The following is a 213,624-nucleotide window of genomic DNA, read 5'->3' as shown; positions in this document are numbered from 1 at the left end:
GAGTACAGTGGTATACTCATGGCTTACTACAGCTTTGAACTCCTGGGCTCAGGCAAACCTCTTCTCTCAGCCTCCCAAGTGTCTGGGACTACAGGTGTGCACCACCATGCCTGGCTAATTTTTCTTATTTTTATAGAGATGAGAGTCTCACCATGTTGCCCATGCTGTTCTCAAACTTCTGGCCTCAAGTGATCCTCCCGACTCAACCTCCCAAAATGTTGAGATTACAGGTATGAGCCACCATGCCCAGCCTATTTTTAAAACATTTTATTTTTCCTGCTTGTGTTTCATTGGTTTCTGAATCTGTAGATTTGTGTCTAGACAGCTTACTTCTCTGAGTGCCCATGCTCATTTTGGTTTTTGCCTGAGAATTCTGTCCTTCCTTGCCAATTCGTAAATGTATTTAAGATTTTATTTAAAACAAAAACAAAAACATTTTATCCAGATTTTTTTCATTGTGAAATTTAGTCCAGGGTCCTAGTCTACTGCATTAAACCAGACAGAAGTCACTTTTAGATATTTAGTTTCAGCAACCATATTTTAAATTTCTAAATGTGGTTTCTTGTTCCATGTTCTTTTTGTTATAGCATCTTATTCTTTTATGAATCTTCAAAAATCTTTTTTCTTTTTAGTCCTCCTAGTGAATCATTGAACTTATTCAAAAATCTTTAAGATACAACTTATTTTCCTTTCATTGTTCTCTTTTTTTTATCTTGCTCTTTTCTTTCTAGTGCTGGCATATATTAATATCTTGTGACTCTTTGTTGTCAGTTTACATACATGAATGAAGGACTAGTGACTAGTGTGATTTTCCTCATGTGCTGTTTCTTCATGGGTACTTCCCAGCTTAGAAAGCCAATTTGAAGTTCTTTGTGTGCAGAAAATGTCACCCTGTAAGTTTCACTAGTGTGAAAAAACAGTAAGCCAATAATTAGACTGAATGCCAGAATGAAAAAACCTTTATGCCTAGAATAAAGCCACTGGCACTTTTGTCCCAAGAAGGGAATGGGGGTAAGATCAATTATTCATGTATAGACCTTGAGTTAATTTAGACCATCATGAGATGGTCTGATAATGTGCTGTTGCCATGGAAATCCTGTTCAGGACTGTAGGCTCAAACATTTGGTGTGTATGCATGGCTGAGGAGCCAATGGATTGAAGCTGCCATCTGTGAGATCATGACTGAGTGCCTCCAAGTCAGAATCCTGCCCAGGTGGAACAATAGTTTTTCCACTATCAGATGAGGCAGGGAATTGAGTACCAAGGGAATCTGACTTCTGGCCCTCACTAGTATAGCCTGGCTGCAGCAGCTGGGCATGACCAGTTACAAAGACAGTGCTAGATGGGGAGTTTGGGGTAGTATCCCTAGAAAACAGTGATGGAAGTGTCTGAAGGCAAGCTTGGGGAGGGAAGACAGAAAACTCCTTTGTTTCTACCATGAAAGTGTGTTGGATTTCCTCAAATGCTTTTTTTCTGGATCAATTGAGATAATCATGTGGGGAGTTTTCTTTATTCTATTAATATAGTGTATTTAATTGATTAATTTTTATATATTAAACCACCCTTGCATTCCTGAGATAAATTTCATTCCTTCATGGTATAGAATCCTTTTACAATGCTGGTGGATTCAGTTTGCTAATACTTTGTTGAGGATTTTTGCATCTATATTTATGATGTTGTCCTATAGTTTTTTAAATGATGGTTTGGTTTATGTTATCAGGGCACTGGCCTTATAGAATGAAGTATGAAGTATTCTCTCCTCCTCTATTTTTGGAAGAGTTTGAGAAGGATTAGTGTTAACTCTTCTTTAATCATTTAAAATAATTCACTAGTGAAGCTATCTGGTCCTAGGCTGTTCTTTCTTGTGCTCAAGTGATCACCCTGCCCCAGCCTCCTAAATAGCTGAGACTACAGGCACATGTCAATTTTTATGCCTGGCAATTTTTAATTTTTTTCATAGAAAAATAGGGTCTCACTATGTTGGCCAGACTGGTCTTAAACTCCTAGCCTCAAGTGATCCTCCCACCTAGGCTTCTCAAAGTGCTGGGATTATAGGTATGAGCCATCTCACCCAGCCTTGGAAATTTTTTGATTACTGATTCTATCTCTATTTGTTATAGATCTCTTCAGATTTTCTACTGACTTTTGTACATTAACTTTGCATCTTGCAAACTTGCTATGATGACTTATTAGTATTAATATCAGGGGGTTTTTTTGTTAATTTTTTTTGGATTTTCTACATAGACAATCATGTAATCTATGAACAAAGTTTATTTCTTCCTTTCCAATCTTACGTACCTTTTATTTCTTTTTATTATATTATTGCATTAGTATCGTCCAGTACAATGTCGAACAGCAATAGTAAGAGGGAACATCTTGGCTTGTTCCTGATATTAGCAGGAAAGCATCTAATTTTTTATTATTAAATATTATGTTAGCTGTAGGTCTTTTGTAGATGTTCTTTTTAAAAAATATCTTACTGTAGGGAAAATTTTGAACATACATAAACAAAATAGTATAATTATCCTCCACTACTTACCCATGACCCACTGTCAACAATTAATACCTACATGCTTCCATTCTTGTTTCAGCTGTATCTCCACTCACACCCCACCCAACACTCAACTCATGTGACTTTTCTAAAATTGTAGTTTATTATTTTTATTTTATACAAGATGAAAATCATTCTTTTTGGTGTAGAGATCTATGAGTTTTGACAAATGGAGTCATGTAACCACCACCCCAACCAACATGCAAAACAGTTCCATCACCCAAAAAATTCTCTCATGCTGCCCTTTGTAGTCAAACCCTCCTCCCCTCCCCAATCCTTGGCATCCACTAATCTGTTTTCCATCTCTATATTTTTGCCTTCCCCAGAATATCATATAAATGAATCACCCAGTACGGAGCATTTTGAGACTGGCTTTTTAAATGTGGTATATTGCATTTGAGATTTACCTTATATTGTTGTGTGTAACAATAGTTTGTTTCTTTTTATCACCAGGTAGTATGCCATTGTATGGATGTACTGGTTTGTTTACTTATCCACCAGTTAAAGACATTTAAATTGTTTCCTATATCGGTAAAGCCACTATAAACGTTTGCATACGGGGTTTTGTGTGAACATAAGTTTTCATTTTTCTTACATCGATTGATTTTCAAATGTCCAAATAGGTTTGAATTTCTAGGATAATCCTCACCTGGCCATGATGTATAATCCTTTTTATATATTGCTGTATTTTTTCCTTAAGACTTGGGGACATTCTCTGGTTCTTTGTATTTCAAGTAATTTTGGATTATATCCTGGGTGTTTTGGATGTTATGTTGTGTGTTGTGCTATCTGGGACCTGTATGTGTGTAAAGTTTGTACTGCAAGTTCTGTCTCACTTTCTATGAGTTGAGGTTTTCCAATGTGAGTTCAATTTTCAAAGCCTTTGCTCTGCTGCTTTGATCTGTCCTGTGCTTATTAGACTGGGACTCAGGTAGCTGGTTTTTGTTTGTTTCTTTTAATCCTAGTTCAGTTTTTAAACCTTTGCTATCCTGCTTTCCATCTGTTTTACTTGTGCATAGCTCAGAGACGGGGCTTGAAACTTGTTTGTTCAATCACAGAATTGGAGGATCCCCTTCTCCAGCTCTCTCCTCTCCACGTTTTCCCCACACTCTCTAGCCCCAGGGCCCCACTGTCCTGGTCCTCTGGCTAGAAAAATGTGGTTTCTCCTGGGGCTTGAACTGCATACACTGGCATGCAGATCCACGTGACTGGAGCCACCCCCAGAGCAAAGGTGAGTGTGAAAGAGAAAAAAATAATCCTGATTCTCTTAACACTTTTTGGACTTAGGATCCCCTTTCCCCAGTTTCCCAGTTTCTCTGGCCATAAAGATGGGTTTTCTCTTGGAGTTTTAAGCACCAGCCCCTCCACCGCTACAGTGCAGCTCTGTGACATGAGCCACTCTTGGGGCAAAGCTGGGAGAAAAAATAGGAAAAAAGAGATTTCCTCACACACTCTCCAGTTCATGGGGCCCCGTTTTCCTTCCTCTGGACAGAACAATGGGGTTTCCTGCAGAGTTCTTGCTGCTTACGCTCATTTCACGTTTCACATCGCGTCTGCTCTCAGGTGAAAGCTGGAGATAAAATAGGGGGAATAAACCCTGGATGACTCACATTCATTCGGGTCATTCTTCACACTTTGGTTACCCTCTCGTTCTGCCTGCTATGGCTGACTTTCCACAGGGTTCACGTGGATGCTTTCCGCATTCTGTCCACAGTTTTTAGCTGTAATCTGTGATAGAATAGGCTAAAAAGGGCTTACTCCATCACAAGGTAATCAGTCGTGTGACTTTTTTATTCACTCAGCATTCAAGACAAGAGATACTTCTTCATAGCTTTCTTGTGGGAAAGTTTTCCTAGTCCAGGAGGGCAAGCATTTGGAAGCACCAGGCTCTATGCCAGGGTGTGGTTCCAGTTTCCTCAAAAGCCAATGGCTGAAGCCGCATCTCCTGCCTTGTGAGGGTGTTGGAATTCCCATCTGTCATACTCAGGAACCTATGTTTTATAATATAGCAATGCTTGATAAATGAAATTTTTAGTTTATTGGTAGTGTCTCCAAGACAGCATCACAAATAATGATGTTTAAAAAGAAACAATTATGTACAACTGTATACCTTTTCTCAGCACAGTAGCAAGGTTTTCAAAAATATTTAGCAGAAAAGCTGATATTCTATGTCTTGGCATATGTTCAGTTATGTGATATATTAATATACAACACTTGAAAAACTTAACCCGTTAAGTCCAAGTCATTTTTAAACCATTAACAGAGTTGTTAAACTAGGGATTTTTTGCCTTTGTTCCTAAAGATAATGAACATGCCATTGACTTGAGAAGAAACTGAGGATAGAGAGCAGATGGGATTTTTGGCAAACAGCAGGCAAGTCTGAGTGCTGGCAGCAGGAACTGGCTAATGCTGTAGCATACGGTGCTGATAATACCTCAGTCAATTAAAGAAGTGCGGGCCAGGATTTGCCAGTCAGAAGACATCTTAACTACTTTTTCTTAATGCCAAGAGCAGCTCCTTTATAACCTCCTACACGGCCAAGCAGCCAACTTTGGATTCACTTTTGACAGCCTGCTTGCTGATGTCAGTTTTTCAATGAATGTATGTTCCCGCCTAGAAATACTGGTAGTGAGAAATGCTGCTGTTTTGTATGACAGTATGTCACAATCTGAGCAGCATGTGCATAATTTATTCATTCATCTACCAATATGTATTGATCTCTAACGTTGAGTGCTTCAATATATACATAACACAACTTCTGTTTTCAAAGTTGACTCTGCTGCAGGTCATGACGCATGGGGCTTCCTATGAACGCCCACAGCTCTGCTTCCAACACCTCTCTTCAGGGCACTCATCACTTCCTTTTCACATGCGGTGACATTGTTCTTACAATGGCCTAAAAGACCCCACACAAACAAACTTCTATGTCTACTATCATGACCTCTTCTCTCTCTCTCCCCCTCCCTCTCCTTCTCCCTCTCCCCTGCTGTGTGTAGGTGAGTGGTTGGAACATAATATTCCATTGTAGGGGAACAAGTGGCCATTTTTACAGTGCTGAGAACCCATTGCATACCCAGCACACCAGAGCGGATATAAAAGACTTTCCCATCAAGAGTTTTCGATAGTCTTGGAAATGAAACTAATATGAGACTAAATACGTTGGTATTAAATTATGTGGTATAAATTTTAAATGCCAAAGAATGGGAAAGTTCAGAGTTCAGAAAAGGCATGAAGAGAACTATCTCCTTGTACATAGTTATCATCATGTTAGTAATAAACTGAAGGCCTCCAAATCTTTATCTCTATCACACTCCTTTCTCCTGAGTACAGGTAGGCATTTCTAAATCTTCCAAGCTAAGCAAGTACAATACAGAATTTATTATTCTGGATTTCAATTAGTGACAGAGTAAGACCGTCTCCAAAAGAAAAAAAAAAAAAAGCTCACATCACTAATCATCAAGGAAATGCAAATTAAAATCACATTGAGACACCACCTTACCAATGTCAGAATGGTCGTTATTAAGTTAAAAAACAGATGTTGACACAGATGTGGTAAAAAGGGAACACTTACATGCTGTTGGTGGGAATGTAGATGAGTACAACCTCTATGGAAAACAGTATGGAGATTCCTCAAAGAACTAAAAGTAAACTTACCATTTATTCAGCAATCTCAACACTGGGAATCTACCCAAAGGAAAAGAAGTCATTATAGCAAAAAGACACCTGCACCCAAATGTTTATTGCAGCACAATTCACAATTGCAAAGATATGGACTCAATTTAAGTGTCCCTCAACTGATGAGTGGATAAAGAAAATGTGCTCTCTCTATATATACCATGGAGTACTACTCAGTCATAAAAGAGAATGAAATAATGTCTTGTGCAGCAATTTGGAAAGAACTGGAAACCATCATCCAAAGTGAAGCATCTCAGGAATGGAAAAATACCATGCTCTCACCTATAAATGGGAGCTAAACAGTGGGTATATATGGTCATAAAGTGGTGTAACAGACATTGGAAACTAAGAAGGGGGGGAAGTAGTTGGGGGGTGAGGTATAAAAAATTACCTCTCAGGTACAGTGTACACTATTCTGGTGATGGGTACATTAAAATCTCTGCCTTCACCATTATAAAATTCATCCACATAACAAAAAACACTTGTACCCCCTAAATCCATTGAAATTTTTTTTTTTTTTTTTTGAGACAGAGTCTCACTTTGTTGCCTGGGCTAGAGTGAGTGCCATGCCGTCAGCCTAGCTCACAGCAACCTCAAACTCCTGGGCTCAAGCAATCCTACTGCCTCAGCCTCCCGAGTAGCTGAGACTACAGGCATGCGCCACCATGCCCAGCTAATTTTTTCTATATATATTTTTAGTTGGCCAGATAATTTCTTTCTATTTTTAGTAGAGACAGGGGTCTCACTCTTGCTCAGGCTGGTCTCGAACTCCTGACCTCCAGCGATCCACCAGCCTCGGCCTCCCAGAGTGCTAGGATTACAGGCGTGAGCCACCGTGCCTGGCCCTGAAATTTTTAAAAATAAAATTTATTTTTCATTTTGTTAGAGCATATCCCTTGGTACTTATTATGGAGAGGTAAATTTTGAGTCCTTTGAAACTGTCTTACTTTGCCCTCTGACTTGAATAACTTTTAAATTTTGGATGTATTGCTTTAGTGTCTTCTTGCATCCAAATTGCTGGTGAAAGTTCTGATGATAATAGCATTCTGTGCATTTTGTAATAATTTCCTTCACATTTTGGAACCTTTTAGGATATTCTTTATAACTGCTCTGAAATTTCATGAAGCTGTATCTAGAAGTGTGAACATGTTTATAGTTTTTGTTTGGTACTAAATGGGCCCATTTCCTCTGAGAACTATGTTATGTCACAGCTCCAGGAAAATTTCTTGAGTACTTTCCCCCCTTCATTCTGTTTCCACAGTCCTTCAAAGGGAGGACTCACGTTGAAACATGCGGACTTCTCTTTCATGTCTCATTTCATACTTTTCATCTGCATTACATTCCATGGAATCTAAACCTAAAGAGCTTTTGATTTGCCCTTCAGATGTCTCCTTCCTACCCTCCAGCCCAGCTGTTGAATTTGACAATACTATTCTATGTTACAAAGATATTTAAGCCTTTTCATGACAGCTTGTTTTATAAATTCAGTATCCTCATTTATCCCTCAGAAGATACAGTTTTAACTATTGATTTCTTCAGACATTGGTGCTTTTGTTTGGTGGCTCTCTTCATGGTGCTATTTTCAAACGTTCCTGTTTTGTTTTGATCTTACTATGAAGTCTGAGAATGTTTGTTACTTGCCTGGTGCCAACTATCTGCACTAATGGTGGGCCAACAGCAGGACATGCAACTGGGAGACCATGATAGCTCTAAAGAGCCGCACTGGTTTTCCTTCTTAGAATCCACTCATTGCTCTTGCCTTGAACCAGATGTCCCTTCTGCACACTGCTTGGCATAGAACAGGCAGTTGACCTAAGAAATTTCTTGTGATGCAATATTCAAACCATTCTTGATCCTTTAACTTGTCTCCACATTTGAGATATCCTGAGGCCAAATCCACCTTTCATGGTAGAATTCTCTGGCCCTATCTGCCTTAGGCTTTCAAAGAATTCCTCAAAATTTATCAACCCAGTGCACTCCCTTCTTGTTTTCCAAAGCTGTTGAGCTTATTAAGTAATACTTTTACCTACCATAGTATTAAATAATAATCCTTTGTCCTTTCTAGATATGTGGATAGGAAGGGGAACTTGAAGCATGCTCTAGTGTTCTGCCTTAAACAATTTCCTTTGTGGCAGTCAAGTCTGCAAATGATTTATCCTACTCATGGGAGAATGAATGTTCCTCTGAGGGATGCTATAGTGAAGGATAATCCACACGTGAAAGATGTTTAGTATCTATTTTGGACAGGCAATACTTCTCAGAGTATTAGGTTTGCCCTTTCATGAAGATGAGGAGACTTACACGCATCCGTCCTGAAACCCATGCTCTGCTTATGCATTAATTTTTTTTCCAATTTTTATTAGCTTAGTTTATTTTTCTTTAGGTTTTCTGACAAGGAAAGTTAGGAAAAAGAGCATATGAAAACAGATCATTCCAAAGCTATGCCTTGAAGGAACATAGTTAGATCTAAGGAGGGTCAGTTCCAGAAAAATATTTATAGGCTTATTTTCATGAAAAATGAAATAGCTTTACCAAATCCCTTGAGGGGAAAAACAATTTCGCAGCTTAGATTTCTTCCTTTACCAATGATACATGAGCTTCTCAAATTTAATCCTGAAATTGTGGGGCCACATATTGTCCAATGGAAGATCACCAGTGCCCTAGTGTTATATTTAAAAAGAAAATTGTAACAGAAGGATCCTTTTTTTCAGCCTTTTCCCTAACAAGCCTATAGAAAGGTTCAGGTGTATTCAGGAGCATCTTGATTGCTTTCTACAATAAATTAACCTAGGTTGTTTGCTTAAAAAAAAAAAACAACATTTCAGGTGTTTTTTTCTAAAATGCGCTTTCTCAGCTTAGAATGGGCTTCTCAGGTGCTTGGAAGTTAGGACTGCACATTATTGGAGACCATAAATTCTCATCTTGAAAATTGCCTCATGAAGAGACTGCATAGTCTTAGAAAGAATATAGTATTCTCCTAACAATTTTCCAAAACTGAATGACTATGCTTATTATCCTCTGGGTTTATAAATTTTGTAAAGAATTAGCAGCTTTAGAGATACAAGATGGCCAAACTTTTCCAAAGGTTGTTCATCACTGCTCTTGATGAATCATAAATTTCAATGTCTTTTTCAAAGAAACCTATTTACGAAACATTAAAAGACTGTATTAATAAGAATGCAACAGAATGAACGAAAAAAATACTTCCCAAATAGATTTGATTTATTGCCAATCTCCACCTGAAAAACATTTCCCATCTTAGTGGCTTCCTTTAGAAGTAAAAAAAAACAGACCGGACATGGTGGCTTACAGCCTGTAGTATCAGTACTTTGGGAGGCCGAGGTGGATCACTTGAGGCCAGGAGTTTGAGGCCAGCCTGGGCAACATAGTGAGACCCTGCCTCTAAAAAAAAAAAAAAAAAAAAAAAAAGGCACAGTGGCTCACGCCTATAATCCTAGCACTCTGGGAGGCTGAGGAGGGAGGATAGCTTGAGGTTAGGAGTTTGAGACCAGCCTAAGCAAGAGCAAGACCTCATCTCTACCAAAAATAGAAAAAAAAAAAAAAAAAAAAAATTAGCCAGTCAACTAAAAATAGAAACAAAAAATCAGCCGGGTGTGGTGGCTCGCACCTGTAGTCCCAGTTACCCAGGAGGCTGAAACAGGAGGATCACTTGAGCCCAGCAGTTTGAGGTTGCTGTGAGCTAGGCTGACGCCATGGCACTCACTCTAGCCCAGGCAATAAAGTGAGACTGTCTCAAAATAAATAAATAAATAAATAAAATTAAAAATAAAAAAAGGAAAATTTGAGATAAACTACACTTTCTCCTTTTTCCATACCCAGACATAAAGGGTTTTAATGCTTAAAAGACAAAAAAAAAATACATATATATATATATATATATATATATATAGTTATATGTCTTTCTTTTCATGAGAATTCCTCTAACCCTGAATTTCATAAAATAAACCACACAACTTTAAATAACATTAGTTTATTATCTATCCTCTACGTGTTACTTCAAGCCATCTATATACAAAAATTTGGAATGTTGAATAAATGCTGATTAAAAAAAATATTACATGGCTGAGACTCGGAGATTTTTAAGCATAGCAAATTAATACTTAAAAGTTTAGTTCTGTTCATGGCAACGTTTGTGTTTAAAAGAATTTTTCAGGTGTATGTACATCTTCAAGTCTAGCCCAAAGAGGACAGAAAAATATTTACAAAATAAATATGTAAGGAATTTTAAAATTTCTTTGATTCAGATGAAATGAAGATTCCTTAATGAAACAGTGTAAAACTTTAGACTCTGTCAACAACTGTAAACTCAATAAATTCCTCTGATCATATTTACTGGTATAAATCTTTACTGGTTAGTTAGGGTAAGAAATTTTAAACACTTACTAAAAAAACACAGTTCTAGTTTTGATGATTTGCTTCGTAATACTTATTAAACTAAAATCAGCTATGGGTATAGGCCTTAACTGCAATTCACTCAACAGTAATATAAACTAAAAATGTCTTCTCAGCTTCCTCAAAAGATTTAAATTATTACTCTTCTATTCAGATTTTGAAACTTTATTATTACCATAATAAAAATTCTAATGAAGAGTCTTGTCATTTAATTTTAATTTTCCAATATTTTTGAAGAAAACTTTGGCTATTAATTTAAGTACAAGCTTTTTTGCACTTTTTTGGTTATTAATATATTAATATCATGTAATATTCCTCTTGGTAACAAACTTTCTTACTCAACTTTTTGTTTTGTAAGAACATTACAAATTTTAATTAACTAAAGAATATAATGGTGCAGATTACATTTGTTGCACTTGTAGTATTTCAATATAATATTCAATGAACTTAATGTTCGATCACTGATGAATGCATTGTTCTAGGGGACTTACTTCCTTTTCCAAAATTATATCTATGTATCTGGTTCAAGGTAAAGTAGTTGAAAACTCCACAATTATGCCTATTTTATGTATTCCTGATTAAAAGTAGAATGTGATGGTCAAAATTTGAAATAAAAAGAATGTACTATTTTACAATGCCAAATTAATATTTTAAAATAAATTAAAAATAAAGGGAACACCAAGACTTGACTTAAAGAAGCTGTTTGTCATTCTTTTCTTTAGAGATTACAACACACATACAATAAGTGAATTTTATCAAAATACAGCACATTTCTTCTACTATATCCATAAAAATCAATTCCTATGTAAATAGTACTGAAAATCAACTAAAATGAGTTAAAATTTACAAAGAGTTGTTAAAGGGTTTCAATCAAAATTATGAAAACTATACAGTACAATAACCAATTGATAACATCTTGAAAGAAGTGCAATATTTGAGTTCACATATTTAAAAGTGCTGCCCATTTACTCTGACTAGCAAGAATGGAAAGTGAGTCTAATTCACTTTTGTAAAAATAATGTAGGTTGGCGTTTTAGCTAGTCCCATAAAAGTCTTAATTAAATCAAGGTTGAAGAACAAGGCATAACAGATTAAAAATTCCCAAATTACATTTCTTAGTAATTAAAAATGAATTGCAATAACTGAATATTGCTCTAATGAAAGGTTCCAGATAAGCCTCAACTAAAAACAGTCATTGGTCTTCTATGGCACTTTTTTCTGGTCCAAATAACCATGCATTAATTCTTACCATTGCATGTTACTCAAATTTTATTTGATTACATAGAATAAAAACAAATAAAATTAATGGTTTGGATAAACAACACTAACAAACCTCTATCATCACATATTTGTTACAGTAACTAGGAACAAAGGCAGTTGGTGGTAAAACACTATTACACTGATACACTTAGAAACCCTTTAAAGACTCTTAAGTGTTGAGTTCACATTTAATGTTACCTGTAGAACAGCCCTTTATTTGAACAACTTTACATGCCGGTAGGCCTCAAGGACCTAACCCTTTGCTCTACAACTCTCCACAGCAATTCTCTATCACTGTGCCAGTTTCACAAACTTGCTTTGGTTTCTTAGCTCCATGCACACTGTTTCCTTTTACTTTACCAAGGCAATGCAAGGCCAAACAAAAATCAAGAGGCCTTCCTAAACCTTCTTAACATTTTGTGTTACAGGTAACACAATCTTAAAACTGGCCATTTTAGTTTGATTTGCTGCTTAAAACAAAAATTATAAATTAGATTAAAATGGAACGCTAATTAGAAAACAGATTGCAAGTACCACCATTTGCAAAAAATAAAAATAAAAAACCCCAGGGGATTTCCATAGCACAAAAAATGCATAAACATGCATCTACAGTAGAGTTAAAAATTTCCTGTGACTAAAAAATTAAAAACTGAATCACCAGTAGCAAATGTATAGTCCATGGCTATGACAAGAACAGATCCTGTAGAGCTCATAAAATGCAATTATTGTCTTTTCTACTTCTTTAAAAAGACATTATATATTTTATTGCATGATTCTATTAATAAAAACCACATTTTTTTCATTCTCTGCTTCCAGATTTTTATAGGAAATAACTGTTTTAATCTGGCCTTGGAAAGTGAACCCACCAGCACCACCTTCACCTACTCACTCTTCAATTCAATATGCACATAGCAAAAGCCAACACTTCAAATCTCTTGCCCACATCAAAAAAAAAGTAGTTTCAGGAGAAAAACATTAATACCAGTTGAATAAAAATAAAGGCATAAAAGCTATGAGATAGATAGCTCTGCCATCTATCTCTGGGCTAAAATCAAGGCTAACTATTGCCTTGCACACAGTTCAGTTATATGTATGAAATCCAAAAATAAACCTACAATCTATACAAAAACAACACAGGTTTGTTTTTGTAGCCTTGATTGCTATGTTTAAAAACCTAACAAGTTTTATATGGTATGAATTCAACAGTCTCCTTTATATTCTGTACAGTGGTTCTTTCCCTCTAACCACAAGTTCCATTACACTTCATTAATGTACAAATGTGAACATAATTTTTTGAGTTCTTTATATATAAAAATAGTCAAAATATTAATTTCCCCTGCAAGTATCTTCCAATAAATCTTGCTGTCTTTCCCCCTTTTTTTGTCCACAGTGCTTATGAGGAAACTTCTCGTACAATGATGAGTTCTACTGTATTCTGGAAAGTTTTTAGCAAGGACACTGCTTGTCCATGTTCAATATTGATAAAACTGTAGCCATTAGCCTAGAAGAAAGAGGAAAAATGCTTTTAGGAAAAACATTTTACAGTAATTCATTTGCATTTCTGCACTTAAATTTCTGCCAGGTAGTTTACAAACCTGGAAGAAAAGAAGAATCACTTTGGGAATTTAAAACAACACATAGACAGACTCCCTACTCTATACCTCTAAAATCTCTGAAGATGCGGTCCAGGAATCTGTATTTTGTCCAAGTTTTCAGACAATTCTTATGCAGTGGCCCAATGTTAGGAACCACTTGCTTAAGATACAATGTCAGACATGGTGTTGCGTATGTATGTGCTAATATGTATCTGAGGCGAACAAACTGCAGGGATAGCAGGGGACAAAGGCCTAGTCTTCCCATTGCCATCAGATCAAGATCACCTTCCTATAATTAGGGGTAATATTTATTGAGGTCTTAATGTGTACAAGACACACTGTTCTACACACACCACATGAATTAAATCCTATGATTCTCTTAAGACACTCAAAGAAGATTCTTTCATCATCTAATTTTAGAGAAGAGAAAACCCAGGCATGGAGAAGTAAGGTAACTTCCTCAGTCACAAAACTGAAACCAAAGATTCCCAAATGGTTCAGAAAAATAAATGTATATGAGTTTATGAGTGAGTGAATGTGTATGGCGAGAGAGGGAAGAGAGTGAAAGGGAAAAGAGGATGAATGCTAAAGATAATGTGGCAAAATATGAGCAACTGGTGACCAAATGAAGTATACATAGATATTTGCTGTATGATTTTTGCAGCTTTCTCTAAGCTTGAAATCATTTAAAAATTTTTAAAAAATGTTTTAAATTATATTTTATAAGAGTGTTGGAGCCAGGATTCAAACTCAGGCAATCTGGCGTCAGAGTCTGTACTTTTGCTACTAAATGCTAATGTCTATATGATTTGGGAGTTATTTATTTATTTATTTTTTGAGACAGAGTCTCACTCTGTTGCCCGGACTAGAGCGCTGTGGTGTCAGCCTAGCTCACAGCAACCTCAAACTCCTGGGCTCAGGTGATCCTTCTGCCTCAGCCTCCCAAGTAGCTGGGACTACAGGCATGTGCCACCATGCCCGGCTAATTTTTTCTATATATATTTTTAGCTGTCCATATAATTTCTTTCTATTTTCAGTAGAGACGGGGTCTTGCTCTTGTTAAGGCTAGTCTTGAACTCCTGAGCTCAAACAATCCACCCGCTTCGGCCTCCCAGAGTGCTAGGGTTACAGGCGTGAGACCCTGCGCCCAGCCAAGAGTTATTTATTTTTTAAACATTAACTTCTTTTCAATGGTAGGCTGTCATGATAAAAAAAGAGATTTTTGAATGTTAAGAAATTAATTTCTGAATGTTAAGAGATTAATTTCTGAACCAATAACAGTGAAAGTAGAGGTAGAGAAGGGGAGTTGTACTTGTGTCTTAGGTTCGTCTTCCTTCGAAGACAGAGCTACACTGGAAGTGTTTGGGTAGCTGAAGGAACAGAGAAAAGAGAGGGACATGGGAAAATAAAAAGGACTTTTCAGATTTGAAATTTTCTTCTCTATTTTTGATATGAAAGCCCGCTCCCAAAAAGTAGTGCTCTGATCCCCCTTCCTGAACTTAAAGAAAAGATACATCAAACAGAGGCATGATTTTCAAGTATAAATTAGAAATATTGTAAACTATAAAAACCCTACAGGATCGTTATAAAAATGAAAGAAAATAATAAAAAGATTTATCTTAATTACCTGAATAATTTTATCACCTGGCTGCAGTAATTTTGATGCTGGTCCTTCAGGCTGTACCCTTGTTACAAATATACCCTTTAATAACAACAAAAAAGATAATTATTTAACCAAAGACAGTATGCATAAATAACAGAATACCAAAGAGAAATCTTTCTTCCACATCATGCAAATATTTGAATCATGGTACAAGTTTCTCCCTGACTTCTCTGAGTAATACTATGACAAATCAGTTATTTTTCCCTCTACTAATTCTGACTTTAGTGATGAAATTACTTCTATGGATGTTCAGAAAAGTAAAATGAAAATTAAAAATCACTTGATAATATCATAAACACTCAAAATTTTTGGTTAAAATTTTTCCCTCAAGCAATTAACTTGAATGATCAAATTTCAAACAAAAAGCTAAACAATACAGAGGGGAATAAAAGTGATGTCTATGTAGAGTTACATAAATATCTATTAGATTTTCACTTACATGTAAGAGGTATTGAATTAGTGAATAAAATTTTGTGGGTGTTTCAAGGATATATAAACAAAACTTACATCATCATCAGGTCTGAAAGGATTTCCTCTACCTCCGACACCTCCTGATATGCTAAATCCAAGTTCTGGATCCTTTTCAATTCTCACGCGAACCTGAGTTGGTATAAAAACAAAGGGAACTATTATTACTATTTCAGAAAAAGTTATAACATGACAAAATCCACATTTAAGTATTGGTGAATTAAGGATTCATCAGAAATAAACATCTGGTCAGATGAAGTGAAAATACAACATAGAATATTATGTTAATGAGTTAGTTAGTTAAAGACACAGCTGGGATTATAAAGCACAGCTCCTAATTTTATTGCTTGTCTTATGAGCATAGAGAATTACTTAATGTTGACCTAAAACTATTTTACTTTTTGGACGTGGATTTTAATGACAATGCATAAACACAAAACGTGCATTATTATCAGTTTTCACTTGTATAACATCTAAATTACAACAGTATCTTTGTCTACTGGCTTGTTTCATAAGATATCTAAAGATCCACTGGTGGTTTTGTGATATTAACTCTTCATTTCCTGAATGTGTCAAAGTGAATGGTTCAAAAGAGTTGGGATTTTAAAATATAACCAACAGATAGTTTTTATAACTAAGCAAAAAAGATGCAAGAATTAAACTTGTTACAAAACACTCCCTTTCACCAGAAAGTCAACCAAAATGAATAAAACATTTGATCTCTACCTAAGTTTCTAATATTATTGATCATTTTATCAATAAACTATCAAGATACATGAATGTATGGCTCATGACTTAAGTACTTTTAAAGATCAAATACTCAATGTAGTTTGGAATCTATAGTCAAATTTCAAAATCTAAGGAATTAAGATTTGAAGTGTTACAGAACAACATGCCATTTCAGCTGAATGGTCTACTATTTCTGTTCCTGAGGGATGTCTGATTACTAGAGTATCAACCAGTTTTGGGACAGCAACCTCCTTAGAATTAAAAAATCACGCTGAAAATACGAAATCCTATATCATACAATCATAAAGTCAAATTAAAACTTCCAACTTTATCCTTCATAAACTTAACATAAAATGAAAACTTCAAATAAAATGGTAAAAACTATGTTAAAATTCTATGTGAATTTACTGGTAATAAATAACCTATAAAAATACATAAGAAGCTTAGTCTCATATTTCAAATAGTCTTGATTATTCTTACCTCTTGCTTTGCCAGTTCATGGCCTTGTCTAGGAGAACAATGGGGCTGTGTATATGGAGGCTGGTGGGCCACTTTCAGCATCAAGTAATCAATTAGTTGTTCTCTAGAGGGATGCCTTGCCACAGATGCCTGAGGGGGGTGATGTATATGACTATAATTTGCCTGAGGCCTGAGAGGCTGGCCCATCTGTCCATTACTCAAAGGCATCTAAGAAAAACATGAAGTATCTTAAAATGACCAATAATAATGTCTTATTACAAATATTTGGATTTCTTCTCGAAGCATTACAAGAGCATGAGAGTATTTACATTCTAATAAATCACACAATACCATGCCACTTTCTCTAATTTTAAACCTTAAAAGAAAAAACTATTAATGTCTTAATTCTAAACTTGCCTGAGTGCTTGCTGATAGATTCACTCTTTTAAGCTTTCAAATGAAAGTATATCATATCTACATTTTAAATTTGCTTTTTTGTTAGATATACCTATCTTTTGTTAGATGCACCTTACAGCAAACCAGCTGTTAAAATGGCAAATACTATGTCAAAATTCTAAAATTTAAGCAAGCCTATTACAAGCATATCTTTTCCCATACTATACATGATCACATACACATACATAAGGTACATTTGTCAATGTTTTTTTTTCAGAAAAATGTAATTTTGTGGTACAATTTTTTCCAAATTTGAATGTTTTTATACCTTTATTCCTTTCCAGAATTAACAAGCCAATTCAGCTATGCAGTAATTGATTTATTACTTCTGTGTGTGCATCTGTTAATTTTTAAACCCTCTAAATATTAATTCCATAGAATATTAACCACTAAATTAAAATGCTGACATTCTAGTTTATTCTTCAGAAGTTAAACAAAAATTCTGAGATTATTAGTTTGTTGTTGTTAAGGAAATTTGTTATAATGCCTCTCATTTTAAGAGATTGAACCTGACTTAAAATCACCTTTGTAGAAATGTGGCTGATAGCTTAAATGTGGCTAATAGCTTATTCTGTTAGTGTGAGGAATGTATCTTAAAAATAAATCATACTATAAATATTTGCATGTAAAAAGATTTTTGTGTAGAAACAAAGATAAATGTGCTTACCCTTTTCAAACATTTAAAACTTCCCTATTAGTTACTAACAGAAAGGTAACTTCATTCACAAGAAAATTATGGGAAAACTATGAAGGAAACCATTGACTTCCATTTCCCTAAAATTATTCAAAAGTAGAAAAGTTTAGAGAAAGATATCGCAACAGTTTCAGAACTGTATGCTCTTCTTATGTGAACCTTGCTGAAAGATACAAAGAAGTTTAGCTTTGGTGAAGATTTGTACTTTTTAAAAAAGGTACTCTTTTTTTACTGTTACACTGTGTTCTACTTGAGAACTTAGTTCTGAAGTCTGGGAACACACACGGGTATTCTGTGATAGGACACAAGGATGATATTACTCTATGACAATCCTTGTATTTGTGGAGGAGAAGGGAAATGAGGCACTATATTATCTGTATATTTTTGGAGGAAAAAAACCCTGTGGTTGTTTATTACTTGATCACTGTAGATTTAATGCAACTGATCTGCCCAGGAGCAATTAACTGGTTGTGCTGTTGCTTTACAACTTATGCACAATTCTGTAGATCACCCTTGCTTTTCTCTATGTTTATACCATTTATTCCTATGTGCAGATTCAGAATCTGTCTCTTGGGGAAAATCCAGATGACAATTACTACTGACCTTTTCTTAAGACTCCCTGACATGTGGATATTTGGTCTTGCCTACATCAATGTTAAAGATACACATGGAATATATTAAGCTATGATAGCAGATGGCTCAGGAGATTAAGAAGCATAAAACAAACTCAGTAACCTAAACCATAAAGTGTATAATAAAAAGAAAAGGAAACTGAATGACAGAGCTTAACTAAAAGAAAAAAGGGTAAAATAAATAGATACATATGAACTTACACATTAGATGGCTGGTTGCCTACTTTCAAGAGCAGTGTAAAAGTTTTATATAATAAATATGTGTCACAATCATATCTGATTATACTAGAGGCATGAAATTAGTTAAGAAAATGAGAAAGAATAGCTTGAGGGAGAATAGTAAAGAATTATCTGTCTGGCACTGGCCATAGACAATCTTTATTTCTTTTTTCTTTTCTTTGTTTTTGAGACAGAGTCTTGCTCTGTCGTCTGAGCTAGAGTGCCATGGCATCAGCCTAGCTCACTGCAACCTCAAACTCTTGGGTTTAAGCAATCCTCCTGCCCCAGCCTCCTGAGTAGCTGGGACTACAGGCATGTGCTACCATGCCCAGCTAATTTTTTTCTATTTTTAGTAGAGACAGGGGGTCTCACTCTTGCTCAGGCTGGTCTTGAACTCCTGAGCTCAAGAGATCATCCTGCCTCAGCCTCTCAGAGTGCTAGGATTACAGGCGTGAACCACCGTGCCTGGCCTAGACAATCTATTTCTAAATGACTGACACTTTTTTGCTACGAAAGTACTAAGAATACAACCATCATCTATTCTACCATCTTTCGAGATGACTTCTAATTACATTTGAAGTATTTTAAAAATGATTTTCGTAATAATAAAAGATCCCAGGATGAAGAATTTAAAACAAGTTCATCTTCAACTCTCCAAATAGGTTTACTATTAGGAATGTCAAACAGCCCTTGATTCAAATGATAAAATAAGTAGGTGGTACTACAGAAATGCAAATGCAACCAAATGATTCTGCCGTGTGGAAAAATCTTGGAATAAACTGAGAAATAGAAGACAAAGTCAAATTCTGTTTTGTATTTCTGATTTTTAAGAAATTCTTACCAATAAAGGAAAGAAGCCCTCAAAAAGTATTTTCGGTTACAGCACATATGATACTTCTAGTTCAAAAGCTGCAAAACACAGTAAGCTCACAGATACTACTTCATTTATTTCCTCAGCACCTACTTTCATCATCAAGCTGTCTGGAGGAACATCTTTGTTACTAAGTGTAGCTGACGAGTAGTTCTGCTGTCCTGAAATGAATATATCATCTTGGCCAGGATCTCCTGGACTGGATGTCTGGGGATGCTTCAAATGACGGGAAAATAAAAAGTAAACAAATAATGCTCTTTAAGATGTGAAACCAAAATGATGATGACACTTGAGAGAAGATTAGGAAAAAATATTATGAGATAGTGAAAAGATGAAATCCCAAATCAAACATTACCATCATCACCGCCATCAATTAATATTTTTCTTCCAAAGGTACACAGTAAGATGTTTGTTCTTGTGTGAAAAGTTTACATGGATAGATACTGTTAATGTAATGTATTTCTCTATAATGCACAGATGTAGAAGACAAACTACATGTTCTTTTTTTTTTTTTTTTTTTTGGAGACAGTCTTGCCCTGTTGCTCAGGCTAGAGTGCAGTGGCATCATCATAGCTTACTGCAACCTCAAACTCCTGAGCTCAAGGGATACTTCCACCTCAGCCCCCTAGAGTGCTAGGATTATAGGAGTGAGCCACTGCCTGGCCAACATGTTTTTTCCTTTTAGTTTTATAGTAATACCTAGTTTTTAACATCTTTTAATAATAAATTTAGTTATTAATCAAAGAGTCTTAAATTTTAGTACCAACTAAAATATACTCCTGTTGAGTATTACAAAAAGATTTCTGATAAAAAAATTAATTGCTTTTTTAATAGCCATAATACCACACAGGATTTTTCCCCCTAAATTTTAATGATAAGCAGTATCAATAAACTTACAGTCTTATAAAAACAACCTAAAATCTACTTTGTTATGATTTACTACAAGATACTTATAAACGCAAGGATTTATAATTAATTTTAGAAACTATATCTGCAACAGATCTATTGCATGCAGTTAGTTGCTAGTTCAAACCATGGCTTAGAATTTTTGGTTATGGTTTGATCTAACTTTGTGTATTTATGCAATGAATACTTTATTTTCCTTCTCCCTTTTTGAGATGAACTTTTAAAACACATATTAATCAATTTAGCTCACAGCTTGAAATTTAAATTCAAGCCTGAATATATAACTATGCTTATCTACTTTTTAAAATAACAAGCATATTATGAGTGAAAAAGTAAAATTCAATGGACTCAAAGGCTCTGAATTTAAGAAAAACAAGCACAAAATGTTAGCATAAAAGAATTTAGAAAGAACAATTATTTCAGATGACTATAAATGGCAAAAATTCCCCCTGGAGTTAATATAATAAAAGACACTGGTCTTTACCACATGTACTTTGTTTAAATGAGGGATTAAAGTTACCACCTTTCTGTCTCTCTCTTTAAACTGAGAAATGGATGCTTCTACTCTAACAGCATAGAAACCATATGGTGGCAGGTGACAGAGGAAAGGCTACATCAGGTGTAGCCAGAGCAAAGTGAACCTAGGGAACTGCTCCTACTCTAGAACACAACAGAGAAAAGCCAGGGATGTATAAAAACGGGGGAAGGTAGTTATAACCAGGAAAAAGTAAACGACCCAGAACTAAGTTAATACGGAAACTTTGAGGAGGGGATAAAATAGGGTTATAAGAGGGAAAGATCCTTACAAGCTGGAAGGAGAGGGACAGAGGCAAATATCTGTCAAGAGGCCATGCTATCACCTCAAATTGTTATAGAGAGAAAAATCTTGAAACAGCCAGGCCTGAGTTGTTCTTTCTCTTTTTTTGCCTTTCTATCCTCTACACTTAACTTTCATTAAAATAATAAACCTTTCTTCTTTACTACTAAGGACTATGGTAAAATGTGGGTAATAAAGGATTTGGGTTTTGCCCCCCCCCCTTTTTTTTTTTTAAAAGAGACAGGGTCTTACTGTGTTGCCCAGGCTAGAGTACAGTGGCCTCATCAAGCTCACTGCAGTCTCTAACTCCTGGGCTCAAGTAGCCCTCCTGCCTCAGCCTCCTGAGTAGCTGGGACTACATGTGCATGCCACCACACCTGGCTTTTGTTTTTTTTGTAGAGATGAGGTCTTGCCATGTTGCCCAGGCTGGTCTGGAACTCCTGACCTGAAATGATTCTCCTGCCTCAGCCACGCAAAGTGCTGGGATTACAGGCATGAGCCAACATGCCAGGCATGGGTTTGCCTTTTCATTAGTATTTATTACAGTTTCTTCAGCCTCACATTTAATCATATCCAGCAAATTATAATTAAACTTAGTTACAGGTAGTACTTTTTATTAGCCAATTCTCAATCACCTGGAGTTAAAATTACTTCTCCCTATAACAGCTCTGAATTACATATGGCATAGCCTTAAAACCTTGAGTTAGGAAGAGCAAATTAATTTTAACATTAAGAAAAAAATCCTGCAAAGAATAATAGGTTTTAAAATCCTCTCAGATGATTTTTCCTACTATTCACCCCTTTTTGCATAAATATACAAAAGCTGACTACATCACTTGCTTATGACCAAAGAAACTTAAGGAGATAAAGTCTAAATCAGCTTTGAAGAAAGTTAGAACTAAGCCATGGAAGAACTCATAGGAAATTAAAGTTTCTAACCCACAGTAAATTTTTTTTCTAGAAACATCAAAACATTTAAAATTTTGAGTTTTTTCTCTACGTGCTAAAAGTATTGGTCTACTGCAGGTACTCACTCGAAAAATGTGCCCACCAGAACCTCTTCCGTCTGCAACACTCAAGGCAAGACTGCCTTGGCTGCCATGCAGATCCCTAGAGCTGCCATAGTGAAAACTGCTTACAGCAGTAAAATTGGAATTAAAGGACCTTGACAGCATACTCTGAATAAAGAGGGGATAGATTTAACAGAGATTAGTGTAGCATGCAAAATCCACAAGACATGTTATGTACGTAGATTATTTACAAGTAACCCCAATACCACACAGAAATATCATGCAACAACGAATTTTCAGAGCCACTGAAAGAAATTGGCACTATTTACCATATATTTACATGACAATATACATATATTGTACACATAAATTACACGTAAATACAACCATTTACATATTTAAGCATCAAGGAAGAAAGCAGACATATACCTGCTTTTATACTATTTCCTTTACTCCTAACACATCTTATATATGTCAGAAAATAGGAATTGATGTCATACCCAGATGTACGTGTATCTATACAGTCATACATAGAACACAAATTAATTTCTCTATATAAAGATAAATTTTACGAACACCTGGTAATTCTAAGTCAAAGGAATTTCTAGAGAGTCCACTTCATTTTATAGAAATTAATTCTATCTTATTAAATAAACCAAGAGTTTAAACATATATACTATACCACAAAACATTAAATATATTTGCAAAAAAAAATCTGGCTCATTTCAATTTCTAAAAATATTATCTTCCACATTTAGAAAAATCTTACATTAGAGAAAAGTTTAACATACACACAATTTTAGAATCTTTTTTTTTTTTTTTTAAGAGACAGAGTGTTGTGATGTTAAATAGCCCAGGCTGGTCTTGAACTTCTGGGCTCAAGCAATTCTGATCTCAGTCTCCCTTTTAAAAGGTTCCTGGCTGCTCTACAATTACCAGGAAAAAAATCAGAAAATGCATGTGTCACAAATTTTCCCTATTCAAATAAATATTAAAGACCACTATATTTTAAGGGTTACTGGTGGCCTTTGCTGCTTAACTGTTGAGTTCACACAAATACCTAATTGCTAATCCCAGAACTGCCTGACTCTCATTGTTCCTACCAGTTTTCTCCCAGCATTATTAACTGCTGTCCTTTCATGTGGATACTTTTAGTCATGTCCCTGAGTACTGACAGCTTGATGGTCAAACTGGGGAAACTATATTTTGGACATGGCTTGTTATTAAGAAATACAGAAATGTCAATAACAAGCATTTCTATATTACTCTTGGGAAATACATTCCTTCTCCAGATTTTGAAGTTGATATCTAATATCAAGAAACATTAATGCAGGATTCCAGAAAGAAAAGGATCTCTCAAATTACCACGTACACATTCAGTTATTTTGTGGCTTCTAAAGTAATGACTAAAGAAAAGCTAAATTTAATGCCCAGATCTGCATTTTCCAAGCCTTATACCAATTCACCAGGGATAAGGACAATTCAGAGGTTCCATAAACATTCGATTGGAATATAAAAATAAGGAAATCATTCACACACACACACATAAATAACACACACTCCTTTGTTACACACAGAGCTTTAACATGTTAACTTGAATGGCCTGATTCACGCTTTTAATGAATAGGTCTCGGAACAAAGCTTTTACTGTCATCTCTGAACATATAGGAGCTTACTGTAAATATTTCACTGACTAAACAGGTCTGGTTTTGAATCCAGACTTGTACAGAAACAACCACATAAAACTGCATCCTGTCACAACACAATGCACAGAGCTCAATTAAATGCTAGCAATCGTGTCCCTGGGCAATGTTGTTCATTGTATGTTGACAGTTGTATAACAACAAGTGAACATGACATTTATCGTGCTGTGTTTACCATAATATGATTTGGAGTGCTTCATATCTTAGTCTTTACATAGTAAGGAATCTTAATGAATGCTGATACTAGTAATAATTCAACTTTGAAATATAAAGTTTTTATTCCAAGGCTGGGTACAGTGGCTTGTGCCTGTAATCCCAGTGTTCTTTGGGAGGCCAAGGTGGGAGGATCACTTGAGACCAGAAGTTTGAGGTTACAGTGAATATCACTGCATTGCAGCCTGGGCAACAGAGCAAGACCCCATCTCTAAAAACAACAACAACAACAATAGTTTTTATTCCTTTTCCAGACATGCTTATTAGTTTAATTAAATCTTTTTTTTTTTTTTTCTGGTATGACAGCGTCTCATTCTGTAGCCTGAGCGAGGGTGCAGTAGAATCATCATAGCTCATTGTATCCTCAAATTCCCAGTTTCAAGCAATGCTTCTGCCTCAGCTTCCCAAGTAGCTGGGACCACAGGTGTACCACCACACTTGGCTAATTTTTTTCCTACTTTTTTGTAGAGATGGGTAGTCTTGCTATGTTGCCCAGGCTGGTTCCTGGCCTCAAGCAATCCTCTTGCCTCAGCCTCCAAAAGTGGTAGGATTACAGGTGTGAGCCACTGTGCCCAGCCAAATCAGTCTTGAGATTTTCAAGCTGACATCTATTTTATATGTTTGAATTCCAGATACAGTTTTTTTTTTTTTGGCGGGGTGGGAGGGGCCGCAGGATAACTACTAAAAGGTTTAAAAGCCACTTAAGCTTCACTAAGCAATTATTACTAAACTCTCAGCTGAGCAAAGTAGCAAATTTTAATTTGAGGACTAACCTCATGAGACATTGTGAAATCCTCTGGGGAAAAATTCTTAAATGTCCACAATGCCATCAGAATTATTATGGTGGCAGAGAGTGAGTCAGCGAGCGAGAGACAAGTGTGTATGTGTGTGTGTGTGTGTGTGTGTAAGTGATTCTCCATCATCTTCCACCACTTTGAACCAATGCTTTGAAGTTTAGCGTCTAAATAATACTATTACAGTAGCTAATTAGTAATATTTATGTAGCACTTTCTTTTTTTTTTTTTTTTGAGACAGAGTCTCACTTTGTTGCCTGGGCTAGAGTGAGTGCCGTGGCGTCAGCCTAGCTCACAGCAACCTCAAACTCCTGGGCTCAAGCGATCCTCCTGCCTCAGCCTCCCGAGTAGCTGGGACTACAGGCATGCGCCACTATGCCCGGCTAATTTTTCTATATATATATTTTTAGTTGTCCATATAATTTCTTTCTATTTTTAGTAGAGACGGGGTCTCGCTCTTGCTCAGGCTGGTCTCGAACTCCTGACCTTGAGCGATCCACCCGCCTCGGCCTCCCAGAGTGCTAGGATTACAGGCGTGAGCCACCGCGCCCGGCCAGCAGTTTCAATATACTTATGCTGCCCATACATTCTGATTTCCACGTCTAATGAATACGAGTGTGAAATGAATGCAGCACAAAGTAGTTTCTATAAATAAAAAAAAAGGAAGAAAACTTTCAGAATCATATTTAATGTTTTTAGAGCATTTGAACATATGAAGAGCAAGCACCCCCACACTGGGGACTTGTGTGTACGTATCATGGAACTCGAACAGACTGCCCTTCGGAATAACCATGTCTAACATTAGCAATTTAAAATACTTAAAACAACAATATGTTTATCTTTTCAGTATCTCTCAGAAAAACACTTTTTTCTTATCCTACATAATTATTGCCTAGGAAAACTCACTCACTCACACGGTTTGTATCTCAAATTTGCATTACTAACCCTAATTTCATATAGTATTCCAAGCTACTTGCACACACTATCATTACATCAAACTCAATATATTAAAAAACATGTAAGTTATTTTTGTCAGATCTCTATACTATACCACGTTGCTTTAAAGACTCTATTCTCCTAACTATGAACTTAAAAAAAAAAGTTAATGACCAAACACCCAAACCAGAAACCTTAGCCACTTCTTGAATCCCTTCTCTCATCCAGTTCTTAAAAAATAATCTTTTTGTCAACGTGTTTTTCAGATTAATTCCCACTGCAGCCATAATCCTAGCCCAGGTATGCATCAGTTGGCTGTTTTGTTATTGAAATTGTTTCCTAAACTACCTCTTCTGAATTCATCCTGAACACTTTTGCCCAAGATATCCTAAAATACCACATCTGCCCATGAAATAATAGTGGCCCCCCCTTGTTTACTATGCCAAATTGAATTATTGTTTTTTTGGCCTGGCTTTTAAAGTTGCTCTTCTCTCATCCACATAACATATATATCATCCTGGGAACATTATTTAACATTCTGTGCCTAAATTTTCTTATTGTATAATAGGATAGTAAAAATACCACATGGGACTCATGTGAAAATTCAGAAACATTTGTATAAAGAGATATTGTACAGTGATAGTTCCCGGCACTTAGTAAGCACTAAATACACTTAATTGTTACCATGACTTTCTAATATCTATAATCTGGCTCAAATTTTATTATCAAATCTTCTCAAAATCCCTAATTCAACCAGGTTCAAGTACTGGTCTCTCCCTGCTCTCGGCACTCCCTCCTGATATAATTTTTACCTTTATCTATTAATATTAATCCTATTTATCAAAATTTTACCAATGCTTCAAAAAGTAGCACTCTCCTTGAATAGTCCCATCTTCTGTGATTACTCTTATATTTATAATTAGTGTTTAATCTTTCAAAAAAAAAACCACTATAGAAATGTATCAAAAAGTCCCAAAATCTCATCACTGACAGATAATTACTGTTATATTAAAATGTCATCCTCTGAACTATATTTCCTAAACTATTATAAGTTTCTGTACCATAATTATATTTTCTGAATGACTAATGCCATAAAAATACCAAATTTCTTTTAAAATTTCTATTTTTCCTAGTAGTTTTATGTGTATATATGTGTACATGTATATGAATAAATATACAGCCCCCCAAAAGTCTCTATTGATATTTTATTGGCATTTTTCCTATCAGATAAGTATATATGATAAAAATAGTATTCAAGATCATCACCCTTGAGAGATGGATATTTAAAACAAATTTTTACAAGCTAAACAGCATATAGACACTATCTTCATTTTTTGAAAAGGCTTTTTATCTTTAATTAGAAACCATATTAAATGGGTGCTTTAATTTAAGAAAGACAATTATTTTACTACCATATAATAACCTATTTTATAATAAAGTATTTTGGTGTTCTAAATAAAAAAATATTAATTTTTTTCTGAAGCAAAAATATTAATTTTAATCAGCTAATTAAAAAAATATTTTAAGAGATGGTAATGATAAGGACGATGGCCAAATACTTATTTAGCACTTAGTTATGTATGTCAGGTACTGTTCTAAGTGCTTTGTAATAACTCATATAATTTTTTTAAACAATCCTAAAGTAAGAAGTTCTTTTCACTGCACCTATATTACAGATGAAGCAACTAAGATAAGGAAAGGCTAAGTCACTTGTCCAATGCTAACTATGTAGCAGAGCAAGGACTCTGAATAGTAAGACTATGGTGTCTCTCTAAATGTTGTACAATATAGCAACTAAATATTTTTTAACTTAAAAGGTCAAAGAGAAGTAACATATTTACTTTCTGCTAAATTCTTTTAAAGTGTGGTTTATCAAACATATGACTCCATTTAAGATAAAACTTTTATATAAATTAGGTAAAAGCAGTCTTACATGTGAGTATTTTTTAAGAGCTGAAAGAAGCAAACACAGAATTTATTTAAGAAAGATGTGGAGAATAAAATAATACCTGAGAAGGAATACAACAAAGCTACAGTAACAGCAGAATAGATACTGTGGTATTTGCTAGAAATGCTTCCCAATCAATGAGATGGAACATATGGCAGTGTAGTCAGCTAGCAGTCTGACAGGTGGGTGCCTTGGCAAGTATATTATGAGAAAGAGCACCCTGTTAATTTCAAAGTACGATCTATGTACTGGAAATGGGAGTGATCCTGTCAGCTACAGATTTGTGTTTAGACAAAGTCTGCCTGTTTCTTTTTTCACAAGGCTTCTCTAGTTTCATGGAACTAATGTGCACCTCTAAATTACCAGTGGGCATAAGTGGGAAACTACTGTCACACACTCTCCAAGAAAATGTACGCAAATTTTAAAATATGTAAATATTTTATGTGATGAAAAAAAAAAGCTGAGAGGCATACTGAACAATGAGATGGCCACTACTTATTTCCTGTTTAAAGTCTAGGCACATCTCTGTCAGACAGGAAAAAAGTGGGAGAACAGCCATATAAGATGTAACCTACACAGAATAACCAGACTCATCTCTTTGTCCAAATCTGCCATTCCTTCTATAACTCCAATGATAGTTAAAGGCATTTCCAACAACCAGTTATTCAAAGCACAAATCTCAAGCTTTATGCCTTTTTCTCAATGATGGATTACAGGAATATTCAATCAGCAGTAATCTTGTTAAATCTATTTCAGAATTGTCTCTTTAACATGTTCCTTAGTCTCAACTCCACTGACGACAGTTCACATTCGTTTCTTATCAAGATCACTAAATGGCCTCATGAGTCAATCTCTTTGACTACAGCCTCTTCCTCCAAACTCCAGTTCCACATTGGCAACAGAATTGTATTTATAAAACACAGTTATGTTACTCCACTGCTTAAGAAATTTCCACTGGAAAAAAAGACACTCTATAAGAAAGACATCTGCACTCGAATGTTTTAGCAGCACAATTCACAATTGCAAAGATGTAGAAACAACCCAAGTGCCCATCAATAATAAATGGGTTAATAAAATGTGGTATATGTATGCCATGGAGTACTATTCAGCCACAAAATCCAATGGTGATCTAGCACCTCTTGTACTATCCTGGATGGAGCTGGAGCCCATTCTAAATGGAAAAGCAAGCACCACACGTACTCACCATCAAATTGGTACCAACTGATCAACACTTATGTGCACGTATAGAAGTAACATTCATCACGTTTCAGGCAGGTGGGCGTGGGGAGGAGGGGATGGGTATATTCACACCTAACGGGTGCGATGCACACTGTCTGGGCAATGGTCATGGGTGGGGCAAAGGCAATATATGCAACCTAAACATTTGTACCCCCATAATATTCTGAAATAAAAAAAAAAAAAGGAAAAAAAGGCAAATTTCCAAATTCCTTAGAAAAAGCATACAAGTTCACGGTGTGTATAAACTTAAAGGTAAAACAAAATGGATAGATGAGAATAAAATAACCTAATGCTTCTAGATGTTTAGCTATTTAAAGTTGAAAGGGCCCTGTTAAAAACAGCTAACAATTATAGGCTGAGATTTAATGTGAATTGATATAACGTACTAATCATATATATTGGCATTTCAAAAAAATTTTATTTAAGGAATTTTTAAAAATAATGACTTATTGAGGGTATGTATGTTCAAGCTGTTTTTAAAAAACACATTTCATATTTAATAAACAGAGAAAAGATAATTCTTGGGTAAAATCCAGTGAGAGATATAAAGCTAAATCTTAAAGAAAGAACATACTTATACACTTGGGCCACATGACCATGGCACTCAAATCGAGTTTACAAGGATAATTAAAAAAAAATTTTTAACTCTGTTCAAAAGATGAATGTCTACACATACAGTTATATACTCAACATAAGCATTAGTTATTTTACCAACTATTGCCAAGCTACGCTAGAGCCACAGAAATACTTAACCGAGTTGAAGTAAGTCAGAAATGCAGTTTAGAAAAGTCAAGAATAAATGCCATGCCAGAAGCCATCTGTGTCAGTGACAATGTTAGTTCATATAATGTGGAGTGGGAAAAAAAATCTTAGATGAAATATACATTTGCAACACATATCTTGTTATTCTGTTAACTATATAGTAAATTGCTATTTCTTATAATGTTTACATAATTAACAATTATTAATAGAGAGCAGGGGGTCAGAAAATGCTAAACAGAGGTACAGATGTTACACATATTTCTAATATGTGTACACATATTAGAAATATGTGTACACAATCTAAAAGAGATACACACATAAAATAAAATGAATACATTCTTATTAGAAATTCTGGAGAGTAAAAGAAGGGAAAGAAGTTACCACTATCATCAACTTTCCTGTGTAAGTTTAAATTTGAAACTCTATTCCTAGGTACCAGAGAAAAAACTCCTAGAATATAAATAGATAATAATTCAGAGTTACCTTGTTTTCATCTTTTTTCAAAAACAAAGAATGCCAAATATTTTTAAGGAAAATAAGTTCATAAAGAGAAGAATGAAAAACTCATGTTCAATTACCTTTTCTAATTTTTTGGCCTCAATGTGTCGAAGTACTTGTTCTCGCCAATCATGAGGAACTTTACTTTTTCCTGGAGGATCTAATAAAGAATGCTCAGAACCAACCCTTGCATTTGGTCTTTTTGAAGGACTAGTCCGTGAATAATTGAAATCACTAACTGACATAGTTCTCTCTGGTATTTCATTAATAGAGGGTCGAGCACTCTGAGGCCTTGATGCATTTGGACCATCAATGCTGTATGTTCGTGCAGAAAGAGGTCTCTGTGATCCTGACATCACTGGAGCTCTTCCCACTGAATGTAGCTCTCTGTATGATAAATAATCCCCTTCAGGAATTTGGGTCCGCCTTGTGGGACCTAGATCACCAAGATTTACAGAGGCTGTAGAGGACACACTACTTTGTCGCTGAATCGTAGTTCGAGTCACAGCGGGAACTAGTCGGTCATTTGGTGAAATGGCCCACATTTCCCCATGTCTTGGTGGCCCAAGTCTCTGATGTAAATGGTATGCAGTGTTAGCTCGAACATTGTTATGGTTAGAAAAATTCATATTGGCAGAATGTTTAGGATAACTGTGATTTTCTGTGCTCTCTGATCTAGGAAGGCGCTGAGGAAAACTGATGTGATCTATTTGGGGATTTTGTTTAGAGGGCCACAAAGTGTCTTTGACTGCAGCACTGCTACTATACTGGATATTATATTGTGGAGGACCATATATTTGGGGTGTAGATTGTGGTCCACTTGCTGTGGGCCCTCTTAATATGTTTGGCTCTTCAGGATTATGATTTGAATCAAACTTGAAAATCGCTTTTGTACCCGAGATTAAATCAGAAGATGAAGAAGAACCAGTAAACACCTGCAATGGTTGATCATACAACAGTGTGGCAGACTTGCTTCTGACTATATTTTTTCCATCAATAGCAGATGTGATTTTAACCGTTGTACTTGGCTGCTGAGGTCCATTATCACTAAGAATGTCGCAGATTTTTAGCCCTCCAGTCTCCATATTAGTTACGCTATGAGATTTCACAACAGATCCAACTGGACCACTTCTCTGAGGGGAGAGATCGTCAGTGCTTTTGGAAATACCTAAGTCAACAGAAGAATCAGTATCTTGTGGTTCAGCCCCATTAGGAGACTGTGAAGTTTCCTCAGAATGTCCATTTACCTTATTTACAGATTCCAGAGTAGGATACTTGTTTCCATTTTCCAAGTGCTCTTCTTCCCCTTTAGAATTAACGCTTAAAAATCCTGTTCCAAGGACTATATCCTGTGTCTTTGATCTTTCCACTATCTCTGGTTGAAATGTATCATTAGTTATAAGCTTATTAAGATTCATATTGATGTGATCTAATTTGTGAGATTCATCAGATGTAGCTGTTGACTCAACACCTTTCTCAATTAGAACTAATTGTTCTTCAATATTCAAATCATATTCTGGTAAATTAAAATCTTTTTTATCATGAACCTTGAACTTTTCCTCTGTTGAATTGTTTAAAATACCTCCATTTTGTAAAAGGCTGTTAAAATTTTCATCTTCTTGCCTAAAATAAAGATAATTTTGTGAAAAACATAATAAAGCAAAGTTTTCTTAGTAACAGGGAGCATTAATAAATAACTAGTTAAATTGTGTAGGTAGACAACTTAAAAAAGTTCACGGGATCACAGATAAAAAGCATTTATTATCAAGCAAGTAATTTAAAAATATTATCTTAGTAGTTAAGTAATATAGCTTTAAGTCAGAGACAAATAAAACAATTAAAATTCATAGTTAATATTGAGATTAATTTTCATCAATAAACTCAATCTAGCTTAATAGGGCTAAACTATGTGTAAAAGTATATTATGCATCTTCTGCTGCTGCATCTTTTCACAAATGTGCTAAAAAAATGAAATGCTTGAATGTAGGCAGATAAATGGGGAGAAAGCTAATAACTTGAATAGCTAAGATATACAGGACATTTTTCTGGATAATTCTGAAGCCTTACATTATTAACCATGTCAACCACAGTTAATCATATTAACTAAGTACACAATTATTAAATTCAAATAGATAAGAAAATTGTATAAAACAAAGAACTGAACAATCACGCAAAGTTTTATATTAAATATGTAAAACGGATCAAAAGAGAACTAAGTCTAATTACTCTTTTAAGTGGCTAGTTGTATTTGGCAAGTATTTTATAAATGTGCCATTCCAAAATTATAGAAAATATTTTATTTTTACTTGGCGATAAAAAAACATTTGTGTTCTCTTGTGTAAATATTCAGGTTACGTTTACACAAAAATTCCTTAATATCAACTTTCCCATTATGCAAAAGATAACATTATCAAAAATGTAGCACCAAAAGGTTAGCTTTTAATTATAAGAAACGTGATTTATAAAATACCATGCTATTTCCCAATAAACAAATAAGTAAAATTTTATTATTCAACAAATTAATCATTATGTTAATATCTAAGAGGTTATAAAGATAAGAATTTTAGGCTTGGCGTCGGAGCTCATGCCTGTAATCTTAGTACTCTGGGAGGCCAAAGCAGGAGGATTACTTGAGGCCAGGAGTTCAAGATGAGCTTGAGCAAGAGCGAGACCTTGTCTCTACAAAAAATAGAAAAATTAGCCAGGCATGATGACACACGCCTGTAGTCCAAGCTACTTGGGACGCTGAGGCAGGGGGAATCACCTGAGCCCAGGAGTTTGAGGCTGGAGTGAGCTATGATGACACCACTGCAATCTAGCCGGGGGCAGCGGGTGGGGACAACTGGGTGAGACACTGTCTCAAAAATCTGTATAATAAGCTTTTGGTTTAGTAGTATACCAAATCTTTTTCTCAGGCATACCCTAGCTGACAGACTAACACCAAGGCAGAATGATGGCATGGTCTTGCTTTGATAACTACATTTCTTGAGAGCCTAAATAATAAAATTTGTTTTAAACTTTTGTTGAATGCCAGACTACAGAACTTAACATTTACATCTCTCTGAGAGTTTCTCTAAGCCAAACATACAACACCAGTCAAGAGTATTTGAAAGAACCCTTCAATGGCATCCTTCCAAAATGTTTCTGCATTTCTAACTATAAAAATACCCCAAATAGGCTGTTTATGTTGTAACACCTAGAAATATTATACAAATGTTCAATCTTATAATCAAGAGATTGAGAATCTATTTTGTTTATTCTTCCCCATTTAGAAAAACTAATTTAAAATGGAAGTACATAAAAATTAAATAGTTAATTAGTAATAAAATGGGGAAAGAAATCATATACTGCCTGAACCACTTCTATAATATTTGTGAAATACTTTATGTTTTAGTTATGTAATTATTATTGGTCTTACTATTTCTATTTATTGTACAAATAAAAAATTTTGTAATATATTCACAAACCTGATTTTGGAGTTAATATCAATATGAGTTTGTTTCAGTGGAGAGCAGAGTGAGGTGTCTTGACTACTATCAGTATTAAGAGAAACTGAATCAGACATCCGAGATGGAGAAGAACAATTGCTGTTATTCTGATTGCTATTGTGTGTAACTTCATCTGATAAAGAATCTGTATCCTTTGTATCATCTGAAACACAACAAACAAAAAAATATTAAGACCAACGATAAATTTACCAGGAATTGTGCAAAATACTTTCCAGTAATGACAGATGGCATGTATATTGCCCTGGTTCCATACATGAGGTAATAAATTATATGGATAAGAAGATAACCGGAGGCACCCCTGCAAGTTCAGTCCTCGTACACATAAAGGTTAAACTATACTTACAGTTCACAATCTTTGTAAACTTGTCCGGGGAAAAAAATTACTTCATACATGTGGGGAATTTTTTTCATTTCTTCTGGTAATAAAAATGAGCAATGCAGCCAACTGCCCCCCTGACACACACACACAATTACCAAAAAAATCGAGAGATTTTCAAGGTCAGCCCTCTCATTCCTTCATTTTTAAGCTGTTCATAGAATTGTTTATGAATGTTATACTCTCAATATGTGAGGTGACTGTGTATGTAACAATTATATAAACAGAAATAGACAGTGTTCATATCCTATGATAGGTAAGTACAATTAAAAGTATTTTTTTTTAAATGGTGGCAAATAAGTTGTTTTTAACTAACTTAATTCTAGCCAAAGCATTGAAATAGTGTATAAAACACATCCACAGGAGATTATATGAATCAAGGATATTTTTGCTGTTCTGCTTTTCTGAGATCTTAGTATTAATAGCAAAGGTCAAGTAGTCTGGATCGAGTTTACAGTTGACAATAGCAGCATATGGGCTCTGTAACCTTAACCTCAAGGTATTTGGGTCTTGGATTCCTAATTTTTAAAATACCATTAAACTGGATGGCGAAATTCTTTCATAAATATATTCCTCTTCCTCCTCCTTATCCTGGAGTTATTGTGACAACTAACAACATGTAACTTAGCATAGTACCCTAGCAACTAGTAAATGCTCAACAAATACTACATATCATTGCCAAAATTATTATGAACCTAAGCTACTGAAGGGCCACCCTGAAAGTATCACTGATGCCATAAAGGCAAAAGGGTGGATAAACATTTGGTGAAGAGGGTGTAGAGACAGTCAGGTGCTAGCGGGGAGGGGTGAAGGAAGACACAGATATCTTTTAAGATTTAATTTATCTCAAGAATCTAAGATTTTGTTACATGAAAGAATGGCTGGCAGGGGTTAAGGAGAATGTAAAAAATGTTCCGGGATAGATAAGAGTGAAATAACAATGAGCATCAGTTACTGTGCTAGATTTGAATACTTTCCATAAACTAGCCATTTGGATATAAAATCCTTTGACAGCCTCACTGTATGTCAAATTAGATACCTACATATGGATAAACTTAAGTAACTCAAGGATCACGTAGCAGATAAGCAATAGAATAATGTAGGCTTACTAGCCTGTAAAGTCCATGCCCTTATAAGTAAATTTGCATGAGGGGAGGGAAAAGATCTATGAAGACCTTTCTTTAAAAATGAATAATAAAGAAGGAGAAGTTTTCAGAAAGGCATGTTTAAAAACTTATTTTAAAAATATATTTCAAATAACATTTCAATGAAATTTATTCCAAAAAAATTTATAAACTTTATTCAGGCAATTTCTATTCTTAGTGCTTTCTTTTAACTTCTAACCTTTTTTGTTATTACTAAGTGCTACAACTTTTGGCTGGTTAATAGACGTTTCAATTAATGGTGGTCGCATCTCTGCCATTTTCATCTCTTCATCAGAAGAAAGTTCTTCAGATTCCTAGTTTAAGAAACAAGGGAGAAATATATATAAAATTAAATTTTGGTTTCTTTAAATGAATAAATGTTAAGTCATAAGAACTTCAACAGGAAAACAAACAGTATTAAGAACATCCATGAAATATTTTCATGGTAACAGTGACTAAAACTAGTGTATGATCTAACTAATTCAAGACATCGCAATAAAACTATGGTAATTCTTAACAATATGCCAACATGCGTATGGGATATTTTCCTCTGGCAAGCCTTAATTCAAGTATATTAATGATTACTATGTGCCTGGTACTATATCACGTGCGAGACAAACAAAAATGAATAAAACAATCCCTGTCTTTGGAAAACTCAGTTTAGTGAGGGTGACTCAACAAAAAGTTTCTTCCTAATCCTCAAATTTATTCTCTTATGAATCATTGGGTTCAAGGGAATCAGATGGACTGAGATGCTCTGCCATCAAAATGAACTAATGGCAATTTTTACCCAATTTGAAGAAAGAATTTTTTATTATTCTCCATGAATTTTTCTGTAACACTTAGCAGCAGTCCCAGATTATCTCCCATTGAGTGCTGCCAGATAGCAAACAAAATGACTTGTAAGTCAACAAATAAAAAAATTTTAATATTGTATATGCTGTAGATGAAATCAGATCTTCTGCAGGCTAAAACATTCCCAGTTAACATGATGGAAATAAATAAATATGGTGAAAATAAATCAAATGTCCTTAAAAAAGATGTTCAGTTAAAGGTACTAAAACTTTTAGGTATTCATAAGTGCCATAATAAACATATGGATTGGGATCAGCAAACCATTTCAGTAAAAGGCTAAATTAAGTATTTTAGACTTTGCAGGCCAAATGGTCTCTGTTTCAACTACTCAACTCTGCAGTTGTGGTAAAAAACCAGCAATAGACAATATATAAACAAATGAGCATGGCTATGTTCCAATAAAACTTTAATTTTCATGTGATAAAATAGTATTCTTCTACTGATTTTAATTAACCTTTTAATAAGGTAAAGCTATCCTTAACTTGCAAGCTATTCAAAAACAAGGAATGGGCCAGATTTAGCTCGTAGGTCACAGTTTGCCAACCCTGCTCAAGACTGTACTACAATGGAAAGAGTTAAAGGCTGCTGGTTAGTAGAGTAGGAAGAGGAGGCAGTAGTTTTGAAGAATGAATAAAGAAGGGAATGACATTTTGAACAGAGGGCAGCACAGAAATAAGAAACAGTACGGCAAGTTAGCGCTGTGCAGGTGGAGCTCAAGATAAGTGGCAGGAGAGACAAAAAAGGTAGACTGGATTGCATGGTGAAAGGTTTTTCTCTGAAAATGGGCTCAATTAAGTACATATTAGTCATTACTGGAAGTTGCCAAGCCAGGAACTCATAAGATCAGAATTATATTTTAAAATGTTAATTCTGGTATTAAGAATGTACAGGAAGAAGAGACTGGCAGAAAGAAATCTAACTATCACCACAGTCCTGAAGAAAATGAGATTATATCTGTCCTTAGGCAATGGCAGTGGTGGCTGATAAAAAGAAAAAGAATTTCATAGAAATTCTGGTATTATCAGGACTCAATGACAGAATGAGTGTGAAGAATGAGAGAAAAGGAGAAGAAAGGGCAAACTGTCTACTTTAATCTCTGATATCCACAGCATTTATATTACTGACCACTCTTTCTTCTTGAAGAATTTATATTACACATGGGCTTTTGGGAACTGCAATTTCCTAAATCTCTTGCCTCCTTTCTGTCTCCTTTAGTCATGCCAATCTTCTAACAGCCCACATTTTTTCCCTTTCTTATTTGTTCCCATTGGATATTGTGTTTTCTTCAATGATTATATTTACTATGACAATTCTCCAATTTATAATCTATCTTTGATTTCTGTTCTGAGCTGAAGATTCATGTATCTGTTGGATATGTCTAATTGACAGTCTTGCCAATTGTTCAAATTCCACATACCCATAAACAAACTGGTCCTTCTAAGCCTGTTTGTTCTCTTAACACCTCATCCTGTTAATGGCATCACCTCCCTAATCAGTCACGGTTATGTCACTATTCACACTACTCCCTTCTTTTTGGTAAGAGATATTCACATGTTACATTCCTCTTCTAATATTCTCACAACTAACTTTCAGCCCATGTTTTTTGCTATCTTTATTCAAAAAGCTGGCTGTGTGCAGTGGCTCATGCATATAATTCCAGAACTTTGAGGTGACAGGATTATTTGAGGCCAGGAGTTCAAGACCAGCCTTGTCAATCGCTACAAAAAATTTTAAAAGTTAGCCAGGTGTGGTGGCGCATGCCTGCAGTCCCAGCTACTTGGGAGGCTGAGGTGAAGGATCACTTGAGCCCAGGAGTTGGAGGCTGCAGTGAGCTATAATTGCGCCACTGCGCTCTAGCCTGGGTGACAGGTATCTCTTAAAAAACAAAACAAACAAACAAAAAAACCAGCTGTCAAACTCTGAGAATTCAGTAGCCACTGTAACATAACTCTAATACACAGCTCTATCATAGTAATACTCTACTAAAAGCCTTCTGAGGCTCCCAAGGACCACAGAACACTAAGTTCAAACTTCTTAGCACGGCTTTCAAGGGCCTTCATAATCAGGATTCAATCTACTGTACTGATTTTATTTCATATTTGCCCTGATATAGTCAGTAAGATAAAACATATTCTCTTCCACATTTTTCAAATGCCATTCTTTTGTTCTCATTATTCCTTCCACATTTCGTTTAGGTCTCTTTGTGCCAATTGAAATCTTTCAAAATACAGGTCAAATGCCTCTTTCTCCTTAAAGGATCCATGGATTTTTCAAAGCCAGAAAAGATCTCTTTTCTAAATTGGTATAATACTTAATACTTTGCTTATGCACTTAGCACAGTCTATACTTGATTCTACATATTTGCACTCATTTTAATCTATATATCCACTTATCCATTCTGACACTACAGCTCCACACACAGTGTCTTACACATAGAAATTACACTAAATGAGTCATAAGTTCACTGGGACAAACTTAATAACTTTTGCAGACAATGTTATATTAGCTTTAATGCATACAGTAGTATATTGAGTGATGTTAACCATCTAAAGTACATCCAAAAACCATGAGGTTTTTTTCCCCTGTAGTAAATGCTAACTCACGGATAAGCATGAAAATAAATGATGTGCTTTGAATGCATTTTGAATTTTCAGAAGATGTTATTATAGCCCACAATATCACTATTTCTTTATACCAATGCTGTCTAAAAGAACTTTCTACAATGACAGAAATGATCTTTATATCTGTGCTAGTGTGTGTTAGTAGTAGCCACTAACTAGCCAGATGTGGCTACTAACCATGTGAAATGTGGCTACTATGAGTAGGAGGCTCGATTTTAAATTAATTTAATTTAATTTCAACTTAAATAGCTACTTGTAGCTAGTGTGTACCACAGTGGACAATACAGCTATAAATACAAAAATACTTCAGATATTCATATTAAAAGTTACAGCTTCATCATTTTACATTACCAATAGCAGTATATGAGGGGAACATAAATGGTGAAACCACTTTGGAAAAGTATCTGGAGTCTCTCAAACAGTTAAAATAGAGTTTACGTGATCTAGCAATTCCACTCCTATGTCCAAGAGAAATGAAAATATATATCCACACAAAAACCTGTACACAAATATTCACAGGAGCCTTGTTCATTATAGCCAAAAAGTGGAAGTAACCCAAATGTCCATCATTTGAAGAATGGATAAACAATGGTGTGGTATGTATGTATGTGTATATATATATATATATATATATAAAAATATATAAAATACACAACAGAATATTATTCAGCCATAAAAATGGATGCAGCATTGATATATGCTATAACATGGAATAAATTTGAACACATTATGTTAAGTAAAAGAAACCAGTCACAAAGGATCACATATTGTATGATTCTATTTATATGAAATGTCAAGACCAGGAAAATTTATAGAGGCACATAAAGATTATTTGGTTGCCTAGGGTTAAGGGGATGAGGAAATTGGGGAGTAATAGTTAAGGAGTACAGGATTTCTTTCTGGGAAGACAAATGTAAAAGTGATTGTGGTGATAGTTTGCACAACTTGGTAAATACACTAGAAGCTACTGAATTATATACTTTATACGGGTGAATTGTACGGTATATATCTCAATAAAGATATTTTTTTTAAAAAAAGTTACAGCTTTGGCCGGGCGCAGTGGCTCATGCCTGTAATCCTAGCACTCTGGGAGGCCAAGGCGGGTGGATAGCTCGAGGTCAGGAGTTCGAGACCAGCCTGAGCAAAAGCGAGACCCCGTCTCTACTAAAAATAGAAAGAAATTATCTGGCCAACTAAAATACATATAGAAAAAAAAATTAGCTGGGCATGGTGGCTCATGCCTGTAGTCCCAGCTACTCGGGAGGCTGAGGCAGTAGGATTGCTTAGGCCCAGGAGTTTGAGGTTGCTGTGTGCTAGGCTGATGCCACGGCACTCACTCTAGCCAGGACAACAAAGCGACACTCTGTCTCAAAAAAAAAAAAAAAAAAAAAAGGTACAGCTTTTATGGATCCACTAGAAGAAATTCCACAGCTAAAAATTCTTGGGCACTCAACAAAAAAAACCTTCACATTCAATGACAAAAATGCTTAAATAAGTTGAATAACTGAGTTTACTGATAACAGCCTTTTTGTTTTTAAGTTAGAGAAATGAAAGCAATAGTAATTATGTATTTTACAGTAGACTAAATCCCCTATAATCGAATTTACATAGCAGTTAAACATCCGAGCATAAAGGGTATAAAAGTGCTAAGTTTCAAGTGATAAATGAGCAATATTTTGAAATTTCTCAGGAACAAATTCATGAACATATTTTCTGCAATCGATATCAGGTCTTTAGCAACAATGAAATATTAAAGTTCTTACAATTGCTTCAGAATAATCAAAAATTTCATACCTCAAAAACATCATCATGATTAACAATATGCTTCAAGTTCTCAGAGGCTTTCACATTTGCAGTCACTGGTAAATTCCCAGGACTGATCTCAGCTTCAGGTTCATTGATCTTCTGTACAGAGTTCCCTGTCATATACTTTTCTCTTTCATCAGCTTTGCTTTTTACTGGAATAGTACTTTCTGAAGTCTAAGTAAAAGAAAAGATGAAGAACTCATATTCTTTTAAGTTTTATATCTATTCTTGTACTAAAGTTCAGATAAAAATTTACAAGTGATTTACAAACTTCCAATTCTAGACAAATCTCAAACAAGGAAACTTCAAACACAGAAACCTGTGGCACTCATAGATAAAATGCCCATTTTGGGAAAGTGTGGCCCTCAAAAATCCATGAGCTACATTAACATTTATAATTTAACCAAGGTTAGTTTTCCTCTTAGAAGCTGCAAGGCTGGTATGGATGAGTGAATCCCTTAGCTCAAGTAGACTCATCTCAGAATGGTTAAGATTGTTTTCTGCTCATTGTAGAACGTATGGTAATTCTAATGACATGATAAAACTTTTATTTCTGTGATACTTTATATGTGGAGGCAAAGACGACTAAAGGAATATACAACTTAGGAATTTGTGAGAGTTTCTGAAATATCCCAAGGAAATGCCAAACGTCTGCCATAGCAATTACATTTAAAATTAGAATTGGGTAAAGTGGACCAACATTACCAGGGGAAAAAAAGAATATCTGCATAATAATGACTTTTCTGAAATTATCTTCTTTGTTCAGGCAATGATCTTTGAAAGGCTTTGTTGACACTACCCTGGCAACCTGGGCATTCTATAGCCTGAGAGGTAATAACTGCAATTAGGAAGTTCACTGATTATTATAGCTTCCCAGTTCAGGTAACTAAGAACAAAACCATAAATTTGGAAGTATAGTTATGCGTCATTTAACAATGAGGATATGTTCTGAGAAATGCATTGTTAGGTGATTTCGTCATTGTGTGATCATAGTATGTACAAACCTCCATGGTATAGCCTACTACATACTTAGGCTATAAACCCATACAGCATGTTACTGTACTCAACACTGTAGGCAATTTTAACACAATAATAAGTATTTGTATATCTAAACATACCTGGATATAGAAAAAGTAAACCATTGTGTTATGACATCACTAGGCGACAGAAATTTTTCAGCTCCGTTATAATCTTATGGGACCGCCACCCTATATGCAGTTCATCAACTAAAACATTGTTATGTGGCACGTGACTGTGTGTCTATTATATATTTAGAAAGTCATTATGGCAATTGTCATTTAAAAATTTTAAAGAACTTGAAATAGGCTTTAGTCAATCCTTTTGAATTGAGTTTTCTAACCTTTACACCCACATCTTTATTTACAACTTGCTGATCTTCATGTGGTTTCAAATCTCTTCCAGAGTCTTCACTGGTCTCTTCATCTTTTAATCTATGTACAATGGTTTGAACAGTTTTGACCATATTCTTAAGCTCATCTGGGTATGGTGTTGGATATCTCTTTAAATTTCCCTCCTAGAGAAATAAAATATGTGAAATATAAACTATAGATAAATACTTCTAATGTCAATCAAATGAAATTTAATCTATAATCCATATGAATTATATTTGATATCTAGCTCAGATATCAGGGGGATATCCAGGGTTATCTAGGGATAACTGTGAAGACAGATGATCGGTTCTGAAGGCATTTTAGGATTGACAAAAATATGGTTTTATCACAAAACAGTCAAAGACTTCACAATAAATTTCAATGTTTTAAAAGCTTTTTTAGCAGACAAATATTTTCTATCTGAAGATACACAGTGTGGATAGTGCCAAAAGTTGTCACTTAGCTTTGAAACAGACAAATACTTTCTAGCTAGATATTTATCCAGACACATGTAAAATTCAGACATTCATATATTTATGTCTTATGTGCCAGGAACCAAACTCTTCCAGGGTCAGCCTAATTGTCATTTTCTGAGATTTAGCTAGTTTATATAAGGCGCAAGTAATTACATCTGTAAGTAACTTGGAAATATGTATCATTGTGATGTTTTGAATCCCACAAAAAAACAAAATGTTTGTAACAAAGAGCACTTTATCTCTAGGATTTATATAAATAAATCATTAAAGAAAGGGGGAAAATAATCACTATAAATATGGTGGGGGGATTGACTAAATTCTGGAGTTAAATAAAAAGGATATTAATTCAAGATAAAGTTCTAGTTAATTTCTCTAGCCTATAATAATTTGTTTTTCTCTTCTATTTATATTAATATTAATAGGTACTATGAAATTTAGCTTTTAATCACATAATTTTACATTGCTCTCAAATTCCTTCATATGTGAAGTATTTTGGATCAGTAAGACTTCAAGTGCCTTGAGGACAAGGAATGAATCCAATACTTCTCCATATCCCCAAAACATCAGAGTATAGGTATAAAGTACCAATTTAAATATCAGCAGACCTGTTTCAAATTTGAAGGAATAAAGAAGAGACTCACCCTCGGAGGTACCTCCCTTTCATCTTTGTCTTCATCACATTCAAATGCCACTTGAGCCCGCTGTTTCCTCTGTTCCTCCCACAATGAAGGATTAAAACTTTCATTATCTGATATGAACGTAACTAGAGAAAAGTAAAAAACAAAAACCTACTATATTTTACTGTAATTTTGAAAAACTACTGCTTGCTGATAATTTATAAGTTATGTTCATTACAATAAGTCTGAGACAGTTAAGGCTCATTAATATCAGAAGTTATAAATCCTAGGGTAATGACTAGGCTGTGACTCTAAGATTTCTTTACAATGTCAATCACATATCTTTTCTTTCCTGAAGCTGGTTTGTCCTTTTTTTACCAGAAGGGTTCGTGAAGAGAATCTACCAATTAAAACACTACAGATATGTAGAGTTTTGTGCAGTGCCCTAAAAAGGTATTATTAATATATAAATCATTTCATCCAAGTTTATTTTTGTACCTTCCTAATTCCAGTAGTTCATTATGCATACAGAAGTGGGGGAAAAGTTTGATAACAGAGTGAGATAAAAGAGAGCGGTAAGAAAGGATTACTTGGTGGCATGAAATTTCATCTCTGCATTAAACATACACCATATAGGTTACACTTACTAAGTAAAGTATTTAAAATATATTTGCTAGGCCGGGCGCGGTGGCTCACGCCTATAATCCTAGCACTCTGGGAGGCCAAGGCGGGTGGATCGCTCAAGGTCAGGAGTTCGAGACCAGCCTGAGCAAGAGCGAGACCCCGTCTCTACTAAAAATAGAAAGAAATTATATGGACAACTAAAATATATATATATATATACAAAAAATTAGCCGGGCATAGTGGCGCATGCCTGTAGTCCCAGCTACTCGGGAGGCTGAGGCAGTAGGATCGCTTAAGCCCAGGAGTTTGAGGTTGCTGTGAGCTAGACTGACGCCACGGCACTCACTCTAGCCCGGGCAACAGAGTGAGACTCTGTCTCAAAAAAAAAAAAAAAATATTTGCTATATCAAAATGTAAAGAACACTGAATTTCAATGTAAACTCAATACATGTATTCTGCTATCAGATAAACAGGTTGAGCATCCCTAATACAAAAATCCAAAATTTGAAATGCTCCAAAATCTAAAACTTTTTGAGCACTGACATGACACTCAAAGGAAATATGCTTACTAGAACACTTTGGGATTTCTGGATTAGTGATGCTCAACTGGTATGTATTCTGCAAATATTCCAAAATCCAAAACACTTCTGGCCCCAAGCATTTCATATAAAGGACACTCATCCTCTAATATTAAAAGTAAAGATTTAACAACTCTTACAATTTTTGGCTTCTTATTACTAGGCATCTAAAAAATATATTAGGATTAAAAAATTAATTCATTCAACTATTACATATCACTTCATAGAAATTATGCAATACAAAATAAAATCACTTTTTCGTCTAATAAAATGATTATCCCTATTCAAAACAAAGAGATTAGAAGCACCCAAAATTAGCTAATAGTAAAACTGAAATTACTGAAAATACCTAAACATGGCCAATTTGAATATTTATGCAAAAATAACATGATACAAAACTTCTAATTATCATTTATATTAAGGTCTTATTTTGGGCTTCTTAATCTTTCTAAATCTCATATCCAAACTAAGGATGTCATGAAATCAAATACTAACAATGGGAATGGAATTTTTTGATTTAGCCTTTCTCTGTTTTCATTACTCAGTTCAAGATTTTTTTCTTATAATTGCTTTTTTGAAATGCTTAACATTTACTTAATGAATTAGACTACTGGTTTTTGTTCAAAACAAATGTGGGATGTGATTAAAATTCCTATTGACATACCTTTGAGGTATCACTGCAAAGGCAAGCATAGCCAACCAGTTTCCAACAAAGTCTCTTTCTAGGATTTATATAACTCCCCCTCCTATCTTAGGCAGTGATTTCAATCAACAGCTGAGCCCAGAGATCCCTAAGAATGTTAGACTATATCAAAGCAATTTCACACGAGAATTTATTCAGAACCCCAAGGTAAAAAATTTGTACCAGGCCTCTCATACTTGTCAACTTCTGGTCACCTACACTTTCTCTTCTTTAGTATACATCTCACACCTCTGAAGATTCAGGACATCAGATAATATCAGTCTCTATCCATTCTACAAGCTACTTGACCTGATCACCATTTTTTTTTTTTTTTTTGGTGAGACGGAGTCTCGCTCTGTCACCTGGACTAGAGTGCCGTGGCATCAGCCTAGCTCACAGCAACCTCGAACTCCTGAGCTCAAGTGATTCTCCTGCCTCAGCCTCTCGAGTAGCCGGGGCTACAGCTGCACACCACCACACCCGGCTAATTTTTCTATTTTTAGTAGAGATGGGGTCTCACTCTTGCTCAGGCTGGTCTCGAACTCCTGACCTCAAGTGATCCTCCCACCTTGGCCTCCCAGAGTGTTAGGATTACAGGTGTGAGCCACCACGCCTGGCCAAGACCTGCCAATATTCTGAATGATGTCAATGTGTGATAACTCTCCCCATAACTCCACAATTTTATAGTTCCTTGATGTCCTCAATCCCAATATCCACCTGCACACCAGCTAAGTGATTCACGACCATGGTGAATTCAAGACTTTGGCTTCCATAAGACTTTTATACCTCTTTGACCACTGTACCTGTCCCTTCAAATCATTCATTTACTTATTATTACTGGCAAACTTTCAGTTCCTTAGCCACCTTTCTTTTTCTCCTTGTAAAACCACTCTAGGTTTTACTTTTTTCTCTACAGAGTCCATGACACATTAATCACTACCATTTCCCTCAAATGCCCTTCCTCCAACTTCCAGAAGCAAATTTCTTTGACTCCACTGTGATAAAAAATACAATAAAAACTCTCTGACTGATATTCCCCTGTTTTCTCAGCTACAAATTTGTTGCATATGGATGCATACTTCCCCCTTTTTCTGCTTAAGACTGATTTCTCTAGCTAGGCTCAAGATCTCTTCCCTACTCTTTCAAATTTATTCATTATCCACCTTTAGATTCTTGAAGGCAATGACTTTTGTAAATATTTAGCTCTAGCACAATGCCTGTCACATAGATGGGATGAAAAATAGAATGAATTCAGTGTGAATAAAAGTTATCTACTTCTCTTAAACTGGTATAAAACCCCAATGCAAGAACATATTTTTTGATTAACCTATTTCTTAGAGACACTGAGATAAAGAGAAAAGCTTTTCTTGCAGTTGACAGAAAATTCACCCGCCTTATTCAGTGTTCTGCTTATCATACCCATAGTGAGATACATTAAGTAACACTTGATCTCTAAGGAGTCTCAGAATATCATAGCTGATACTTGTATTTCAAAGTTTTCCATTAGAAATCCTTCTATTCTAAAACAAATCTCAAAAAATTAGCTGCGGCAAAAGCAAGATTTTGCTACTTTTTTTCTTCCTATCACAAATAAATTTCTTACCTGAACTATGATCTCTTAAGAAGAAACATGAAAGGAATAAACTAAAATGATAAAATGGAAAAAGGAAGCAAGGTAGATTTGAATTATCAAAGTGGAAACAGTAGAGGGAGAGAATAAGGCACGAATACACACCTATGAGTAAGACAGTTTAGAGCAGCAGCAACTTCTTCTGTAAAAGGCTAGATAATAAATATTTTTAAGCTTTGTGAGCCAAGAGGCAGTTAATCATAACAGTTATCTATTTTGGAGGATTGATGGAAAAATGAGAAATTATGGATATAAAATGCTTAGCACCGTGTCTGACTCAAATCAAACTGGCTATTATTCTTACATTGTTATGGCAGGTTCAGCAAACAGCTTTGAAATACTTAAATAGATCAAAATTTTAACTCATTTAACTTCTATTCCAGAACTAGTGATAAACAATTAGAAAACTGTTTCACTTCTCTAGGCTACTTAACGCTTGCTCTTTGCAAGGAGTAAAAGATTTGATTTAATAAGTTATTATTTCACAGGTATATCTGATGACATTTATTTAGGTGTAGCTTTTGAATTAAATTAGATTTGTGAGATGTCATCTAAACCTATTCTCAAAGCTTAATTACAGATCCTCCAACAAATGAAGCTATTTGTTTGACATCCATGTATTTAAATCCATCCCTCACCTCCATATTTAGCAATGTAATAAAATATGTAAATATATTTCCATAGCAAAATATAGTATACTTGATTTTGAAACTGTCAATAGTGATTTTTTTTTTTTTTTTAAAGACATGGAGTCTTGCTGTGTCGCTCAGGCTGATCATAGCTCACTACAGCTTCGAATTTCTGGGCTCAAGCAATTCTCCCACCTCGGCCTCCCAAGTAGCTAGCACTACAGGCACAAACCACAATGCTCTGCTAATTTTTAAAATTTTTTATAGAGACAGGGGTCTCACTATGTTGCCCAGCCTGGTCTTGAACTCCTGGCCTCAAGCAATCCTCCTGTATCAGCCTCCAAAAGTGCCGGGATTACAGGCCTACAGCACTGCACCCAGCCTGTTTTATGCAAATAATAATTTTATGCATTAGAAATTAAGAAGTTAAAAACAGACACACGAAGTCTGCTTTTGCCACTAACAGTGCAGTGTGGAGAATCATAGTCAATACTTGGATGCATCAATACAAGTTTTTTCGTTTGCCTTGTTCACTGGGACTCATGTCTCAATTTCCTGCTTTTCTTTGTCTGTGAAGATGATTTTTGGATAATAGGAAGTACTAAGGGTTGAGCGTCCTATAAATAATATCAGGATCAGCTACATAATATATTCAAATAATTGTTCTTTTATGTGAGAGAACAGAATGCTAATATAGATTGAGTATCCCTTATCCAAAATGTTTGGGATGAGAAGTGGTTAGGATGTTAGATTTTGGAATATTTATATGTACATAATACTGGCTGAGCATCCCTAATCCAAAAATCCAAAATTCTCCAAATGAACATTTCCTTTGAACATTATGTTGGTGCTCAAAAGGTTTCAGATTTTGGAGCATTTCAGATTTTTAGATTAGGGATACTCAACTTTTACTTATTTATGAGGAAAAAATGCAACGAATTCTGAGTTTAGAGAAAAGACTTTAATGTCCTATTACACAGTTTGGCACACTATTTCAGTATAAGCCCATAAAATATTTTAGGCTTTGTAGACCATAAAGTTTCCGTAGCAACTACTCAATTCTTGCCACTGTAACTTGAAAGCAGTCACAGACAAAATGTAAATGAATGAATGTGCCTGTGTTCAAACAGAACTACTATCATCATTTCAAGATAATGAAACTGAAGTTGAAGAACTTATTTAATTTACCTGTGGCATTATTTTATAAATTAAGACCAATGATTAATTTACATTTTTTCCGGTGTTTTTATGTATTAAGAGTTAATTTATAAATAACAAAATCACAGAGATTTTCACTGGTTTCCGAAAGAAGATACATACATAAAAATTATGTACTTTAAGTACAGTATATATAATAAAAGTTATACACATATAGACAAAGTACAACATGTATTAGAAACAATTTGCTCTTTAGTCTAAAATGCTTTCACACCATAATCCAAAAAAAAAAAATTTGTGGCCAGCAGTGAAGGGTATAGTCGTTGTGTTGGGCAAAATATAGAAAAGGACTTAGGAGTAACATTCATAGAGTTCTAGTGATCTAGTGTATAGATCCAACAGTAGTGCTAAGTTTACAACAGAAATGAACAAAATATTTCCTGGTTTAATAGTTCTAATCACATAACACTTAACATGCCTTCCTAACTTTTAGCTAAATGTGATTTTTAATTTAGCAATTTAAAGGAATTATTTAAAGAAATATATTCTATACTTATACCTCTAAATTCAACCGTCTGTACCCCTCAGATGTCCTATTTTTCCATTATTTTGAGAGAACTTTTTTGATCAATTCTCCAGTGTCGCATCAAACTAGTAAAAGTCTTTGAGACTTAAAATTCACTTCACATCTTTGCTTTGATTAGTCAGTATTTGTTTTTAAAAAGAAAAGAGATTCTTTAATTCCTACCATCCTCAGTCCTTGGCTGCTGAGGGAACATGTAGTTAGTAAGCACCATTTTCTGGGTCTCTGAATCAGTTTCTTTTTGAAGAGGTATCAGGGGTTTAGACTAGAGAAAGAAAATAAATGTTTAATTTTCAATAACCATAAAGCAAATACATATTTAGCAATTTCCTCTCAACAAGTACTCACCATTTTTCTATTAATTATCAATGTATAGATTACAAAAACAAATTTAACTATATAACACTTTTAACACTGATTTGAAACCATTAAAAAATCTAAAAAATAAAATTTAGTTTTTAGTATAAAGCAAATTCATACTGTATTACAATTATCACTGAAATATCCATAGTTTTCAAGATTTCATATACTAAGTATATCCACAGTCCAATAATTATTTATTGTCACATTGATTTATTTAATAAAGTTATAAAGTTAGCTTTTCCATTTTATGTTATTTTGTTCTCTTTGGCATTTCCCTTCACAAAGATGCTTCTGGAAAAGTCATTTGGAAGGTTTAGTCTAGTTATCTGTTTATTCCAGTTAGCAGCTGAAAAGAGTGCTTAAACCACCATTAAGTTGTAAACTGCTTCTCTTTCCTTTTGTGTCTTCTGTCTTCATTAATGATACCAACGAGTCACTACTCAGTGGTGGAGCCTACAGGTATTCGGGACCTCATTTTTTTTTAAAGGCTTTTTTTCCTAACTGCTTAACAAATGTCATCAATTTATTTCTTAATATAACTAACTCTATTTGCCAATCTTTTCACCTATAATCCTACCAATAAAGCCTTGGTTGACTCCAATCCTCCCCTCATATGTCATACTACCACTTAATTGTTTGGACGTACTCTTGTGAAAACCTTCTACCTAGTTAATTCCATCCTGTAATCTTACTCCCATTCGAACACTTCTTTTGTACCTCTGCCTTGTTATGCAGTAAACAAACTGCCCTACTGCCCTACATCTCAAACTTCTAAACATTTTCCTTGACTTCCTCAGGTAATGAAAGTGGTAACTCTACTGTTTCCCAAAGCCTCAAATACAGGTGGCTTGTTCTTCCATACTTCATTCCCCCTAGGAGGTGGGGGTAGCACTAACAATGCCGTGAGATCATTACTTCTCTATCTTCAGATTTAAACTTCTGTTCCTTTGAGGCATAGATTCCTTGCTTCTACTTTCATTTCTTTTCCTATTATCCACTGACTTCCTGACTCTTTTACTCCAAATCTTTCCACAGTCAAGGCTATTCAACACATATAAAATGTACACGACATGGTCATACTCTTGGCTTCTTAGTGGATGAGGAATGTGTGGGAAGGAGAAAGTAAGTCCTCTTAGATGGGGATATCAAAATTATCTGGAAGGCTTTTAAAAACTAATCACCCTGAAAATGCTCTAAAATTAACTATCATAATTATTGTACAACTCTGAATACACTAAAAACCACTGAACTCTACACTTTCAAAAGGGTGACTGGTATGGCATGTGAATTATATTTCAATAAAGGTGTTATAAGAAAACTAATCACCTGTTATTTATGAGGCACAAGGACAGAAAAAAGGGTTGAGAACTATTCATCCAGCCTCTCAGTTTCCTGAACACCTAACTTCAGTGATCTTTAATTACAAAAAATATCACCTGTAAATATCCTTCCTCTGAAACCTAAAACCATTCATTCAACAAATATCTACTAAAAGCCTTTTATATTGCAAACAATATGGCAGGCACTGGGTATAGAGGGTGAGCAAAACATGTATCCTTACTGACTTCGTAGAGTTTACAGTATATGAGAGGAACAATATACATCATTGCCATACAGTGTAATTACAGGGTAGACAGGGTATAGGACGTTAAAACAATGTATAGAAGGGGAAATTCACTTATCACAATCTTAAATGATTAGTAAAGCATTCCTGAAAGAAAGGTGAGGAAAAGAAGATAAGCTAGGTAAGAAAGAGATGGAAGAATGTTTCAAGAGAGCAGAAACCATCTGAGGAAATGAGAATGAATGTGTAAGAGGTAGAAATGAAGGCACAGGATGAGAAGGGTCTGGAGGAATATGGTATAAAGAAAAAAAAAATCATGAAAAGGTTTTAAGTAGGTTAACACTAGGATCAGATTAAAGGATCACGAATTGTAATGTGGTTCAGAATGGAATTAGGGTGATAAGGGATTGGAAGTGGTGGCAACACAGGAGACAGAAACCTGTTAGGAAGCTATCTTAATAGTAAAGTCAGCACTGTTCCATAGAACTATAATGTGAGACAAAAATGAGAACCACAGATTATTTGCAATTTTCTAGGAGCCACATTTTTTAAAAGGCCAAAAAGATGAAATTTTGATCATGTATTTAATTTAAACTTACATATTCAAAATATTATAATTTTAACATGTAATCCAAAATAAAAATTATGAATGTGGGCTGGGCACAGTGGCTCAAGCCTATAATCCTTGCACGCTGGGAGGCCAAGGTGGGAGGATTGCTTGAGCTCAGGAGTTTGAGACCAGCCTAAACAAGAGTGAGACACTATCTCTACCAAAAATAGAAAAAATTAGCCAGGTGGGTTGGCACATGCCTGCAGTCCCAGCTACTGGGGAGGCTGAGGCAAGAGGATCACTTGAGCCCAGGAGTTTGAGGTTGCAGTGAGCTATGATCATGCCATTGCACTCTACCTGGGGCGACAAAGTGAGACTCTGTCTTAAAAAAAAAAAAAAAAAAATTCATGAATGTGATAATTTACATTCTGTGCTTGTATTAAGGCTACAGAATCACTGTGCATTTTACACTTATACCACCATCTCAGTTTGGACGAGTCACATGACACTAGTGGCAACTGTGCTAGACAGTGCAGGTCTAAGTGAAAGATGATGGTAGGCAGTATTTAAGGAAGTGGCAGTAGGGATAAATCAAAGCACATAAATATCTCAGATGTTTATGTTAAGATTCAGCAGTGTGTGGCAATCAATTGGACTGAAGTATAGGGAAAAATAGTTAAGGGTTACATTCCCAGGTCTCTGCCTCCATCAAGAACTTTTTATTGAGCTAGGGAACCCAGGCGAAAAAATATCTGGAGCAGACAATGGTACACTCAATTTTACGCTGGTTGAATTTGAGGCTTCTAGGTGGCAATGTTAAAGTAGGCATTGAGCTATCTGAATGTGAAGTTCAAGCATGAGAATAGGGATGAAGATATTGATAGGAATAAAGGGGATGTAGACAGTAATTTTCAGAGAAAGTATCAAGAAACTAAAGTAAAGCCTAAAGCACTACGAAGAACACCAACATATAAGACACTGGCAGAAGAAATACGTCTGAAAAGGAGACTGAGGAGTAGTCAGTCAAAAGGACAACCAGCAGAGTATGGTAACACAGACACCATGCAGCTCTCTCACTCCACTGCTCCCACAATACTCACCAAGACTGTGATTCTTTATCGCTTGGTTGAGTTTATGATAAATACAAACAAACAAACAAACAAACAAAAGACTGCTAGTCCCTTGACCTTTTGACATTCTTCCCATTATTTGCTCCTATCTTTGATTCCCTTTCTGTACCATTACGTATCTCATTTCAACCACTTTGTTGCCAATAACCAAGACCTCCTTGCTGCATTGTCCTTATCTTACACCTGGCTTGAGAAAATTGCAGCTCAGAATCATTCCAATTGTGTGCTTTTTCCATATCACACAACTGAGCAAAACAGTATCACCACAATCTGTGTAGCGACACTAACAGTACTTCAGTTGGGCTCTCAATGTTGCCCAAAAATCATTCTACATTTCCTAAATTGTATTCTGAAGGTATCATCTTTAGTCCTCCACCTTTCACATTCAGACCCAAACTTCCACCAAGAGGGTAAGAATTCCTGTCATAGCTCTTAATTTCATCAGTTTCCAATCCAGTTATCCAACTCCCTTTCATATTCTTAATCTTATTCTTGACACAGCTTCTTTCCAACAACCTGTAAACACACTCTCTAACATTAAAAGATCCCTGCTTACCCTGCTGCTAGCTACCAATTCCTTTTTCTTTCCTTTTTTTTGTTTTTTTGAGGCAGAGTCTCGTTTTGTTGCCCAGGCTAGAGTGACTGCCATGGCATCAGCCTAGCTCACATGAACCTCAAACTCCTGGGCTCAAGTGATCCTCCTGCCTCAGCCTCCCAAGTACCTGGGACTACAGGTGCAAGTCACCATGCCCAGCCTACCAATTTCTTTATGGACCACTTCTTTTCCTTCTCATTTGACCTTAAAAACTAATCAACATTACGTGGCTCCATTCTGTTATCTATTTGTTCCTTAAACTGCTTCAATCTGGCTTTTTTTTTTTTTTTTAAATTAAAAATTCCCATTTGCCAGGAATGGCCTGTCCCTCTCCTGGCACGCAGCTTAAGGCCGGGGAGAACGTGACATCACCACATCAATCAGGCTTTCAATGTGGCTTTTGACATATACCTCTACAATTACTCTAGCTAGTCAATTTAAGTTGGCAAGTTAAATGTAAGTTGCCAAATATAATGGATATTTTCAGATTTCACCTGAACTGACTTCTCAACAGCATTTAATCTACTAACAACTTCTTCCTTCAGGCCACTGTCTTCTCCCTTAACTTGAAATCAACATCGTCTAATTCTCCTTCTACCTCTATTGCTATTCTTTTTAAGCTTATTAATCCACCTGCCACTTAAATATTAGTATTCCTCAGGATTCATCCATCCCTAAAATTTATAAAATTACTTTATATAATCCCTTTTGTGAAACAATAAAAGCTGTGAAACCACTGCCTATAAAAAGTTAAGATAATGGACCGAACACAAGTGTGTATCTCTTCTTATGCCACAATAAAGTCAAGAAATTTTATGAATAAGTAAGAAGAACAAATCTATAATAGTACTGGCAAAAAGGAAATGATGCCTTCAGGAGCAATTCTGAGGTCAGAAATTAAAAGAATAGAGAAATTCATGAGCACAGAAACTACAGCCTAAAACAAAGTCAGGGGGTTCATGGCCACCAGCCTGTTATATATATATATATATATATATACTTGGATTTACCAAAAAGTACTTCTAACTCAACATGCTTAACTGGAACTTGAAATCTTCCCATAAACATATTTCTTTAACTTCTGGTTTCTTTTCTTGGTTATGGTAGCAACATCCACCTAGTCACCCAAGCCAATTCTCTGACATTCATCTTTGCTTTTACTCTTATTTCACATACATGCATTCTTCTATGTTCTACTGATGTCACCTTTTAAATTATTCCTTAAAAATACCTGCTCTTCTCAGGCCCTGTTATCATTACTTTAGTTCAAGGCTACATTTTCCATTGCCCAGAATATGGCCATGTTCTCCAATTCAGTTTCCCTTACCTACCTTCAGGCTTGGTACTAACCTTTGCTAAATCCATCTTTCACAATGCAGCCAAAAAGGTTTTTCTAAAATATCCATATGATCATTCTATTTGCCTGTTATGCTGGTTCCCACAGCCTATATGTATCACAAGAATCACTTCTTATACTCATGGCAGATATAAATAATTGATCATGACTAGAATGACCAAATGCCCAATTTGCCTGGGACAGACACATTTTACACATGTTGTTCTCAAATAATTATCAGTGGAGCCCCTTTCACTCCCTAAAAGTGTCCTATTCAGGGACAATAAATTACACAGCCACCTTAGTCACAATTTTCCACTGAGCTTGAATTTCATCTCAGAATCTTCAACACAATTTTCAGGAAGCCACTCATAATTGATCAGAGTAGACATGCAAGATTAAAAAAAAAATCTTATTTGTCATCCTTAAAATATAATACAAATTCCTTTGCATAGCATACAGGATCCTCCATGAACTGGTCTGTCTCCCTCTGTGGCCCGGATTTCCTACCTCTTCCATCTCACAGGTTATGGGCTAGTCACAACAACAGGCTTGTAGAGTCTAGAAATATACTAAGCTGCTTCATTCCTAAATGCTCATGATATTCCTTCTAACCGGAAAACTGTTCCCCTTTATTTAAATTCCATTCCTCTTTGAGAGGTAATTAAGGCACTGCAGGCATTTCCTCCTCTGGGAAACCTGCCTTTACATCCCTCAGTTATCCTCCTCATTTCTGATCCCGAAGCCTAGTCCTATTAAGACTTTTACCACGGTATATTAAAATGACTTTCTAAATACCGTTATTTGTCCCAACTTAGACCCCCTGGCACAAAGCAATTGTTCAAAATATGGTTCTTGATAATCACAAAGTGAAAGAAGAAATAAATTAATAAATAATCGTTGCTCGTGCCTTCAAGAGCTCATGAAAATTATGTAATTGTATCTACTGTTCTATATGGGTAAAGCAATTTATTTTCGTAATTCATAATCAAACTTGTCTGCATGCCTTCTCCCCTACACTTTGTTCTTTTACAGCAAAATTATTGCTTCACACAGTAAGGGAGATTTTTTTTTAGCTAAGTCTGCTTTACTAAATATTTTATCAAACTCAGACAAACAAAGACCCCCACCATACAATTTTTGCTTTAAAACAATTAAGTGGAGAGTTAGGAGAGAAAGAGAGAACACTACAAATACGAAGAATTTATAATAGGTACTTGACAATTCACTAAAATGAATCATCCGGCATAATTTGCTGGTATTAATTTATCCACAAAAGTGTTACTGTACTAACAAAGTTAGTCTGAGAGTCCATTAAGATCAGGGACTATGGCTCATTCATACTGTAGTTAATAACTGGCGTAAGACAGGGCCCAGAAAATGTTTTCTGAATCTATTTGCAAAAGTTCAAATAAAGTTTCAAACTTAAAATAGTCAATTAAGAGAAATCAGTTCCACATATAACAGATACAGTAATCACTTGTGCTAAAGTTCTAATAAAAGCAAATGTACCAATTTAATATTTTCTTTCCGAATTTGCAAAACAGGTAAATACTACAGTCCGATTCATAACCATGAATTGACATCAAATAAAGGCTTTTAGGATGGTAAGAAAGGGGCCCCAGTTCAAAAGTTTGGAGAATTGTGAAATACAGATAAGTAGATTTCTTTATTGTAGCAGTATCTCAGGGTCATTAATATAATCCAAAAGAGGGATATAATATAGTTTCCCAAGCAAATTTGGCTGTGGAATTTATGACTATCATGAGACCAACGTATATAAACCTGGGAAAATATAGCTCTGGGTAAATTATTATAAGGTTTTGCTAAACATCAAATAGTAAACATTGATCTCTTTTAAAAGATCAGAAAATTATATACGCCCTTTAGTTCAAAAAATTTACCAGGAACCCCTGGATACTGTTGGTGGGAATGTAAATTAGTATACCCATTATGGAAAACAATAGGGAGGTTCCTCAAAACATTAAAAATAGAACAACCATATGATCTAGCAATCTCACTACTAGATATATAACCAAAGGAAATGAAATCAGTGAATGAAGAGATATCTGTACTCTCATGTTCATTGCAGCAGAATTCACAATAGCCAATATATGGAATCTATCTAAGTGTCCACCAATGGATAAATGAATAAAGACACACACACACACACACACACACACACACGAATACCACTCAGTCTTAAAAAAGGAAATTTTGTCATTTGCAACAACACGGATGGATAAACCTGGAGGGACACTATGTTAAGTGAAATAAGCAGAAACAGAAAGACAAATATTGCATGATCTCACTTATATGTGGAATCTAAAAAAGGCAAACTCATAGAAACAGAGTTAAATGGTGGCTAACAGGAGCTGGTAAGGACAGGGCAGGAAGGGGTGTGGATTGGGACGTTTTGGTCAAAGAGTACAAAATTTCAGTTAAACGGAATAAATTTAAGAGATTTATTGTACAATATAGTGACTATAATTATTAACAATGTATTATATTTCTGAAATTGCTGAGAGAGTAGATTTTAAGTGTTCTTGCCACAAAAAATGACAAGTACATATGATAATGTTACTTAGGGAGTATGAGTCTGATTTCTTAATCTCTACTTTTATGGATTTAGAAGAAATCAGCCAAGTCCAACAGGATCATTTATGAATCTACACCTAGTTTATAAAAATTATGTTTCTAAATATTTTAGACAATTTTCTTTATACACATATATTAATAATACATTTTTACATGTGTACCAGTGTATAACTGCTCTTAAATAACCCTACGTAAATCAGGGTGCATAATTATATAACACAATTGGAATTCTAGTGATTTATAAAATCAGAATGCCCACCTGATTATCTGAGAGCCACATAGCTGTCAATTGCTGTAGCTTTGTAAAGCTAAAGGGCAAATTCTTTAATCTGTAGGAAAAAAAACAAAAAAATTAAACTTTAAAAGGAGAATTAAATCTAATGGTCTTCTGAACAATGCTATATAACTGCATATGGAAATAGGATAAAAAGGAGAGAAAAGCCCAATATAGGTCTTTTTATAAAAACATAAGGCAAAATATTACCTAATTTTATAAGAATTAATTTTAAAAATATAATTCTTTGGCTGGATGCGGTGGCTGACGCCTGTAATCCTAGCACTCTGGGAGGCTGAGGCAGGAGGATCACTTGAGCTCAGGAGTTTGAGGTTGCAGTGAGCTATGATGCCACTGCACTCTAACCGGGGCGACAGAGCACAACTCTTGTCTCCACGAAAAAAAAAAAAAAAAAAAAAAAATTAATATATACATATAATTTTTGAATGGAATCAGGTTAGCTGGTAAAAAAAATGAATAATCTAATAAACTAAAAAAAAATCTGTTAAAAAATAACAGTTAACTATCTCTGCCTTAGAGAAAAGACAAGGACACATTAAGCAATGTCTTATAAAGTTGTATTATTTATTGGTGTTTTATTTGTATTTAGAGTGAACAAACTATTATAAGAAGCAACTCTTAGTGATAGTTTGTTATACTATTCTATAGCTGTGAGCCAGCATTTGCATAATCAAGATTATTCTAATACAATAATGAGTAAAAACAAGTACAGTTGTCCCTCAGTATCTGTGGATACCAAAATCCACAGATGCTCAAGTCCCTAATATAAAATAGCACAGTATTTGCATATAACCTATGCATACCCTCCTGTGTACTTGAAATCCTCTCTAGATTACTTATAATATCTATTAATAGTATAATTTACATAAGTGTTACGTAAATAGTTGTTATGCTGTATTGTTTAGGGAACAATGACAGGAAAAACATCTGCACGTGTTCAATACCGATACAATTTTTTTCCAAATATTTTTAATCCACAGATGTGGACATTATGGATATAGAGGGGTCAACTGTAATATAAATACTCATCAGAATGCTAAATTAAAATAGTACCCTATTTAAAATAATATATACATCAGCCTTGCTATCTTATGCCTAGTCTTCTGTATCAATCTTTCAAGGCAATTTCTGACAACCTAGTGCTCTAGTTTGGGGGTAGGAAATAGAGGCCAAAAGAGGGATTTAATAAGAAAGCAGTGGTCCTTTTTAAATAAAATGGAGGTTAGAATATCATAACTAGTAAAATAATTGAGTTTAAGTTAAAACTTTACAAGCTATATGAGTCACCTCAAATCTGAGTCTTAAATTTCTCCCACATAAAATGGGAATACTTATTGTACTATTTCATGGGGCCGTTTTGAAGACTTCATATGATATTATGAAAGCAAGATGTACAAATGCTGTTTTATCATCATTAATATCTTTACCTCTGGAAAAAGCATGGACATTCTGTTTTTAACTAAAACATCATTTCAACTTAGCAACCCTAGTCATCAATTTGCTTTGAACCTTGGTTTTGTTGCCCAAGCTATGTGAGTGAGCACATAACCATACCTCTGCCCAAGAAAATATAAGCCAAAGATTAGACTGAAAAGCTGCTTTTAACAGCAGTATTCAAGAAGATCTGACTTTAGGAATAAGAAATGGGATGGAACTGGAAACCATTCTCCTAAGTATCGCAAGAATGGAAAAACAAACGCCACATGTACTCACTATTAAATTGGAATTAACCGATCAGCACTCATGAACACATACAGAAGTAAAACTCAGGTGGAAGGGAGGAGAAGGGCATGGGTGAAATCACACCTAACAGGTACAATGTACACTATCTGGGTGATATAGACACACTTATAATTTTGACTCAAGTTGTACAAAAGCAATCCATGTAACCAAAACATTTGTACCCCTGTAATATTCTGAAATAAAAAAAGAAATGCTACCAGAAGGAGAGAATAAAGGTTGTACAGCCAAATCAATCCAAAATGAACAGTAACAACCACTGTATGATAAATTAACATCAGATAAAATTAGATCATCCTATTTAAAAAAAAAACATATACACAGTCAGTCCTCACTTAACATTGTCAATAGGTTCTTGAAAACTGTCATTTTCTGTGAAACAATGTATAATGAAACCAATTATTTTTCTCATCAATGTTATAAGGAAACAACATTAATCAAGAATCTGTGGCGGGGCGCGGTGGCTCATGCCTGTAATCCTAGCATTTTGGGAGGCCGAGGTAGGCGGATTGTTCGAGCTCAGGAGTTTGAGACCAGCCTGAGCAAGAGCGAGACCCCATCTCTACTAAAAATAGAAAGAAATTATCTGGACAACTAAAATATATATATACAAAAAAAATTAGCCAGGCATGGTGGTGCATGCCTGCAGTCCCAGCTACTCGGGAGGCTGAGGCAGGAGGATCGCTTGAGCCCAGGAGTTTGAGGTTGCTGTGAGCTAGGTGACGCCATGGCACTCTAGCCTGGGCAACAGAGTGAGACTCTGTCTCATAAAAAAAAAAAAAAAAAAAAAAATCTGCCATATGAAGTTTTGCTTAAAGTCAGTTTCCAGGAACCTGTTGATGATATTCTATAAGGACTTACAGTATACATGAAAAGAGAAATAAGCATTAGCTATTTTATCACATATCAAATGCAACTTTATTTAATCAAACCAATTGATGAATATAGTATTACAAACCTATTGTCACTTAAATTAATGACTTTTAATTTTTGCATATCACCCATTTCCTCTGGAAGTGTCTCAAGTTTATTAGAATGGAGAAACAGCACAGTTATATTTTTCCAGCTTCCAATCTGAAAGAGAAGTATAAATTGGGGATAAAAAATTTGGCCTATGGGTTGATCAACATATGAATAATATCATTTTTAAAAGTTATAAAAAATGTTCTTCATATTTATAAAAGAAGTAAGGCTTAGACTTTCTACTTTTATTTATTAATTTTCATGTACAAAGGAAAGTACTTAGGAAGCTCTTATTCTTTTTTAGTTTTTAGGGAACCCTTACTTTCCTCAAAGGAATCGCTTCTAAATTAACAGAGCTAGTTACTATTCAGAAAATAAATAACTTAATAAATTACTTAGAAAGAAAATAAGTGAAGCCACGATGGACAGCTATCATATTGAAAATTAGAAAAAGATGAAGACAAAACTCCAAAACAAATTTAAAATACAGTACCTCTGGGGGTAACTGTTGTAAGTAATTATGATCTGCAGCAAAGGTTCTAATGTTAGTAAGCTGCCCAATAGATGAAGGCAAAGCTTCAACTTCATTGAAACTACAATCCAGCTCTTCGATTGACATTAACCTTGAATAAAAAAAGAAAACATTAAAAATAAGTTTTCCTATATATAATCCAAAATTTAAGAACATATGAACATTTGAACTTGACTTCTGACAAATGTAGTGAAACTATTTCACAAAGCTAAACCACCAATAATAAATAGGTCTTACTATTATAAATACACCCAACCTGTATACTAATTATTTAAATGTTTATGGAATCTCCTTTAGATGTCATTTATGCTAACACCTGAAAATATTTAAGGAATGCTGAACTAAAAGTAAAATCTTCAAGGGTCTAAAAATTCATAGAAAACTTACCCTCCTATAGAGTCTGGTAGATACATTAATTGGTTTTCATCTATTTTAAGAGTTGTTACATTCTTCAATGAACCTGTTGAGAGAAGAAATAATAAATAATTTTCAGCTTAAACTAGAAGTCCACCAACATTCAATGTGAGACATACTACATTTGGCAAGAATTAGAAAGAACTTTCCTAACCCACTTTATCTAAAAGAGACACCAACACCACCCTCAACCCCAACCCCAACACTCTATTTGCTTACCCTATATTTTCAGTTTTTACCCATACCATCATTTAAAATAGTGTATATTTATTAGAATGTAATCTACTTGAGTAGGAACTCCCCCAAGCCCACTGGCAAGCATGTAGAACAAAAGAGTAGGAACTTTTTGTCTGCATTATTCACTACTGCAGTCCTGCTCCTAAAAACAAAGTCAGGACACAGAGAAGACAGACAATACATAATCGTTGAATTAATGGATTAAAGAAATGTTAGCACGAAGGTAGTTTATAATAGGTGTATAACAAAATGTTCTATGTATACTAAATACTAAACCAAAAAAAATCTTTTACTGTTAAAGTTAGAAGTATTGATTAGAGTAGAATCATAATGAATTTACAAAAACGTAACCTTAGCTAAAACAACTATCTAATTCAATCGAGAAATATGTAAAAATGTTTTTAGTTTTTATATTAAAACATCATGAAGATGCCAAGATTGAAGTTTTTGGTACTTTCATCAAAATAATTCAATTACCTTGATATATCATCAAACAACTACACACACATAGACTCAGTAATAACAATGATAGATCTCTCAGGATTTGCTCAACTGGTCTGTTTTCTTGTCTGAGTGTTTACAACGAAGTAGGACTGAGAAAACTTACCAAATAAGGGCTATAATCAAGAGTTAAACCAAATTTGGACAAATTAACTATTTTCTTTTTTAAAGGGGAGAGGAGTGAGGCTCAATTTCCTTTTTTATTTTTTTTTTTTTGAGAGAGATTCTCACTCTGTGGTCCTGGGTAGAGTCCAGTAGTGTCATCGTAGCTCACTGCAACCTCAAACTCCTGGGCTCAAGGGATCCTCCTGCCTCACCCTCCCAAGTAGCTGGGACTACCGGCACACCACTGACGCCCAGCTAACTGCTCTATTTTTAGCAGAGACAGGGTCTTACTCCTCGTCAGGCTGGTCTTAACCTCAAATTCCTGAGCTTAAGCAATCCCTCCACCTAGGCCTCCCAGAGCGCTAGGATTACAGGTGTAAGCCATTGAACTTGGCCTAACTTCTTTTTAAAGAATTTAAATTTATTAGTTATAAAAATGAGATTTCCTAGACTAAATAAATACACAGTAATCTCAACAAGGGAGTAAACTGTACAACTCATCACATCAGGGAAAAATTCAACTAAGATCTGTTACCATGGCAGTGCAATAAAATTACCTCGTAACAAATAAAATCTGAGATTATATGGAAGCCTTGAATTTACTTTAAAAGTTAATTACATGAATTTGAAAGCAATACAAACCAATAGTCTCAGGCAGTTGTTGAAGTGAATTGCTTGATAATAGGAGGTCTTGAAGGTTTTCACATGCTGAAATTCCTTCTTCAACCATTTCAATATTATTTTTAGAAACATCCAAATATGTGAGCTGTTTCAAACTACCAATAAACTATAAGTAAAAAAAGAAAATCTAATGACTCTGTCAATATTAAGTAATTTATAAAAAGTAATAAACCTGATACCAAGTTTCAATTCTAAATTAAACGTTAATACAAGAAAGAAGACTCCCAAATTGTTTCATTTTTTTTTCAGTGTTTCGCTCTATCACTCAGGCTGGATCAAAGTTCACTGTAACCTCAAACTCCCAGGCTCAAGGCATCATCCTGCCTCAGTTTCCTGTGTAGCTGCAAGGCATGAATCACCACACCCAGCTAATTTTTTAATTTTTTTTTTTTTTTTTACTTTTATATAGACACAGTCTCACTATGTTGTCCAGGCTGGTCTCGAACTCAGGGCATCAAGCGATCCTCCTGCCTACCTCAGCCTCCCGAAGTGCTGGGATTATAGGTGTGAGCCACCACGCCCAGCTCAAATTGTTTTTAAAATATCAGTAGAAATGTATTCAGCAATAAAGCTAAGAACTACTAATTTTAGCCTAGCAGAGTGACAAAGGACATATACTTTTCTTTGAGAACTAGGCTGCCCATCATCTTCTGGTGATACAGCATACACGGAGATTCTTATGACTTCTTTAGAAATGGGAGTAAACAATTTGTCAGTCTTTAAAACAGAAAGTTCAATGAAAATATCATAGTTTAACCTTGGCAAACTGAATTAGGATATATTAGGTCAGTAAATATGAAATGTCTGATTTTGAATCCAAAATGTAGTTTATTATATCTCAAACAAGAAGCAGTACAATTAATCAAAGCATGTACCTAAACTATTGACACAGTTTTGCCATCTCAATGGTAGCTTGTTTATGCCAGCAGAAAAGAGGCTTGGAAAGTGTGAGTGGCGATGAAATCATGAAAGACGTTTCCCAGAGCTTGTTGAGAACTGAATATTTTTCCTTGCAAGAAGTGGTCCAAAGCCTAGAAGAAGTGGTAGTCAGTTGGTGCAAGGTCTGGTGAATACGGTGGATGACAGAGAGTTTCCAAGTACAGCCTCTGTAGTTTGAGCAGCATTGTTTGTGTGACATGTGGTCGAGCGTTGTCTTGCAAGAGGATTGGCCTGTCTCTAGTGACCAGTCTCGGCTGCTTAATTGTAAGCATCCTCATCATTTCATCCAATTGGCTTCAACAGACATCCACTGTAATCAACTGACCAGGTTTCATGAAGTTACAATGGACAATACCAACAGCGCTGGACCACCAGACACTATTATAGCTTTTTTTTTTTTTTTTTTTTTGAAACACAGTCTTGCTCTGTTGCCCGGGCTAGAGAGCCATGGCGTCAGCCTAGCTCACAGCAACCTCAAATTCCCGGGCTCAAGTGATCCTTCTGCCTCAGCCTCCCGAGTAGCTGGGACTAGAGGTATGCGCCACCATGTCCGGCCAATTTTTTCTATACATATTTTTAGTTGTCCAGATAATTTCTTTCTATTTTTAGTAGAGACAGGGTCTCGTTCTTGCTCAGGCTGGTCTTGAACTCCTGACCTTGAGCGATCCTCCCGCCTCAGCCTCCCAGAGTGCTAGGATTACAGGCGTGAGCCACTGTACCTGGCCTATTAGATTTTTTTGATGAATATTCGGCACTGTGTTTTGGCATTTCATCTTTATGCAACCATTGTGCTGCTGAATGCTTGCAACTGTCAAAAATAATCCATTTTCAATCACATGTACCAATACAGTGTAGAAATGGTTTGCCTTTATGTCGTGACAGCAAAGAAAGGCAAGCTTTGAGATGATTTCTCTTCTGACACTTGTTTAATTCACGTGGAACCTATCTATCCAGATTTTTTACCTTGCCGATTTGTTTCAAATGGTCCAATATTGTTGGAATAGTAACGTCAAAGCTTCCAGCTAATTCATGCAAGGTTGAGATCGATTCACTTCCACTACAGCTTTCAGCTCATTGTTATCTACCTTGGTCTCAGGTTACCTACATGGCTCATTTTCAAGATCAAAATCACCAGAAAGGAACTTCTCAAACCATTGATTACTGTGCGTTATTAGTTATACTTCCCAAACACTCTGTTGATATTTTGAATTGTCTGCACTGCATTGGTTCTATAACGGGACTCATGTTCGAAAATAACACAAATTTTTGACTTATCCATGGTTTCACAAAAGTTGCTCTAAAAAAAATTTCAAAGATAACTGCAAGTCAAATCAGGCATTTGAAAGACTGAGGATGTACCTTCACAATAAAAGTAAAACAAGATGTGTCAAAGAGAAATGTCAGAGATATCAACTATCAAACTTAGTACTTAAGGAAACCGGACATTTCATACTTAGTAACCCAAATAGATTCAGCTGGTACCAGAAAGGACACTTTTACAGTATTAAAAAGAGACTATTTTGCAAAAGTTTATTATGGGGATTTTCAGAATTTAATCAGGAATGTGTTCATAGTAAAAAAAATGTAATTTGCTTCTGATTAATAAAGAATTAAATAACAATCCTTTTTGGTTTTTACTAATTAAAAGTAATTTCAAAATGCACAATTCACAAAACTGCAAAGGAGAGACAGCAATCAGTGAAACCATTAAAAATTTCATATACATACCCCTGGAATAAAAGTCAGTCTATTACCATCCATCCAAAATTCTTTCAATCCACTTAACTGTTCAAGTACTTCAGGCTATTTGGATAGAAGGTGGGGGGAGAGATATCCAATTAAGTTATGTGAATGTCTTTATCTGACAAAAGCAGCCCTGGGAATTTCTAATGGTAACTTTTAGTTTCAAAACATTAAATAAAGGGGAAAAAATAAGAAAAATAAAAAAGCAGAGCCAGATGTGGGCCTTTCTACTGCGTTATAGTTACTACAATAACATTATTAAGGAAGAAATCAAAGAGACAACATTCCATAAGCATAGATTACATAAAACTCATTTAAGCTTTGGATTACACAATAGGGTCAAGTATTTCTAAAATTTTTGAAGAAATAAAAATAGCACCTACTACTTGGATGTGTACAATAAAAGCATACTCCCATTCATTATCAATAAAAAGATATCGCCTGTTAGAAAATTTCAGGAAAATCACAAAGATGTTCCCTGGTAACAATTAAAAGGGATAAAAAAGGCAACATATATCCTAAATGTCCAATAATAAAAAAAAAGGTAAATAAAGACATTACCATATGATGAGAACATTCTGTTATTTAAACTCCTAGAAAATATTTCTAATTTCATGGTGGAAAATTCTTTATAATATGGTATTGAAGACCTAAAAATTAATCCAAATGTTGTGGTGGATCTTGATATCCAGGCAAAAATTTGCTCTTAGGCATTGGCCCTTTGAGGCTGAAGGCTGAAATGCCCTCTTCAAGGTTATTTCTGTCACCTCACAAAGCTATGTCCAATCAATGATCATGTAATGGTAGAGTACCATCATATCTAATCACTGTAATAACATGAGTCATACACAAAAGGCATGTCATTCAGATTTATCAACATACAAATATAGTTAAGAATTCGAGATGTAACTTGGATTGAAAGAAATTTCCTTTTGTGCTATATTGTAATTCTATCAGTAAGTTTTTAAAAAATGCGTAATATCAGATGACCAAATTGGTACAAAACTTGATTTTGAGAGCTTACTAGATTTTGAATATTAATAATTACTGAGAATTCTAAAATAGTTAACATGGAAATAGATTAATATACATAACATAAACATCAAGAAAGGGCATAATAGATAATTTAGGAAACACAGCATGTATTAGAGAGAAATTTGAGAGTATTTTAGAGAAAATATGAGGTACTCCAAACCACCATGGTACAATACTCAGAAAGAAATACTACAGAAAACACTTCTGAGAAATCCTTGTTCTTAAGACTATCATTTGAAAGCCACACAATTTTAAACAACAAACTTGTAAACTAATTTAAAAAATTTTAATGATAATGATATTCAGCCTGATTAATTCCTCTTCAAAAAAAAAAAACCTAGTTTATTTTCTGAGTTCTCTTGGAAAACTCACTAAAGACAAAAACTGCTTACATACTGCTTTCCTTTTAGATTCAGCCTTATAGTGCACTTAGCATATAAAGCACAAACAACGAGGAGGTCTTATTACCACCTCTAAAATAACAGTTGTTTCACTCAATGATTTCCCCCTTAGCTATTAAGTAAAATTATAGAGAAGTAGTCTATCACTGAATAAATTCATAAGCAACGCCCAAGGGAGTTATTTTTGACACAGAACAACTTTACCTGCTGCATTCTAGACTATTGTTTCTCACTTATAATCATTGAAATTTTCTGCTTCCTGTGCTAAAAAACTTTTAGATATCTCTTCCATGAACTGCTCATTAATTTTATATTTTATCCTCATTTAGGTGAGGTTTTTAAATGTCTGAATATTTTTTTGTCTGGAAAGTTCTGGTTAAGAACTCACTTCATACCTCAAAAAATATATATCTTTATGAAATTTTTAGGAAAAATCTTTAATTTTCACATTTGTTCTTGATCAAATATAACAATTACAGATAGTGACACTGATAAGAACTTACCACTTCCGTGAATTCATTACTTCCCAAATCCAGTCTTTCTAGCTGGGTCAGTCTATTCATGGTTCTATTCATAATGGAATAATAAAGAATTAACTATACAAAAATCTCAATTACATGGAAGTTTTCAGATTTTATGGTTACTGCGATCCCCAACCCCCAGCCTGCGACCCAGTACTGGTCCATGGCCTGTTAGGAACTGGACCATGCATCACAGCCTGAGCTCTACCCCTCCCCAAGCTCCGAAAATTTGTTGGACCACATACTGCCAAAGCTTCATCTATATTTACAGCTGCCTCCACTCCCCGGGCTGTCCATGGAAAAATTGTCTTCCATGAAACTGGTCCCTGGTGCCAAAAAGGTTGGGGACCACTAGTTTAAAACATTCTTATGTAACGTGTAATGAAATATGGGTTTTCACATGTTGACAAAATAAAAATGTTAATTTTCTAAGAAAAATAAATCACATTTAATTTTTTGAAAATAAATTTTTGAAGTTATAGGTATCTTGAAGTTTTACAAATATATGAGCAATGTTGAAAAAGCCTTTTTGCAATTATGATAGTAATTATTTATATATCTGCCAAACAGTCTAATTTATTAGCTGATTTTTACTATATGAAAATTTATTCTATGAAAAACTGGAAACTCATTATTCATTTTACAGCCTATAGGTTTAAATTTATTGCAGTTGCTTCTTGAGAATATAAATGAAAAGACTGGTGAGAAGCCAAAATTAGAGAACATGGGGGTAATTTGTAAAAATAAAGCATAACAGTTTTACAAAAGGGCACAAGAATAAAAGTCAATGCATTGGAAAAATCCAATTATAAATGACATCCTAGAAAAATTAACTTTTAAAATAATTTTAGGAAAATGTGAATGATACACATATACAATAAAAAAGTGGAAATATAAAGTCAAAAATGTGTCTCCACCTCAAGTTTCTATAGCTAATACCAACAACTTTGGTACTGTTCAGAAATCTCAAAAACAGAATTGCATCTTAGAGATGTAGCTTCCTACTTCAAGGTCCAGCTTCCTACTTCAAAGAGAAAATAAAAATGACTCCCAAATTTCCTCCATTCCACCTCTAAAATTTTTGTATTTAACTCATTTTATCTTTTCCTCTCCTCACAGGAAGAGCAAATCATACTTTATGTCTTTGGTACTGTGCCCTCCAGTATCTAGGTGGTATTAAACTTCACTTAACTATGGATCTAAAACAACAGTTCCTTCCATTGCACTAATCTTTGATCATTAAAAAAAGTCATTACATATCCTGAATGCACATAGCTTTATAACATTTAAAACTGTAGCCTCTTTATAGTTTATGAGGTCTCAAAGATTATAACTATGTATCTTAAAAAGAAAGGAGGAAAGAATTATATTAGCAAATTCATTGACAGAGCCTAATTTGAATCTCCTTTTAGGAGTTAAAATCACTGAATTGCCTATGATATCAGAGGGACCATATTAATTGTAGACTTAGCTATTACAATAAACAATTTGCATCTTGGTAATTCTAATCTCTTAGAAACCAGTCAAGTTTCGAGGTAAGGAGTTATCACTGTGAGTACCAGATCTGTAAAATATATAGACCTTTTTGAACTTTAATATGGATCATAATTTCTACTTTAATTTATACTCACCACTATAAGCTTCATTCATTCATGCACTGAACAATTATTACTCAGCTAAAACATACTAACTTTTGGGAATAAAAACTAGACATGGTCTCAAAGACTTAAAATCTTGGGGGAAAGGTGGGAGACCCATACGCATGTGCATCAATGTGCATATGTTGGTCAGGGAGGAAGAGAGTGAGATATGTATAAACATACATTAAATTATGTGGCAAATATCATAACAGATCTAAATTACGATATCATAGAAGCTGAGTACACAAAACAACTAACTCCTGACTAACTGGAGATGTTTTTCTCCTCAAGTGCTGCCAAGTCTTGATGATATACTTTCAACAAGAGTTGGCAAATTTTTTCTGTAAAGGGCCAAACAGTAAATATTTTTGGCCCTGTGGACCATACAATCTCTGTGACACTGAACTACTCAACTCTATCACCCTAAAGCAAAAGCAACCAGACAGTATGTAAATGAATGAATGTGACTGTTTTCCAATGAAACTTTGTTTACAAAAAAATCTGGTGGTCTAGATTTAATTACAGACTATAGTTTACCAACCCCTAAACTGTAACACTACAGCAAAGGATTCAAGGTGTTTTAAGACATCTGTTCAATAAATGCCCACAGACTACACAGTGCATTTAGTTTGTAGATTTGTTTCTTTTATAATTAAATCTCATTATTTGCTTTTGGATTGTCATCTCTTCTTGATATTAGCTTACCATTACGGGACCAATTATCCATTTCTAATTTACAATAGACCAAAAAGCCAGATGTCCAAGTTCTATAGTTATCAGGCTTCACATAAAGACCTCATGGATCACTCTAATGAATAATATGCATGAGCTCTCGTATGTGAACTGGGGAGCTCTATTTGAGACACAGGTGGACTTCATATACTTATTTTGACTTTAATGTCATACAAAAGACTGCATTTCAGAGAGCTATGAAATCATTATCAACACAGCAGTGCCAAGTTAAACACCAACAACAGATGTATACAGTTTTATATTTAATATCAGTAATTCAAATATGATGATCACAAATGTTGGGTTTTAAAAATAACTTGCATCACATTATAATAATAAAAAATTAATATTTTTTTAAGGACTTAATGATTAAAAATTCTAAATTGAATTCTTAAAATGATAGCATTTTACTTACTTAGGCAACATTTTCAACTGGTTTTCTCTAAGTTCTAATATCTGGAGTTTAGTTAATCTGCAAAACAAATAATAAATCAAATATCTATAACAAAGAAAAGGAATTCAACAAATTAATTTCATATTCTAAAATTTTAAAGCAACCAACATAACTGTGTAATTACTATGTGTGCAGAACAATATATTAAAAAATTACAAAGGAGTACAAAATAAAATAAAAAGGAAGACAGGACTCTCTGGCACTTCACTGATGTACATTCCACTAAAATTAGAGGTAAAATGAGCAGATTAAGTGATGCAAATACCAGATACAGAAGAATAATGTGACAAGTGCACTAATTATTTTTTGACAAAAATGACGACAAAATTAACTTTTAGTTGGCTAAAACTTTCTCTAGTAATTAATTTCAACTAAATAATAACTTGATACCTATTATTCATTCACCTGTTTGTTTAAAAATTACTCAGGGACTTGAAGGATATGGGGAGATAATGAGGTAGATCCCAGAAACACATTCTCTTTTTTCAATAATTTTGATTCCAAGGGCTGAGGGCAGTGTCTTGCGGCTATAATCCTAGCACTTCGGGAAGCTAAGGATGAAGGAACACTTGAGGACAGGAGTTTAAGACCAGCCTACACAATATAACGATACCCCATTTCTACAAAAAATAAGAAAAATTAGCCAGGCATGGTGGCAAACACCCTCAGAAGTAGTGGGGAGGACTGCTTGAGCCCAGGAGTTCAAGGCTGTAGTCAGCTATGACTGCACCATTGTACTCCAACCTGGGCAACAGAGTGAGATGCTGTCTCTAAATAACAAAAAACAATTTTGATTCCAGTAAGGAAGATAGATTAACCAATTATTAGCTCATTAAGTATGGAATGTCCGATTTTCTTAGGTACTAAGTTTGACAGTTGATATCTCTGACATTTCACTTTGACACTTCTTTTGTTATTTTTATTTTTTTGTGAAGGTACATCCTCATTCTTTCAAACACATGGTTTGGCTTACGATTATTTTTGTTTAGAGAAAATTTTGTGAAACCATGGATAAGTAAAAAATTTGTGTTATTTTTTTAATGAGTCCCATCACAGAACCAATGCAGTGCAGACAATTCAAAATATCACAAAGTGTTTGGGAAGGATGTGGCTAATGAATGCACAGATGTCAATGGTTTGAGAAGTTCCATTCTGGTGATTTTGATCTTGAAAATGAGCCACATGGGTGACCTGAGACCATAGTGGATAATGATGAGGTGAAAGCTGCTGTGGAAGTGAATCCATCTCAACCTATGCCTGAATGAGCAGTAAGGTTTGATGTTACTACAACGATACTGGACCATTTGAAACAAATCAGCAAGGTAAAGAAGCTGGACAGATGGTTCCACGTGAATTAAACGAGCATCAGAAGAGAAATCATCTCAAAGCTTGCCTTTCTTTGCTGTCATGACATAAAGACTAACCATTTCTTTTTTGAGACAGAGTCTCCCTCTGTTGCCCGGGCTAGAGTGCCGTGGCGTCAGCCTAGCTCACAGCAACCTCTGACTCCTGGGCTCAAATGATCCTTCTGCCTCAGCCTTCCAAGTAGCTGGGACTACAGACATGTGACACCATGCCTGGCTAATATTTTCTATATATATTTTTAGTTGTACATATAATTTCTTTCTATTTTTAGTAGAGATGGGGTCTCGCTCTTGCTCAGGCTGGCCTCGAACTCCTGAGCTCAAACAATCCGCCCGCCTCGGCCTCCAAGAGTGCTAGGATTACAAGCGTGAGCCACCACGCCCGGCCCAAGACTAACCATTTCTACACCGTATTGTTATGTGTGATGAAAAATGGATTCTTTCTGACAATCACAAGTGTTCAGCACAATGGCTGGATAAAGATGAGTGCCAAAACACAGTCCAAAACCAAATATTCATCAACAAAGCTAATGGTATCTGTCTGATGGTCCAGCGCTGGTATTATCCACTACAGCTTCATGAGACCTGGTCAATCAATTACAGCAAATGTGTACTGCAACCACTTGGACGAAACGATGAGGATGCTTGTGATTAAGGAGCAGATATTCGTTACTAGAGACAGGCCAATCCTCTTGCAAGACCACATGCCACAAAAAACCAAATGCAGCTCAAATTATAGCAGCTGGACTTGGAAACTCTCTGTCATCCACCATATTCACTAGACCTTGCACCAATGGATTGTGACTTCTTCCAGGCTTTGGACCACTTCTTGCAAGGAAAATGATTCAATTCTCAACAAGCTGTGGAAAACTCTGCTCACAATTTCATCACCACGTGCTCTCCAGGCTTCTTTGCTGCTGGCATGAGCAAGCTACCATTAAGATGGCAAAACCGTGTTGATAGTTTAGGTACATACTTTAATTGTGCTGCTTTTTGTTTGAGATATAATAAAACTTGATTTGAAATCGAACATTTCATATTTAATGACCCAATATTAAATCATTTTAGAATGTAATGCTAAGAAAATAGCATTCAGTATCTCAAATGAACAGAAACACCCCCATTAAAACTCTGTTTTTGCTGCCTTAAAAATCAATTTATTTTTTTCCTTTTAAATTCTCATTGTTAGCTGGGTACTCATGCCTGTAATCCCAGCACTTAGGGAGGCCAAAAAGGGAGGATGGCTTGAGGCCAGAAGTTCGAGACCAGCTTGGGCAACAAAGAGAGACCTCCATCTATACAAACTGTTTAAAAAATAGCTGGGCATTGTGGTGAGTGCCTGTAGTCCCAGCAACTTGGGAGACTAAGATGGGAGGAACGCTTGAGCCCAGGAGTTCGAGGTTACAGTGAGCTATGATTACAACACTGTACCACTGCAGAGTGAGACCCTGTCTCAAAAAAAAGAAAGAAAAAAAAAGAAAAAAAAAAATCTCATTGTTTATTGTTTACTTGGTAAAACTATGTCAAAACAAGACCCAAAGAAACTATAAAAACTACAAAGCTTGGCATTGTTACAGCTCTTTTAGAATTTGTCTAGTAGGTTTTCCGGTCCTTACCGGAAGACCCCCCCCCACAAAAAAAAGAAAGAAAAAAAAATTCAATGCTTGGAAATAATTACAGAAGAGCCTATGAAACTGTAATTAACAGTATTTCTAAAGCAGTTTGTAGTTTTGTACACTTTACAAGAGCTAACAATAAATGGTTTTCAAAGAAACTATAATTTACCTGCCAAAATTAGCTGGCAAAAACTCAAGGAAAGCGTCATTCAGATATAGCTGGGTTAGGTTTAACAGCTGAGAAAATCCATCAGGGAGCCTATATAAAACATACCAGAATTCAAATTAAGTTCATACATAGAATTTTAGTCTCTTACTGAAGATACTTACTCAACAGACAATAGTCACCTCTTTACTTTTATTAGTAGCCCTCAAATTAAGATTTGCCTTTTGTAATAACTTACCTGTCTCAAGGTTTGCATCTTTATTACTTTGTAAAAAGTAAGTGTGGTAATATTTGTTTTAATAACATAAAATCTACATAGAATAGTCAACTATGAATGAGCCACAATACACAAAATATATTTAGGACATTAACTATGAAATCAGCAGGTAAAATGTGCCTTTTCTAATATCAATTCAAAGGATTAGATAAGAATTTCTAAACCTTCGCAAAGAAATCTTGGGCTGAATAATTCTTTGTTGTGCATAAGCTGTCTGTGAGCTGTCAGATATTTAGCTATAACCAATCCTGACCCCTACTAACTAGGTATCAGTAACACACATGCACATACCCCACTGTGAAAACCAAAAATGTCTCCAAAAATTGCAAAGTGTTTCCTTGGGCATAATGGCCTCTGGCTGAAACCACTAGTTCAGATTATTTTTGATACCAACATTTGGTTTCTAAATAATTTTAAGTTCATAGAATTTTACAATGAGCAAATGAGAAAAAATAATATTAAAAGTTGAATGACATTTTAGGACCATGTAAGAATCTATGTGTATTAGCTTTACTTGTATTTCTTCTTGATTATGAAACAAGTTACAAATCTAAAACTTGATGCTAGAGCAGTATTTTTTTTTTTTTTTTTGAGACAGAGTCTCTCTCTGTTGCCCAGGCTAGAGTGAGTGCCGTGGCGTCAGCCTAGCTCACAGCAACCTCAAACTCCTGAGCTCAAGCGATCCTCCTGTCTCAGCCTCCCGAGTAGCTGGGACTACAGGCATGCGCCACTCTGCCCGGCTAATTTTTTCTATATATATTTTTAGCTGTCCATATAATTTCTTTCTATTTTTAGTAGAGATGGGGTCTCGCTCTTGCTCAGGCTGGTCTCGAACTCCTGAGCTCAAACGATCCGCCCACCTCGGCCTCCCAGAGTGCTAGGATTACAGGCGTGAGCCACCGCGCCCGGCCTAGAGCAGTATTTTTAAATGAAGAGAATATACATTATCTTTACGTTTGTCCCAGATTTTTAACAAGTACAAAATCCTCATGCAGTAAGACACATCAGACTTTTGACTCATCTTATTCATCCTCTACCTCCATTCCTCCATCTTGACAGCAAGTGAAACAACTGTTTGGAAAAACTGACCAAGAAATATAGTATTGCCAGGTGCGGTGGCTCATGTCTGTAATTCTAACATTTTGGGAGGCCAAGGCGGGAGAATTGTTTGAGCTCAGGACTTGGCGACCAACCTGAGCAAGAGCAAGACCTCATCTCTATAATAAATACAAAAATTAGCTGGGCGTGGTGGTGCGTGCCTGTAATCTCAGCTACTCAGGAGGCTGAGGCAGGAGGATCACATTAGCCCAGAAGTTTGAGGTTGCAGTGAGCTATGATGATGTCACTGCACTGTAGCCGGGGTGAGACTGAGACTCTGTCTCAAAAAAAAAAAAAAAAGAAAAAGAAAAAGAAACATGTGGAAGCTGGTTTCAACTTTCAACTTAGCTATGCTTCACTGTATTCATCTTTTGCTTCACCATTCCATTTCTGCAAAATTTAACAGCTTTGGTGCCAGGAAAACTTCCTGTTTACAGCCATCATCATCAATAAAGAACATATGTCTGCTATATGTTGCAACCAATCCTGTTTTTTCCTTTTGTTGTTTTACCTTCTTGACCTTTCAGTTTATTTTTATTATTTTCAAAAGTCTGAAGGTGCCAAATATCTGATTCAAAGGTAAAGACATTCTTACATGTGAAAATAACATTGAGTGAGGAAACCCGGATTTTAATCTCATTTGTGACAATAAGTATCTGTGAGACCAGGAGCAAAATACCTGCATTATCTCTTTTGGATCTCAATTTTACGTTTATAATATATGGGATTAGAAAGATTGTTTAAAAATTCCTTTTTTACTCCAAAATTGAAATTTTGTATAGACTTCATGCTGACAAATATTTTCCATTAACATATGTAAAGTAATATCCTACTACTGTTTTATAATTGTTTTAATCACATAGGTAACATAATTCAACTGAGAAGAACTTACTTGGAAATAGGGTTTACACTGGCCTCCACAACTGTCAAAACTTTACAATTTTTTATATTTTCTGGAAACTCCTGTATTCCTAGAAAACAAACAATGATCAAATTAAAATAACCTATTACAAAGGCCAAAATAATAATAATTAATAAATACCTTATAGATTCAAACGTAATTTACCAACTCAGCAGGAACTAGATAAACTGATAGAACTAATATATACTGAACAATCACCCCCACAATTTCTCTCTTCTCTTTCATCTGTTCTTCATTTGCCTCTTTATATAAAACTGCTAATTACTTTGATTTGTTTCCCCTTCCTTTCCTTCTCTTAGCTCTTCTGAAAATTAGCGCCTTCTCTACATGATAATGTTAAGGACATAAAATGCAGAACATTTACCATACTTTGTTTCTCTCACATAAAAAGGGATCATTTTTAAAACTCTGTGATTCTGTATCAATCTGGTTCCTAATACATATGAATTAACAAAGCTGAAAACAAAGCTGCAGATGAAAGAGGCAATCTACATCAGATATGCTAGTGGATGCACCTTAAGGCATTATTGCCTACTCATAAAAGAATGAAACATTTTCTCTTTCTGGATCTATCTTCCTATTTTTCCTATCTATCATATATTTATATTCCCCTCTTTTCTAACCTTTTTCCTTCACATAAATCCAGTGGCATGCTCATAATATAACTACTTAAGGAATGTAGTGATTTCTGAACACCACGATGTACATATTCAACAGATCTATTAAACATTTCAGCTTTTGAGCGTTCTTAATGGTCAACACTTTTCAAGCCAACTGAGATAAAAAAGTTTTTTAAAATTTTCACTCTGTTGCAGACAAATACTTCTGCAAAAACCATACAATTATTATAACATCAAATTTTGGTAATAGAGTCTAAGCACTTACTCATTGCCTCAACTTATCACACTAAAAATACAGTAATAAATAATTTGTGGACTAGCACCAGTAACACTGTTCTAATCTACACTAAAAGAATAACAATTAATAACATCTTAAAAATATTCCAAATATGAATTTTATGTAGTCTGTGTTTATAAGACCCACTCCACCACTAACATGGTATGATTATCCAGCAGGGTTGTCACCACAGGATCCTTTAAGATCCTCTCAACTTCATCACTACATGATTCTAAATAAGCCAGCTTCCTACAATGTCATATATAGATTTCAAGCTATGAAAAATTAATGAAGGAAAATCACCAAATAGGAAATGCCACAGTAGTAACTTTTTAAGTCAAATTCATCAATGGATGCTAAAATTAGTGGGTAAAAAGTATGACGATAAACATGGTATTAATATAGTCTCAAAGATTCTTCCCACGAGATACCAATTATAAAAGGAAAACATTAGCTTACAATGACGAAGTCTAACAGGCACCACCCTAACCTTACAAAACTGCTTCAAAGTTAGCATTATCAGTTATCATCATCACCATGTGGCAACTAATCTGAGATGCAATGAGAAACAATGCAATATCACTCCTGACATATACTTGTCAAAAACACACAACCTGACTTTAATCATAAGCAAGCATCAAGCAAATCCAAATTAAGTGAAATTCTGTTAAACAAATGGCCAATAATTTTCAAAACTATCATGGTGGAAGTAGACAAAAGTCTGAGGAACTACCCAGATAAGGCCCACGAGACCTGACAAACTCAATATGCAATGTGTGAAAGTAACAAGTGTTTGCAAAGATTTGGAGAAATTGGGAACTATATACACTGCTGACAGGAATGCAAAATGAATACAGCCACTATGGAAAACAGTTTGGTGGTTCCTCAAAACACTAAACACATAATTACCCTATAATCCAGCAATTCCAATTCTAGGTATATAGAGGCACATCTTGTTTTATTGCACTTCTCTTTATTGCACTTTGCAGATATTCCATCTTTTACAAATTGAAGATTTGTGGCAATCCTGTATCGAGCAAGTTTGTTGGCTCCTTTTTTCCTATAGCATGTGTTCACTTCATGTCTCTGTCACATTTTGGTAATTCAAGCAATACTTCAAACCTTTTCAATATTATTATGCCTGTTATGGTGACCTACAATCAGTGATCTTTGGTACTACTTTTTTAATTGTTTTGGGATACCACACACCATACTGATATAAAACAGTGAACCTAAATGATAAATTTGTGTGTTCTGACTGCTCCATCAGTTGGCCAATCCAGTCTTCCTCTCCTGTCTCTCTACCTTGCCTCAGGGCAGGCCACCTAATCCCAGAGACTCAACAATATTCAAATTATGCCAATTAACCCTACAATGGCCTCTAAGTGTTCAAGTGAAAGGAAGAGTCCCACATCACTCACTTTACATCAAGAGCTAGAAATTATTTTTTTCCACTATTATTATATTTTAATGCTCTATTTCAATCATGTTTTATCTCTCTCTCCCCTATTCTTTTTTTTTTTCAGCTTATTATGGGGGTACAAAAGTTCAGGTTATATATATTGCCCATGCCCCCCACCATCCCCCGCCCCCAGTCTGAGTTTCAAGCGTGTCCATTCCCCAGACAGTGCACATCGCACTCATCATGTAGGTATACACCCATCCCCTCCCCCCACCCCCCACCTCTGTCCGATACCCAATTGGTGTTATTCCCAAATGTGCACTTAGGTGATGATCAGGGAAACCAATGTGCTGGTGAGTACATGTGGTGCTTATTTTTCCATTCTTGGGATACTTCACTTAATAGAATGGGTTCCAATTCTCTCCAGGAAAACAAAAGAGATGCCGTATCACCGTTATTTCTTATAGCTGAGTAATACTCCATGGTATACATATACCACATTTTACTAATCCATTCATGAATTGAGGGGCATTTGGGTTGTTTCCACATCTTTGCAATTGTGAATTGTGCTGCTATAAACATTCGGGTGCAGGTGTCTTTTTTATAGGATGACTTTTGTTCTTCTGGGTAGATGCCCAATAATGGATTGCTGGATTGAATGGTAGGTCTACTTGAATCTGATTAAGGTATCTCTATATTGCTTTCCACAGGGGTTGCACTAGTTTACAGTCCCACCAGCAGTGTATGAGTGTTCCTGTCTCTCCGTATCCACGCCAATATGTATTGTTTTGGGACTTTTTGATAAAGGCCGTTCTCACTGGAGTTAAGCGATATCTCATTGTGGTTTTGATTTGCATTTCCCTGATGATTAGAGATGTTGAACATTTTTTCATCTGTTTGTTAGCCATTCTTATATCTTCTTTTGAAAAATTTCTATTCATGTCCTTTGCCCACTTTTTGATAGGGTTGTTCAATTTTTTCTTACTGATTTTCCTGAGTTCTAAATAGATTCTTGTTATCAGTTCTTTACTTGATGTGTAGAATGCGAAAATTTTTTCCCATTCTGTAGGTTGTCTGTTTATTCTCGTTGCTGTTTCTTTGGCTGGGATGGTTTAACATACGCAAATCTATAAATGTAATTCACCACATAAACAGAAGCAAAAATAAAGAGCATATGATCCTCTCAATAGATGCAGAGAAAGCATTTGACAAAATTCAAATGATAAGAACACTTAACAAAATAGGCATAGACGGGGCCTATCTAAAAATGATACAAGCCGTATATGACAAATCCACAGCCAACATCATACTGAATGGGGAAAAACTGAAAGCATTCCCACTTCGAACTGGAACCAGACAAGGCAGCCCACTGTCCCTATTACTTTTCAACATAGTATTGGAAGTCCTTGCGAGAGCTATCAGGCAAGAGAGCAGAATCAAGGGAGTCCAAATAGGGAAAGAATAGATCAAACTCTCACTCTTTGTTGATGATATGATGTTATATCTAGAAAATCCCAAGGATTCAACCAAGAGACTTCTGGAATTGATCAATGAATTCAGTAAAGTCTCAGGATACAAAAATCAATACACACAAATCAGAGGCATTCATATATGCCAGTAACAGTCAAACGGAGAAACAAAATTAAGGACTCAATACGCCCCCCCCCCTTTTTTTTTAATGTTCAAGGCTGAGAGGTGCTTTTCATCTAGTTACAGAGAGCAACCCCCCAGCTTGAAAAGGGATGCTCATGCTTGCCACATCTATTCAACATAGTACTGGAAGTCCTACCCAGAGCAATTAAGTAAAGAAATAAAAGGCATCCAAATTAGAATGGGAGAAGTTAAATTGTCCCTGTTTGCAGACATGATCTTATATATAAATAACCCTAAAGACTCCACCAAAAAACTTTCAGAACTAATAAACTAAGTAAGGTTGCAGGGTACAAAATCAACTTACAAAAATCAGTAGCATTTCTATATGCCAACAACACACTATCCAAAAATGAAATTAAGAAAAAAATCCCATCTGTGGAAGATGCCAAAGAAAAGACTCACTGACAACTATAAAACATTTTTTTTTTTTTTTTTTTTTTTTTTTGAGACAGGATCTTACTCTGTTGCTTCAAACTCCTGGACTCAGGTGATCTTCCTGCTTCAGGCTACCCACTAGCTGGGAGTACTGGAGTGAGCCAGCACACCTGGCTAATTTTTGTATTTTTTGTAGAGACAGGGTCTCATATGTGGCGCAGGCTAGTCTTGAGCCCGTGGCCATAAGCAATCCTTCTGCCCTGGCCTCCCAAAGTGCTAGAATTACAGACATGAGCCATTATGCCTGGCCTATAAAATATTTGAAGAAAGCAATGGAAGAAATACAAATAAATGGAAAGATATCCTGTGTTCATGGATTGGGAAAAAAAATCAACACTGTCAAAATGTCCATATCACCCAAAGTGGTCTACAGATTCAATGCAATCTCTATTAAAATTCCAACAAGGCCAAGTGCAGTGGCTCACGTCTGTAATCCTAGCACTCTTGGAGGCCAAAGTGGGAGGACTGCTTGACCTCAGGAGTTTGAGACCAACCTGAGCAAGAGCGAGAGACCCTGTCTCTACTAAAAATAGGAAAAGTAGCAAGGCACGGTGGCACGTGCCTGTAAGTCCCAGTTACTTGGGAGACTGAAGCAAGAGAATAGCCTGAGCCCAGGAGTTTGAGGTTGCTGTGAGCTGGGCTGACGCTACGGCACTCTAGCCCAGGCAACAGAGTGAGACTCTGTCTCAAAAAAAAAAGAAAAAGAAAAAAAATTCCAACAACATCACTCACAGAAATAGAAAAAACAATCCTAAAAGTCATATGGAACCACAGAAGACTCTGAATAGCCAAAGCAATGTTGAACAAAAGGAACATGCCTGCAGGCATCATACTACCTGACTTCAAAATACAATAAAAAGCTATAGTAATCAAATCAGCACAGTAAAACAGAGACAGACCAATGAAACAGAATAGAATGCCCAGAAATAAATCCATGCATCCATTTTGGTCAACTGATTTTCAACAAAGGTACCATGAACAAACGATGAGTAAAGGACAGTCTTGTCAATAAAAATGGTGTTGAGCCAACTGGATATCCCCATGCAGAAGAATAAAACTGGACACTTATCTTACACCATATACAAAAATGAACTCAAAATGGATTAAAGACACCAGAAACTATAGAACTACTGGAAGAAAACAGGGGGAAAGCTCCATGACATTCTGAATCTTGGTAATGGTCTGGGCAATGATTTTTTAGATATGACCCCAAAAGCACAGGCAATAAAAGCAAAAATAGCTGAATGGAATTGTATCAAGCTAAACAGCTCCTGCACAGCCAAGGAAACAATCCACAAAGTTGAAGAAACAACCTACGGAATGGGAGAAAATGTCTGCAAGCTATACATCCGATAAAGGGTTAATATCCAAAGTATACAAGGAACTCAAAACTCAAAAGCAAAACATCAAATAACCCAATTTAAAAATGAGCAAAGGACCTGAATAGATATTTCTCAAAAGACGACACACAAATGACCAACAGGTACACGAAAAAATGTTCTACATCACTAATCACCAGGAAAATGCAAATTAAATCCACAGTGAGATACCACTTTACACTTGTTAAAACGAGTATTATCAAAAAGACAAAAGATAAGTGCAGGTGAGGATGTGGAGAAAGGGAAACCCTTGCACACTGTTGGTTGGATGTAAATTAGTACAGCCATCATGAAAAACAGTACGGAGGTTCCTCAAAAAATTAAAAATATAACTACCACAGGACCCAGCAATACCACTACTGGATATGTATCAGAGGAAACAAAATCAGTATGTTGGAGAGATAGCTACACTTCCATATTTATGCAGCATTATTCACAATAGCCAAGATATAGAATCAACCTAAGTGTCCATTAACTGATAAATGAATAAAGAACATGTGGTATATATACACAATGGAATACCATTCAGCCTTTAAAAAAGAAGAAAATCCTGTCATTTGCAACATCATGGATGAACCTGGAGGATATTATGTTAAGTGAAATAGGCAAAGAATAGAAAGAAAAAATACCACACAAACTCACTTATATATGGAATCTTAAAAGGGCAAACTCACAGAAGCAGAGAGTAGAATGGTGATGGGTTGGGAGGGGGAGGTGGGGATGGAAGATTGGATTATGTTGTTCAAAGGGCACCAAATTTCATTTAAGACAAATAAGTACAAGAGATCTATTATACAACACGGTGACTGCAGTTAATAACAATATAAAAACTTACCCTTATTCTCCAGCTACTTTAAGCTATCACAGATTTTATAAACAAATTACAAGCCAGGACTATAATATAAAATTTTACTGTATTTTATAACAAAACAGGCTGCAAAATCTTTAAGTGCAAAAAATGCCTTTCAATATACATAAAACAGATTTATTCTTAGCCAGAGCTTAGTATGATCATACATTACAATTTGACTTTTTATTTTTGTATTTTTATTTGTGAAAACTCAGTAGAAACCTTAATAATGAAACATGTTTCCAAGTACAAAAAAATCAGGGGACAAAAATCTTACCATTCTTGCTGACATCCAGTTCCCTGAGATTAATGAGATTTGCAATGGATGCTGGTAACGTTGTTAAATCATTGTCAGGCAAACTCAGTTTGTGCAGAGACTGACAGTTAAAAAGTTGCTGTTGAAAAAAGTAAAGAAAGAATTTTGATTATATATTTCCTTAAATATTTCATGTACTAACTTTTACACAAATAAATATTAGTTGTATTAAAACTGAATGAGGCTGGGCACGGTGGCTCACGCCTGTAATCCTAGCACTCTGGGAGGCCGAGGTGGGCGGATCGTTTGAGCTCAGGAGTTCGAGACTAGCCTGAGCAAGAGTGAGACCCCATCTCTACTAAAAATAGAAAGAAATTATATGGACAGCTAAAAATATATATAGAAAAAATTAGCCGGGCATGGTGGCGCATGCCTGTAGTCCCAGCTACTCGGGAGGCTGAGACAGGAGGATCGCTTGAGCTCAGGAGTTTGAGGTTGCTGTGAGCTAGGCTGACGCCACGGCACTCACTCTAGCCTGGGCAACAGAGTGAGACTCTGTCTCAAAAAAAAAAAAAAAACAAAAAAAACTGAATGAGTTATACCTACGCTAATACCAGGAAAGATCTCTCATTGTTCTGCTTATACTATTATGGATCTGAGTACAACTGAACCACTGAGAATCATTTACATTTTCATATTTATACCTTAAGCAAAATGCACTTAGTGAGAATAAGTATATGGTTGTATGCTTTGTTTAGCTAGTCAAAAAATAAGTGGCTGTTAAATATGATAAACTCTGGAACTTATCTTTCAAGCAACCTCAAAATTAGCATTCCAAAATGAAAGCCTTATTGAAGAGCATTCTTCCAAAAATATAAAATTGTTAGTAATGATAAAAGACATAAACGATTCAGCTATTTGCACTGTGAAAGCAAGCCTCACTTTTTTCAACACAGCTCCCAGACCAAGACCCTACTGGTGGTGATTAGAGAAGGACACTAATCTGGATTATCTATATTCTCTAAGAGAACTGGCTAAGGAAGATAAGTTACTTGCTGAAGAACACATAAGAAAAAACAGTAAATTACAAGGCACCCTACCACAACGTAGGTAAGGAGTTCATAAATATGGAATCAGCAACATTTAATGTTTAATCCATAGCCATGTACAGATTCATCTATAAAATAACCTACAATAGCACTGGCTTTCAAAATGTTTTTACTACTGGCCATCAGAAAAAAAGCCTTTTGTGCACTGCCATCCAGTATGTGTATAAACACACAAAAGTCTAAAACAAATATTTTGTGAAACAATGGCTATGAGCAACACATCCTATAGTCTTTTATAGTTAAGGTTGCCAGATTAAAAACAGAATGTCCAATTAAATTTGAATTTCAGGTAAACAACAAATAATGTTTTGGTACAAATATACCCTACATATGGTATGGGACACATTGATATACTAAAAAATTATCCCTTATTTAAAAACTCTAATGTAATTTAGTTTCCTGTATTTTTATTTTCTAATTCTTGCAATCCAAATGTACAGTTCACTTTTTCACAATGCTGGAGACATATACTAAATTGATTTTATGAGCCACCAACAGGTCTCCACCTGGAGTTTCAAAAACACTGCTGCTTGGGTGGCAAAATATTCAAATAATTAAATTAAAGGTATTGTAGCTTTAATTTATAATAAATACAAAACACATGAAATTGGGTACAAGATAATGAGGGACTGAGATTTAAGAAGAAAACGTACTGAAAAAATTTTAGTAAAGAAACAAGGTGATAATTTGAAAGGGTGTTTCACAGCAATAAACCAACTTTCTCCTTCAAGTTGTTACTACATTTCAGAAACACAAGTCCTCCCAAACCTTTCCAAACAAATTGTAAATGGAGGAAAACAGGAATACCTGTACGATCTCTAAAGAGCTGTTTAACAATAAAATTATGGTTGTTACTAAAAGGACAATTACCCTCAACTATAACAATGTACGTTAATGTTTTATGAAAAGTAGAAAAAGATAACATTATTTCTTTGTCTAGTTAAATTTATTGGCTCCAGAAATTGTGTAGTCTCATTATCTACCTAATATAATGGGAATTAAATACAAAATTTTAAGTTATTTGCACAAGTATTCAAGCAATTAACTTGAAGAGATAAAGATTTTTAAAAATCTGAATTATGCTGCATACCTCAAGATAAAATTAAATGAAAACATTGAAACGGCATACACATACATATATCAATATTAGGAATATCGTATTTCTAGGTATAAAAATAACCAAAGGTAATTCTTGAAAGAACTAGCATACCTTTGGAAGCTCTTCAATCTGATTAGCATCTAAATAGAGCTCCTCCAGAGTTTTTTCAAAAGTAAAAATCTCTTTGGGAACCTGTTCCAAACTGCAATGAGAATAATCAAGAGTAGTGACAGTCTCCTCTTCCCCTCGTAGACAGCGACATGGTACCAACCGCACAAACAAACTTCGTTTTGTAGTCATTTTTAGATACTGCAATATTCAAATAAAAATAAATGTAATTAAAACAAATACATCATAAGAATTTTTCAGAACAAATTATTCCAATTTATCACAATTCATGCCACAAATAAACAACAACTTCCCTTACACTACATGCACCCAATGGAACCCATTTAACATTGCTTGAATACCCACATTTATATCTACTGGATTTCAAATTAAATTCAAGCACTTTAGTACTTACAAAACAATCTGTAAAGTAACCATTTATGCTTCTACGAAGACACTAATTTGTGAACCTGCTTCTTAGTTCTCAACAAAAAAGAAACCTCTAGCATGACAAAGATTTTTTAAGTCCTGGCTCTAAGACTTCTATGTTTCTTTCTTTTTTTTTTTTGAGACAGAGTCTCTCTCTGTGCCCAGGCTACAGTGCCCATGGCATCAGCCTAGCTCACAGCAACCTCAAACACCTGGGCTCAACTGATCCTCCTGCCTCAGCCTCCTGAGTAGCTGGAACTACAGGCACAGGCCACCAAGCCCAGCTAACTTTTTCTATTTTTAGTAGAGACAGGATCTGCTCTTGCTCAGGTTGGTCTCGAACTGCTGAGCTCAAGCAATCCTCCCACCTCGGCCTCCCAGAGTGCTAGGATTATAGGCATGAGCCACTTCCCCGGCCTCTATGTTTCTTAACTAAGAACTTGATTATGTGCAGTTTTAGTAGGAAATAGGAATGCATAGATGTTTTCAGGTCTTTTTAACCAGCCATTGGGGATCAATAATCGTTTTTAATTTTCCTACATGAAAATTCCCACTTACCCCAACTATATTTTGTATCAATTAAATATTGGCCTTATAGTTTTTCTAAAGAGCTTGTAGGTCTTAAGTGTGTTTAAGGTTACACACTGAATCATAAACTTGCTTAAATAAAGTAATTCAGGGAAAAGGACAATTCTGAATTAGTAAAAATTCTGAAAGCCAATTTTATTAAATATATAATGTAGGTACATAGGTTAATTCCAACTAGGCTAACATTGTATTAGCAAAGGGAGGCCCACCTCAATAAATAAGTGGTGTTATGAATTTTTTGTATGTAAAATCATCAATTGTTATCCTAGGCAGGAGACTCTATTAATACAGTTATTAGGCCAGGAGTGATGGCTCACACCTATAATCCTGGCACTTTGGGAGGCAGAGGTGGGAGGATGGCTTGAGGCTAGGAAGTTTGAGACCAGCCTGGGCAACATGGTGAGACCCCATCCCTACCAAAAATAAATAAATAAATAACTGGGTGTGGTGGCACACACCTGTAGTCTCAGCTACTGCAGAAGGTAAAGCAGGAAGATTGCTTGAGCCCAGGAATTTGAGGTTGCAGTGAGCTATGACTGCACCACTGCCTGTGTGACAGAGTGAGATCACAGTCTTAAAAAAAAGTATTAGATTACTTCTAATCAGGACAAAGACTAGGTTAAAGCCAGTGAGGTCTCAGGCACAAAATATAAGGACATATCAAAAAAACTCAGCAATAAAGACAAATAAAGCATTCTAATATAATGTATTTTTTTAAAAATACAAACTACTGAAAAATAATCCATGCATTGACCCAAATAAATAACTGACATGTTTGCATCCTCAAAATCTTGGCTTAACAAATTTCTATTGATTGAGATTTTTGCCTCAGTTATTTGGGTCAACACATGGATTAAAAAAATCAAATGTTTAAATAAAGACAGGATCAGTATTAATGATTTTTCCTTTTGCTTCAGGCTAAAATATGGATCCACAAGGCACTGCTTCTAAATTTTCTAACTCTTATACTTCAAATTATATGATATTTTTAAAGTCTTTGACAATGAACAAGATAAGTATTTCCCTTGCAATCTTTTCAAAAATTTGATTATTCTCATTCAATCACCTTGTGCCAGGCACTATGCTAAGTTCTTCAGATAAACTATATCCATATTCTCATTTCATCCTCACTACAACTTTCTAAGATACATGCTGTTATCCCCATTTTTCCATAAAGAAACTGAGTTTGTGCTTTTTGAGAGATGGGGGTCTTACTATGTTGCCCAGACTGGTCTAAAACTCTTGGGCTCAAGAGATCCTCCTATCTCAGCCTTCCAAGTAGCTGGGACTACTGCTCTTCTATACTGTTTCTCAATATGCAGTAATATATACTTGAACTAAGAGGCTCAAAGCAATTAAGGTATCTGTAGGTCTTTGCTACATACTTTTCCTTCAGGATTCACAAAAATAAACTAAGATGCTAAATATCAAATGTTTCCATGTAAAATCTTTGTCAACAAATAAATATCCAAAAATGTTTACCAAATATTATGAACAATCTATGTTTACATAAAGGCATGTTTAACTGAAAAGAATAAAACAGTTAATCTAATAAGAAGATTTTAATTGCTAAAGGGGAATTTAGCTTATACTTGTGTGCTTATGAGATCATTTTTTAAATTCCAAAAATGAATACAAAATTTCTTGTTCTGTATATTTTAAGAATACAACTGATAGTGAGTCAGAAGGACACTTCAGAATGAGAAAGAATTCTGTCTACACTGTCCAATATGGTAGCCTCTAGGCACATGTGGCTATTTAAACTTAATTTTAAAGTTAAATCAAATAAAACTAAAAATTCAGTTTCACAGTCACACCAACCACATTTTAAATGCTCAATAGCCACCTGTGACTAGTAGCTACCATATTGGACCAAATAGCTACAGATGATGGCACCTGAGGTATAACACTATTTACAGAGTAATTGTTAATGAAGATAAAACAATTTCCAAGATTTTTCTGTAGAGCTAATCATGTTGCAGAGAAACAGAACTGTAGAATTTCTCAGAAAGGACAATAAATTTAGAAAAAGGAGGATTAGATGCTTGGCTCTAGGAAGCTGAACAGAGTTTATATCTCAAAGGGAAACCTCCTGTGGACAGAGGCTGTGAAGAGAGCAGTTTAGACTTCAGATGAAATTCACTGGCAATCCAGAGCCAATACAAAAATGCATCCCCATTCAAAAGAGGCCTGCAGATGGAAGTAGTGTAGACTAAAAACTGCTGATTGCTAAAAAAAGGAGGGAGACCTTAATCGTTGAAGGCAGAGGAGGAAAGTACTATTATGAAAGAGAAGTAAATAAGTAACAATACCCAAAGAGATCTTCCCTTAGACAATGATACTAGAAAGTAATCCAAAACGGAGAAAGCCTAACCTGGTCTGAACAGGAACTGGTAAACATAGCTGAATTTTAGGGATGTGATAAAGAAGAAATACTTTATAAATTAGAAGCAACACAGTAAATGTAACAATCTTCTCATCACAATGGAGGGACTGAGTCAACCCAGAAAATAGGCATGATAGTGATAAGCCAAAAACATTCTATCAAAAGAAATTAAAGCTACTTACCCCTGGGTTGAATTTATCTCCCTGATGTTTCTTAATTGAGCCAACATTCTGCGGAAAACAAAAAGAGAACCAAAATTAACAATGGATCTTTATGACTGTAAGGAACATCTCTTTTAATTTCTAATATATAAGAAAAGCTAAATTAAACTTCTCAAAAACTGACCATTGTGAACTGAAAATAGACCAAACAGTCAAACAAAACATTAGCTTCTTAAAAACACACATGGTTGCATGTGCATACATACACAAATTTGCTAGCTTCTAAGTAAATGTCAAGCTTTTTAACAAGTGAATTGCTGATACATTTGTAATATTGAGAGCCCTCATCTACATCAAAAAATACTCTTTCTTGGCCGGGCGCGGTGGCTCACGCCTGTAATCCTAGCACTCTGGGAGGCCGAGGCGGGTGGATAGCTCGAGGTCAGGAGTTCGAGACCAGCCTGAGCAAGAGCGAGACCCCGTCTCTACTAAAAATATAAAGAAATTATATGGACAACTAAAATATATATATACAAAAAAAAAAAATTAGCCGGGCATGGTGGCGCATGCCTGTAGTCCCAGCTACTCGGGAGGCTGAGGCAGTAGGATCGCTTAAGCCCAGGAGTTTGAGGTTGCTGTGAGCTAGACTGACGCCACGGCACTCACTCTAGCCGGGGCAACAAAGCGAGACTGTCTCAAAAAAAAAAAAAAAAAAAAAAAAAAAACTCTTTCTTATCCAGAGGAGGGAAAATGGCAAAGAGAAAAAGGGAAAATAAATAAATAAAATAAATGCCCTTCCATGTACCACTAAAATGCCAGTTTTTTTAATTTACTGAGAAATAACAAAAAATTTTCCATGCAAATAAATGCTAATCACCAATTAGATTTAAATTTAGCAGTTTTTGATGCTTCTGTGTGGCAGGCACTGTTAACTGCTTATCGGATTTATTTTCTCTTTTAGTATGTTGACTGTTCAGGACGTAATGGGCCCAGCTCAATACTCACTTTTGTACTTTCCAGGCCTGGAGGGGTGGACAGGGGATAGGTGACACAATGAAGACCAAAGTCTTATACTCTGAAGTCTGCTTTGGGAGTGGAATGGAGGCTAATTCTGGGAAAGCATTTGCTTTCCTGATAAATGGGAACAAACATGTCTGACACCACCACTCTCCCGTTTTTCTAGCTTTGAATCTGTACATGATAGCTAGTGCTGCAACAACCATCCTATTACCATAAGTCAACAAGCATGAGGATTAAAAACCCGCCAATAAATAAGGCTGACAAGAAAAAGACAGAACGTGCTGGGGGTCTCAAACAGCATTGCTGAGCAGCTGTACCTACCAATGCTAACTATTATCTACTCTTGGATTTCTTGGTATGTGAGAAAACTAAATTTCTTTATTTACTTAAATCATTGCTAGGTTTTCTGTACTTGCAGCCAATACATTTCAAAGTGAGGCAGCCTAAAGCCCAAAACAACGGTCTTAATAAAAAGTATATGCATACATCATAAGTAATCTTTTTCTTAAGAATTCAGAGTGATATCTGAAAATATCTTTCAGAATTTCAGAGTTGCCCTAAATATGGAGCTATTTGTCTCTGTGCTAAATGGTTTGGGACTACTGAGTTGTTTGAGTTTCTCTAAGAATTCCACATATTCTGCATGCCACACACACACACACAAAAAAACAACCTGTGTGTATAGCAAGCAAAGATGGCCACTAAATCTTCTGTCATTCATACTATTCCCACAGATTTAACAGTCTGGTAGAATGGAGCTGCCAGTAAACTGAAATGGAATAAGACCATGGTAGGAGCAAGGTGGACAGAAGAGAGATGAGATGTTTGTGTTTAGAAACTTCAATTTGAAATACCTTAAGGCTATCTGAGTGGAATACTGAGTAGGCAGCTGGATATGGGCATTCAGACTGTGGGAAGAGATCTAAGCTCAGGATATGTGAATAAATTTGAAAGTCATCTACTTATAGATGGTATTTAAAGCAATGAAATTAGATGAAATCACCAGGGACATGAGGGTAGACAGAAAAGAGAACAAGTCCAATGACTGAGCCCCAATACATTAAAAACTTAGGGGTCAGAAAGAAGGGGCAGAACCAGCAAAGGACACTCAAGAGAAGCAGTCAAGTGAGACAAGAGAAAAACCCAAAAAAGTGTGACATCCTAAAAGCCAAGCGATGTTTCACGGAAGAAGGAATTATCAACTCTGTTAATCAGGACTTAGAATTGCCATTATATATTATCAACTCTGTTAATCATGACTTAGAATTGTCCATTACGGGCCAGGCGCGGTGGCTCACGCCTGTAATCCTAGCACTCTGGGAGGCCGAGGTGGGCGGATACTTTGAGCTCAGGAGTTCGAGACCAGCCTGAGCAAGAGCCAGACCCCGTCTCTACTAAAAATAGAAAGAAATTATCTGGACAACTAAAATATATATATACAAAAAAATTAGCCGGGCATGGTGGCGCATGCCTGTAGTCCCAGCTACTCGGGAGGCTGAGGTAGAAGGATCGCTTGAGCTCAGGAGTTTGAGGTTGCTGTGAGCTAGGCTGACGCCATGGCACTCTAGCCCGGGCAACAGAGTGAGACTCTGTCTCAAAAAAAAAAAGAATTGACATTATGTATTAATGTAAAGGTCACTGTCTACCTTGACAAGACCAGTTTTACTGGTGGGGCAAAACACTATTTGGAGGGGATTCAAAAAAGAACAGAACTAGACATAGCAAATATAGACGACTAGTTTTGCCATAAAGGACATTAGAAAAGTAAAGCAGTTGCTAGGGCAGAATATGAATCAAGAAACACAACAGTGGATTTGTAGGCAGATAGGAATAATCTAGTAAAGAAAAAGAAGAGATCATTGATAAATTTTTATAAATAGGATTTGGTCAACCATATGTACGGCCCTAGCAAAACCACCCACCAATAAAAAAGCTGCAAGAAAACAAAACAAACGGGTGGAACTATATATAACTAGCTGAATAAAATCCACTCAGGATATTTTTCAAAATTAGGGATTACTATACCCTCTCCCTAGAGATTCTGATTTAGTGAGTTAAAATATATAAAACTCAATATTCTTTATCTTAAGTAAAATGTCCATGTGATTCTTTAACACATAGTTTCAACAATAATCAAATACAGTCAATCCCAACTCATCTATAGCAAAGCTACCATCATTTAGCCCTCCCCATCCTCTACTGAGGATTATTTTGACTAATGTCCTAGTTTGAGAACTGCTATAAAAACTGAAAAGTAAAACCACTATAAATATTTTTTTTAAATACAGCACATTATATTCCCCTATTTATCTAAAGAGATCACAAGTTGCCTAGATTTAAGAGAAATCTCATGATGTTGGTGCAATATTTCATTTAATTAAAGGCTCCTCAGGCATGTCCACACCTATTAGGTGGCATTTAGTGGTTGTACAAGATCATTTAGTTTAATCATGATTATCACGGTGGTTGGCAATCTGTATTTGGTATATCTGTGCTTAGTTCTGAGGCATTTTCTGGACATTATTAGCCTATTACTGATAAGTACACAAATAGTAAACAATTAAAATAGTAATATAAAAAATAATAAGAATAGGAAGGTAAGAAGAGTAAGACTTTAAATTTACATAATGAAAAAGTTATAATTGTTATATAAGAGTAATTCTGATGGACAACAGTCAAAAACTGAATATACATAATGTGATGTGCCTACAACACATACAAGAAATGAGGAAAGGATGCTGATGGCTAAATCACACTTACAGATAGAAGATCAACATCACTGTCTGCCTGCACTAGCCTAATTCTAATCAAGTAGCAAGTTGAGAGTTTCTTCAATATGAACACTGTTAAAAACTTTTATATCAAATCATGGTTAGCTTAAACATGTCTAAAAAATTACTGTGCAACGAAGTGGCAGCCATACATACTGAAGTTACTAAGTACCACCCCACATTTATAGAAATTTCCATTTTTATATTTTTGGATATAATTTACATAATGAAATGAACACATTCTAAGAGTATAGATAGCAAATGTCTACAACTGTGTAACCAACAGGAACCAAAACATACACTATTTCCATCACCCTAGAAGGTTCACACTTGCCCTTTTCCAGTCAGCCCCCTGACCAAGGCAACCTGCCCTGAATAAAAATATTAAGACATTTGTAGAAAAGTGTTATGAGAACACAGGCCTCAGTTCTCATGGATAAGTACACGGAAATGAAATTGGTGGGTCACGATCTATAAGTATATTTAATTCTATTAAAAACTATCATTTTACAAAGTGGTAACTTAACGCTCCAAGCAATGAGAATTCCAATAACAACCTCATCAACACTTGGTAATTTTAGTCTTCCTTAATTTTAGCCTATGTAGTGGGTGTAGAGCAGCACCTCATTGTTTTTATTTTGCACTTCTCTAATTACAAATGGCATTGAGGAGCCTCATCCTTACCTAGACCTCATTTGATGACGAGACAGATACAGATCTTCAAGCTTTATGCTCTAATGGTGCAAGACTTTTGGAGAAGAGAGTGAACAAACTTTGTATATGGGAGGAATGCAAATTACTGTGATAGAGACTATAATGTGTTGGAAGAAAATTCTCCATAATCATCTCACATTTCTGTATGGTGTGTGGGTCTTCTGAGCAATGCCATTTACAGTTGATTTAAGATGTTTGTATAAAGAGACATTCCAGGATAATAATGCTTAGCGTGACTACGACAGTCCACCGTCCCCTCTCCAGAAAACACTTGCTTATACTCCAGTGGTCCAAAATAAGATCAGGTTTCCTAATTTGGGGTTCTTCTGTAACCACCCTAGTGCATGTGCAGGTACCATCTGACCCTTACTTTGTCACCCTATGGAGATTAAGGCTCGGGGAACTGGCACAAGACACTGCTCTGGCTGCTGCTTTTGCAGAAACCAATAATCTGTCTCTAGTCTAGAGGTCCTGTCTGGCAGGCTTAACTTTTCAGTTTGTAAGTAGGGTAAAATCTCAGACTCTTCACTGTTTCTGACTTAACGACTGTAAAGTGAGAAACATGGCCACAATATGTTACCACCACCAAAAATCAAGAGATAGAATCTATTTCCCCACCCTATCAATTCGGGCTGGCGATGTGAATCGTTTATACCAACTCAATGAGGTGGAAGTTTTATTGGGCAAGTAACAGTGCCTATGCCTCAAGATTCACAACGTTTACCTTCTTTGAATGCTTTTAAATTTGAATGCTCCCCTGAGAACATGAGGTAATAAAGAAGCTGGTTTTAGTTGTTTTAAAAAAAAAATAACTGAAACAAAAGTTTTAAATAGTATTTCCTTTTTAGCCTTTTAATAGCTATAGAAACTATACACCCCACCTGCCCCACATTATTCCTGATATTGGTAATCTGTGTTTTTTTCCCCAATCTTGCTGGAGATTTATCAATTGTATCAATTTTTGCAAAGATGAAAGGTTACATTTTGTTCATTTTCTTATGGTATGTTTTCTATTTCATTGATTTGTACTTTTTTCTCTGTATTTGCTGCCTTTTTTAAGTTTCTCTTTTTCTGTCTTCTTAGGGCAAACCTTATGTAATTGATTCTAATTTTTATTTCTTCATTAAAATTTAAAACTATAAATTCTCTGAGCACCAGTCTAGCTGCACTTAATAATTTATGTGTTGTCTTTTGTTGAATTTCTTTAAAACGCTTTCTAATTTCCCATTTGATTTATTGTTTTACCCACGGGTTATTCAGAATTTCTTCCTTAATTTCAAAATATTTGGTGATCTACTCATTGTGTGAAATATCACTGCTACTGATTTCTAATTTCATTGTAGTCAAGAACATAGTACTATCATTTCAAGCCTTTGAAATATGTTAAGGCTGTCAATGGCCCCACATAATATCTATCTTAGTGAGTGCTCCATGTGCATCTTGAATGTCACATTTTGTGTCTCTTGGGTATAGTGCTTTATAAATATCAATTATGTAAAGTGGTTGAGTTTTGCTCCCAAATCTTCTATACCCTTACCAATTTATAGCATTCTTTTCCTATAAATTACTGAAAAATATTTAAATCTCTAACTATAGTTGTAAATTTGTCTATTTCTCATTTTGTCTATTTTTATTTTATGTATTTTGAAGCTCTGTTATAAAATGAATACACATTTAAGGTTCTTATATCTTCTTGAATGGATCCTCTTACCATTATGAGATTTTTTTTTTTCCTGCTAATAATCTTTAATTTTTTTATTTTTATTTTTTTTTTTTTTGAGATAGTGTCTCACTCTGTTGCCTGGGCTAGAGTGCCGTGGCATTAGCCTAGCTCACAGCAACCTCAAACTCCTGGGTTCAAGCGATCCTTCTGCCTCAGCCTCCCGAGTAGCTGGGACTACAGGCATGTGCCACAATGCCCGGCTAATTTTTTTCTATATATGTTTTTAGCTGTCCAGATCATTTCTTTCTATTTTCTGTAGAGATGGGGTCTGGCTCTTGCTCAGGCTGGTCTCGAACTCCTGACCTCGAGCGATCCTCCTGCCTCGGCCTCCCAGAGTGCTAGGATTATAGGCATGAGCCACTGCACCTGGCCAATCCTTGTTTTTTATATTTTGCTTGATATCACTACAGCCATAGGAGCTTTTCTTTTTAGTATTAATATGGTATATCTTTTTCTATCTATTACTTTTATCCAAATTTGTCTTTATATTTAAAGTATCCATTTGTGGGAAGCATATGTTTGGGTACTGCTTTTTTTTTTTTTTTAATCCAATCTGAGGTAGGCTTAGACCTTTCATGTTTAATATAATTATTGCTATGGCAGAACTTAAGGCTATATCACATTATTATTTATATTCTACTACTTCTTTGTTCCTCTTTTCCTACCTCCTAATAAAATTTTTTTTAACTCTACTTTATCTCCTTCTATCGACTTTTAGCTATACTACTTTTTTCTGATTGCTCTAGAATTTATAATACGCATTCTTCATTCATCATAGTCTATCCTCAAATGCTATTACATCTCTTCACATATAATCTAACTACTATAAAAGAGTATACATACATTTATTGCTACCTTTTGGGCTACTGTCTTTGTCTTGTATTCTACTTCTACATATTACTACATTATTTTTGCTTTATACTACCCACTGTGATTTATATAAATTTAAAAACTAGAAAACAGACATTCATATTTATCCACAAATTTACCATTTTCTGCCATCTTTATTTCTTACTATAGACCTGCTATTAAGCCTATTTAATTTTTTAAGATATTATATTTTGCAATTCTACAATCTACATCTGATTCTTTTTAGAGTTTCCACTACTCTCCTAAATACCCAATCCTTCATATATCATCCTGCCAATTGTCCTGAAGTCCATATCTCCTAATTCTAATAATTGGACCATCTGTAAGTTTGCTTTTCTCCTGATTATGCAATCACTTTTTCTTGTTTGTTTCATAATTTTTTATAATATTCTAGATACTATAACAATCAAAAGTTAAGCATAATATTGTTTTAAGTTACATTTCCCAAAGAATGTAAGTTCTTTCCACGCCCCCAGGATAAATGGTTGATAATTCAGATTTCTAGTAAAGACAATATGAGCTGGTACTGGCTGTAGCTTTTAGATTGAGTTCATCTGTGACCCAACTCCCAACCTTCCCCACCACTGACCACAGCCACATTTTAGATCTTCTCAAAATTTGAGGCAGTAGGAGTTCGTGCTACAGTTCCAGATATTTTTGGTTCAGTTTACCTTCAGATTCAAGTGGAACAGGGTCCCAAATTCCAAGAACCCTTAGAATTTGCAGGACTACATGATTTCTCTGTGCTTTTCAACTCTCTTCTCTCCTGCTGCTTCCTGGCAAAATGCAGTGGGAGAAGATAGATGGAATTATCAGGCTTAATTATTTCATTTCACCTTTGGGGCTCTGTCAGATTTCCATCTCTTCCCTAAAGCCCTCACTGCCATTCTAGGATCAGATGATTTATCCTCATCTCTTCAATGTCTTCCCATATATGGCAGTCCTACTCCTCTGCCTGCACAGGCACCTGCTCCCAGGTAGGGAAACTGCCACACTCACCTATGCAGAGCTCGTGTATCTCTGGAATTCAGATCCCTAAGGCTTCCCGGAGTCCATCGATTTTTGCTAACCCTATTTTAAGAGTGTGACTTTTATAATTTTCAGGTTTTGCTTATTGTTACCAGGGGACCAAGTCTTCTGCATCCCTTTCACATCCTAACTAGAAGCAGAAATCTTAGCAGATTTTTAGTATAGAAAAAAACTTTTCTATTTATAGAAAAGATAATCCCATGGAAGATACTCAATCTGACTCACCCCTTTGTGGAGGGGTAAACTTGGTTAAGGGTAGAAGAATCTTGGATTCTCCTCAATCTCAGTTTAGGAGGACTGACATAATTTAAGGAACAGGAGGCCTCAAATTATTTTTTACAGAAAAAGTCTTTGATTCTACACTTAGAAATACTACTAACAAATGCAAACATTCTGGATTGAATTAAATCTGAAAAACTGACATTAGATCATCCTATAATCTGAAGGAAAAGGTGGGAGAGAATGAGGAAAGGAAACAGCTCGGTATGGTTCATAACCAAACCTGAGGAAGGTGCAACAGTACAGAAAAGAAAGACTGGAGGTCTGTGGGTAAATCTCACCTGTATGCTAGAAAGTATACCATTGGCTCAATTATTTTCAACAACAGGTCAATTAAAAAAATGCAAGATGACATTTGTGGCAATATGTCATACATAATACATGTCACAAACGTATATCCAACAGGTTATTGTTTAACGTGGTAGGGAAATTGAAATCATGGTAGTGTTTCAAAACTTGAGATAGCTTTCTCATACAGTTTTGACTGAATTCTAAACTCTTCCCCATAACAAACAATCCTGTGGCAAAATTAACTTCCTTACATGTATTCCCTCACTTCTCCTTACTTTCTAGTGTTTATGTCTAAACCAGAGTAATTTCCAAACTCCTTTGCTTCTTCCAGTAACTTGTAAGAACTTTTCTTCCATTAATTCACCACTTATGATCTGAGGAGCCTTAATGGTACCAGATCAAGATAGTTGAATTAACCAGAGAGAACCCTAATTATCATAAAGAATGTTAAGTCTATCCCTATAAAAAGAGACAATCTAAAATACACTAAGAAACAACTGATTTTGACTACATGCAGCAGTATGATATATCAAGTAGGTGTATTTTTTTCTACCATCTTAAAAAGAATCTCTCCTGTCCAGGCGTGGTGGCTCACGCCTGTAATCCTAGCACTCTGGGAGGCTGAGGCAGGTGGATTGTTTGAGCTCAGGAGTTAGACCAGCTTGAGCAAGAGCGAGACCCCGTCTCTACTAAAAATAGAAAGAAATTATCTGGACAACTAAAAATATATACAGAAAAAATTCGCCAGGCATGGTGGCGCATGCCTGTAGTCCCAGCTACTCGAGAGGCTGAGGCAGGAGGACTGCTTAAGCCCAGGAGTTTGAGGTTGCTGTGAGCTAGGGGGACACCATGGCACTCTAGCCCAGGCAACAGAATGAGACTTGTCTCAAAAAAAAAAAAAAAAAAAAGAATCTCTCCTGAAAACAACTTTTTCTGCAGCTACCACCAACCCATGACTCTGCTCCGTTTCACAGCAAAATTCTTCAAACAAGTTGTCCATATTCACAGTCTTCAATTATTCAATCAATTGTTCTTAAATCCACTCCAATCATACTTTTGTCCCCATATTTCAATGAAAACTGTTCTTCAAAGGTCATCAGCAGGCTGCACACTGCTAAGTCCAATAAACAATCTAACTCACATCTTATTTGCATCACTTTCCCTTCACTTTACAAATTTTCTTCACTTAGCTTCCAAGACACCACACATCCTTCTATAGTTTTGTTCCTATACCACTGGTGGTCACACCTCAGTCAATTACCTTTGCTAGTTGCTCTTCTTTATGCCAACCTCTTTTTTTTTTTTTTTTTTTTGGAGACAGGGTCTCACTCTGTCATCTGAGCTAGAGTGCAGTGGCGTCATCATAGCTCACTGCAATCTCAAACTCCTGGGCTTAAACGATCCTCCTCCCTCAGCCTCCCCAGTAGCTGGGACTACAGGCACGCATCACCACAGCTGGCTAATTTTTCTATTTTTTTGCAGAGATGGGGTCTTGCTCTTGCTCAGGCTGTTCTTGAACTCCTGGCCTCAAGCAAGCCTCCCACCTCAATTTCTAACATAGAACACAGATCTCGACCCTCTTTTCTATATATACTCATATCCTTGGTGATCATCCAGTTTCAATATTTGAAATATTATTTACTTTTTAAATACTAAGGACTCTAATGACTGTTGTCTTAATTTGGGTTCTACCAATAGCAATGACAGAGGTAAGGACCTGAGAATGATAGGATGTCTAGAAAAGGGCCTGAGAGAGCACAAAGAAAAGCAGGGATGGAAGAAAAGCCAATATAGGAACGGTATATTATCAAAGTCATCCCTAAGGATAACAGGTGCTCAAATCTACTCAAACCTCCTGAGAAGCATACAGAAATTCTCTCAGAATTGTCTGCCTATAGGATAAGAGCAAGCTTTTACCCATCTGCTCCTGTCTCCCACTCAGAGGAGCAGTGGGAGACATCAGCAGGATTGCCTTCATAGGCATTAATTCTACCTCACTACCAACCTATGCTTGCTTTCTAATCTTGCTGGACTCCCACTGCAAGGAAATCACTGGGGCCAAAAATCTACTTGAGGCAGGAAGCTCAGGCTGGGGTGAGTCTGAGCTTTCATGGTACTGTTTCCTGCAGCTGGGATTAATTAAATATCAGAGGTGAGCCAAGAGAATGTAATGCAGGACACCAGTAATGCCTGCTATACTGAAGCCTGGACCATTCTACTAAACTTCAGACTTGCATATATAACTCTTCATCTAATGTTTCCATTTAGTGAAGGAATTTAAAGAAAAAGCAAGAATTAATGATTTAGAAAAGAGAAAGTAAAAATAATGAATGAACTCAAGAGCTGGTTCTGTTTTTGATGGGAGTAGAGAAACAAACATTAAGAACAATTGCTCAGCAGATCTAAAGACATAAAACATACCAGTAGGAATCAGAATGGGGATTTAACAGCATAGATAAAAAGTATTTTAAGAAAATAAAAAATTACTAAATTCAAACAAATAGTGATATGTTTTATTATACATGACTTTCTATAATTTATAAATAATAAAATTTTCTCAAGAAATAAATAGGAAATCACAGGTGAAATTACAGATGAAGTTTATCAAAATTACTTCTCTAAAAGACAATATGCACCCAAGTGCTTGCAAACTTTCAGAATATGAAATTTGATCACGAGGTTCAGGGCTTCACGAGAAACATGGAAAATTTCAAATTTAATGTAACTCTGACATCAACACCTCTCAAAGTTAGCATCGAGTAACCATAATATTCAGATTCAAGAATACTTCAAAAACGCAGCACTTTGGTAGGCAGAGGCAAGAGGATTGCTCGAGGCCAGAAGTGGGCCTCATGGACCAGCCCCGGCAACATAGCGAGACTCTGTCTCAACAAAAAAATTTAAAAATTAGCCAGGTGTGGTAGTGCATGCATGTAATCCCAGATACTCAGGAGGCAGATGCAGGAGGACTGCTTGAGCCCAGGAGTTCAAGGCTGCAGTGCATTGTACTCTAGCAGTGAGACCCTGTCTCTTTAAAAAAAAAAAAAAAAAAAAGAATACTTCAAATTAAAATCTAAATAATTGTATAGAAGCAACTCAAATACAACAGTAAAACATGAATAAGTAGAATTTTTTTTTTTTTTTTTGAGACAGAGTCTCGCTTTGTTGCCCGGGCTAGAGTGAGTGCCGTGGCATCAGCCTAGCTCACAGCAACCTCAAACTCCTGGGCTTAAGCGATCCTCCTGCCTCAGCCTCCCGGGTAGCTGGGACTACAGGTATGCGCCACCATGCCTGGCTAATTTTTTTCTATATATATATTTTAGTTGTCCAGCTAATTTCTTTCTATTTTTAGTAGAGATGGGGTCTCGCTCTTGCTCAGGCTGGTCTCGAACTTCTGACCTTGAGCGATCTGCCCGCCTCGGCCTCCCAGAGTGCTAGGATTACATGCGTGAGCCACCGCGCCCGGCCAGAATTTTTTTTTTTTTTTTAAGAGATAGGGTCTCGCTCTGTCACCCCGGCTGAAGGAGTGCAGTGGCATCATCACAGCTCACCACAACCTCCAACTCCTATTCTCAAGTGATCCTCCCCCGCTGGCCTCCCAAAGTGCTGAGATTACAGGCATGAGCCACCTTGCCCAGATGACTAAGAACTGATTCTAGGAATGCCAAAATAAATAAACACGAGAAAAATATGTTAGCAATATATCAAACAGATGAAAAAAGGAAAAAGTGGATCCTGACAAACACAGAAAGGCATCTTAATAAAGTCAGCATCTATTCTTGAAAAAAATCTTAGTAAATTAGAAACAGAATATTTCCTCAATAAGAAACTAACCATCAGTGTCACACTGAATAAAAACACTAGAGACATTTCCATTACAAAAAATATTAGCACCATCAAGAAAGTAAAAAGATAACCCACAGAAAAGGAGAAAATATTTGTAAATCATGTACCTGATAATGGACTTGTATCTAGACTTTGTACAGAAATCTTACAACTCAACAATAAAAAAACAAAAAACAAAACTTAAAAATGGGCAAAGAATTTGAACAGGCATTTCTTCAAAGATAAAGCAAATGCCAAAAAGCACATAAAGAAGCTAACATTAGTCATTAAGGAAATAAAAGTCAAAACCACAATGATATACGGGGGCTGTCTGGAAAGTATCAAGCCATGTATGTCTTTATTTTTCATAGGACATGGCTGGATACTTTCTGGACAGCCCCCGTATATATCATTTTACACTCACTAGGCTAGCTGTAATCAAGACAGGCAATAACAAGCTGGGAGGATATGACAAAACGGGAACTCTCAAACATTCCTGATGGGAATGTAAAATGCCACAACTGCTTTGGAAAATAGGTCAGCAATTCCTCCAAAAAGTTAAACATAGATACCATATGACCCAACAATTTCACTCCTAAATGTATAACCAAGAAGACTGAAAAGACATGTTATGAGAAAAACTTATAACTAACTAATGTTCATAAGCAGCATTATTCATAGTGACCAAAAAGTAGAAAAAACCCAAATGTCCATCAGCTAATGAATGGAAAAACAAAATGTAATATATGTATGCAGTGGAATACTATTCAGCTATAAAAAAGGATGATACTGATACATGATACAACATGGATGAACTCTGGAAACATTATGCTATGTTAAAGAAGCCAGACGCAAAAGGGCACATACTGTATGATTTAATTTTTATGAACTGTCAGGAATATGCAAATCCACAGAGACAGAAAATAGATTAGTGCTTGGCAAGGTCTGGGGACAGAGGAGAATGGGGAGTGACTGCTAATGAGTATGGGGTTTTCTTGTAAGAACTGATGAAAATGTTTTGGAATCAGATAGTGAAGATGGTTACACAATTTTGTAAATATACTAAAACTACTTAATTGTATACTGTAAAAGGGTAAATTTTATGGTATGTGAATTATGCTCCAATTTATTATAAAAATATCTTTAAAAGAAAAATATTAGGGACACGAATTAATGCCACTTTTATGTGTTAACACAATAGATTCCAAACTGATTTCCTAGTTCAATTCACTTGGCACCTGATCTTTTCCTTAAAATCATTGATTTTACTATCTCCCTTTCCCCTTTAAAAACTTAAATTACTTAATCCCCCAAATTTTATAATCTATTCCCGATTTACCTCTATACAACTTCACTACTGAATCAAATCTTTTGCTCAGGTGAGGCCTTTTGCCTTACTACAGACTCCTGCCCACTTAAATATACTAATTACTTTTTTGGTTCTTTAAGTGGTATTTTAGATGAAGCTGACTACAAATAAAATATTTTTATGCAGTGTATCCACTGCCCTAGAAACTGAGCCAGAACTGCTGAAAAGCATGACCTCATTTGAGAATCCTGGACGTGAGAGCTATAGTGCAGGCAATTCCACCATTAGTTATTTCTTCTGGGCTCTTTTCAAACAACCTCTATTAAAATACAAATTCACCAGGAAAGACAAGGCCCTAATTTCTTAAGATGAATTTCTTTATATCTTTTTTCTCCTAAACTGAAGTGAAGTGAAAGAGATAAAGGAACCAGAGGAAACAACAGAAAAAGGGAAGAAATGAGCAAAAGAAGACAGCCAGCTTGAAATCCTCATTTCCCCTTCCTCGGCCCAAGCTGAATGTTTACTTCAGTCTTAATTTAGGCTGGCAATGATAATGGACACCACAAACCTTTCAAAGAAAGCTAGATCACTCTCAACATCTTACAGAAGGAATTTTAAAGGTTAATCATTAACACTTACAAGGAAAGCTTAAAAATGCCACCACTTGATGAAAATCTTATCTTTAAAAAGATTCACTTTTAGTAAGATTCAGATCTATTAATATTTTAGGCACAAAAATCCATAATTCTATTAAACTATGCCAAACATCCCTTAGGCCTGAAGACACATTTGTGTTGTATCACAGATGTAGAGAGGAAAAGAAAAAAAACAACTTAAGCTGCTTCTACTAATCAAACATTTTACTGAATGTACTTTTAAATTTCTCCATAGAAACTGCTGGGTGCTTAGTGCCAGGTTCATTCACATACATTGAACTCTGACATTCCTCTAAGTTAGGTATTTCATGCATGTTGAAATACAAGCAAAGGTCACAGGACAGATAAGAGGTCTTACACTCAGCCTTTCCATAGCATCAATGGTTCTCAATGAATGCAAGGACACCTTAGTAGGTCCAGAAATATCAAGGACCCCCATGATAATAATTCTATTTGCAATATCCCTGATGAGAAAACACTTATACGCATGTTGATTTTTGGTTTTGCTGCAATAAAACTCCATGGCCAATGGGTGAGAATCATTCTAAAATTTCAATACTGAGAGTTTGGCTACATGAAGACGGACAATATATATCCCCCAAAACGACAGCTGACACCCTTAGAATAGCCTCCCAATTCACAATGACTCCTTCTTTCTCTTAGAAAAGATCACCACAAATTCATAAAGTATCTTCGTGCAAATTTTAAAACTACAGCCCCATGGGTATATGGCTTGGCAAGCAGCATGTGCAATAAGCAACCTGCACAATACAACAGCCCTGCTCTGAGGGTTATTCTCCCATTTGAAAGGGGTGGTCCACTAATATCTATTTTAGTACCAGGTCACAGTGCCCACTTACTTGTAGCAGATTGGAAAAGGGATGGGCACCTGACTCAAGCTAGTCAATCATCTTCTCTCCCCAGGATGATTAAGTGGGACTGAAAGATAGCAAGTCAGTCTCCACATTTAGTAGAACTGTAACATCTGAAGTCAGAATCTGTGGAGCTGCTGCCTTCCACCATATGGACACAGAAACAGAACACTCATCTGAAAGGAAAATATAAAAGAGTGATGGTCCTGGGTTCCTGATGGTCTTCCAGTTATTTGTTCTAATTCCTTTCGGGGACTAACTGCATTCTAGCCCTTGAGTGTCCATTAGACACTGGTACATCCTTATAACCCTATTTTTACTGGTCTCTGTTACTTTCATCCACGAGTCCTATTAATACACTTTACTTTTTTTTTTTAATTTTTTTGTTTTTCGGCTCATTTTGGGGGTACAAAAGTTCAGGCTATATGTATTGCCCATGCCTCCCCATCCCCCCGAGTCTGAGCTTCAATTGTGTCCATTCCCTAGACAGTGCACATCACACTCATCATGTAGGTGTGCATCCATCCCCTCCCCCCACCCCATCCCCCTCAGTCAGAACTTCAAGCGTAATACACTTTACTTATACCAAAGCTTCTGAACTGAAAATCTGGAACTTCAAATAAGGGAAAAGCCAAATATAAATATGACCATCAATTATTTTGCAAATCACTGTCTCCATCTTTCCACTCATCTTGAAGGGCTCAATACCTATTCTTCTAAAAAGGGAACTTTGTGTTCCAAAGCTAAGAGACCTAAACTTAAAGACTTGACACAACACAGACTTTAACCACTGAAAAAAACAGTCACATACAAAAAAAGATATTATCTCAATTGTCACAGTCATTTCTAGACACCTGACTCAGCCTATTTTCATCACACATCAACCAGGTTAGAGCCATTGTCAAAGCTACTAGATTTCATGGACACAAAAAAGTCAAACCTAAACACCTAAGTAGCAATTCTGGACTAAACTCATAAACAGAATCAGTCAAATAAATTAATGTTGAATGACTACATTTGGCTTTCTGATGCTAAATACAACAATATAAATACTACAAATATGACAGAAGGAGAACAAACATTTATTGAGTTACTAGGTGCTGAGCTCTATGTATAGCATTCCTGCCTCAAGGAGTTTCTAATTATAGGTAAAACATGATAGCAAATAATCGTAATATAATGTAATATATCCATCAAAAATAATACAAAGTTACAAATTTGGAAAAAAAGGAGACCAAATAGTCTGGTGGTAAGGGAGAATAGTCTAGCAGGACAGAACAGCATATATAAACCAAAGTGTAGAAGAGCTCTCTGTGTATACTGAAAAAAAGTAGTTAGTGTTACTAGCAGATCAAATTAGGTAGGCAGGGTAGATTCTGAAGTACATAGGAATGAGATTACATGGGTCAGCAGAAAGGGAGAATTTAAATGCTTTGAATATCACGCTAAGTAATGTAGACTTTAATTGGTAAGCGGCAGTTTTTAAAGACTTAAAAGCAAAGGAGAGATATGGTCTAATTTAAGTTTTAGGTAGATCATTTGGTTAGCATTGTGGAGCCAAAAACAATCCCGGTATTATTTAGTCAGTAATGTGACTTATAAAACATGAGGGGTATGTCACTTAGCATTTCACATTTAGGCTTTTAAAAGTAGGAAGTCAAAAGCAAAGAAAGATATTTGGCAAAAATCTATTCATCACCTACTGCATGCCAGACATGTTCAAGTACTAAATCCTTGTAACATCCCTGTATCTGATCATACCTATACTTTACAGAAAAGATAATGAAACCAACATAGAAGGTAACTTTTCCAAGATTACAATGACAGAGCTCAGACTAGACTCCAGTTTCCCTGACTTTAAAATTCACTGTTGTTTCTCTAGAACACATCTCTCGCTGCCTGGTTTAATAAACAAAATTCACTAATATATTAACTTAACAGTGCAGTCTTCATACTGCACTAGGTTATGATTTAAGCAGTAATTCCCTAAACAAAAATGGTGAAACAAATCTGATTATTGAAAAACAATACATGACCACCTTTGGAACAAACAGAACTGAAAAGCTTGAGATATGTGAACAATTTACCTGAAAATACCTGAAACTATTGTTCCTAGAAGCTATGTTTGTATGTGGTTTTTGTTTTTATGGGATTTGTTTTTGCTCCCTGGGGGAGCAGGGGGTAAGTTTGCAAGTGACGCAAAATTAAGCTGTGTCAATGCAACTTGTTAAAACCTGCACACTGGCCAGGGCTGGTGGCTCACATGCCTGTAATTGTAGCACTTTGGGAGGCCTTGGCAGGAGGACTGCTTGAGGCCAGGAGTTCAGGACCAGCCTGGGCACCACCAATTAAAAAAAAAAAAAAAAAAAAGAACCCTGCATACTCAACATTGTTGACAATATAATTTTAATAGGTGGAATTCCCGAACAACAGAAAGCCTACCAATGAACCACTACAAATTTGACGAACAATATAATTAAACACAAAAGAAAATGGCTTTGGAAATAATACTGTTTTACATTCCACTCTAGATTCCATCATTTACCATTTTGTAATCCTGAACACATTATCTCTTTGATCTCAATTTCTTTATGTGAAAAAAAAATGAGTATAATGCCTATTATTTTAGTTGTTCTGAGAATACATGAAAAGATCTGGCACAGTGGCTCAAGCCTATAATCCTAGCACTCTGGGAGGCTGAGGCGGGCAGATCACTTGAGGCCAGAAGTTCAAGACCAGCCTGAACAAGAGCAAGACCCTGTCTCTACCAAAAATAGAAAAAATTAGCCGGCTGTGGTGGCACACGCCTGTAGTCCCAGCTACTAGGGAGGCTGGGGCAGGAAGATCACTTGAGTCCAGGAGTTTGATGTTACAGTGAGCTATGATCATGCTATTGCACTCTACATGGGGCAACAGAGCTGAGAATCTGCTAAAAATTAACAAAAAGAATACCTGAATATCCAACACAAAGATATGTTGAGTGGCTTCATTTTCATTACTTTTCCCAAAAGTAATTCAAGTAATTCCCAAAAAGTAATTCCCAAAAGCAACAGAAGAACATGTGACATAATGAAAGTTGAATAAATAGCTTTTCCTTTCTATTAAGGATACATAAAAGTTTGATGATCTTACTACTCAATTAAAAGAACTCGTTCCTTTGAAAACATTTTATATATACTATTCATTCTCACAGGTACTTTGTTTATATGTTTTCTTGTTTACTTGTCTTATTTGGTGTTGGGTGAGCATGCCTTTGCTGGAGTGCTTAGTTCTCACATTAGCTTTTATTTTTTAATTGACAATTTTACATTAGCTTAAAGTCAGTACTATTTCTCATTCATTTATACTTCCTTAAACCCTATACTGCATTATTTTTAGTATAAGAAAGGAAGAAATCTCTCAATTATATTTCCTCTCTTATTTGAAACAAAGATTTGGGAAAAGAAAGGAGTCACATCATTCATGTATTTACTTCATAGGCATTGAGCAATATACCCTTTTCCCAAAATTAAATTTCAAAATAAAAGTAATAAAGCAAGTGTTTCTGCCTACCTTCTCTCTTCATTCAGTAAATGTAAGTCTTAAAATGAGTTTGATAGTGATATCAATTTTCTTTTCCACAGAGCCTCTCACAGTCTGATAACTGCACCTTGCTGGATGCTACTCTAGGGTTTAAACAACATTTTTCATATAGGAGAGGCACTGAACACAAATATACCTTACTTGATATTCAGTGGAAGAAACAGTGACCTTTTCCAGAACCTAAAGAAAATCCTGGTTGTTGTTGAGAGAGACTGTATGATGGTCTCCATGGTGACATCTTCCACACACACTGACTTTAGAACTTAATCCTAATGAAATGCAACTATTGTGCAGGATGAGGTCTGTGGTAGTTTAGCATTTCCACAAATTCTCTTATACTTCTCCCCTCAAGAAGTGAAATCCTCTTCTCCTCTACTGGAATAAGGGCTGGCCTTAACGACCTGCTTCTTACAAATGAAATACAAATAGAAGTGATGCTATATGACATCCAAGGTTAGGCTAAAAATACAGTTTCCACTTAGGCCTTTGCCTTTTTCCTTTCATCCACTTGCCCTTGGAACCCAGCCACTTGCTGTAAGGAAACCCAAATCTGAGAGGCCGTATGTAGGTGTTCTGGCTCACAGCCTCTGACCAATAGGCAGATCCACCACCAGACTTGTAAGTAAAGCAGCTCCAGCAACCATCTAACTGCATCCACATGAGAATTTGAGCAAGTACCAACTAACTGAGCCCAGTCAAGCCCTAGAATCATGATAGGTAATAATGAGTCTTCTTGATTTTTATCACTAACTTTGAGATTTTTTTTCAACAGAGATAATTAGTATAAAGTCTGATTAACTAAAGGCATCCTTGTTAGGAGAAACACAGTCATGCGTTGCTTAATGATGGGATATGTTAGGTGATTTTTTCACTGTGCAAACAGAGTATACTTACATAAACCTAGATCGTATAGCCTACTACCCACCTAGGCTATAAACCTGTACAACATGTTACTATACTGAATAATATAGGCAATTGTAAGAAAATAGTAAGTATTTGTGTATCTAAACATAGAAAAGGTACAGTAAAAATACAGTATAAAAGATAAAAAATGGTACTCCCGTATAGGCACTCACCATGAATATGGATTGTCGGACTTAGAAATTGAGTTGGGTCAGCCAGTGAGTGAATAGTGAGAGAATGTGAAGGCCTAAGAAATTACTGTGCACTACTGTAGACTTTATAAACACTGTACACTTAGGCTACACTAATTTAGGATTTATCCAGGGGATATTATTTTTTCAATAATAAACCTTAGCTTACTGAAATCCTTTTACTTTATAAACTTTCTTTCTTAACTTTTAACTCTTTTGTAATAACACTTAGCTTAAAACACAAACACACTATACTGCTGTACCGATTTTTTTTTTTTAATTTATTTTTTTTCTGTAAGAGACAGAGTCACCCTATGTTGCCCAGGCTGAACTTGAACTCTTGGGCTCAAGGGATCCTCCTGCCTCAGTCTCCCAAGAAGCTAGAACTACAGATGCACACACCACCACAACCTTACTCTGTAAGCCTTTTTTCTATTTTTAGATTTTTTTTTTTTTTGCTTTTTAAACTTTTTTGTTAAAAACTAAGACTCGCACATTAGCCAAGACCTACACAGGGTCAGGATCATCAATATCACTGTCTTCCACCTCCATACCTTGTCCCACTGAAAGAAGTCTTTTAAGGACAGCAACAGGCATGGAGTTGTCATCTCCTATGATAATAATGCCTTCTTCTAGAATACCTCCTGAATGACCTGAGGGTGATTTACAGTTACTTTTTACATGCAGGAGTATACTCTAAAATAATAAAAAAAGTATACTAAATACATAAACTAGTAACAGTCATTTATCATCAAGTATTATGTACTATATATAACTGGAGTGCTATACTTTTATACAACTGGCAGTGCAGTAGTTTGTTTATACCAGTATCACCACAAACACATAAGTAATGCATTGCATTACAGGGTTACGACAGCTACATCACTAGTGATAGGAATTTTTCAGCTCCATTATAATCTTATGGAACTACCACTGTACATGTGGTTAATCATTGACCAAAACAAATTATGCGGCACATGACTGTATATTAAATAATTTTACAGAAAATTTTCTCCTCTAACTGTAAGTACTTTCAAATAAGGAAACATAGAAAAAGCCTAACATACTTTGTTATAGCAGAGGTTATAATAACTGCACCATCATTTTATTTTTATGTGATGATGTTTCAAGGTACACTATTTGACCCTGTGGATTTATCCAGGGGATATAGGCAACACTAAAGATGTTCAAGATTTCTAGGCTTAATGAGTTTACAGTCCAAGAAGGAGAAAACAAGACACTATTAGGGCAAATGATAAGCAAATTCAGATTAAGGTATGTGCCATAAAATAAAAACATGTTAAGGAGAGAGGAATCTGAGAAGAGCAATTTCAGACAGAGTGAACAACAGAAACCTCACTGAAAGTTAAATCTGATAATGAGAAGCAACCTGTCACAGATCCAGGGAAAAGCAATCTAGCCAAAAGAGCAGGTGCAAATGCCTAAACATGGGAACAAATGCTAGTGTGAACACAGGACAATGAACAGAGAGAGAATCATAGAAGATGAGCTCAGAGAACCCAACCAGACCAGGTACAACTTTACAGATCATAAGAAGGAGTTTACATTTTATTCTAATCACAATGAAAAGCCATTAGAGAGTTTTAAACAAGGAGAGTGATATCTTTATGTTTTTAAAAGATTGCTCTGGATTCTATACTGAGAATGGGCTACTGAGAGACAAGATTAGTGCAAATATCTACAGGAACTAAAAATCAATGCTTTGCACAGGATAAGTGCCCTACAAATGTTAGCTATAATTATTATTACTATTATACATAGCCCATGTTATTGCAAGAATATAATTTTCCTTCTTCTGACAAACTATATATTCCTTAAGGATAAAATTTCAGTAATCTTAATCAGATGAGTAATCTTACTCAGAATTAATTTCAGTAATCTTAATCAGAATTATCCAGGGATTTTTACCAAACTATATTGCCTGGGCTACAGCCAGCAGGATTCTGCATCAAAAGGCCTGGGATATGGTCCAGATACATATATATTATAAAAGCTCCCCAGATGATTTCAATATTATGCCTTAAAACTATTACTCAGTGTCATTTCTGTATGTATCCTCCTCTAATATTAGTACAAAATCCATGTTTAAAAAATTTCTAGAATTAATGACTCATGAGTTCAATCACTAACTAGCTGCTTTAAAGCAAACATAATGGAGATTCATTATTGCTTCATTATATTTCAGGCCTCGAACCACAAGAGAGGTATTACTCTTCGCCCAAATGTGTCTAATATCAGAGTTTCACAGAACCTGACCTTATTCTTTAAAAGAAATAGTCACAACAGAAGTGAAAATCAAATTTGTCTACATTAAAATTTCACTGCCAAATACAACTTACCAAAAGCAATACCTTCATTTGTAAAGTAACTTAGTATATTCCTTATTTATTTTCTCTAAGAATTTCATGTGAAGTTTTTGTTTGTTTGCTTTGAGACAAGGTCCCACTCTACTGCCTATAGTGCAGTAGTGTCATCACAGCTCACTGCAACCTCAAACTCCTGGGTTCAAGTGATCCTCCTGCTTCAGCCTCCTGAGTAGCTAGGATTAGAGGCACACACTGCCACACCACCCAATTTTTTTTTTTTTTTAAATAGCGATGCAGTCTCACTGTTTTTTTTATTTTTTGTTTTATTTTGGAGACCAGCTAGAGTGACATCATCAAAGCTCACTGCAACCTCAAACTCCTGGGCTCAAGTGATCCTGCCTCAGCCCTCCAAGTAGCTGGGACTACAGGTGCTCAGTCCACCAGGCCAAGCTAATTTTTTGTTTCTATTTTTAGTTGCCCAGCTAGTTTTTTCTATTTTTTAGTAGAGACGAGGGTCTCACTCTTGCTCAGGCTGCTCTCAAACTCTTGACCTCAAGCAATCCTCCCAGAGTGCTAGGATTACAGGTGTGAGCCATCATGCCTGGCAGTATCTTGAAGTCGTGGCCTGAAGTGATCCGCCAGCCTTGGAGTGTTAGGATTACAGACGTGAGCCACCACACCCTGTCTTATGTGAAGTTTTTTTAAGCTCAACAGTAAACTCTAGAAATGATTGACTGAGGGCCAATAACTTAAGAATTCCATTTGCATAGTCGTTTCCCACCTCAAAGTTGCCTGTTTTAATATTATTCAGTTAATAGTTTCTAAATATCAATGCACAAATGAAACTATTAATATTTTAGAAAAGAACAAAAGGATAATTTCTTCACCTTTATTTGGATGGATCGATATAAGAATTGTTATGTAATAAAAGCTATTCTAAAATAGTTCTTTTCATTAATTCTATCAAAAAGTTATCTTTTAACAGGTAATCATTGATTACTTGATCACTTCTGTGAATAATGGAATTACGATCTGATACTAAAATGAGACAGATGTATTTTTTGTTGCTTTGAAAAATTAATATTAGGACACATCATCTGAAGAACAAATATAGAAACCTTTAACTGGAAAATTTAGTATCCTATGAACAATGAAGTAAAAATTACAAATAAGCAGCAATCCTACTTTTGAATGTTTTAAAATTTTAAAACCAACTTTAAACAGTATTACTAAACCAAACTATTCAATGATAAATAAACAACACCAGATTTTAAGTCTTTAATTAAAACTGTATAGTTACACAGAGAATATTACAGTCAAGGAAAAATAATTTTGTCAGTTCAAGTACCATTTGTTTACCTTCCTAATCTCAAGATGAAACTTATGTTTGAAGAAAATTGTGGGCCTTGATGACAATTATTAAAGTAAAAGAAAAATAATTTAAAGTACGTAATTCCTCAGTATTAAATCTAAAAACATAAATATAAAACATTGTCATTTATGAAATGCCTAAATACAAATATATCTTCATTTAACATGGTATACTATGAAAAAAAGTTATGAAACTCTAAACACAATCATGACGTACAAATTCATTGCTGCTTCTCTTATATTGCTTAAGCACTAATGTTTGGTTTTAGTTATTACACACCCAAATTGCACACACACACATACACACACATACGTACACATCTGTAAATTGTATTTTAAACTCTGAAGCATTATACTGGCAGATTTTGACATTTTTCTAGTTGCTTATTAGTCAATTTCTCCAGTCTCTGGAAAATAAAATTTTCTAAATGGCAATTAACATATAAAACAAGAAAAGCTCTAATAAAACACATTTTACATAAATTTGGAGACAGAGATCAGGAAGGAAGTCACTGACCTAGATAATGTCTGCATTCAAAAATAAAATCACTATTGAGTCTCTTTATTCAGATATCATCTTTGGTATATGTTATACATTTACAAAGTAACTGCTCTTCCATCTACATAGCTTTTAAAAAATGTGACACATTCAAGAACTTTAGTAATTACTCTAACAGGCATTTCTTGCAGATATTCATTTAAATATTAATATATATAACTTATATGAAGGCTTACTTGGATTTACAACTCTCTGATCAAATGCCAATTAGTTTTCTGCAGCACCAAAAAGATACAGCATTATATAAGCCACCCTAGGAAATCTCATTAGTGGCTTTCCTGTATGATCTCTCCTGATACCAGCACATGGATAGTGTCAAATTGGCTACTTACTCTCAAAACCAAAAAGCATCTTCCCCACCAAAGATACATAAAATTCATCACCACAAATTCTCTAACTCAAATGCAAAAGTAGGAGACTGTAGAATAAGGGAATTGACAAAAATGTCATCAAGAATCATCTTTCATTTCACACAAGGGGTCAGGCTGCACCGCCAGAGCACTTGCTTGTACATAACCAGGTCCACCACCTCTCTGCAGGTATAAGCCACCGCACCCAGACTACTTTTAAAAATGTATCCTTAGGAAATACAGATGCTCCTTGACATATAAGGGAGTAACTACCAATAAACCCATCATAAGTCAAAAATATTTTAAGTCAAAATGCATTTAATACACATAACCTACAAAACATCATAGCTTAGCCTACCTTAAACATGCTCAGTTGGGCAAGACTATCCAACACAAAGCCTATTTCATAATAAAGTGCTGAATACCTCATGTAATTTTTTGAATGCTGTACTGAAAGTGAAAAACACAATGGCTGTATGGATACTCAAAGTACGGGTTCAATGAAATGCATATTGCTTTCACACCATCATAAGGTTGAAAAATCATCTGTAATATAAAGTACACCTAGACATATGTTCCAGAGTTTCAAAAAAGGGTTAAATTATAATAACAAAATATGCACTCTGGGAGGCCGAGGTGGGAGGATCACTTGAGTTTGAGAACAGCCTTAGCAGCAGCAAGATCCCAACAGTGAGACCCCCATAAAAAAAACTGGCCTTGCATGGCAGCACCCCTGTAGTCCCAGCTACTTGGGAGGCTGAAGCAGAAGGGTCACTTGAGCTCAGGAGTTTGAGGTTGCAGTGAGCTCTGCACTCTAGCCCGGAGGACAGCAAATCTGTCTCAAAGAAATAAATTAAATTAAATTAAATTAAAATTAAAAAAATAAAAAATGGTGGGAGAAGAAGCTAAATACACTCAGTAGTGGTTGGTTAAATATATTCTGATTCATCCAAACAACTAAGAAAGGGGAGATTTATATGTAAAAATATGCTTAAATGACAGATAAATGCCTCTAATTAATTACTGAGTAAAAAAAGGAAACTTTAAATAGTATGTAGAATATAAGTGCATTTTTGTAATTATATTCATTCACAGAAAAACCTGAACATTCTGAAAGTTTTAAACATTAACTTTGCAGGGTAGGAGCAAATTAAGAAGCATTTTCACAGTCTAAACCTCAACACTGTGTAATTTTTTTTTTTTTTTTTTACAATGGGCACGTAGCAATTTTAGCTAAATATTCATAACACAGTAAAGTATTTCCATTTTGAAAAAATACTATTATAGAGCAATATAATTTCTTCCTAACTTCCTATGAGGTTTTTTCGTAGGCTACAAAGAGCTCAGGTTTTTTCTGAGATGCAAATCAACAGTGTTAGGGTGTGAAGTCTGTACACACAGAGAAAGAACTGAGATAACAAGTTAGGTCACACATGTTTTAACTAAACAAAGGGTAGTTGTGTTGTGAGTTTACTTCTCTCACTTTCTGTTTGATGGTTTATTTTCCTTTGTTAGATAGGCTATTAGTAAGACCACCTTTCAAACAGTTCATTCAAGTTTATGTTGTGTCTCAGATATTTAAAGATTTTTTGAAAACCCAGTCTTATGGATCTTGCTTTGATCATTCAGAAGTTTCCAAATCATAAACTAATACTATACCATACTCCTTCATAAATATGCCAACATCTATTGCCCCTAACGACTCAGAGAAAATTTTACTATTGCAATGGCTTAAAACCAATGTAATGATTAAAATCAATGTATTCAAAGGCTAGAAAGAATCTCTTCAAGCAGGAAAAAGGTGATAATCATAACATCTATGTAGATTTACTGGGCAGGGGATTGATAATGATTATTCAAGTAACTACAATAGGGAATCACTCAACTGCCATTGAAGCCTATACAGTTCAAAGAAGCCCCAGTGTAAAACCATACATCCTAAGCTGCTTGTACTATTACTACTATACATAGACAGCAGCATGGTTAAACTACCTTAAAAAATGCTATATGGAGGCCAGGCGCAGTGGCTCATGCCTGTAATCCCAGAACACTGGGACACGGAGGCAGGAGGATCTCTTGAGGCCAGAATTTTAAGACCACCCTTTGTACAAAAAATTTAAAAATTAGCCCATCATGGTGGTGCATGCCTGTAGCCCTAGCAATTTGTGAGGCTGAGGTGAGAAGATCCCCTGAGCCCAGGAGTTTGAGGCTGCAATGAGCTATACTTGTGCCACTGCACTGCAGTCTGAACGACAGAGCCAGACCCTGTCTTTAAAAAAAAAAAAAAAAAAAAAAAAAAGCTATATGGCTACTATGTGGGCATTTTAAAAGCACCACCACAATCACCACACCCACCTACCTGCCAAGAGCCTTCAGTTTCTGATCTCAGACCACCAGAAGATTCAACAGTGCAGTGGACACTCCACCACAGAGCACATTCCTAATATCTAACAGCCACACTCCAACATAATATCAGACAAATGTGAACTCTTCTTGCTATACAGTGGTCCCCCATTATCCGAGAGGGATACGTTCCAAGACCCCCCAAAAGACGCCTAAAACTGCAGATAGTATCTAACCCTACACATGCTATGTTTTTTCCCTATATATATTTATGTTTTTTGCTCTAATAACCAAGACAGCTACTAAGTGAGTAACAGGCAGCATACAGAGCATGGATATACTGGACAAAAGGATGATTCGCATCCCACCCTGGATGGAGCAGGACAGTCCAAGATTTTATCACTCTACTCAGAAGAGCACACAATTGAAAATTTATCAATTATTTCTGGAATTTTCCATTTAATATTTTCACACTGCAGTGACCATGGGTAACTGAAACTGTGAAAAGCTAACCTGCGGTAAGGGGAGACTACTGTAGCTGTCACTGGATTCTAACAACTTAACTGACTTGAAGTTATCCCTTGTCCTATCACCAAAATTACCTGGGGCATGAGAAAATTTTCTCAAATAAAAATTTACAAATGTTAGCCACATTCTGAATTGCTACACACTTTCAGAGTTGATTTTCTTTTCATTTTTGAGAAACGGATAAGAGCAATTGAGAAGCAATGCCAAAAGCTGAAAAGTTCAATGTTTTCAATTCAGTATATGCTTTGTGGACACAAAAATTCCTAAATATTCTTTAGTCCCCACATTTGCTAGCACAATTTTCTTCAAGAATTATGGTTGGCATCTTTTTTTTAAAAATCCAAACCATTTTTAAATAACATTTTTTTTTAAAGTTTTCCTAAGAATGTACAGTGCACTTTTTTACAGTTCTGAAAATCTGTCATTCTTTGAGCAAAGATATTCCTGCTGAAACTGTTAAAGTTTAATTTTTAAACTTTTGTCTTTTGGGAAGTGCCAATCTCAATAAATAATCATATCTGTAGTGTATTTACCAATACAAGTATTCTGTGTCTACAAATGAAAATTAACACACACACACACAAAAAAACAGTATGAAACAGTATTAGCAGCACTGTGAGAAAAATCAAACTAAAATTTTATGATGTTTATCATTTCTATTAAACAGTATCTTCAAATTTGATGTCCCGAAGTCCATGTGTAAACAAAATCGGACTGGGAAGATTAAGGCTGAGATGTAACAAAGGGATTGCCTCACTCTCTAATACAGAACAATACACTCATCTGTTAGCTAACATAACTTTCCTGAGAGTAAATGTGTGGACCGAAAAGACTAATTTTCACCAATCCCTACAACATTGTTCAAGCACAGGACATGACCTCTGTGACAGGAGTTGCAGCTCAGCTCCTTTTTTTCCTTCCCCCTCCCCACAGATTATTTTCAAAATTTACTACTCTACAGAATAGTATGGTTGGGGGTGGGGAGAAGTTATCTATGCTCTTAATATACTGTCTCAGTCCAAGCCAGGCTTTCCCTCTATCCATTACTAGCAAACTGCCAGTCAGCAGATCAAACTCAACTTGTAGCTCAGGTGCTCTTTGGTCACCACAGGTTTTTTGGTTTGTTTTTTTTGTTTGAGGGGGGCAGTGCGCAGGGGGAGACAGTATTTTGAAATCAGTAAATTTTACATTTTTTAAAAAGAATCTAGATCTCTAGCTTCTAGAAGGGTCGGTTAGATCTAATTTCCTGCATAGCCACAAAAGAATGGCAAATAAATGCTCTACAATCCCCCATAGCCCAAACACTCCTAGATTATATGCATATGACACCTGTTGGCTTTGGAACGTGGCATCTCTGCTTTATAGCAAAGTACTGACAACCAAAAAGTATTCTAAGGTAACCCGTGTCTTAACATCTGTAAGATTCACCTTATGGCTTCTATCGTCAAAACAAATAACTGGAAAGAAAAAATTCACTTGGCAGTAATGTACCACTGCCAAGAACGACTCAGGAAATTACTGAAATTAAATATTCCCACAAACTCCCTATCTAAAAAAAAAAAAAGAAAAAAAAGTATAATAAATCCTAGTGGAATCTGCCCAAAGGTAGAGTATTGTGACTTGCATGACCACAATAGTTTCAGGAAAGAGAAATATAGCAACAGAGATCCCTTAGACCTAAACAACAGTGGCCCCAGCCCTGGACTCCTTGCATTAGAAGGCCCCAAACTGGCTGTACAATCCTCCCGATGTAGCAAGGGGTCTTTGGGACCAAGGGACCTTGTTTAACTGGAGTACATGCTTCCTCCCCTAATTCTAGACCTTGCTCTAGGCATACAAGACTCTGAAATTTCCTGTCCAAACAGCCCTGAACATACCTCCAAAGCCTCTTTTATCAGATCAGTCCTCTAGAAGGAAAACTGCACCACTAGAGTGTATATCCTTAGGCCTGAAGAGTGACCAAGGGGCAACTGTATGTACAGGTATGTGAACAGAAGACGACAGTAAAAGGATTGTTATGGTTGGGGAAGAAAGGAAGAAGTTTGGAGCTGTCTTCCTGTAAGATAGTGGTTCTTCTGTGGGTTAGATCACATGATACAACAAAGTCATCAACAGCATGGACATCAAGCAGAGCATACCATCTGGCTGGCAATGGGAAACAACAATAACTGCACTGCATTCTTTGAGGGGCCCCTGTGTGATTCTCTCCTGATGGGAACATATTTGCCACAGCCAGTACTGATACAATAAAGGCCGTATATGAACAACCAACAGCTGACATCATTTTGAATGGAGAAAGAATGAAAGCCTTTCCTGTAATATCTGGAACAAGATAAAGATGCCAACATTTACAACTTTTACTCATCGTAAGACTGGAAGTCCTGGCCAGAGCAATTAGGCAAAAGAAAAAAATAAGGGACATCCAAATTGGAAAGGAAGAAGTCAAATTATCCTTGTTCACAGACAACATGATTCTATATTAAAAAAAAAAAAAAATCTAAAGATTCCACCAAAAAACTGTTAGAACTGATAAATTCAGTAAAGTTGCATGATACAAAATCAACGTACAAAAATCAGTAGCATTTCTATACACCAACAGCAAACAATCAGAAAAATCCAGAAAGCACTTCCATGGCTGGACGTGGTGGCTCACACCTGTAATCCTAATACTCTGTGAGGCCACAGTGGGAGAACTGCTCAAGGTCAGAAGCTCAAGAGCAGCCAGAGCAAGAGCAGACCCTGTCTCTATCAAAAATAGATAAATTAGCTGGGCGTGGTGGCATGAGCCTGTAGTCCTCAGCTACTGGGAGGAGGCTGAGGCAAGAGGATCACGTGGGGCAACCGAGCAAGACTGTCTCAAAAATAAGAAAAGAAAGAAAGAAAGCAATTCCATTTATAATTGCTATAAAAAATATAGCTAGCAATAAGTTTAACTAAAAAACTGAAAGATCTCTACAATGAAAACTGTAACATGCTGGTAAAAGAAATTAAAGAGTACATTAAAAAAACAGAAAGATATCTCATGCTCATGAATTGGAAGAATGGACATTGTCCACACTACCCAAAGCAATCTACAGATTAACACAATCCCTATCAAAATACCAATGGCATTCCTCATAGAAATAGAAAAAAATCCTAAAATTCATACGGAAACACAAAAGACCTCAACTAGCCAAACAACAAAACTGGAGGCATCACACTAGCAGACTTCCAAATATAATACAAAGCTATAGTAACCAAAACAATATGATTTTGGCACAAAAACAGACACACAGACACATGGAACAGAACAGAGAACCTGGAAATAAACCCACACATTTACAGCAAACTCATTTTTAACAAAGGCACCAAGAACATAACACTGGGGGAAAATACAACATACAAATGGGCAACAGGTATATGAAAAAATGCTCAACATCACTGATCAGAGAAATGCAACTCAAAATCACAATGTGCTATTGTCTACCCCAGTTAAAATGGCTATTATCAAAAAGACAAAAAATAACAAATGCTGGTGAGGAGCAAGAGAAAGGGGAACACTAGTATACTGTGGGTAAGAATGTAAATTAGTACAGCCACTAAGGAAAACAGTAGGGAGGTTCCTCAAAAAACTAAAATTAGATCTAGGAAATGATCCAGCAAATCAGTGTATTAAAGGGACATCGGCACTCTGATGTTTACTGCAGCACTATCACAGTAACCAAGGTATGGAATCAACCTAAGTGTTGATCAATGGATGAATAAAGAAAATGTGGTGAATATATACACAATTGAATAATATTCAGCCATAATAAAGAATGAAATTCTGTCATTTACAGCAACATGGATGGAAGTGGAGCATATTATGTTAAGTAAAATAAGCCAGGCACAGAAAGACAAATATCACATGTTCTCACTCATATGTAGGAGCTAAAAAACATGACCTCACAGAGGTAGAGAGTACAATGATGGTTAACAGAGGCTGGAAGGGAGACAGAGGAAGAGAGGCTGGTTAATGGGTATAAAAATATAGTTAGATAGAAAGAATAAGTACTGATGTTCTCAACAGCACAGTAGGGTAACCATAGTTAACAATAACTTATTGTATATTTCAAAATAGCTAGAAGAGAGATTTGGAATGTTTCCAAAACAAAGAAATAATAAATGTTTGAGGTGATGAATATCCTAAGTACCCTGATTTGACCATTACACATTGTATGCATGTATCAAAGTATCACATATATTTGCCCACTATTGACATGGGGTAAAAAAAAAAATTTTTTTTTTTAAATCTTGGGCCAGGCATGGTGGTTCATGCCTATAATCCTAGCACTCTGGGAGGCCAAGGCGGGAGGATTGCTTGAGCTCAGGAGTTCAAGACCAGCCTGAGCAAGAGCAAGACTCCATCTCTACTAAAAATAGAAAAATTAGCCGGGGGCGTCATGGTATGAGCCTGTAGTCCCAGCTACGAGGGAGGCCGAGGCAGGAGGATTGCTTGAGCCCAGGAGTTTGAGGTTGCTGTAAGCTAAGCTGACGTCATGGCACTCTACTCAGGGCAATAGAGTGAGACTCTGTCCCACAAAAAAAAAAAGAAAAAAAAAATCACATGTACCCCATAAACATGAATAATTATTATGTATCAATTTTAAAGATAGGTTATTAAACAACTATATTTAAAAGTAATTGTTAGTATGCATATTAAATTATAAAATATTTGAATATATCATTTAATATATTTATGATTCAATTAAAAAATAAAAGGTATTACTGAAAAATCTATAATTACACACCTAGAAAATACAAGCATATCAACTAAAAATCTATTAGCAGTTTTTTAAAAGTCATCACTAGGGTATACTAGGTAACAAACATGAAAAAGCAATTGCTTCCCTCTATTTAAATAGCCAGATAAAAATATAATTGATGAAATAGCACCATAACAGCAGCAGGTATCATTCTCCTTCCAAAATGTTTTTAAAAATACACCTAACAAAAAAAAAAAAATCTTTCATAAAAACAAGAAATATTCATATTAACAAGAAACATGGATATGACAAGAAGAAAATCATAAGTGCCACTGTAGGGCATCAAATATTAAATAAATGGAAAACCACTTTCCTAGAAAGAGATATGCTACTATAAAGTTATCAATTACCTCCCAAATTAATCTACACATTAATATCCCTCTCAATCAATATACCAACATGAATTCTTTTCAAAAGTTGATTAAGCTACTTCAACTCCACCTGGAAAATGCTTTTAAAAGCAGAGTAATAAAGCAACACTTCCAAATATTACACATACTTTAAGGAGGAGGGATCAAGATAGCACAGTATCATAGGAAAACACAACAAATAGAAAATCTTGACACAGGTTAAGTATATCTGGGATTTGCTATTTGGTAAAGGTAGAATTTTGAGTTACAATTGGTTAGAAATTTGGGGAGAATAAGCGAGATGATCTTTTCGCTCCTTATGCCAAAATAAGAAAACTTAGGTTATTACTTTCATAATCTTGGTTCAAGTCCTTTCCAAGAATAGCATTAAACTCAAAATGTGTAAAGAAACAGACTGTAAAATTTGGTTACATTAAAATTTAAACTTCTATATGGCAAACACCATAACCAAGGCATAAAGACAAACAATAAACCAATAAAAACTATGTAGAACACAAAGGCATATTGTACCTAAATACATGCTATACCTAAAAGAATTCTTACCAATTCTTACCAACTTGCCAATGTCATAATTAAAGCAGCAGATTTAAATCCAGGCAATCTGACTGCAAAGCCTATTCTCACATACTATACTAAATTGCCTCTCTCAGATTTGCACAGCTGTATTATGAGACAACCAAAGTGGATACTTTGGTCAAAAATGCACACAGAAAGGTAATTTTGTACACTATTGGTGGAAGTACAAATTGATAGAAAGTCTTCAGAGGGAATTTGATTCTACCTAACAATTTTAACTACACACATAGGAGTATATGTCGGAGATAGGACAGGGTAGAATTTTCATTTTATATTTTATATAATTGCATATTTGAATTGTTATAGCAAGATTATTTTTATAATCAGAAAAAAAGGTTAAGGTAATTATTTTAGCCCATTGCCTATCAAAAGCCCTTCATCTTATCCAGCCTTCCTATCCTACCCTAAAGTAACTCACTCTGTAGACACTTATAAGACAGAACTTATAGGAATTTCAATTACTAAGGTAAGGAGGATAAGGAAAATGACTCCCAGGGTCCCTGGCTTGGCAATGGCTTTCAAAAGAAAGAGCCAATAGGACACTATGTTCATATCAGGTATCCATGACAAATCAAATAGCATCTACTATATACAGTCCCTGCTACCCTGCAGTTAGCATCAAGACAACTAACTGAATCTTTTGAAGTCCCCAGAGATTAACAGGGTACCCAAAGGATCCATCTGATGCTGCCAGGATCTTTATCTTTTCCTAGAAAACTGAGAGTAGATCTATTCTAGTCACAAAAGTATATTCCAGTACACCTCTTAAATTACTTCTAAAATCTCTAGGGAAGGGGAAGTCAAATCAACTTGTTACAGGCTGGATGATAGCACTGGCAAGGAGATTCATTTTTAGATTATAGGTTTCTTGCACTGGTCCTGATACAAACATACCCTCTTCCCCTGTTCCCCCATGCCCCACAGAGTCTAGAAGTGACCTAAGGTTTGATATTCCCAAAACATCATTATCAGGAAAATAGATACATGTCCAAACATCAGGATCATGCAAACAATATAACCTCAACATGAAAAACACAGTCACATCAAAATCTCTGCACTCATACTGAAATTGAGCAATTATCTCCACAAGGAACTTATCTAATGTAGATAATAAAAGCACTGGATTTTTTCCATCCATCTTTCGTATACTAGCCTCAGGAATTATTGGAGAATTAAATATTTCACCTAAGTGTATTTTAGCATAGAATTAAAGTTTGCTTTTACATTTTAAAATTTTATTCCTTTAGAAATACTTTGGGAATTATATCTGGCTCAAAATGTCTGAATAAATGTTTACCTTAACTCCTACACAAACACATTAAGTACAGAAATAAAACTAGCTCTCACCGTCAAAGATACAAATATGGAAAGAAATTTTTAAAAACCTAGAGTGAACCCTGTGGTGCTGGATTAGAACTGCAGTTATCATTGTGGAAATATACAGATGCTCTTCGATTTACAATGGGTTTATGTCTGGATAAACCCATCCTAAGTTGAAAATGCATTTAGTACCCTAATAAATCCATGGTAAAGTTGAAAAATTGTAAATTGAGCCACTGTAATCAGGGAACGTCTGCATATATTTCATAGATATAAAAATATACATAGATGTAAATATGTGTGTATACATAAAATATTCCCTATCTGTATACATTAAGAAGGCCTAGGAACAGCAACACCCCAAAAGTAACGAACACAACACAGGCATCCATATCTTGGCTTCTAAGAATCATTTTCCACTAAAATTAACTAGGAAAAGTAGAAGATAAGTCTAGAACATCTTATTGTGCTAAAAAGGAGTGCTCAAAAAGCAACCGATATGTCAAAAACAAACAAAAAATAAGTTAGGAGTTCTCATGGGGCAAATCAAGAACAATTTGAGCATAAAAATAAATGATAATGGGTTATATCTCTGTGAATATAACAGGAAACCATAAGTCTATGTAGATGTAAATTAATGAATTAAAAATATGATGAGGAACAAAATATTTACGTAGTCTCAAAGTACTTACCCACAAAATATTCATTAATTACAAACAGAGAAAGAGTACCTTGAAAAATGAGAAGTCTGGTAGTCACAACTTTAATCACATAAAGTGATTATCAGTAATGGGACAACCTGAAATTGCGTGCCACCTGATAAGATGAAATGAGAAGAATGCAGCATCACTTCTATGATAATTTTGCCAAAGTTCTAACCATAAAAATCCAATCATGAAATCTCATCAAAGACCCAATCATGAAAAATATCAGACAAATTAAAATTGAAGGACATTCTACCAAATAACTAGGCCTCTAATTTTCAAAAGTGTCAAGGCCTTGAAAGAAAAGACTAAGTGTTCCAGACTGAAGGAGAATAAAGAAACAACAAGTAAATGTAATACGTAATTCTGAACCGGATTTTTTCTTTTTAATTTTTTGTAGAGGTGAGGTCTCGCTATATTGCTTAGGCTGGTCTTCAACTCCTAACCTCAACCGATCATCCTGCCTCGACCAACCTTAGTGCTGGATGAACTGGATCCTTATGCTCTAAAGGACATTATTGGAACAACTAGTGAGGTTTAAATGTTAGTAAAGGATTCACGTAAACGTTCTGATTTTGATGACAAAGATGTCACTATGTAGGAGAATGTCCTTGTTTGTAGGAAATAAACATTAAAATATTTAGGGGTGATGGAGTATCAGATCGGCAACTTACTGACAAATGGTTCAGGAAAAAAGTTCCAATTTTTTGTATGCCCTTATTTCAAAAATTAAAATATGAAAAAAATTACAAAAAATCTATAGCAGTGCTGAAAAACCTGGTGGGGTATATTTACAAATAAAAACAGATTGGATTATAGAGAATACAAAGTAGACTGGGGCATGGGAGAATGACAACAAAATGCAATACAACTGAGGGACCAGATAACCAAAATAAGCATAAACTGGGATGTCCAAAAAAGATAAGTTCTCTTAGCAAGGAGGATTAAGAGAGGTTTGTGTGTCCTGGGCAGTCAGCCAGGTAAGAGAACCACAGTAAGATGTTTCATGGATAAAACATCTAGTACAGCTCTCTGTACTGTGGGAGATTTTATGCTTGGACAGCATAACCATGAAAATAGGTGACTATCTCCTGAAAGACAGGAAACACCTGTGACCAAAAAGTCAAGCTATCCACATACCCTAAAGGAGAGAAACCCATTAAACATCCCCTCTTTCCTCTTCTAAGCAATTACCAAAGGAAAAAAGAACAGGGATTCACTTGGACTGGGAAAATACATTTAAATGACCAATACGTATAGGTTCTGCTAGGCCATAATATAAAACTTTGACCACCATGAAAAAATCTAACATTTGAGGAAAAAACAAAAGCACGACATATACCAAGAACAATAAGATCAAATTTTCTGTGTCAGTAGAGGAAATGGAAAACAATGTTAAAATAGTAGTATCTCAGAGATTTAAGGTTACATGTAGACCAAAAATAAAGCCAAAAAATAAAAATCAACTCCAATGAAAAAACCAGAGTTCTTAGACACTCTATCCCCAAAACAAATAACAAAGTAACTGAAAAGAAGTGAACATCAAATAAGTGAGCTAAAAGATCAAGCCTCAAGATTCTCCCAGAATTCAATATCAAAAGACAAAAAAAAAAAAATATTTCTCATATTGAACTTATTTGGAAAAAAAAGACCAAAAAAATTAAAGGAAGTAATGAAAGCTCCATAAATCCCAATATCCACCTAAGTTTTCAAAGTGTGATCCCCAGGCCCTGGAAGTCCACAGCCCCTGGGAGTCCCTAAAACACTTTCAAGGAGGCTTAAAGGTCAAAACTATTTTCATAATACTGAGACGTCATTTTTCCCTTTTCCACTATGTTAATGTTTTACACTGATGGTGCAAAAGCAATGGCAGGTAAAACTGCTAGCACCTTAGAAAGAAAAAAGGTAGTGCCTTCAAGCACCACTACATATTCCCAGATTTATTTTTAAATGCCACTTAAGAGTATCTTTAATGAAGCAGTAAGAAATAATGCATGTTACAAAATCATAAACAGGTAAAAGATGTATCCTAAGTACAAGATAAACCAACGGGTTTTAAGGTAACAAGAAATGAAAAATTCATTAATATGGTTCCAGATTCAATATTGTCACTAACCTTTTAAAAAACTACTACTTGTCAAATTTTGGTGTACCAAATATGTCAAATTTTTGTATCAAAGAGTATCTAAAATTATCTTAAAAAGCTATGAAAATACTCCTCCCTACTCCAACCACATATCTATACAAGGCTGGATTTTCTTCCTACAACTTCAACCAAAACAACATATTGCAACAGATGGCATAAAGAAGCAGATAGGAGAACAGAGCTGTTTTCTATTAAGACAAACACAAGAGACTTGCAAAAATATAAAACATTGCCACTCTTTTTGCTAAATATTTGTTTTGGAAAATAGTTATATTTTTATTAAAACAATGTTACATTAACATACAATAGTTGTGTTTATAATTTTTTAGTTTAATTTCTCATACGGAAAATGAAATAAATAACACATATAAACCAAACCTCTTTGGGGTTCTCAATAATTTGTAAGAGTATAAAGGGTGTGTAAAACCAAAAAGTTTGAGAACAACTACCTGAGGGCCATTACTATTTCTTGTAATTATACCATGCTATAGTAGAGTGAATCCTCCTACAGAGAGACGAAATGTATAAGGCAATTCTGCCCAAAGTAAGTTGTTCCAGACTATTTTCTAAAGTCTTCTTTTCATTCTTTTATTTCCTCACTGTAATACCATAGGTAACAACTTCACAATGTTGCTAATGTGCCTTTCTCACCCCTTCTAGGACATCAAAAAGCCAAGAGACAACTCACTATGTACATAAGTAAATGGGCTCTGAATAAGGATGTCCCTATGAATGAAGACCCCAGACTTTTGCTATACCTGTTTTGATTACTTAGATGTCATTTTTTATTATTTCTAGTTTTTCTGCTACATTTTATATACCTAAAGTTACAGATAAATAACCAGAAAAGTAGAATATTAATAAGTGGAATTTTAGATGTTCTTCTTTTCTATTGTCTTACATATTGGCACTTATAAAGTCTGGCAAGGCCTTCATCCAATGGTGTTTGGAACAATATTTGAATGGAGAAGAATAAACTGAGTGACAGAGTTCCACTGTGCTGATTTCATGAAAGCAAAGGAAAACAATTTCAAAATTTGGGGGACACTGTGACAGAGAAAACATCTAATTTGAAAGGTAGGACAGGAGAGAAAGGTATAGAGAGAGAAGGTACAGAGAAGTAAGTCTGTATGTTTTAAGAAGACAAAAGTATAACAAGAAGGTAGAAGCGGCTGTAGAGAGTCTTAATACGTAAGAATAAGTAACAACCTGGTATTAACAGTTAATGCTGAGGACATTAACAAGGAAAAAGAGAATTGAGAAAATAAAGTATAAAGAAACACAAAGCAACATACTAATGAACATCAAGGTAAATTCCGGCATGCACACTGAGTTGGAATGCAAAGGAAATATTCAGAATTAAATACGCTGATCAAATAAATTTTTTCTACTGCATGTTTTGAGCATTTTTTTTGAGGTGATAAACATGAACTAATAAAGTCTGGAAAAAAGAGTGAGAACAAAATATAATTAAGAAACAACAGATGAACATAGAGAAAAAAGGGTAAGTAAATGAAGCTAACTATAAAAATAGGAAGCTAAAGGAATTAGAAGAGAAAGCTGAATAATAGCTAGATTTCTTTTTTACAACTAGGAAACCTAAGACAAAGGAGAAAGCTAAAGGGTAAATCTGGAAAATGGGAGTAGGAGTAGTACAGTTCAAGAGTTAGCAGAAAGAAAAAATGATAATAATGTAGGGAAAAACAAAGAAAAGTGGAAGGCAGAAATGCTGGACTTATTTCCTTAGAAAATTCAAAAGTAAATATTAAAGAGCATAATTCATGTAGACATACTCCATGGCAACAGCAAATAAATAAATAATGTGCATTCAAAAACTGACTAATCAACCCACTGTCAACAGATAAACTACATACGGTATAGTTGTCAGAAAAGAAAAAGAGGGACATTTTTAGGGGTTTATAGTACAAGTGTTCCCAGAAAAGAAAGAAAACATGTATTATAACAGATTAAAGAATGAGCAAGTCAGAGTCAAAATGAAAATGCAAGCAACAAAGTAGGGTGTTTAAGGAGAATCCAAATAAGTAGCAATTACAAAAAAGAAAATTATTTTGCTATTCAATATCACTAAAATTCCCGCATAATCCCAAATACTTAAGTACTACCATAATCTATTTCTAAAATAAAAGCAGCTTAAAGTCTAAATCATATTATCTATAAGCAATTATTTCAAATAAATCCACAAATTTTTAAGTGTGTTTCTTAGGAGTTATTTACTACCAATAATTCAATATTAACAACGTCTAAAATAACTCAATTTTAGAGATTTACCAATGATATATGCAAAATGTTATCACTTCATTAAGAAACAGCATACAATAAAAATTTGATTTCTATATTTGTACCTCTGTGAGGTTTTTATACATGAAGTTTGCAATAACTTGACCTCAGATGACAAGGAGACTTCATAACTTAATCCAACTTGAATTAAAGTTCTAAAAACTCATTACCTTCAATCAACAGAGCATTTTGTGCAATATTTTAGCAAACACTTTGGAAGTACTCTATATTTGCCAATTTAATCTAAGAAAAACCCACACAATACTAAAAATATCCGAATTTTGAAGCCATTTTAAATATCTTGTTTCTTTTAAACTTCTTTTCAAACCCTTGTCATGTTTTAAAGAAGCTTCAAAAATATTTATAATTTGACACAGTATAAAACCTAAAGTTTATTAAGTTAATTCAGTGCTAAACCAACAGAATTCTAAGTAAACCACCAAGTAAGCCTTGTTGAGAGGAAAAAAAGGAACCAAACACAAATTACACAGGTGAACACCTCACTTTTAAAAATGTGTTGCCTGCATCTAAACATACTTCTGTGCCCCAGAAAAAGATCAAGAGCTATATCTAACAATATAAGTTTAAACTGTCATTTTCAAGTGCTATAATATTTTTTGAATAAAATTTACTAACAAAGAGAAACATCTTTGCAAAGTGATAATTCTCTGTAAAAGACTTGCTTTACTAAGGCTTTGTTGCTCAGAAGCCAAGTATAAACCATATAAGGAAACTGAAGTTCAATGCCATTTATTTTGTTCCGCTCTTTCAGATGCCCAAGAATAACCTCTTTTGCTGCCTGATGATATGTTCCAAAATCATAAAGTAGATCAGTTATGCACTTTAAATCCCTTGATAAAGCTAGTTTGATTTAACAGGAACTACTTGATGGTTCACAAATCTTAACAATGGAAAAAAAATCCCCAGAGGCCATGCTCTGGAAAAAAAAATCAAAACAATATATAGTAATAAATAGTTTAAATACTCCCTTTTTGAAATGTACTTAATAATGCAGCAAAGAACAAACTGTGAAATAATTTGATCCTGATCTTCATAAACCTACCTTTTCTCTTTGAACTAAAGAAAGTCAACTCTTTCCTCAGGCTTCCGGTAATTACTTGAGGTAGCACAGGCACACTAAACATAAATCTATATTCAAGATATAGATACCAACAGGATACCATATTTAATATTAATTAAAGTACAGTATTATCTTTCACCTACCTCTAATACAAAAATACTGGGGGGAAACTAAGCTTAAAAAGACTAAAACACTGAAAAAACAACTTGGGTTTGCTACTACCCAAACTAGTTTCATCTATGTAGCCTACCCATTGGTCCAGAAGCGTTCATAACTCTGACTGGTGGAATGTCTGCCATGCTTCACAAATTCCTACCCCCACGGAAGGGACCTATCACTTATTAAGCAGAACCGACCAAAAACACTTAGGCCAATGCGAAAATGTAAACACTGTACTATTCAAAAAGCACAGCTTTTTACCACATTCATATGATTCCCATGAAAGTCGTTTTACACATTTTACTTTTCTTATATACTGTTCTGAACTGCACAGAAGTCCTAACAAATCAAACTACTACGGGTATTTGTTTTTAAATTACACTTCTCTCTTTATCCGTAATCCTTACTCCCTCCTTTTTCTTCCCAATGGATTAGTGACAAGGAAAGTCTAGTAGATACTTGGTTTCAATTAATTAACCAAACAAGTATAAGGTTTCTAAGTTTCTGAAAAGAACCCAACTAAAGAAATATGTTACCCACCCTGAAAAACAACTGAGAATGGCAAAGTTTTTGTTTTCTAAAATCCAACGAAATATAAGGGTTGGAACTAAAAAATCTCTATATAATACGATTAACGCAAAAGCCAAAATAATCGGTATCCGTATAAACAAATGTGGCAGCCATCTCAATAACAGCAAAATAAACATTCGCTGCAGCGACCTAACTTTCTTCCAAAACAAAAGTTGCCAGATTCAGCAACTAACTATACAATGTATATGTTCCGGAAAGCTAAAACTTCAGGACCTTGTGCCGAACAAAGGCACTCTTTCTTCGGATTGCTGAAAACTTTTCGTCCCACAGCATTCTAACAATCTCTTCCCAAATCACCTGAGTCCAGATGGTAGAAGAGGGAGAAAAACCAGGTCTATTTGGCACCCAAAATACTATCCACTTAGATATGAGAAAAGGAAAATTTAGGGCAACTTGGGGAAAAGCGAAAGACACTGAAGTATCATCCTTTTCCGGCCCATGAACTTGTTAACTTCTAGACTCTTTTCGTGAAAATTACCTTTCGGTCGGACAGCGTCTCAGGGCAGCTTTTTCAAGGCTTCGCTTGACATGATTTCCTTCCCTTTCATTAGTCACTTAGGATCCTGACGAATTTCTCTCTCCAGTGAGAGCGGATGTGGGGTGGCCTCCCACAGCAGAAGAGTGGGTTGCTTTGGTAGGGGACAGGGACGCGGGCTGGCTTCCTGGTCTCGAGTTTTGCAGGAGTTTCCCAGTCCCAACTAGGATCTCCGCCGAAAAAAAAAAAAACTTTTCACTCGTGACACCGCCCGGAATTGCCGTGCGAAACTCACTTCCTGCCTTGGCGAGAAGCAGGATCCAGCTCCGTCCAGGGGAACCCGGAAAACCAGCTCCGCGCGCTCCGGAGAGGGGGGGAGGGAGGGGGCGTCCGCCGAGAGCCTCGGGCTCTGGGCGACCAGCGCGCCCCGCACACCCGACGGCCGCGGAACCCCGCCGGCGGGGACGAAGACGCCGCCGGGGCGCTCGGCGCGTCTCAGCCGCGCTAGGCCGCCACCTCCTCCTCCTCTCCGCCGCCCCCAGAGCCGGGCGGCGGGGTTATTGTCTAGATAGCGCCTGCCGCGCCCTTCGCCCGCTTCGCCGCCGCCGCCGCCGCCGCCCCGAGCCGGAGCCGGAGCCGGAGCCGAGGGGCCGGGCAGGCTCGATGGCGGCCCCCTCTCCGGACCGTCCGTCTGGCTGGCCGTCCGTCCTTCCGTCCGTCCCTCCCTACTCGCCCTCGAACCCTCTTCTCCCTCTCCCGTTTTCCCGCCGCCGTCCCTCCGCTCCCCTCCTCGTTCTTCCCCAGCGGCGGCGGCTCCCCAGAGAAGCGCAGGGGGTGGGGGCAGGCGGCAGCTTGGTCTCCTCAGGAGCTCGCGGGGCCGCGGCAGGGGCCGAGGCTGCGTCCCGCGCCGCCGCGCCACATTCACTCGAGAGAGAGACTGCGAGGGGAGGGGAAGGAGGGAGGGAGGGAGGGAGAGGAGAGAAAGGAGGAGGAACGGGGCTGGGGCGGAGGGGAGCTACTGCCTCACAGGCCGCGGCGGCCACAGCGCCACCGCCCCTCCGGCGAGGGGGGAAGAGGCTGCGCGCAGCGGCTCCGCGGCGAGGGCGGGGCGACCTCCCGCCGGCTTCGCCCCAACCGCCAACAGCCGCGCTGGAGGCCGGCGCGAGCCAGTCAGCGCGCGGGGGCGGCGCGGGCCGACGTCTGCGGCGGCAGCGGCGGCGGCTGGGGGAGGCGGGGGGCGACGGGCCAAGGGCCGTGGGGGAGGGGCCGGCCGCGGCCGCGGGTTCGCGTGCGAGGCGCTGCGTGAGGCCCACTCTGGCCCAGGCCCCCCGAGGCCTGCCTGCAGGTCCCCGGCCTGCTCCCCGACCCCGCACACACCCGCTCCGGAGCGCCCAAGGTGGGGAATACTGACGAAGCGGACCCCGCTAGCTCCTCGCGGCCCCGCGCCCAGCCCGGGAGGTGGAGAGCCCGCAGGCCTCCGCTGCCCCGGCCGATTGAGTTTCTTTGTACGACAGTAAATCGCTGCAAAGGAGTTGTTCAAGTCCAGCTCCGATTTTAAGGCAGCAGGTATCTCTTTCAGCTGCGGCACTCCAACTTCCTCTAATGGTACGCTCAGGTTGCAGGAAACCACAGCGGCGGCTCGGCAGAGCTTCCCACGCCGGCCTTCGAGCTTGCTCGCACAGCAGTGCGGCTGACACTCGGTGTCTCCGCTTCCCACCGGCGGGGAGACAAAGCTGGCGCTGAGAGGGGGAAAATGGCCCGCGAAATTGTCTCAAGATAGTGCCTTTGTTAGAGGAAACATTGGATACACTCCCGAGTGCGACGTAGGCTTCCAACCCCAGCGGTTTCAGTGGTGCAGTCGTTGAATTGCGCTGGCCCTAATAATTCAGCCTGGCAAGAGTTTGCGTTTATTGCGGAGAGAGACTCTTAAGCATTCTGTCAACACATATGGCATAGAAAGCCTCAACCATAACATTGCACAGTTTTTTGCAGTTACTGCTTTAAATGTGTTAACAGACAAGACGGCCTTGTTTTACCCAGAGAAGGAACACAGAAAAATATCCTCCACCCTCATTCTGTGTTGTACTTAACCGTGTACAGTGATGGTAATTAGCCTCGGTGTCCCTGAAGTCACTAGTTCAGTTCTTCCATCTGTATTCCACAGATAACTATTAATATTTATTACCAAGTTTGCATAAACAGCTATGGGCCCTACAGATAATTTTGGGCTTGCGACCAAAGGTAAGAGTTCATAAAGTCCACCAAAGAATTGTTTACCAAAGTGAATTACACACTAGTGACAGACACTTGAAATAACTCCAAAGATAATCAAGTCATTTTGTTAGGGTTCAGAGCATTTTCACTTCTTTTAGAACTGCTGGAATTAGTGCAGGTACTAGTTCCTTAGCATAGAGCAGAAGTTGGAGATTTACAGGTAGTACCAAAGTGTTCAGGCATATTCAGTGCTGAATTAGAGGTAAGAGCATTAACTGGAAGCTAGGAAACGGCAGGAGGGTATACAAGTAAAAGCTGGATATCTATTTTATGTGAATATGAATCTTAACCATTGCATGAAAAGCTAAAGTTAGCATATTGTACAAGCTGTTTTTAATCATCCCATGAAAAATTTTTTCTTCCCCTTTCAAAAACTGGTTTAAATCCGATCAGAACTCATTGGCATAGCTCTGAACTGAAAGGGTCACTCTCCTAAATCATCCCAGGATGGAATATCTCCCATACCAGTGAGAAACCATCTGAGTTCTGTGATCCCAGTGTTGCATCTGGTCTCAGTTTGATTCAAGACCCCTTTAAATGTGGTACCATAGATTCCAGTAAACCCAGCCCTCTCCTCCAAGCCTAAATAAGTAGGACCAGACCACTTCTGTAGGCTTAGACTTGCCCTGGTCCTGGCCTTTATTTATTTAAACTCATACTCAGGACCAACCATTCAAGCTAGAAAAGTCCCTGTGACCAAAAAGCCCTTCTCCAACTACACTGAAATTCTGCCATTAGACTTATCCCTTTAAGTAGTTTATTTCTCCAGCACAAAACCATAATCCTGGGAAAGGTAATATTTTAAGCCTTATTACTCATTTATACCTAATTCATCAGATTGTTTCCCTAAAGCAGCTTTTGATGGAAGGGAAAAATAGAGGTAACATATGCTGAGGTTGAGTAGATAGGAAAGGGAAATGTGGTCTCATTCCTTAGAGCAATATGTGGAGAGTAGAGGAGTATAAGCAATAAAATGACCCCCATTTGATTAAATAAGTCCTGCTTACCCATACTGTGAAAATGAGCCCCCGAAAACACTGGCCTTAAGAGGATGGAAGCCAGGATACACTTGTCAATGTAGTTGACCCTTGAACAACACGGGGGATAGGGGTGCTGACCCCCTGGGTGTTTAACTTTTGATTCCCCCAAAACTGAACTACTAACAAGACTACTATTGACTAGAAGCCTTGCCAAAAACATAAACAGTCGATTAACACATATTTTGTATGTTATAGGTATTATATACTATCTTCTTACAATAAAGTAAGCTAGAGAAAAAATGTTATTAAGAAAATCATAAGGAAGAGAAAATGCATTTACAGTACTATAGTGTATTTATTAATACCGTAAGTTTAGTTTGTTTACAAGATGAATCATCTATCTGAAATGGCAGGCAACTGTAGCTGCAGACCTTAATCTACAGTACATGTCAAGCAATTCAACTTTTCCTTATAATGTCTTGACTTCTCTGCTTCTTGGGAATACTTCCAGCATCACTAGTGGTACTTCAAGTAGGTCCCATGTTATTCAAAGTTTATGGTATTGAACTAAACACAGTGAAAAATATGCGAGAACTGTGAGAGATCACTTTTTACCGCAATATGAAATTTACTGGAGAGATGAACTGCTCATGTGGAGATGATTGGCATCACACAGCATTTTAAGCGGATACTCGCAACACTTGAGCTCCCTGAAGAGCAACAAGAGGTAGCTACAAAATATTATAGTAGTACGGTATGTACTACAGTTAATGTTATGCGTTATGATTTAATATTGCATCTTTATGTTTGTTTACATTTCTCTACACTGCTAACGGTACCATGTAAGTTCTATATTTGTCTGCAGGTTTTTTCAAATTGTTGCAAATCTCCAAAAAATTTTCTAATATATTTATTGAAAACAATCCACATATATAAGTAGACCCACATAGTCAAACCCAAGTCATTCAAGGGTCAACTGGAGTTATCTATTTTGCAAATATATCTTTAATGATCTCTATAAAGTATCTTCCCAGGAATTCTGCATCTGTGCTCACATAGAAGGGCAAAATGACAGCTATATGATTAGGGTATTCAATAATCAGAAATAATGATTCACCTTTGTTATTCATCACGGACTATTTAGTTCTAACTCATACGAGCAGCATACACAGATATAGCCAAATCTTCCATTTGTTTTACATGGCATTCCCTTTCCATGCTTACGGATTAGTTTCCTTAGAAAATCCTCCCACAAGACCTTGAACTAAAATAAAATGGACTTAACTTTTCAATTATGATTAAAAGGAGAACTAAAACCCTACGTTAAACAAGGCTGCCCAGCTGTGATTCTCTAATGATTAACTGAATTCCAAGACCACCTTAGAGAGTAAGCTAATAAATATTTATTGACAGTATATCTTCATCTTCCCCATATAACTTCATCTTCCCCGTTGTGATACTCTAAATGATTCTCTGTGAAAGGCAGGAAATCTTTTCTTTGAGATTCCCCTTCCCAATGGCTGGGCACAGGAAAGGAATTACTGTCTGCTAGAGATAAGCCACTTCATTTGAAGGAAAGCGTTAAGGCCTTAAGCATTCCAAGGAATGTACACAACATCCATCAGAAAAAAAGTGCTCTGAGAGCCTAACCACTGTTTTAAAAATGGTCTACCTGTCATTTTCCCCCATGCCAGCCAAGTAGCTGTGCAGAAGCTTTGGGGAGACAAAGATAGCAGAGAGCAAGGAAAAGTTTGAGATGATAATTATTCTTTCCTCTTTTTCTTAAACCCTAGTAAGAAATTGGTTACCTAAAAACAAAGTTTTTATCAGAGTAGTGTTTGGAAAACATGAATCTTCAGGCTAGAGTAGGGTTAGATTCAAAAGAAGTCTGGAAGCATTAGGTCAATTAGGTCATAACACACTACAAAATGTGTTTTTAATATGAATTTGGCTTCCTTATTTTCACTTCCAGCTTAGCCCCTTGATGGAGGTGGCAGGAGGTTATAGGGTGGCAAGTCTGTGCGAACGAGATGCTTTGGCTCAAAAGAGACAGTACATGTAGGAACCAATATTAGTGATTTTATAATACTTTGGGAATGGAATTGCCTCTCCCAAAACATGTTTCTACCTTTCAAGCATATTTTCAGTAATATTTTATGAATCACAAGGAAAGTCTGCCTCTATTTGTGAAAAGTTTTCTGAAAAGTTTTTAAGTCTTTTTACCCTAGTATATGCTTGATAATCTTTTTTTCTATCTTATATATTTTGTAAACTACCAAAGTTAAATTTTTTTCAGATGTCTTATGAATTTTTTAAATGTAGGGAGAAAATAAATAATGCCTGCCAGATTATTTGTATTGCTTCTGAAATAAGATTGCTTGAATTAGAAATTTGGCTAAACTTGAGCTTCCTCATCTCTAGAATGAGGACTTTAACACTAACTGCCTTAAAGATTACTGGAAAGACTAAATGGGACAATACTTGTAAAGTGCTTAGCATACTCAGAAGCATTAGCTATTATTAGTACTGTACATTTTTTTTTTGTTTTTAGAGATGAGAGGCTCACTATGTTGCCCAGGCTGGAGTGCAGTGGCTATTCACAGTCACAATGATAGTGCACTCCACCTTGAACTCCTGGGCCCAAGCAATCCTGCAACCTCAGCTCCCAAGGAGTCAGGATACTAAATGCAAGCCACTGCCTAGTAGTGCTCTTTTAAATGCACTGATAATATGTACCATGGTTCCATCATTTCTAAGGTGCCCATATAGTCTATCATCCAAACTAGGACACTTTGAGAGTAAAAGCAGATATTATTAATAATTACACAGAGACAACAAATGTAAAACCAAAACTTTCCTGGGCCAACTAGAGCAATAATTCCAACCCTGTTGCCTTCTGATCCACTTCCCCACTCCAGTCCTCCTATATGAATCATAATCTACTCCTATCATATTACAAGGTACATACCTCTTTCCAAATCATAGCAGTATTAAATCAATAAAAGTCTATTTAGACTTCTATTAGACTGCTTATTGCCTTTCAATTCAGGCTTTCCCTTAAGAATATCACCTTTCTTTGAATAACAAAAATTGGTCTTTTCCTACTCACTTAAGCCCACATGTAATAAATTTAAATTTTCTATAGTATTTTATTTCTAAAAAATGCTTAGCATCAAAAGTGCCATGAAAATAGCCAATACATGGATATTAAACACAATTTAAGGTGTAGGAAGAGGCTAGATGCCCTGCTCTAAAACGACAACTATGTTGCATAAAAACTTTCCTTTTTAGTTAAGCATCATATCCTTTCTATTTCAAAGTCAGAGTAAATCTTCTCTGTATTGTCAAGGACTACTATATCATAACCAGAATACTGGATAAATCTCACCTAAGTCTGGTTTAATCAGTACCTAGAAAATGCTATTTTTCAATTGGATTTTCTAAAATAATTCTGAATATGCTATAAAACTCATACTTTCTTCCCTTGGAAAGAAACTTTTTTTATTTTATGGAAATTGATTGCAAATTTCCTTCAAAAATGCTGACCTAAACTGTAACATTTAAAAATGTTTCTTCTCTCTTCTGTTCTCCCATAGTGTAATGCCTTTGTTTTTATGCCATTAATGTCAACCATCAGATCAATCATATGATATTTTAGTTTTCTTACTTTTTAATTACTTTTAATTTTCTTGTTTTTCTAGTTTTCTTCTAAGCAGGATGCTGAATTTCTCTTCTTTCTACCTCTTGAAATTCCCTCTGAAATTTTTGTTTTCTTTTACAAATCTTTATATAGTAGATCTTTCATATTTCGTGCTAAACAGCATACCAAACTATTAATAGAAATATCACTTTCCTCCCAAAGGATATTTATTTATACTTCTTTACATAGAAATAAATGTGTAGAGAAGAAATAGTTTTTAAATATTTTATTTTATAATTTTCAAATGTAATTTTTCTTTTGCTTTCTTTCTTTTTTTTTTTTTTTTCTTGAAACAGGATCTTGCTCTGTAACATGGGCTAAAGTGCACTGGTGTCATCATAGCTCACTGCAACCTCAAATTTCTGGGCTTGGGCGATCCCCCTGCCTCAGCCTCTCAAGTACCTGGGACTACAGGTGCATGCTACCATGTCCAGCTAATTTTTTTTATTTTTTGTAGAGATGGGATCTTGCTCTTGTTCAGGCTGGTCTCAAACTCCTAAGCTCAAGCAATCTTCATGCATGGGCCTCCCAAAGTGTTAGGATTACAGGCATGAACCACCACCATGCCCGGCCCGCTTTTTCTTTCTTGATATTTTACTTCATTTACCTGATATCTGGCCACCCTAAGTTATACATAAGTGACATTTCTATTTTGTCTTCTGTATTCTGTAGTAATGAAACCTAACCGATAAATTATTATTATTATTATTATTATTTTGTACTCACTGGTTATAGCAATCTTTTTTTTTTGAGACAGGTTCTCACTATATTTCCGAGGTTGGAGTGCAGTGGCTACTCACAGGCATGATCCCACTACTAGTCAGCACAGAAGTTTTACCCTGCTCTGTTTCTGACCTGGGCCAGTTTATTCCTCCTTAGGCAACCTAGTGCTCCCCAGCTCCCTGGAAGTCACCATACTGATGCCAAATAGGGTGGACACCTGATTGGCATAGTGCACTACAGCCCAGAAGTCCTGGGCTCAAGCAATCCTCTTGTCTCAACCTCCCGAGTAGCTAGGACTATAGGCATATGCCACAGTGCCCAGCCAATAAATTATTTCTCATCAATATTGTCATCTTTCAAAAAAGTTTGGGCACTGGCATTAGCATTTCCTAGCTGTTGACCCTTGGATAAATCATTTAATCTCTCCATGTCATAGTTTATCATCTATAAAATAGAACAAGCCCTATCTAGTCTATCTCATAGGGTTATTGTGGGCACCAAACAAGATGATGAACATGAAAGCATACTAGTGGCCGGGCGCAGTGGCTCACGCCTGTAATCCTAGCACTCTGGGAGGCCGAGGTGGGTGGATCGCTCAAGGTCAGGAGTTCGAGACCAGCCTGAGCAAGAGCGAGACCCCATCTGTACTAAAAATAGAAAGAAATTATATGGACAACTAAAATATATATAGAAAAAAAAAATTAGCCGGGCATGGTGGCGCGTGCCTGTAGTCCCAGCTACTCGGGAGGCTGAGGCAGTAGGATTGCTTGAGCCCAGGAGTTTGAGGTTGCTGTGAGCTAGGCTGACGCCATGGCACTCACTCTAGCCCGAGCAACAAAGTGAGACTCTGTCTCAAAAAAAAAAAAAAAAAAGAAAGCATACTAGTAATATCAACACTACATAAATAAAACCTATCCTTTTTCTCTTATATCAGTAGGAATATAATTCATTATCACCAATAAAATATCATAAGCCATATTAAATGTTCATTGACTTAGTGGCTCTATAATATGCATACTTTAAATTACATATTACATAGTGAATGCAGATTAAATGCAGTGTCTATTTTTTTTTTTTTATTTTAGAGATGGGGTCTCGCTATGTTGCCCAGGCTGGTCTCAAACTCCTGGCCTCAAGCAATCCTCTTGCCTCGACCTCCCAAAGTGCTGGGATTACAGGCGTGAGCCACTACACCCAGTTGCACTGTCTATTCTCTATAAAGTCTATAACCTATAAGAGAAAGTGGATATAAACACATCAAATTTATATAAAAATTCAAATTATTAATCTAGATGCCAAAAATTCAGAAATTTTGATAATTCAGACGGTAGCTAGATTTTACACCATAAAAATATTGCTAGGAAAATGAGAAGTGTTAGTTTCAGGCAGCATGTTTGATCTACTCAAAGAAAATAAGGTTTCTAAATTCTAGAATCTGAGAATTTTGAGTAGTGGTTGAACAAGCAGGAGGAGACCTCAGAGGTCATCATGTTTCTAATTCAACTGCATTTTGTAGCTGAGGCAACTTAGGTTTGAAGACTTGCCCAAAGTCATACTGCTAGTTAGTGACAAAACCATAATTAGAACTCAGTTCTCTCCCACCTAAGTACGTGTTCAACTATACCACATTGCCACCACATAGCAATCCAAACTTGGAACAACCCAGAAACCACTGAAGAAAAGTTTGACAGAACTGCTTAAATTTTTTAAACTCCTGTTGGCAAAAGACACCAAAAACAAAGTTAAAAGATCAATGGCAATCTAAGAGAAAAGAAACAATATGAGAAACAATAGTTAATATCCATAATAAAGAGCTTTTATAAGTCCAGAAGAAAATAACAATCAAATTGAACTATTTACAAAAGACATAAACCAGCAATTCACAAAAAAGAAATATAAAGAGTCAATAAACGTTTGAAAACATGTAAGGACTTTAAAAATCCAGGTGAGAAGTAACCCCATTTAAAAACCAGGATAACTGAAACTCTAGCCAGCTTTCACTATTGTTATTGTATTTGGGCTGGTGATTGTTTTTCAGTTCTCTCAAGCAAAAAGAACTCCACTGCTGCTGTAATAAAAGGGTGCTCCTACGACCTGGGCAGAAAGGGAAGTGAATCAATCTCATGACCGTAGGTTGGAATTAAACTGGTTTAAACATGGTCCCAGAAACTAGACAAGAGTCTCCCTGGTGCCACTCTCCATGAACTTTGGTAGGGAAGTTCATGAAGTTTTTGAGGAAGCATAACATTTGAGAAAGCACCATCTCAAAAGGGTCAGGCCTGGGCATATACTATAATATATAGTAAACCCTTCCCTTGGGCATATTTCTCTAGGCCAGAACCACCAGACTTCTGGGTATTGTATTGAGCATGGTTTACCCAAATTCCAATGATTATATACTTTGGAAAGCACAGATTTTAAGATACTAGGTTACTCAAAATAAGGGCTGAACAGTGTGAGATGGCAACAAATTGCTCTAGTAAATCAAAAGTGCTATTTGAGTAATGAGTTTAAGGCCCTGAAGGGAATGAACTCTCAAAATCTCCCAGGCTGATGTATTAAGGTTCTGTTGGGGCTAGAGAATCCTGTGGAAGGATCCAAGGAGGCAAGTGTAGGACCAGGGGTGGGGAGAGGAAGAAATTCTTTCTCTTGCTGCCTCTACTTATAACGAGGACTTTCTCTGCTCTTTACACTTCCTTGAATATGCGTCCTACCAACTATTATAAAAACAAATGATAGAGAAAAAAGTGGGGATCAGGTAAAAGAAGAAGTGAAAAAATTATGTTGACATAATTTTTAGAAAAGACTAAAGCAGACCTAAAACTAGCAATTGAAATAAAATTACTTTAAAAGATTGAAACAAGTTTGCAGAGAACAAGAGATAAGGAGAGAGAGCATGTGAGAATTATACGTCATGCAAAAGAGCAAGTGGAGAAAAAAAATATTTAGGGCTAAACTTTCCTAAAAGCCAGAAAATGAGATCAATTTCAGTATACTGTATACATGAAAAAAAAATTAAGTAAAAAACAAATAAATGGCATTGACATTAAGAGAAATATAGATAAAATTTTTTTAGTTTATAATATAAAAAGTAATACAACAATAACAACTCTGAATTAGTTAAAAAGAAAGAAAGAAAACTACTGGAGGCCATTTGTTTCCTAAGTGAGTCTGATTAGAAAACAGGAGCCTCCTGGATAGAGAATTAATGAAACAGAAGGTCACTCTGAAACCTCCCTTGGGCCCCTTAGGCTCATGGCTCCCAAGTGTTCTCAGATACCTATGGAAGCAAGTATCTGACTTCTGAGAGCTCAAACCTCTGCAACTGATCCAAGCAGCACAGCCAGGCCTCCCTAAACTTCTCCCAAGCCCTCTATTCCCTCCTCCTCTTCAATATATTCTTATCAGAATAATAAATTATGATGCCAGTTAATAGGTAATCTGCCTGTAGAAGATTGTGCAGCCAAGAAGTTGCAGAGCTGGATGGAATGCGAACCCAGCAACCTGAGATCCAAGTGTAAACACCAACCATTAAAGTATATGTAATCCTGTAACTACTTTTAATGCCTGCACCAGTAGATTTTCTGCATCATATATAATCCATCATTTTCACTTTTAGTCATTGGGGAACTTTTCATAATCCACAATCTTCTGTCAAATAAAAACAAAAAATTTTAATTTCATCTTGAAATACTTCCTGTTTCTTCATCTTCCTCTTCTGCTCCTTTAAAACAAAAACTGTTCCCTTTCTTTCCTTTTCTTTTCTTTTTTCTCTCCGCTATAAAAGCAATATGTATACATTGTAGAAAATAAAGGGTTTACAAAGTATACAAAGGAGGACAAAAAAATTCCACCAACTACAAACAGCTAAAAGACCCTGAATGATGGTGCTGTTCAAGTGCCCCAGTGGAAGTGTACAGACGAGGTGATTTCAAGGCCTTTGCTCCAGAAAATCATGCTCACATTTGGGTGACAGCAATAAATGATTGTGCTAGATCCATAACTAGAGTCACATCTTTTTTTGTGAGGTTGAATCAAAAATGAGCTATTTTAATTTGGTTCTGCAGTAGCTTACCTTGAGGTAAAGATATGTGTTTTCTCTTAACTTCATTTATAAACATTCCATCTTATTTTACCAAAAATCATTTGCAATGGAATCTTGCTAGTAATCATTCTTTACAAATGTGTAATGAAACATAACAAAAACAGAGTGAGCACAGCTCACTCAATACTGATTTTCAATACTAAGTGGTCTCTACGATCTTGGTATGCTTCTCTTTTCCTTTAATGTATATAGAACTTATTGATGCTTCTCAGCTGCTAGTGGAGCAGGTAGTTTAAAAATCATTACCAACATAAATTTCCATTCACAGACTCTACCTTTTACTTTCTCACATCACCTCATCTAAAGTCTTTTGTGTTTAAAAGTATGTAACAGCCCTAAAAGAAGGTATTATGTATTTCATCTGTTGCTCCCCAAAAATGCGAAAAACCAGACTATTAACCCGCTGTGTAATCCCTGCACAGACTGCAATGCCTTTCAGTGGGAAGCCAGGTTCTGCTAAGAGCAGGGAGGATTGCAGTTTAAACATTACAGGGTCAAGTTCAACATTTGTTCCATTCACAGAACTCCCACTGACATCAATGGGAGTTTTGTGCAGAGTAGAATTTCTTCCTCAGTTAAATGATGTCGGTAATGCCTTCTATTTTGCCAGGACATATTCTGCAAAGAATGTAATAAAGAAAATATATGTAGAACTTCTCTTTTTTTTTTTCCCCCCAAGCCTATTGTTAATTTCAATAAAATGCCATCTACAAAACAGCATTTTACTTAAAGGACATGATTTAGAAGGTAAATAAGTCGTTTTGCAGAGGCTGTGAAGAGATTTTATATGGTTCTAGACTCATCTGTTTGTAATATTTGAGAGTTTTTGTGTGTGTGTCTGTGATATAAAAAGCACAATTCAATTCAGTCAACAGCTTTTGAACCTCTGAAGTTTTATGCCCTATGATATATCATAATTGACTGATTGGGAACACAGAGTGCTTAAGCTTCTTAAACCAAGATATATAGAGCTAAATATCAATTCCACCAATAACCCTAGGTAATAAAGTTTGCTAAATAGGAAAAGGGAAGGCACTGAAATTTATATAGTTGTTGGAAGGATAGACAAATCTGTATTAGTGAAGAATTGGAACACTATGAGGTAATTTTCTTGTTAAGTAATTTAGTAGCATCAATGAAAATTGATAAAGTATTTAATAAATAAATACTCATAATTTGTGATTAGCCTATTGTTTGTATGACTTGTAATTATAAGGGAAATTTTAGTTTGATATAATATTTTCTTTCTTTAAATAGCCATAGGTATTATATGATTAACATTTCTATTAGTTTGGGAAATTACACATTAATTTACATTACAAATTAATTACAGTGTCTAATACCATAATTTATCTTATAAGTCATCTTTGACTTTTAAGACTTAAAAAGAAGGATGGGCGCTGTGGCTCATGCCTGTAATCTTAGCACTTTTAGGGGTGGAGGCGGGAGGATCACTTGAGCCCAGGAATTCAAAACTAGCCTGAGCAACACGGCAAGAGCTCATCTCTACAAAAAATAGAAACATTAACCAGGTGTGGTGGTGTGCACCTGCAGTTCCAGTTATTCAGGAGGCAGGAGGATCACAGCCCAGGAGTTTGAGGTTGCAGTGAGCTATGATGGTGCCACAGCACTCCAGCCCAGGCAACAGAGCAAGACTCTGTCTCAAAAAAAAAAAAAAAAAAGAAAAGAAAAAACAAAGACTTAAAAAGCAAATCTGAGGTTTCTTATAGACCAAAGAAATACTGTAGATTCAAAAATCTGGTGTATGTTTTGCTTATCTTCAGAAACATGTTAAAACAGATTGGATTCTAAACATCATTAGTATTCTTTAAAAAGCTTTGGCATGTTGTATTTGTACTTCACATAAGGGAGATGCTCCTATTTTTCTGTTGAAAGTTTTTAAAAAGTCAATCTGGGGAAGAAGAAAGCTGACAGGAAGTAAAACAAAACGGAAAATGCAATAGGCACTATGACCTATGCAAGGACTCACTCTCTGTTAGCACCAAGCATCACCCACCTGCAACCAAGCCTTTCAGAAAATCATGAGATGACCCAAACTACTATTTATTAATGGTGTGCTCAATCAGTAGAAACTTTTGAGGAATTCAAACAAGTATCAGATATTGTCAATGTGTACAGAGTGTCTATTATGGACCCAGTAATAGCCTGGGCATTTCACAAAGTAATTTAAATTATACCAAGTTATTAAGTTTTAGATAAATCCATAAAGTATACAGCAATACTTAGAGGAATTAGTTGTTCCATCAGCCTGAAAATCAGAAAAAGTCCTCATTTATGAGTAACCATGACAGATAGACTATCAATTCTTTTGTGGCTTTTTGAGTTGGGTACTGATCACAACATGTGTAAAGTTATTAAGGATGGTGTGGCTGGTAGTTTTAAAATATGCCCACAAATTTTTTGACATTAATCTTACCAAGAGGTGCAATTTATGAATCCTGTCCTCGAAAATGGGCTGGCTTTTGATTCTGCTTCATTCAAGAAGAGTACAGAAGAAACAACACTGTGTGTCTTTGCAAGTGAGGTCATAAAAGGCAATGCAGCCTCCACTTTGTTCCCTGCAATACTTGCTCTCGAAGACATCAGCTGCCAAGCAAGCGTTCTGACTACCTGAGGCCACCATGTGTGGGAAAGGCCAAACTAACCCACATGGAAAGACCACATGGAGAGGCCCTGCAACTCTGCAACTACACACAGGAATTCAGAGAGAGAGAGAGAGAGCGCGAGCCTGTGAGCGCATGCATAGTGTCCAGCCAGCCTCCAGCTGCTCCACCCTCTGCTCCCCCCAGCTGTTAACAGCTCTGGCTCCCATCCTATGAGAAATCAAGATCCAGAACTGCCCAGCCAAGTCCTTCCCAAATTTCTTCCCAGATAAAATATGAGATGTAATAAAATGATTGTTGCAGTTTCAGCCAGCAAGTTTGGGGGTGACCAGCAATAAATAGAACAAATATCAATTTTTCAGTTTTAAAACATTTTATCCTGAAAAATTTCAAACATATTCTAGAATAAACTATACAAAGAACTCTTATGTACATTACCCAGACTCAGGACGTACTAAAATTTTTCCCACAATTACCTCATCTGTTCCTCCTTTGTTTCTTTGCTGAAACATCTCAAACTGAACTCCAGACTTGTATTGTGTTATTATATGAGACATCATTATGAATATCTAAAAATATGGAAATTTACTCACATAACCAAAATGTAAGTAAATTTCATGAAACAAAATTAACAGTAGTTCTCTGGCATCACCTAATATTCAGGCCATAACAAAATTTTCTGATTGTGTATTTGTGGTTGTTAGCATCAGGATGCTAACCACAAACAGCACTTCGTGGTTGTGTCTCTTTGAGTCTAAAACAGTCACTCTTTCTCCTCCCCTTTCCCCCTGCCATCAACCTGTTGCAGAGACCAAGTAAGTTGCCTCAGGAATGTTTACTTTCTTGTGGTTATTTAACCTGCCTTTATTCCCTGTAATTCCTGTAAATGAAAGTTGGCTCTGAAGAACTGATCAGATACAGGGGCAACTATTTTTCCCACAAGGATACTTGATAAGCACTGTGTGCTTCATAATGCATCACATCAGAAAGCGCACAAATTTGGTTGTTCTACTTCTTGGGATGCGAAGATTGATCAGTCATGTGCTGACAGCTTTATCCCTCATAGTAAAGTCCCCATCAGCTTTTAGCAACTAATGATTTCATCCAATGACAATTGTTGCCTGAACAAGCATTTAATCATTGCTACGGGGTTGTCATCGCTTCTCAGCCTTTTCAGTGTATAATGCTAGGAAATATGTATATTTGAAAAGGGAAAAAATGATCACAGTAATGATATTTCCTGTTCAAATTTAACACTGTAACAGTGTAATCCTGCAGGATTTTTAAATCTACATTCCTTGACACTCTACTTGATTTTCTTATGCTGAAAATCTTTATTCCTAATATCAACATAATTACTTATTGCATTAACCTACAGTATATTTCTTAAAGTTTTGAAATAATAATGGCAATATTCCCTCTAATAATTAGGGTACAGGATACAGTTAATAATTTCTTTCCACTTCTGTTTATTCTTAGATTATGTTCCATTAAGATGTAGCCTTGAAATAATTCTTTTGTCTTTTTAGTTGTGTCTTTTTGTGTTACCAACTTGTTAGTTAAGTTCATTTGTTTTGATTCTTTCACTTCAGTCCAAGTTATGTTCATTTGTTTTAAATTTTTATAAATTACTTTTTATACATTTTATTTTACATGTGAAACATTTATGTACAAACTATACACAATAAGATATATTCAGAGAAGTCTCATTTCATTCCTTTTCCCGCCATCCTGCTCCCTCGCTTTAGAGATAGTCATTTTTATTAGTGATAGTGTAATATTTTTAAAAAATTTTCATTATGTACGTTCATTTTGAGACATGTGGAATGACAATCAGGCATTAGGCCAAGTTGCTACAGTAATTCTTAGGATTATGGCAGTTGTAGATTGAGGAAGAATTAGTCTCCAGATGAAGTAGTCCTCATGAGAATAAGTCATTTTGTTTTTTCTCCCCTCACTGCTTCCCCATCAAAGCCTTTTTAAAATAGGGAAGTAGTTCTCTGTTACTCTTCTTCATGGTTACTTACCACCCCTACTGAAATGTGCTTACCTCATTAAAAGATTTTTTAAATGGTTAGAAAATATAATTCATAATAGGATTTCATTTTACATATGTATATATGTTTACAAGAGGAAAACAAGTGATAACTAAATACCAAAATATTGAAGTTAATTATTTGTGAAGAATGAAATTTTAAATGATTTCATTTTTATTTTTATTTTTAATTTTTTCAGAGACAGGGTCTTGCTCTGTCACCCAGGCTGAAGTGCAGTGGTGAGATCATAGTTCATTGCAGCCTCAAAACTCCTAGGCTCAAGCAATCCTTCTGCCTCAGCCTCCCAAATAGCTAGGACTACAGGTGCAGGCCACCATACCCAGTTAATTTTTAAATTTTTGTAGAGACAGGGTCTCACTATGTTCCTCAGGCTGGTCTCAAACTCCTGGTCTCAAGTGATCCTCCTGCCTTGGACTCCCAAAGTGCTGGGTTTATAGGAATGAGCCATATAATCCTCATTTTCATTTTTATCTATACTTTTAAATTTTCTATATGATGATATACGTGCATAATATTAAAAGGGAGATTTGCTTTCCTTTATATAAAAAGATAAAATAATCATTTTTAAATGACTACATAAATCTAGAATTATTGTTTAATGGGTACAGAGTTTCTGGTTGGGATGATGAAAAGTTCTAGAAATGGACAATGGTAATAGTTTTACAACATTGTAAATATATTTAATGCCAGTGAATTATACACATAAAAATAGTTGAATGGTAATTCATGTCACATATATTTTAGTACAATAAAAAATAGATAAAGGAAGTTTAAAAAATTACTACAGATTATCCCTAGTTATTAGTTGAAACTTATTAAATACCAAGATCTTGCCATGCTTTAGTTATATTCTTTAGACAGGTGTCCAAAACATTACTTGCTTGGTGTATGAGAATAATAAATATAAACTAATATTTATTGAGGAGTGGAGTTTCTATGAGCAAAATGTGTGTATATTTTATACACAATATGTCATTTAATATTCTCCAAAGTCCATGAGATAAGTACCATTATTATTTCCATTTTCAATATGAAAAAACTGAGGCCAAGAAAATTTAAGTAATTTGTCAAAGACTACTCAGCTAGTATGCAGCAAAACCAGGGTCTATTTGACACCAAATCACTTCTCTTCACCACCTTGTTATAGCAATTTGACTACAACAGCTCTATACAGTATTGCCATAAAGGGACTTGGGACACAGCATCCCTATGGTTATAAAAAATTCTTCCATAACTTTTGAGCTATGAGTTTACTGAAAAGTCCACATTTACTTTTAAACTTTGTGTTTCCACTATATTTAAAAAATTAACATAAAAAACTAATAAATATTTAAAAAACTAATAAATATAAAAAACTAATCATTCCCATTATTATTCTTTTTTGTTTTATTTTTATTTATTTATTTATTTTTAAGACAGAGTCTCACTCTGTTGCCTGGGCTAGAGTGCAGTGGCATCATCATAGCTCACTGCAACCTCAAACTCCTGGGCTCAAGTGATCCTCCTGCCTCAGCCTCCTAAGTAGCTGGGACTACAGGCCCACACCACCACACCAGCTAATTTTTTCTATTTTTAGTAGAGACAGGGTCTCACGCTCGCTCAGGCTGATCTCAAACTACTGAGTTCAAGTGATTCTCCTGCCTTGGCCTCCCAGAGTGCTAGGATTATAGGCATGAGCCTGATTATTATTCTTATTAACTTTATAATTATGTTAAAAATTATAATTATGTACATTTACTCTATTTTGGTTAGAGACAGAGTCAATAGAAGGTGCAATTTAAGATACATTTTGAACATATTTTTCCAAGGTGAGGTCAGCAGCTTTCTGGAGATGCTGAAGAAAACAATCATCCAAACATCTTTCTAAATTCTTTGACATCAGAGTCTACAGAGTCTAGGGGAGGGGACCAGGGTTTGGGTAAGGTCTGAGTTTAAGAAACACAGTCAGCTCATACATTCTTCCAATTTGGAAGCTTTCAGTGTATATTACTTAAATAATAATACTTTGTTAGTATACTTGAAGGGTGGCACATTAGTTCTAAGACCCACTCCTTTACTTCTCTCTCATACTCCAAAGTTCTCAGGAGTGAGTGCTGTTAAGGGTTGGTGGAATTTAGACCCACCAGGATCGTCTGGCATGGCTTAGAGCTCCTGCAAGAATCCTGGAACCCATCTACTCCCTAGATGCCATTATGAGTTTTAATTCTGGACCAGACATGTGGCCACACTCCTAGATGGACAATGAATAGAAGCACGTTTTTTTGAGCCCCTTGAGCTGACCCTTCAGATACTGAAGGCTCAAGTTTGGGATGTATTAATAGTAAGCTACCTAGGGCTTGAAGCACAGATGAGCCATGAAAAGAAACAGTGTCTACACAGGAAGCCTGCTCATAACTTTGTATTGCATTGACTTAATTTCCCCAAATAAAATATAACAATGAATGCATTTAAAATAAAGAATGAGCCTGGTACAGTGGCACGTACTGTAGTCCCAGCTACTTGGGAGGCTGTGGGAGGAGGACTGCCGAGGCCAGGAGTTCAAGGCTGTAATGCACTATGCTTATACCCATGAGTAGCCACTGAACTCCAGCCTGGGCAACACAGCAAGATTCAGTTTCTAAAAATAATAAAAATACAAAGGAATACTATTTTAAGAGTTACCAAGACAAATGGAAACTTAGAAGTTTGGCAAGCTCACTACTGAAAGAAATGTGAAAAACAATTTAAAATTATCAACATTAACTATACTTTTAGAATGAGGATAAGAAAGTAAAGTTCATGCCAAGAATTTGTCCAGTCATGCCGAAGTGAAGTCTGAGCATGCAAGTGACTCAGTTAATCAGAATCAAAGGAGGATAATGAAATCGGCCTTTGAGACATACAAAGAACATATAAAAACTGGATGAACATGCCCAAACCAAAAAACTCAGAGGCTTGACCCTCTTAAAGTCCAAAAGATTTGACACTAAAAATATTTTCCACACTCTTAATTAAGTCTCTAAGAGAAGTTCCTCACGTGAATTTCTACTGCCCATAAATGTGCCCAAACCATTATACAAATGACCCGCATTAGACGTTCCCATTTGAAAAGAAGGCATGCTTACCACCCTGATTTGAAGGCTACAAACTCTTAATTAACCATTGAAAGGCATACACAGGGAATAATAAATGCATATTCTTTTTTTTTCTTTCACCACTGATAGTAAATGTATATTCAGTGTCCATTGTCCTGGTTTATGGAGACAAGCTGTGAAATAGAGAATCCAAAACAGAGGATAACCCCCAAATCATTCATATTTCAATTTAAATTAATTTGTTAATTGTAAATTGCTTCCCTACTTTATCTTCATTTAGGCCAGAGTTTTTCAACTTCACTATCATTGACATTTTAGGCCAGAAAATTTTTTGTTTTGGGGGCTACCCTGTGCATTGTAGGAGATTACCAGCATCCTTGGCTTCTACCACGAGATGCCAAAAGTACCCCCTAGTTGTGACAACCAAACATGTCTACAGACATTGCTAACTCTCCCCTGGGGAGGCAAAATCTCTTTAAGTTGAAAACCCCTGATTACTGCCAATATCAAAATTACTTGCCTGGCTGGGCGTGGTGGCTCACACCTATAATCTTAGCACTCTGGGAGGCTAAAGTGAGAGTATTGCTTGAGGCCAGGAGTTCAAGACCAGCCTGAGTGAGAGTGAGACACCATCTCTACTAAAAATAGATAAAATTAGCCGGGCATGATGGTGCATGAACCTGTAGTCCCAGCTCCTCGGGAGGCTGAGGCAGGAGGATTGCTTGAGCCCAGGAGTTTGAGGTTGCTGTGAACTAGGCTGATGCCACGGCACTCTAGCCTGGGCAACAGAACGAGACTCTGTCTCAAAAAAAAAAAAAAAAAAAAATTAGTTTGCCTTTTCTGCTGGGCGCACACCAGCTGGACAGTAGGGAAAGTGATCTAAGAGAGTAAGTACAAGAAGCTGGCCCAGGACAAAGAAAATTTATTGCAGATAATCTGCAGTGTGGATAATCAACAAGTAATTCATGGGAATTAAATATAGGGATGGGAGCATCTTATTAGAGTCAATTGGTAGACAGTGAGTGATTGAGGTTGATAAAAATACCGGACATAGTTATAATCACCTTCCGGCCGCCAGACTCTGGCTGCCGAAGATCAAATCAAGTATTCCTTTTATAGAATTGCATGACTTTATTCACATTGTGCAACTGAGAGCTTGCTTGTTTTTCAGTCATTGACAGCTGGTGTAGCAGAAAGACTGCCAGACGCTTGGGTCATGCAACCAATCTCAAAATGCATATTGGGACTGAGAAGACACAGAGGTGATGATTAAGGATTAAGAAGGAAGAAGTAATCACTTGTAACTTAAACATAAACTTGATGGTGTTTCTGCTGCATTTAGGCAAAGTATGTTTTAGCCCTCTTTATGTATTTGTATATATTTTATGGGCAACATATTTATTATTTCTATGAGAAAGCCTTAAGTTACGGCAGCAAGATGGCTCATGAATTGGTGCTCCGAAGAGCAGTGCTGCAAAATACAGGCTAAATTTCATGCCCACTTCCAGTCACTACCTCCCCAGGGACAATTACCAGACTGACTTTTAACAGCATAGGTAACATTTGCCGGTTTTTGTACTTTATATAAGTGGGATAATATAATGTGTACTATTGTATCTGTCTTTTTTCACTTGACATTTTATGAGATTCATCTAGATTGTTGTGTGTAACTATAATTTGTTCTTTTTCATTGCTTCCTACTGTTCCAATGAGTTAATATACCTAATTAACTTTTCTTATGTTGGGTTTTGTTTTCAGTTTTAGATGTTAAAAATAGTAATTTTCTGGGGGAAAAAACAGCTAAAAAAGGTACATTCATTAGGAGAATACATATGTTGACTGTATTTCTTTGCGTGCTTCTATTAATCATACTGACTGGGTCCTGAGCTCTGTTGTCTGCACTACTGTGAGGCATTTAACAGAAGTTGTACAGATATGCCTGTGGACTGGGAAATAGTTTAATCACTTGTATTTATATCAGGTTCAACTACCATACTCTCTGCATTTTTATTAACAGATTTCTGTTTATCCACCTAGAGGAAAAGCTAGAGTTAAGAGCTGTGTCCAGAGGTTGATCCTTCAATCTAGTTTGTGCAACAATTTTATTAGTAAATTGAATGAAGACCCCAGAAAAAGCATTTACTGCATGTCTAACACAGTGTCTGGCACTTAGAAGGCACATATTTGTTGAGCGAGTAAATGAGTGAATAGATAGAAAAATGACTAAGAGGGAAAATCAATATGATGAGTAAAAAAAAAGTTATTTAAGAAAATGATATTCAAAAAGTAAAGCAGTGTGCCCAAGCTCAGACAGCCAGAAAATGGATGAGCTAGGTTACAAGCCCAGACTAACTTCAAAGCACTTAACCTCAAAACTAGATACAATACTCAGAAAAGAAATGCTAATAGGAACAAACGTAAATTCCTGCCCTTACGAGGCAAAAATAAGTTGCACAAGTACAGAATTGTGTATTGTTAATGGTCACAGCTCATATAAAAGAGACTTGATAACTTTGGTTGGCCACAATCTCAGCTAAGCCCACAATGTGATACACTACTAGCAAAGCTAATTCTGTCTGAAGCTACATTAATCAACATATTAAAGCAGTGAAAGTCCTGTTCAACCCAGCTCAGCACCTTTCATTTTTATATCCTTGGCCAATGTCTTGAACAGGAGGATATAGTGAAACGATTTGCTTCCTTATCCTTGTGTGCCTGTGTTTTACTATCACTGGAAATATGTTTACCTTGTACAGAAATGTAACCAAGAACAGATCAAGAAATTCCAATTTTAATCATTCTTGATTACCAATTCTTTGTTTCAGGTCCAATTCTTGCCTTCTGTTACCCTTATTTGGCATTTTGGATTTTTCCTTACTTCTGGACTACCTTTACTTGGTGTATGAGTCAGGATTCCCCGGAGAGACAGAACCAGTAGGATATATATAGATAGATAAGATATTATAGATATAGGAGAGGGGATTTATTAGAAGAATTTGCTCATATGATCACAGAGGCCAAGACGTCTCATAACGAGCTGTCTGCAAACTAGAGATCTTGGGATGACGGTACCATGGCTCAGTTCTAGTCCAAAGGTCTCAGAACCAAGGAAGTTGGAGTCCTGAGAACCCAGAGTGGGGCGGGGCACTGGTGTAAGTCGCAGGGTTCAAAGGCTGGGGAGCCTGGAGTTCTGATGTCCAAGGACAAGAAAGGAAGAGTGTATCCCAGCTTTCCCAGATACATCAACACATTCATTTTTTTCTTTGTTTCTGTCCTCTCAGGGCCTCCAGCTGATTGGACGGTGCCCACCCACATTGAGGGTGAATCTTTTGCATCTCATCCACTAAGATTCACATGCTTATCTTCTGTGGAAACACCCTCATAGGCACATGCAAAAAGAATGCTTTACCAGGTTCCTAGGTATTCCTAATTCAGTCAAGTTGACATCTAAAATTACCCACCACTCTTGTGAAATGGCCATCAACTGAGCTTTATGCTCAAGAGACCCAAACCAGCAAGGTCCACTTCCACAACCACCCTAAAACTTCTGGGTTGGATCAAGCCTGGGCCCCAGTAATTTGGAAAGAGATTCAGCAAGTCTCGGTTTATGATGGAACAATGTATTTGGTTATGGGAATCTCATTAAGACAAATAATGATAAGCTAAGGGAAACCAAGATGATTGAATATCTAGAAACCATAGCATATGTACACATTTGGTCTTAGCCAAAAGACTGAGAAAGAATATGATATACAAGAAAAAGCTGAAGAAACTGGAGGAATTTAATCTGGACAAGAAAAGGCAATGGTGTATGGTAGGCATCATTGTATTCTGTATGTGAATATCTGTTATGCAGAAGAGGGAATTGTCTTAATCTCATTTTATAAGTAGCAAGTGAGAATGGATGGAAACTTTAAGGGGGTCATTTTGGGTCTGATGGGAGGGAGAACAAAACCTAAAAAAGGCATCTACATCAGTCATGTTGGAACCCAACTCAAACCGATTTTTACACTGAAGAGAATATACTGTCTTTTGAAACTGAAAAATTCAGAGGGAGGATTGGCTTCAGATTTGAGGGGGCAATGGAGTAATATACAACAGAAGTAAGGAATTAATAACATTCCTGAGTCATTCCAAATTATCTCCAAAGGTTGGAGAGTTTTACGGTAGTTCTCTTGGAAGAGGTTGTTTTTTTAAATATTTTGAAGAATAGAATGAGATGGTTTTCAGGGAAACAATGAAAGATTGTTCTACACCATACAGCTGGGATTGAGTAAAGAGAATAATGGGTGTAGTAAGAGGTTCTCTGTTTAACTAGACTGGAATAAGAAGTGTGCAGAAGAGTGAAAGAATAGGAAATTTGAGATAGTGGCAGAACATTGATGAGTGAGTCTTATTCTAACTCTCATGGTACTAAATATTTATGAAACCTTTAGGTCACAGACTCCTATAAGTTCTTAAATGTTTATTTAAATGTAAAATGAGATATACTTATCTAGAAAAGAATTATTATATTATTTATAAAAGTATAACCATATGTTATTAATAGAATATCACATGTCATTGGATAATTTGCCAAGTCTATGACAAAATTTACAGACGTGACATTTCTAAGGAAAATATCAAAGTAGTGTATAAAGTATCCAGATACTATGCTTTAAATATGGTTCTATATTCATAGTGTATCTTTGGAAGAAGATACAAGAAATCAGTAGAAATTTTCTCCAAGAAGGAGACCTAAAGGACAGGAGTTGGAGTAAGAGGCAGAATTTTCATTTTATACCTTTTAGTACTGTTCAAAATTTTATATCATATGTATTACTTACTCAACATTAAATAATTAATTAATCAAATGGTAATCTTTTATTCTTGTTTTGATCAATCATACTTTGAAAGACTCTATATTCTTTTTTTCCATTGCTCTGTTGGTTTTAATCTTCCTTGCTTTCCACATAATTTGGATCTTGTTTTAACATTGTTAACCAAAAGAGCTATTTGATCTACCGTGTTTTTTGAGGACAAGACTTTAAGGCAGATTCATCTTCTTTTCCTTGCTATTGGTCATTGTGATACCTTGGTAGAAAATTCCTGTGGCAGAAATGACTAAAAGTAATTTAAATTATCACCTCTGTAATGTGTCCAATTTTCTCCATTCCCACTGCTACTAACTTAACCTGGGACATCGTATGCTCTCTCCTGGTTACCCCCATAGCCTCCTCAATGGCCTCTCTCTCAAGCTTGTCTCCATCTAATTTTTTTTTCCACATTGTGGCCAAAAATCTAATCATGTCACTCCTGCTCAAAACCCTTGGACAGCTTGTCATTGTACTCAGGGACAAGTCTAGACTCCTTACAAAGCTTTCAGGACGTGGTTTTTGCTTCTTCATCATCATATCTTGCCACCCTCCATTCTTGGAACTCACCATGGCCTCTCTTACTCCTGGAATAGTCTGCCACACCATCTTTGCCTGGGCAAGTGAACTAACCCTTGAGTTTACTTAGATACCAAATCACCAAGAAAGCCTTTCAGCCCCCCAAATCTGAGTTGAGAAATCTTCCTATGTGCTTCCAAAGCACCCTGTGCTTCCTTTCACTGTCTATTATTTCACTACACTGTACTTTACTTTCCCTGATTCCCACGCAAGACTCTCAGCTCCATGAAGACAGGGACCTTACCCATGTGCTCACACTTACATCCCCAGAACTTAGCATAGTTCCCGGAATGGATAAGCACTTAAATCAAGTAGAGGTATACTCTGGAGAAAGGAACTATTCTTTCTCAACTGTTGAATAATATTATCATATGGGGAAATGCAGAAATCATGGAAAAGAGGGATCTTATCCATTTCATTTATTAAGTTGTGTTAATATAGTTTTGTTCTTGAATATTGTTCTTTACTGAATTCCCGGAAGGAAGGCATTAGAATGTTTCCTTTCAGTTGAGGGTGTATTTATATCCAGGACACACATTTACAAGGCTGGCTCTGATGTTAGAAAATTCTGTAGTATAAGTATACCTGGGCATCTAGTGTTATTTGATTAGAACTTTAAGTTTTCCTGAAAGTGACCTTTTGCTTGCCACTATTCTTTCTCTTTCTTATAGCCCCTACTTCTGCACAAAATGTTCCTAAATAACCTCTTTCCAGTTTATAGTATTTTATTCTAACATGAGTACATTGTTCTTTACCTCTGAATAAAATGGTATGAAATTCAATTTTTAGAAAATCATACATTATGGTTTTTCAATTCTAAGATGCCAAAAAATTGTTTTCCTTTTCAGGAAAAAAGAATATGAAATTAAATGTAGCTATCAAATTTAAGACTCAGCACAATTTCAGATACATAATGAAAGAATCTGTGTCTTAAATACACACATACATACACATACATATATTTGGAGAAAAATAGTAGAAAATATAGCAAAATATTAAGGTTAATGGGATGTGGGATTATGATTAATTTTTGTTTTCTTCTTTCATATTTTTTCCTATTTCTACAAAGGGGGAGCTGTATTTTTGAATAACCAACAAAAAAGAATAAACTTTAAAAATAGCTTATGACTTATTTAACATGTCTTTTGCTTTTCTTCCAGGTGCATGAGGTTCCTGAGTTTTTAATTTATGACATAAATTAACACATTCTTGTCTTAACTTTGGGCTACATGTTAAAGACTTTGCTCCTATTTTTTGCACAGAAATGCCTTTCTTCCTTCTGGATGTAATTCCACAGAAAGCTTTTGCAGTCCTCAGCTCGTTATTCCTTTAGAGGCTGCCAATTTTTGTCTTCATAGGCACTTGTACGCTTTAGGATATTCAGAAAGTGAAATAGGGCCTCTGACATAACTGTACAGCCCGATACAAATGGAACAGTACAGAAATCAGTTTTCAAGAGCTTGCAGATGATACTAGATTTTGTGACTATTTGATTAGATTAGTTAATGGTGGAGAAACTGCTTAGTAGGTATTCTGTAAATGCTCTTTTTCCTTCTAATGCTCATCATGGAGCTCAAAAATCATTCTTTTCCTTCCATTTCTTCTGCCTATAGCATTTCTTACCCAAACAAAAAGTTTAGTTCTTTTATAGATCCATTTTAAAAAATTTAAACAAATGCTGTTTGGAAAAAAGAAGCAAATTTAACTTCAATTCTTGACAGCCTGACAGCTGCTACACTGGTCTCCAGGGACAGGACAGAGGTATTACCTTGGGAGAAATAACCAGTACAATCAGCATTTGTACATCTCAAAGCACTCTTATCCAAACTCATTAGGTAAAAGAAACATGGGAAGAAGTATTAATATGAGCTCCCTCAATTAGTAGTGTAGGGCCCTCCTACGAGAAGAAAATTTTCTAACCTACTCATATCTTGTTCATTCAAACTTTTGAGCCACCTTGGGCAGTCTGAATTCTGATAGCAATAATGATACCCTTCTTCAGTGCTGTCCTTTGTCTTTTTTTTTTTTTTTTTGCTCTGTCTCCCAGGCTAGAGTGCAATGGCATCATCATAGCTCACTGCATCCTCAAACTCCTGGGCTTGAACAAGCCTCCTGCCTCAGCCTCTTGAGTGGCTGGGACTATAGGCAGATGCCACCGTGCTCTACTAATTTTTCTATTTGTTGTAGAGACAGGATCTCGCTCTTGCTCAGGCTAGTCTCGAACTCCTGGCCTCAAGCTATCCTCAGGCTTCAGTCTCCCAGAGTGCTAGGATTACAGGCATGAGCCACCGCAATCAGCCTGCTTTGTCTTTTTGATGGCACATTTCTATTCTACTTTAGCTGTTCTTACTGAAGGAATCAAATCTTTTTTAAAAACTGATTGTTTTTTCCCAACATGACCCATGTATTAATAGATTAGTAGATCTTACCCATTCCTCTGGCTCCCATTACCAATTCTATGCCAGTGGCTCACAGTTTACCTCTTTTGCCCAAACCCTTCTCCTGAACCCTGGATGAGCAACTGCAATCTAGATACTTCAATTTGGATGCACCAGAAACACCTCATGTGCTTCAAAACACATGCACTCAAAACTCACCATCTTCTTCCCATATTCTTCTCTCAACTTCTTATCTAGGTAAGTGGCTTTGCCATCTACCTAGTTCCCCAAGTCAACAACCTAACTTCCATCTTGACATCGCTGTTTATCATCCCCTACATACAAATGCCAAGTCTTGTTGATTCTACTTGCTAAACATATTTCAAGTCATCTCTTTCCATCACTATTGCCATGAACAGTCCAGGCACTATCATTTCTTGCCTCTATTACCATGAAAGGCTTCTATCACCTCTTTGTCTTCAGACTCTGTCCTCGAAAATCCAAGCTACGTATTGCAACTAGAGTGATTGTTCCAAAGCGCAAACAATAATGTCACTCTCCAGCTACAAAAGATTATACTGGATGCCCACTACCCTCAGGATTAAGCCTCAGTTTCTCAACCTGGCTTTATAAGATTTTCACGATCTGGACCCTACTTGTTTCTACAGTTTCACCCCCTCCCACTTCCTCATCCCCCACATCTTGCTGTAGCCACATGGGTTTCTTTCCTGTGTTTTCTATTATTTCCTGGTCTTTGCATATACTAGACTCACCACTTGGAACACTCTGGCTTCTCTGCATTACCTGATACTGGTTATCAGCTAGACTCAGTTTCAGATCTCAGTGTAAATGCCACATCCCCTGGGAAGCCTTCTCAGAGTGGGTCTGCCCTAGACTGAGTAAGGCACCCTCTCTATACTTCTGGAACACTCCGTGATTACTCTTGTCAGAGTACGTTGCACATGGTCTTTAAATTTTTTATTTACTTGTCTCCTCTAACTAGATTGTTAGCTCCCTAAGGACAAATACAATGTCTTGTTTATTTTTATGTCTCTTGTAAAAGTGATCTTATAAAGGCCTTGTAAAGGACTTAGTAAGGTACTGGAACCAGTAAGCTCTCAATTAGCATTGGTTGAACTAATGAGTGAAGTTATAGAAATGACAGGATCCCTGGCTGCTAGAACACTTACAAATGAAGCCTGAGTTACTCTGGATTAGCAAGTAACCCTTCAGACCTAGGCCAGACTGGGGAAAATCAGGACTCTCAGTTTTGATGTAGGGCCTGGCCTAGACAGCTGAGTCCACAGCCAGCTGTTCTCTTACTAGACTGAGGCATGTAAATTGTAAAAAGCCCTTAATCCCTACTTCTGATAGAAGCAACTTCATCCTCAAGATGGGTTATAAACTAGGCAAAGTCAATTTTCTATTCTTTTCTTCACTGGAGCATTCATCTAGGGATTAGACAGTTTCAACCTTAGGTTCCAGAAAAACAGATAGGCACAAGAAGATGAAGATTAATGCTGGAGAACAATGCAGGGACAGAGTTTTTGAATGAATGGATTGAATAGTTGGAATATTTTTATGGGAATATATCAGAAACAGAGGTGAACAAGAGACAATACCTCTTCTGTTTAGAAGAGAAGAGTCACACAACAAGCAAACAAATAAATCAGCAAGATAAAATCAGAAAGTAATAAATGCTATGGTGTCAAAACAGGGTGATGTGATAGCAGGTGGGGGTTGGAAGGTGGCTGCTTATAACAGTGGGTCAGGAAACCCTTCTTTGAAGAGGTGACATTTGAATTGAGACTTGAATGGTAAAAAGGAGACAGGCATGTAAAGAAATATATGGGAAAAAATAGGGAAGGATAATCTCATTGGAAGAAATAGCAAGTGCAAAGAATACATTTGCAAGTTCAAGGAACAGAAAAAAGAGCCATGTGAACAAAGGGAGTGTAGTCGCAGATGGGGGCAGGGAGGTGGGTTTATGTGCTGGGCAGTTAGTTAACTGGGAAGCCACTGGAGGGTTCTAAGCAAGTGATTGACTTTTCCTAAATATCCTTGAATTCATAAACTGAGCAGGTAGGAGCTAAAAGTGAGAAAAAAAAGTATTTTTTTAACCTTTCCTACTTAAACTAAAACCATGTATTTGTACTTTTCAGCATTTCAGTGTTTAGAATGAATTGCTGACATATTAAAATGCATTTATTATATTTGTATTTCCTTAATTGAAGGAGAACTTAGAAATATCACTGCCATCAGTGATTCTAGGTGAAGAATGAACATTCCCTGCACTTTTTTATTTTTTTACTGTTCCTACCCAATGGGAGATTAGAAAGTAATTTTGTTTAAGAACTAAAATTAAAGCAATTACTAATTTTAACCTCTTCTGCTCCCATGTGGTTATTGCAATTAAAATCAGAATTTGTAACCGTCATATCCAACCAGAATTCAGCGTTTTAAAACCTTTCATTCTAGACTTCTAAGTGAATAGCTGAAATCTTGCAAATCTTCTCTTTTTAACTGCAATTTACACAGCCTTTCTAGTGAAACTGTTAGGTTTAAAGGTGAATTGAATCTGAGTGTAATTAAAAAGTTATTTGGACAGCATTCCTTGCTAGAAAACGTTATCTACAATGGCGATTTTTAATGATTCTAAGGCTTGGTTTATTATCTGTAATGCAGAAACTTTATGTGGTTCTCTGTCAAAATAAAAACTTAATATACTCTAGTACTGAAAAAATATTTTTTTTCCTGAGGAGCTCAAAGCATTTCACTGATGTTTTCTCATTAGTCCTCTCCATTTCCCCAAGGTAAGTAGATGGAAAGTGTTATGCACATTCAATAGACAGGGGAACAAGGCCAAGAGAAATGAATGAACATGCCCAAGGTCATATAATACGTCAGTGGCAGGGGAGGGATGAATCTCAGGTCTTCTAATTCCCAGGGATCTGGCATTTTGTAATGTCAGGCAGGTACCAAACCAGTTTTTGCTTGCCTTGGTACATTCGAGTCCTCATGTATACAATTACAATGAACAAATAAGACAGCTGTTCTACAGCATATCTCTATGTTTGCTGTTTATACTGGCAATGATTCTTAACTGTTGTTTTAAAATGAAGACTTTGAGGGGTTTTAAAAAGAGCAGTAAGATTAAAATATTTATCTCGTATATTTTGTGGAGGTTGTCTGTCTAGGAACCTATACTGGCTATAGGAAATGTATTATTTTGCTTAAGATTAGATTTATTACCTTTAATTGCTTTTTTTCTTTTTTTCTGAGAGTCTTGTTCTGTCGACCAGCTAGAGTGCAGTGGCATCATCATAGCTCACTGCAACCTCAAATTCCTAGGTGCAAGTGATCCTCTTGCCTCATCTTCCCGAGTAGCTGGGACTACAGGTGCATGCCACCACACCTGGCTAATTTTTCTATTTTTTTGTAGAGATGGGGTATCACTCTTCCTCAGCCTGTTCTTGAACTCCTGAGCTCAAGCAATCCTCCTGCCTCAGCTTCCCAAAGTGCTAGGATTACAGGTGTGAGCTGCTGTGCCCAGCTCTAGATTTATCACATTTTGTTTAAGAAATTAGAAATATAAAAATACACACACACACCCTTCATTGTATCATTTCCCTATTGAATGCTTTTCCTCCATAATAGGATATTTGAAATCTGTGGGCTCCTGTAAAAAGCTGAAGTTGTTTGAGCTTTGGTTCTCAGGTTTTAGAGTATTTACATGTCCTCTCAAGTAGTATATGTTCTTGCTTTTTTGCCTTCTCCTCTCTTTCCCACGCCTGAATCTTTATTGTAAAAAATTCCAAACACACACAGGCACAGCAAGAATAGTACAATAAACCTCCATATACCTATCACTCTGATGATAATTACATGTAATTATAATTATATAATTATAAAGATTTTGCCACACTTATTTCATTTGCCTCTTTTTTGCCTTTGCCAAATGTTTAAAAAAGTAAATCTCAGACATCAAGTCATTTCACCTTTGTATACTGGACCTATATATGAGTCTCTAAAAATAAGAACTTTTAACTCATAGTCATAATGCCTTTGCCACACACAAAAAAATTAACAATAATGTCTTTGTATCATCTAAAATTCATTGCTTAAAAAATTTCTCAGATTGTTAAAAAAAAAAAAAGAAGAAAAGCAATCTTTTCATAGTTGGTGTGTTCAAATCAGGATCCGAATGTGGCATTTGGTTCTCATGTCACTCTTGTACTCTGGAACATCTCTCTCCTTTTTCCTTCCCACACCCTGCTGTTGACTAGTTGCAGAAACCAGATAAGTTGCCATGAAGAATGTCCTACATTTTGAAATTATCTGTTTGCTTCTTTGTAGTATCATTTAACTCGTTTCTCTATTTCTTGTCTTTTCTATGAATGGAAGTTAGCTCTACAGGCTTGATTAGATTCAGGTTCAATCTTTTGAAGCTGCAAGAATGCTTCATAGGAGGTGCTGTGAGCTTCCTATTACATCACACAAAGAGGCCCATAGAGCCCGGTTATTCTACCCTTAATGATTGATCAGAGGGTTCATATAGTGGCAGTCTGATCCCTCCATTGTAAGGTTCCCCATCAGCCTTTCAACTAATGGCATCAACCACTGATGATCTGAATCAGTTCTTTCAGAGATTGGAAGTCATGCCGGGCGCGGTGGCTCACGCCTGTAATCCTAGCACTCTGGGAGGCCGAGGTGGGCGGATCGCTTGAGCTCAGGAGTTCGAGACCAGCCTGAGCAAGAGCGAGACCCCATCTCTACTAAAAATAGAAAGAAATTATATAGACAGCTAAAAATATATATAGAAAAAATTAGCCGGGCATGGTGGTGCATGTCTGTAGTCCCAGCTACTCGGGAGGCTGAGACAGGAGGATCGCTTGAGCTCAGGAGTTTGAGGTTGCTGTGAGCTAGGCTGACGCCACGGCACTCACTCTAGCCTGGGCAACAGAGTGAGACTCTGTCTCAAAAAAAAAAAAAAAAAAAAAGAGAGATTGGAAGTCATTATTTTCTAATTGTAACATTCCTTCCACATTTATTAGCTGAAATGTTTCCATAAAGACAAACTTTCATCATCAACTAAACCTATTTGGTTTAAGAGAGAATAAATGCTTAATTCTTTCCTTTTATGTGACAAAGGGTTGCTATCTTAGTTTCATTCAACAGTGTCTGATGAGGTAAGTTGCAGTCAATTATATTCAGGATCCTTCTTGAGACGTCAATTGCTGCACTGACTTTTTACTTCTGACAACAGCACATAGTGGAAGAACATAATCCAGGTAGAGTACTTGCTACATGTTGAGTTTTAAGGAAAGCACACAGTCTCCTCTCTTGTATCAGGTTCTTTCCTATCTGAGCCAAATCTTTTCTTCTGTTTCCTTTGGCATTACTTCCCTCCCTAGTGGATAGGAATAAGATGTAGAACCCAAAGAGGAGGAAAAGGAGAACAAAAGTCTAGGTAGAAACAAGAGGGGGAGAAGATGCCAAGCATCCTGGAGAAAAGAAGTAAAATTAAACACTTATTTCAAAGGAAACAAAAAATATTTCTACATCATCTCCAGCCTTAAAGGAAAGAAGCAAACTACAGAAAGTTCTTTAAATCTCTGTTCAAGGCATATAACATTGAACTTTATCAGACTTTTACCTTAATAATCCTATAATTAATTTGGTGAGGATAGCTAAAATGGGGCAATGCTGATGACCAAGAATTCTTGCAATGCCAAAATCTTTCATGTTGTACATCAGAACAAGATTACTAGGGAGAAATACCCTTACAAACCCTTAAGCCAAGGTGGATCACACAAGCCCACAGGGTTTGTAGGATCCTAACATTAACAGGGAACATGGCCCTGTTTATGCAACTACCATAGGCCTAACTGGTTGGATAACTTTCTTTCTAATAACAACCCTTTATTCAATAGCAATATATTTTTTATTGTAGGTGTCAGAAATAATTTCATCCTTTACTCATGTACAAAATGAGGTTGAGATACTAGCTTTCAGCAATAAAATTTACAAAAACATTTTAATATCTTTTAATGTTAGGACACAAGGATCATTACTACAAAATAAGAGTGGTTTTCCAAAGTCCTGCTTCCTTAACAAAAGACAGAAAAGGTACAGTAAATCTGCAATATTTTTTGAATGGTCCAAAAATTCATGTGGAAAATAATAGCTCAGAATAAGAAGGCTTTGCTTTTCATTCACCTTCCTGTAATGGATATTAATCCCTTAAGGTATAAAATTTTCTCTGCCCTGCCAAGTTACACATTCTAAAAATCAAATTTTATGATATAGCCTGATATTCAAAGATGAATATTAGGAATGGAGGTCTTAGAATATTTGAAGACAAGGTGAAAGTAATAAATCACCTTTTATAGACAACAAGCTTAAATAATGTTTTTTTTTTTCCTAAAAACAATTGCAAAGAATCTTGACACTTAATTCGGCTACCAAATTAATGGTAGTCTTTGTGGGAAAAGTTACCCAAAGGTTAGATAGGGAAAGTTTGAATAATGAGTGCCCAGAGGTTAAAGTGGAAATAATTGGTTTTGGGTGTCTTGGCACTATTCCTCATTAAGTGGCATATGTATTTGTGTACGGTCATATGAGAGCGGGCATAAAGTATGAAGATCTTTGCGTCACACATTAACACCCACCAGGGATAATCCACTGTGGAGGAGGCACTAAAAAACTGAAGGGACAAAATGACTTGGCTGGCTGATGTTAGCCTGTGTCATCAGCCACCCCAGTGCTGACATGATGGGCACATGAACAGGGCCACGGGGAAAGGTGGAGACTGTGCATTGGCGCACTTGCATGGGCTACCACTTACCAAGTCTGATCTAACTAGTGCCACTGCCAAATGTCCCACATGTCAGTTACAGAAACCAGTGTTGAGCCATCACTTCAACACCATCCCCCAAAGAGACCAAATGGCTACTTGGTGAGAAGTTAAATATAGTGGGCCTTCTCCACCCAATTTTTTCTGACAGTAATAGACAAATATTTTGGTTATATGTTAGTTTTTCTGCTTACAGAGCCTCTGCCAGCACTACTACCCAATAGCTTATTGGGTGTTTGATCCACTAACATGGAATCCTACATAATATCCATCAGACTAGGGGACCTACTTGACAGCAAAAGAGATAGGAGAGTGAGCCCATGACCGTGGAATTTTCCTGGCTTTATCACATACCACATGAATCAGAAGCTGCTGGCCAGATAGAGAATTGGAATGGTTCGTTGAAAACATGCTCAGAGCCAAAACTTTCTAAGAATGGGGCGTCATCCTCAGGGTGCAATGTCCCCAGTAGGATGAATACATGAGACTGAGAACGAAGGGGTTGCAGCAGGAATGATCCTCCTTCCCACCACTCCCAATAACCCACCTGGGGAATTTGTGCTGCCTATCCCCATCACATTAGGTTCTGCAGGTTAGAGATTCTGATCCTCAAACGAGAAACACTTCCCCTAGGGAATGCAAAAACAGTCCCTTCGAAGCATAAGCAGGTTGTCTCGAGCACTTCAAGCTCCTTGCGTTGAGAGACCAAGGAGCAAGCAGAGAAGTCACTATCTAGGAGGCATAATTAACCCTGATCACCAGGAGGAGGTAACACTGCTAGTACACAATGGGGACATGGAGGAGTATGCTGTGGCACTCAGGTGATCTACGTGGGCACACTTGTTGCACCCTTGCCAAATTGTGATGGAAAAAGACAAGGAAAGTATCCCCAGCCTAAGGACATGGACACTGGGGCTCATTCCCCTTAGTGAAAAGAATCTGGGTCATGCCACCAGCTAAGCCAGCAAACCAGCAGGGACACTAGCTGAGGACCAGGGGATTCCAGAATGGTTAGGGAGGAGAGAGAAAGTAAGTACCAGTTGAAGCCCCAAGGACAGTCTCAGCAGCAGTGGGTGTCATTTGTTCCACCAACCTTCCCCTTCTAAGGAAAAGAGCTCCGTTGGACATGCATGAAGTAGCACATGGGGTGGACCATGCTGAACATGGTGATGAGCTGCCCAGATCCCCCTATGAGGAAGGATTTGTTGTCTCAGTTGCTGGGAGAGCAATTGACTGTCAGTTCTTGTAGGAATTGCCTCAGCTGCAGAGATTCTCCCCTTCCAAGGTCATATCCTTTTGGAGGTAGCCCACATCCAATGACTGAAGTGACAGTACAAAGGGTCTGCCTCACTGGCCTAGTGTGGGCCAACTCTGAGGGACCATTTCAGCTCCAGAGTTCCCCAGGGAATTGGCTGAGGCTGCTAGGCCTGCATTGCAGCTTCACTTTCTCCTCTGCCTGATTCTTCTTTTTCTCCTTCCCTGATAAATATCCAACACTAAGCCATGTTTCAGAGTCCACTTCCCAGGGCACCCAAACTGCAAGTATTGTTTATAGAGAATCCTGCTTTCATGAGTTTCTGTCAGTCTGCTAATTTCTTTTGTTGGTGCTGTCCCTGTGGGGTCTAAAGATTGCCTGGATGGAGTTGGCCCCTCACCTCTCTGTGCCACCACAGCCCTGAGTTTATTCCTTTCATTATAGCTCTCACCATGTCACATTGAATTGTCATCTATGTTAATGTGTCAGTCTGCCTCTCTGAACGATTACTCTCACTCTGGAAACCAGGGATCCTTTCCTCACCAACCTTTGTGCTCAAACTATATTGTTGAATAGTGATGAATGATGAGAGAAGGCTTAGCTTTAAACAAGGCTTTTGTTTGACTCTTTTTTGAAGTTCTAAGCCCTTTATGAAAAAAAAATATAGACCTTTATTAGACTTTCTGTTATATTTGCCTCTGTGTCAGAAAAAGTCATACAGATCACATCAGAATTTACTTTTCCTTTGTATCTGGATATGAATCAAGTGATGAGTAGCAACCAGCAGCAGAGCAGCAATAGATTTTCCAAGGGTGAATGAGTCCTGTCAACTTCTGTGGCCAATATCCTGGAAGTCAGTGCCTTCCTGGTGACACAGCAGTTGTCACTTACTGAGAAGCTTCTGTGTAGCAGGCACAATGCTAGACCCACTGGTCAGAGCGAGAGAAAAGACTGTCCTGCCCTAGGAAGGCTAATCTAATGAGGAAGACAGATGAATAAATGACTTGGATATAGACAAGCCATGTTTGTCCTAAAACAACCGTGACAGTACCAGTACCAGGATGAGAGTGAAATGTGAAGCAGCAGGAAGGATTCTTTGAAATGAGATCAAAAAAGTCACCAATAACTAGTTTCATTGGCGATACATACATGCTCACACACACACATTTTCTCTCTAGTTAAGTAGCTGAGGAATCACAAACCTTCCCAGCAGAAGATAGTTAAATGAATAGCAGGTTGTTTATTGGCAAAACAAGCCAGGTAACTTGGTGAGAATGAAAGGTTTGTGCAGCAAAAGCTCTAGGAAGATTGTACCAAAGATGAACTCAGGATCAACAGTAGATACCAGCAGACTCATGTGCTCTTTCTCTCTTCTCTCCACTTTGAGGAGGGTGTGGATTCAGTGGTCAGGCAGAGGAAAGAATGGACTTCTAATTCTTGCTTATAAAATGAGAAACTACCAAAATAGTACTATCCACCAGTGTTTAAATGCATAGGATAGGAGGGATAAAAAAAAAAAAAAAACAACTTTGTACCAGGATATCAATTAGTTACACATGGAAAAAGAACAAAGTGTCAGAAAGCTAATGTACCTTCTATAAGACTAGCACAAGAGCTGACATCAATGAGATAATAAATTTTACAGAAAATTAATGTGCTTCCCTTTGTCCACAATAAGGATGCTACTGTACCCCCCCCCCCCATTAGTAAGACTTGCTTTTTGAAGGATAATAGTGAATTTGTCCCAAGCCAGCTCTGCTCTTTTACTCCTTCCTCAGGAGCAAGAGCAATGAACAGGTTAGGAGTTAGTTAGCAGGATCTATAATTAGAATTTCATACAAGATCTCATGATCAGGGAGAAACCTGTCTAGGCAGGTGTCACATTAACAAGACTACAACAAAGAGAAGATGCCAGAAGATAAATGGAACACAGTGCTAACTGAGGCTAGATGGAGAGCTCGACCACCACCTAGGTGCCTACTGCAACATTCCAAGAAAGCACTGTTAAGATTTGGCCCTAAAGCCTACATGAAACCTTGAGTCTTGCAGCTGGGCTAGACTGTACGGGAGCCACAGACTGCCACTCCTCTGATCTGAAACCTATCGTGAAAGCATACCCTGTCCTCTAGGCCCAGGACCAAATCTTGGTTTCACCACTTCAGTGATGAGATGGGCCAAGGATAGATAAGCCCAAGGAAAATGAATCAGTTAAAAGAACACTGACTAACAACAGCAGTGAATCTCACAGACATAACAATGAGCAAAAGACGACAAATACAAAAAGAACATACTGTGTGATTCCATTTATATCAAGTTCAAGAACAGCAAAAGTAATGTACAGTGATAAAAGTCAGAATAGTAGTTATCTCTAGGGCCAGGCTGGTGGGGGCATTAGACACTGTCTAGGAAGGGAGTCAGGAAATCTTTCTGGGGTGAGGAAAGTGTTCTATATCTTGATCTGGGTAGGGGTTATCTGGATGTATCCAATATGCAGAAATTCATTAAACTATTCATTTAAAGTTTGTATACTTTATGTATGTTTTCCCCCCTACTTCTTTTTAACCTCATTTCCCTTCTCTTCCTTCCACCACACACACACACACACACACACACACACACACACACACATTTTAAGGCAAGTTGCCTTGGCCAATTTACATCTGAGCTCCTCTTCCTCAGGAAATGGATTGGAGGGAGGAGCAACCTTCATTTCCCCTAGTGGTGAAGGTGCCACGAATACCGCAGCACAGAACATAGTCCCAGACCAGGGGGTTGGGTACATGGGTAGAACGGCATTTCCGGAAATTGGGGAGAGGAGTGGGCAACTTTGGAACCCAAAGGAAAGGGGGAGCTACAGGGACTAAGAAGGCTTAGCCACAAAGAGTCCTTTCCTGCCTAGAAGGTGCAAGGAGAGAAGAGGGCCAGAAGCAGCAATGTCTTTGCTGAGCGCCAGGGAGATCATATCCCAGGGTCTGTGATTTCCCACGCCTGAGAACAGGATCTGCAGTGGGATTAAACTACAGATGAAGATTGTTGTGTGGCCCTAGTTACATAAAAAAAAGCCAGAGCAATCGTTAGAAATACCATCTAAGGCCACAGAAACCAAAGGTAACCAGCTCTCATCAAGGGATTAAACTGAAACCTTAGACTCATTTGCATCTGTTAAACATTGTTTAAATTGACACATATGATTGTACATATTTACGGGTGCATGTGATATTTTGATACATGCATACATGTATAACATTCAAATCAGGGTAATTAGGATATCTGTCACCTCGAACATTTATCATTTCTTTGTGTTGGGAACATTTCAGATCTTCTCTTCTAGCTATTTTGAAATATACAATATATTGTTGTTAACTGTAGTCACCCTACTGTGCTATCAAACACTGTACTTATTCCTCACATCTAACTGTATTTTTGTACCCATTAACCAACCTCTCTTTATCCCCAAACTCCCCGCCTTGATCTACTCTTCCCAGTCTCTGGTAACCATCATTCTACTCTCTAGCTCCATGAGATCAACATTTCACTCACGTATGAGTGAGAACATGTGATATTTGTATTGCTGTGCCTGGCTTATTTCACTTAATCTAATGACTTCTAGTTCCATCTAGTTCACAATGTATTTTAATTAAGTGTCCCACGAGGAGGTAAAAAGCACTCAAAACAAAAGCAATATTGAACCTTTTCAGGATATGAGACCTTGTCTCTCATCTGTATAGCTTTCATCTTTGAGATAAAGCTGGCCAGGTGCGGTGGCTCACACCCGTAATCCCAGGACCTTGGAACTGAGGTGGGAGGATCATTAAGCCCAGGAGTTTGAGACCAGCCTGGACAGTATAGCATGACCCCATCTCTACAAAAAAATTAAAAATTAACTGAGCATGGTGGCGCACACCTGTAGTCCTGCCTACTTGGGAGGCTGAGGCAGGAGGATTGCCTGATCCCAGGAGTTCAAGGTTGTAGTGAGCTGTGGTTGCTCCACTGCACTCCAGCCTGGGTGATAGAGTGAGACCCTGTCTCAAAAACAAAACAAAAAAAAGTATCAATGGCATAGTACACATAACAGAATGACAGGATGGAATCTCTAATTGTAATCATGAATATAAGCCTGGCTTGTCTAAGATCAACATAGATGCTATTGTCATCAGAAGCACAGAGTGGCTCTCCATGCAGTCATTTAGGGATAATGTTAACCATTTTAGCATGCAAAGACAACAATGCTGTCATCAACAACAGCTGCATCTGAGAATACACTGCAGTCATCAGAGACCAGCACCAAACTGGGCAATCACACAGAAGTCCAGTAATTAATTAAGTTTAGAGATTGTTCCAAGCTAGCTACTGGTCCTATTCTCCAATGCCATTTACAAGAAGCATTTTGTTTTTCATTCCGGACAAGGGCACGTGTTTATCAAAGTGAAAATGCTACTCCCAAGGACAGGAACTGCTGCCAGATTCACCTTCGTGAAACTCCTCTTCTAGTATGTTTCTCCTCTGCTTGAAACCATTCATGGCTCTTCTCTCCAATGTAGCAAATATGCAGCATTTTAATCAGCTTTCAAGACAAATTCATTATCTGGCCTCATTCTGTGCAGTAAAAATTCTTTCTGACTACTTGCAGGAATCCTACTTTGGCCACTCCAGAAAGCCTTTGCTGGTGCTGTTTCACCTACCTGGACCACCCTCTCAGATTCCCTTCCACCTATTCAAACGCTGAGCAGGTTTCAGGGCACGGTTCTAGATTCTGTTTCTACAGACATGCAGCTGTCTTTGATCCAATCAACCTTCAGTGAGCTCATCCTTAGTCCCTCAGCACTTAGTTCCCGAGACAAGTTAGCCCTTCATTTTATACGAACACTCTTTTGGGGTTTTTTTTTTTGTTCTTGCTTGAGGTAATTTAGTCTTTCCTAGCTCCTTTGAAACCCCAATGTCCCACCTTTGAAACCCCAATGTCCCTCCATCCTGATGACATCCTCATCCAGCCACCCAAGAAGAACTCCCACTATGAATTTTGTATGAGAGTTTCTCTAGAATGTATAACCAGGAGTGGAATTGTAAACTGTAAGGTAGATGCCTCTTCAATCTTTTTTTTTTTTTCAAGAGACAGGGGTCTCACTATGTTGCCCAGGCTGGACTTGAACTTCTGGGCTCAAGCGATCCTCTCACCTCAGTCTCCTGGAGCTAGAGGCATGCACTTGGTGCCCGGCATGCATGTTCAACTTTACCAGGAAATTCCAAAGTGTTCTATACCGTGCTCCTGTCAATTTACATTCCACCAGCAGTGGATGTGTTGCAAGGAGGGTTTCCCCGGGGAATTAGACTCTGAGACAGAGATTAGCATGCAGAAAGTTTCTTAGGGAGTACTCTTGGGATCTATAGTTGTGGAAGGGTAGGGAATGAAGTAGGATTGGATGGAGGAACAAGTTGGTCTGTGATGCAATCTCAAGGAAAGCCTCGGCTCACCCCACAGACAGCTCTGAAGCTGAGATAGCCCTTCAAAGTTGTCCCTATTTGGAATGAGGAGGAGGCTAGACCTTTACAACCCCACTTGACCAATCATTGGATGCAGGCTGCCCCAAGGGAGGCTGCATAACCTTGGGCAAGACAATTCTCTTCAGCTGATTTATGACACTATGTCATAAATCAAGTTTCCCTTATGTGTAGTTTTGTTTCTGGGCCCTCTGTTCCATTCCACTGGTCTATTTGTCTATCCTTCTGCCAATACCACACTGTCATAATCACTATACCTGCATTGTATTAAATAACTACAGATCAGTTTTGTGAGAATTGATGGTTTTAAATATTGAGTCTTCCTACCTAAGAAGATGGTTTATCTCTCCAGATATTGAAGTTTTCTTTATTATCATCTAATAAAATTTATGTTCATCTCTGTATACAGATCTTGCACATGTTTTATTATATTTATTCCCAGGTACTTTTTACTCTTTGTTGCTATTGTAAAGAGACTTTCTAACAGCTTGTTGCTGCTGTTTAAAAATACAATTCATTTTGATTTTTATCCAGCAATCTTACTAAATTCTTACACTAATGCTAATAACTTTTCTGTCAATTCTTTTCAGTTTGCCAGTAATCATAAAATCTATTTCATACTATCAAATGGACAATGTGCTTCTATATTATAAATTCATTACAATACAAAGATGTCTAAAACCAAAACCAAATCATTTCCCTCCTCCCCTACTACATTCCACATCCTATGTCTACATGTTTACTTCATGTTTACTGGTGTTAACAGCCTCTCACATTTTTCTCCTTGTTCATTCAGTGTATATACCAATTTGCAGGTGTTGGTATTTTGTTTGTTTGTTTGTTTTAGAGTAGTCAAGTGCAGTAGTGAGGAGGGGGGAAAGTAGTAGAACAAGGAGTTCAATCTGTAACTGACTGTGAACAATCAAGGGAGATAACTCCCTACCTTTGGACCAGCCTGCAAGGTGTTGGTTTGTTTGCTTTTACTGCTACAGGACTAGACCAAACACATTCTTCTGTGACCTGCTTTCGTTACTTGCTTTAGAAGTTCCCTACCTCTATTTTTTTTTCCTAACATCTTTATACATTGTACATAAATGAACTCATATCATATAAGCTGGTTGGTTTTTTGGTTGGTTGGTTTGAGTACCTCACTCTTGAAAAACTGAAAAATCAGGAAACTAAATGTGAAGGCTTTGACTCTGCATCAAAAGATTGCTGAATTAGTTACATTTATATAAGTTTAAATAAAATATTTAAGGTGTGTATTATCTTTTCTTAATGATTCACATTTTGATCAACTTTTTTGATTAAGTAACAAGGTATTGACTCTAAAATAGACACAATTATCTGTCGGGGTCTTCCAGGAGTAAAAGAAAAAAAAAAAAAAAAAAGAAAAATTAAAAAAAGAAAATAAAATAGACACAATTAAAGCTAGACACACAGTGCTGAGGGACAAAGTCTGTTAAACTATCAAGTAGTATTCAGACACATAAACCAATAAAGAAGAAGCCTTGCTTAGCAAAATACCTGTTAGCCCTCCAAAGATAAAATAACAATTTGACTTTCTTTATCCTAGAGTAATGTACTGTATCAGGTGACTCCAGCTGTTTCAATGGCACTGTGCCATGCCACACAGATCATGTCTGTCCGGTGGGATTAAGTGAGAACAGAAACTGTTCCAATCAGGCTGCCAATAACTTTACTGAGATTTTAAATCTGTAATCCACTAGTGATTTTAAACTAGAACAAAGTAAGGAACTGAACATATTGAGGCTTGGTCATTCTTGCTATGATTGTTGGTGTAGAACATTCTATTTCTATGGCTGCATATAAAGTCCCATATGTCAAAATTCTAGAACACATGGAGCCTTCTAGCGAAGCCTGGTGTGTTATCTGCCAAAAAGATATTAAACAAACCAAATTCATCTGGTGTTTCCTGTAAATAATTCACTATTCTTGTCTAGCATCTTGTAAGTATCAACTAAATTTGTGAAAGAATGCTAAAAATGATTTACCCTATATTGTGTGGTTTCACTAAAGAAAGAGCATATGTTTCTTTAATATATATTTTATGTCAGCAGTGTTTGAATATTATAATTCCATGTTAATACTGCCATACCTCAGAGATATTGCAGGTTTTGTTTCAGAACATCACAATAAAGCAAATATCACAACAAAGCAAGTCACACAAATTTTTTTGATTTCCCAGTGCATATAAAAGTTAGGTTTACACTATAGTTTAATAAATGTGCAATAACATTATGTCTAAAATAACTACATAGCTATCTTAATTAAATACGTTATTGCTAAAAATTGCTAACAAATGCCAGAGCCTTCATTGAGTCATAAACTTTTTGCTGGTGGAGGGTCTTACCTCGATATTGATGGCTGCTGACTGATCAGGGTGGTGGTTGCTGAAGGTTGGGGTGGCTGTGCCAATTTCTTAAAACAAGACAAAAATGAAGTTTGCCACATCAATTGACTTCCTTTTACAAATGACTTTTCTGTAGCATGTGTTGCTGTTTGATAGCATTTTACCCACAGTAGAACTTTCAAAATTGGAGTCAATACTCTCAAACCCTGCCACGGCTTTATCAACTAAGTTTTGTCATATTCTAAATCCTTTGTGGTCATTTCAACAATGTTCATGGCATCTTCACCAGTAGTGGATTCTATCTCAAGAAATCACTTTCTTTGCTCATCCATAAGAAGCAACTACTCACCTCTTAGTTTTATCATAAGATTGTGCAAATTCAGTCACATCTTCAGGGCCCAATTCTAATTTTATTCTCTTGCTATTTCTACCAAATCTGTAGTTACTTTTCCCGTTGAAGTCTTGAACCCCTCAAAGTCATCTATGAGGATTGGAATTAACTTCTTCCAAACTTCCGGAAATTTAGAAGAATAAATATCAAAAATATTGATATTTTGAACTCCTCCCATGAATCATGCATGTTCTTAATATCATCTAGAATGGTGTATCTTTTCCAGAAGGCTTCCAATTGACTTTACCCAGATCCATCAGAAGAATCACTATATATGGCAGCTATAAACTTACGAAATGTATTTAAATTATGTCGGTTATTATAGTAACATATGTACATTAAAAATTCAAACAATACACAAGTGTAGAAACAATAAGGCAAATGTTTTCCCTCCCATCATACTATTATTTTACTCCTCAAAAATAATTACTGTTAATAGTTTGGGTACAACCTTCTAATCTTTTAAAATGCATAAAAATATATATCTACTTTTTAATGTAAGTGGAATTATATTAGACGGGCTTTTTAGTCACCTATTTTTTTTTTTTTAACTCAGTAATGTATCGTGAACACCTTTGCATGCCAATACATGCTATGAAGGCTTTTGAACAGCTTCAAGCATTTCAAAGCTTAGATGCAATAAAATCTAGAAAATATGTATTAACATAACCAATGTTGCAATAAATATCTTTGTATGAATATCTTCATACATTTGCCAATTATTTCTTTAGGCTGAATTCTTAAAAGTGGAATTGCTGGACATACATGTGTTAAAATTTGATATGTACTTTCAAATTGTTCTCTGGAAAATTTGTATCAGTTTTCAAAGAAGGTATTCAAATGTTTTCTTCTCTGTACATTTGCCAGTATCAGATTTTATCAACAAAGAAGCTTTTTGAGCAAGGATGTGGTATAATCATAGCTGTGGTACTTCAGGTAGCTGACCTATTCCAGATCATTGTTTTTAATGCATGATTCATTGTCTATTTAAAATCTTAAAGCCAACAAATTGGTAATCAGACACTAAGGAAATAAAGATTTCTAATGTATTAGGAAGGGCAACTAAACATAGAATAAATCTCACTTGGGAGAAAACTAATTTTATTGCTTTAAGTCAGTGGTTCTCAAAGCTTGGTGCATGCACGTTGAAATTGTCTTGGGAGCTTTACAAACTATCAATAACCTGGGTCTCACCCCCAAATTTCTCATCTAATTGGTTGTGGTATGGTCTGAATCTTGAGATTTTTTAATTCCCCTTAGATGATTCTAATGTGAGCCACAACTGAGAATTTCTGCTTTAGATGTTTATTTCATTTTATTATTTTATTTTATTTTAGAAGGAAAGAGGAGTTTTTAATTGCCGGCAAATGAGGAGGTTGGCAGACTCGTGTCTCGAAGTACCAAGTCCTGCTTCTGAGCAGAAGTACAGAGCTTTTAAAGGTTCTGACTCATCCCATCTTCGGCTAAGAAAATCTCATGACCTCTGCCAGGACAGTTCCCTTGAGCCATCTCCTCTGGCACAAAGAACAAAGGACACTCCCCAGCCCCTCCTGACCACTGGCCTGAGGCAGGGATGTAGGTTTTAGTTCTCTAAAAGGGCAGGGGGGGTTTGAAGAGACCGAAAACATTTTTACTCTTTTTCAGGCCATTTTCTGTTACATATTCCCCACTGTCAATTTTACCCTTCCATATCTATGGGAGGAGGGGCTATGTAGTCATCAAGCTAATTTCTGCTGAATTGGGGTGATGTTTTAGACGGAAGGTACAGATTATCAGGTGAAAAAGGGCATAAGCAATAACTATAATCATAAGGATTGACAAGGTGAAATGGACTGTCGCCTTGCACACAATGTCTGATACAGGGCTGGCTTAGAAAAGAAACATAAGACCCCTGAGCACAGAGCTATTAGTTATACCCTGTTGGTGATCTGAGAGACTGGCTTCTGCAAATTCAGAAATCACGTATAGAAATATTTGTACCAAATGAGGTTTACGACAACACACCCAGCAGTAAGATTAACAGAAGAGAGGGTAGTTGGAGGAAATCCTCACTAAGGAGTTCTTCCTCTATCCTAAAGACAGAATAAATCACCAAAGAAAGATTAGCAAAAATATCAACACTTTCATTTTTTTTCTTTTTCTCAGACAGATACTTTAGATCACCTAAAGGCTGGTCCCTCCACTGGAGCTACACTCTTTACTTTGGTATGATGGACCCAAGGTTCCACTTCTGACAATTTTAATGAGGTGTGAGTTGTTAGAGGCACCTCATAGGGTCCCTTATACTTGTCTGCTTCCAACTGGTTCGGGGACCTGAAAGAGGCAAACTCATGTATAGTGGTTAGCACCTGACCCACTCGTTTGACATAATGTTTTACTCTATTTTCTTTTACTCATGGTTCTATTACCATACTTTACCTCAGAGTGCTAGGAAGGGTCTCTCATAAACTATTTCTTAGGGCCTTAATTTAGGCCTGCTTCTAAAGGGCTACCTTTCTCCCGAGGAAGGCAAGTGACAACACCCTATCTCACTTTAGAGGGGTTTCTTATATCAATTCCAGGATGTATATAATTTCTATTCTAGGGGTAGGGCTTTGCTCACTTGTTCGGTTACCTCTGCTACAAAGAAGGGTCCATTATCACTCTGCGAAATGTCCAGGGCTCTGTGGAGTGTGCTCCTGGGACCTGTTGACAATGGGGTGCCTGCTGATGTCCTTGCTGTAGGAGGAGGAGCTGCTGAGCTGTTTCTGCAGCTGTCTGCCCACGGTGTCCATCACCAGCGTGCCATTCTTTATCTGCTCGGCCTCTTTCCCTGGGCTGAATGATGTGCAGGCTTGCTGAGGCCCTAACTTCAAAGCACAATGGAAGTCTCCTGAATACTTCACCAGGACCTGGTATTCATCCAGCAGGAGAGGTGAGCTTCTGCCACTTCTGAAACAACCCTCGGTGTTTCTGCTGCTCGTCCAGGTCCTGGGCCCGCTGTGATGAGTTTCTCAGCTATTGCTTGTCTACAGATGTCTTACTGCCACCTGGCCCCTACCCTGCCACCTCCTGCCTGGCTCACAGAATACCAGGCATGGCTGGTGCTGGGGATCAGGGTGGCAGCTGGGGGAAAGGGCCCCCCCCCCCCAGAGTGCTTCTGTCTACAACACTAGTGCCAATCGAACCCCAACTATCAATTTGCCCAGGGCTCCTTCGGGGATATTTGGAGACAAGGGGCTACGGGCCCCCTCCTTCACTCTCTGAGTCCTGGACTTAAAAAAAAAAAAAAAACAACTGTTTGCTTTCCTAGAGGTTTCCTGCTACCTGGAGTCCTTTACAATTTTGGGCAATGTTTCTTTCAAGGTTCTTCTTCTTTACAAAAAGTGAGCCTGGGGCGGCTTTTTCGCCCATTCCTTTTGACTGTCTCCAGGACCCTTCAGCTGTTCTCGCACATTTAAGCTCCCCTCTCTGATATTGCTGCAAATTGCCCGCCCCAGCTACGGGTTACTTCTGGCTCAAATTGAGTCTGCTGCCGGGAGAGACTATTCCAAATCCCGCGTCATAATTTACGGGGCGTGAGACTGGAGTTAGTTCAAGCCGTGCCCTCCCGGGCCCCTCCCATGGTGCTACGATGGCGGTGGCAGCAGGCGTTCCTCCCCTCTTGCCCTGCGCTGCGCTGCGCCGCGGTGGACGGTGGGCGAGGTGCACCCCTGGCTGCAGCCCCACCCGGCGCCTCCTCTGGCCGGCTGTGAGGGTTCCGGCCAGGGAAGGAGGATCTCATTTATCAAAAATCATAACAAACACAGATCATTTTGTACACCATAAACAATGAATTTCTCTTAAGCATAGAGCTTGAAACTCAACATTTTAACTCTATGGTGGCAGGTTGACCATTTGAGCTCTGAATTTTAAAAGAACCAACAGCTCAGAATAAACCACGGACCATCAATCACCACCGAAACTCACATCTCATACAAGCGGTATCAATAATCTTTAGACGTAGGTACAAAAACTCACCAGACAAAACTCATAATCAAACACAAGCAATAGAGGGAATTCCCAATCCAAACAATCCAAAATGCCCAGGCCTATCAATCAAATGGGAATTTTCATTTAGTGGCTGCTTCTCCTCACACTCCAGCACATACCTTGGATTACGATAACACCATTCTCTTTACACATGCGTTTGTAGCTAGAAGTTAACCATATAGCCAAAGTTTTTCCCAAAGGACTTTGAGGTGGAGCTTCCTTAAGTTACAATAAAACTCACAAACAACAAACAGACAATCCCCAACACAAAATGTCAGGGCCTATCAAACAAACGGGAATCCAAAGGGGACAAATGCCACCCCAACTGGAAGGTTCAAAACCCTCTCCAAAGGGGTGGCCTAATTCTCCCATTCCCTAGGAAACCCTCCCCAAATGGTAGCCTAGTCCTCCCATTCCCTGGGAACTGCAAATGAACTCTGAATTTCAACCAGTTTTCCTAGTTCCACTCAACCTTGTGACATCCACCCTCAAAAGGCACCTCAAAACAAACAAAACCAACAGGAAGGTCTGAAACCCTCCCCTGAGGGGTGGAATCAGTGTCTTGGGGTGCACCCTGGGGAACTTACTCAAGAAACAAATGGCTGAGGCTGTCTGGACATTTCCAAATTAATTTCCTTCTCCTCAACTCAGTTCAGGTTGCAGGGAGCCATGTCTATTTTGGGGCAACAGAGATGGGAGTTCCCCAGAGCTAAAACAGCCTCCAGCAGCTGCTGTGGCCATCTCTTGCTCTCTTACCTCGAAAAGAAGTTGCTCCTACCATGAAGACCCACAGCTTTGACCCGGGGCTGCTTCCTGCCTCTTCCAGCAGTTGTGGGGTGCCATTCCACCAGGGTGTCAATGGGCTCCACGCAGGGATGCCAAATTCTGTTATTGAAAGTTTGGCACTTGTCCCTGAGGCCACAAGGACAAGTGGTTTGAGGAGAAGGAAAGAGGAGTTTATTAATTTGCTGGCAGATGAGGAGGTTGGCAGACTCCTGTCTTAGAGTACCAATGTTCTCTAGATGTTAATTTTAAAAGCTCCTCTACTCCAAGCCCACTTATCTCCTAAAAATGCCTGATATAGCTTCCTTTTCCTAAGGTCTTAAAAGAATGAGGATCGAAAGTATCTATGGATTCCATGTTTGGGGGAGATCTCACTAGATTCAAACCAGGTAATGTATAGTAACAGGCTGAAGAAATATAGATTTGTTTTCTTGGCAAAGGCTCTGGATTGTTTTCCAGGGTTTAATTTCATTTCTACACCGTGAGCTACAAAGACTACGAAACGTAAGTATTCTTGGGCTTGAGTCAGACATTACATTAGGGCTCTGCTGAATTAAATAAAGGCCTGGTAAATCTGCACAAAACAAACAGTATAAACAAACACGGTGCTTAGAACATTCCCTGAAAGATGAAATGTATAGGTTGAAACAGCTCTGAGCTGGCTGACATACAGGGAAGGCAAGATTTGCACAAAGCACCATTAGTAGAATAATGAATGACCTAGTTCCATGGAGAACTGTTCTTCAGGCATTTCAACTGCATGAGGTCTAATTTCTCCCATCTTGTTACTGTATAATCCTTAAACATATTCATTGTGATTAATGGTATTGGAAGGAAAACTCCATCATGTTTTGAGGGATGAATGTTCCCTCACTCCACTGATCGGGAGAATGAGTCACTTACTTCCCACAGACCTTAGGAAATCCCGATGCTCCATGTCAACCTACCATTGCCAAGCAGCAGCTGATACTTTAAAGTGATCTTCTGATGTTCAGAGATGAAAACTGCACCATTGCTATTCTGAGTTTCACATTGGCCTGGGTTGGTGACCAGGGCTGCAAGGGCTGCCACTTTCTAGGTCTGCTGAGAAGCAGGTGATAGTCACTGGTGGCAGAGCATCAGGCCTGGCATTCATTTTCTGATGCTTCACTGGAAATAGAGGGGCTCTACCCAGTTGTGTGCTGGTGGTAAATAGGCTCTCAGGGCAGGTTGGGGGGCATATATGGAGGGAGAGAAGCAGGGGATGGAGGGCCTGATTTGTAGCATTTTCCATTTTCTGTGGTATAAATACTGTCATCATGTCTGATTTCAAGCTACCAAGTTTTAACAATCAGCTCACAAAATTTTTAAATATTTAATAATCAGCTCTGTCCAGCATGTAGGAGCTGGCTCCATCACAATACTGGCTCTCCCTCATTAAGAATCAACAATTCTGGTTTTCTGGTGGGTAATTATAAATCGACAGCCAAAATAGTGTGATTATTAGAGTTGGGTCATTTTGTTACTCAAAGTTAAGCCTAAGTAAGCAGCAAAGCCCAGCTTATACTTAGACTGCAAGTTTCTCAACATTTACTTTCAAAGACTCTAAGGGTCTAATAATGTAAAAGCTCAGCTATTAATTCTTCAAAGAGGTTTATTTATCAAGATCTATAGTTTAAATTAAGCAAAATAATTGTTTTGGACCAGGACCATAGAATAGATTGAAATTTAAAAGATATTTAATCTGTTACCTAAATCAATCTATTTACAGTAATGGTTGCATGCTTGACCATACTCCTTTTTTCTCATAAAGTTCAAATGCTCTTTTAGGAGTGAGCAGCTGTTCCAGATCCCATTTTATTTGTCCCAAATATGAATTGTACTCTCTTTGGAAGAAAGAACTTCTCTGTTTTCCCTGCAAAGTCCTATGTCCACCAAGTGGATGGCTTCGAGAATAAAAAGAGGCATTGGCTAGTCTGGCTCCTATTTCTTTTCTTTTTTTTTTTTTTTTAACCTTTTGGGTTTTGTTTTTTCCTTTATTAAAAAATTTCAATAGATTCTGCAGGGTACAAGTGGTTTTTTGTTACATGGATGAATTGTATAGTGGTGAAGTCAGGGCTTTTAGTGTACCTGTCACCTGAATAATGTACATTGTACCCAACAGGTAATTTTTGATTCCTTACCCCCCCCATACCTCCATCTTCTGAGTGAGTCTCCAAAGTCCATTATACCACTCTGTATGACCATGTATATCCATCGTTTATCTACAACTTATAAATGAATACATGCAGTATTTGTTTTCCTGTTCCTGAGATACTTCCCTTAAGTTAATGGCCTCCAGTTCCATCCAGGTTGCTGCAAAAAACATTATTTCATTCTTTGTTATAGCTGAGTAGTAGTATTCCATATAATATGGAAAATGTGATATGTATAGGTATATGCACTCATTGGTTAATGGGCATTTAGGTTGATTCCATATCTTTGCATTGTGAACTGTGCTGCAATAAACATATGAGTGCATTTGTCTTTTTGATATAAATACTTCTTTTCCTTTAGGCAGATACCCAGTAGTGGGATTGCTGGATCAAATGGTAGGTTTACTTTTAGCTCTTTGAGGAATCTCCATACTGTTTTCCACAGAGGTTGTACTAACTTACATTCCCACCAACAGTGTATAAGTGTTCCCTTTTCACCGCATCCTTGCCAGCATCTATCATTTTTTGACTTTTTAATAATGGCCATTCTGACACGAGTAAGGTGGTATCTCATTGTGGTTTTAATTTGCGTTTCCCTGATGATTACTGATGTTGAACATTTTTTCATGTTTGTTGGCCATTTGTATATCTTCTTTTGAAAAGTATCTACTCATGTCTTTCGTCTACTTTTAGTGGGGTTATTTGTTTTTTTCTTGCTGATTTATTTGAGTTCCTTGTAGATTCTGGATATTAGTCCTTTGTTGGATGTATAGTTTGTGAATATTTTCTCCCATTTTATAGGTTGTCTATTTACTGATTATTTCTTTTGGTGTGCAGAAACATTTTAATTTAAGTCAGTCCCATTTATTTATTTTAGTTTTGGCTGTATTTGCTTTTGGAGTCTTAGTCATAAATTCTTTGTCTAGGCTGGCTCCTACTTCATAAAGGAATCAGTCCACCTCTCCCTAGAAAATGATTATTTTCTAAATACGTTTGTAGGAGGTAGTCATTTTTATTTAGCACTGTTTCCTTAAAAATGTCAAAAATGTGCAAGTAAAACATGTTAGTAAATTACTATTGAAATAATCAACTGTATGTTTCCCATGCCACCATGTAATAAAAACTGCTTATTATATTATCATACAGTAATAATAATTTATATTTGCATAGTAGAAGGGATAAGAGTAATCTAGGAGTCTAAAGAGATATTAATTAGCACATTTAATGTGCAATGTGACTTTGAGCAAGTTATGTAACATCTCTAACACTTAGGATTTTAATTTGTAAAATGGATATAAAAATAATACCTCATGGGGCTATTATGAAGATTAAATGAGATAATATAAACATAGCAATTAGCATAGGCTTAGCATTTAGTAGGTGCCCAACAAATCACACAATTTTTAGATTATTATTCTTTTGCACCTTTACAAGTTTCTTTAATCAACTCAATCTTATAATCTTTTATTATTAATATAATCACAGGAAGTGTGTAAGGTAAGTATTATTATAGCCCTTTTGAAGATGTGGAAATGAAGGCATAGAAAAATGAAGAATTTGCTCAAGATGGAATAGCTTATGGATGGCAGAGCTGGGATGTGCATTTCACTATATGTTTTTTACCTAATTAATCATAACACTAGTTTGCCGACTCAAAAATAGGGTTAATGTATGAAAGAGCAGTAAAACTGGTATTCCGATCAGATTTTTAACATTCATGAGCAAGGTAAATGTTGTTAGCTACTGATTTTGGAAATACTATTGGAACTGCATCAGATCAATCCAGTTCAACTTTTATATAACAAATGTTCTTCAGTTGCCATGAACCCCCATCTTGAAAGGCACGTAACCTGAGCATGCCCAGATGAACCAAGCGTGTAATCACAGGTGGAACCTAAGTACTCGGACTCAGGAGCCCCAGGGACTGAATTAAGAAGCCCACACTGCATAGCATCCAAGATCCAATCAGATTGATCCCTGTCATCACCCCATGTGAGGATCCAGTCAGAGCATGTCTCCTGGCGTCACCCCATCACAAGATCCAATCAGATCATGCCTCATTACTTTCTGACTATAAAACCTACCAGCTTGGGGAGACAGATTGGAGTCCAGCTCCTTGTTTTGGCTGCTTGGCCCTATCTCGCTGCAAAAACCCAGGGCTTCAGTGTTTGGCTTTCCCTTGCACGCTGGCAAACGAATCCAGTTCGGTTTGGTTAAAAACAAGCTGCTTCTATCAGCACCAGCAGAAGCTGTTTCTAAATGTTTCCTATGTGCCAACACAGTGTTAAAACACTTTATATGCATATATATGTGTGTTTTATATATATATGTTAAGCAATTTATATCCCTTTTGATCCTCAGAACCAACCTCTGAGGGAAGTATTATATTCTTTTTATGGATAATAACACAGAAATAGCTAACATTTATGATCACTGTGTGTGCCAAACATTGTGCCATCTATTTTTACATGCATTGTCTCATTTTAATCAGCTTAACAACCTTCTGAGATAGGGAGCCACTATTTATATCCCTGTTTGCTAACGGAGATAATATACAGACAAATTTGCTATTAGAATTGTAGAGCAGGAAACTTTTTATTAGACATTAACTTACCCTGTTTAATTATATAATTGAAAGGTTCTGCCAGGATTATCTTGTCAGAGCCAGTCCCATTAAAAATAATCATTGAAGTAGAGATTGGAGAGAAAACTGTTGTCAGGGCAAAATTATGCTGAAAGTATGTTTGTACATTCCCTTGATAGCACCCACTCCTACAGAGTTGGGGAATAAGAAGACATGCTGTGAAAAACTTGAATTTGGGGAAGTCATTGTATGAGCCTGCTCCTGTTCAGTTTGAGTAAAAATAAATTCAGTTTGGCAACTGCACACTAAAGAGTAAACTATTTTTAACACTTAGTAACACATCATAGGCTTTCCAAAGATAAAAACAGTGATGAGGTCAAAGAAGTATGTTGTTTCGTGGTGTATGTTGCTATTAATAAAACAGTGTTACTGCAGGAAGTATACACAGACAGCTCACAAAAACAGGAAAGTCACTCAGGAACCTGCTTTAAAACTCCTGGTCTGAACTCATGAAATTGCCCTAAAGTAATAAGGAGTGGAAATCACAAATCAGAAATCAAAAAAAGACCACAGTTTTACTTATACTTTAAGACAATACTGCACTTTCAATCCTATGAAAATGGGTCTACAGAGAGTAAGAATAGACCTTTTACACCAATCCCTTCATTTTACAGGTCAAGAAACTACGATAAAAGTTGAATGACATCCAGTGTTTTTGCTTGCTTAGAATCCATCTCTCCTTCTGGTAATAGGCCATCCCATGGAATTCTGGGGTGAGGGGAACCCCTTCCTGACTCATGGTCTTTTTAAAGTGGAGAGGGCTGATCTCACCCCCAACTCCAAGGGTGGGCATGAATCAGGCATGGACAAACAGGGTCACATTAGCGCACTCACTTGGCAGGCATGAGGCAGAATCTGAACTGATTCAACACAGAAGGAAAAAGTAAGTGCAAGACCACACAGTTAATGCCAACACTAGGACTATATCCCGAGTCTCATCTCTCAGCCCAGTGCTATTTCTATACAACTATGCTACAAAACATACATGAGTAAAATAATGTTCTTACTAATTTAAAAAGTAGTTGTTGGTTCCATTTCAGTGCTAATTAGCCAGACCGCCTCAGGGTCTGTGAGACTTCCTGTTTGTACATTAGCTACCTGGAACATAAGCCCACATTTCCTTCTATTTCCTTAAAGAGAGTACCAATTTATATTAAGGTAAAATGGCAACAATAATAACTTACTTCATATTTAATGTTCCTCTAAGGCCATTACAAATTATCTTATGCCACTAGGATTCTATTATATATTTTAGACAATGAATGGTCACACTATGATTTATAGCCATGTGAAAAGGGGGCTGGGAAAGAAATGGGAGGCAGTATAGTATTTCGTAATGCTTAGAGTGGTCACATTTGAGTGACTGGATTATAGGTAATTTCCCCTCGCTCCTATATTTTCCCAGTTTTGGGGTAATATTGTATTTCAAAAAGGTTATACTTTTCTAAAAATATGATTATTCAGAAGTCAATTATCTGTGCTTCACATTATCAACCACTTTGCTACTCTTTCACAACTCCCTCCTGCTGCTTCTGTTTTGGCCACATGGCCTCCTTAATTCTGCCTAAGAGAAAAAGTTGTGAGACTCAAACCAGACTATATTCTCTGCCTGTTCCAGGGTTCTTAAGAGTACTTGTGGGAAAGTGTGACCGGATCAGGGCTGGTGCATCGGGCTGCAAGGGAAGCAGCTAATGCCCAGGAAAATGGTGAGCAACTTGGCCGGGCGCGGTGGCTCATGCCTATAATCCTAGCACTCTGGGAGGCCGAGGCGGGTGGATTGCTCAAGGTCAGGAGTTCGAGACCAGCCTGAGCAAGAGCGAGACCCCGTCTCTACTAAAAATAGAAAGAAATTATATGGACAACTAAAAATATATATATAGAAAAATTAGCCGGGCATAGTGGCTCATGCCTGTAGTCCCAGCTACTCGGGAGGCTGAGGCAGAAGGATTGCTTGAGCCCAGGGGTTTGAGGTTGCTGTGAGCTAGGCTGACGCCACGGCACTCGCTCTAGCCTGGGCAACAAAGTGAGACTCTGTCTCAAAAAAAAAAAAAAAAGAAAAGAAAATGGTGAGCAACAAAGAGGAGGAGGTTTAGGAATGACCTGTATCGATTTTAATAAACTATATCAACATGGCTTTTTATGACCTCAGGAAAGTCAGAGTTGGCGGTACTGTACTTAAGATTGTATTCGGGTGTCGTACCAGACCTCTTCCTCACTGCCTCTGTTTAGCAGTCATCCAGTCCCTCATGTGTTTTCTTCATGATTCTCGTGGTTGCTACCTCATCCATGACCATTAGGACTAACGTAATTAGCCACCAGTCTCCTTCCTTGAGTCCTCCACAATGATCTTTCAAATGGCAAATCCACTTTGAGAGTGAAGGAGAGAAAGGAGTAAAGGGTCACTTCAAGGTTTCTGAACAAAGCAGCTAAGTGACTAACGATGCCATTTACTGAGATATGGAACAATGGAAAAAGAGGTCCTGGAAGAAGACAGCGAATTCAATTTTGGACATGTTGAGTTGGAAGTACACATAGTGTACATGTCTATCCTGTAATATAATTTTCCAAAAGATAAAGTAATGCTCTATTTTGGTGTCTCTTTCCTTTCTTAGCTTGAAAGTGTTTTAAGGGTAGGAATAAATGTTTATTGTATTTTCAGCACTTAGCACAGTGCCTGGCACAATAAATGTTTCTTGAATTGCCATCCTTTTTAAATTAATGTATGTGGGAGCTTAAATTGCTATGTATTAAGTCATTTTCCCTAAAAATATTTCCAACTTATATCACAGACCAAGAGCTAATTTCCTTAATGTGGAAAGTTCTTACAAAACATTAAGAAAAAAGATGATTAATTTAATAAAAATGAACAAACAATATAAACAGACAGTTTACAGGACAGGAAATAAAAATGAATCTTCACATATGGAAAGATCTCTTCATATTAAGAGAAATTTCAAATTAAAGGCTCCAATGAGATACCATTTTCCACCTAAAGACCAGCAAGGATTAAAATCTTGCTAACTCATTGTGTTGATGAGAGTATGAGGGAACAGGCATTCTTACTAAGGCAAAATTTAAAATGCCCAAAGCTGTTTTTATCCTTCAGATATACTTTCAGATGTGCAAAATATCATACTATACAATCATTTAATAGGATGAAGGAGTTCAGCGTTACTGATATAGACTAATCTCCAAGACAAATTTAGTGAAAGAAGCAAGGTGCAAAAAAGTTTGTATTGTGCAGTAGCTTTGGTGTAAAACACAAGACTATACATACATATACTTCAATACACAGATGTGCTTCTGTAAGAATACACAAGGAACTGGTAATATTGGTTGCCTCTGAAGAAGAGAACTGTAGAACTGAGATGTAGGATAAGAGAGAGACTTTTCACTCTACACTCTCTTGTGCCTTCTAAATTTCATGCCATGTAAATATGTTAATGATTTGACCAAAGCTAAAGATATGTCTACTCTACAACCCAGCTTGGAAGGCTGGGAGGCTGGGGCAGGAGGATACTGACTGGGAAAGGGATAAGAGAAGTTTTGGGGTTGCTGGGAGTGTTCTCCATCTTGAGTTGGTGGTGGGTAAATAGGTATATATGTATATGTACACATATACACTAAAGCTCACTAAATATACTAAATGTATTTTACTGTATGTTATACCTTAATTTAAAAAAACTTTTTAAAAAGCATGAAAAGGGCCGGGCGCGGTGGCTCACGCCTGTAATCCTAGCACTCTGGGAGGCCGAGACGGGTGGATCGCTCAAGGTCAGGAGTTCGAGACCAGCCTGAGCAAGAGCGAGACCCCGTCTCTACTAAAAATAGAAAGAAATTATATGGACAACTAAAATATGCATATACAAAAAATCAGCCGGGCATGGTGGCGCATGCCTGTAGTCCCAGCTACTCGGGAGGCTGAGGCAGTAGGATCGCTTAAGCCCAGGAGTTTGAGGTTGCTGTGAGCTAGACTGACGCCACGGCACTCACTCTAGCCCGGGCAACAGAGTGAGACTCTGTCTCAAAAAAATAAATAAATAAATAAATAAAAAGCATGAAAAATATATCTTACCAATTTTTAAAAAGTAGATAAAATAATTTTTAAAAAATTCCACTCAAATGTCAAGTGACTTCTCCCTTTACATTGATAAAAGTGGATGAAACTTCCATACTAAGAATCAATAAGGAGATAAAGCAATAGGGAAAATACTAAGAATTTCTTTAAATTAAAGAGAGAGGAAAGTAAAGCAACTATGATTAAACCAATTATTTAAACAAAGCAAAATAAAACAACTTTCTATCATGACCCTAAGGTCTCAAAGACTGTAACATAATAGCTCAACCCATCAGGGGCTGGAAAAGTTCTTTTTTTTTTTTTTTTTTTTACATTTCCATGGAATAAAAGGCAATGGAAAATTTCTTTTACAAATTTGTTCAACAGCTTTCAGAAATGTAAGTGAATAAGAGGGAGCTTTGACATTTCATCAGGGGATACCTTGGTAAACAAGCGACAGAGTTCAGTTCTTGGAAAAGTGTCAGTTAGAAATGGAAGGGACAAGGAGAATGTTCAGTAATAAGGTTTACCTGTACACAGAGAGGTAAAACAATGGTGCTCTTTTTAGATAAAAGGACAAAAATAGTGGCACAATTCACAATTGCAAAAATGTGGAAATAACTGAAGTGCCTGTCAATATATGAGTGGATTAATAAAACATTGTACATGTATACCATGGAATACTACTCAGCCATAAAAAATGGTGAACTAATATCTCTTGTATTATCCTGGATGGAAGTGAAGACCATTCTTCTAAGTGAAGTATCACAAGAATGAAAAAACGAACACGACAGCACATGTACTTACCATTAAGTTGGAACTAATCAATCAACACTTATGCGCACATATGGAAATAAAACTCATCAGAAATCAAGCAGGTGGGATGGGGGAGGAGGGGATGGGTAAATTCACATCTAATGGGTCCAGTGCACATTATCTTGGGGATGGGCATACTTATAACTGTGACTCAAATGGTACAAAAGCAATTTATATAACCAAAACATTTGTACCTCCATAATACACTGAAATAAAATAATAAAATAAAATAAAGACAGAAGAACGAGGTAATCAGGAAGAAGAGAGAGAGGCAAGAAAGAGGCAAGGTTCTAGGTACCCAGAATATTTAAAAGTGAAGGAAAAAAGGTACATGAAACTGTAAAAATAAGCTGCTTTAGAATACACCCGAAGAAGCACTTGAGAACGAGAGAAGGGAGGGGGAGAGTCACCAAAGTGAAAGCAGCATGTGTTGTTTTTGAAAAAGACTTTCTTTTTCAGTTCAGGACGGTGCCAACAGCAGGTGTTTGGGTCAGCCCTCCATACTGAGGGATTTGAACTTCCAGTTTGTCAGGGTTCTTTTTCTCTTCATAAGTTCCCTTTCTGATTAAAAAGTAATAGTGGCTCATTGTCGAAAATTTGGAAAATATAGAAAAATTTTAAGGAGAAATAAAAAAGTCACTGAGGTATTTCCACGGTAGCATTTTGGTACAGGGCAATTTCTCACAGGCAAAGAGCAGTGAAACAACCGAGGGCAGGTCAGAGGGTCTCTTGCCCCAGGAACCCAGATGTTGATTATTGGAGCTTTGTCATTTTATTGGTGCATTTTTCCACTAGAAGGACCATATGGCAGAAAATTTTGTCTGTTTTTCACTGCTGTATCCCTGGTGCCTGGTACATAATAGACACTCCAGAAATATTTACTAAATTAGCTTTCTCTTGTTTCAGTTATTTATGAAGAGTAGCTACGACTTCTTGCTTACATTTTCCCTTCTGTAATTAAAACATTTTAAATCATTTTGTGTTTCATTTCATGACTTTTCTTATTTATCAGACCAATCTAGTCATTAAGCAAACATGTCTGTTGAAGTCAGGAAAATGTCAAATGTAAACAAAAGCTTCATCATTTATATTAGTATCTCACTATGTTTCTTCTATGATGCCTTTTCATGCACTCTCCCTAAAAACTCACAAAAACAATTCCTTCCATTCTTTGTGTTAATCTAGTGCCATATAACTTATCAAATAGAACCTGAAAATCAATTTAACATCTAGGGCATTACAGCTCATTTTTTTAAAACATGATTTCTTTTAAAGTTTAATGTCGGATACTAAATTCATTTTTCCCAAATCAGGACATGGCTTTGAATAGTAAAACATGACTACAGAGATTCCATAATGTTTAGAAGTCTAGTAGAGGAAGTTAAGAATATTGAATATTCTTGCAGTAAAAATTGTCAGGGAGGGTAGACAGAATTACTGAAGCTTGAAATACAGCCAGAATTCTGTAGTCAACATACTCAGCCTTGGAGCTAAAACAGACCCTTGGAAATGTTCACAATTAGAGGTAGTTAGGACCCTTCAAACATCCCAAGCCAACAAGCCCCAGGGGCCATGACATAGTTATTTGGGGGAAAAAAACCAAAACAACCACACAGTTAAGCAAAAGGCGGGGTTATTTGTTCATATAACTAGGAAGTCTAGAGGTGTAAGTTGGCTGGGCATGGCTGTGTCCAGGGGCATAAAAATGTCAGGGTTCTCTCCCAGCATCCATGTGATCAAATCTCAGGAGAGTCTGATTGGTCGTGCTTGGATCATCTACCCTTTGCTGGAGCATTAACACTCACCAGAGAATTAGATATTTGAATTGGCACATGGGCCACATGTCTATCCATATAAGTAGGAAGTGGGATCAACCTCACCCAAAACAAGGGAGGTGGATTTTTCACAAGAAAGAGGGGTTCTGTCACCACATGGAGTGGCAAAGAGTATTGGTGACAATGTTGATCTTTACCTGAGCCCTGTGCTACTAGAAAACAGTGAGGGTCAAGAAACTATCTCCTCCCATACTTTTGTGTTCCAGGAAATGGCTTACAGCAAAGAATCACCCTTCCCCATATGACTTAAATAAGACTTTCAGGGACCTCCTTGTCTACCTATGACAAAGCCATACATAGACTCTCTAAATTTCTATTCTTTGTCTCATAAATGATTAGCTGAACTGTTTGTCCCCACTGGGCAATCTGGAAAAAATGTCTGCTAACTGAACTAAACTTCAGCCAGTCTCCTCTCCTTCCTCCAGGTCCCTGAACTTGACCCACCTTTAAGCATTAGAACTAGGAACAAGCCTTCCTTAATGGTCCCTGCTGAGACCCAGCAGACCCCAGGGGAAACATTCCCTGACCACCTGCTGGATAACGCCACCCACTCATCCCGATCCCTCTCACTTACTGCCTTCTAGCATACTTCTCTTTTCTTGTTTCTCTTTTCTTTCTTTCTTTTTTAGAAGAAAAGCTCTTTTCTGCCTGAACTTTCAGATGCTTGCAGATGTTATGGTCTGTTATCAGAGCATTCTCCTTATTATGATAGCTCCCCTCCTCCTATTGCAATAATCCTTTTGAATAAAGTCTCTTTACCTCAGTTCAGGTTTGTTTCTTAATTTGGCCAGACAAAATGATAGATGCCTACCCCAACACATATTATCTAGTCTGACAGGGATTGAGGAGATGGAAATGAAGTATACCCTCCCTTTCACTCACAGTTTGGACTCAGTTGAGAACTGGAAGCAGGAATCAGGCAGTTCAAAATGTCAGCCTTAAAAAGGAAGGAAGTTCTGACACATGCTACGACACGGATGAACCTGCAGGACATTATGCTAAGTGAAGTGAGTCAGTCACAAAAAAGACAGATACTATATGATTCCACTTATATAAGGTATCTAGAGTAGCCAAATTCATAGAAATGGAAAGGAGAACGGTGATTGCCCAGGGCTGGAGGGAGGGGAAAATGAGGTGCTGTTGATTAATAGGTACAGGGTTTCAGTTTTGCAAGACAAAGAAGTTCTGGAGATTGGTTACGCAACGATATGAATGTAATTAACACCACTGACCTATACACTTAAAAATGGTAAGATGATAATTTTATGTTATGCATTTTTTTAGCCACAATAAAAAATAATTTTTTTAAAAAAAGTTAGCTTCATTGCCAATAATGCTGGTTGGAGAATGTGGCCAAATGGGCTTACTAATTCTTCCTTGAACTAAAACAAACCTCTTCAAACTTCAGTCCTTGCAGAGTAGGGCTTAGTCTAGTAAGCGTATCACAAAGGAAGTCCTTAAGGTCAGGCAACTAGGAAAGAAAGAAGAGCTGAGTCACACATTAGCAGTTCTTTCTGTCAGTCTTACCAAAGAATGTGCTTTTTCCCAAGGAGAGACAGAGAAGGCAGAAGCCTGAGTGCCCTAAGCTGTCCCTCCTGGGGACAGAGCTGAGGGGATAAGCCTTCACCCCTAACCAGTCTGCCAAAACAAAAATAGACTAGAATATAGACTCTGAAGGAATTCTATTCACATTATTGCTAGGATAACAGGATTCAGAGTGATCCTTCTTTTTTCCAGATTAAAACAAATATTATTATGATGCCTTTCTTCAAATATAATTTTGCTAACATTGGAAATATGACATTTATAATAATTTGATGCACTCAATTTATCAAGTGGCTAAAAGGGAAAAAATAAAGGGGTTTATTAATGTATGATTCACATTTTATAATTATCTATTTTCTGGCTTTTTTCTCATGCAAGGGTCATTAATACTATCAGTGAAGCTGAACGGTTTCAAAATGCTTTTAATTGATATTCATGCCAAAACAAGATGACAGTTTTCCACAGTAAAACATACATTTGATTTACATGTTTTCATTTGAAAAAGAAATGCAGCCCCTCAGGCACAAACACTTTTTTTTTTTTTTTTTTTTTTTTTTTAAGCCAGTCAAATTTAGCAGAGGGGGCAGGGCAGGCACAAACACTTTAAGGTCAGACATAAGTAGATAAAATATATTTGACTGGATACACATTTTTAAAAAATGTATAGTTTAATTTGCTATAGTATTAGAGACCTCCTTGCCTTTCCAACAACTCTATGGAGAAGGTAAGGCAGGTTTCATTTTGCTAGGTTATGTGATGAAAAAAAAGAATCATATTGTGATAAATTATGTGCTTCAAATCACGTATCCAAGGAGTGAAATAGCTGAATGTAAAATGCTATTCTCTTTTCTTTGCGCTTTTCAAAGAGAGTATGTTTAAATATACGCTTTTCTTTTCTCTCCTCTAGTTTGTAGTAAAAGATAATCTTAAAAAGTTATTTGCAATAATTTTTGCAGTTGAATGTAAATTACATCTCAATTTAAAAAATTTTTGAAAATATAAAACAAAGTTGGGGAAAAAATTTCTCTGTAGGAACTTCTGATGAATGAACACATTCAGAATAGGCTGTAGTATGACACTTTGGACAGTACAGAGTAAAACACTTTGCATCCTTAATAAATAAATTAGGTGGATACTACTATATCAAAAAATGTATATCCTCTATCAGCCCAAAGCACATTTGGTTTGAATAATTTCTACATTCTCTGAGATATTCTCTCTCTAAGGAATCAATCCATTTAGGAAATTACATCCTAGAACTTGCACTCAAAAATGAAGAGGTCTTATCTATCACATTTGCTTTGAGAGGAAAATGGTGTGCTTTAGATAAAACATTACAGTGACCAAAATACCTCCCATCTGTCAAATTTATATTCCTCTCATTTAGTTTCACATCATGCACTTTGGCAGGATGCATAGGAGAAAAGCAGACAAGAACCTATTTTTACCATTGCTGAAAGCTTGCCAATTTGGCAAGGGTATGGAGCAATGGGCACTCTCATACACAGAGTATGAATTGGTTCAGCTTTTCTGGAAGGTAATTTGACAATACACAGGATATCAAAATTTTAAATACGCATATCCTTTGGCCCAGAAAATCAATTTCTGGGAATTTATCCCAGTGAATGAATTGGACAAACATGCAAAGATATACATAAAGGGCCTTCCTAAAGCATTATTTACAATAAGGATAAGTTAGAAATACCTAAATCTCTATCACTAAGGGACTGCTTAAATATATTACAGTGTATCTGTTCTGTGGAGTACTTTATAGTGCACTAAAACAATCACATACTATGTTTATTGCTAAGGAAAGGTTACAAAATAGCATCTATAGTCTGGGTTGCAAAAAATTTTCTGCTTGCATAGGAAGAAGCCTGAAAGGATAGACAACAAAATAACGTGATTATGCCTGTACTGTAGGTTTTCAAATGATTTTTACCTCTAGTCCCTTGATGGTTTTTGAAACTATTCTATAGCATGTATCATTTGTTTAATCATAAAGTATATGTTGTAGTAGTCAGCTCGAGCTGCCATAACAAAATACCACAGGTTAGGTGGCTTAAACAACAGAAATTTATTTCTCACATTTCTAGAGGCTGGGAAGTCCAAGATCAAGGTATCAGCTAATTCAGTTCCTGGTGACAGCCCTCTTCCTGGCTTGCAGATGGCCTCCTCACCGTGTCCTCATATGGCAGAGAGAGTGAGTGCTGGTGGCTGTGCCTCTTCTTATAAGGGCATCAGCCTTACTGGATTAGGGCCCCACCCTTATGACCTCATTTAACCTTTATCACCTTCCTATAGACTCTATTTCTAAATATAGTCACACTGGAGGTTAAGGCTTCAACATATGAATTTGGGAGTGGTCCCAAAACATTCAGTCCATAATACATGTCTTCTGGCTTGACAAAAATTAAGACATGCCAACTTGAACAATTGTTTTCAAGAGAAAATAATTGTAAGTCATGTATCTGATATGGGATTAATATCTATAATACATAAAGAACTCTTATAACTCAACAACAACAAAAAACCCAAACAATCCAATTTAAAAATGGGCAAAGGATTTGAATAGACATTTCTTCAAAGAACATCATATATAAATGGACAATAAACACATAAAAAGATGCTCAATATCACTAATCATTGAGGAAATGCAAATCAAACCCACAATGGAGTCTACCTCATACCCATTTAGGAAGGCTATCATGAACAACACAGAAAATATCAAGGGTTGGCAAGGATGTGGGGAGACTGGAACACTTGTGCATTGCTGGTGGGAATGTAAAATGGTATAACTGCTGTAGAAAACAATATGGCAGTTTCTAAAAAAATTAAACGTAGAATTACTGTACGTTATGGTTAATTTTATTCATCAACCTGAGTGGGCCACAGAGTGTCTAAATATTTGATTAAACATTATTCTAGGTGTGCCTGTGAGAGAGTTTCAGGATGAAATTAACATTTGAATCAGTCAACTGAGTAAAGCAAATTGCCCTCCCCATTGTGGGTGGGCGTATCCAATCCATTGATATAGAACAGAAGGCTGAGTAAGGAAGGATTCACTTTCTCTGTTTGGCTGTCTTTGAGCTCAGACACCAGTCTTCTCCTGCCTTTGGACTTGAACTTAAACTGGAACTGAAATCATCACTTCTCCTGGTTCTCAGGCTTTTGGACTCAGACTGGAACTATATTATCAGCTCTCTTAATTCTCCAACTTGCTACTGCAGATCTTTGGGCTTCCACTTCTCAGTATATACCCAAAAGAATTGAAAGCAGGGATTCAAACAGATACTTGCACACCAATGTTTCTAGCAGCATTATTCACCGTAGCCAAAAGGTAGAAACAACCCAAATGTCCATTGACAGATGAATGGATAAAGAAAATGTGGTATGTGTGTGTTTGCATATGTGTGTGTATGTATTATATATATAAGACAGAATATTACTCAGCCTTAAAAAGGAAGGAAATCCTGACACATGCTATAATATGGATGAACCTTAAGGACATTGTGCTAAGTGAAATAAGCCAGACACAAAAGGACAAAAACTGTATGATTCACTTAGATGAGTACCTAGAGTAGTCAAATTCACAGGGACAGAAAATAAAATTGTGGTTGCCAAAGCTGGGTGGGGAGGGAAAATGGGGAGTTTTGTGTAAAGGGTATAGAGTTTCAGTTTTGCAAGATGAAAAGATTTCTGGAGATGGATAGTGAATGTATTTAATGCCATTGAACTGTTTATTTAAAAGGGGTTAAAATGGTAAATTTTATGTTTTCTTATGTATTATCTTACCTCAATTAAAAAAATTAAATTAATAATTAAAAATTAAAAAAATAATTGTTTTCTAAATAGAGGTAGTTATTTATATCTTGACTAAGGATCTAACTTCTTGTCAGAAAACTATCTACAGACTTTAGAAAACAGAAAACTTACATTCATCTCAATTCATATTCTCTTACCCATAGTTTGGCCTACATTGGAAGGTATTAGTGACATTAATCCAAATTAATGGGACTTAATTCCTATCCTTTCAATCCAATTAGGTTTATTTTTATGTGACCTTTATTTCTCCAGATTGTACCAGATACCTGATAGACATGGAGAGATTTAACTTAATCAGGGACTGAGCTAGTGGGGGCATGACGCTGTGAGCCCAGTCTGCACCACTCTGCAAGGCATGCACAACAACCTCAGTTAATGGCCTCAAATGAACATGTCCCCTTCTCTTTAATCTCATGGTAAGTTTATGTCCTTTTTGGAGACTGACTTCTCAGGGTTGGGAGCAGCTTTCAACTCTCCTGGTGGGAGAACTTTAATCTCAGTCCCAAGGTCCCCTTTGCTGTCTGTAGTGACCCTGGTGAAACAAAAGTGGACAGATGGTGCTTGGGTTGGGGCTGGGGCGAGGGTGGAGAGGTACTGACCCCAAGAGGGCCAGGTCACTACAGACCTGGGCAGGATGGGCTTTGACCTCTGCTCATCAGACCCAGGCAATTCAGTAGCGCCTGATTCTCTGTATAAGACTCTATGACAATACCCAGAACTTGGAAATCTACCTTACACCATCTTTATTCTTTGGCAATTTCCCCTCCACTACCAAGAGAAAAATAAAACAAAATCAAACACTGTTCCAGTTCCTTTTCCCTACTCAAAGCCCTATTCTTGCTTAGTTAAAAATCACTTTCTCTTCTGGAAAGAGAAAGAGAGGTCTTTCTGTGGTTATACACAGGGGCCCTCACTTTGTGTTGGCCACACTGTTAGCAATTGGCCCACTGCCTGCTGCCTGTGGGGTTTAGGAGAACCTCACGCAAACAGGACTTCACATTGCCTGCCCTGTAGCTCCTCCTTCCTTAGGGGAATGGGCATCTCAACCCTCTGTGACTCTCAAGGCTAGAATACATGGGCATCATGGGATTTCAGAGCTAAAAGTGACTTTGAAGGACAACTAGTCCAGTTGCTTCAATTTTTGAATGAAATTCAAGGATATTAAGTGATTTGACCAAGAATACAACCATTGCCTGTGGAAATCACCATTAAGTCTAGGAATAATTAGGACTCTCTCTTTTGTGGTTTGTTTTCAATCACTGCTTTAATTACCTTCATCAGGGGAGAAGTAAAGAGAGAAAAGGAATCTCAAATTAGTCATTCTTGGTAGTTGCTCACAACTTGGATGTAAGTTTTTGTGGTGAAGGAAGTTGAAAGTCATGATTAAAATGAACAATTTTTAAAACTCTATATCCGCTCAACACTCTCTGATTCTCATGATATTTAAGCGTTTACAGAACTTAGTATACACTGCAATTACCTGCACAGACAGAATGGTTAAGAACTATAGGTAATACAGCAAAACAACTATTAATAGTTCAGCTAGTTGAAAAGTGAATTTGATTTCTGAAAATATTCCATCACAAAGTTAGGCATGTACACACACACACACACACACACACACCCCACGCTAATTTTTTTTTTTTTAAAGAGACAGAGTCTTGCTTTGTCACCCAAGCTGGAGTGCAGTGGCACGATCATACATACAATCATAGCTCACTGCAGGCTTCAACTCCTGGGCTCAAGCAATCCTCCCACCTCAGTCTCCTGAGTAGCTGCTACTACAGGTGTGTGCCACCACATCTGGCTAATTTTTATGTATTTTTTTTTTTGTAGAGATGGGGATCTCACTATGTTGCCCAGGCTGGTCTTGAACTCATGGCCTCAAGTGATCCTTCCGTCTTGGCCTCCCAAAGTGCTGGGATTACAGGAGTGAGCCACTGTGCCCAACCACACTGAATATTTTCAAGCTCAGCTTTGGAAAACTGGATTCTACTTGCTTTTGGAAAAGGCCTGTAGCTGAGTCACTTATGGTTAATTGGAATAGGTCTTTCTAGCCATCTTTTATAGTTTTGTTGTTATCTGCTTGCCAAACAAAATTAATTATATAGATTAATCTTCTTCATAAAAAATTTCACCATATCACTTTGGTGGTGAAACACACCAAGTAGAAAGGAAAATATTTTGTTGCAAATCTGATTTTTTAAATTTCAGAATATTACGGGGATATAAACATTTTGATTACATAATTTGCTTTTTTACGAATGCATCTTTTATAGTTTATGCCATGATTAGGAGGTATGATGCTTTGCTGGTGGCTGCATGGAGTGGCTGAGATGGGGAAGGTTTTAAGAGCTGCCCAATGAGGTTGGACAGAAAAGTAGACCTTGTTGACAAGGATGACTCCAGAAGACTAGCCAGCTGGGACAGGCAGAGCTACCATAAAGTGTCCAAAGAACACTCTTACTTCAGTTCTAGAAATGGCAACCAATTGGCGTTTCCAATGAAGCAGGCTGGGCACATGAGTAGGAAACTCAGATGGAACTGACCACTCAGGACCCAGACTAAAGGCTGAAATATGGGGCAAGGGGTTAGAGGGCAGGGGTTCAGTCTGGGATAATTTGGGTATAGAGATCATACAATGCCCACTCCATCATAGGCAGGGAGAGGGAAGAGATGGTAGCAGATGCTTCATTCAGCATTCAGGGCTCATCCCTGCAGATACCCTAAGTCTGATTAACAATGTGAATACCTGGCGACTATTTAGCCCCGGGGCTTATCACCAGGACACTAATAGTCTAATAGTCGGAAAAACTTAGGTTTGTTTAACACTCCAGGGTGCTTTCCATCTCTCTCTCTCTCTCTCTCTCTCTCTCACACACACACACACACACAGAGAAAGAGAGAGGAGAGAGATTTATTGGGAGGAATTAGTTGTGGGATTGTGGGGCGAGGCAGGTGCATGTGAAATCTGCAGGGCAGGCCACGAGCAAGGGCAGGCTGGAGACTCTCTGGCAGGAGCTGACGCTGCAGTCCAGGGGCAGAATTTTTTCTTCCTCTGGGAAACCCCAATTTTGCTCTCAAGGCCTTTCAAATGACTGGACCTGGCCCACCGAGATTATCCAGGTAAATTTCCTTAAAGTCAACTGGTTGTAGATGTTTATCACATCTACAAAATACCTTCATAGCAACACCTTGATTAGTATTTGACTGAATGACTAGGTACTATATAACCTAGTCAAGCTGGCAAATAAAAATGATCATGGCACCAGGTAAGTATCACTGAGTGTCAGTTAAGTATCTGACACTCTGAGAGGTAATGACTCTTGCCCTAGGAAACAGACTGTGTTTATTTGCATTGTATCATGCCTTCCAGAGGGAGACAAATGCATTCTAATCATCTATATGATTTAATATTTCCAAGATCCTGAAAATGGGAGTGAGACATAACCAAAAATGTATTGTCCACCCCAGAGATGTATAAATCTGAAAGTGAGTGAGAGAGTCCTCTGGTGAAGAACTCAGCGGGGCCAGTTGTGGAAACTAGGTAGGGCAGAGATTAGGGGAGGTGGTATAACCTCATACAAAGACCATAGGCCTGGGAATCAGACACATCTGGGTTTGAATAATAGATATGCCACTTTGCCACTTTGCAAATACTGAAACCTTAGGCAAATTGCCAAAGTTTTAAAAAAAATTCCCTTTATTGAGCTATAATTTTTTTTTTTCAAGATAGGATCTCCCTCTGTTGCCCAGGTTAGAGTGCAGTGGTGTCATCATGGCTCACTGGAGCCTCAAACTTGTGGGCTCAAGTGATCCTCCTGCCTCAGCCTCCCAAGTAGCTCAGACTACATGTGTGTGACACTATGCCCAGCTAATTTTTTAATTTTTTTGTAGAGATGGGGTTTTGCTATGGTGCTCAGGCTGGTCTCAAGTGATCCTCCCGCCTTGGCCTCCCAAAGTGTTAGGATGACAGGAATAAGCCACCTTACCTGGCCTATTGAGCTATAATTTACATAAAATATAAGACACTCATTTAAGTGTATATGTCAATGAGTTTAAACAAATTTATACACCTGTGTAATGATACACATAATCAAGATATAGGACAAATTCCTTGTATCCCTTCCTAGTCAATTCCTTCTCACCAGCTGAAGACAAGCACTGTTGCTGTCACTATATATTAATTCATTTTTTAGAAAGAACCCTTACAAATGTCTTCTTTCACAACAAAACTAATATTTATGGGGCATTTACTATGTATTAGGAACAGTTATGGGTGCTGGGTTATAGTAGTGAATAAAACAGAAAAAAATAGCTGCCGTTACGTAGAGAGAAACAAAAAATAAACAAAATATATAAGTGAAATATATGGTAGGTCAAATGGTGATAAGTTTGATAATAAAAATGGTGGGAAGTGATTAGGGAGAAGCAGAGTGGGGGGTGGGGCACACGTTGCTGTTTTCAATAGAATAGTCAGGGATCACCTCACTGGTTAGGTGATATTTGAGCAAAGATCTCATAGAAATGAGGGCATGAGCAATGTAGGTATTAGGGCAAGAATGTTCCAGGTAGAGAAAACAGCAGGTGCAATGGCCCCATGGTGGGTGCTGCTAGAATGTTTGAGAAACTACAAAGAGTCCAGTGTGGCTGGAGTGAAGGGTCAGAGAAGGAAAGCAAAAAAAGATAAGAGAGCGAAGGTGGTCCAGGTAGGATAAAGTCTTACAGTCCCCTGGGAAAACTTCGACTTTTAATCCAAGTGTAATAGGGAGCCACTGCAGGGTTTTGAGAAGAGTAGTGATATCATTTCACATGTTTAAAAAGATCACTGGATGCTGTGTTGGAAATTGGCTGTAGGAGTCAAGTGTAGAATTAATGTAAAGTGTCTGGTACATAGCAGATATTTAATAAATTTCAGTTATTTGGAGGGTATTGATTCCTTAGTGCAAATAAGACCGTGACCTTTTTATTTCTTTATTTGTGTATTGCTCAAACATAGATTCATTCATTTACTCAACAAATATTTACAGAGCATGACAATAGGTGCTGGGGATGGAGCATGACGATAGGTGCTGGGGAATATAAGTTGACTTAAAGAGATAAGACTGCTGCAAATTCATAGAACCGGAAAACAGAATGGTGGTTACCAGGAACCAGAGAGAGGAGGAAAAGCAAAGTTGTTTGGGTATAGAGTTTCAGTTTTGCAAGATGAAAAAGTTCCTGAAATCTGTTGCATGACAGTGTGAATATACTAACACTATTGAACTGTACACTTAAAGATGCTTAAGACAGTAAATTTCATGTTATGTTTTTTACCCAAATGAAAAAGTTCTAAAAAAAAAAAAAAAGATCACTGTTTGGCAACTAATAAACAAATTAGCAAGAGAAATATTAGGTAGGAATCAGTACTTATGATGAAGAAATCATGGTGATATTCCATGTGACTGAAGGGCAATTTTAAATTTTTAAAAAATTCAGACAATTTAAAAAGAAAATATAACCCTATTTATGTAAAGATGTATATAGCTGTCTGCTGCCAACTAGACCCTATGCACTTACAAACAATAACTCAAACAATATGAAAAAATTTGACTTCTTTTATCCCCTAGGACGTGGAATCAACTATAGTTTTAAAAATAATGCCATTTTTCCCTTTTGTCCTATTATTAATAAAAGTAGATGTGTATATAGTATATATGTATATAACTTATACATATGCATGTATATACATGTATACACATATACACAAAGGCATATATACATATGTATGTATGGTATATATGTGTATGTACATATATGTACTTGCCATATTAAACAGAGAAAAGTCTGGTTGCTTATCCAGGTAATAAGGTGAAATTTGGGGGACCTTCATTCCATTTTGTACTTTCCTGTATTATTTGAACTTTTTAAATAATAAGAATGTGACATTTCCCTAAAAGAATAAAGCTATTTTAAAAATTAAAAAGACAACACCACAAGAAGACAGCTCCGTTGTGTAAGTTGATAAATGTGAAGTACCTAGAACATGTCTGGAACATAGTGAGTGCTAGATAAGTTGAGCTGTTATTATTCTACTATCTTGCAGGTTCTGCTCTAAGTATTTTCCAGGTACTTTCTTCCTTAATCCTTATGAAAACCATCTTTATACATGCAGACACTGAGACACACAGAGGTTATGCTAAACATCATACAGTTTTTATGCAGGAAGACTTATTTTGCAGACAAAGTCTTTTAACTCCTTTAACGTTAACGGTCATTCAAAAGGCCTTGCCTTGTATAAAAACTAATTGTGCAGAAATTATTCCACAACATTGAGAAGGATGGAATCCTCCCCAACTCATTCTGTGAAGCCAATATCACCTTGATACCAAAGCCAGGAAAGGATACAACAAAAAAAGAAAACTACAGGCCAGTATCCCTTATGAATATAGATGTAAAAATTCTCAGCAAAATCTTAGCAAACTGAATTCAACAGCATATCAAAATAATTCATCATGACAGGGTGGACTTTATCAGAGAGATGCAAGGATGGTTCAACATATGCAAATCTATAAATGTAATACACCACATAAATAAAAGCAAGAACAAAGACCACATGATTCTCTCAATAGATGCAGAAAAAGCATTTGACAAAATTCAGCACACTTTTATGATTAAAAACTCTTAACAAAATAGGCATAGATAGGTCATATCTCAAAATTATTAAAGCCATATATGATAAATCCACAGCCAACATCATACTGAATGGGGAAAAACTGAAAGCATTCCTGCTCAGAACTGGAACCAGACGAGGTTGCCCACTATCTCCACTTCTATTCAAGTTAGTGCTGGAAATCCTTGCCAGAGCAATCAGACAAGAGTGGGGAATCAAGGGTGTCCAAATGAGGGGAGAAGAGGTCAAACTCTCACTCTTTGCTGACAATATGGTATTATATCTAGAAAACCCCAAGGATTCAACCAAGAGACTCCTGAACTGATAAATGAATTCAGTAAAGTCTCAGGATACAAAATCAATGCACACAAATCAGTGGCTTTCATATATGCCAATAACAGTCAAGCCAAAAATCAAATCAAAGATGCAACAACTTTCACAATAGCAACAAAAAAAATTAAATATTTAGGAATATATTTAGCTAAGGAGGTGAGAGACCTATACAGAGAGAACTACAAAAACTGAGAAAAGAAATTATAGAGGATGTAAACAGATGAAAAGCACTACCATGTTCATGGATTGGCAGAATCAATATTGTTAAAATGCCCATACTACCTAAAGTGATGTACAGAATTATCGCAATCCCCTTCAAAATACCATCATCATTTTTCAGAGATCTAGAAAAAATAATTCTACACTTCATATGGAACCAGAGAAGACCCCATATAGCCAAAGCAATCTTAAGCAAAAAGAACAAATTGGGAGGCATCAGTCTACCAGACTTCAAGTTATACCACAAGATTATAGTAATCAAAACAGCATGGTACTGGCACAAAAACATAGTCATAGACTTTTGGAACAGGACTGAGAACCCAAATATAAAACCATCCTCATATTGTCATCTAATCTTTGACAAAGCAGACAAAAATATACATTGGGGAAAAGTATCTATTCAATAAATGGTGCTGAGAAAATTGGATAGTCACATGCAGAAGATTGAAACAGGATCCACACCTCTCACCTCTCACAAAAATCAACTCACAATGGATAACAGACTTAAACCTAAGATGTGAAACCTTAAGAACTGTAGAAGAAAATGCTGGGAAAACTCTTACAGACATTGTCCTAGGGAAAGAATTTATGAAGAGGACCCCCAAAGCAATCATAGCAGCAACAAAAATAAATAAATGGGACCTGATCAAATTAAAACGCTTCTGCACAAAGAAACTATCACGAGAGCAAACAGACAACCTACAGAATGGGAGAAAATATTTGCATGCTACACATCTGATAAAGGGCTGATAATAAGAATCTATATAGAACTTAAGAAAATTAACAAGAAAAAAATCAAACAACCCCATTAAAAAGTGGGCAAAGGACATGAATAGAAACTTTGCAAAAGAAGACAGAATAATAACCAGCAAACATATAAAAAAGTGCTCAACATCTCTAATCATCAGGGAAATGCAAATCAAAACCATAATGAGATATCACTCAACTCCAGTGAGAATGGCTTTTATCAAAAAGTCCCAAAACAACAAATGCTGGCGTGGATGTGGAGAGATAAGAACACTCTTACATAGCTGGTGGGACTGCAAATTAATATAACCTCAGTGGAAAGTAATTTGGAGACAGCTCAAGAACTAAAAATATAAAAACCATTTGACCCAGCAATCCCACTACTGGGCATCTACCCAAAGGAAAAAAAGGCATTCTATAATAAAGACATCCACACTCGAATGTTTATGGCAGCACAATTCACAATTGTGAAGATGTGGAAACAACCCAGGTGCCCACCAATACATGAATGGATTAATAAAATGTGGTACATGTATATCATGGAATACTACTCAACCATAAGAAACAATGGTGAACTAGCACCTCTTATATTATCATGGGTGGAGCTAGAGCCCATCCTTCTAAGAGAAGTATCACAAGAATGGAAAAACAAGCACCACGTGTACTCGCCATCAAATTGGTACTAACTGATCAACATTTAGGTGCTTACATGGAAGTAATATTCATCCGTTGCTGGGCAGGTGGGATGGGGGAGGGGGGATAGGTAAACTCATAACTAATGGGTGCAGAGTGCATTGTATGGGGGATGGGCACGCTTGTAGCTCTGGCTTGGGCAATACAAAGGCAATATATGTAGCCAAACTGTTTGTACCCCCATAATATTCTGAAATTTTTAAAAAAGAAAATAAATTGAAAAAAAGAAAAAAGTGAAAAAAAAAAGAATGCAAAAATGTATTAATCCTCTTCATATGTATATTTTTGTACCAAATTTTTATACTGTTAGCCTAAGCTCCATATTGATATATATTTTGCTTTGCATATTAGCTCCATGAAAACAAAAATAAAAAGCAGTAAGCCATCAAAAAAAAAAAAAAACTAATTGCTAAGGATATTTTCCACTGATACTATAAATATATAACTGCTTTATACAATTTAAAAGAATGACCTATAAATACTCATAAAGTTTTTGGAAGTAACAGTTTAAAATAAATGAGTTAAATAACTATACATCCTAAGAAATATAATTCATATAGTGAACTAAAATTTGTACCTTTGACTTAGTAGCAGAATTATCAATATTAACAGCTTGCCCTTGAATAGCAATTTATAGTTTACAAAGTACATTCACATCCATTTGCTCATTTCGATTTCCAAAATCACCTAGTGAATTAGTAGTGCGGATATTCATATCCCTACTTAGAGCTGAGGAAGCCAAAAATCACATATGCATGCATCAGTTAGAATGTCTTTGGCCACAGGTTAACAAAAAGCCATCTCTAACTGGTTTAAACAAGACAGAAGTATATTGGCTCGCTTACCTGAGTATTCAGAGGTCAGATGGTCTTCAGGGTTGAAATGATCTAGTTGCACTGATTCTGTTTCTCTGCAATTCTCTTGGCTCTACCCTTCACCGCATGTTGGCTTCATCTTCAGCCTGATAACTTAATTGGGTGCTATAGTTCTGGGCCTCAAATCTACACACAATAATGCCAGAGGAAGAGATTGTTTCTTTCCGTACCTTTTTATTGAAAACTAGGAAACTTTCCTCAGAAATCCTTAGCAAACCTTTCACTGACTTGGATTAATTCACATGCCTATTCCTGAATCAATAATTGGCAAGGGGCATGGAAAAACCCTTAGATGAATCAGGATCCTTGATAAAAACTGGGGCTCTGTTAGGAAGGAGGAAAGGGGAATGATAATGAATGCTGGTTGAACACTACAACCCAACTCTAGAGGCTGAGCCCAGTGGATCTCCCTCTGCTTCAAGCACTGTGATGCCAAAGCGAGAAAAGGTGGTTTAAGGTAATTACGTATCACTGAAGCCAAGATGGCAGGACTCAGGCCATCTAATTTCTATGCTTTTCATATAATAACTTCAACTGTTTCAGCTTTTCAGAAGATTAGGATGCTCATTCTTCACTTTTCTGGAAGCATCCAAGGGGTACTCTTAAGCAAAAAGTTTGTTTATGGGAATTGCATAAGTCTGGGTTTTGTATAATTAAAATTAGGTGGACTTCTTGTAAAAATTTGCTCTGAAAGCCACATTCTGACAAGTCCCTCAGAAGCATTTTTTAAATTATAAAATAGTTCAAACAATAAAAAACAAAGCTTTAAAAAATCTTCAACATTATGCCATATTTGCATTGGGTTTTTAAAGAATAAAACCATATTGCATTAATAATTGCATCTCCCTGTGTATCTCTCCTGGATTCTTTTCTTTCTCCCTCACCAGAGGAAACAACAGTCTTGAATTTTGTGTCCATTTTCATATTAATCTGTATAGATCCATCAAAGATACACTGTACCATTTTGAATGTATATATTTTTTAACTTATATAAAGGGTAATCTGAACAAATCCTGCTGTAATGGCACTTTTTCCCCTCAACATTGTTCTTGAGTTAGATCTATATTGATACATGTAGCTTCAGTTCACTCATCGTAATTGCAATACAGCCCATTGTTCAAATATACCCCAATACATTATCCACTCTTATGTTGCTGGATGCTTTGGTGGTTTTTCAATGTTTTGCTACTATAAACAAAGCTATTGTGAACATTCTAGCAAATATCTCGTGTACAAGTAGAAGAGTTTGGTGGTCCATACCTTAGAGTGGAATAACTGGGTGTGCTTATCCTCAAGCTTAATAGATTGCTGCCAAAATGATGGGGTGAAATGGAATTGCATTGTTGGTTTCAGAAGTATAATCATTTCTTTTTTCCGTTTATATTTCCTATGCATTTGAAACTCTCCAGTCGAACTTATCCCATTTTACTGTATTGAAATTTTTTTCTTTTCTTTATCATGAAAAATCATAGTGGCTATTATGAATCTCTTCATCTTGATATGAAACAGGCTATGTTTTTCCTTTGAAATAGATTTTATTATGCATTGGACACAGAAAAATGACAAGAGAAAAAGAAATAAATATATACAGATACTTGTCGTTTTCTCTCCAAGTTGTTATTTGAGACAAGGTAATTTTTTCTTGATAATTTCTTGCTCATTTGGTAAGTATATAAAGTAATCAGAATTTATGCATTTTGTATGGGGAATGGAACAACATATCCCCTTTTCTTCTCACTATAGAAATCCCAAGATCAGAAGATTTAAGAATAGCATTGACAGGCCGGGCGCGGTGGCTCACGCCTGTAATCCTAGCACTTTGGGAGGCAGAGATGGGCGGATCGTTTGAGCTCAGGAGTTCGAGACCAGCCTGAGCAAGAGCGAGACCCCATCTCTACTAAAAATAGAAAGAAATTATATGGACAGCTAAAATATATATATAGAAAAAATTAGCCGGGCATGGTGGTGCATGCCTGTAGTCCCAACTACTCGGGAGGCTGAGACAGGAGGATCGCTTGAGCCCAGGAGTTTGAGGTTGCTGTGAGCTAGGCTGACGCCACGGCACTCACTCTAGCCTGGGCAACAAAGCGAGACTCTGTCCAAAAAAAAAAAAAAAAAAAGAATAGCACTGACAGCCAATTTGTTTAATTATTATTTGGCAACAAGTCCAAGAATCCTTGGACTTGCACGTGGAGTGCAGAGCTGACACTACTGAATGATGCCACTTTCACATCATCAAGCACCACTCGATTTTTACACAGCGACTACCTATGAGATTCAGCTGCACTTGGATACGCTTACAGCAAGCTTCCTGGAGAATTTCCTTGTGTTTGGGGAAAGAAGCTATTGTCAGTAAATCAAAATTTACAGGCAATTGACCTAGGAAATGCAAAGACAACACAATAAACAAACATGAGATCATATTTCCATTTTGGTTGAGGACCAGGGGAACATTTAATCCGGAGAGAGAGAGACACGGGAGGAAATAAAATGCCTGCCGACTGCAATTGGACTGTCTTCTCTTGCAGTTTGCTTTGCAAAATCCAGGTGGGAAAGGAATACACATTTCTTTCTTTTGCTTTCCACACTTATCTTTTATGTGTCTTAGCATCAAAAGAAACACTCCCCTTGAAAGTGTATTTTCCTTGCTTTAAGAACATGGTGAGAGAATGTGTATAAACAGGGTGGAGGTAGAGGGTGAGATTTGTGGGAACAAAGAAATATTCAAGATAACAATCATGATAAAAATGATAATTTCCAAGATTTAAGACAGAATCCTCTGATTGGGGAGAGTGATTTATGTTGTTTATAGGTTCCTACAGGGTTGAGCCACACAATTTGTCCTTTTGACTATTGATTAGGCTGTTCAGAAATGTTATAAACTGTTCTCAAGTCTGCCCAACAGCTCCTTTTACTTCTTCCCCCAGAGTCTCAAGATGACAGCTATATTTTTCTGGCACACACAGTGAGGATGAACTTGGGTAACATTTCATTAAAACATGATTACAAAAGTTTTTATACATATATGGGGTAATAAGGAAGTTTTAGGAGTTTTCTTCTAACCCATACCTTTAATTATTCACAAGTCCTGAAAATTCTTGGAAGTGGTAAGACATTCTCTTATATTAATAGTACCTTTGAAAAGCAAAACTTCTCCTACTCATCTTGAATTACAAAATAATTGTCAATTAAGCAGATCTTTGGAACTGAACATTTTCTTCTCTTGAATATTTGTGCCTCCCTTAGCTTCCAACAATTGCCTTTGATCACAGCCGGCACTTGCCTGCTATCAAGTTCTCAGCCCTCCATTCTAACTCTTCCCTCCCAGCATTTACCTTCTGATAGGCACATTGGTACTTCAGCCACCACGCCAACCCCTTTGCCATCTCAAATACCATAAAACCTCAATGTTCCTTAAGTGGATCTTCTGTCTCACCCGCTTCTGGCTATTAGATCTACAGCTGCCAGATCAGTGACCTTAACCTTAAAGTGAGTGTGTTCAGGGTGACAGAAGTGTATCCTGGGCACATGATTCACTTTCTAATGTAGTGACTTCATTTCTATTATACCAGAGGAATGCAGCAGGCGTATTGACATTTTGTCTACTGGCACCAGAGAAAACACTGTGTGGCTGTACTAACATGCCCCAGCTGCATTCAGATAGGGGACTCAGAAACTTAGTAGGTGGAGGAAGTAATCAGGTCTTTGTAGGCTTTAACACAAAGACACACCACCCTTATAAAACAAGTTGGCTTTAACTAGCTTCCCCCCAAACCCCTTAACGTGAACTTCAGTAGATAAAAGTCAACCAGGTAGCAGTCTGGCTTTCCTGGAACAAGTTCATAACCTTACTTAAAATCTGGTTATTGAGTTTTGAAAGAAGTCAAATCTTTCAGAGCTCTTCTATATTCTGCATAGACATTTACTTTTAGGAGGGGTTGTATATAATTTACTCTTAACCTAATCCTTTCAAACCTCTCATTTCGCCTGCAGCCATTAGAACCTTGACTGTAATTTAAAACTGGGTGTTGTGCAAAAAAGCCTCCAAGCCCCCACTTCCAAATTAAAAAGCATCTATGTTGTTCATGGCCTCACTGACTACATTTTTTTGCCCCAGACTTCCGTTGTGTTCCCACTAGGATTTGGAGAGATTTGTCCAGGTCTTCCACTGATCTAATTGGACTTCTGGGAGAAAGGAAGGAAGGGCAGGAGAGAAAGAGATGCTTCACATGGCTGGTTAGATCAAAGGATGTAGCTTATCTACTAAAAAATTAGTGACATGAAAATAACGAAACAGAAGGCTGGAGCTCTGTGAATTTAGAGCTTCTGTGTCTTCATTTAGATAACAACACCATTAAGCTATTCCTATTTTCCTACCCTTAAGTAAGGTGGAATTAGGAAAGGAAATGCAGTGTTGAGTCACCTTCCCAAATGACTTCAGAAAAATTTCTCTGATGGAGAGCACATTCCCCACCTCCCCCAAAGGAGGAAGTACGCTGGGGGTGTTTAAGGGCTTGATAGATGAAGTGTGAGAAATTTTTCTCTTGCCACCTGATTCCAGTTGGAAATTCACTGGCTATGTTGCTGACTGAACAAAACAGAGGATAATAGCCTCTGGCTGAAGATTTTATAATTGAAGCTGAGACAGAGTGGGCCATGTGCATGTTTAGAACAGTGGTTGCATTGTGAATTGCAACAGAAGTCCCACTTGTCAGTCACACAAATGTTTAAGACCACAGAAAGGCAACTGATTTGGAACAGGGATGACAAAATGAATCTTTTGGTTTTCCCCACTTTGCCCTGAATACAAAGGGACTGATGACTGCTTTGTTCTGGGATAAAGTCTTACGTTCCTTTTAGGACCTATTCAATCATTACGAGAGAAAGAAAATTCCCATCTGGAATCACTCCTACCACTTTCTCTCATTAAATGTATTATCAAAAATTTTAATAATTACATGAATAAGCAAAATACAAGAAAATAAAATACATAGGTTTGATAGATAAAAATAAGGAGTTCTGTAAAGCCTATGATTATTTATAGAAGGAAATGGGGTATAAGTTGAAAGTGTATTCCCAGTCCTTGTCATGAACCCTGGAACTCTGCAGTTTTATTTAGACTTTCATTGATCTACTTAGTTTCTGTCCCTATATAAGGAAGTCACAGATGATAGGCAGTAAAAGATTGAACTGTTGGGGTGCTTTTCCTTTCGCTCTTATGGTAGTAATGGAAATTAACTGGCTTTCTCAACAACCTGTTTTCTATATTTATAGGATGTACCAATGCCTCTTGGGTACCTAATACTTATCAGTTCAAGAGGGATCCCACATCATTCCCCTACTAGCCATGGATTTATAACCATTTGATCACAAAAATGGTTAAAGCGAACATTTTCATCTCTTGTTTGTGAGCCCTTTAACCACACGGGCTAAGAAACTCCTGGGTATAACAGATACAGAAGAACACTGTTTCGTCCCACTCATGAAATGCTGAAAAGAGTAAAGCAAAAATCTTGTTAAAAATGAAAGCCTGTGACGGCAGGTGACATGGTAACCATGTAAAATTTTGTGGCACAATGATTGAATTGCATAGTGGAGTCAACCAGGGTTGGGGGAAAAGCACAGAAAGGCTTTTGGTACATACCTTTCTATTGTAATTTCTCTCAATGAAATATAAATTTATTTGCCTTCTCCACTATACTGTGAGCAACTTGAGTTCAGGGGTGTAGTTTTTATATCTTCAGTGCCAAGCACAGTTCCTGATATATAACGGGCACTTTACAGTATTTGAAATGAATTTAAAAAGTTTGAAAGGAAATTTTTTAAGAGAGTAGTTCTTATTCTTTTTCTGATTAGAGCTGGGGACCCTTTCCCCAGAAAAATGCACATATCCATGCACACAGAATTTTTAAATATAATTCCAAGGCAATCATGGGACAGCTGCTCTGTCTGCCCCTCTCATGGACCCCCAGAGATTCTAGAGTAAAACATTTCTAGGCTTAGAATATGTAATCATAGAGAGAAGTGAAGAAATCTTTAGAAACATTCCCCATTCCTAACTTTTCTTTTACAAAAAACATGTTTCTTTCATCTACCTCATGCAGAAACTTTCAGTACACTAAGGAAAAGGGCTCTTTCATGTAGAAATCTGTCCTAGGTAGGTGAAAAAAGAACTTATCTATATAGTTTTAGATTCATTTACAAATTAGGTATTTTGCAGTTATTGCAGACAAATGAATCTTTATAGCAAAAGTTAATTTTAAAGAATGTATGTTTATTTAACAAGCATTTATGAACTATTCACTAACAATCAAGGACTGTGGAGGACAGAGGACAGAAACAGGACTCAAAGAGATCACAGTAAGGTGGAGTGCATGCATGATAAACCTGGGCATTTGAATCAGATTATTGCCTGTGTGTATGTGTGACGAAGACAGTAGTGGGTGGAACGAGTGGAGAGCAACTATAAATTCTGTGAAGGAAGAAAACAAACCTCTATTCATTCTGTAAGAGCCTTTGGCTTTATCGTGGTCATATACAACTGTTAGTCACCCCTCCTCAATTCCTAGATTATCCCCAAGACTGGTAATTGACCTCTGATCGATGATAGATGACAATCTTAAACTATAAACCATATCCCTGCAGTCTGAGGGAGCTGCACCACCAAAATGCCATTTCTAAGATCTAGCACGTACAACTTCCATCTGATGCTTTCCCAATGATCATCTTATAATTGTTGGGTCTCAAACTTTGGAGGAGACCTCAAAGCTGATTTGGTACAAATATCTACAAGGGAGGAAGCCCCTCTGAACATTCCAGGAAGTTACAGGCTTTTTTTGAATACTCAATAGCAGCAGTATATTATTTTTAATCAACAATAATTACTAGAAACTGCTTCTTCATACGGAACTAAAGCCTCCTCCTATTTTTCCAACTGTTTCTCTAAGCTTGACTTATGAAGCAATGAAAAATTCACCCATTCTCTCTCCCATATGCTTCAAATATTTGGAAATAATTACCATTTGTATTTCTGAATTTATCTCTCCTGACAGAACTTCCCTAATTCTTTCATGTATTCCTCTTGAGAAGTATTTTCCAAGTTATTACCATCTTGTTCCTGCTCCTTCAAACACTGTAATACTTGGCCAGTCTGCTTAAAATGTGACACCTAGAATGGAACACGATATTCCAGCTGTGATTGATATTATCACATCAGTGTCCGGAAGGATTACTCTTTTGATCTGGATACATACTTCAATCAATACACTCTTAAAAGGCTTTAGTTCTCGCCTCCTGCTCCCTTCCCAGGTGTGTTGTACTGTGGGCTTAGATTGGAATTTGGTCACATAAGGCTTCCAAATCTTTTTTCCTGAGTACTATCATCAAGTCAGCTTCCCCTCTCTTTATAATACCTGGGCAATGGAATGTTTCTCATTTCATTTTAAGTTTGTCTCAGCAGTGAAGTAATTTTAACATCATGATATTTAATCATTCCAGCTCTGTTATTTATACATTTGACAATACTTTTGTATGGGATTTCTTGTGTTTCCAAAAGACTTGAAATTGCCCTCAATTAATGTGAATCATTATTCAACTCTCTTAAGCTGTTTCAGGAGCTAGGAATCCACCTGGCTAAATATTATCCAGCGTCATACTCCATCTTAGCCACAAAGATTTCAATATGTTAATAGGGATGTGTCTTGTTGGATTCAGTAAACACTTCCTTTAAATCATTCCATACAGCTTCTCTAGTGACGAATGCTAGAGACATTTTATCATGGGAGTAAAATTTTAGGTGGGCCTCTGAGCCCTATGAAATAAGCAGCTATAATAGAATAGGTGTCAGCTCAGGGGAACAGAACAAGAGAGTCTACTTCACATTCACCCCTTCCCTCTTCTTGTATGTACAGCATGGATTAGACGTGTTGAATCTATATTTTATCAGGAAAGGGAATGACAAGGTGAATTCAACCAAATAAAAACTCAAGCATCACTCACTGGTGGGTATGTGTACGTGACAGATTATGTTCATTATCCCAACTTTTCTAATTTTTTTTTCAACAAAGTCTCTACTTCAAGCATTATTGTGGGTATGCTGGAAAATGCTACTTTGGTCTTGTATTTAGATTTTATTACTCTAATCTTTACCCTTTGCCTTGATATAGTTGCTACTAGATAATCACTTAGGTGGATCTGTTTTCAGGGGAAATTTCCCCATTA

The 213,624-nt window shown here is 36.7% G+C and overlaps 1 protein-coding gene and 1 non-coding gene across 5 annotated transcripts; one reads left to right on the top strand and one right to left on the bottom strand.

Annotated features, from left to right (window-relative positions):
* Positions 1-11,433: 11,433 nt before the first annotated feature.
* On the bottom strand, positions 11,434-130,689 carry ERBIN (erbb2 interacting protein). Of its 4 annotated transcripts, XM_069491912.1 has the most exons (27): positions 130,477-130,689; positions 88,477-88,524; positions 84,895-85,092; positions 82,597-82,714; positions 75,674-75,752; positions 73,410-73,499; positions 70,222-70,278; positions 67,417-67,480; positions 65,463-65,537; positions 62,757-62,901; positions 61,245-61,317; positions 60,819-60,948; positions 60,321-60,436; positions 57,587-57,656; positions 49,357-49,456; positions 43,332-43,453; positions 42,184-42,357; positions 40,812-40,997; positions 35,741-35,855; positions 33,979-34,162; positions 30,592-32,134; positions 27,906-27,908; positions 19,779-19,901; positions 16,835-17,041; positions 15,665-15,757; positions 15,122-15,196; positions 11,434-13,400 (listed from the first exon to the last, which is right to left on the bottom strand). In XM_069491912.1, the coding sequence occupies exons 3-27, from the start codon at positions 85,081-85,083 to the stop codon at positions 13,293-13,295; spliced, it is 4,239 nt and encodes a 1,412-aa protein (XP_069348013.1). In that variant the 5' UTR covers positions 85,084-85,092; positions 88,477-88,524; positions 130,477-130,689; the 3' UTR covers positions 11,434-13,292. The 4 variants fall into 4 exon arrangements, with proteins under 4 accessions (XP_069348013.1, XP_069348014.1, XP_069348015.1 ...); XM_069491913.1 differs by lacking the exons at positions 19,779-19,901; positions 27,906-27,908; XM_069491914.1 differs by lacking the exons at positions 19,779-19,901; positions 27,906-27,908 and having other exon boundaries at positions 16,835-16,963.
* On the top strand, positions 73,191-73,252 carry LOC138398511 (U7 small nuclear RNA). The gene has a single exon (XR_011235992.1). It is a non-coding gene; the product is annotated as a U7 small nuclear RNA (small nuclear RNA).
* Positions 130,690-213,624: the final 82,935 nt, after the last annotated feature.

This window comes from Eulemur rufifrons, chromosome 17, assembly GCF_041146395.1.
Source record: "Eulemur rufifrons isolate Redbay chromosome 17, OSU_ERuf_1, whole genome shotgun sequence".
In the NCBI taxonomy this organism is placed as follows: Eukaryota; Metazoa; Chordata; class Mammalia; order Primates; family Lemuridae; genus Eulemur; species Eulemur rufifrons.
This window is presented reverse-complemented; position numbering and strand designations above follow the sequence as displayed.

Coding starts and splice junctions, on each gene's coding strand:
- ERBIN (XM_069491912.1), bottom strand. CDS start 85,083: ATGACTACAAAACGAAGTTTGTTTGTGCGGTTGGTACCATGTCGCTGT. Junction 75,753..82,596: donor ACTGGATGTCAGCAAGAATG/GTAAGATTTTTG, acceptor TTTGTTTTCTAG/GAATACAGGAGTTTCCAGAA. Junction 15,197..15,664: donor CTTTCAGACCTGATGATGAT/GTAAGTTTTGTT, acceptor TTGTTATTAAAG/GGTATATTTGTAACAAGGGT.